The sequence below is a fragment of the Quercus robur genome, chromosome 9 (genome assembly GCF_932294415.1).
Source record: "Quercus robur chromosome 9, dhQueRobu3.1, whole genome shotgun sequence".
Lineage (NCBI taxonomy): Eukaryota > Viridiplantae > Streptophyta > Magnoliopsida > Fagales > Fagaceae > Quercus > Quercus robur.
This window is the reverse complement of record NC_065542.1, coordinates 53,116,953-53,362,790: the sequence shown is the minus strand read 5'-3', so window position 1 is coordinate 53,362,790 and position 245,838 is coordinate 53,116,953. Positions and strand designations below refer to the sequence as shown.

Below are 245,838 nucleotides of genomic sequence, written 5' to 3'. Positions count from 1 at the left end.
ACCGATGCCTCTGCCCATAACCTTTGTCTAATGCAACTTTTACCCCATCTCTTTTCAGTCCATGTGAAAGACTACCGTTGGCCCCCACGTCAAACATTAGTTCCTTGAGAAAATTTGGCGCTGAAGTTCTAGCTCTCCTACCTCTATCTTTTTCTTGATCATCTATTACTAGATTGAAATCCCCTAGGCAAACCCAAGGCTCCTCTATAACTAATAACATAGCTCCCAAGTTCTCCCAAGCCTTTCTTCTTTTCGTAGAGTAAGGAAGACCATAAAACCCAATCAATGCCCGTTGACATGCACCATCATTAATCTTGACAGCCACAACATTTTTATTAAAATCAGCTACATCTACTTTGAAGTTATTTTTCCAAGTCATTCAAAATCCCCCTGATCTACCGGCACTACCTAAAACAATCTTTTCTGCAAAACCTATGGCTTTCATGACCCTTTCCATCGTTTCTTCACCAGCCTTAGTCTCACTTAAAAACAATACTTGGAGGTTTGTCTCTTAAGGAGTGCCCTAAGGGAGCGAACTATTGAGGCTTTGCAAATGCCTTAGCAATTCCAACCAATGCACCTCATGGAAAGGAAAGTATTCACCCACAAAACAGAGTACCACAAAAACCAACTCCACTCACTTTGGGCCACAACTACAGCCAAGTATGAGGAGAAATGATGTCTTCCGTGTCGAAGTTGGGAATCAAATCTTAGAGCCCAAGATTTCCAATCCTCATATGAAAATGAAACTTCCAAGCTTGTTTGAGACCCAATTAGAACTAAGCCACACAATGAGTAGTATTTCTTTTTTAACCCTAACACATATAATTGTTACCCATTGGTTTAAGGTGAATAAAATCATTTGCTTACTAGACTTGTAAGAAATTTTTTGCAACTTGTGATTATTTGATTTGAATAAAGCACTTATTAATCTTATCAAAAAAAATTTTTAAAAAGTACTTATGAAAATCTTCAAAATTCAAAAGCACTCATTTATGACTAAAAGAACTTGTCGTGCTATCAATATTCTCAAGATATAATTTTATTTTTACACAGTATAATTGAAAGATCTTGTAATTTGTCCAAATTTGCCTTCATAGTAAGTGACCACATCACTATCATCATTATCAACTTATTTGGATTGGAACATCAACAACCAAAAACATTTGTGCCAAATATATCCCCTTCCAAGGTACTCCACGAGTTAGCTCAACTAGTTTGAGTTTTTAAAGAATGATAAAGAAAAGGAAAAAAAATAAAACCTAGCCTAAGTCAAAAAGAAAAATTATTTTTAGTTTTTAACTGTATATTGTGGAATCAGGAATGTTACATGGAATGATGTTGGGTCTTATGAACTGCAAAAAATGCACCTTGCATTTTGCTTTCATGGCTTGATCAATTTTACACACTTCTCTTTTAAGATAAAAAGAGCTTTTCCTTCTCCTACTAACAATCCTACACACCAAGGGGAACATAAGTTCTACAGAAGTCTAGGGTTCGGTGCTGCTAGCACCTAGTCTAGAGAGAGACACTTCCTGTTATGTCCTTTTGACAATTTGGTAATTGGAAAAACAAAGAATGATAAATGTTAAGCTAAACTACATATTTGGTCTCTAATCTTTACAATGAATGTCAATTTGGTCCCTAATGTTTCAGATGTATCAGTTTAGTTCCTAACCTTTTGGTATTGTGTCAAAATAATCATTGTTGTTAAGTAGTGGACGGAAAATGCTGACAAGACTAACAGACATATTAAAATATTATTATTTTTGCCAAGTAAGTTGCCACGTGTCTTTAATTAAAAACAGAAAAACAAAAAACCCTCGGCCTAATAATTTGGGAACTGAATCCATTGTGAGAAAGGAACGAAGGGGAGGGGGGAAGAGAGATTGGAGACTTTATGAGTGCTCAATCAACAGCGATGGCAACCCACCCGTCTACAGCAAAACTAATACAGCCACTGGGAGTCAGGGAATCAAAATTTTTTCTCAGAAAAATCCCGAGAAACTAAAACAAAGGTCCCAAATCCATTTTATATTTTCATAATTTATTTTAACAATAAAAACAACGATTACAAAATTAACAAACAATCCAAATGAAAACTATTGTAAATTAGAATTAAACAAATAAAATAATCCTCAAGATACATTTCAAACGAGAATAACAACTAGATATACCACTTTATATAAAAAAAAAAATCAAAAATCAAAAAATTCAAAATCAAAACACGATCTAATAAAATAGAAATTTTGTGAAAGGCATAACAGTTGTTGGCTTATATGGAGGACACAGTCACATAGACATGATCTAGTAATATATTACTGAATGAGTCTTCAGGCGCTTGATGAGTTGATTGAGTTTGTTGATGCGGATGATGAGATGAGTGACGGAACAAAGGAGCATTGTGCTGAAGCGATTAATGAACATAGAAGACAAGGATGGCAGCGATGAGGAGAACATTGCACTAACTTCGTGATGGGTAGGTCGCCGATCTCCACTCAGCTGGGCCTCTCCATTAGCTATATCAGCTTCGTCGTGGATGGGTGGGTCACCGTCACTGTCGCCGTAGATTGAGCACTCTCAGACTCTCCGATCTCTCTTCCCTCTTCCCCTTTGTTCTCCTTTCACAGTGGATTATGTTCCCAAATCAATTGGCTTTCTTTTTTCTTTTTTTAGTTGAAGGACACGTGACAACTTACTTGGCAAAAATAATAATATTTTAATATATTTGTTAGTTATGTCAGTATTTTCCATCCATCACTTAGCTGCAATGTATTTTGACACAATATCAAAATTTTAGGGACTAAACTGACACCTTTGAAACATTAGGGACCAAATTGACATTCACTGCAAATATTAAGGACCAAATATGTAATTTACCCTAAATGTTAATTATGTATTGTGCACATTAAATTATACAAAACTAGTCATTTAATATGAAATTCAATAAAAATATAAATTATATATGCATAAACAAGAGTTTATGTAATATAATATTACCAATATGCTTCCAAATGCAAGTGTGCCAAGTTTGCGGCCTCTATCAATGCATCTCTCCAATTGTTCATCTTGTCTATAGGCCCATTTAGGAGTGCCTCCGCAAAAATTCCCTTATGTTCTAGCACCTTAGATTGAGACACATCATAGAAAATAGGCAACACCCTTTGATTTAAAAGTCTTTTGCAGTCCACAATCTTCACCAGCTCATCAAGGCACCAGTCCGAAGTAGCATAGTTTTTGGAGAACACAACAACTGCAATCCTTGAAGTCTCAATTGCCTTCAACAACTCGGGTCCAATCTCTCAGGTGGGATCTCTCCAGTTGCCTCTGGAATTCTCTACTTAAGAGTGCATCGGTCTATCAGAGATGTTACGTTCATGACAGAAGAAATTGTCTCTATTCTAATTCTTTATGTTAGAGATATTGCAAGTAGTGGGTTGCCTAAAGATAAAGTAGAGAAATTGAAGAAGACCAAGTATGGGATGAGATATGGGTAGGTTTTTCTTGCTACAACAATGACACGTGTCAAACTCGCAACTTCACTTGGGCAGGGCCGGCCCAAGGCCTAAGGCCCCATAACAACAACAACAAAAATTTCCAACTAAAAAATGGCTCCATCTCCCTCCTTAAAAGGCCAAAAATTTTATTTAACATTTTTTAAATAATTAGTACTTTTTTTTAAGAGTGATGCTAAAAATATCACAAATTTTACTATAAGTTTAATTGACGTGTCACCAATCACATAAAAATGTAATTCAAACACAAATAAATAAAGTTGTTGAAATTCATTAATTACAGTCATTATCATATTATATTGTGAACATTTTGTAGTATTTTTAGTATTTTTCTTTTTCATTTCTAACAAGGCTTCCAAAATAGGAGACCAATAAAAATTTAAACCAATTGAAACCTAAAATGTTTCAAAAAAAAAAAATGCTGCAAATGTGATAAATCATCAATATTTACTAATCTCCTCTAATAGTTTGAGATCTTAATTTTTGTAAACTAATCTCCTACTAAGCTACACACCAAATAATATCTATCTATCTCTTTCCCTTAAAAAGAATATATAAAATTAAAATTTAGATTACAACTATACTTAACTACGCATAGTTATATATCTCAGTTAAAGTAAGTTTCTTTAAATATATATATATATATATATATATATATATATATTAGTTCTTTTTGTTTAAATTTATGGTTTAACTATGATATTCAATCTTCTATATGAAATTTACCTTAGTTTAGTTAGTATTATTCATCAAATTCTGTATTTACATCAAATTAGTCTTAATTTAGTTAGTTTTATATAATTTTATTTAATTAATGTTTACATATAAAAAGGCTTCATATAAAATTTTTCCCTTAAGCCCCAAATTTTGTTGGGCCGGCCCTGCATTTAGGGCATCATTAGTTTGGATATCTGGTGGATCAAGTTTGGTTCAATCTTTGATCAAAGAAAATTTTCCTCCCTTTGAACTAGGGCCATTTTTATATTCAGGGGCTAGGGGAATGACGTCGTTCCCCCGAGTCCTTAAAAAAAAAAAAAAAAAAAAAAAATCCAAAACAGCATTGATTTGGTAACTAGACGATAGTACCTAACAAAAAACTAATGGAAGACCGAATTCACTATACTTAAAATTTAGAGAACTGAAATGACAAAACTCAAATTTAAAAGAGTGAAATGTGAAAAGGTGAAACCTAGAGGTGTGTTTTGCATTTTGGCCCAAAAAACTTAGAGGACTGAAAGCAAAAATTTTGGGTTTTCAGAACTTACCCAAATCCATGTTGACCGGAGTTGCCTCCTGAAGTGGCAAAGTGGAGCCACTAAGTAGACCCTAGCCTGACAAAGTGCAGTTGCCATGAAATCTCTCTTCTCCCTCTCGGTCTCTCTTCCCCTTCTCCTGATCTCTCTTTCTCTCTCGGTCCCTCCCTTTTTTTATCTCTCAGTCTCTCTCTTTCCCCTTCTAGGTCTCTCTTTCTCTCTCTTTCCCCCTCTCGATTTCTCACTCTCTCTTTTTCCCCCTCTTTCTTTCTCCCTCAATCCCTTAAATTTCTTAGTTAATTAGGGTTCTAGGGTATGGGGGTGGGGCAATTTTTGATATTCAAGGCCTAGGGGAACGACACCATTCCCTTGAGTCCTTTTTTTTTTAAAAATCCAAAACAGCGTTGTTTTGGTAAGTAGACGGTAGTACCTAACAGAAAAGTAATGGAAGACTGAATTAACTATACTTAAAACTTAGAGGACTGAAATGACAAAAATCAAATTTAGAAGACTGAAATGACAAAAGGTGAAACCTAGGGTGTGTTTTGCATTTTGGCCCAAAAAAATTACATTTAAGCAAACCTCACCACACTCTAGATTTGAAGAAGAAGTATTCTCCTCTGACTCCCACCGCCTTGAGTCCGCCATTGTCTATAGTTCCTCCATTAGCTCCAAGCAGTACTTCATCTCCCTTCTCCTCCTGGTCGAAACTAGCAACAACCTAATAAAACTCAACCTCCATAAAAAGCAACAATTTCCATGAATGAGATGTAACCCAATCCAATCAACAAACCATAGTCCTTAACAACAAAACTACAATATAGACTTTAGTCCTTAAACAACAAAGCCACATACAGAAACCAACACCCATCCAAAATGCCTCATGCCCATCAAACTCAAAAATCCCACACACCAAACCCATATCAAAGATTCAAAGTCAAACTCACCTACCTAAGATCACATTTCTTTTGGGATTTGTAATTCAAACTTAGATATTGGACCAATCTTTGTCAAATATGAATTTGATATTGGAATTTGGGTTTACCCATTTGGAAAATTTGTTGCCTTTTTTTTTTTTTTTTTTTCATTTTTATGGAGGCTAAGTTATTCCTCTAAGGTTGTTGCCTGTGTTAGCGAAGAGGAGGGGTTGGGGAGCGAAGCTAAAGAGGAGGCAGATGAAGTATGGCTGGAGTCCCGAAGCCAGTGGTGGGGTTGGAAACAATGGTAGACTTAAGGTTGTGGATGTGAAAAAGCTTAGAATGGAAAGGGTGGTGGGGTTTGCTCATATGCAATTTGTTCATAATAAAGCACTTGCCATCATTGAACTAATGATACATCATTATTCCGTTAGACACATAAGTCAAAAAACTAATGAAAGTTGACATAAGGACTAATAGTACTCTTAAAAAAAAAAAAAAAAACAACTCTGGGGACTAATATTGCTCACTTGAAACTTAAAGGACCAAAAGTGCTTAGTCCTTAGCAGGTAAATTTTAGGGACCAATATTGTATTTTTACCAAAATTTAAAGTTTTGGCCGTGAAAACCAAGGGTGACTCTAGGATTATATACTATTTTTTATTTTGTTTTGATCACCCTAAAATAAAAATTTAAACACCTTGACTCTAGAATTTTTTTTTAAGCTCAATAGAAATAAGCTTGAATATGATCATCTTAACAATATCTTAGCATTCTTAAACACAAAAAAAGTCCAATAAAAAACCAATTTGATCTAAAATCTGGAAAAATAAAATAAAAAGCCCAACAAAAAAAAAAGTAGAAATTTGTTAATCTTAAACCTTAGAAAAAACTCATTTAGATCTAAAAAAATTTGAAATAAATCTATCAAATGGGAGATTAGTGGATGAATGATTACTTAGCTATGTACAAATGTAGCTCTTAGAATTGATAATGAGGATATCATTCAACGATTTCAAAATATGAAATATCGTAGAAGCCAATTGTAAAACTTTATGTATTTGGTTTTTTTTTTTTTTTTTTTTTTTATGATGTCAATATATTCAAGTCTTCGTTTATTTTAAATTTTGTATAGTTTATGTTTTTTTATTGACCCTCCCTAGAAAATAATCTTAAAACCGCCACGGATGAAAACTCAAATGTCACCCTCGAAAAAAAAAAAGGATTTATATAATAGAATTTTAATTTATCTTATTAAAAAACACTATATTTATTTTATACTATTTAAATAAATAGAAGATATATATGTATTTTTCTTACTAAAAAAACTACATATATTATATACTATTTAAATAGAAGTTAAATATGAACAAGTTCTTATAACTTCTTACACTATTCTAATTAAAACAAAAAACCATTTGCGCTAAATTTGACCAACAACCCCTAAACCGTCCAAAACTGGTCTTGTTTCGTGCGGGTTTTCCCTGCCTCAAAGAAAGAACATGACAAGAATAGGACACCCCTAATCTGACCCGTCCTGTGTCATTGCCGTTCTTACTTTTTTCGCATAGAGGGTAGTGTACAATTAAGCTAATAGAATGGGCTTAATTGACATCTACTTTCACTTCGATTTGAACTAATTTTTTTATGGGTTATTGTCTTGGACAGAAGAAAAAGCCCATATATGAATTTTAATGGAAACTCAAATGGGCTTCAATTCTCCCATTTTTCAAAAAGGAGACACTTTGTGGGTTTTCTATGTAGCTTTACTATTGCTATATCGTAGGCCCAGTTTTACAGTACAAATACAAAATTCGGGTTTAACTTTGTCTCTTCGCCAGTGCTTTTGGAAACCCTAGCTCTCTTCTTCGCCTCCACTGGTAATCTCTCTCCCTCTCTTTGTGAAAATTAGATCTGAGAGAAAATTAGGGTTTTGTTTGATTATTCGATTGTTCTATGCTCTGTAAAGTATAAAGTTATGTTTGTTTGCTTGGAAAACCTGAAAAAAGAAAAGTATGAAATTTTGGATTGAATATAAATTCCATTTTTTTAAATGTTAGTCAAATTTTTGATTCATGTATCAATTTTTCTTCTTTGTTGGTTCAGATTATTAATTATTTAGTGTTTGACACACAAAAAAAAGAAAAGCCAAAGGATGCAGAACGAAGAGGGTGTTATCACTGAGCTTTACATTCCCAGGAAATGGTATTGTTATATTAAAAATTCATTACTTTTTTTCGTATTTTGTGTTTGTGGGTATGTGTGTTTTTTGCTGAAATAGTAATGGTGAATTTGATATTTGTGGAATGGGATTAAACTTGAATGCAGCTCGGCTACGAACAGGCTGATCACCGCAAAGGATCACGCGTCTGTTCAGATTAATGTTGGGCATTTGGATGAGAATGGTGTGTACAATGGCCATTTCTCCACCTTTGCTCTCTGCGGATTCGTCCGTGCTCAGGTTTGTTTTTATGACTTGTCATAACTATTTTTTGTGTGTAGTTTGTATCATGGATGACATCAGTTTAGTTTGTAAAAGAGTTTTAGATGGAATTGCTTTGCTTAGCTTGTTTTACGTTGATGAATGCATTGCTGATAATTTCATTTGGGTTAAATTCAAACTTCCCTGAACTTTGAGAAATAGCCAAAATGTGTTGCTAAGTAGGAGATAGAAATTTCCTATTTTATGTTTCTTTTGTGAATGAAGTCTGTACGTGACTTTGGTGTGGTTAAAATTCATAGACCATTGTTTTCTTTTGGAAAGTACCCTTTGGAGCCTAGAAGGGAATAACTTCATCTCTTCCTTTTTTTTAGAACGCTTGGGTACAGGGTGATGTGTATGGTGTTACTCACATCATTCTAATAACTACTTCATGTTTTTTTTAATTGTCCAATTAAAACATGCTTTATAAGAACAGTACTGCCAATGAGCTCCAGGTCAACTGGCACCCTTGCCAGTGTTAGGTGGAAGGTGAGGTCATGGGTTTAAGACCAATAAAAAAAGAGAGAATATTGAAGCAGTGAAATCAACTATTCATATGAATGCATCCAAATTAAGTTTGAAAATGAACGAGTGAAATCAGAAATTTTTGCATGTGCTTAGTTAATATTAGTCACTAAGTAGTTTACATAACCGGATATGGATGGTTGGTGATGATTAGTAGGCAATGTGTTTCTTTGTCTCCCAGTGTGATAATTTGTTGATGTTTGATTAGAGGAAGTGATTCCTAAGGCTTGTGCATAGTTTTTCTTGAAAGTTAATGTTTGTTTGTCCTTTTTGGTCTTTCCCATTAATTGTGGTAGATATTACTCTAGTGTTATGCGTCCATTACTCTATGGTTCACTTCTGATGGTGACTCTTGAAGTCTGTCTTTGATTGATCGTTTTTGGGTAAAATTGCACTGACCTTCCCTGAGTTTTTCTAAAATTGCATTCACATTCCCTTGTTTTGAATTGTACACAAGACTACCCTAACTTTTCAAATAAGCTACACTCAATTCACTTGCAGCTTAACTCTGTTAAAACTCATTAACACAATTGGATAGATTTATGCTTTTTACCTCACAAATTAAAATTCCTATTTATCACAAAGTAAATGATACTGAGTTATTGGTGTGTGTGTGTATGCATGTGCATGCGTTTGGCTTTTTTCTGAAGCAAATAGTAGGAAGTGAAGAAAGCAAGGTACAGCTTCTTGATTGGATCTTGATTAGCTAGTGCGACAATCCAGTCAAATTATTTACAAAACTTGCAATATTCAACTCGCCAGTATCACTCGCCTGAACTTGACCTTGTTTCTGATAGTTCAGACCCTTTTACTACTGGCACATCCTTTTTATTTTAAAGAGATTTTCATTTGGGTTATATTATTTTTATTTCTCTGGTTTGTGAAATATGATTTGAGTAATGTATTTGTTATGTTAGCAAACGCACTCTGTCCCTAAACTGTCTTTTTGATGAATGTTTTGAGGCAATTTCTTCGTTTGCGATATTAACAATGAAATTCTAGTATATGTTTTTTTATATGCTAGAATTTCCCAACTTACTTGACCAATGGTCTTCTTTTGTCTGACCTTATGGGCACATTAGTTGGGTACATCATTCAATACTATCACAAATAAGTGTGTGGGGTGTGTGGTACTATCAAATTATGTGTCACACTATGGCTGTAATATGAAAAGATTATAATAGGATGATTTGCAGACCAAATAAATTGGTTCAATTTAGGGTTGAAAAACTAGAGAATTGGGAATTGGTTCTTAAGAATTTTCATCTTAAGTTTTAATGAATTGAATCAATCAAGGGAGGGTAAAATTGGAATTTTCATCTTCTGTCAATTTTTCTTTTTCTGTGTTTAACCTTGTTAAACTGCAAGGGAGGTGAGTGTAGATTATCTTGAAAAGGGAGGCCTGTACAATTCGAATTTTGGGGGAGGTTAGTTTAAATTTACTAAACCTCAAGAGAGGTGTGTGCAATTTTCCCTTTTTCTTTTATTCTTGCTTTGAAAGTATTTTGTGACTGATATGGTTGGTTGTGTGGTGAGCTTTTTAAAAAAAAATACTTATTGCTAACATATGTATTAATAGATGCATAGAACTTGTATTTTTTTTTGCTTTTACCTGTTTATTTAGCTTGGTTTTTCTAATTCTAGTTTGGCTTTTGCATGAACTCTGCTTTCAAGAATTGCTTTTAGTAATCCATACGTTTTGCATTCATTATGAATTCATATAGATTTGGGTATTTCACTCTTGTGATTTCTTTTATTTTCTTTTGCAGGGAGATGCTGACAGTGGACTAGATCGTCTCTGGCAGAAAAAGAAAGCCGAAGTCCGACAGCAGTAGACAGAGAAAGAGAGGGAGTAAATTTTTGTTTCTAAAATTCTGTCATAGGAAAAAGACAATGTGGTCCAAGGACAAACAATTTGATCAGTTCTGTTGTGTTGTTTAGAATGTGGTTCAACTTGAGATGTTTATTGTACTGTTTTAAGGTACATTTTTACATATCTTGCTTTGCTCATTAAACAATTGCTGCAGGTTGTGACCAGTTGTGTTTTATTTGTGAATTGTATGGAGGATCTAATTAATGTAGTTAAGAATACTAGTGCTTTATTCTGGAAAAAAGAGAGATACAGGTGCTTTAAATAATTATCTGAGTGAAGTTACGTCGAATTTGTGACCTGCATTGATCTTAGGTCTGAGATTTTGTTGAAATCCTTGGATTGTTATGAATAATGTTGCAGTGAGGTTGGACTTTTGAAGGGATACGTGTATCGGTGATAAGGTTCAATCTTGGATATTTGTGTGAGAAATGTGTGGATGATTACCATGGTTATATGACTAAGGGTGAGTTTGGTTCAGCTTTTAGATATTGTGCTTTTTGAAAAAGTAGGAGTTTTAAAAAGTGCGGTATGAAACTGAGCTGAGTGATTGATAAAAGCTGTTAAAAAATGTTTTTTGAAAAAATTGAGTATTTAGTTTGCATTTATAAAAGTGGCAGTTTGAGAATCACTCATAAATCGTCGTCATTATCATCATCATCATCAAAATCAGTAACTGTTATTATCACTATCACTATCACTACTCTCATCATCATCATTGTTATCACCATCATTATTATTGTCAACATTGTAATAATTGCCATCATTCAAGTTGCCACCGTCATGATCATCACAGTAATTCCTGTAATCTACTTCATGATTATCACAGTAATTTCTATAATCCACTTCCATTAACAGTTCCATATAGCTGTTCTCATAATTACCATTATAATCATTTATATTTGTGTAGCCTATACAACAAAGTAACAAATAATCAACCATTGCTAATACTACTTTAATACAAATCAACATAATAATTAACAAAGTAAGAAAAAGCAACAATAACACTTTAATGCAAATTTCAAATGTGTTTACATTACACATATATTAGTCCAAATCTAATACTAAATATCACATTACTTAGTTTAAAGTTAATACAACATAGCTAATACAATATAAAACTAATATTAGTCCTAAACTAATACGACATAATGTTAATATTAGTCCTAAGCTAGTACAGAGTACCACATAAGGTTGGTCACTTCTTTTGGTACCAAATCCTCCTTGAAATTTAAAAACATCTCCCTACGTGGCCTTTTAAGACATAGGAAGCTTAAATAGCGAATTTATTGTCCACTCCAAGAAGTGCTCTCACAATCTCCATGATATTATCAATTGAACTTACTGTCCTTCAAAATGTTTTTCTCAAATCGTCGACAAATGACAAAGGCAGAGACTTTTACCTGCAACAGCACAAAGAGGCTTGTTCTGTAGCAGAGCAGAGAGATAAGAGGAATCTGGCATGAGGTGAGCTCTTGAGAGGTGTTATTCTTTGATTTATCAAAGGGTAAAATTGGGTTTTCAATAAAGTATTTGGGCAATTTGGTAATTGAACACTGCATTCAACGATAATATTTATGAAACACATATTGGCTTTTGCAAAAGGCTTTGAAGAGCTGTCCAGTGTTAAAGTGGACTTCCTTCACATTTCAAAATGTAGCTTTTTAGAAAAAACAACTTTTAAAACCTTACCAAATACACATCTTATTTTTTTGGTTTCAAAAAGTGCTTTTTGCCGTCTGAAAGTGCAAACAAACAGGCACTAAATTTCTCTCGACTTTTATGAACACCATGAGCAATACAATTAGGTTCTAGTAATAATGGTTTTGAATTTGCTGGAAGGTCTCTATCAATATTCCACATGAATATTGGGTCTGGCTCCAGTTATGTTACGGTAGGCTGTGACTTGTAAGACATGTAGCACGCGAACATAGTTGCTGTGTGAATGCATTTGGACTTTAACCGTAGCATAGTTTTGCATCTCTTGCTGGACAGACAGTACACCTTGTACGGTGAAGTTGAGGAAACAATTCTGGCTGTTCGTGGTGCCACCATGTTAATTTACTAAATTGATATGCTTCAAGATGTGATTTGTTGTTCCAATTATATGATTGTCTTACGAGAAGTTTCTGTGGTTGTGATCTTAAAATATTTGAAACATGTCACACTGCAACCTTTTAGTTTTAGTGCATCCTTATAGTTTTATTGGACTCATGCCTTAAATGAAGTGATTGTGATATGGTGTTGTAACTCATATCTCTTATTTGACATGAGTAATTCTAAGACCACAATTTCTACCATATCTTATTTTATAATTCTATGTCTACAACCTCTACTACATTCTTTTTATAACTATTTTACATGGCAAATTTTGATGGAATGTCTTTCACTTTCACAAGATTCCATTTTTTTTTTTCTCTATCACTCATAGTTTGTCACATTCAAGTGGTGACAAAGTTGTGGCACAAAAAGGTGTGGTCCTAGATATTTTTTCAGTAGACAGCAAGAAAGATCAAACGCAGGGTTGCATTTTTAATTTGTTATCTATCGCCTTCATTATATTATAACACAGTTATAGGTCATGGCTTGTCCTGGTGTTGTAGCATTAAGATCATTTTACTAATTAAATCAATGCCTGGAATTAGTAAGATTTAGTTTAACAAATGTGAATGCTTAAACATCAATGTTCCATTAGACACAAGGTTGCATTGGGGTAGGCAACTCACGTAGATATTTTAGATGTTCAAAATGTTTTTTTTTTTTTTTTTAAGAAGATAAATAAAAATTACTGTTTATTCAGTTACAAGAAATATTTTCTTACTATTGGTTCATGCCTTTCATGTAAAAGATGTTTGTTAGAAACTGCTCGATTTTAATAATCAAACCCTTGTTAATGGGATCATCTTTGAGTTTCGAATTTGTGGGTGAGTTATCTTAAGTTATTAACCTTTACAAAGTGGACTCCCCCCTCCCCGGTCTGACTTTCGCCTCTCCTCTTGAATGATTACATGAGGCTTATAATTCCCTTCAATTGATACGTTCATATAATTCTATTTCTCAACTAGTAACCATAATCCAAATATATTGAGTCCACAGCTGTGGCCTTCATAGTAAACCTGTATATGAGGAAGTACATGAATAGTATGGGGCCTATGGGCTCAATTAATTTGCTTATTGTTCAAAGCAAGAATGCAAACCACAAATGATAAAGTAAGCACAATCATGAGAGAGAAAGAGAGGTTAATTTCTTTTTTCGACGGGGCCGAAGTCCATTAATTACAATGAAGACTTATTGTTACCAAGAGAACCATGTTTCGCAGCCTATTAATGGCTTGACCGAAATGTTAATAGGACAATCGATTTTTATTATTTAAAAGTCACCATCCTCTCTCTCTCTCTCCTTCTCTCTCTCTCTCTCTCTCTCTAAAGGAAGCTAGTAAAGGCAAAATTAAGTACAAAATAGTTTGGGCCCTCTGTGGTAAGTAATTCTCCAAAAATAATAGGCCTTGCATATAACACAAAATCCTCACTACTGTTTAATTCCCACCTTAGCTAGCAATGCTGCATGGTGATCTTCTTCACTACAGTTATGATAGACCTGACTTTTGAGGCACCATAAAATGTTGAAATAGCAACCTACTGCCAAAATTCAGGGTATTGCATGGGTGGCATTTTAAAACACAAACTTAGTGTACATGAGGTGAGAAGATCCACAACAAATTTAGTATTTAATTTAACAGGTTGTGTTACGGTGCCCGTTAACAACAACTTTTGTGCAGCTTTTTGTAGCTTATCCTTTTTGGCAATTTTTTAACAATTTTTTTTATCCTTTTTTTTATCCTTTTAATAATTTTTTTCCCTTTTTATTAAGTGAGACTCATATAGAGAAATCTTAACAAGCACTGCACAGTGCTGGTTAACATTTCCCTAATTTAATTTGAATTTTAAAATTCTAGAATTGAGTGCTAGAGTGAGTCCATTTCCATCTCTAAAGACACAATTCTGCCAAAAGAGAATTTGTGCGACCAATATTTGTAGGGACTCATTTCAACAGCAAGCCCTAGGTTTCCCAAAACAGATCCAAGTGTTTAGTTTATGGAAACCTGTCGAAGCTTGTTCCCAACCAATGAGCTTAAGACAATTTTGGTAAATGCTCCCCTTGGGAGGTAGCAAGTTTCGGATGAGTCGGAATTCAATGGTTAGTAATAGTATTCCGGCTTTTTCAAAGATGGCTCTTTCCTAAAAAGTTGCCCTCAGAAAACATTTTGGTTAGGGGCTGTCCAAATTTGCGACAAGAGTATGGGAAAAATATATTTCTACTTGACTTGAGGTACGTAAGAATTTGAGCACTGTTTTATCAAATAAAATACATGTTGGATAGAAAAATTAGGGGGGGTTCCAAACCAACCCCAATCATTTCCCAAAGCTTCAGAATCGAGTTGCATTCTATAACTCTTAGAATTGTGAAGGATAGAAAAACTATAGGAAAAGGGTATTTAATTAAATAGAATCAAAGTTACAAAGTCTTGGGTAAGAAATACCCCCAGCGTCCGAAAATAACTGATACAAAAAGGGGGTTCACTGCTAGCAGATCCTCCCTTAGCCCAAAGATCCACGCATTTGTTTCCTTTGAGGTAGGTGGAGCAGTCTCTCTCCTTTGAGGTGTGTGTGTGTAGAAATGCTTAAAAAAAACATTTTAGTGAAAACCTATTTTATCTTTTCTATATTTATAGACTTAGGAAACTTTTTAGTTTCCATTTCATATCAAGCTAGAAATAAAAATATCACAAACACGATTGGAAGCACAGTTAAATTAAGGAAAGAAAAAAATCCAGGATAACTCAGTGATGATTGATGAGATCACAGATAATCAAGGAGAAGCAAAATGACGCTCACCAATCAATGAGAGAAGTTTAATACAAAAAGGCAACTTTTGCAGACTAAAGGCAGCCATTAATTTGGGACCAAGATGAGCAGAAACAAAATATACAAGCACGAGAAATATATTACTTGAATCCTAAAGAACAATGAAAAAACAAACACATCAGGCCTGAGGTTTCACTAGGAGCATTTCATCCATTTGAGACGTTCTGTTTGATGCACTACCACACACAACTTATCTCATGATTCAATGGTGCACACATCAAGGTCAAGGGCTACATTTCCTCACTTGGGAAATCAAACAGCTCAAACTATAAGAAACTAAAAAGTTTGACACATAAGCTATATCTGCAAAAATAAATTATGAATCGAACAAAAAAGAATCCCATATCAAGAATCTTGATTCAAGATGACCTAAAGCCATTGCCTAACCATATTGTCATTCCCATATAGGAGCCAAGCTCCAAAAATAACTGCTAAAAATAGGTGACCCACAACACACCAATGCAGCTGGACAATGGGTACTAATTACTAGTATACCGAATAGAGTTTTTGAATGATTATCACCCATGAGTGACCAATTTAAAAAAAAAAAAAACCTAAAGCAAAGTTCATGTAGCTCATCTGAAAAAGATCCAATCACTTGATAAAGCACCAGACTTCAGAAAAATGTAAAAATCTTCTAGCTGATATCTTCCTCACAAAGCTATGGTATCTTAGGCAGTAGCAGGTATCCGAGGTGCAGTAGTTCTGGCTGTTCCGTTAACAGTCAATCCACCAGCACGATTTGCTCGGCCACCGTTGCCACCTGCATGATCAGCCCGCTGATATCCATCACCTCTGCGGCTTGAAAATCCTTCTCGGTTGCCACCCCTGCTTCCAAACTCAGCCCTGCCATTAAAGTCACCCCGACCATAGCCCCTGCCACCTCCATAGTTTCCATTTCCACGCCCTCCTCTGCCTCCTTCATTCCTATATCCATTCCCCCTTCCAGACGAAAATCGTCCCTTACCGTTCCCTGGAGATTAAAAAAGCAGTCACTATTAGATGTCATGGAATCAAGGTGGCACCTAACCTAATAAACATACGATGAATATCCATTACCATTCATCCAATTAGTTGCACGTCTGCTAAGATTTGTAAAAAGAAATAATTCATGAGATGAAAGCTACATTCATTCAATCAAGAATGCCCTTTTACCCTTGTGACAAAATGGGTCCATCAGAAAAAATTGTGAGACCTGCACGTTCCTCCCCCTAACCCCATAGTTATGTACCCTAGGCTAACTCCCACAGTAAAGACCTCCCGTGTCTAACATGAACCACTTAGAAAGAGGAACATTCTCTTCCAATGTTTTTCCTAATAAGCAAATCCAAGATCACCTGATCTAATGTCCAAAAGAACACAACTTGGCCAACATCCAAACAAATTCTTTGTTATTTACATTTAATATTTTCAATCTAGAAACCTAAAACTCCCACCACCCCCCCAACCAAAAAAAAAATTCTTTGAATGGATAAAATTCATCTACAAAACCCGACTTACCTCGACTGGTAGACCTCTTTTCCTCTACAACAGCCTGGCGTCCACCGATGTCGATGGGCGACTCCTAAACATCAACAGAAATATTATTTCATGCAATAATTCAAAATAAAATTAAGTAGCTAACTGATGCAACAATCGATTGAAAGGATCTAATATAAATAATGCAATCAAAACCATACTCATTAGCAATAGAAGCTGTTGAAACATCATACAACATATATGAATAGTAGACTAATAGTACCCTCATGTTAAAATAAAATAAATAAAAAAATTTGAAAAAAAAGAAGATCTTAACGCATCAATATTGTAAACAAAAGATTTTTTTTTTAAGTAAACAATTGCAACATCCTTTCATAATTTTCTAAATAACATATTTTGAGGAGTAATAATTGCAAATTAAACTTAGTTACCATGTGTAATTTGGGAACAATCATCATTAAAGAACACTGATAAGATTTTTTTTGGTTTAAAATCCATAAAAACTAATAAAATTAAACACTAAACCTCCCCACTGCAGGGGAGAGAACTCTACATTTATTGAATATCATCCTGTATTTATAACCTGATGGACAGGAAAGAAAAAACCAAGGAAAAGAGGATAATCAGCAACACAAAGGCATACAATGCTGACTGGCAAGTGAGTCCTCATCAAAGCAGATGGAGTATGGAGAAAACAAAACCTGAGGAGTGGCATCGCCTTTGAAGCCAAATCCAGAGAGGGGAAGAAGATTTATGTTAAATGCTATAGCACCAAATTTTCAAATTGTCAATCAGATAGATGGGTAGCTGCAGTGAGGCTGCGTTGAGGGCAATGGAGATGGGTTTCACAAGAATTATTAACTGGTAAGTCATAAGCTGAAACAAGTCTGGGAACAAAATTGGCAGCCACCACGGAATATATCAGCACCAATAGATGACATCAGGAAAGCACAACAGGGTCACCAGCTCACTCTTCAAGCAATACCATTAACCATAATAGCCCGAGTTAAACTTGCTACCAACTACCCTATGCATCACTTTTGGACAAACTGCTAATTTAGACCAGTTTCCAACAATAGCTATTATTGTATCAACTACTGTTGCAATTTTACTGATGATGACATACTGCAAAACAAAATCTCATCGGCAGCAACAGCTAATTGCCCAAGTAGGTTTTAAAATTGCATTTAGAATACAACCAAAGAACCTATATAACAAAAAAATAATAATAATAAGAATTATAGCAGCATATCCCATTTAACTAATGAAACAAGTTATGGTGCATCCATCTACTCCATCATGTAAAACATAACAGGAGAGGTAAAAGGTAAAGGAAAAAGGAAGAACATATCACCAAGGCAAAATCGATGAACAACAGCACAACAGAATTGCACCTTCCAGAGAACTTGCTCAATTAAACCAAAAACTCAGAAATATAAACAGCATATCCCAGTCATAACAAAGCCCCATAAATTATTAAACAGCCTTAGATTTAGTATGTAAATGAGTATAAACTCATATTTACACCAACAGGATCTAAGAAGTCCTAAAGTCAACCAATGAAAGAAGCTATGGCCCATTCATCTGCTCAATCATATCAAGAATAACAGAGAAACAGAAAACAGATCAGCCCAGAATAACAGATGTATACCTTGATTGCACTTTGCACAGCACTTGCCACCTCAAATTCCACAAAGCCAAAACAAAATCCCTGTTGTATAGACACATGGAGAATAATTATGTGCTCAGGGAACAGCTAACAATGAACAACATAAATTTGATTAACATATGACATACCTTTTGGCTTCTAACTTGAATACCGCCATTCTTAATAGGTCCAAACTTCTTGAACTCATTCTCTAGTAGGGAAGGTGTGGCATTCAAAGGGAGGCCCTTTATGTAGATGGAGTAACCTTCGGCTGGTCATAAAACGCAAAGTATACGTATTAACTAGATTAATACACCCATACAGAGTAAACAACAACAACCATGATGCAGATAATAATGTGAGTTAACTAGCAGAAATAAAAGTCAACAATAACAAACTGCACACCTTCAGAATCCTTATTACTACTGTTTTCATTAGCATTTGTGCTGGAAACCGGTGTTTCAGACACCAGAGGAGGAGGAGGAGGTCCAGCAATTACTGGCTGCTCTTGGCTCTTGGAAACAGACCTCCGAGGAGCATAAGTTGGAGCAGCTGGACTCTCCTTCATAACCTTAACCTGCAACAACAAATTGAAGTAAAAGATATAACTTCTGCCCACATCCAAGACATAGAAATTACAAGAACTGTAGCTGCCAATGAAACCACACACTTGATGAATAAGCAAGCTAAAAGGATAGAATTTTGATTGACGAATGCTTACAATATAGGCATATGACTTTTTTGGAACTTCTTCAGTTTTAGAGTTGGATTCAGCCACCATCTGCCATTCATCTGAAACTTCATCAACTACCTCAGAAACTGGCACTTCCTCTTCTTCAATTGAAGCCTGTCCATTTTCAGGAGGGTTGTATACTTCTCCATCAACAACCTCTGACAATTCAGCTGCTGTCTCAGAAACATGATTCTCCTCAACAGGAGTAGGCTCTGAAACAAAATTATCCTAAAAATCAGTTAAAGAAGAACAAAAGGCTTTACTTTGAATTGTAAAATGTGTTTCACATTACCAGGGTCAGGAGTAAGGGGCACTTCAACATCATTCACGAAACTTTGACTCCCATCGTCAACATATCTAAACACATCATTTAAAACAAAGTAGCCTTTGTCTTGAGGTGCTAGGAAGAAACTCTGAGTAAATTTGCGCCTCAAACTGTCCTTTCCAGTCAAATATCCAGTCACAAGAACAAGGACTCCTCCGTTGAAAGAATCTTGTGCATCCACAGTTAAGATTTGTGCACTGAGTTCACCATAATGAAGCGAGAGTATCTTCTCATTGATTGCCTGATCAATGAAAATCAATCAAAATATATAGAGGGATCAAGATTTCAACTCTCCTGATTTCCAATTCAACATTATACATACAAAAGAACTTGTAGGCTACAACTAATACCAAAATGTTACTCAAAACTATCCCTTTTTCCACTCTAAAATATTATGTTTGAATGATAAATTCAAAAAAAACTTTTCAAACCCATGGGATTCAAATTGATGTGAATCTCAAACCCATCAAATCAATTTTTTATTGGTTAGACGAACACACAAGCATCCAATTTTACAAGGGGGCAAGGTGCCATTTGAGTTAGAACCTATTGGCTAGAGTATTGTAGCAGTTACAACAATGATGACAATGACAGTGCAAATCATTTGGTGGCGATGGTAGTATGGTATCATGGTATTGTTGTTGATGGTGGTGTTTATGCAGCGGATGGGGGGTGATAGTAGTGGCATTGACAACGATGAGGACAGTGTTGGTGGTAGTGATGGCGACGTCAGAAGTAGTAGTGGTGGTGGTGGTGGTGGCAGTAGTGGTAGTGTGAAGAGTGGTAAAGGTAGGGTTGAATAAGAATAGTAACATTGGTAGAATTTGGAAATGTTATCTTCCTCCCTGAATTTGATCCTGGGATTTCAGTGCTTATAAATTCCAAGTTCAAATTCCATTCAATCTTTTTTTAACTCACTTTTTTCTGAAAAAGGGAAAATTAACATTGGAAATTTACACCTCAAAATTTCTCATCCAAACATGAGTTACAGGACATGAATTTCAAATCTTTTGGAATGCTCTCTACTACAAGGTCATGGAGAAATTAATTGAAAACAAATCAGATTTTCTGAATCCTTTTTGTTTTTTTTTTCAATCATATGGTTAGCAACCGAACAATTATTTTCTGCATTCTTCTGCCATATTAATAGCAACCAGAGATAAATTATGGTCACATAGAGCAAACAGGTAAAGTACAAAGCAAGTTCGAACATGTAGGCCATTGCCCATTAGGCTTCAGAAAGTATAAAAGATATTTCAAAAAGGAATGTTTTTATAGATTTGAACCTAAATCATGTCCATTATAATTACACTATATCATCAAACCAAGACACCAAGTGTGAATTGCATAATCAAACTACATTTTTTTTCCCAACTACACCTTTTTAAATCTTCATTTTTTCGTAGGTATAGCATTCTCAAACAACCCCATTTTCAAAAAGCTTAAAATTAGGTTTTTGGTGTATGCAAGATTCGAACCCGTGTCTAGATTTTATCAATTAAACTAGCTGAAACCCATGATATTTCAACTAAGAATCATACAATCCACAACATGTAAACAATTAAGCTTCTAAACAAAAACACAAAAATTATACACACAAAGATAGGAGCTCACTTGCATAGAGGTTGTGATACTCATGGTCCCATTCTCTTCCATACGACCAATCTTACTAACATCCTGGTAAAACCGATGAACAAGTTCTGGCGATTGATGCAATATAAGGTAGTATTGGTGAACAAAAGCATTGCCCACCTACATTTCACCGCAAAAATTTAACCAAAAACCAATCAAAACCCACAAAACAAAACACAGCACACTAACTGTTGATAACATTCTATATACATCAACAACAACACATACAACATCAGCACCCGGAGTCGCGGCCACAGCCACGGCCACAGCTACCTCCGCCTGCTCGACGAAAGCCGCCATTGAAAAAAATTGATCTCTGGAAATCAAATCATTTCAAATCAAATCAAATCAAACCAAAAACAGTAAAAATTTTATTAAAAAAAATATATTTACTTTTTTTAAAACACTAACTTGAATTCACATACATTTTATATGCCAAAATTCAAACCCTACAACAGCTAAAATACACAAAAAAAAAAAATTTACAAAAATTAGGGTTTTGAAAATGAGTACAGGCGATCTTGATTGTTGAAGTGAAATGAAGAGAAAAGAGTACCTGAAACGAAGAGAAAAGGATCGGAGAAAGTGAGTGAGTGAGAGAAATTTGGGTATTTCTCTGTGCTTTGCTCTCTCTCACACCTCGCTTTCTCTCTCTTCTTCTTCTTTTTTTTTTTTTTTTTTTTTTTGAGTTTTGGGTTTTGTTTTTTAGGGTTTTTATTAGGGTTTGGTTATGGTGAAGAGGCGCGAGTGTGAAATGTGAAAGAGAATTCGGGTTCAATTGAGAGTATTTATATTACTGAGCCGCACTTCAAACTTTTTGGACTCTTTTTCGAGCACATCTCTCCATCCACAACTTTCACATTTGAGTGAAATTGAAAATGCCTCTTTTTTTTTTTCTTTTTTTTTTTTTTGACAAAGTAGCTGTAGATAACATCTTTTTCTTATATCTACCATACTTGCAAAAATTTTAAAAAATTAAAGATTAATAGTTATATTGTTAATAAATTGTTTAAATTATTACAATTTTTAATAGTTTAAAATTATACATAATTTGATATGTGTATTAAGAATGTAAATAACATACGATTCAACGATTAGATTTTTAAAATATATAGTAATATATATTTTATTAAGTAATGTTATAGTCTTAGACTATAACTAGGTAAACTTTGTCCTTTAAAAAAAAAATTAATGAGTTTATAGTTTCCTTATGGAATAAAAATAATAATAGAGTGACAATATAATTCAAAACAAATGTTAACACAGTCCAAAATGACAAGATATTAATGGTGGAATATAAAGTTGTGTGAGTAATTGGTCTGATAATCAATAATAAGTTGATAATTTTCCAATTTAACAATTGTGAACTGTTGTGAAAAACTTGATGTTAATAGCATTACTCTTTCAGTTAAGTGACTTGTAACTCAATTAGCATCTCTTAGTGTTTTCAACGAAGATATTCAAGATTCAAATTCTCTTACCCCAACTACCCAGATATATACATATAAACAGTACTCTTTCATTTGTCAAATCCAAAGTTAGATTTAATCATAAGTTTTTAGGTCAAACAAATCTAGGATCACATCATTTTGTGCCACAATTTTGCCACAACTATGATGTAGCAGGTTGTGAGTGATGAAGAAAAAGTTATGGGTTTATGTGAAAGTAACAAGTAACCAGTTATAGTCTGTCACTAGATTTATTCTTTCCCATCACCATCAAGGTGTAGTTTGTGATTTGTTTTAGTTTGTTGGACCATTTTAATATGAAAAAAAAAAAATTAATGAAATAATTTAATAATAAGCTAGCAATTTTTGTAAATTAAGGAAAAATTTAGGAAGGAAAACTTAGGCTATGTTTGTTTAAACATAAAATGGTTTCCAAAAAACAAGTTCATTGCTTTTAGGTCTTTGGTGCACGCATAAAATACTGATAAAAAAAAAATGTACATTTTCAACTTTCAACCCTTTACAAGGTCCGCATCAAACAACTATAAAATGACGGGTTTGGTTTACCTCTGGTACCTTTTTAACTGGACATCTCCTGTTATTTTAAATATACATTAGCAAATGATTGTGGGTTTTAATCTCCACTTTTTTATTTAGTTAATAGGTAATGTAGCAATTTCTCATTAAAATAAAATACTCGAAACATCTAAAATGAAATACTGGAGATAAGCCAAACCCTAAAAATGACTAAAATACTCTTGAAACATCTAAAAATAACCAAAATACTTGGAGCTTTCAAAATACCCCGGAGCCCTTCAAATAACAAAAATATCCCAAACACTTGAAAATGACGAAATATCCATTGAAAAGAACCAAAATACCCTCGATACATGTTTAAAGTTAGAAAATTCCTTGACAATGTCATAGTCAAATGTGTTTTAATCAATTCATTACAATCAAGTTCAAGACTTTTTGTACAAAAAGTAGCATAATAAAGGAATTTATGAATATTTGACTACTCTTCAATCGACGTATAATTGATTGAAGCTCAATTATCCCTTGATTGAGGCTTGATCAACTGAGAATCAAGATTGATGAGTTATATATATAAAATTAAAGTCAAAGTTGAGAGAAAATCCAATTAGATTCTAATTGTTGTCTAATTTTGCACCATGTGTTTCATCTAATCTAAGTTTTAAAATTTTTGTGCAAAATGAGTTAATTCAATGTAAAAATTGGATTTCAATTAGAGTTTAATTTTGCACTCGTGTCCCATCTAATCTAAATTTTTTAATTTTTGTGCCAAATGAGTTAATTCAATGTAGAAAATGAAAATGCTAATATAAATAAATTATAAAAATGACCCTTAGGGCATATATTAATTATCCATTTTATGAAATTTTTATGAAGAAATTTTCAAAAAAGTTAGTCACTTTTTCTTTTTCCCATAAAAAGTTTCTTACAATGATTTACTATTATATGCCCGGAGGGCATATGTTAGTAAAACTTGTCGATCATAAAAAAAACTAATCATATATCTAACTCTATAAATAAAATTAGAGGAAGAGAGATTTTGAATAATTTATATTTATAAGCAATTTTTTGTGTAACTAATAAATAAATATATATATATATATATATGTAAGAACCAAGTGCAAGACTTCTGGACCTTAGGTCACTTGGGCTCACAATTTATTTGTAGTGGGCTTAAGTATTTCCTACAATGGGTCGTTCTCGGCAGAGAGACTCCAAGTAACACCCAGTTAGTACCCTCTACTTGACTGTTTTCCCTCAATTTTTCTGAACCCCTTCTTCTCCCAACTTTCTTCTATTTATAGCCAAGGTTAGTGGGGAGATCATGATTACAGTCACCGTTAGTGCTACTGAAGGTCCAGTATTATCTGGTTTAAGTGGTTGTTTAGGTGAAAGGGCGGTGCAGCATTTATGATCTTGGAACTTGGTTCCATTTTCACCGATTATGTTCGGCAACTCACGTTCCCGTGCATATCATGACCTTCCCGGATATGACTCATGCGCTCTACCGGGAAAGATTAACCGGTCAACCCCGGGAACTTAATACCCAAAACTTGTTTTTACTCTAAGGCAGTTTCAAGAAGGGCATAAGGTAACTGGAACTTTCTGCTGGGCCTGCGCCCAAGGCCGGTATGGGCTTGGGCCCGGGGCCTAGATGGGTCTGGGCCCAAGGCCAGTATGGGCTTTGGAAGCTCGGTGCCGTACAATATATATATATAAAGAAAAAACTTAGAGAAAATCTAATTAATTAAAATTGGATTTTGCTTTTTTTAGGTTATGTTTGGCAATAGTTTTTGTTTTCTATTTTCAAAAACTTGTTTTGGGGAATATAAAGAAAAAACAATTTTCTTGCATTTTTGAAATCAAAAACATGTTTGGTTAGTTGAAATTTAAAAAAAAATAATAATATTTTTTTGAAGGAAAAAAAATAGAAAATACTATAATATGTTGTTTCTAGGATTTGAACTTTAATGCTAACTTATTAAATGAGACAAATTCATTAAATTAAATGTGTATTTTCATTGACTTTTGAAAATTAGAAACTGAAAACAAGATTGAGTTTTGAGAACAGTTTTGTTTTCTGTCCATTTTGGGTTGCCAAACAAGATTTTTAGTTTTAAAAATAAAAAATTATTTTTAAAAACAAAAAATAAGAAGAAAAAACAGTTACCAAACATACCCATAGCTTTCCATACAAATTAGATTGTTTATATTTTTCCTGTTATTTTTTTTCTAAACTAATAAGCATATTTTTTTATTTATTGTTTCTATTCGTATATTTTGTATGCAAAGATCTTGGACATTATGACTGTAATTGAGTTGAATGATCTCATGCACTTATCCCCATTCAATTTAGAATATACTATTAGACCAATTTATTCTTTTATTTTGTGTTGTATTCAGTAGAATTTCACCAACAATGATTGTGAATTGATATTGTATACGTAGTATCTAATAGTGATTTTTTAAAATTATATATTTTTAAAATTATATACGTAATAGCAGTGTAATTAGAAACTTGACGTAACTAATATCATAAAAATTGCAAAGAAAAATCATTTTAGTACCTTTAAATGTTTTAGTCAAACTAATGTCCTATATATTTAATAATTCAAGCTAACATTAATAGCACTACTACAATTTACTATCCTTGTGCATAAATACGGGTTACATATTAGTTAATTACTAAAGTCAACTGTTTGTTCAAAATTTCATGCCTTACCTATTTAAGTATAAAAGTAATTGTTATACTCGACTTCAAAAGATTGGAGAAGCACTTTTCTATGAACCATATTGAGGAATCATCCAAGACAAATCCTGTACACCTTGCAAATTCAAAGATTGAAAATTAAATACTGCGTTGGTGTATTCGAGTTAATCAAAGTTGAGATTTAGAAGCCCAGTAAATTACTACGGTGAAGAAACTTTTCAAGAGGTTTTGGAGTCAATAGGAGTATTCAGCTGTGAAGTGCAAGCAAGTCATTTGTGAAGGCATCCATATAAGGGAGATATCAAAAGTTTTGAAGTTGTAGAAGGTTTTTATAGTAAGTTTATCTAGCAAGTAGAGTAAGTATAAAAGTTTTATACTGCATTGTTAAACTTCTCTTATTATCGTGAATTCCTTTGTTGGTCATGGTAGGTTACCGTGTAGTGATTAGTGATTTTTCTCTTGGAAATGTTTTCCATGGTATTTTTTTATTTCTTCACCATATTGCTTGTTCATTGTTTGATTTGTTTACAATTTTGTATATAACATGGTATAAAATCGTGCATAAAAAGGAATGAATGTATAAAATTATTTATTTTTTCATATGTTTAAGATCAAGTGTATGTTTAGATAAATGTTATGTTTACAACAAATTTTATTACATTCATTAAAGATTTACAAATAATTAAAACAAGTTGATAGCTTGTAAGTTAATGTTACATGTAAAAGATTTTTAAACTCTTTGGAGTTTTGTTGTAATAATTGTATTAAAAATAGTATTCAATGATTTTTATTTTGAATTAAGGTTTTTTTTTTTTTAATGTATGGATTTAGTAAGTGTTAGGGATTAGGGGTTCTAATATATGTATAATGCATTGTGTATTTATAAAAATAAAAAATAAAGAAATAAAAAAAAATATAGATGAAAATAAAATTGTTAATAATAGGATGTTGAATCATTCCAATCCCCATCCCAATCATCAATCAATCTTGATTTGCATTTATTTCCAAAAAAAGAAGGATGCATGCTAATAATGCTATTAAAAAATAGATACGTAGCAAAGTTAATGATCTAATTAAAATTTTAAATTAGTCATTATATTGTCACTGTTTGAGATACAATTTTACCTCCAAAAAGGCCTATTACGTTTGACAATCGGAAAAATATATACGGCGACTTTCTCGTGATGTTCAAAAACTTCATGAAGTTAGTGTTGTATTCGTCTACAGAGTGCAAAGGGAAAACAAAAATTCTTAGGAGAAATTTTTTTTTTTTTTTAATTGATGATGAATAAGGACACTATAATAAGAGAGAGTCCTTATTATGTTGTGTTTAACATTCTCTCAGATAAAATTCCTTGTTTGGGTGTCATGAGAAGAAAATTCAAAATTTCATAAAAGCAATTTAGCTACAATTTAGGGGCTTCAAATTTTGTTTTCAAATTCCCCCTCCATTGGGATTAGTTCTAAAACTCTTAATCTACTATTCTCTTCATTCATTCAATGACCATAACTCATCCAACCCATCCTTGCGCAACACTAGCAAATGGTCCACAACTCTACATTGGTCACTAGAGAGTCCCTAATTTACGAACTCCTTCAAATACATTCTCGATCATGGTAGACTTATATGCCATTTTACAGTTAGTTTCAACCACTATTTGCCATTGATTTGAAACTTCATCGACTACCTTAGCAACACACACTTCCTGTTCTTCAATCAAAGCTTGTACATTTTTAGGAGCATTGTACACTTCTCCATCAACAACCTTTGACAATTTAGTTGCTGTCTCAGAAACATGATTATCTCGGATAGGAGTATGCTCTGCATCAAAAAATAACCTTAAAATAAATTATTGTGAACAATTTGGAGACATATAAACAAAAGAATTATTTTCTAAGGCTGAACACCCAAATCTCACTTTTAAGCAATCTATTTTAAGATCTTTGTATGAGTAAATGACTACCAATTTACAAGGGGTACGTAGTATCACAAGTCACTACATCATCTTTATCTAGAGTTCTTATATCTTTTGTATCTTAGATGTGATTACTTAGAAATGGTTCAAAACATACATTGTGCATTCGAACAAGCTTCTCTTTCAACTAAAACTATTACTGAAAAGTAAACTCCTTTGATTCCCATGTAATATTATCCTACACAATTAGGTATAACTTAGATCAAAACAGACGTCACTGACTCATTGAATCTTTTGAAGTGAATCTCAAACATTTACCAGTTACCACAGTAGAAGACACCAAAGAGACACCAAAAAAGATTATCTATTCTAATAAAACACGCGATTACACATCAAAACGAAAGCACAAAACACTCACTAGCCAATCTACGACATTTTTTTTTATTGACACAAATAATCACACACTACCAGTACCATCCACAAGTACATAAACCCATTATTGAATATTGCTCATGGAACAATCCTAGTCAACAAAAGACCAATTTTGAACCAAAATTTTTTAGCTTAATTCCATTTCTGTCTGTCAAATATTAGCATTGATACACCATATTGAATATGCTAGTATGGATGCGGAAGCAAAAGCATAACGTATAAAACACAATAACACACGAGGGTTACGTGGTTCAACCTAACGGCCTACATCCACGGACACTGGCGGAGCCAGAGGGGGGCGAGGGGGGGCACCTGCCCCCCCTGACTTCTCCTAAAAAATTTTAGTAATAGTAGTCTAAAGTTACATTCTGACATGGAGGAAAAAAAAAAATTGAAAAAAAGGACTTCTACTTGGTTGAAAGTTACCAACCAATTGCTTTTGTCTTGTCCTACTGCAACTTGCACCTATTTCACTATTTTTTATTTTTTATTTTATATCATTATTTACACCATTTTTAATATTTATAATACTTTTCACAGCATTTTATTCTTGAATGATGCTAAAGATATTACAAATTTTACTACTTATATCTTACAAATTGGCATGTCACCAATCACAAAAAATAATTTCTAACATTTATTCATTATATTTTTTAAGTAACACTAATCACATTCTTACTCCATCAGTTTATAAATTTTTTAGTAGCTATGAATTGGTTATTTTTGTTTATTTATTTTAATAATATGAAATATATTCATATTTGCTTACAACTGTTTATTTATTTTGTTATTATTGTTGGTTAATATTTTTTAGATTAATTTCACTTTTAATATCATCCTTTAATTTTGCTCCCTCTAGACTAAAATTCTACCTCCGCCACTGTCCACGAAGGAAACCCTAAAGGGCTACATCAATAATATATTAGAGTGTAGTACAAATTCTGTGTTACAATGAATCATAACATGTGTATATATAATAGACTAAACCCTAGACTAATAGACTTCTAGTACAAGTAGGAGACTTGCCTTGCACACAAAGTAGAATTAGGCTTGGGCCTATGCTAATGGGTTAATATATCTCTAACACCCCCTCTCAAACTGAAGATGGAAGCTTGATGAAATCTTGAGATTTGATAAGGTTGAGAAGATCCCTTAAGTGAAGTTTGGCTCTATGACGATAGTTTGAGGAAGGCAATGGTCTTGCAGTGTTGATGCAACTTCTAACGGTGGCTTGACTATACCGGAGAGTTTTGACGACAACAGTAGAAAGCCAAAGAAGATGAATGCAACGAAAAAAAAAACACCGAGGAAGACAAAGATTGCTCTTAAATATACCGTAAGGACAAAAAACTATGGCCATAGGAAGGTGGCTCTGATACCATGTCAAATATTAGCATTGATACACCATGTTGAATATGCTAGTATGGATGCAGAAGCGAAAGCACAACGTATAGAACACAATAACACACGAGGGTTACGTGGTTCAACCTAACGGCCTACATCCACGGAGGAAACCCTAAAGGGCTACATCAATAATATATTAGAGTGTAGTACAAATCCGGTGTTACAATGAATCATAACATGTGTATATATAATAGACTAAACCCTAGACTAATAGATTTCTAGTACAAGTAGAAGACTTGGCTTGCACACAAAATAGAATTAGGCTTGGGCCTATGCTAATGGGCTAATATATCTCTAACACTGTCTATATATAAAACAGATAGACAAAGGCACATAAAATAAAAAAAATAAAAAAAAATAAAGAGAAATTAATAATAAAAAAAACACACAAAGCATGAGAAACCCCAACCCCAACAATTTTTTATCAAAAAAAAAAAAAAGTAGCAGAGCAAACAAACAATCTAAAGGAAACCCATGAAATAGAATCTAAAACCATATATATTAACACCATTACCAGATAAAAATATAAAAAAGGATCAAACAATCTAAAACTCAAACTTCTTTCGTTAGGTTTTGATTTTGATGAAAGTAGAGATCCTAAAGGAGTGAGAGAAAGTGGAGATTAAAGACATATAGAGACCGATCAGAGAGAGAGAGAGAGAGAGAGAGAGAGAGAGAGAGAGAGAGAGAGAGAGAGAGAGAGAGAGAGACTCTAATTGAGAGGGTGACAACTGAGACAGAGAATGAGAGCGATAGCATGGAGGGTTTTCTGGTTTTGATTTTCTAAAGTTTCTTTAATTAAAAAAAATCCAGAAAACTATTAAAAAAATGTGAACATTTTCCCATTTATATTTGTTTACAAAATGATAACTGATAACTCATGACATTTTCACAATTATTTTTGTTTAGAGCATGAGAAGTGCTAAGTCCACGCCATTTTCACAATACTTTCACAACAAATCACACGTGGTAAGTTGTTATTAGTTCCAATTTGAATTTACAACTTAAATTAATTTTTTGCCCACTCATAATGACCAATAACAAAAAATTGGCATAGTATTTATTTTAGAACATTGGCATCAAGTATCCACGAAACACAAAAAAGCAGGCTTCATGTGATGTGTCAAATGCCAAATAAATTTGGCATTTGCTACAGTATAATTATGCTAATGAAACTGTACGGTAAAAATGTTAAAAATATTTCTTATTATTTTATTAAACTTCTCTCTCTCTCTCTCTCTCTCTCTCTCTTTGTTTGCTACTCTCTTCTCTCTTATTCTCTTTCTCTCTCAGTCTCTTCCTTAACCACCACCAATCTCACCCTCTTCCTTAGCCACACACCACCATCTTGGCCTCTTTTTCAGCCACATCGTCGATCTCACACTCTTCCTATTAATTTTTTTGGGCTACTGTTGTGGGTTTTTTTTTTTTTTTTTTTTTTGGGTTGTGGGTTGATTTTGATGGGTTGTGGTGGCTAATATTGGTGGGTTGCAATGGTCTTGGGGTTGGGTTGATTTTGGGGTTTGGTCATTGTGGCTTGTGGTGGTTGGTTGATTTTGGGTTATGGTTATGATGGTCGATGGTAGTTGGTTGATTTGGGTGGCGATGGGGATTCCAATTCAGTGGGGTGGATAGTGGGTATATTATTTTGAATTTGGGTTGAAGTATATGCACTTCTTCTAGGATGCAAATAACTTATTTCTAGATGGATGGTACTACATTATAGGCTTAATAATTATTAATACTCTGATGTTGTTTTGAACTTTTAGATGATGTGTTTTAAGTATTTGATGTTATTATTAACTTCCAAATTGTATGCTTAATATGTATTTTGAAGCTATGAGTTTGTATTAAATTTGTTGTTTATTAAATTCATAACAATATTAATCACATTCTTCTTTTTTGAAGCAAGTTAAATTGATTGAATATGTGTCAACCCAACCTATTTAATATTAAGCAAGTTGAAATAGGTCGTATTATATTCTTATCAACCCAACATGGCCCATTTATTACGAGTGTTAGGTGGGTCGTGTTGTGTCAATCGCTTCTTTAATAGGTCATGTTAAGGTTAAAGTGTCATGACACGATTATTAAATGGGTCGGGTTCGGGTTGAGCCATTTAGCCGAATACTTCTACCTCGGCATGTTAACTCGAATTGACACTCCTAATTTGCATAGTGTCTTGAATATGTTTTCCCTTTGGTTATATAATGGTTCAATACTTTATGTTTTTCCTTATAGAAGATGACTAGTTTATGTCCTGTAACCCAATGAACCGACTCATCCCATTTACCATGTCTAAGCTGCAAAATTAAATACCCATAATATAAATAATCAAAACTATCATTTTGTACGGCACCGAGGTGCCCAGACCCAATTGGGCCCTGGATTCAGGCCCAGTAGCACAACCCCATTTTTCAAATCTTTGCTTTATACTACCTTCATAAACTACAAGTTTAAATTCCGTCCCCTAACCGATGCTCGGCATAAATTTCCTGAACAACTAAGAAAGTCTAAAATCTAGACGTACCATAGGGTGCTCGGCAATTCCCAGGAAACATTGCTACCGGGCATATTAGCTTGAGTTGGAACCAAGTTCCAAAGCCATAATCTCAGCATTCCACTCTCACTTAAACACCCACTTACAACAGGTAATATTGAACCTTTAATTGCACTAATCATGGCAGTAATCATGACCTCCCCACTAACTTAGAGCTATAAATAGGAGAAGTTGGGGAAGAAAAATGGGTTCAGAAAAAAGAGGGAAAAACAGGGGTGAAGGAAAAAAGAAAAGAGAGAGAGAGAGAATATTACTTTGAGTCTCTATGCCGAAAACGACCCAAAGTAGGAAATCCTAAAACCCACTTCATAAATAAGTTGTGAGCTTAAGTGAAGTTAGACCCAATAATTTCATTTTCGGCGCACATAATTGGCGCCCACCGTGGGGCTATCCTACGAAGCTGTGGTTCGACTGAGACTCAAACATGGGAAATGTCCGAAGGGCGTTTGGGAGGCCACGCCGAGAGAGGATCGATAGAATCTTCTCGGGGCTCCACATAGTGGGAAAGAAGACAGAAAAGGTGTGAGGATGGGGAGCGTGTGCGAGGAGAAGAAGAATCTGGCCTGGAAGAAGGATTAGACCAGACTCACCGAACGATGTCGGGTACCTCAGGACACGGGCAGTGTGATGGTAGAGACCAAGAACTGGAGCAGTTGTGCTAACTGGTAAGGGATCTGGAGTTGGAAGCAAGGGGTTGGCGCCAGGGAAGGAACCGATACAACCGAGAAAGGAGGGATGATAGTGTGGGAAGTCGAGGCGAAGAGGGCTCTAGCCAGTCCGGTCCCCGACGATTCCAAGACCGGTCACTTTCCCGAGAATCACGCCGACACAGGAACCACTCGCGTTCCCGAGAGACGCGTCAGCACCGGAACCATTCACGGTCGCGTGGGTATGAAGACCAAGGTTCGAATTCCCCGGAGGAACAGCAAACCCACAATGCTACCATGGACGCCATGAGCCGGGCCTTAGGAAGAGCTGCTCGGTCACCATTCTCAAATGAAATTGAATAGGCCCCTATGCCGAGTTAGTTTACATGGCCACCATTTAATTCCTACGATGGGAAGACGGACCCTGTGAAGCATGTCAGTCATTATATCCACATGATGTCCTTGCATGCACACAATGATGCGTTGATGTGTAAGATATTCCCCTCTAGTCTTGGCTCCACGGCCTTAAGATGGTTCGATGGATTACGAAAAGGTTCCATTCGCAGCTTCACCGAGCTGATCCAAGAGTTCGGCACTCGATTTGTGACATGCAGCTGGGTGCTGCAACCGGTGGACGCGCTACTTTCCATAAAAATGAGGGTCGGCGAAACCCTTCGAAGTTATGCCAATTGATATTGGGAACTATACAATGAGATTGGTGGGAGCAATGAGAAGATTGCGGCAAGCACCTTCAAGATGGGGCTTCCCAAAGATTCCGAACTACGGGAGTTGCTGACGAAAAGACCTCCCGAGGATATGAGGCAACTTATGAGGCATATTGAGGAGTATAAGCGTCTCGAAGATGATCGACTACAGAATAAGGGTAAGGCCCCGTTGCTCGAACGATCTCAGCGGGGCATTATTCCTATAAGACCAAAAAAGGATTTCAGGATGTAGGAATCAGAAGCGCAAATTGAAGGATTGAATGTGGCGTTCAAAGAACCGGTGCACAAGATTCTAGATCGGATTAAGAACGAGTCGTTCTTCAGGTGGCCGAACAAGATGGGGGGCGATCTATCTCGGAGGAATCAAAACTTATACTGCACATACCACCGAGATAAAGGGCACACCACCAAGCAATGTTGGGTATTAGAAAATCATCTGGGACAACTAGTAAAGGCAGGGTATTTGAAAGAGTTCGTAGTGGATTCCGGAAACCGAGATGCCGGCCAGGGTGCTCAGCAGAAAGGGAATCCCTTCCCGCCACCGTTGGGAGTGATCGAGGTCATCCACGCTGCCCCGAGGAATGCGGCCACAATTAAGAGAGTACTAATAGTGGCCTGCGCGGAAGGACAATCACCCGAGAAAAGGATGAAAGTTGGTCAGCTGGTAATCTCTTTTTACGAGGAAGATCTAGAGGAGACGATCCAATCTCATGATGATGCGTTGGTAGTAACAGCACGGATAAGCGGCTTCTTGGTGAAAAGAGTGGTGATAGACTAGGGAAGCGGAGCTGATGTAATGTACCCAGATTTTTTCAAGGGGCTTAGATTAAAAAATCAGGACTTGATGAAATATGATACGCCGCTGATCTCATTCGACGGAAGAGTGGTAATCCCCGAAGGTCAAATTTCTCTCTTGGTGAATATGGAAGGCAAGGAAGTGATGGTGACCTTCATAGTAGTCAAATCGTTCTCGCCATACACGACAATCCTGGGAAGGCCGTGGATTCACGCAATGAAGGCTATTCCGTCCACCCTACACGTGAAAGTTAAATTTCCCACCGAGTATAGAGTAGTTGTGGTACGGGGAAACCAACAAGTGGCTAGGCAGTGTCTAGTCGCCGCAGTCAAGTGGAAAGGCGAGCAGGTTGGACAAAAGGAAACCACCGAAGGAGCAACTTCATAGCAATTACAGAAGCCCCGAGAAGAATCAGGGGCAGGTTGTGCCGAGGAGGTTTTGAAGGTTAAAATTTTTCCAGATACTGACAGGTATTTCCAAATAGGCACAAGCATGAATGACCGAGAGAAGGTAGAGATGTTGTTATTCCTTTTGCAGAATGTGTATGTCTTTGCATAGAGTCCGTACGAAGTGCCCGGCGTAGATCCTGAGTTCACTGTCCATAAGCTCAACGTGGACCCATCATTCCCCCCGAAAAAGCAAAGGCCGAGAAGAGCATCGAAGGAACATGTTGACGCGGTCAACTTGGAAGTCCAAAGGCTGAAGGAAGCAGTAGTGATAAGGGAAATATTCTTCCCGGAATGGTTAGCAAATACAGTGGTAGTGAAGAAAAAGAATGGCAAATGGAGGGTTTGTGTGGATTTCACGGACTTAAATTGGGCATGTCCTAAAGATCCGTTCCCAATGCCCAAGATTGATCAATTGGTAGATGTTACATATGGGCACCTAAGAATAAGCTTCTTGGACGCTTTACTCAAGGACCGAGAAAAGACAGCATTCATTTCCCCGAATGCAAACTATCACTATGAAGTCATGCCATTTGGGTTGAAGAACGCCGAAGTCACGTACCAGCAGATGATGACAAGGATGTTCCGAGAGAAAATTGGGCGCACGGTAGAAGTATACATTGACGATATGGTGGTAAAGAGTAAACAGGAACCACGACATATAAAAGATCTCCGAGGAATATTTGAGGTACTTCAGCAGTATAAGTTGCACCTGAACGTCGAAAAGTGCACTTTTGGTGTGGGGGCCGGTAAGTTCTTGGGGTATCTGATCTCTACTTGGGGTATCTGATCTCTACTCGGGGGATAGAGGTCAATCCCGACCAGATAGAAGCCGTGAATCGCCTCAGACCGCTGAGCAATCCCAAGGAAGTACAAGTATTAACCGGGATGTTAGCCGCACTAAATCGATTCATCTCCAAATTTGCTGATCGCTACAGACCATTTTATCAACTTCTAAAGAAGTGGAAGGGGTTTCAGTGAGATGAGGAGCGTGACAAGGCCTTTCGAGACCTAAAGGAGTATCTGACGCAAGCACCCATGTTAACGGCCCCGGAGTCCGGTGAAGATTTGTTCATGTACCTCTCGGTGTCCAATCACAACGTGAGTGCTGTATTGCTGAAGGATCGAGGTGTGCAACAGCCGGTGTATTACATAAGCAAAACCTTGGTAGATGCCGAGACGAGATATCTGCCCTTGGAGAAGTTAGTGTTGGCTCTAGTGCACGCAACGAGAAAGCTGACACATTACTTTCAGGCTCATACTGTGTTCGTCCTCACCGAGTATCCCCTACAGTCATTATTAAAAAGATCAAACTTCATGGGCCGAATAACCAAGTGGGGAACTCGGCTAGGTTCCTTCGACATAAGGTACAGGCCGTGAAGCTCGGTGAAGGGGCAGGTTCTTGCTGATTTCATTGCAGAATTCACCCCCAAAAACGATGGGAAGATAATCTGTAACGTAGATAATCGCCCGTGGAAGGTGTTTGTGGACAGCGCTTCGAGTGCTATGGGGGCTGGAGCCGGTATTGTCATAATCACTCTAGAGGGCATACGATTGGAGCATTCCTTCAGATTAGGATTCAAAGCCTCTAATAATGAAGCCAAATACGAGGCCTTTCTAGCCAGATTGAGGGCTGTATTGTGCCTGGGCGCGAAGGATGTCGAGATTTATTCAGATTCTCGGCTGGTTGTTTATCAGATCTTGGGAAGCTTTGAAGCTTGGGGCTCTCGGATGAAAGCCTATCTGAGCGCAGCTAAGCAAATCATTAGCAAGTTTGGGACAGTGAAGGTAGCCCAGGTAGGTCGGGCACAAAACAGACACGCTGACTCACTGGCCACATTGGCCTCGTCAATTACCGAGGAGATTCCTTGGCTCATCAAAATAGAACTTATAAGGGAGCCAAGTATCAGTATAGAAGATAACTGTAACCCAGCCGAGGTTGATGTGGCCGTGGTTTCAATAACCAAACCGTGCTGGATAAACCCAATCATAGACTTCCTAGCCAAGGATAAGGTTCCGGACGATGAAAAAGAGGCTAAAAAGATTCATCGAGTGGCTCCCCGGTATTGGCTGTCAGCAGATCGCAAATTGTACCGAAGGTCTTTTAGAGGCCCGTACCTTTTATGCTTATATCCCGAGAAAGTAAATGAATTTCTATCCGAACTGCATGACGGAGTGTGTGGTGGTCATGTTGGGGGGCGTTCGTTAGCACATAGAGCGATGACTCAAGGGTTTTGGTGGCCGCAAATGCAGAAGGACGTAGCGGAATATGTCCGAAAATGTGAACAATGCCAAAAACACGCCCCTCTAATCCACCAGTCGGCGGGTCATTTAAACCCCGTCAACAGTCCATGGCCGTTTGCACAAAGGGGGCTAGACATCCTCGGCCCCTTCCCCCGAGCAACAGGTAACCGCTGATTCGTGTTGGTGGCGGTTGATTATTTCACAAAATAGGCGAAAGCTGAGGCCCTGGCCAATATCCGGGATGTGGACATGAAGAAGTTTGTATGGAAAAACATAGTCACGAGATTTGGGGTGTCGGACTCACTGATATCAGACAATGGACTATAGTTTAACAGCAAAGCTTTCTGGACCTTTTGCAGCGATCTCGACATTAAGAACAAATATTCTACTTCGGCATATCCTCAAAGCAATGGCCAAGCTGAGTCATTGAAAAAGACCATTCTGAACGGGTTGAAGAGAAGGTTGGACGGGGCAAAGGGGAGGTGGGCCGAAGAGTTACTTAACGTTTTTTGGGCTTATTGTACAACACCCAAAAAGTCCACGGGGGAGACCCCATTCTCCTTGACGTATGGGGCAGAAGCCGTGATACCGACCGAAGTGAACTTGTGCAGTGCACGGGTCGCAGGATTTGATCCCATCCAAAACGTCGCTTTAATGATGGAGCACTTGGATTGGTTAGAAGAGTGCCGGGAAGCAGCAACAATACGGCTCGTGGAATATCAACAGAGACTCGCCCAAAGATACAACCGAGATGTAAAATGTAGGGAATTCAGTGTCGGGGACTTGGTGCTGAGAAAAGTTGTAGGAAACATGCGGGACATAGGTGCAAGGAAGTTAGCTCAAATGTGGGAGGGACCGTACATAATTACTACCACTACAGGCGCGAGGGCTTACTACCTAGAAGGCCTTGACGAGAGGCCACTCCCTTGGCCATGGAATGTCCACAACCTAAAGAAGTTTTATCTGTGACCATTCATGCACGAAAACGTAAGTCCAAATCTTGTACTCCGCAATAATCAGTTTAATGATGAAGTTACTTGTCTAAGCTATGTCCGATTTTGTTATTGCGCTCTAAGTAATTGCATATTTAGTACGAATGGATTGCTCTAAGGACAGAAACCTCATTCTTGGTTCGATTAAAATCGCCGAGCAGGTGGAAACCTTATCATTCTTGCAAAAAACTCTAAGAACAGAAACCTCATTCTTGGTTTGATCAATATCACCGAGCAGGTGGAAACCTTATCATTCATAAAAAAACTTAAGGACAGAAACCTCATTCTAGGTTCGATCAAAATCGCCAAGCAGGTGGAAACCTTATCATTCTTATAAGAAACTTTAAGGACAGAAACCTCATTCTCGGTTCGATCAAAATCACCGAGTAGGTGGAAACCTTATCATTCTTACAAAAAACTCTAAGAGCAGAAACCTTATTCTCGGTTCGATCAATATCACTGAGCAGGTGGAAACCTTATCATTCATACAAAAACTCCAAGGACAGAACCCCAGTTTTCGGTTCGATCAAAATTGCCGAGCAGAGGGGAGCCTTATTATTCTTGCAAAAAAAAAAAAAAAGACTCAAGAACAGAAACCCCGTTCTCAATTCGATCAAAATCCCCGATCAGGCAATTCCCGGCCAAACATGCAAAAAAGAATAAGTAGCAACAACAAAAATAGATGAAGAAAGGCAACATCGAAGATCAAAGTAAAGCACTCACGGCCATGATCAAAACAAACACATAATGAATAGATAGTCATTCAAATAAAGTTAAAAGCAGAATTAATGTCTTGTCACCAAAACCCGGCAACTATGTACGGGTCATCCCTGTGAAATAAATAAGCTGTTCAGTCACCACAGCCCGGTGACGTAGGCAAAATTACCGGGAAAGGAATAGTAAAGAAAAAAGAGTGCAGTAAAAAGAAGTAAAGCATTAGAAAAGCGGTACGGCAAGTAACTTAGTCAAGTGGAGGGTCCAGTCGGATCTGTTGCTTCGGACTGTTGCTAGTCGACCACGGGAAAGTGCAGGTCACCACCGAGCTGATCTTGGGCATTCGAGAGGCTGGTGGCTTCCGTTTCATCTGGCTCTGCATGTGCGTCAATCTGTTCCACCAGCTCCCTCATACTTGCTGTTTCCTCCTCCTCAATGGGGTCCAGTCAGATCTGCTGCTTCGGACTGCTGCTGGTCGGCCACGGGAAAGTGCAGGTCACCACCGAGCTGATCTTGGGCATTCGAGAGGCTGGTGGCTTCCGTTTCATCCGGCTCTGCATGTGCGTCAATCTGTTCCACCAGCTCCCTCATACTTGCTGTTTCCTCCTCCTCAATGGGCGCCGGGGGATCCTGCATGGCAGTGACTGAGCTCGGGAAGGGAATCTGGCCGGGATTCCTCAGAGGGGAATCCTCGAGGACCCCTAAAATCTGCAGAGCAGCAAACCACCCGGCCTCAAAACCCAACCTTCGAGCTTGGTTCACCGTCGGCTCCGCGGAATTCTCAGCATCGGCAAACCCTTCGTTGTACCATTTTTCTTTGCAAGCCTCCAATGCCGCCCTTAGGTTGGCAAGTTCCTCGGCTTGGGCCGTGTTTAAGCTAATCGCCTCGGCCAACTTGACATCTGTTTCATTTTGCTTAGTCAAGAGTTCCGCGGACCTTTTCTCCGCCAATGCTCTATTCTTTTCTGCAGCAGCAGCCTTCTTCTCGATAAAATCAGCTGCCTTTAGTTTTTCCTTAGCCGTTTTGATAGCTGTCTCCCATGCCTCCCTCTCTCGATCAACCTCCTCAGCAAGATCCTTTGCACGACCACCCAAAATATGGGCCAATTGAGCAGCCTAACAAAGATAGAAATTAGAACGGCAACGAAATGAAGAGGATAATAAGTAGCTGACAAGTAGAGAGTTACCGCGATAGTATGCCACTGTAGCCTGCGCCCCACGGACTCCTCCGACCCTTCTTCGAAGGCATGTACATTATCAGGCAGAAGGAGACCCGAGGCCTAGGTCTGAGCAATGCGGCTCCCCTCGCCTTTCTCCCACATCCGCACATAGGCATCTGAAGGCAGAGGCTTGCCGTCCAGCAGAAACTTGGGCTTCCATGCTGGCGCAGCTTGAGAGGAGGACGCAACTCCCGGCTCGACCTGGGTTTGCGACTCGTGAATGACAATACCTCCGATTGGTCGGGGAGGAGTCTAAGTTGCTACATCTCCCAAACCTGTGGGCGGTTGATCGGCAACTTTTGCCTTTTCCGGGCTCGTTCAGCTTGAGGAGGAGGTGGAGGGGGAGGCGCCTGGGTTTGACTTTGAGAAGGTGGGGGCTGTATGGCTTGCCGCGCACCAGGTACGAAGCGATCAATGGTCACGGTCTTCTAGGTCACCATGTCAATATTTTGATTACATCAACTGCAAAATGCTCGGCTTCCTCTACAGGGGCCTCGGGTTCAAGAGGGTCCTCGGGGTGAGCAAGTCCTTGAACAAGAACTTCTTCTTGGATAGCCTTGTGAGCTCTCGGAAACGCCGAGACACGCGCTTCGCAGACTCATCCTGCAAAGGTGCTAGCTCGTCCGAGCCGGTGTAACGCTTGCCCAACTCCCTCGCCTCTCCAATCATAAGCTTCAGCGGTAGAAAATTTGCGTACCAAATGTCTATGTACGACAAAAGCGGACTGTCAACTAACAGCGCCTGTTTGAAGGACTGCCAGGTAGAATAAACTGGTTCGACCCCGAGGATCAGATGTGAGGCTCGAAGCTGTTCGTCCCAATGCACAAATATCTCGGACCAAAGGATAAAAGTCAAATCTCTGACGTGAACTATCCTAATGTTCGGGACGAATAGCTTACCCTTTACAAAGGAACGAGATACGATATCAACAACCAGTAATAAAAAGCTACTTCAATCAAAAAAGAAAAAAGAGAAATGGTTAAGTCAGAGATTGGTACGAACCCACTTCACGTCGTGAGAGGGGGCAGGGGATCTCCCCGGCAAACCAGTTGCCGCACACCCGGATAAACTCCCCGGCCGAGTTCCTATTTGAATCAGGTAGGCATGATATCAGCCGTACCCAATTATCCCTAGTTTTTAAGTAATAATTGGAAGTTTTATTCCCACAGAGACTGTACATGTGGTTTATATCATGGTGATCCAACTGTAAATCAAATGTGTGATTCAACCTACTAATGCAGCTAACTACCTGGTAAAAAATTGGGAGGGAGCTGGTCGAGGCACAGCCCGTAGTACCTAAGTGTGCTGACCAAAAAAGGGTCCACGGGGAACCTAACCCCGCCCTCTAGAATTGCCATTAAGGGAAGAAAGTTGTACCATGCCCTCTGTGGAGTGCGATTTCACTCTCGTGGCAGTAAGCCACTTCCACGTCACCGGGGATATCAAACTTTTGCCTAAAGGTGGCTAAAGCCGCCGGGTTCTCCAGAAGAAAAGAATAACCCATTTTGAAATCTAATACTGAGAGAGGGAACTCGTAGAGAGAAGTTGAAGAAAAAGGAGAGGGAAGAGAACTTACTTTGAGCTCTAAGGAAGGAAGGGTCTCTGGGCTGATAAGTAAGCGCTCAAAGGAATGATTGGCAGAGAGTATGCTCAGGAAGTAGGAAGTGAAAAAGTGAAAGAATATTCTGAGGAGAACTATTTATAGGAGCAGAAGAGGATAGGGGAACGTTTAATCAGCAATAAATGGGCACGATTCACAAAAAACCCTACAAATGCCAATGATAACCGACACGCGCGTCGCCTCGGTTCACGAACCATCAGGCAATAATGACAACTGAACCTGGCGCTCCGGAATAGCGCGTCTTTTGAGAAGAGCATTAATGGGAAGCCGTAACCGCATGAGTCCCTAGCTATTGGGCTTTCGAAACAAAAAGGCTTGGTCGGTTCCTTGATTCTTCCCGGCAGCCAGGCATGAATCAAAGGGAGGCTAAATGTACGGTAACCGAGGTGTCCAGACCCAATTGGGCCCTGGATTCAGGCCCAGTAGCACGGCCCCATTTTTCAAATCTCTGCTTTATACTTCCTTCATAAACTACAAGTTTAAATTTCGTCCCCTAACCGGTGCTCGGTATAAATTTCTTAAACAACTAAAAAAGTCTAACATCCAGATGTACCATAGGGTGCTCGACAGTTCCCAGGAAACATCGCTACCGGGCATATTAGCTTGAGTTGGAATCAAGTTCCAAAGACATAATCTCAGCATTCCACTCTCACCTAAACACCCACTTACAACAGGTAATATTGGACCTTTAATTGCACTAACCATGGCAATAATCATGACCTCCCCACTAACTTAGAGCTATAAATAGGAGAAGTTGGGAAAGAAAAATGGGTTCAAAAAAAAGAGGGAAAAACAGGGGTGAAGGAAAAAAGAAAAGAGAGAGAGAGAGAGAGAGAATATTACTTTGAGTCTCTGTGCCGAGAACGACCCAAAGTAGGAAATCCTAAAACCCACTTCATAAATAAGTTGTGAGCCTAAGTGAAGTTAGGCCCAATAATTTCATTTCCGACGCGCACACATTCAAATACTTTTTTTTGGGGTAAACTACATATTTGGTCCTTAGCCTTTACATTAAATGTCAATTTGGTCATTGACCTATTAAATATGTCAATTTGGTCCCTAACCTTTTGGTATTGTGTCAAAATAGTCTCTACCATTAAGTGCTAGATGGAAAATGCTAACATGGCTAACGGTAAAATTAATATATTATCTTTTATGCCACAGCAATTTCCTCATAAGCTTTCATGTGGCATTAATATTAAAAAAAAAAAAAAAAATCAACAATTTTCTAATTCACTCCCTCTAACTCTCTTGGTCTCTCTGTCTCTTTGATCTAACTCATACTCACTCTCTCTCTTCTATGCTCAGCCTCCATGACGACATGACCTAAACTCACTCTCTGAGTTCCTTCAACGCCACTACTATTCTCTACCGCTTGCCACCGTCATCACACCGGTGGTTGCCAAATCCAAACCCTTTTTTGTAACCTCCCACTCTCTCACTCTTACATGCTCTCTCTCAGATCGAAGCTCTAAGCCTCTATCTATCTTTGAACTGTGCGTAAGGGGAATCTAAAGGAGATGGGTTTAGTGATTAAAATGGGTATGTTTCGAGTGGATAAAGGCCTTTGCATTTGTGGGTATTGTTCATTTTTGCAAGCCATATAGATGGTATGATTGTTGTAAAATAGCGGAAGTTCAAATTACTAAGATTGATTGTGAAAATATTTTAGGCTTATGAAAAATCTTCAAACTAACAAAAGGAACGAAGAAAATTAATCCAAAAGAAAATAGACACAAAACACCAAGATTTACGTGTTTCAGCAATAGCCTACATCCACAAGCAACGATGAACAAATTTCACCATAACAAATTTGGGATAATACAAATTGGTGTAGAGGCACTCCACAAACCCAAATCCTAAATACACCCAAAGAACTCTCTATCACAAATACAAAACCAAAGAACCAAATACGAATCAAAGAACCAAAGGTTCACAAATACCAAATACGGATTGCGCATAAACCAAAGAGAGAGCCACAAATCAAATCCAAAAGTTGCAATGCACCAAGAGAGAGCAAATCAGCAAACCGCAAAACCAAAACCAAGCGGTAACAAACTTTTCTCACTATTCCAAATTGCAACCCACAAATATCAAAGAACCAAACAAAGAGAGAGCCTTTTTCTCACACACACACACATTCTTTCTCTCTAATTTTTCGTAGTAGCACTATACTTATATAGGAGACTTGAGTCGGCTAGTATATCCAAATCCAAGAAGAACTAGACTTCTTTTCCACATACAAAAGGAGAATCACTCATATTCCAAATAGAACTCAAAATCAAGTGGTAGACAAGACTTCTAATAAAGCTTGTGTCGGGGGCAGTTTTTGCGCATAGTCACGTGTCTCTTGCTGGAAGTGTGACTTTGCTAAGCTTGGATTTGTTTTAGGGAGTTCAACTTGGAACTCAACATTAGGCCGCATAGACCAATGGCTTCTGATGTATTTTTAAGCTTACAAAATAGATGAAACCCAAAATCTTAGAATCATAATAATGGTTGAAATAAATAAATAATATGCTTAGCATGATAGTTTTGATTAAATGATGAGTTGATACGTTATTATTATGTATATTAAGTGATGTCCAATATTAGAAAATAATTAATTAGGTATCAAATGTCCAACAAGATAAGTCCAATAGTCCATGTCTAGTTTCGGTTCATGGTTTATGTTCAATATAATAAGGTATATCTAGCAATGGTCCATGTCCAAATAATATATGTCCAATGATAGTTCATTTCCAAAAAATATGTGTCCAATGGTGATTCATGTCCAAATAATATATGTGCAATGGTAGTGGATCAATTTATTAATATGTATGTTCATTACTGAAGTATTAGTGAGATCATGTTCATTAAATAGTGAGATAATATTAAGATAACTTGCATCCAGCGGTAAAATAATAATGAATTAACATATACTTAATGATGTAATTTCAAAGATGGGGAAAGATTGACTTATCTTCACAATTTGTAGCTCCAGCTGTAGAACAGCACTTCATATTTCATAGCTTCAGCCATATCACATCAATGGACTTAACATTTCAGCAACCTTCATATTTGAAAGGGAAAAATGGATGCAACTGGAGGGAGAGAGAGCATGTCCAACCATGTGCATCGGTTGGTTAAGTTTGTCCCCTTAATCATGCACTTTACATGTAATGTTCTTTTAGTTTTTAGTCAAGTATGAGTAATATTGTCTTTCATAAGAAGGACTTTTAATTTCATAAGTTTGTGCCTTTCATAAAAATAGCTTTAAGTATTAGAAATGTATGTTTTCAATGAGAATGACTTTAATATGAAGTCTTTGTGCTTTTTAAGAGAAGGGCCTTAGTATTGATGTTCACATGTCTTCCATGAGAAAGGGCTTTTGTAATGTGTTCTTGGAAAAGCGTTTGATATGTTTTTAAGATGTGTGGAGATGATAAGAAGTATATATATATATATATATATATATATATATATATATATATTTTGTGAGATGTGGTGTTTGTAATTTGTATAGGAATTATATGTAGATACTTTGTTGGATATGGATCTTGTATATGTATGCTATGTGAGACAAGGAGTTTAAAGATATATGAGGAGTATGTATGGGTATTTTGTGAGGAATGTGTTTGTAAAATATATGGAAGTGTGAGATAGATGATATGAAGGTTAAATATAGTAAATAGATTAGATTATAGTTGCTGCTGGAGTGGTTTTTTGTATTATGTCATAGGTTGTGTTGCTTTCTAAGAAGGAAGATTTTGTATGAGAAATAAAGAATGAAATGGAGATGTGTTTTTGGGCAACAAAATGATGAAGTTTTAGAGTATTGAAGTGTGGGAGAGATGGATAGTATGTAATGGGGTGGTGTAATAGGTGTGATGTAATGGTGTTATCTAAGAAGAAATATCTTTGTAAAGGAGATGGAGGGGCATGGAGAAGTTTAGAGATATGTGCAATAAGGTAAATGAAGTTTCAGAATATTCAGGATGAGAGAGGGAGGGATCCCTCTTGGTGTGTGGCTTGGTCCTCTTTATATAGAGCCAAGTATGTAACTAGATTAGAACTAGTTGAAGGGAAATTTAGCAAATAAGGAAAAATCTTTGACAAAATAAGTGGTTTCATTAGTGGAATTTTGTTTATTAGCCGAAAGAAGAAAGCTAAAGACTTTAATGGTGTTGGAGCTGCTGTTACAATTATCAATCATAGTTGTCACAGCTGGATGATGACATCTTTTGCTCGGAGGACAATACTTGACATTAAATTCATGATTTGGCTAAAGATGGTAAGATAATCTCTAAGAGATCCTTCTATTTCTGGTACTACAGCTGGAGCTATTGCAGAATGTGCTGGAGCTATTGTAGCTTCTACAGAAGTTGTTTCTTCTTCTGCTGGAGTTATTGTTGGTATTTTTTGGCTAAGTTTCTTTTTTTGGAAAATTATATGCTTAGTCCATATATAATTTTGGTAAGTAATAGACTAGTTGGTTGATATTTGATGAAGTTTTAGAGATGTAATTATGGTCCTTTTGTATTTTAATCAAATCTTGGAGAGTAAGGAGATCATTTTAATGCCAGATATGAGATATTAATATATATTTGGCTATGTGCTTGGAATTGATTTAGATGATAATAATATAATTGATATGAAATACTATAATTACATTGATGAACATTAATTTTTATGTAAAGCGCATGGAGAGTTTTATCATTTTAAATATTATGTGATATGAGAGGCTTACCAAATATAGCCTATTGCACACTGACCTGTCAAAGTTCAGGAAATTAAGGAAGACATGCCAAGCAACATGCTTTTCTTTATCAACTTTGAACCATTGGAGTTTTACTGAACATGCTTCTTGGCACTCCAAACCACGACTCCCAAAATGCCCCCGATGAGACTTATGAGCTTGGATCATGAGCCAAAAAATGAGATGATGTTCTATGAGCTTGAACCATGGGCTTTGGTGCCATTTTGTGTAAATATGGGCTCTTTTGAGCTTTAGAAGAAATTTTCCCAAAATCCATAATAGTGTTGACGTGGTGCAGGTTGCTAATGAAATGAAGCCATGTGGTGTGAAAATTTTGTCCTTAACAGTTTGATAACTTCAAACCATAGTAACCCAAAATGAATAAAATTCATTCCTTATCCAAATCCAACAAGGAGTTGAACTCCTAATTCAAGCCATATTCTACAATGATTTGATTTGGATTTTGTTGAGGGGAAAATTTTTGATGTTCCCAAATAGAATATGGGGTAGCCAAGCCGAAACTCAACGGTGGGCTCTTGAAATAAAGCCCAAAGGCTTTTGGTGTCATGTAAGCCCACCCAAGCAAGAGATGGAGGCTGCACTCTAACAAGAAGACAACAATAAAGTACAATAAACACGTTACTGTTATTAGTTTGTTATATTATTAGTCTTTTTATAGCATCATAGTTCAAATTAGTCCTCTAGTGGTACGGTATTATCTCCAACAGTAGGGTAATTTCAGGTTAATAAGTGTGTTTACATGATAAAAATCTTATGTTTTCCTTATTATTATTAAGTCAACATAAGGGAAAACTTCCATAGTTTCCAAAACATTATGGCCTTCATCATAATAATACTAAACAAGGATTATAGGCTTTATAATTACAAATACAAGAGGAAAAATAAGATGGAATGAAGGGAGAAAGAGATCACAACTCAGTGCAGTAAGTATTAAACTAAGATTTTGATGAGTATGCATACATAAGGCATGAATAAGGTAATATAGGTTGTTTTGAGTGAGTGAGATAAGATTAACACTGAGGTTAAGGCTTTAGTGAGTAGTGGGCTAAAGGGGGATGAGTGGTGAGCTTAAGAAGAGCTAAACCACAAGTAAAATGGCAAATAAATCAAGAGTTTCAGAGGGGGTAGTTGTCTGTGACTAATTGGGAGACATTTATGAACTATGATTGTATAAAGGAGAGAAAAGAATATCTGAGGTTAAATGAGTGTGGGCTGAAGGGGATGAGTAGTGAGCTTAAAGAGAGTTAAACCACCAGTAAAATGGCAAATAGATCAGGAATTTAAGAGGGAGTCCGTCCCCTTGTGGGCTGAGGTGCTTATACTTTTATAATGGAGTTTAGAGAAGCATTAATTAACAAGCATCCAAAAAAAACGTAGGTCTGATTCAGGGGAGCAAGTCAGCTGAATTAATAACCTGAATTTGGCCTAAAAATGGGAGATTTGCTTTGGGGCTGTTTTGCTTCTTTGGGTAAGGTAGTATTTGGAGTAATCTTGCATTAAATACTATGATTGCTGAGATTGTGTTCAACCAATGGGATTAAGGCAAGTATTAAGGAAAAATTCTAGTGCTGTAATTGAGATTTGGATCCTAGGAAGTAGGATTCAACACCCCAAGCCAGATGTTAAAGTTTAAGTCCACTTCAGAGTGTTCCGCTGGAGATCCCTTTATGCCCTCTAAACCACATGTTCCCAAATTTTCTCCTTTAGGATTCATGGGCTTGGCACATGAATCATGTCTTGAACGTTTTTGACATTTATAGTATTAATTTGTTGAGGTTTAGACAATTTGGTTTCAGCTCCCCTTTTGCTGGAGGTACAGTCTTGAGGAAGACGATGGAGTTCCATCATCCTTTAGACTTCAGCTGATATGACAGCCATCTGGCACTGTTCACGTCAGGTAGAGGGTGACAGAAAATTGATGGAACAGCCCCTAGTTCATTCTCAAAGGCTTGGTTCTCTTGTAGGGTCTCTAGTTGTACTTTGGTTAGGGATGAACAAGGGTTGGTTGCCCACTTTCAAGCCTCTTGCTGGGGACCTTTTTGGGTTGAAATTTTGCTCCATTTCAACACTTTTAGTTGGGCCACATGACCCTTTCTTTGCTTGGGCTTATTCCCTACTCCACGAGATTCTTGGGCCTTTACAGCTTGCCTCTTTGGGGTAACAAAGCCGTGCGGGTTGCAGGTCCGGGACATGGCTAAGCCAATCCCACCCTACCCCAAAGCGGACAATACTCTTGACAGGCACATACCCTCAAAAGCGCCTTTTTGTGGGGGAGGATTTTGTTCTTGACCACCCGCAAGCTTGTTTGTCTGCTTTGGGGAGCCAAGCCCGCACGATTTTGTCCTCAAGCAACATGGGAAGACTTTGAGTACAGTCCCACATTGGCAAGAGAAGCGCCCCACTCATGCTTTATAAGCGCTTGGCACAAGCATGAGTGTACCACTACCATTCCCCCACAATACTAAAAGGTTAGGGACCAAATTAAGACATTTAAAAAGTCAATGACCTAATTGACATATAGTGTAAAGCTTAGGGACCAAATATGTAATTTGCCTCTTTTTTTTTTTTTTTGGTTGTTGTTGAGAAAAACTATCATTCAAATACTAGAAACAATAAATCTCACAAAAATTTCATCACACTATGGAACATGACAAATAAAGGCTTCCAAATACATAATCATCTAAAGAGTGTAACGAGTTTACAATCTCAAAAATCATAGCAAAGGATTAAAATAACATATTCTTTTAATATTGTGTAGTCTCTAATCATATAACTCTTAACAATCACCAACTCGGTTCCTTACAAAGGTCCACTGCACTTATCTGAAATGTGGAGCAAGAAGTGAGTGAGCTTAACCACTCAGTAAGGGATCCTTTTTTTTTTTTTTTTGGGGGGGGGGGGGGGGGGGTGGTTCTAATTGTTAAGAAAATAAATCACAAAAAGCATGTCAAGAGAGAGATATACAGAATGATAAACTGCCATTTTCATTTTAAATTAATTTGTTTGTTTTAATTTTGAGTCATGACAATTTTTTCTTCTTAGTAAGGAAGAAGAGCACACCTCTTTTATGGGAGTAGAAATTTTGATGCAAGAAAAAAAAGGTTAAAAGTCAAGCCCAACCCCAAAATAATGGCATAAAGTTTTTTATCAAGTCTAGCCCAATCAGTCTAACCCCAAAATATGATATGATTTGAGACAACCAAATCCCTGAAGTCATTACTAATTTATTATCAGCTTAAACAAATTGCAAATTGATCCAACCTATTTTAATTTGAATTTAATTACCTTTCTTTCTAGAAATGGTTTACAATCGTATTTGAATGAAAATTTAGGATTGTCACACAAAGAAAGCTTGATCTAAGATAATTATATTCATGCCAAGAGCCTAGCTCAGTAAGATTGACTGCTCTTTTTTATTAGGAGAACCAATGTTCAAATTCCTATAACAATTTATAAAAAAATAAAGGCTAAAATGCAAAACTAACCCTCTAAAATGCAAAAGTTGATGAAAAAGCCTTAATTGAATAAACTTGAAAGTTAGAGGACTGAAATGAATAAAAACAAAATTAGAGGATTGAAATGAAATCTAAAGAAACTTAAAGGGTCAGTTTTGCATTTTACCCAAAAATAAAAATAAAAACTATATTTATAAGTGATGACTACCTTTACTGGTTCAGTAAATGTAAAATAAAATCTCATGCCAAGGTTGTATCTTAGATATAATAGGCTTTTATTCACTCCTTTTGTGCCCATGGAGAAGAATTTTTTTGCTGGTTCCTTATTTGCTTGTTTGTTGAAATTTTTTTGAAGTGTAATTGTACCTAAAGGTTTTAAAAAAGCTAAGCATAAACAAATAAGCCAAAATGCTAAACCAAAAAGCTGTTGTCTGTTTGTATCCCCATGCTTTTTGGTAATTTTTTGGTAATTTATTTGCTAAATATGAGACAAAAGATATAATTTTTGAAAACTTAAATGCAAAATGTGTGACAAAAAGATAAAAGTTAGCTTATTTTTAAGAAAAAAACTAGTTTTGTTCAATTTAAAAAAAAAAAAAAAAAAAAAAAAAAAAAAAAAAAAAAAAAGCTGATACAAAAAACAAAATGCATGAAAGAACTTTTATGAAACAACTTTTTTTGGCCATTTTGATTGTAACTTAACATCACATAAAGATTCTATATGATGAAATTTGTGAACTCCTTAAAATGAGGGCTCATGATGCACACAAAAAAAGAAGAAAGATAGAATGAATGAAAGAAAGAAAGAAAGAAGGGGGTAAGGGAATATGATGCATGGTCAACTCATTAAGATATAAAAATCAAAGCCTTATAAAATGTAGCCCTAATCTTTGTAAATTTTATAGCATGAGAAAGAAAAAAACAGGGAAAGACAAAGATAGTAAGGGTCAAAATTTTGAACATTCACTTTCATTTCAATGTGTGCTTGAATTAGAAGCCAATGTAGGTAACCAAATGTACGTTGTTACAATCTCCAAGACTGATTTCTAAACTGGCATCCTCATTATAAGTTGGCCTTGAATGAAACTGCAAATTGAAAGATAGGAGGGGCATAGACAATGGGACATAATTAGATATATGTTGGAGGGCAACACAGGTTGATAACAAAAATTACATATGGAAGGGGACTTACCTCTTGATGTAATAGTAACAAAAGTCAGCCAAGATGAATGTTTGGACTATTTCTGAGAGGAAAGCAGCTGAGAACCAAATGTAGCCGCTACCAATCAAATACAAATACCTCCCACGGGTCTCATAAATCTGCTTGCGAATGGCAAAAATATTGCATTTGTTACCACAATATTAAGGCACAACATAATGATATAGGTGGTGAATTTTGCAAAATTTTTGCTTTATCTTTCTACATAGGACTTTGCATAGACTAATGAATGAAGCAAAAAAGTGAGAAATTAATCAACGCTCATGTCACTAATAACTTTAGATAAGCATAGATAGTCTCATTTCTTGTTATTCTAAGGATGATGATATAGGCCTAATGTCACAGATTAGATTGAAGTGTTGTGAATTGATTTTAATTACCTTGATGTTTCCGACGGCTTAATTCATAACTAATAAGATAATATGCTTTTGTTTTGAATGCTAACTGGCCTGAATTTTGACATGGTGCAAATTCCTGTTACTGAAATTTTTTTTTTGATAATTCAATAATTAAAATTGAGAGGGGGATCTAAACCTTGGAAACTTTAAGAGGTACAAATCAATTGAGTAACAATGCTCTTAGTGACATGGTGCAAATTTCTGGAACCAATTAGCACAAGGATGCTCTTTTTCAGTCAAGTTAGGGCAGTCATAGACTCATAGGGGGAGAAGTAAGATTAATAAATAAGTGTTGAGATATACATTCACATACCCAAGGAGAGCATCACATGAGTTAGTGCTTGGAAGTTAAACTTTAATCCAAGTGTGGTGGAGGATTGCTTAAAGATAAATTAACAATGCTAATATATGTACTTTTTTTTTTGTTGCTAATGTGGGTATTCAAAGCCCCTAAGTATCTGACTATTACCCTGGGTGGGTGTAGTCTCCCTATCCTACACACACCACATAATTATAGAAAGGAATCCCTTGGGAGTGAACCTAAGATGTAGGCTAGGATTTCTAAATCAAGACCTTGTAGATCTCATGAGAAATTGGAACCACCAGAACAAACCCTTGGGTTAAATAAAAAAAATTCTAATATGGGGTCCCCAAGCATAACAAATGTTGAAACCTTATGGAAATATAGAATGGAGTAGTTTGTTCAAAACCAACTATTGATAGTGTATATATTGCAAAATAAGTAGAGAATCCAATGCCAACAATAAGATTGCCCTCTGAAGTAAAAGAAGCTATATACTTGCAAATACTATATGACTATAAAACATTGTATCAGTAAAGTTGAACTCTAAATCAAACAATTTTATGAACTTTCCAATTGTAAACCAATGAAGTGTCTTTGTTTTATAAAACTTTGATATTAGGGAGGACAAATACCCAGATTAGATTCACAAAGCCATGAGGATATAGTTTGTTTTTAAATATGATTTGTTCTCTATATTTCTTTTATTGGAACAATATTAGTAAAGATGTCATTTAGCTAGTCCAGGCAATAATGTTCTTCCCCCTAAATACTTTTCAAAACTCGAATAAAGTAAGAATGTTATTAGTGAAATTAAGGAATATTTAGTTGCTCATGCAAAACATACACTACTAACACTTTATGTGATCCTACAAGGTCTCACCTTAATTATCCAATGAGCGCATGCCAAAAATCTTGAAACTCCCAGTGCAAACACATAATGGGCTGTAAATGGTTCAATCATCTGAAAAAATATGCCAGAATGAAACAATTGGTAGTAATTCTTAGAAATCCATAAACAGTTGAGTGTATTGTAAAGAGAGGAACGAAGCTAAGACCTTTGCATTTTGCATCAAACGAAGTTGAGGCAGCACTGAAACGGCTTCCAAATACAAACCAAATGCCCAAAAGATTCGAGTGATGAGAAAATGAGGTGTAAAAGGGTGGATAGGTATGGCAAGGATAGCACAAGGCACCACCTGTCATAGAATAATGAGTAGAACATTCTAAATTCATCTTTCTTTATACATGCTTAAAGAACAGCTATCTGATGTTTTTTTTTTTTTTTTTTGAATATCTAAGATTAAATGATAGTCATTATGAGTGTTCAATGCAATATATCAATAAAACATGCAAAAGATTAATAAGACATTTTGAAAGAATGGCTAAATAACTTGACATCAATGCTTATGTTGTTCCATACGATGGTACAACATACATCCTTTCAACATATACAAAGGAGCAATGCAAAAAAAAAAAAAAAAAGAGCTAAGGAAAAACAATTTTTTAATATACCATCCCATACTAGTTCCTTGACAGAATTCTAAAGACATACTAATTTCAATTGTTAGGTAATATTTTACAGTGGCTAATTACATTTAGCTAAAAAGATGAGCATTCAACAAAAGGTCAAACATGTAAAATACAATAGATTTCACAATGTAGACATTCCAAACAAGTAGTTTGATGCTCTTATAAATGTAGTCTCCTTGGCTTTACTTTCATTGCAATAGTTAAGGAGAAACAAATGAATAAGGAATTATTGTTTACCACATAAGGTAATTTCCTAGCAGTATGTTTAATAATCTTGATACTAAATCAAAAGCAGAAAGGCAATTCTGCGATTCCAATTGTTTTTTCTTTGCTTATCTCCTCTAAAAAATACTTATTATAGCAAGGATAAGGAATGTAAATCATGAAAAATACTAGATCCTTGACAGAATTCTAAACACATACTAATTTCAACTGTTAGGGAATATTTTATAGCGACTAATTACATTTAGCTAAAAAGATGAGCATTCAACAAAAGGTCAAACATGTAAAATACAACAGATTGCACAATGTAGACATTCCAAACAAGTAGTCTGATGCTCTTATAAATGTAGTCTCCTTGGCTATACTTTCATTGCAATAGTTAAGGAGAAACAAATGAATCAGGAATTATTGTTTACCACATAAGATAATTTCCTAACAGTATGTTTAATAATCTTGATACTAAATCAAAAGCAGAAAGGCAATGATTCTAATTGTTTTTTCTTTGCTTATCTCCTCTAAAAAATACTTATTATAGCAAGGATAAGGAATGTAAATCATGAAAAATTCAAAGGAATGAATATAGACTAAATGTTTAAATCTACAATATAAAGAACAGAACAAGCTGAGATGTTGTTACCACATAATATAAGGGCAAGTTGTCAAGCTCCTTGATGTAGGTTGACTTCAACTTGAACCGAATCATGTATATAACCCATAATGTTGACACTAGGGTGGTTAAATCTAAAATTGTGTGAATGTCACCCTCCATAATAGTACTACAGAACAATCTTACAGCTAGGAACAGAGCTGTAAGTTCTTGAGTCTTTAATGAGAGGCCTAAACAAGGCAACAAAACATGATTATTGAAACTACCAATACACTGTGTAATGTATGCTCCAATTGGAGCTTCCTTCCTATCCTTCTTCTTCCAATCAAATGGAATCGATACTTTAATAGGTTACTCAAACTTAATAGGTTGAACTCAACACATAAAAAGTTTCGCGCTTGTCACATTTGAAACCTTACATGACTTCAAGAAATGCAATGGAAAGAGAAACCTTTCTCTCATTAAAACAATTTTTAGTTGTTAAGAGTCACATGACAAAAAAGGAAAAAACAAGAACATAATATGAAATAATTTGCACTAACTAGTTTAGAAAAAAATTTCATTGAAGCTTTTTGTTTTCCCATCATTCAAGCTTTCTATTCTCCGAAATTAGCAGAATAGCATATGGTAGCATGTTTTCAATATATAATACCACAAACATGAGCCATTTACAAAATTTCTTATTATTCCATAAAACTGCTTAAATAGTAAGTTCTAAGGCACGACCAAACAGGCCCCCAATATGTGCTAAACAGGTTATGGAAAAAAAAAGTTTGGGTTGATTTTGGTGTATAAAGGAAGAAAATAATAAATTGAAATAGAGACCTCAAGTTCTAATTCCACATCCCAAATTCTCATAACCATATGCAACATTGCATTATAAAATATTGTTTTTCTTGAATCGGTAAGCTGTACACACATCCATTTTTTTATATAGGTAGGGGGATTAGGGGGGGGGGGGGGGCTTGAGATGGTCTGAACTAGAAACTTGTAGTACCACAAAAGATGTTATTACCACCGAGTTATCACAAATTACAAATTGCATCCGCATAATATGTTGTATAATAACAAAATTTTGTTTTGTTTCATTGTTAGTTATTTTTGTTAATTATATTAGTTTATATTTTTCTGTTAATTATATTTTTCTTTTTGATAAGTTCTAAATTAATAAATTTTTAAATTATCTTTTAATCTTTTCCCCTAAATTAAAATCCTAGCTGTGCTACTTACCTTAATAACTGATTTTCATAAATAATCACTCTTTTATTTCCCCCTTAGAAAACTAAAAAAGGACTGATCCTAGCTGTGCTACTTACCTTAATAGCTAATTTTCATGGATCATCACTCTTTTATTTCTCCCTTAGAAATCTTAAAAAGGAATGATCATTGATACAAACTTAAATCCCAGATATGCATGCCCTCTGTAGACATGATGTTTAGTCAATAAAATATAAAGAAAATCAATTTTTTTTTTTTGTGGAAAAAAAATAAAATGGAAAATTATAATTTACCTCTTACAATTTTGGTCAGATCACAATTTAGTCCACATACTTTTAATTGATACTAGCCTCTAAGCACGTGCATGAGTGCGTGCACATACTTTTAATTGATACTAGCCTCTAAGCACGTGCATGAGTGCGTGCTTAAAGGATTTTCTATTTTTTTAGGTAAAAATTAATAATTTACATTTATTATAATTTGGGATTACTATATTTTCCAATCATAAAAAAAACTATAAAATAATTAGTCAAACCCGACAACCACAAAAAAAAAAAAAAAAAAAAAAAAAAAAAAACCCGGTGAATGACAACTTCAACTTGTAGTTCAGATTGAATTTTGAAAAAACCAACATAAAAATGTTCCTATTTTGTAGGCAATACATGAAAGTTAAAGATGTATTTTTACCAATTATAGTTTTTTTCTTTTTAGTTTTGTTTCTACTTAAATGTAGACTGTGGAAATAATTTGGAACAAAAAAAATGTTCAATCTAAACAAGGGAAACCCTTAAATAGTAGTATAGATGTTACATTTGACTTTCCAAGGTTTGGATTGGATTAAAAGTGAAATTGTTAGGATTCCATTAAAAGTACACCTAATGATGTTATTTTACTCCAAACTCTATGGATCAAAATGTAAGAATTGACCTGGGTCAAAGTAAGAACTGAAAAGGTCATGGAACAGACTAAAAAGGATAATTTGTTTGTCCAAAAAATACAAAATCTATTTGAATAGTATCTAAAATTTAAATAGTCAAATTTAACAATTGAAAATTTATGGACTTTATGAGATTCTACCAAACGACATAGAATCTAAAAAAATATGTTGACAAATTAAAAAGATAATTTTTTTCTAAAAAGAAGTAAATAAAAAAAATGATAATTCAACATACCAGACAAAACAATTCAACAAAAACATCTTCTGGGTTTCCTAAACAAAATAAAAATAAAGATGAGAGATATAATTTAGATTAGGAAGAGACATGCAGTGCAGGTATATAAACATAGATGCATGTACCAGAACAAGTCTTTTTGGTTTTGAGTTTGTAAATCAAGACGAAGATCCCCAAAGCATGGATGATTTCTGAGCCAATGAAGAAGTGGTTGTGATCATGGATGGTAAGCTTCAAAGCCACCAAAGCTAAAAGTGCAACCATTGCACCAAGACAGATCTTCATCCTCATAGATTGTTTCTTCACCCATTCAGACAACACATTCATAGGTGAACTTCTCTTCCTACCCATGATGATCTCTCTCTCTCTCTCTTAATTTCCTCTAGCTAGATAGACACACAAAATTCTCAATACAAAAACATATACAAAGAAAGAACCAAACAAATAGAGAGAGAGAGAGAAAAAGAGAGATAATATATGTATTTAATGAGAGAGCGTTTTTTGTAGTATGGGGATAAGTAATAACTAAAAAGAGAGACAGAGCCGTTTTTTGAAAGACACGAAGAGGGCATGCAGTCGGTATTGAAATATTATGTGGCGTTTATTTTGTTCCCATCTTGGCAGCCAATGAGATTTTCACACGTTGGATTGTATTTAAGATTATTGGATACTATTTTGAAGTTGGTGGGGTGTAATTCCTTGTTTGGGGCTACTGATTTTTGGATACGTAATATATAATTAAATTAATATTCTTAGGTTTTGACTTTTTGTCTTTTTTGGGGACTTTTAATTTACAGATTTAAGGCTTGGTTGAGGAGGTGAAGAATTGAATGGAATTTTTCAAAAAGGGTAAAATTAATGTAATTTTAGGGTGTAAAAATGGAAATCTTTTCTAAAGGAAAATGTAATTTACTTTATTTTATTTTTAAAAATTGGGTATTACCATACAAATTAAACAACTACAAAAATCTGTAATAAAGAAAATTGTTTTTTTTTTTTTTTTGATACAAGATAAAATTCTACTCTAACCTAATCTAAGTGTATATGTGTGTGAAACTCCCTCCTGGAGACTTGAACCCCAGCTCTTGCCCCCCACACCCCACAAGCATTTATACTTGTGGAGTAACCACCGCACCAAGGGTGCGCGGTGGTCAATAAAGAAAATTGTTATAACCTCCTATAAGTATAGGAGAGAGGTAAATACTTTCTCCTTAGTAATAAAGTGTCTTTCTTAGTTCTTAACTTCTTATTCTCCCTTTTCTCTCCTTTTTTTTTTTTTTTTTTAAAAAAAATTTATTATTTATGAATTTTAAAATTTTTCTTACTAATTAAGGGGATTGATCTAATTTGAGTAATTTGGCTGATATAGTTACAAATCTCAATGGTTTCTGTAGTTACAAATCACAATGGTTTCTTAACTTACAAAACCATGAAGCTATATCCTATATAAAAATCCGATGTTTCTGACTTTTTCTTTCTATTATTTATTTATGGATTTTCATTCTTTATTCTTATCTAAATTATATACTTGTATGGATAGAGAATTACCACTTGATTTGAATTAATTATTGCATCATAACTTGGTGTTTTGAATTACTCTAGTTTACCTTCTTCTAAAAACGAGTTTGTACGTAGTTGTGTCACAACCAAATTAAGTTTAAAAGAACGGAATTTAAGTGATAGTTCACCAGTAATAGTATTTTTTGTGATGTTTTATGTATGTGGTTCATATCCTACCTCTCTTTCTCCCCCTCGTACTTATAAAATATAAAGTTATAAAAACTTTAGGAATAAAAAAAAAAAAAAAAGAAGAAGGAAAAGTAATACAAGATGCAGTCCTAATGGGTGGCAGACAGTTCCCTTACTTGGGCGATGCCTAGAATAAATGCTTTGGGTAGCATGCATTTGGGCCTTTTATAATCCTAGCAGCCTAGCCAGGTCCACCATCCTATCATGCTCTAATATTATACAAATTAATTAAAATCACAGACACACACGTGTGTGTCTATAATACTAGTATGTTTATATATATATATATATATATATATATATATATATATATATATACAGGGGCGGAGTCAGGGGGTAGGATGCCTTGAAAAAAATCCTTGAAATAGGTATGCCTTTTGTTTCCATTTGTTTCCTGCCTATCCTTTTTGTTTGGCGCCCTGAATTTAGCATACCCTATCGATTTCGTCACTAAAGGTTACTATTTTTTTTTTTATATTTAGTGACGAAATATAAATTTCGTCACTATATGGTATTTTTTGTGACGAAAAAATTTTCCTTACATTTTGTTGTAGTGGTATATTATGAACTATTCTTTGATACTTTACCTTGACACCAAAAAAAAAAAAAAAAAAAAAAAGACTCCCACTTTAATACATGTACAAACCCTTAACACCAAGAAAGTAGGAAAAAAATCTTCTCCCATATACCAAATCATCTCACTTTTTCACCAAATTTACTATTCTTATTAGTTTTATCTCACCATTTACGTCTTCACCCATTTTATTGTTCCTTTTTTTCTCAATCATTGTTTTTAGTTTACTATTCACAATACTTTTCTTGTAGAGTAATGCTATGAATACTATAAATTTTACAAATTGGCGTGTTATCAATCATAAAAAAAATTAATTCAAACATTTATGTATTATATTGCTTAAGTGTTATGCATTCTTGTCACGTTAGTTTGTGAGCATTTTACAGTAGAATTTATAGTCATTTTAGCTTTCAGAAATGCTATGTCCAAAACATTTTAACAACACTTTCACAACAAATCTTAAATAATAGGTTGTTACTGGTGAACAAAAAAGTGGTGGGTTGAATTTGAATCAATAACAACTTATCATTTATAATTTGTTGTGAAAGTATTGTGAAAATCTTGCTTATCCCATTTTTTTTCATGGCAATTCAATTAGTGGTCCCATAAGTAACACATAATTATTAGGAAAAAATATTTAATGTCCTATACTATTTTAATCTTGCCTCCTTTCGACTGAAATCCTGGCTCCGCCACTGTATATATATACACGCACACACTAGTATTATATTCATATGTAAACTAATTTTTAAAAAAAATAAATAAAAAAATTATTAAATTAATAGTAATAATAAATTATAAAATAAGTAAGTAATTTTAATAAAAATTAGTTTTGATAGTTCCTCGGATATCAGTAGGTTGATAAGTCTCGAGCCCTGATGATCTTTGGGCTGTATCCTGTAAACAAGAACACTAAATCAGAGGAGACCGATGGGGACCGGCCAAAAATCCTCTGATGGTGAAGTTAGTGAACTCGGAATTCTCTATAAGAAGGAAGTAATTTCTTGAATAAAGATGTCTGAATCCCTTACCTTCTTATCGAAGAATCCTTATATAGCATGTGTGGAACGGTTATCTGTTTAATAACTGTTCCTAGTGTCGAGGAGTCCGGAGAATTTGGAGGTAACTTCCATAACTGCCATGGAAGTTACCTCAGTTGGACTTGCGTTCCATGGAGAATTTGGCACTTAGAGTTCAAACAAATGAGCTTGTCCATCCTTTGTCAAGGACGGGTCGTCCTTGTCCAAATGATTCTAAGGACGGATAAGCTTCCCATGGGATCTCGTCCGTCCGAAGAGGGACGAGGTCAACATGGACACTTGGGATGACCTTGTTTGCCCGGTTCGCCCTAGCTTGTCTTTTATTGGACGAGCCATATGGACGAGTTCAGGACTTGGTGTTTTTTGTGACACCATCAAGTTTAAGTTCTAATTTTTTAGGTGCCATTTGGTCACTGTGTTTAAATACTAGTGTTTAAAAACAAAAAAAATATGTTTGGTGTACCAGTTTTGTCCTTATTGTTTGGAAAACATTGTTCAAAAACCAATGTTATAAAACCCATTTTTTGAAATCAGCTCCGGATAGTTTTTAAACAATAAACACTAGTGCTTAGTGGCAATTCCGTAATTATCTCAAACAACAAACACTAGTGCCGGTCAGCTTTTTCATACTTTGTCAGTTTTTTTTTTTAAATGTTTTGGCTCTCTCCTGATTTATGGGCCCACCATGTTCTCTCTCCTAATTTAAAATATATTTATTTTGTACTTTGATTAGCTTTTTTTATCATTCAAAACACACATACCAAACACATATTTTATATTTTTTGAATATTGAAAAAATGCTATTTAAACCATGATACCAAACACATTTTTTTGTTTTATTCACACTAAAAATACGTTTTTCAACAACACTTTTTAAACCACAATTTTCACATCTTTTTAAACAACAATTTTTGAAAACTATAACCAAAAGGGCCCTTAGAATTTAGAGTTTAGACTTTATCCATATTTATCTATTTTCATATTTTAAAATTATCTTCATAATTTGTGTTTGTTTCTTAACATGCGGTGTGGTATGAGTTTGTTTATTTCTTTTTGGGTTATGTTTAATGTATGCCCTATTCAGCACAAACAATAATAAATAAAATAGTTCTTCAATACCAAATTTTCCTAGTGATTTTCTAATTAAAAATTTCAACGCACTCACAAATCAAATACAATAACCAAAACCCAAAATCAAAATGTACGCAAAAGAGTTCAAAATTTGAGAATATAAAAAAAATTAAAAACTTATTTATAGTAATTTTCCTCTGGTATAATATCCTACATGCAAATTTCCATGAATTTATTAGATTAAAACATAGGCGTAAGTTGCATCTTGGGGAAAAAAGTGAAAAAAAAAAGTGAGTTGTGTAGGATTTAATTTAGGTTTAGAAAAGTTTGATAATAGACTTTTAGTTTTATTTAAATTAAACAATTGTTAAATGTTATCCCTTAATTTGAGGGAATATATCATAACAAATAATATAAAATTAATTTAATAATTAATTATTTTTAAAATATTGATAATTGAACTTTAGTTGGAGAAGTCAAAATGTTGGGTTTTTTTTTTTTTTTTTTAGAAAGAAAACGTGGGTTGTTGTTTGAAATTTAAGTTTATAATTTTTTATATTAAACTTTTAGTTTGAATAGAATTTAAATCTGTTTAAATATTTAAGTTAAAATTTTTTTGATAATAGACTTTTAGTTTGAATAGAATTTAAATTTGTTGAAATTTAAATGTATAGAATTAATTTACTAATTAGTTGTTTTTAAAATATTGATAATAAAATTTTAGTTGGAGTAGAAGTCAGGGTTTTTAAAAAAAGAAAAGAAAACATATGTTGTTGTTTGGGATTTAAGTTTAGAATTTTTTATAATTGACTTTTAATTTGAATAGAATTTAAATTTGTTGAAATTTAAATGATAAAGTTTTATCTAAATTAAATAGTTGTTAAATATTATCCCTTAATTTGAGGAAATATATCCTAACAAATAATACTAAATTAATTTACTAATTAGTGAAATTAGCCACTTGACATAACCACGGTTTCTAAATCCAACTCTTATTATATTAGTATTAGTATTAGTATATGATGAAGATATTAGTATTTTACACACACGCACGCACACACACAAGGAAGATATTTTAATAATAGATTTGGTGAGAGAATGTAATTATGTGTGTGGAGTTGGATTCAAGTTATACCTGGTAAAATTTTAAACAGTATTACATCACTCAATATTTTATTATTGGATGCAAATTTTGACAAATTCACTGTTAGATTACATTATCTTCATATATTTTCTATACTTACAAAATTTCAAAGTGATCAAAGATTAATAGCCATGTCATCAATCAATTGTTTAAATTCAAGTTTTTGTAGTTTAAAATAATGTATAAAAGATGAGTTTATAGATGAATGGCAAATAATATCCAATTGACATGAAAATTGGCATGAATGTTAAAAACATATAGAACATGTAATTTAATAGTGGAATTTCAAAATATAAATTTTATAATAAGTTATTGGATGATGTAACATTACTTAGAATTACACTAAATGTAAGTTAAACTTAACTCATGTGTGTGTGTTTAACAGTTAGATTGTTTCTAAAAAGAGATTGAGACAAAATAATAAAAGCATAAAAATTCATTCTACATCCTCTAGGATTCGGTGATCAATTATCATTTTGGTGTTCAAAGTTTGTATTTTGTCAATTTCCAACTAAGTGTACATTTGGAATGCGCGTTTAATGTGCGTTCCTGTGTTTTGTTGAAAAATAGTGGGTTCCATGGCATTATTCATAGGACTCACAAATACAAAATTTAGCAAAATTTTCATTAAAACTGGGTCCCACGGTACTATTCACACATTTAAAAATTATTTTGCTACAGTGTTTTCAGTTTTCAGTAATAAGCGGTATCCAAAAAGCCCCTAAAATGACATGATTTTAGGTATTTTTTTCTTTTATATATACAATTTTTAATCACTAAAAAGAGGCTACCAATTTATTTATTTATTTTTTTAATTAGAAGATGAAACATGACAATTTTGTTTCATTTTTAAATTTTTTTTTTTTTTTTGGTTGAAAATTCAGGTATATGCCGAAACCAATGTAGCCTAATTCAAACGTAACCTGTTTGCTCTTCCTCGTATCGTCGTTGCTCCTTTTCTTCCCAGTCATCATCTTTTTCTTCTCCTTCTTTTCTAATCTCTTTTCAACCAAACACACAATTGCTCTAACAATATAAAGAAGCTCAAATGCAGGGGTGGCATATGGGTGTGTTCAAGAATGTCATAAATGGGTTAGGAGCTTAAATACCAAATTGATGACTTTTAAAAAAATTATTTATTACCCACACACAATCCAGCCCACTTATTTAAAATGGGTTAGGGGATGAAATACCAAATTTGCAATGGCTCTTCAATTATTTTAAATAAAAAAATTATTTATACGCACTCTCAAAGGCTATTTAATTTTTTTAAATAAAAATTAATAATTTGCATCTATTATAATTTAAGATTACTACATTTTTCAATCACAAAATATCTAAAGGTGTGATGAGTGTTATGGGTTTGTGATTGAAATAATTTTTTTCATCATACTTCTAGGTATTTTGTGAATGGAATATGTAATAAATAGATACAAATTATTAATCTTTCAGAGGCTAGTAATCAATAAGGCAATTTCCAGTGCTAAATCATTAAATAGTACAATCGTTGATGGGCAGCAAGGGTAAAGTTCTTTTGCCTTCTTATTAAATCTAATCAACAACTTTCAAATGAAATACCTTCAATCAAAAGAATGGGAACCATAAAATGAATAAAATACCAGCTTAAAAAAAAAAAAATCAAAATAAAGGAAAATATAATTCTGAAAACAATTAAACTAACACTATCTAAGTGAATATATCGAAGTACTAAAAAATGGCCAGTGAAGAACTAAAAAAATTGAATCTTTGAAAAGTAACGAAAGCTTAGAAAAGAGAGGGTAAAAGACTACATCGAGTGATCATAGAAATTGTGGTCATCATATTTCTCTCAAAAGACGGAATATTAAACAATTTACATGTTACATGAGTTCCAAATCATATACATAGCAATTACAAAATCACAATATATGTCATTACTCATCAAAAAAAAAATCACCACATATGTCGTTAAACCCCATATTGGTACATAAATTATTGATAAAAAAAAAAAAAAAAAAAAAAAAAAAAAAAAAAAAAAACCCAGCTTATGCCGATGGAATAAGAGAGGGAACTAGAACTCTTTAGAAACAAAGAATGAAAATATGGATTACCATTGAACTGTGATCCCTCAATTGATCCACGCCTATCTCTGAGGCTCAGCAACAAAATTATAAACCAATCCCCATAGCCAATTCATCACTACTGTGAGGAACAGCTCTGGCCTCCATCCACCCCTCACCGCCAATGTATGAAAGTCCGATTAACAGGAAATTTGGAATTGTTAATGAGTAGAAGATTGAAGGTTTAAATTTTAATTTGTAAACTGATAGGAGATTGCAACAGATTTATGAGGCATTTTGTTAGGGGGAATTAAATATTAATGGACGTATTTTTACTTTTGTATCCTCAATTGTTTTCACTTATTAAACGTTGGATGTCAGGGTATTTTAGACAGTTTAATGAGGCATTTTTTTAGGGGTAGTTAATGGACGTATTTTTACTGCTTTGTTCTCAACAGTTTTCACTTATTAAACGTAAGATGCTGAGGGTATTTTGGAACAAAAAAAAATTTTGATCCAAACAAAGGAAATCTCTTAAATAGTAGTATAGAAAATATACCTAAAATCTTCAAATTGACCAAAATGTCATTGAAACCTTTAAAATGACAAAAATACTTGCAAAAACATCTATAATGATGGAAATATACCAAAACTTTTAAAATGTTCAAAATATTCTTGAAACTTCTAAAAGACCCTGAAACCTTTAATATGATTGAAATACACTATAAACTTCCAAAATGATCAAAATACAACTAAAAACTCTTATATGACCAAAATACCCTTAGAAAACCTCTAGGATGATTGAAATATGCTCAAATCCACCAAAATACTATTAAAACCTGTACAATTTCCAAAATACCCTAAAACATCTCTAAAATGATTGAAATACATCAAAAACCTTATGAATGCATGTAAATTAGAGTGCATGTAAATTTTAATTAGAATGATATTTGATACAAAATTAAAGTACAATTAGAATCTGATTTTGATCCTTTATTGAACTTCCATTTTAATATATTACTTGTAAATATATTGTATGGCAGTGTTAAAGTGAGGAACATGATGATGCACACTTAAAAAAAAATGATGATGCACACTATAGTATTAGTTTGATGAATAAATTAAATAAAATGAAAAATTGCAAGTTGGTCTCAAATATGGTATCTATTCAATAGTAGTAATAGCATTTTAATTGAGTAATATTTTACAATTTTGAAATGTCAATAATAGACTTTCACATATAGCAGACTATCTTAGTGATTTTAATATTCTTGTAGGGTAAGACACATGATGAAGCACATTATATGACAATGTCAAGCATGTAAAATAAGGAATTAAGGGTATGTTTAGTAACTGTTTTTTTTCCCTTATTTTTTGTTTCTAAAAACAGTTTTCTATTTTTGAGACTAAAAAACTTGTTTGGCAATCCAAAATTAACAGAAAATAAAAACTGTTCTCAAAACTCAATTTGTGAAGGAAATTGAAAATATGCAAAATACTGTTTTCAGTTTCTAATTTTCAAAAATCAATGAAAACACGCATTTAATTTAATGAATCTGTCTCATTTAATGAGTTAGCATTAGAGTTCAAATCCTAGTAACAACATATTTTAGTATTTTCTATTTTTTTATTCAAAAAACTATCTTTTTAATTTCAACTAACCAAACATGTTTTTTATTTCAAAAATACAAGAAAATTGTTTTGTTTTTATATTTCCAAAAACAAGTTTTTGAAATAGAAAACAAAAATTGTTATCAAACATAACCTTATTCTCTCAATTTTAAGTCTTTTCCATTTCGTCAATTTCACGATTAAAAGATTTTATTTTTTAAATCTAACATTGTATAGACTACCATGTCATTTTAGATTTTAATGACGTAACAATTTGTACATATTTTTAGAGTTGTAAATTTAATCTAAATAATGAAATGAATTAATTTCAAATAGAGAAGATTATTAGGGTTTAAGAGTAAAAAAATTGTCCATGTGATATAAAGAGAGTATATCCATTTGGCTAAATCACAATTTGTGAGATCCAAATTTATTATATAGTTAGTATATGATATATAGATAGTAGGAGTTGATAGGCCTGATATTGATTTGCTTCATCTTCATATCGTGAATGCTTTGAAATTTGAATGATATGTTGCCGTTGGTAACGGAGAAGAACTACTATTAATGTCACTAGCTCACCATTCAAAAAAAAAAAAAAAGTTTAATATTCATTTATTATTTTTTTGAACTTACAACAATTACATTCATTACCACATTAGTTTATGGAAAATGCTAACGAGTGCCCTTAGGACGAGAAATTATAAGATCTACATGGTAGACAAGTGATATGGTCCACCATTCTACTAAAAAACTTCCACTTGTTTAAAATTGTTAATTAGAAAATTTTTTTAAACAAAAATTAATTACAGCAATTTTAAACAAGTGGAAGTTTTTTAATGGAATGGTGGACAAGTGACGTGGTCCACCAGAAGACTCTATAATTTCTCACTTAGGACATTGGTTAATAATTCATTTTAAGAAAGTTTTGGCAACACTTTTATGGAAAATGAAAAAAAGCTATCAAAATTAGTTTAGAAGGTTTTTATCATAAAATTTGTAGTAATTTTAGCAGTTTTCATGAAATAATTAAACTCACCTTATTGAATGTATTGGAATTTAGAAACAACTTCAAGAAAGTAATTCTGAAAATGAAAAATAGAAAGATGTAAAGGCAAACTAATGTCAAAGCAAGTGCATGCTTTAGATATGTTATGGACCCAATTCTTTGCTACTTGCTTCGAGGGAATCAAAACCTCCAAATTGATTAATGAACTATTTCGAGGAAGTAGTCTCCAAATTTAAACCTTACTCAAAATCATGCCATATATAATGATGAATTTCACATAAAATAGTGGTTTTTCAGACAATATTCACACATGCCTGGCCTCCATAATGATTTCACTTGTTTTTGGAGTTATAAGTAATCTTAAATTCCTATATTAACAAGTCTACCTCCATAAATTGCACAGTAACACCAATACCAAGAGCCTTGCAATTGCTAGTATATCATATGCGTCAAATTAGGCGTGTGACTTGAGTTTTGAGTGTTGAGTTGACTCACCGAAGGTTCAAGGAAAAGGAGACTGGTGTTCTCTATTTTGCTCTCTCTTTTAGAACCTCTTGCCTTGCCTTCAATGTGCAGCTGCCCCTGCCAAGGTTGGCTTCAACTCAGTCCAAGACTTATAACTTTTGAGCCCTGACCCTCTCTCTTTCTCTCTCACACAACAACCAACCATTTCAGTCCAACAATGAACGGGTACGCATTTCCCATTAATCAAACGTTTTATTATTATTTAATTTTCATAAAATCATTCTCTTTTGTTTTAACTGAAACTGAATTGCTTTGCTTCATATTTTGATTTAGACGCGTGACTTGAGTTTTTGAGTGTTGAGTAGACTCATCAAAGGTTCAAGGAAAAGGAGGCAGGTGTTCTCTACTTTTCTCTCTTTTAGAACCACCTATCTTGCCTTCAACGTGCAGCCTCTCCTGCCAAGGTTGGACTTCAACTCGGTCCAAGACTTTTGATTTTTGAACCCTTACTCTCTTTCTCTCACACAGCAACCAACCATTTCAGTCCAACAATGAATGGGTACGCATTTCCCATTATTCAAACATATTTTTATTATTCAATTTTCACAAAATCATTCTCTTCTGTTTTAATTGAAACTAAATTGCTTTGCTTCATATTCTGATTTAGATGCGTGACTTGAGTTTTGAGTGTTGAGTGGACTCACCGAATGTTTAAGGAAAAGGAGGCAGATGTTCTCTACTTTTCTCTCTCTTTTGAGTCCTGACTCTCTCTCTCTCTCTCTCTCACACAACAACCAGTCATTTTAGTCCTACAATGAATGGGTACGCATTTCCCATTAATCAAATATTTTTATTATTATTTAATTTTCACAAAATCATTCTCTTATGCTTTAACTGAAACTGAATTGCTTTGCTTCATATTCTGATTTAGACTAACATAGGTTACAATTCCTCAAGCGACCCTTCCATGGAAATTATTTTTGTGTTTTCTTAGCTCCAATAAAAATTTAAAAAAAAAATTAGGGAGCATTTCTGTAATATATGGTATGAAACTTTGTGTGTTGCTATGAATTTTTTTTCAAGAATTGTGACTATTGCTATAGGAAAATAAGCATGGTAGGAACCGCCATTTTATGTGTGAGAAACAATATGCTTCAAACAACAAAAACAACAAGCCTTAATCCCAAATTTTGGGGTCCCCTTTCAATATATTAGTTAGTTAGGGTTGTTTGGCCATCTTTATGTCCATTCTACTCTTTCGGAAGTCATATACTATATCTATTCCTTAATTGATAACTCATTTTTTATTATTTCTACTAATATTATTTTTGGGTCTTCTTCTAAATTTTTTTCGTTCCCTTAACTTGTACCAACTTACTCTTTTTTACTTGTGCGTCCTCTGTATATGACCAAACCATCTCAAGCAACTCTCCCTCATCTTTTCCTCAACAAGAGCTACCCTTATCTTAACATTCTCACATTAACTATTCAGGATCTAACTGTTATTGATGAAATCGGCCAACACTGAATCGATCTGATCGTTGCAGAGCACCGTAGGTGTCTAGTACGGTGGTTTGGGGCAATCTAGGCACACCTAAGATGGCCAGTGTGGCGAGTGGTGGTTATTTTGCACTCCAACGAGAAATCACACCACATCAGTATATATATACACAATAATTTAACATGTGTATATAGTTTTATGCTTTAGTTGAGAGAAGAGAACTGAGAGAAGGCAAGTTAGAGAAGCAACATAGAAAAAGATGAAAACAGCACTGTGTGAGTTAAGAAAATGTTAGAATTTATTATTATTATTATTTATTAAGGATAAAATTTAGGTACAGTATCAAAGGTGTTGTTCTTTAGGTTCCACTTTTAAGATTCAGTCATATAGCTACTTAACTAAAAAATACATTTTCATTCATTGAGAAAAAATCCAGGTGGTCGAATTTAAAAAAAGAATCTAAAAAACGGCACCTAAGTACTGTACCTAAATCTTGCCCATTTATATATACACCAAAACGACGTCATTTTGAATTTAATATTGATTTTAATATCAGTTCCAAAAATTAGATTTAAATAAAAAACAAAAAAACTCAAACAACGTCGTTTTTTCAATTTTAAAAACCTAGATTTATTTACGCACAGCCCCCTCTCTCTCGTCATCTCCCTCTCCCAGTCCCAAACTCCCAGCAAATCTCCCTCTCTCTCTCTCTCTCTCTCTCTCCCCTCAGCTTTTTCCTTCTGCTGCTTGCTGCCCTCGTACGCTACTGCTTGATGCCACCGTTCTTGAAGTTTTACCCTCTCCTCTCTCTTTGTCACGACATTCTCAGGAGTTTCCAGTGAAGGTTTTGGACTTTGGATCCACCTTACAATGTTTTGTACCAGGTTTGTTATGTATTTTTTATTTTCAATGATTTTTGTTTTATCTTTTATGGGTTTCGTTTAGTTTTTTCATTTGGGTCTTTTGTGATTTGAAATGGGACATTTTTGACGGAAAGATTGAGATTTTCTTTGTAGTTGAATTGTTTTCTTTTGTTTTGTTTTTTTTTTTTTTTTTTATAGGAATATTTGGGTTTTTCAATGATTATGATGTGGTTTTGGGATGTTAATTGCATTGTGTTTAGTTCCTGAGAAAATAGTGAAATAACCGAATTAACCGCACCGAAACCGAAATGGTGCAGCACACCTTTTGGGTACACATTTCCCATTAATCAAATTTTTTTTTTTAATGAGAAATGCTATATTCACAATATTTTCACAACCAATCTTATGTAGTAGTGGGTGTTATGAAGGTTGTTACGGGTTATTATTGGTGGGTGTAGAAAATTAATTTCAGCAGTACGTTCAAATTAGAATCAATAACAACTAACCATAATGATTTGTTGTAAAAATGTTATGGACATAAAAACTTCTCTTTTTTTATTATTTAATTTTCACAAAATCATTCTCTTCTGTTTTAACTGAAACTGAATTGCATTGCTTCATATTCTGATTTAGACTAACAAAGGTTACAATTCCTGAAGCGACCTTTCCATGGAAACTATTTTTGCGTTTTCTTAGCTCCAATTAAAAAAAAAAAAAATTTGGGGCATCTCTGTAATATGTGATATGAAACTTTGTGTGCTGCTATGACTATTGCTATAGGAAAAAAAGCATGGTAGGAACTGCCATTTTTTGCTAGGATGCACAGACACTTCATTTGGGGTACTGTGCCTGTGTTGTATCTGTGTCGTACTTAGTGTCGTAACGCATGTTATAATTTTTAAAAACTTACTTGTGTTGCTGTATCGTACTTGTACTCGTACTTTTACTCGTGTCCTTGTCCGTGCATCCTAGATTTTATGTGAGAGAAACAATATGATTTAAGACAACAAAAACAACAAGAAGCCTTTATCCCAAATTTTGGGGTCCCCTTTCAACAAATTAGTTAGTTAGGGTTGTTTGGCCATCTTTTTGTCCATTCTACTTTATCTGAAGTTATATACTCTATCCATTCCTTAATTGATAACTCATTTTTTTTTTACTTCTGCTAATATTATTTTGGTTCTTCTAAATTTTTTTTGTTCCCTTAATTTGTACCAGCTTACTTTTTTTTACCATGTGTTCTTTGTACATGACCAAACCGTCTCAAGCGATTCTCCCTCATCTTTTCATCAACAAGAGCTACCCTTATCTTGATATTCTCATATCAGCTACACCTATTTTATGAATTTGTTTCTTCTTAGCAACCCAACATTAGGTACCATACAGCATAGCTGGTCATATAGCAATCTTATAGAATTTTTCTTTTAACTTAATATGCTCCAAGAGCATTGAGTAATATTTGGAACCCTAATATGTAAGAGTTGGATTTGAAATGTTGGTTTGATTGATGTTAGAGGATCCATAGCCGACCCTTAATGGTAATGAGTGTGTATTATGTAATTAATGGAACCTTTACGCAAATTCTAACTTGACAAAGAGTCTCTCCTCATTGGATGTTTCAAAAATATAGTTCTTTCAACATATCATTGAAAACTTTCGGGAGTTTGCGTCATGGATTTTATATGTGGGTGTGGTGGATATTGTTAATGGTTTGCGTTTTCAATGTTATCTTGTATGCTTTCATGATTGCTTATGTTACAGATACCCTTTGGTTATAGCCCCTAACATATTATCTGCTTGCACAGGGTAATTGCAAGAAAGCTCTATGTGAATGTCTCTAGGTTAAAAGTTCGGAACAAGCCTTTCTGCACTGATGCAGCTACAAGAGTATCTGGTTCTAATTGTGGCCAACCTAGCCCTGTAATATTAATCTCTCCATATATATTTATGTGTGTGTGAGAACTATGAAGTCAACAATTTATTTCATGTTAACTCACTCCAGTGGAACCCAAGAATTGCTATTGTGCTTGTGTTTCCAGTGGAGACATCAAGGGTTCAATCCCCCTGTCTCCCCCAACTAATAGATTATCAAAAAAGAAAAAGGAAAAAATCCTTCAACTCAAACATATTGACCTTCTTCTATTGGGGTATCAGCATACAAATTATCAAACAATAAATCCACACATCCTAATTCTCAATCATTGAAAGTTTGTTTGTAATGAATTTAAAAAAGATCATGCCGCACACCCCCCCCCCCCCTTCTCTTCATTCACCACCAAACAAGAGTGAACTGAAGCATCCTTGTTTAACACAATTGAGAACAATTCCAGGAAAAAATCTTTTAAAAATTGAGCCCCGCACCAAATGTCATGCCAGAACCTCACTTTTATACCATTGCCACCCCCACATCGAATATAGGATGCAAATCTCCCCTAACTTGACTGGATACTTCACCAAAGACTACTCCATATGTACCTTGAACTATTGTTGTTGACTATTGACCTCAATCTTGCCTAGATTTGGATCTGACAATCCCCCCCCCCCCCCCCCCCAAACCCTCTCTTTGTGGTTGATTTTCTTCCATCCATTTGTCCATAGCCACCCAACAGGGATTGAAAGTTCAAATCTATAGCTTGTTTTCTATCTATGCTTGTGTGAATTTTTTTTTGGACACTTTTACTGTTTCATTGTTTTCATTTCTGCAATATAATTATTGCTTCTTAAAGAGTTCTAAATATATCAAGTCTGACATTGATTTTAATTAATTTGCTTGAAAAATTAGGAGCACAAGGAGACACATGATCTCTCTAATAACATTCAGCATTATGATATTGCTATTGTTGGAGGAGGCATGGTCGGCATGGCTCTAGCTTGTTCCTTGGGTATGTGATGTTTTGTGTTTACTTAATTAACTGTATCCTATGTTGGAGGGGCAGGTTGTTTGACTAAACCTGATTGAATTCTTGTTACACAATATGACATCTTGTTCTGTTTTAGTCATAAGCCTAGTAATATTTTCCTACCTGTAGTTTCTTTTTATTTTCTACTAGGGATTAAGAGTGATGTCCACAAGCGGATTCCGACCAAGTCAATTAATTTCCTATTGATTGCTTAACACATTATGCCACTGTTATTAATTCATTGGTTATCTGATCTCCTGGGAGGTTTTAGAGCCTGTTTGGCCAACAAAATTTGGTCACTTAATTTCCACCACTCATCACTCATCACTCAATTTTTCACATCCGTTTGCCTTCATCACTCAGTTTTCATCACTCACTATTTTTCACACTATTTGGAGGGCCCACGCCTGTCATGCTGCAGCTTTTTTTTTTTCCACTAGCAGCTTCTTCTTTTTTTTTTTTCCCTCCTGGGTTGGCTGTTCGGCCTGGTTTTTTTTTTTTTTTTTTTCCACTAAGTTTGGTGAGTCTAGGTACTAAAGAGGAAAAAAAAAAAAAAAAAAAAAAAAACCCAGACCGAACAGCCAACCCAGGAGGAAAAAAAAAAAGAAGAAGAAACCAGACCGCCAACCCAAAGAAGAAAGAAAAAAAAAAGTCAAAGGTCAAAAGTTGCGGTTGAGTACTGTTTGTGGGTCCCCTATGTGTGTTTAATTACAATATTGCCATTGAGTTATGAGTTATGGAAACTGAAAACACAAAAATGTGTTTTCAGTTTCCATAACTCATAACTCAAAAATCAGAGAATTAAGTGATGGAAACAGAGTTATGAAAACAGAGTTATCGTTTGCCAAACAACCTTTTTGCTATGGGTCCCACCATTTTTGAGTTATGAGTTATGGAAACTGAGAATTGAGTTATAGAAATTGTGAATCCAAACGGCCCCTTAGTCTCTCTCAAACACCACCAGACCTTCATTACCTAATTCCCTTGTGGAAAATATGCTCAATTTATGCCAGTGAAACCATGTTGATTCCTCAATATCTAAATGCAGAACAATGTTTTGGATAAAATTTCATCATGAATTTGAGCACTGTAATGTCTTGTACTGTTACATATTCTTTCATTTATTAAATAGATTTGGTTTGGGCTGGAGGATATAGAATATTGCCATTTCCATCAGTTGCCTTAAAATTTCAAAACCATCACCTTCTATGTGTGTTTGCAGCAAGCATGCCATTGACAAAGCACCTGAATGTTGCCATCATTGATAGCAATCCTGCATTGGGGAGTAGACCCTACCTCAACAAAGAAGACCCCCCTGATTCAAGGGTCAGTACAGTGACACCTGCTACTATATCTTTTTTCAAAGGTATCAACTTCGATATTTTTGTCATTCTCAATCATGTTCTGGCCACCCTCTTTTTCTCTTAATCCTCTCAAAGTCGCCATGGGTACTCTTATGGGGAAGTACTTATGTATGCTTCAACACCCTTCCCTATGGAATATAGATGCTGTTGGGCAGTTTTTTCTTTTTCGTTTTCAATTATTGTAATGGATTTGATATGGATTTAAAAAAAAAAGAGATGGAATTGATATGGTGGTATATCTGTTTTACTGTTTGAAATGGCCCTGCTTTAGAGCATGTTGAAATCATCACCATAGCTGAAAGCAATGCTTCTTTTGAAGAAGACAGAAACACATGTTTTGCATAGTTTTAAACTTAGAATAACAACATTTGTACTTTGTAGATGTTGGTGCTTGGCAATACGTTGAACATCATCGACATGCATATTTTGATAAAATGCAGGTAATCATTGCTACTTTGTATTTTGTTGTGGCAATGTTTGATTCACTTCAATTTTTTTTTTTTTTTTGTTTGTTTTGATAGTTGATTTCCTTTTAATTGCTCAATGTAAAATGATGTACTAAAATACCTTAACTATAAACTGGATGCGTTGATCTGACTCGTTCAATTGTTCACCATTTTCTGTGTCACTGACATGTTCAGTTGTCTTGTCTCACTTTGTTCCTATGTATGCTGACTCATTGATGTTTTCCATTACATGCATGTTAGATTTTTTTTTTTTTTAATTATAAAATTTGGATCTTAAAAAAGAATGGATCATTAATATATTTACCAAGATAATTAAAGACATGTTCATTGGAGCCATAACTTACATTCCTAATATATAATTGCTGACATAGATTAGAAAATGAAGTTTAAGTTAGAATTAGGAATGGTGCATTCTCTGAAGCTAGTGTTAGCCAAACTTTATCTATCATTCTTAAAGGTTTTGGGGGTTGAGACTGAAAGTATAAGCGAATGCATGCAGGTTAGAGACTAATAACAGTCACAAGTTTTTTTCATTGATAGGGCAGGTGAGTATCAATTAGGTCATGTTCAGGAGGAGAACTGAACATTCTCTGATCAACTGTGAACTAATAGCAAGTGAAGGTGAGATAACCAGTAGTTGGAAGAGGGATAAAGATTTAATTTTATTTGTGTTAGTAGGAAGGAGCTTTGAATCAGCAGATTTTGAAAAAAGACCAAGAACTCCCAAAGAGTTTCATGAGGTGGAATACAAGGTTTATCTATTCTTAATGCTCCCAAAGATGATTCATGAATTGAAGCAAGTGTTATGTGCCAGATTCATGATCCTTCAACGTTTTAAAACTCAATGTTGAGTTTTCTCCAACCAGGGGAGTATAATGTGGGAGTCCAACCAAAATTATATTAAAATTTATATTTTTGTATTTATCTCATGCAAGATTGGATTATTTTGAACTTTTAGATTTGAGTTTAGATAGCGATTATATTTTAGACGGATTAGCATTTGAGTTCAGTTAGAATTATCTTTCATTAGTTTTTATCTTTTATCTCTTTATTTCCTGAAAGCTCTAGCTCTATATAAGCTCCTGGTTTATTTGTATTTGGAAGACGGTTGATTAATGAAATTTCAGATTGGAGTTTTTCCAATATGTTGGGTGCTAATTCCTGATACCTAGGTGCTGATGCCTAAGTTTCTTGCTTGGTGCTGATTCCAGGCTTCTTGTTTTTTTTTTTTTTTTTTTTTTTCCTTGATTGTCCCACATCAACTCCTTACTTGCCAAGGAGCTGAAGTGGGGAATTTTTACATTTGATTCCTTTTCATCATTTAGGAATTATAAGTGTCTATTTGGCATGTTGTGCAGCTGGTGTTACTCTCGTCTGTGCCCTGCAATTGCTTTTATTATTGCATTCTTTTGCTTAGAATATAATCATATTTTCTTTTACTTGAATAATCTGCTACATTTCTTTGTAGGGTCATGCTAATGGGTGCCCTTAGAGTAATGGTTAACAATCCATTTTAGGAAAGTTTTGACACCACTTTTATGGGAAATGGAAAAAATTGTCAAAATATTAATTACTTTTTTTTTTCTTTTCACATAAAAAATTTCTTTCAATGGATTATTAACCATTGCCCTAAGGGCATCTGTTAGTATTTCCTTTCTTTGTAACATATCCTCTCTCCCAGTGGCCCACTATGTTTTGAAATAAGACTGGTAATGTTTTCTTCTATATTTTCATAATTTTCTGTAGGTCTGGGATTATACTGGCTTAGGATACACAAGATACAATGCACAGGATATAAATAAAGAAGTTCTAGGGTAAGCATACGCATAGGAAGAAGAAAAATATCATTTTTGTAATCTTCTAGTTTTTAATGGCAAATGACTTTGTGCTACAGGTGTGTAGTCGAGAATAAGGTTCTTCATGGTTCCCTGCTGTCATGTATAGAGGTACATATTTTTATTGTTAATTTGTCATAAATTCAGTGTAAACCTCTTGTATTTTAAGTTCTGTTATGGAGAAGTTCTTCCTTTCATTACATTCTTTCTTTTCCTGATGAAAAATATTCCTTGTCCAATATTGGATCACTAAGTATATAGACTTGGCTGAATGGTGTGCGTAATATTTTTCTTAATGTAGTGAAATGGTGGAGTTTTCATCTCCTTTTATGAACTATGGTTGTCATCTGTGCTTGATTCTCAGAGTTTTGTTATTGTATTTTTGTGTGTTGGATGGCTTTTGTGTTTTTTACTTATGGTTTTAATGATGTATCCAGGGCTCTGTGAGCACTATTGGATAGCATTCTTACCATTATAATAGGTATAGCAATATAAGAATGAATTTTCTTTTATTATACTTTAAGTGGGATTTGATTATCAGGAATTTTCTTTCTTCATATAAGGTCATTTGTACCTCTTCTTCATATATATATATATATATATATAGAGAGAGAGAGAGAGAGAGAGTTGTTAATATTGACATAATCAGGTTTATAATACTGTGTTATATAACAAAGAAAAAGTGAGTGAACCCAACCCTAAGGGGTACCACAATCCGGTAGGATCACTCCTCATAAAGCAGAGGTCCTTAGTTTGAAAGGTTCTGGAATCATGAAGCCAATTTTATTTTATTTTTATTTCATTTCAGTATTCAATTTTATTTTATTTTAGGTCTTATTATTTAAATAGGTTATTAGCATTTTATTTAATTTCTTAGAGTCAAGGCTATTTTTGTAATTCAACAATTGGGTTTTCCCAAGTCAATCAGGATTAGGGATAAGTCCTAATAGACCATCTAAGAATACTATTGTACTCTAATGGAGACTGTTTATGGTTTCCTTGAGTAATAAAATTTACTATTGGAAATTTTCCTTAAATAGTTTGGTGCTGATTTCAGGAAATCCTAAGTGTTGATTCCTAGGCTATTTATTTATTTATTTTATGTTCTTCAATCAGTGTTGCATCATTTTTAGTTTTGTATCTCTCTTTTCCCCTCCCGTGGGAGCAAACTTGAACATATATATATATATAAAAGAAAAGAAAAGAGAGGGAAAACAGAAAAAGGAGGAAACCTTGGTGATGCAGTTGTAGGCCCTTCTAGTTTCCAGTATGATGGATATTATCCCCCTGATGGGTTGATAATGAGATTTAAACTTATTTTTTAGAAGTCAGATTTCTTTAAAAAAGCTCAAATGGCAGATGTACACAGGGTGTGTACTGTAAGGTACAGCAAAATTAAACACTGAAAGTACATCGACCAAATAACATGATTTAAATTTTTTCCCTAGCACAGCTATTTTCTTTGAATGTGGTGGCAACCTGGTCATTCATTATATATAGTTATTCTTATTCCTTGAGGTCTCATCAATATATAATATTTTGCCAATTTCAATGTGCCTTATCTTGTGCAATGTAATTTTCATTTACTTGCTGTAAATTATGATACTTTTTGCAACTAAGAAAATTGAAACTTTTCTATAGAATACAGATTTCCAGAAGACAATCTATCTTTCCAAGTTATCTTCAATGACTCTACCTCCGAGCCCTTCATCCTTGGGGATGGACAGCACATCATCAAGGCTGCCATTGTCTTCTCAGAGGCATTTAGCAAAGCTGGAACTGAGTGATGGCAATAGTCTATATACAAAGTTGGTGGTAATTTTCACTTGTATGTAAATGAAGTTGCATTGCCATTTGATGAATAGTAGGATGAATAATTGCCCGTTTTATTCAGTGGGTAAGATCTGTTTGATAACATATGTCACTGATAATAATTGGTTACAAGTATTCAAATTTGTTGACATTTATTGCAGGTTGGAGCGGATGGTGGCAAGTCCCGTGTCAGGGAGTTAGCAGGATTCAAGACAACCGGATGGAACTACTCACAGAATGCAATCATATGTACAGTGGAACATACTGTTGAAAACGGATGTGCATGGCAACGGTTTCTACCTGCTGGTCCAATTGCACTTTTGCCAATGGGTGATAATTTTAGCAATATTGTGTGGACTATGAACCCAAAAGAGTCAACAAACCGTAAATTAATGAATGAGGATGAATTTGTGAAAGATGTAAATAATGCTCTGGATTATGGATATGGTCCTCATCCTACGTCAAGCTTGTTTGGAAGCGGAGAAATGTTTTCTTGGCCTAGAGCAGGTGTGACATTATCAGCTAATGATTGTTTTGAAGTTCCACCAAAAGTGGTTAAGTTGGCATCTGAAAGAATGGTGTTTCCGTTGTCCTTAAGGCATGCCAGTGACTATGTGTCAAAGCATGTTGTTCTGATTGGAGATGCTGCACACACTGTTCATCCTCTGGCTGGTCAAGGAGTTAATATGGGTTTTGGAGATGCATTTGCCCTTTCTAGGGTCATTGCTGAGGGTATAGCTGTAGGCTCTGACATTGGAGAGGTATGTGTTTTTGCAAAAAATTTCTTATTCTGCAAAGAGGTCTTTTGAATTTCATTGTTGAATTTTGCCTTATTTTAGGATGCAAGGACCTTTAATCTAGTATCTCACTTGTTTTAGGTGAAGACATAAAGCTAGAGTGCTAGACAAATGGACCCAGGGAAATATTTATTTATTATTTTATTTTCTTGTAGTTATAATAGAGGGGAGATTTGAACCTAGACATCTTTGTTGGAAATACTAGGTGGTGCCACTTGAGTTACAAGGCTCTTGGCGGACTGATGGATATATCTGAACATGTTTACCAATTAATTGTCCCAAGTCCTAACCACATCGGAATATAGGCAATTTTGGCTAGAGAAGTGTCTCAAAACTTGATTAGAGCTATTTGGTTGCCCTGATGATGTAATTGTAATAAATTATTATCTCTATAACCACATGATGTGTGCATTGATTCAACTTTCGCAGGTAACAGTGTTAAAGAAATATGAAGCCGAGAGAAAACCAGCAAATATTATGATGATGGGGATCCTGGATGGTTTTCAGAAGGCATACTCTGTCGATTTTGGACCCCTAAATATACTACGAGCTGCAGCATTGCATGGAGCGCACTTCATATCACCTCTTAAAAGAAGTATTATTTCTTATGCATCAGGGGAACAGAAACTGCCACTATTCACATGAGAAACACTCTAAATTATTCTTACCAGAGGATATAAATGGACTGGATTTTTGCACCTCATGTAGCAATGAATAATTTTTTTTATTTCATCAGTCTTGTACAGGAACGAATTTTTTAATATCATCAAATGTTGAATTTCCTGTTTCAATGACTAGCGGGGGTTGCGCTGGTGGCTGCATCAAATTGCAAATTTTTAGTTTTTACATAAGAACAAACAGCTTATTTGTTTTTATAAACTGTTGCTTTATCACTTCTTCTTGATAAGTATATAATTTTGATATATATATAAATATATATATATATATTTTTTTTTTTTCCCTTTGAGAAATGATTTTTTATTCTTTATTCATGTGGAATCTAAAAAAATTAAAATTTAAAATCTTCATTCACGTCAGTTCATCCCCCCCCCCCCCCCCCCCCCCCCAAAAAAAAAAAAAGATAAGTCTTTTGATGTTATTTTTTTGTTTTTGCTTTTATTTTTAAAGCAAAAAAGGTTTTGTAAGTTCCCCACATCATCTTTTGTTTTAAGAAATTGCTTGAATCGAGATGAGCAGAAATGATCTGTGATGGCGGAAGAGCGGTAGTTATCAACTTTTACTCTACTGTTTACAAGATTTTATATATGAATAAGTTGCATTACAATAATAATTCTAATGTAAAATTATCATGTAATAAATTATATTTCTAACGTCTAAAGATGAGGTTGGTAACGGGGAGCAAATGAATTGGAGCAAAGGTGGACAAAGAGTTAGGTTTTAAACAATGGATAGACAAAGTGCAAATGGACCAAATCACATGTGAGTTTATTGTAATTTGCTCCCTTTTGTTTTTTTAATCATTTAGGTTATACATTATGGATTTCTACTCCATTTTTACCATTAGACCGTGCTCAAAAAGTCATCAGTGTTAAGCAGCTACTCACATAGAAGAAAAGTCTATAGTGGGGAACACTTTAGTCAAAATTCAGATCGTTTTTCTACAATAATGTAATGAAAATCCATTGCTGCACTAGTACACTCCACTTTATGGCACATGCATATGAAATTTACACTTGTAAACCTTTCCAGTTTCTAGTCTTTTTAAACACAAAAACAAAAAACTAGTCGAGGACTTGAGGTTTTGTTTTTTGACCAGAACAAAGGCTGAGCTCATGGCATGCGACATTGCATGACTTTCAAATTTCAAAGGTATCATATCAAAGCGCAATTGTGAAATTGCATAAGCAACCACTCCTTTGTAGATTATAAAAGTGTTCGGTTGCGGCCTCACTTGCACCCCTGACTCGACCCGAGTCACCCACTGATAGTCCCGAAAATATACTCGTCCACCTAGTAGGAATGATGGACGAGGACAACCCCGAGAATAGCCCAGTCTTCGGGAAACTACATGGCCAAGACTAGACCATCGTCCCTCAATCACGACGAAGCGTTACAAGGATAATAATGAACTTCCGTACCGTTGGAAATATATCTACCCATTTGGGGAAAATTACACTTTACCACCCTAAACTATACCCTAGATTACACTTTGCACCCTAAACTATTCGAATGCACATTTTGCACCCTAAACTATTATATTTGTTACACTTTGCACCCTGACGTTAATTTTACTATTATGTTGGATGGAAATCTTGAGCACATGACTTGCACATGTGTATTACTTAAGTGGCACAAAGTCAAAAGACCAAAACCCCCTCTTTTCAATTAATTAAAAACAAAAATTTATTTCTTTATTTTTTACCTAGCTCTCTCTCTCTCCAATCAAAATTTGTGAAACCCTAAATCCCCAAAACAAAATTATCAATGGCACCACCACCACTCCACCATCAAGTGAGCATTTGAAATTATGTCTTTCCATTGAATATTATAATTAAGTTCAAGGTAAGTCTGCACTCCTTTTTGCAGTAAGTGGCTATCAAAAAGCTGATATATGGCTTACAAGTTAATATTAATTAAAGATCCAGTGCCATAAAATTGGCAGCCTCGTGGAATTGGCAAAGCCACATATTAACTATTAAGGAAAAGGTTGTTTTTCACTTTCCCTCAGGGACATGTTCAGTGGCTCTTGTAAAGACCATTTAACCATTTATATTCAAGAGGTCAAGTTGGCCATTCGTTGCAGTGGTGGTCCTAGTGGAGCAGTAGTGGTGCCATTGATGATTTGATTTGGGAAGAGGAGTTGCTACGCACGCACAAGAGAGGGAAAGAGAGAGTTGGGTAAAAAAATAAAGAAATAACTTTTTGTTTTTAATTAATTGGAAAGAGGGGGTTTTGGTCTTTTGACTTTGTGCCACTTAAGCAATACACATGTGCAAGTCATGTGCTCAAGATTTCCATCCAACATAACAATAAAATTAACATCGGGCTGCAAAGTGTAACAAATGTAATAGTTTAGGGTGCAAAGTGTGCATTCGAATAGTTTAGGGTGCAAAGTGTAATCCGGAGTATAGTTTAGGGTGGTAAAGTGTAATTTTCCCACCCATTTGACACCCTGCATGGACGTTACAGATTCGGCAATAATATCACCATTAAGGCAAAACCAACGACTGGAATGAAGAAGAAAATGCCTATATATATCCATTGACAAGACCCGAAAGGGAGGTACAAAAAATTTTCCAACACATCTACATCACTTTCTGAATACTTCTTTTCACCTCTAGCTATTCTAACTTTGGCATCGGAGGCCCTGTGGCAGGCGCCACACCGGTGACCACGCTCTTTCTTTTCACAATTTGCCTTGTCGCAGGATCAAGATTAGCTGTGGATGACTCCTCTCTGGACGAACATTTCTATGGATGATTTGAGCATCATCACCCACCTTGTTCTCGACACAGTTGGCTACTGAGGTACACTTAGCCTACTCGTTTCTCAACTTTCCTAACTCACTTACCTCGACCTCTCTGATAAGTCTTTCTTTGGCCCTATACCTTCTTCCATTTCCTCTCTTTCAAACCTCCAAACCCTCTCTCTCCAATCCAACTCATTCTCTGGCTCAGTCGTTGTATCTATTACCAACCTTAAATCTCTTGACTCATTGGACCTTTCTCACAATTCTCTAACTGGGTTTCTTCCAAACTCAATCAACTAGTTTTCGAATTTGAGATGACTTGATTTGAGTTACAACAAACTCACTAGGTCACTTCCTAAACTCCCACCAAACTTGCTTGAACTTCTTTATCTAGGTATCTCTCAAACTCATCTTTTGATAGGTTGACTATCAATTGGAAGTGGAGGAACTTAGCAAAAACTCACTAATTCACAGGGACACTACAAGCTTGGTTTTTTCTCTTGTCGTCACTTCAACAAGTTGACTTAGCCAATAACAGCTTGACACGTGTTGAGGTTTGGAGGCCCATTGGTGGCAACAGTAACCTCATGGCCGTTGATTTGGGATTCAACGACATTGATGGGTAATTGACTGTGAATTTCACTAGCTATCCTCTGTTAGTGTCTCTAAAGAATGAGTTCCGTCAAAGCTAAACTAACCACGCAGTGCCACGTGGTGGCCGTGCCTTATCCCGGTTGCGGCTACATCAACCCCATGATGAACCTTTGTAAAACACTTGCTTCGAAAAACAGTAATATCCTCGTCACCTTTGTTGTCACCGAAGAACGGCTCGGTTTCATCAACTCCAATCCTAAGCCCATTAACATTCGCTTCAGCACCATACCTAATGTTATCCCATCAAAGCTAGGCCGTGCCGTTGATGTTAACTCCTTTGTTCAAGCTACCATGACAAAGTTGGAAGTGTTGGGTCCCAAATAATAATATCACAAATATTAGCAATCCAAAATAGCAATTACACATGAACACAAAACTTACGTGGAAAACCCTTCTCTTTGAAGGGAAAAAAACCACAGTACAAACTCCGAATAATTTCACTATTATCAAATCAATTACAATAATTCTTGTGTACGTCTCATGGCTAAAGAAAAATCTCTCTTATTCTTCTTTGCTCTCACACACACACACACTAATTATCTCTTTCAAAGGTAGCAACACTTTGCTCTCTCCTCCTTGGCTATCTTCTCGAAGGCGGCAACCCTTTGCTCTCTCCACCTTTGCTATCTTCTTGAAGGCGACAATACCTTGCACTCTCCTTCCTCTTGCGTTCCTCCCAAGCGAAAATCTCTTTTCTCTCTCTTGGTTTCACGCTTTATTTTCCCTCTCTCCATAGGGAGAACTCTTGGGCCAAAGCCATCAAATTCTTTGTAGTATTGTCTATTTATAAGACCCTTTTGCTATTTCCTCTTGGACTAGGAATACATTACCTCTTTAACAAGGAATCTATTCTCTCTTGGATTAGAAATACATTACCTATTTAACAAAGAATATTCACACCAAGGAGTAGTCTTTCTTTCTACAACAAGGAAACCCAAATTAATTTTTCCTTCTTCAATTAGGAAACCTAATTGACTTTCCAAGTCACAATTGGAATTTAAGGCAATTTTCCAACAGGAAGCTCCATTTGTGCAGCTCCTTGATTAGCTTGAGCCTCCGGTTACAGTTATCTTGGCTGATACTTTTCTTTTCTAGGTAGTTGGAGTTGGGAACCAAAGGAATATTTTGGTGGCATCGTTTTGGCCTATGTCGCGGTCCATGTTCACCATCATCCAACATGTAGATCTTTTAGTCCAAAACGGTCATTTCCCATCTGAATCAAGTGAGTACAAATTCTTTTTGCCCATCTCTTCTTCTTCTTCTTCTTCTTCTTCTACTTTTTTAATATGTGACTAGATCACTAGAAAAGAAAAATAAAAGAATTCCCGGTGGTGAGATTTCCACTAGATCTGGTTGAGATCTCACTAGATTCGGTGAGATCTCCCCAAATTTGGTATATATCCTGTTGGATCTAAACTATTTTGACAAAAAACTAGTTGGAAAAGGCTTGCATTGCTTGATTTTGGTAAGTTTTATGGTTGGGTTGATTGAGGAGGGTTTTAGAGGAGAGAACTTGCCAACCGACTTGTCCGAGTCGGTTTTTGGGATTTGTAACTAGCCACCAACCGTCGGAGCTCTTGGATTTGTCACGGGTGGGTTGGTTTCGGTCGGGTTTAGTCGGTTGGGTCAAGTTCGGGTCGGGGTGGACACCCCCAATTGGTCATATAAGATTTTCTATTGAAAATGTTTGCATACAGGGCCTCATATAAAGGCCAAAAGAGTAGTGGTTCTTGGAACCAAACCAAGTAGTGACTCTAATTTTCATCCTTACACTTAAGTGGTATATTCTTAGACACGTGTATGATCAGAGGCGGAACTAAGATTATTATTAATTTTTTTTTGGGTGACGCTAAACTATCATATTGATTAGCAATGCAAGAAAAGAACTAAATACATATCTTCATGCATTAGTTTATTCGAATTAACTTGAAAATACTTATACTAGTGCAAGATTTTTGTTAGAAACTTTTAATCAGTACAATTCCTAAACTCTACATTTTGAAACACAGAACGATCTAACTCATCTAGATTGACCTATCTCTCACCCCAAATAGACCTATACCTAACCAAGGAATCAAATTTTTGAAAAACATGAAACCTAGTATAGTTAAAGACCTCAAATGGTTCAGAAGAGGACCCAAAGACTCTTTTGGCTTTGGATTTAAACTTCCTAGCATTGTTAGGAGCCATTACTAAGATCTAAAGAGAGAGGAAACACAAAACAAAACACAAAACCAAGGGTAGATTGCAATAGAGAGAGATTAAACACAGTATATATGCAATCTTCAAAATCTACATGATGCATAGGCATAAGTGATGCATGAACTAATGCATTAAAATGTTCAAGTTTCTCATAATTTTGAAAAAACTAACCCAAATTCAAGTTTTATGAAAAATCCCCAATTTTTGAAAAACTAAAACCCTAATTTTTCAAAAACACACAAATTGAGTAATTGACCATCACAATAGGTATAAAACGTGTTATAAACAATCAATCAATCAACAACAATGGTCAATTTTAGCCAATTTTATCCAATTGAACGTAATCTCCAATATCCTCAAGAACACATGAACCCTAATTTCGAAAATTTTCATAAATCATGAAATTTTTTTATTTAAAGCATAGAAATCATGTAAACAACATGCATACACAAAAACACATTAACCATTCCAAAATCAAAAACACCAAAAATCATCAAAAACCCCAAATTCTTTGAGTTCAAAATTTTTGAAGAAAATGACAAATTTATGCATGAATGTATGTAATTTGAATGAAAAGAAAGGGTAAAAGAGTCTTACTTGATATGAGAGAGAAAACCTTTGAAGCTTTGACTTGGAAAAAGAATAAAAAAAAAGAATTTCTAATAAAAGGGATCAAGAGCAATTGAAGAGAATTGGTGAAAAAGGACAAAACTGATCTGTCAAACCCTTAAAAAATTAGAAAAATTCGAATTTTGATAGATCGAGAGGAATCGAGCAACAATCGAAAAGACAGTTAAACAGATTTTGACTGATCGAGCAGGAATCGAACAAGAGTCGAAAGAGGCAATGAGTTTTGGCCTAAAAATTCAACTTTTTCAATTGGTCGAGAATCAGGTTCAATTGATTGAAAACTTGAAAAACTAGAATTTTGAAAAACTTGAAATTTTTTTTCGAAAAAACAACTGAAAACCAATTTTCATGATATGAAATGCATAAAAATGATTCCAGAAGTTTTTGAAAACATATTTCACTCAAGTTTTTAGAAATTTTCTCTTTAAATTCTACCCAACCCAAAGAAAATGTATTAAACGTCACACAATGAGTAATTTCAGATGGCCATATTACTTAGCACACAATCATATGTATTAAGTTTAGCATAGATTTGCATGTAGTGTGTGCAACTAGTAAGTGTACAAAGTACAGAAAATATGGTATGTAGATAGTAATCAAACAAATTTTCTACATCATCAATCACATTGGTTTGAAAGTGACTATCACCTAAAGAGTTACAACATATAACTCTCACATCTCTTAGAAAACACGTTTGCAATCATGAAAAAGCATTTTTTTTCCCTTTTGAGCACAATCAAAGATATCATGTATGGGCATATAGGAGATAGAAAAGAAAATATCCTTGTTACATATATATTTTTTAATTCTTTTTCAACACCTCATTTTATCTTGTTGTGCAAGTGTTACACCTTACCAAGTACATGTTTTATAATTTGCACACAAGTGTTCATAATTGGCGAGTAACAGTGGTGAGATGATTATTTATGCATTTCTCCTATGATTTTCTAGTTCTTACAATCAAAAAATGTGACATCAAAATCAAGATCATTTGTTCAAAGACTGTAAGCAACTCACACAATTAAGCACTAAATAGCACAAATTAGCAAAGTGCAAAAAGTAACTCATCAAAGCTAAACAAGGTACACATACATGAAATGTAAATTTTATTGGCCAACCTTAATTACACATTTAGTGTTGTGCAATACCAAAAAAAAAAAAAAAAATTGTGTTTTTATGTTATGATCAAAAATCAAAAAGCACACATTATGCTAGATAAATAAAATGCAAATGCAATGCATGAAAACATTTAATGCTCAACTAAGCTATAAAGAGTACACAAACAAGAAATATAAATTTCTTAATTAACTCATGAGTACATGTACAAACTAGTATATACTCATACAAAATTAGAAATAGCTCATGCACTCAGTTATGCAACACACACTTTCTATGTTTTTCCACAATATCAAGCATGTTCTAAATCAAGAGAGATATTATAATTCATCTAATACACCCCAAGAAAAATAAAACATGACACAAAATAAAATATTTTTGTCATTTTAAAACAAATAAAACAAAAAAACCAACAATCTAAACATGCTTTAAAACAAAAAAAAAACTACTAAACCCTAAGCTACCTAAACACATTAAAACATAAACAAAGTAAGAAAATTAATAGAAAACAAAATTAAACAAGGAAATGAAAAGAAAAGGGTTCGAACTCATTACCTCCAACAAGAAGCTTTTCAAGCTTGATTTTCACCGTTCCCCTCAGTTAATCTATTCACAATCAAATACAAAAGTAATTAGTAATCTTAAAACTTGAAGATCAAGGTCAAAAAAGGCTCAATCAGAAAATATTTACTTGAGGATATTTTGTGAGAATCTCCCTCTTTGATTCACTATTTCTAGTTGAAAAATGGAGGTTTGGAACGGTTCCCAAAAAATGTGGGATTCATTCCAAACCTTAACTTTAATGCAGAAAAACTTTTCTTTTATAACTTCTGGAACCCTAGCTGCATATGCATACATCAAACCTGCGTACACATACGCATGTATACGTACGTAGCCCTAGGGTTTCCGTGGCCTTTATTTTCCAAAAATAGTTTTATTTTATTCATAAAAGAGTTATATTTTTCATAAAAACCTTCCTCAAGTCAATTTATAATTTGATTGGGCCCTGAACCAATATTGGGCTTTAGAATTTTACCATCATTGGGGAATGAGGGCTCGAGTCTTAAGGAGTACAAAATGCAGTGTCTACAAATGAGATCTTCTTAAACTCCTCATTAGTCACAACACTAAACGGGGCATTCAATGCTTTACTATTGAAATTTGCAGCTTTGATCTTGTCATCATCCCAAGACGCGAGCGGATTAGTAGGTCTAGTCCATCCAACCTCGATAGCTAGCTAGACTTTTTTATCTAAAGACTGCAAAAAAGTTATCATGTGTACTTTCCAGTATGTATAGTTAGTACCATAAAAAAAGACGAGGTATAATCAACGATTGTCCATGATCCATAACAACAGGGGTCAATGGATCACATAGCAAAGATTAAAACCTAATTAAAATGTGCTCGCTCTGATACCACTTGTTGGGTTAAGATAGATTGACCTCGGTTAATTAATTTAATTATCAAAGTTGATTAATTAGGTCAAATTACATGTAAATTGTGGAGGCACCAAAAAATCAACAAATAAACTAAATGCAACGAAAATTAAATTAACACGGTAATTTGTTGACAAATGGGGAAACCTCTCGCAAGGCAAAAACCTTATTAGGTGAATTTAAGGTCACCACTCCTTAGAATCCACTAATCAATAATCAAGCGATTACAAGTATGAGAAATTTTACTACTACTTTGGCCTATTCCAAAATAACAATTTACAGTTGAACCTTCGCTTCAATACCCAATTGGACTTGATCTTGTAGTAGCCTTCTTTCCTTTGTTACACAAATCTCCAATTTGTAACTAACTCCTTTGCACGGATCCCAGTACGTGACTAAGTTTAGTAACTTGAATGATTGTTGTTGGTTGCAAAGTTCTTCACTTCATAAATGATAAAGATCAGGAAGCACTTGGTTACAAAATCCTAAGGCACACAAATGCAATAGCTTCACATAGAGTATATGAGTTCTAGGTCTTTGTTTCCATACCTGATGACTTTTAAAGTAAGCCTTATATATAATTAGGGTTGTGAGAAAAGAAACTCTAATCAAATAAGTCATTATGGGCCGAATTTTAGATCTGAAAATTCTGAAATCGTAGATCTCGATAGATCGAGCTTATGTCAAGCTTCTTTATTAATCCTCGATAGCAGTATCGTCGAGCTTTTGTCGAGATTTAATGAACTAGCTTTTCTTTACTTGTTTATTGGATTAATCTTCATGTCTTTAATGAAACCACTTGATATTTTTGAACAACATATTTCTTAATACATTAAACCCAACTTAGAACTACCAAATTACAAGTAAAATACGTTTTGTCAAAGGATTAGCCAATTACATAGAGAATATGACCTTAAGAATATGTGTAATGAGTACATTTAGCTAACATATATAAACTTATAAATGATTCTATACTTGAATTGTTTTGTATCAAGCCTAATTGCTCAACGAGCTTGTTTGTGAACAAATTTTTTTGCTTAAGCTTGGCTTGTTTATTAAATGAGCTTAAAACTAACATTCAAGCTTGGTTTATTTATAAACAAATAAACATGAACGAGTTTTTTATCGAGCTGTCGAATTGTTCATGATCAGTTTGGCTCATTTATGGCATTGGTTGCATGTTTGTTTGTCAAAACATAGGCAACGTAGTGAACGAGTCTTGCTCTGGGATTGGGTGTTGCCAGATTGATATTTCTAAAGGAATGCAAAATATTACCTTGGCAGCAAATAGCTTCAATAAACACACAAAAGTCTAGGAATTCAATCCATGTAGCTTTGCCTTTATTAAAGCATTTATGGCACACCAAACACCAACAAACCTTTCTCATGAGGTGTGCCAAATCTTATAAATTTTGACATGTGAATAGTACTGTTCCATCTTTGGAACGGTATGGATAGATGTGTTAAAAAAAATTATTTTATTCATTCCTCTCTCTTCTTTATTACTTTTCTCTCTCTCTCTCTTACATTTTTTCTTCTTTCTTCCTCCGCTTGCTCCTTGCTCTTGTCACTCCCTCTTCCCTTTTTCTTCTTTTTTCTTCTCCAGCATCTTAACGGTGGCTTCGGGTTACTCTTTTTTTTTTTTTTTTTTTTTTTTTTTTTTTTTTTTTTTTTCTCTTGCACCTCTCTCTCTCTCTCTCTCTCTCTCTCTCTCTCTCTCTCTCTCTCTCTCTCTCTCTCTCTCTCTCTCTCTCTCTCTCTCTCTTTTTCCTGTCACTATCTCTCTCTCTTTGTTTTCTTGTCACGAAGAAGAAGGTGATTCCGATTTGAAGCAAAGCTCGCCAATTGAAGCTCGCCAATTTGAACCTCTAGTCGCCGATTTGAAGCTCTGCTTGCCTAGGGGCAGTCGCCGATCTTTGCTCGTTGTCCTCCACAGCTCTCGTCGCCGATGATTGGTTGAGTTTGGTCATTGATTGATCTGTTGGGTTGGGGTTTTGCTGAAGATTTTGAGTTTTTTTTTTTTTTTTTTTTTTTTTTGTTGTTGAGGTTTTTGGATTTGGAATTTGTTGGAGGATCCGGTGATTGTGGTTGTAGTTTGTGGCGGTGGTTGTAGTGGTGGTTGTTGGTTCTTGGGTGGTGGCGACTACCACTAGCTATGCATTTGTATATTTGTTGGGTTTTTATAAATATATTATTTAATGTGTTGTATATATTATTTTAATATTTAGAATTAAAGAATAGAATATTTAATAAATGGTATGTTGTAAAATGATGTGCTAAAATAATAAAAGAAGATTTTAATGTGTCGAAATGATATTTTTTATAAAACACTTGATGGTGATGCTCTTATCCGAAAAGACAAGTTCCAATTTTCCTCAGATTATCTTATCAGTCTACAAAGCAGTGACACCGTACCCTTCCATGGATCTTGATTGGGCAGTTGGTAATGAGACGTGTAAAGTTGCTCAGTACATATATGGAGGGAAATACCACATGTTCTGATCCCAACAACAGGTCTGGTACCATTGTAATTGCAAGAAGGGTTACCGTGGGGACCCATACCTCAAAGACGGTTGCCATGGTATTCAATTTACTTATTTATAAGAATTTTTTTCAAGAATAATAAAAAAATTTTGGACCAATTTTTAAAATATTATGTGGCTTATTTTAGTGACACAAAAGAAAAATTATATATATATTTTTCACAATTATTTGACTTGATCTGTTGTGATTTGTATATAATTGTTAGAATTATGATTAAATGTTTAAATCCACTATTTTCAAATAACTTAAGTTTTTGAGATAATTAATAATTTAATATGTATTCAGGCAAGAAATCTTTGAATTTAATTCCTGACTTAAAAAAAACTTAAGTTCACATGTGAGAGAGGCAATTAGACTATAGTTAAATGATTAAATCCATAATTTTTTTTAATAACTTAAAGAGAGACAATTAGTAATCTTTTTTTTTTTAGAAAACAATTAGTAATCTAATAATAATAATAATAATAATAATAATAGTAAAAATTAAAATGAAAGTAATTAATGTTATTCCCATCTCATCACAACTTTTGTCGTTTTATGGGGGCTGGTGGATGAATATCATCAACTTATGGCAGCTCAAGTATAGGAAATATCAAATATGGAACCTGGATGGGTTTGCTTTTCTTTATTAATTATTATGCTGTTTTCCTACTCTGGGTTGACTTGCCTTGTTTTCTTGCGACACCACAGCGTAGTTGGTGCTGCCCCTCCAGTGCTAGTTTAAATTAAAAACTAGTCTTACGTTTACTTCTCTTTTATGTTAATAAAAGTTTCTATCGTCTTTACTCCAAAAAAAAAAAAAAAAAAAAAAAAAAAAAAAAAAAAAAAACCTTGATATACTTCGTCTCTAGTATTATTGCTGCAAGCCTGCAAGGCAATGCCTATCATTTCGTTTCAAAAGTATGTCAATGCTTTTGATTGTATATACTTATTACTTTTATTTTGGGACCTACTATATATATATTTTTTGAAACTACCGCAACACCAACACCCAACGTTCAACTGTTGGTTTTATAAATCTTTTCTTTCAATTTTGTTCTTTTTTTCTTTTTAAATGTTGTCTCACACTTTTTTTTTCCAATGTTTTTCTGAATCTTACGTTTCTTTTTTTCTTTTTCTTTTTCTTTTTTTGTGCTCATTTGTTTTTTTCTCATCAGTTTTGGCTTTTTTTTAATAAAAAAAGTTTTGCGTTCTTGAATTTTGTGTACTATTATATTTAAAAATAAATAAAGTTTCCATTTGATCATACATTATTTTTTTAATAAAAATATAATGTATTACTTTTTTTATTTAATAGAGATATAATGTTAAATTTAGACAAATTTAATTTTCTATCCTTTAGTTTTTTTTCCTAACCAAATAATTTTTTTTTTCATCCCTCCATTTCTTTACCTCATAATTAAACAAAAATTAAAAAATTAAAATATTTTCTTTCATCTCACTTTATCCACCAAATAAACCCTTAAAAACTGTTCATTAAGCTTAGCGTACTGTACTACCTTTATTTATTTTTTTATTTTTTATTTTTTATTTTTTTTGAGCTAACTAAACTTGAATGTTTGAACTTTAGTGTGTGTCTGCGTTGCTGATTTTTGTGTGCGTTTGCATCTGTGTTTCACTTCTCTGGTCCATGGCACCGTTTATGGATCAGCTAAGAGCACTAGCATTGAAAAATGCTATCCTATACTATTATACCATCTCAAAAAGTCACTTTATTACTTATACCATCCCATTTTACAATACCTCCCACATCCTAAAACTCTATTCTTATTAAAATATTATTCTTTAATCTTTTTTTATTATTTCTTTTTAACCAATTTTTTTTTTTTTCAGTTCTACTTTCCTACTTTCCTAGGCTTTCCAACCGTTTCTTTTTTTTTTCCCTCAGCCTCCCTCAACCTCTAGCACCAGCTCCTCTCACAAAACCAGCCAGACCCATCACCGATCAACCCACCACCGATCAACCCACAACCCAACCACTACCCAAACACGACCCAAACCCCGGACCCAACCACCACCCACAACCCCTTTAAGCACCGGTCATAGCCAGAAAAAAAAAAAAAAAAAAAAAAAAAAAAAAAAAAAAAAAAAAAAAAAAAAAAAACCAGCATCACAACAGAACCATCACGCACAAACACAACCATCAAACCTTAAACAGAGCAACAAACACACCGGAACAAAAATCCCAATTAAAAAAAAAAAAAAAAAAAAACCAGCATCACAACAGAACCCGATCTCCAATCTCCGATCTCCACTCCGATCTCCAATCTCCGATCTCCGCGACCCACGCCGTGACCAATTAGCCATACCCACAACCCACTTCAGCCCACTCCGATCTCCGACTCCGCGACCCATGCCCCGCGCCGTGACCCGCTTCAGCCACTCCGATCTCCGATCTCCGTGACCCACGCCATGACCCACTCCGATCTCCGTGACCCACAACTCACCTCAGCCATACCCACCACTTCCTTTAAGCACCGGTCACAGCCAAAAAATGTTTGGGTTTGAAACCCACCACTTCCTTTAAGCACCGGTCACAGCCCAACATCACAAAGCAGATGAGAAAGAGATGATGATGTTTGGGTTTGAAAGAGGAAAGAGCAGAGAGATTGAAGAGAGTGGAGAGAGCAGATGATGTTTGGGTGTGGAAGAGGAAAGAGCAGAGAGAATGTGAAGAGAGCGGAGAGAGCAAATGAGAAAGAGAGACTGAAGAGAGAGACTGAAGAGAGAGAAATGGCTACAGTACAAACGGGATTAAAATATATATATTTTTTATACCATTGTGCTACAGTACAATTCTAAAGATAGAATTGTACTGTAGCACTATTGTAAAAATTTTTACAATAGTTGTGTTTAGCATCCTTTGATGCAGCACATTTTAAGCCATAAAATGCTAAAAAAGGCTTAGATATAGCATTAGCATTTTTCAATGCTAATGCTCTAAGCGACGAAAAAACGCGGGATACTGTTTTCAGAGCACTATTTTATAATAAAAAATATTTTGTTAAAGTATTTTTAATAATAAATTTTTAATTTTTAGTAAATAAATCGTACTAAACACATCTATGTTATTTTATTATTTTAATACTATTTATAAATTTTATTATATTATTTCAACTAATTTTTACTTTTTATATATAATACTTTTAACAAAAATAAATTTTAATAAAATAAATAAGCGAATTTTAAACCCACCTATATAATCAAAAAAAGAAATAAGCTGCCGACATACTTATCCTTCGTTGTTAACAGGTGGCCCTGCTTTTTGGATTATAGGGTGGATGCCAGTTGAGCTGGCTCTGCTTTTTAGATAATAGAGTGGATTCCAGAGAGAACTGATGATGTACAATGTGGACTTATTCGTTGATTGACCAGAGCTGGCCTTGCTTTTGAGATATCAGAACGTGGGTGGGCCCTCAACTTCATTATTGCATGCACTTTGGTTTCTCCATTTATTCATTTCACTATCTACGTACGTACTCTTTCACAGCAAAGTTTTATCTGGCAGGATTAATTTTATCAATTTATTTTTATTATTTATATATTTTATTATATTTTTTGATATTATTTATAAATTTTATTATATTATTTTAATTAAATTTTATCTTTATAGAAAATACTTTTAACAAATTTTTTTTAATTACAGTAAAATAAGCAAATTCCTGACCGACGCTAAATAAGTAAAAGGAAATAAGCTCACGTCAGACTCAACCTTCGTTGATAACAGTTGGCCCTGCTCTCTGAATTATATGGTGGATTCCAGTTGAGCGGGCTCTGCTTTTTTGGAGGGTACAGGATGTACAAAATCCTGCTATTTAGATTATAGGGTGGATTCTAGTGTGAACTGGTGATGTACGATGTGGACTTATTCGTTGATTGAGCTGGCCTTGCTTTTGAGATATCAGAACATGGGTGGGCCCTCAACTTCATTATTGCATGCACTTTGAGCAGCTACACTATTTTCTATTTGGTTTCTCCTTATTCATTTCACCATCTACTTACGTACTCTTTCACAGCAAATTTCCATTTCCAAAGTATGGCTGCTGCTGTACTTTCTGCTATTGTGGAGCAGTTCGGTTCTTTAATTTCTTCACAGTTCACGTTGACTGTAACTGTAAGGAAGACTTAATTTAAAATTTAAAATATTGTTGTGATCTTTTTTATTTCCTAATTCCTATTAGAGTTCTTCTAGGGTATTATTTTGTGTAATTCAACTTAGTTGGATATATAAATATCTTATGTAATATAGTGTAATATATAAAAAAAATAACAATTATTTTAAGTATTATCTATTTTTTTATAAAAAAATATCTACAAGTATTTTTTTTTTTTTATCTTTTTATCTCCACAAATATATAATTCTATTACTTTTTGTGTGTTTGATTAATATTTTTTTTTGAAGGTGAATCATATTCTTCTACTTTCTGTTATAGTGTGTTATATTTTTCTAATATACAACTAAACTTTATAAATTTCAAACTTATTATTCACATTTCCCATATCTTAAAAAATAAGGAGATTATCATGGTAATCAAAATTCATCACAAAATTATAATGTTATCTTAACCAAAAATTAAAATGAAACTAAAGGAATAAAAGATAAACTTCATAATAATTTATTTATTAAACAATTGGTAGGTATATTCAAATTCATAACTATGTAGATTATATTTTGATATAAACTCAAATTCCTATCTTAAAAAAAAAAAAAACTAAGTATTGATCCAAAGCAAAATTCAATTAAAGTTATAAAATGGAGAGAGAGGACTCTGTGATGGGAAATGAAAGAAACATAATACCAAAACACAATCTAAAAAATAATATATGGCATGACAAATGAGGTGATGCAAGAAAAGTATAACAACGTTAAATATTACCACGATATATATATATATATATATATATATATATATATATATATATATATATATAGAGAGAGAGAGAGAGAGAGAGAGAGAGAGAGAGAGAGAGAGAGAGAGAGAGAGAGAGAGAGAGAGAGAGAGAGAGAGAGATTGAGATTGATTTTGATTTTCCATTTTTTTATTTGGTTATTTGTGAATCTAATTTAAAAGTAATATTTTTTGTGATTAATTAATATGTGTAATTTTAAATTTAAAGAGAAAATTTTGAATAAAAATTACAGTGTCTATCATGCTGCTACTATGCAATAATGTTATGTTAAATAAACTTTAATGGAAATAACAAAGCTCTTGAACAAGTTTAATTTCGACTAAGAATTTTCTACAAAAAAATCAAGTTTGAAAATAAAAATCGAGCTTTGTGTTAAGCTTGATTTTGATAACAAAGTAAACAAACCAAATTTGACTACTATAGTTATTACTTTTTATCACAACTGTCAGATCCCAACAAGATAAAAACGTTCTCAAAAATAATTTTCACCGTAACTTAAGTATTTTTTTTATTTTTTTGAGAAAGACCGTAACTTAAGTATAGTTTTGCTTTCTGTGTGAACTGTGATCAGTTACTTTTTGAAATTTCTAAGGTTAGATTAGTAAAAGAGTTGGTGTAATGTTATTTATATTTTTTTAAAATACGTGTTAATGAAAAATACATATAATATTATTAGAAAACTAAAAATAAATATTTAAAATACTCTACCAAGGCCTAGAGCCTGATTGGTTTGACATTTGAAAATACAGTGTTCAGTGTTTAAACACTGAATACTAGTGTCTAAAATTCCAAACAATATGTTTGGTATCGTGTTTAAAATAGGGCTGTTTGAAAATAGTTGCTCAAAAAACTCTGTTTGAAACATATTTTTTGAAACATGCTCGGACCACATTTTAAACAATGAACAGACGTTTCTGATGGCATAACGGTAATAAAAATTAAATTCAGTTTTCACTGTGTCCGGACCCACTGGATCAGCTTTTTTCTAATTTTTGTCTCCTCTCCTCTCTATCCGCTAAGGTTTCATTCCATCTTTTTCTCATTTCCCCTTCCCCTTCAGCTCTGTTTTACTCTCCCAAAGCACAAACCCGAACCCATAAAAATTATCAACTCACCTCCCTTGACAAACCCACCATACCTCTAGCAAGTTCCCATGGCAGACCCATCATTGGCAACACTTCAGACAGAGGGACCACAAACCCATCTTCCTTTTTTCTTTTTTTTTTCTTTTTTTCTTTTTTTTTTTTTTTTTTTTTTTATCAACAACACACAGAACACCACAAACCAGCAATCACAACCCTCAAAAACACCAATTACAACCTACAAGATCTCAACAACACAAATTGGAACCCACAAATACACAACTTACAGATAGTCACGGCAGAAATTTTGTTTTCAATTCTTCCTCTCCACCGCCAAAATGCTTCTTCCTGGATCGGTCTCACAGAAAATCGGTCTCGCGGCAAATGAAGATTTAAAGAAAGAAAGAAAGAAACGGAAAAGAAATAAAGAAGAAGAAGAAGAAGAAGCTGAGGGAAGAACTACGCCTGAAGATCGGTGAACGGAGCTGTGTATATCTCGGGTTGAAGGTGCTGATCGGCAGAGAGCTCCAACGAATGTAAAGCCCAGCCGTGGATCTTCTTTGGCGTCGATGGAAATGAGGACGTGCGTGGGTTTGGCTTTTTCGTTTTCTGCTCTGAGGGAAGACTGAGGGAAGACTGAAGACCGAAGAGAAAGAGATAAAGACAGAAGAAAAGGAATAAAGAAGGGATATAAAACGGATTTAAAAATTATTATTTAATACGTTGTCAGCTTTTTTTATCATTAAAAACACACATACCAAACATATATTTTACATTTTTTTGAACACTGAAAAATATTGTTTAAACTATGATACCAAACACATTTTTTTGTTTTATTAACACTAAAAACACGTTGTTCGACAACACTTTTCAAACCATAATTTTCACAACTTTTTAAACAATTTTTGAAAACTATTGCCAAACGGGCTCCTAATATTCCAAACATGTTTTGTTTTGGTTTGGGGATGAAGAATCCCATGAAAGTTGCTCACTGAATTTTCAAAATCATGGAAATAACTCTTTGAACCTTTTAAGCACCATACACGTCATTGCAGTCAAACTTTCATAACTCTAAACTTAAAATTTTGAGGGAGAATAATGGAAATTGAGTTTAGGATTGAGGCTGTTTCCAATTTTTAAGATATGAGTTTAGTTTGGGTGGCATGTTTGTAATTAGATGCAAGTATGTGGAGCCCAAGTCAGTGACTTGTCAAATCCAAGCTCAGTTGCAAGCTTTTTCTTCTTTGGGTTTACCTCCAACTTCACAAGTTCTCTGAAGTACGGAAACCCACCTCTCCATCCAATTTTTCTCTAGAGCCATTACAACTCCAGCCACCTCATTTACTCATCTCATCTACCTATTCTTCTGATTTTCTCTAGAGCCATTACAACTCCAATACCACCCCCCCCCCCCCCCCCCTTACTCATCTCACCCACCTCTCTGAACCTTAATTAAATTTCCTCCGAGCTGAATGAGGAATATCACATTGATAAAAGAAACTCCTTAATTATTTATACGTATGGTGATTAATGGAGCCCAAGTCAGTGACTTGTCAAATCCAAGCTCAGTTGCAAGCTTTTTCTTCTTTGGGTTTACCTCCAACTTCACAACTTCACAAGTACAGACACCCACCTCTCCATCCGATTTTTCTCTAGAGCCATTAAAACTCCAACCAACTCCTTTTTAAATGAGATAGGGAATTTGTTAGTAATTGTATTTGAAAAAATAGGTAATTAAAAAATAAAAATTATTATTTATTCTTAAAAGAATGAGTATAAAAATTTATCTAATTTGCTGGAGATACTATATAAGAGGTGATGACTTTTGCAAATGAGGATCACTGATTTATTAGGGAAAGGAAAGAGAAAATTTTTCATTAATGATGGAGTAATATAATTGGAGGAAAATTTAAAAATCCCAACTGTGAAAAATGAAAAGATCTCCCAAGTTTTTTTTACCGACAAGAGATTAATGGTATTTCCATTATTGGGTTCTAAACTTGTAGAGTTCGATTGGTAAGAGATTTTTAATAACATTATTTATATTTTTTGAAGATATAAGTGAGTAAAAATATGTGTAAAAATATGTATAATATTATTTAAATATTGAAAACTATTGTTTAAACTACAGTAACAACCAAACCTGTAATTTCTTTTAGTTAGGGTTCCATGCATCAGTGTGAGTGAAATAAGTGTGGAAATTCATTTTACATGTCGATGGGTTTGAAGAAAAGATTAGTGAGAGTGTGAGTAGACGTGGCAAAACAGGCGGGTCGGGTCATATCAAACGGGTCGCGGGTCAAAATGGGTTTTTTTTTTTAATAGGTTAATCGGGTTGTGGGTTGGATCGGGTTGATCCGTATATTTCAAACAAGTTTTTTTTTTTCAATTACAAAAACAAATCAATGACGACTTGTTTAGAGAGAATGAATAAAATCAATTAAGCAAATGAATTGCACTTAATGCCACTTATTAATATCCTTCCAATTCTTAGAATTTTAAGCATGACAAAAATTATTTATAGTCATAAATTCTTGATGAAAAAAGTTTTAAATGTTAATAGTTCACTGTCAAAATGTATATATAACTACAAGTTTATATCTTTAAAAAGAAATAAATCTTAAAACAAACAAAACAAGTAAGTCAGCAAAGTAGCAAGTTATCGGTCTTCTTAAGTACACATATTCCTGTTGCATTTAAAATAATAATAAAGTTAGATTACTTTGAAAAATAAACTAAAAAAAAGATTTAAAAATAAATATAATATATTAAGTAAAGAAAAATAAATAAATATTTTATAAGAATTACACCTTAATTTCAATCTATTTAATCAGTAGTAGATTCAATACTACAAATATTTATACTTACATATTGTAGCTCAACTAGGGCAACCAGGTTCCAACTTTCAACTGTCACGTTCCAACTTTCAACTTTCAGGTATGTTTGTGCATTGTGGGCGTGGCTTTGGCTTTGGAGTCTTGGACAATGGATTACAACTAAGCTAGTATTGAAGATTTTTTTTTTTAATGGTTGTCTTGAGTCTTGACAGCCTTGAGCCTTGTGTTGTCTTGTCTCTCATGTCACTCATGTCTGTGATTTGTAAGTTCTTATTGGTTGTGATGAACGCATGGAGCTCAAATATTCTTCAGCCAAAAAATAAAACTTAAATAGACATTCTCTGACAACGGTTTACTTGTTTATATAATATATTGGCTATTTGTTTTGGAATCCAAATCTTCTGTTTTTTTTTTCTTTCCTCTATTTTATATTTTATCAATAAAAATTTGTCATGTCTTAATATAATTAATTAAATATTATCAGCATTGACTTACTAAATACTATTACTAATTAATGATAATATTTAATTAATTATGCTAACACATGGCAAGCTTTTATTGATAAAAGATAAAATAAAACAGGGAGAGTGGACTCTTAGTTTTGATATTTTGCATTTTATACACCTGCTTCTAGTATCATGATGTAGTTTAAATATTTTTTTTATAATAGGTTGGGTCACAGTTTATTCCGGTCGAATCAAGTTGACTTACAAAAAAAAGATTAGATCAGATAACAAGTCAACCCATTTTTACCTCAAAATAAAAAAATCAGATTCTAGTTAAATATTTTTCGGATCCGGTGGAGTAAAAAAATTCTGGTCCGTATTGTGGACTGATAATGCACCGCGTGGAGTTTATTGACCAGAGTAGGCCCTCGGGCTTTTGAGATAGTGGGTTCCACTTCCAAAGGGCAATGTATACTGCTTTACCGTATAGGGTACTTTTGCTTTTTTCACTTTTGGGGACTTCAATTATTTGAGTTTTACCCCCCACAAATTGTTAATAAGAACAAAGGAGGAATATATTAGATTTAGGTGTGCCTTCAATTGGTTTAAAATATAAAAAAAAAATCATAATTATTGAAAAACCTTTCAAACTTTCTCTATATCTTTTTATTATATATTTATTTTAAAATTTTTAATTATTAGATTGCATTAAATATTCTTATTATATCTTACATGCTTATAAGATTTTAAGAAAATAAAAAATTAATAGTTATATTATTAATTAAATATTTAAAATTTAAAATTATATAGTTTAAAATTTTGCATAAATCATCAAAAAATAAAAATGCATATAAAAAATTTGTTGATTCAATGCTAAATAAAATTTTATGGGTGTTAAGAGTATAAACAACTACCGATAAATTTTTAAAATTTATTAAAAAGATAAAAAGTTAAAAGAGTTTGTGAAGAAACCTTGTCCTTTTGCTTTTCATCTTGGCGGACACTCCACTAGTATTAGAATTTTAAAAAGTTCATTACTTTATAAATAGGTGGAGAAATTGACTTCGCTCTATGCATTGAAGTTATGCTGGTACCATATAGTGGCACAATTTATCCATATAGCAAATTGTGAGCGGCAAAAAGATGATAAAAGGTTCATGTAAAGACACTTTTTTACAATTCACAATGCTGTGTAATAAGTTGTGTTAGGGTGTGTTTGGATACTGTTTATTTTGTTGAAACTAAAAAATTATTACTGAAAGTATTGTAGATAAGGGTAAAAGTTAGTTGAAATAGTACAGTGGGGTCATGAATATGCCAATAAGTATAGTAGGACTCATAAATAGTAGCAAAAATAAACTGAATAATGAAATAATTTTAATTTTTAATCTCCAACCAAATGCATACTTAGGGTACGTTTGGTACACTAAATGTGGATTACAATATGAATGATAATCTTTATTACCAGGAATAAAATGTGTTGTAATAAAATAACTAAACTTATTCATTAGTTTGGTTATGAGTTGTAACATTAGAATAAAACTTATGATCTATTTTAGGAAATATCTTATTCATACAAATATATTTCCTATAAAATAATATATTTTAAATTTTAGAGAGATGAGTTTTTTTTTTTGATGATTTTTTATTTTCATAATTGTTAGGTGGATATGGAAAGTTTATTTATTTGAAAATATATTAATGTTATAAATTATTACATCTACTAAGGAATGACTATTACAACCCTTTTAGAGAAAAATAGTTATTCCTCATTTTAAAGAATAGTTATTTATAAGGAATGACTATTTTCTATAATAAAAACATAACCAAATTATTGAATAATTAAATCATAAGAATAACTATTACATTACAGTGCCTATTACAATCTACCAAAAGTGCCCTTAAAGTTATTAATCTTTACTGTGATGCTTCAAAATTTACTTAATCTCATCTCTCTGAAGCCTAGACATCTTCTCTAGAGCCAAATGTGCAGTTTCATTCCCACGATGACAGGTTGGGTTATCAATCCAAACAAAGAAAGGACACTTATGACCAACCTTATAACAGCTACAACCCAAGAACCTCCTCCCAAAATTGTACAAACTCAAACTTGTTCTCAAAACACAAGTCTGTTCATTGCACATATGTCCACATGAACCCGAGAAATTACTACTTGATGAAGACATATCAACATAACACGATTCTTAGGAAGTACAAACTTAGACTTTCACACAGTAAGTTCACACTTGAACAAAATCTGAAACCCTAAATCAAGAACAGACCCAAATGCAGATGAACAGCAGTCACACATACCTTGCCTATGTTTGATGATGCAAAACAAGTGTTTTCTCCCTTTCCAGACGCTCCAAACCACGAAGAACAAGCTGATCGCACCTCGGGTCTCTCTCTTGAAAAGTGTTTGAGTTTTAGGGGTTTTGATTCGCGTTATGTTCTGTTTTGGGGTTAAAAGGTGTTTTTGTAACGGCAGAGACCGAGGTGGGTTACGGAGAGTGACGGAAACACACCTCAGGTGGCTTAAGTGATACTTTTCAAACCACGGGTAGGTAAAGTAATTTTCGCCTAAACCACAGGTGGGTTATGTGTAATTATCCCTTCAAATTATAATCAATTTTATGCTTATAAGTTGAAGTTGCTATAATTAAAGACAAGATTGATTTAGTACTAAAATTAATTTGAAAAACAAAATTAACACAATTTTTTTTTCAATTAATAATTAAAGCACAGACGTATGTGTATGTGTATGTGTATGTATATATATATATATATATATATATATATATATGAATATGATGACAAAGAAATTGATTCAGACCGTTAGTATATAAAATTGGCCCAACAAAAGTTCTCAAGTTTGTAATTGCTGCACTCTATGCGGACCAATCAACAATGGGATGTTCAAGTATTTAATTAGTCAATCCGTATGCCAAGCACTCATTAAAGGTAGACATGCTCTTTAACTTTTTTTTTTTTTTTTTTGGTTTAAAAGGAATTATTATTAATAAACAACTAAGCCAAAAAGGCTAAGTTATAGGCAACAAGCCTACATACACTATCCCCATTAGTATCAAAATACACAAAGTTTGCTATTACATCAGATGGGGGATTATCCCAAACAACAAAATTTTCCTGCATCGCTCCTCCAAGCTTAGCCATAGCATCCGCCACTCTATTCGCTTCCCTAAAAGCGTGCTTCACCCTGAAGTGCTGAAGCTTTCTGCTCTTTAACTTTTTCTTCCAATGAGATGCACTCACGATTATTTAATATATTTAGGGTTTGTGTGTGATTCAATTATTTTATTGGAATTGGAAACTTTTTAGTGGAAGTATTGTAGATAAAGGTAAAAGTTAATTAAAATATAGTTATTCCTCAAAAAAAATTAAAAATATAGTTAAAATAATATAGTGAGATCCATAAATAGTACCAAAAAGTGCAGTAGAGTCCATAAATAATAACAAAAATAAGCTAAACAATAAAATAAACTGACTTTTTAATTTTTGTCAAACACACACTTATACTTAATTTTCTCTACCAAAAGAGAAACACAGACTTGCCCTAGCTATCATGACCCTTTTTTAGTCTTTTTATTAAGCTCATTTTGGCCTTTTTGGAATGCCGTTCCCAAATAAATGGTTACGTAACTCACGTTTTTTGCTAGAGAAATATCAGAGTTTTTTGGCTAAATATTGTAAAAAATGAAGTTTATTTGTGATATGGATATTGTTCAAATTTATTTGGCAAAATGAGAAGAGAAGCGAATTTCGGCAATGGTATTGCCGAAATTTTGAGAAAAAGGAGGAGAGAGGAGAGAGAAATGATGTGACGGATGTGGAGAGAGAAAAAGGAATTCCGGCAATGAAATTTCCAAAAATAAAAATAAAAGAAATAAAAAAACTAAATTGTGGCAATTGAATTGCTGAAATTGGAGGATTAAAAAAAATAAAACTGAACTCTAGCAAGAATAATCCTACGGCCACACACTATTTTACTATATTTTTTACAAACTGTTGTTATGGCTAATTTCTTATTGGTTTTCATTAGGGCTCACCAATAACATCACTTTTTTATTTACTAATAATTACCCATCACATTAATAGTTTATGAAAGTTTTTGTAAAATAATTTGTATCTCTAGCATTTTGCCAAAAGTGGAGGATTAAAAAAAAAATTTCACAATATTTTCACAATTATTGACGTGTCAATTTATTACAAGTCAAAATAAAATAATAAAATATGAGACTGTGACTAACCACAACTGAAAATAAATATTTGGGAAAATGTTACAACACTTATTATTATCACAATACTTTCACAATTGTTGAGATCTCAGTTTCTTATAGATAAAATAAAAAATTCTAAGTCCACAACATTTTACCGTGCCTAAATTTTTTTTTTCCTAGTAATCGGTTTGTGTTTTTATTTTATTTTATTTTTAGTTTTTAAATATTTATGTAAGCTGGCATATATATTATTATACCGACACAATAAATTTCACAATATTTTTACAAATATTGAAGTATCAATTTCTTACAGTCGAAATAAAATAATAAAATATGATACTGTGACCAATCACAACTAAAAATAAATGTTTTGAGAATAACAATAACAATGTTATCAGTTTAAAATCAATAATAACTTGTTATTGAGAATTTGTTCTAAAAATATTATGAATGTAGCATTTCTTTCAAATAAAATAAAAAATATCTATTCGGATCCTAAAAATGAAGATATTATGAAAATATTGTGATATTTTATTGTATTCTTATATTTCTTTTTTAATATAATCAAATTAAATGAGCCAAAATTTACGATTTCACACATAAAATCTATATTAATTTTCTCACGGTTGGAGACAACATGTACCTTGCACGTGCAGCCAATGCCAGTGTTATAAAAAATTGTGAAAATTTTTTATAGTCCTACATATTTTCTACCTGGAGGGCGCGCTTTTAAAAAGTACAGCATCTAAAGCTGAAACGTACCAACTTCCAAAACTCTAATCTTAGATGCTCTTCTGGGAAAGTAGTGGGGTATGGGTTTTCATTCGATGCTTGTGCTAGTCACCTGGGTTGGTGTGATGTTAACAGCAATAATGGCAGCCCCAGCAATAGAATATCCATTAGCCTTGCCTAACTGCTCCGACAGCTGTGGGGATGTAAAAATTCCATATCCCTTTGGCACAACTGAAGGTTGTTACTGGAAAGAAAGTGGAGACTTTTTTATCAACTGTAGCAAATCGTACGGCCAACCTCAACCAATGAGCGGAAACGTCCCCGTTACAAACATTTCCATCGAAGGAGAGATGAACATCTTGATGTATAACGCCATTGACTGTTACAACCGGTCGGGTACGCCTCTGGAAACGATCAAAATCGAACCAAGTCTCACGGGCGTCCCTAGTTTCACAGTTTCCATCACGAACAAGTTCGTGGCAGTTGGCTGTGACACTTACGCATTACTTCGTGGTACTCTCAAAGATGAACCGTTTACCACCGGCTGCGTGTCCACATGTAACAGCACACACAGTATTGTAAATGGGGATTGCTCTGGGATTGGGTGTTGCCATATAGATATTCCTGAAGGTTTGAAAGATATTGATTTTGCAGCATATAGCTTTAAAAACCACAGTGATGTCAGGTCTTTCAATCCATGCAGCTTTGCCTTTATTATCCAGAAAGACAAGTTCAATTTCTCCTCAGCTTATCTAACCAGTCTACAAAACAATGAAAGCTTGCCAATGGTTCTTGATTGGGCAATTGGTAACGAGACGTGTGAAGTTGCTCTGAACAAAGTGAATTACATATGTGGAGCAAATAGCACTTGTTCTGATCTCAAAAATGGTTCTGGTCCTGGGTACCGTTGCAAGTGCAAGGAAGGTTACTATGGGAACCCATACCTCAAAGATGGTTGCCAAGGTATATATTCAATTTACTTACTTATCTACGACAAGTTTTTTTTTTTTTAAACAATAAAAGGTTTATATTTTTCACGAATTTTTAAAATATTGCCTTATTTTAGTTACACAAAAAAATGTTACTTTTTTTTTTTACTAGTGTTTGAACTGATTGGTTGTGATTTATAATAATAATAATAATAATGATGATGATGATGGATGCATGCATGAATGAATGATGTTATACAAATCTTGACTTACAATTTCAATAAATTTTGAATTTTTTTTTTATCAATCTCTAATTGAATCGTTGGGCAATACTTTTATTTTCGTTTAAGGTTTGGCTTACTTTAGTATTTTTTAAAAGTAAAATGAATCTTCTTTTATTTTAATGAAAAATTATGACGTTATTCATTAACTAAATAAAAAATAGGGATTAAAATCTACTACTATTTGTCTTAGGATATTTTCACTTAAAATAAAGTACTAGAATATGCCAAACCCTTTCGTTTAAATAAATGGTCTCTTTTGATTATACTTCTTCTTAGTGTTTTATTTTTGGGCATTGAATTAATTCTTCTTAGTTACTTTAAATGACCTTTGTAACTACAGACATTGACGAATGCAAAGAGGAAAAAAAATGCCCGGTAAAACAAATTTGTGTTAATGAAGTCGGGAGTTATCGTTGTTCGTGCATCAAAGGATACCGTAAGGTTGAAGAAGCATCATGTGTTCCTAAATCATCACTAACAATTTACCTCGCGGTTGGTGAGTATATTTACTGTATGTCTATATCGTATGATTAGGTTATTGCATGAAATGCAATACCCAATCGATGGTTGGGAGAAAAAGGACCTTACAGATGGTTGGGAGCAAAAGTTGTTATTTTTTTCCCCAACCATCAATATGGTATTGCATCTCATCCTCCTCCCATGTAGAGGATTCTATCATATCATCAATTTTTTTTTTTTTTTTAACTTAAATCATATCATCAAGTTGGATCAATCTATCACGAATTCACAATTAATGGACCAAAATCAAGGCCATTTTCATATTTATAAAAATATTTTTCTGAGATTGATTTTGAGTTAAGGTCCTAGCATTACTCATAAACATTCGTTATGGTTTTTTCTTAGCTAAGCCATATATTAAAAGGAGGATAGCACTGATTTAAAATTTTAACTTTTTCTTCCTATCAAACGCTCACGGTCACGGCCATATGTTAATCTTTTACGACCAGAAGAGAAGCATAGACGGAAAAGGTTTATCTTTTAGTTGGAGAAAAATCTTTTAAACTCCTCATATATTTTTTTATTGAGTATCTTTTTATTGGGTGTGAAATTTGAAAATATAACTGTTAGTTTGCATGTTTTTTTTTTAATGTTTTTAACGTGCATGTCAAATTTCATTCAAATTGAATGTTATTTATAATTCAATCAATTAAATTATTTTTTATGCATTATTTTAGATCACAAATTTGAAATTTAAACATTTGATTGATGGCATAGTAATTGGTTTTTAATTTTCTTGAAATTTTGCAAATATAGAGGATAGGAGTGTGCATGGATTGGGTTGAGTAGTTTTTTCTATCTAACCCACCATGGTGAGTTAAAAAAAATTCAGCTCAAAGTAACTCATAATAGAGGTCCAACCCAACTCACCCAACCCATGTAGATCTAGTTGGACCCATAGGTTGGACATATTTTTTTAATAATAATAATTATTATTATTAAATTGAATATTAGAATAACACTACTACAAATAAGAGTAAATTTATAATCAAATAATTATGAGCATAACACCAAACAAACACAAACTATATGAAGAGAACTTAGTGTATGACTTTTATCTAGGAAGAGGGGCAAAAAAGTAAATAACAAAATTGTATAATATATATTTTTAATATATTTTTTAAAATTTAAATACATATTAAATATAGGTGGGTTAGATAAATTTGTGAATCTTTAGTCCCGAACACAACCAAAAAATTTCATAACCCAAACCAACCTACCAACAACGGGTTGGGTTGGATCATGTTGATTTTGCCTGGTTTGCTGCCCTCCTCTAATAGAGGATATAATAAGAACATGTAATTGAATGCTTAGATTTTTAAAATAGACAAAATTTAGTTACAAAATTGATTATAATCTAAAGGTTACAACCTTACTTAATAAAATAAATATTACTACATATTTTAAAAATCTAATCGTTGAATTGTATGTTATTTACGCTTTTAACACATTGGTCAAATTTTGTGTTAATCGAATATTACTAACTATATGATCTATAAGTTTATATTTTATGAATAATTTTTAATTACAAAAATTTTCAATTTAAACATTTTATTGATGATATAACTATTAATTTGTAATTTTCTAGAAATTTTATAAGTATAAAGGATATAAGAAGTAGATATAATCTAATGATATATTTGTCAAAATTCACGCTCATAACCTTTTTCAAACAGAAAGACCTACATAATGGACTTATCCTCTTATAGAGTACTTGCACCAGTCAATGCAAAATAGAAAAAGTTGCAAATTTTACACCTTTTTTCTAAAAAAACTACCCACATTAGTTTGTCTAAAACACTGCTTATATACAAAATTGCTATAGTAACTGTACATATATGCACGGTTACTATAGCTTTCTATATGATTATTTTATATTTTTTCTCTCTCCTCTCCCTTGCCTGGTCAGACTCTCTCTCATCCACTCTTCAATGCCAAGATGAAGCCGGCCGCCAACATCCATCCACAATCACAACTAACCAACCACCACCACAACCAACCCATTACAACATCAATTTAATCCAAACACAATCAACTCAAAATTAGTGAAAATCATCACAAATCCAACTTAAAATCAACACAAGTAGAGAGTGTGAGTGTATTGAGCCATGGAGGCTTGGTAGAGAGACTTTTTTTTAGGTTTGAAGAGAGCACCGATTGATAGAGAAAGAGATATATATTTTTATTTTTTTAGAAATGAAAAAGAAGAAGAAAGAAAGAAAAAACATAGAAGAAGAAAGAAGGAGAAGAGGAAAGAAGAGAGTAGAAAGGGGAAGAAAAAAAAGAAAGAGAGAGAGTGTTCAGTGTTGTATGGTAAGGTTGTGGGGCCATGTATGGGTAAGGAAAATAATAAAAAAAAAGGTGAAAAAATATTATTTTAATAAAAAAAGATATATTATAGATAATCTAATATGAGGATATTTTTACAAATTAGTGGTATAAAATAGAAAAAATTGATTTTTATTATAAAATAGAAGGAAACTTTTACTTCTCCTATGCTAATCCTCTTATTTTTCATTTCTTTCAAATAAATAACAAACCTCTAGTGCTCAAAACGGAGAAATCTCACGACACTTTTCTAGTCTTTTCACGTTGATTTTTTTAAACTGCCATTGTCGTGTTTGGTCACGTTACTCACGTTGTCTTGTGGACCTGCTTTACAAGCCATAATAAAACAAACCATTGTTAGGTTAAAAGGACGTCAGCAATTATTCAAAAATTCAACGATGACAGCAAATTACACTGTTTGGTGGTGCCCCCTCCCCCTAGTTGGAATTTTGAGATTGACGAAGTTTTCCTACAAGTTGGCTAAATAATTAACAAAATTACATATTTTGAACTTTTAATAGCTGAATTTTATGTTTTTTTACTTTTAATTTGTATGTCAAATTTAGTTTAAATTGAATATTATTTATATTATTCGATTCATAAACTTATTATTATGAATAATTTAAGATTATAAAAATTTGAATTTTAAGTATTTGATTAATGACATAAATATTGATTTTGATCTTCTTGAGATTTTGCAAAGCATGGATGATATAATTAAAAAATAAAGTACAATATAATGGTGAATTTGTCAAAAACTCAAAATACACATTCAATAAAAAAATACAGTGGAAGTTTGTGGCCATTACCTACAAACTAGTTCATAGGAAAACTTTGTTCTTTGAGATAGGAAAAAGTTATTTAGTGTAAAGTCTGAAGACAAAGTTTGACCATATCTCTCACTAAAAAATTATATGGTTTCATATTTTAAAAATCTAATTGTTAGATTATATATTTTTTATATTTTTGACATACACGTCAATTTTTGTGTGTCAAAAAGATGTTATTTATTATTTGATTTATAAAAGAATATTTTATGCATAATTTTATATTACAAAAACTTGAAATTTCAATATTTGATTAATGACATAACTATTGATACTTAACATTTTTAAAATTTTGCAAGCAATATAAAAAAAAAATGTAATTCAATAGTGGATTTATTAAAATTTATATCTAATAAAAAGATATCGAGTGGTGTTGTAGGCATTAACTACAATCAATTGCATGTAACCAAACTTTGTCTTAAGTGTAATACTTTTTAAATTTTTTTAAAAAGTAATACTAAATGTCTATCTATTTGGAGAGAGAACTACTAATAACGGTGATTATAAAAAACAAATAAATAAATGCTTTCCTTTAATTTAACTAAATAATTTTTTTTTCATATAGATTAAGGTATGAAAATACATATATAGCACTTTTATTTTATAGCTTTTATTATTTTCCATACCGAAAAGCAGTTTCTCAATTTTTTTATTGAACAGAATAATCATAACACTTTAACATTATAGTCTGTCGATCATAGACCCTGAATGCATGTTATTGCAAAAGGTCCAAAACTAAAACTCTAGCAGTCTATCCCTATATACTAAATGCATAATAGACCCTAAATGCATGTTATACTTGAGAGTTTTTGTTTTTTTTTCTTGTTTTTGATTGGGTGACGGGTTGAGCTCTTTAGTTGCGGAAATGATATCAATAGGATGTTTTATTATTATTATTATTATTATTATTCACCGTCATGGGCCATGCGGAAAACAAGAAATTTAGACGGGTCCGCACATTGATTATATAAACAAGGCCACTGATTGAGATTCTCAACTAGGTTCGCTAGCTCAAGGTGCAAATTAAAACAATATGGATGGCCTCTTAGGCTCTTAGTACTACTTGTGGGAGGTTCAATCTTTGATATATAAGCCTTGATATTTTTAAAGAAATTATATATTCTGGGCTAATTGTCTTCTTCTCAGCTAACCAAGTAACATTGTACTTTTAAAAAGGATGTCAATTCAAAACTTGGTTCACCAGTTCTATTTTATCTGTCCATATTTTTAGTTTTGATATAATTTGACATGAGTTGGATTTTATTAAAGCCGCTCATAGGAGATTTATATTTATGTGGCAGTCACTGAGTCTCTATTTACGGTATAATTGAAATCTTGATTGATTCATCTTTATATGATACGGGTATTAAATATTTAATTTGTCCTTTTACTGTGTTAAAATGGTTGCCATAAAATAGACAATGATACTAACAAAAGTATAAAATTAAAACATTGTTCTTAGTGAAAATGCATGTTGGTATGTGTGTAGGTATCAGCATAATCAGCCTCTTAGTACTGCTTCTGGGATGTTCTTGGATATATTGGGGATTGAAAAAAAGAAAGTTCATCAAACTCAAAGAAAAATTCTTCCAACAAAATGGTGGCTTATTGTTAAAACAGCAACTCTCTAATCACCAAAAGTCTATTGAGACAACCAAAATCTTTACTACAGAAGAGCTCAAAAAGGCCACCAACAACTATGACAAGAGTAGAGTCCTTGGCCAAGGAGGCTTCGGAACTGTGTATAGAGGAGTATTATCAGATAACACAATAGTTGCCATTAAGAAGTCCAAAATTGGTGATCAAAGCCAAATCGAGCAATTCATAAATGAAATGATTGTTCTTACCCAAATTAACCATAGGAATGTGGTTAAGCTATTTGGTTGTTGTCTAGAAACAGAAGTTCCCTTACTAGTTTATGAATTCATCACAAATGGGACTCTTTCCAATCACGTTCATGATAAAAGTCTATCATCCTTACTTTCATGGGAGAAACGTCTGAAAATTGCAATAGAAATTGCAGGAGCACTTGCATACTTGCATTCATCAACTTCTACGTCAATTATACACAGAGATGTGAAAACCGCAAATATACTGTTGGATGATGATTACACAGCAAAGGTGGCTGACTTTGGAGCTTCAAGGCTAGTTCCTCTTGATCAAACACAATTGAACACTTTGGTGCAAGGAACTTGGGGATACTTGGACCCAGAATACATGCAAACTAGCCAACTAACAGAAAAAAGTGATGTATATAGCTTTGGTGTTGTTATGGCAGAGTTATTAACAGGTAAGAAGGCACTTTCTTTTGATAGGTCAGAAAATGATAGAAATTTAGCCATATCTTTTGTTTCTGCTATAAAAGAGGATTGCCTACTTCAAATTCTTGAAGATCACATTGTCAGTGAGGGTAATATTGAGCAACTAAAGGAAATTGCTAATCTTGCAAAATGGTGCCTAAGTTTGAGAGGGGAGGATAGGCCTTTCATGAAAGAAGTGGCAAAGGAGCTGGAGAGATTGAGAAGTATGGAAAAAACTCCATTGGGAAACATTGATGTTGATGGAAAAAAGACTGAGGACTTGCTTAGTGCAACTAGTCACTCTTTCAACATTGACGTTGGCACTGGTTGTTCAACTAGTACAACTACTGAGTATGATAGCATCAAAGAGCAAGTATTGAAATCTATGGAAGATGGGAGATAATTACTTAGTCCTCGGTAATAAATTTGTATCAATAGATAATTGAATTTGATATGGTATTATAATGAGCTACCTAATTTCAAAGTATGTATTCAACTCACACAGTTGGGAGTTTTAAAGTTGTTTGAAGTGTAGTATTTATGTTTGTTTTGTAAGGTGTTTTGACTATTGGAAGTGTAGTAATCATGGTAGTAGGTTTTTTGTTAAGGACCGATATGTATGTATTAATGGCAAAGATGTAGGTTTCCTAAATAAGTCTTTTGTATTGATTTTTTAAACGGTTTTTATCATCTGGTTGAGTGTAGCTCTCATTTAACCATTTCTCTCTCTTTTTGTGACTCTTTAAATCTCCAATTTTTGTTCGTTCCTCTTTCACCCATATTAAAATTATAGGCAAATTATTACTTATCCATATTTGATTTGATTGAAATTTAAGTTGGTTATCTATGGTTTGAAATTTTACACTTTACTCGTTAGCTCAGTTAAAGTTTCGTAACCCAACTCTATTAAAAATAGTGCTAAATATTTTGCTTTACTTTTATGTCTCTCTCTTTCAAAAACACAAAAAAACATAAAATTACAAGATCAAAAGATAAAAATGAATCCAATGGAACACTTGCATTATAAGATTTCAAACTATAGATAAGCAACTTAAATTTTGATCAAACCTTAAGTGGGTAAAGTGTCAAATTTCAAAGCACATATAGACAATTTAAATTTTGGTTAAACTACATGTGGGTAAGTTGTAATTTATCCATATATATATATATAGAGAGAGAGAGAGAGAGAGAGAGAGAAACAATTAGACAATTTGATAGAAGTGGAGGTGCAATTGAACTTTTGTATGACATTATTTTTAGGGTTTAGGTCCTCTATTATTTAAAAATCTCCCATTCTCTCTCATTTTTATTTGGATGTAAGACACATGATAGATAAGGAATCTAAAAGAAAATTGAAACCCCGTCAATGGCATAGACTCCCTCTCTTAGCTTAAATCTCAATAGTCTCATTGCTATTGTTATGGTGGGGATGGTTGAAGATGATAACAAATATCATAAACATTGAATTGTTAGGAGAGAGAGAGAGAGAGAGAGAGAGAGAGAGAGAGAGAGAGAGAGAGAGAGAGAGAGAGAGATGTAAGAAGAAGCAGAAGATGCTAGGAAAATCTAGAATGAGAATAAGGACAAAAAAGCTAATGTCTTTCTCCTCAATAATTGGGCTCACAACCCACGATATTACCAACATCAAATGGCTCATATCTATCTCTATATAGATTAAGATTAAACCTCATGTACTTTCTCTTTCATAAAATCAAGAATAAATTCTCACTTCATATTTTTCGTTACTCCATTATCACATCGGTTTGTAAGTTTTCTTTGGTGTAAAATTATTATAGTTTTAGTTTTCACAAAATAAGTATTAATATTAGTAATCTAACTTAATCACCATCAAGTGAATTAGTCATATTAAAAACTAAAAATTATGAATTTCAAATAAGAAAATTTAACATAAAAAACTACCTAAATTTTATATAAGTTATATTTCTATTTTGATTAAATATATAAAAAGAGCCAAGAGGCTCATGAATAGTGTTTTTGGTTTGGTCAATTTGGTGAGTTGCCTTTTTTTTTTTTTTTTTTTTTTTTTTTTTTTCATGTACACTAATTTGGTTTGAGCTTGTTTTTGTTTTTGTTTATTTTTTAAGGATCTTTGTATGTTTATATTGTACTTGCAAAGTAAGCTTACATTATAGATACACAAAAAGTAGCAAATATTGTACACATTTGTAAAAATATGGTAAATATTGTACATATTTTGGAAATGTGTACAGCATTTGCCAATTTTTCTGTGTCTATAATATATATATATATATATATATATATATGTGTGTGTGTGTGTGAGTGAGATATTAATAGATGAAGCTAAGTGGGACCACGTCATAATTAGCTCATTAAAAAAATAGTTGTGCTCCCTTTTTTTTTTTTTTTTTTTTTTTTTTTTTTTGCTGAATAAAATGTTAGGTTCACCTTCCCTTCTAGAATTTTGCATTTTACATTAAAACACTGTGCTCTTTTTTTATTTTTTATTTTTTTTTATTTTATGAATAAAACATTTTGCTCTTCTTCAATATTAGACCTGCATATTTTTAGGTTCACCTCCACTTCTACAATAATTAAACGAATCAGAAATCCCAAATTTCCTCCTCTCCTACTCAACTAATGGTGCATCTTGCCAGTTACTACACCAGTTTAGGAACCTTAATATACAACTCCCCTCTTTTTCAATGAATGCTATGGAATTTGAAAGGGATCTCTCCGGATCTATGATGCATGCTTTTGGGTATTTATGTATCTTATTTAGGAAGAGGTTCTCATTCTATTCCAATTTTACTTTTCTTCACAATTTTAATAGTCCTAATTTATGCTTTGCAAAATGCATTCCAACAATTCCTAAGGTTTGATTACTCCTCTCTTTCATCTACCTATGCTTTCCTTTCTTTTTGTGAATAATTTTTATTCTTTAATTATATAATTTTTTAGTTTTCCTATGATTAATGTTGAATGTTTATTTTCTGTTTTATAACATGCTACAGGGAAAGTAGGGAATTGTTTGAATTGCTAATTTATATTTCATAAATTTTTAAAAAATATTTAACTTTTTGATGTTGAAATGTCATTAATAACATTTGCATATGGTGTAGTTTGTTTTTATTTATTTTTTTATTTTTATATATATTTTTTGTTACCAGGGGATTGTCATAAAATTGGGAAAGTGATGTGTGATGCGGCAGTGGCAAGAAGTAGAACACGACTACTTCTAGAAAGCAAGAAACAAAACACATTTGCTTCTGAAAATAACCTCGAATCTACGAGGGTTCCTTGAATCCACAAGGAGAAAGGGTCTAGAATCCACCAGAAAATAGAAAGATAAAATTCTGAATTTTATTGATTGAATAATTGTTAAAAAATGTGTACAGACTTAGGGGCTTATTTAAGGGCTCTGTAAAATTTGACAAACAAGAAAATATATTCTAAAGTAACTCCTAATTAATACCTAACCATAATAGGAACCAAATTTGACCTAAAAAGCAGTAAAAGCACCTAAAAATAAGGAAATAAATCACCTAAATCTAAAACAATGTTTTTTACATAAAAATATTAAAATTAAATAATTACAAAAATTAAATTATAGAATTTGTCCTACATCAGACCCCTCCACTTGAAACAGTCTCGTCCTCGAGTTCATTTTTGAAATCTAAAATCTTCCGCTTCAAATAAACAAATACTTCGAATTCTTGAGCCCCTTGATTTTCTCTCCATACTTGCAACTCATCAATGGAATAAACAAATCAACTTGAATTTCTTTTTCCTTAGTCTTCAAATAATTGTAGAGATTTACCAAATAAGAACTGACAATTGAATCAAATCTATCAACCCCAATAAAATTAATAAACTTCGGTGTATTGCTTACCACCAAAATAAAGGATCTTGAGATTGACAATCATATGATTTGATTTCATTGAGATCCTTGAAACTTTCCTCTTCAATTTCTTCCACAATGGTCTCTATCATCTCGACTTCAAGATCTTTTTCTATAATAGGATCTTCATTATACTCCTCCACAATAATCTTGATTTGAGGATCTTCTTCCATAACAAGAATTTCTTCAGAAATCTCTATATTTTGTTCTTTGACTTCTACATAATCTTGAAGAACAATATTTTCTTCAACATGCAATTCCTCTCTTATTGGTGGAATATATGGCTCTTCAAAATAATTGAAGTATGAACTTCTTGGCCAATAATAATCTTGTTTTGTATACTACAAAATTTCATCACAATCCAACAGATAAAATCTGATAGAAAGCATCTTTTTTATCCTTGGCCATGAACGAATTTTGTCTTTACCTTGTCGGATTCTGTCAGATTGTACTCTTTCCCACCAACATAAGGCATACTTACTAAGTTTATAAAAAGCAAGTCCAACTTTTCTCTCATAACAAACATTCTCATAGTCGAATAAATCCTCTAGATCAAGTAACCAATCAATAAAATCTTCTTTTAAAAAATAACCATTAAAACTTACAATTCTCTTATAAGGCCTATATGAGATTTGCTTACCAATAGGTTGCGTGCGAGTTATGACTTTGCAACAGTTATCCCTATTGTTTCCATGCTCCAATGATGGCATCCTAACAAAGATAATTATGAGTGCTAGCTGTACGTCACGTAATACTTGCTAAGTTTTCTGTCACCGGAATTGCTACTATCTCATACGTTAGCCACCAGACTAGGATAAGTCAAGGCTCTGATACCAATTGGTGCGGGATGCAGAAGTGCCAAGAAGTAGAACACGTCTACTTCTAGAAAATAAGAAACAAAACACGTTTGCTTCTGAAAATAACCGAGAATCCATGAGGGTTCTTTGAATCTACAAGGGTCCTTGAATCCACGAGGAGAAAGGGTCTAGAATCCACCAGAAAATAGATAGACAAAAGACTGAATTTTATTGATTGAATAATTGTTAAAAAACGTGTAGAGACTTAGGGCCTATTTAAGGGTTCCGTAAAACTTTTTTTTTTTTTTTTTAATATGTGAAGGGCTCTGTAAAACTTGACAGATAAGAAATTATATTCTAAAGTAACTCCTACTCAACACCTACCTAACCATAATAGGAACCAAATTTGACCCAAAAAGCACTAAAAGCACCTAAACAAGAAAATAAATCACCTAAATCTAAAATTACATTTTTTACATAAACATATTAAAATTCAATAATTATAAAAATTAAATTGTAGATTCTGTCCTACATTAGAAAGTCTATCAGCAACGAAATCAGGTATTTTGAATGGCTTATCTTCAACAAAGGTTAGCTATAGTGGATATAATAAATCTTTAGAGATAAGAGTTCTAATTTTTGTATGTTATCAATTAGGTGATGATTTTGGCTTGGTTTCTGTGTATGTTTGTGTTGGTTGTGTGATATTTGAAATGGGATGGCGTACTCTCTCTTTATGTGGGTAGGTTGATATATGTTAATTTAGTCAATAATAAGGCATGACAATTGCTTGACAAATGTTCTCTAAGAAAGAAACTGGTTGTTATCTATCATATGGCTTAAACTGTACTATTTGAAGAAGGCAAGTCAAAAATCATACTTAATGGGTAGATGTATCGCAATTGTATTTGATCCATGTACTAAAGAGGAATAAGATAGACTATAGGAATTTTTAGCATAATATGTATATGGCCAACTCTTTTTATTTTTTATTTTTATTTTGTAGTTTATGTTCTTATTTGGGGTGTTTTTTTTGTTCACAGGAGATTGTCATAAAATTGGGAAACTCTGTTGCCAACAAACTGAGGCTTTTTAACTACTTCTTGTCTTTCCAAAGGTCAGTTCTTTTTTATTGTTTATGTTTTTAATATTATTGGTCAATTATATGATAAGTTGTTGATACTCTATTTATTAGAGCTTTTAATGTTTTCATTTTAATGGTAGTCACAATTCTACCAAAACTTTTTATACCACCGCACACCATTGGTGTGATGGTCTCTCCACAAGTATAAGTGCTTGTGGGGTGTGGGGGGTAAGGGCCAGGGTTCAAATCTCCAGGAGGGAGCTTTCACACACATATACACTTAGATTAGACTAGAGTAGAATTTCTATCTTGTATATAAAAAAAAAGAACTTTCTATTTTCCTGTCAATAAAGTTTCAAATGATTAAAAAATATGGCAAGTACTTAGTTGTGATATTGCATAGTAACTACTTATTTTCTTTACAAATGTCAGTATTTTTTTTTTGGTTTATGTTGTGATTACAAAAATATGGTTAGTATTTAGCCCTGATAATGCTTTAATAATTTCTTTTTCTCTTAACAAAGGTCAACTACTGTTTTACTGATAAGTGATAATGTCCTTATTATTACTGGTAAATTATATGACTGATTGTTAATATGCTTTTCATTAGAGCTTTTAACATTTTCGTTTTTATGGTATTCACAAACTACCAAAACTTTGTATACTTCCAGTCAATAAATTTTCAAGTGATTAACAAATATGGTGAGTACTTAGTGGTAATATTGTGTTAATGGTTCGATAATACAATTATATTACTTGAGATAGCTATGGATGAAGCACGAGCTAGAAGGTCAAAAAGAAGTTTGATTTTGTTAAGGACATATTTTATGTAATTGGCTAATCCTTTGACAAAACGCACTTTACTTGTAATTGGGTAGATCTAGGATGTATTTGATACTTTAAGCAACAAGAGTTCAAGTCTAGTATTGAAGCCATGCAAATCTGTCCAAGAAACAAGTGAAGAAGTGCTGATTTTTTAAAGTTGGATAGCTGCTCGACACCTCTCAACAGCTAGGTTATCTATTGAGCTCTTCAGCTTCTTTTTATCGCAATCTTGATACCTCTCGATAGCTAGGCCGATCGATCGAGAAACTTTCTGTCCTCTTAATAGCTCCTCGATAGCTCTCGATAGCTCGCAACAGATAGGCTCGATAGCTTCTCGACACCTCTTGATCGATCGAGAATTACGAAATTTAGATTTCTAGATCTGATTTTAGGCCCATGCTTATGTATTTGTATAGAGTTTCTTTTCTCACAACCCTAGACATATATAAGGTTTATTTTAGAGACCGTTACATAAGAGAATACAAGGAGAATATATGCAAAAGGTGACTGATGCCTTATTCTCTCTGAAAGAAGCTACCGCGTCTTTGCGCCTTAGAGTTTTTTAAACCAAGTGTTTCTTGATCTTCATTGTTGATGAAGTGAAGAACTTTGCAGCCAACATCTTCTTCTTGTTGGTGTGTTAGTCATGTACTGGGAGCCGTGCATCATTGAATAGTCACGTACTGGGATCCGTGCGAAAAGGGTGGCATTCATATATTGAAGAGTTCAGAGGTTCTGAAGCAGTAAAAGGTTTCTGCTGTAAGTTCATCTATAGGGATTGTAGAGTCTAGGGACAAATGTTTTGTACTAGATCTGAAACTTCTCTTTATTATAGTGGATTGCTTTTCGGGAAGGTTTCCTCCTAGGTTTTTTTTAATGTGAAACTAGTTTGTTTCATTGGTTTTTCTGAGTTATTATATCTTGTCTTATTTAATTTTTCGCTGTGCATGATATTGACATGATATTGATGTTTGTTTGTTTTAACAAGTTTTATTCATAATAAATCTAATTAACAACTTGGGCTTAAAACTTGTTAATTCTATCAACCGGGGTTTAAATTTCCTAACAAATTTTATATAAGAAAAGAGTTGGCCGAACTCAAGTTGAGATGTGTACTAGAAGTGAAGTGGATGCTGGCAATCTATTTGATGTTCCTATTTTGTGTGGTCTTGGTACCTCTACCATTCAAAGTGAAACCAACAATAGAAATCTATTTGAGGTCCCTATTTCATATGGTTTTCGTATCTATACCTTTCAAAGTCATGATAAAAATGGTGCTACTAAGAGATTGAAATTGGGAAAAACAATGGGATTTTCCAACAAACAGCTAGTAAGGCTCCTATTATTGGATGTGATTTTGATTTTGGGAATGTGGAAAATACATAGGTGCTATCTTAATTAAATGATGAAATTCTCCAAAGATGTGACAAAGAAGTTATAGATGACAACTTATTAGATGTTCTTGTGGATGTGATGCTAGAAGAGGTGGAAATTGATTTAATTCCAAATAATGCGAACACTATCTTTCTTTGGGAGCACTTCACAGAATCCAGTACTATATCAGGTTAGATTTCTGTTATACTAATGATACGCAATGGTTGTTTGGAATTTGTGCCTTTGCACTACTAATAATGCTAAATTCAGTAGATCATCTTCCTAATGAGCATTTGATCCGCGTGATGAGGTCTGCCGAAGTTAAGCAACCCTACAGGTAATGAATGGAATAGAACTTTATTTTTTTTTCCTTTTAAATTTCTTTTGTGAACATGCCTTTTATAACTATATGTATGGACATCCAAATTAAAATAAATGCATATGAATGTTTGAAAAACAATAGAAATTAATCCAATTTGTTTTGATTTAGTAATTGTTCATATCTATCTATTAAATTGTGTTAGGTTCTGAAGATTTAGGATAAAATATTTAGAATCATATTTTATTTGTGTTGGCAAATCGAGAACAAAACATGTCTAGTATATTTGCTAGGTAATGCTTAAAGGTGTAGGTTTCAAACTTCAAGTTCAAGTTGACCATAGAAAAGGGATGTCACACTTTGCCAAGCTTGACCGTTCGAGAATCAGGCTCGACTGATCAAGAATCATAGAAATTAGACTCTGCAGAACGTTTAAACAAGGCCCAAGCCCATAAAAACGTTTGGGGTTTCATTCTAACTTGTCCACATATAAAAGGGAAACCCTAGCTATGTTTTTCAGACTTTTAGAAGACTTGTGTGTTACTTTTTGTGAGATCTGAGAGGTTTTGTACCTTTTAACTACATAAGAATCTACTGGAACAAGATCTATAATCAAGCGGTGGTAGAACCTAGTTGTTGCTACGAGATCATTATTGATGGTGATTTGAAACCTTTGAGTGGGATCTCAAAGTCACAATTGAGGGTGCTTGTGTTGCTGTAAATCTAAGGAGAGAAGGAGTCCGTGGATTCGAAACTTGTATGTGGTCGTGTCAGTAAGTTACTACATGAGGTAGCAATAGATTTAGGGTTAAATTTGATTGTAAAAATATCAGTTATCTTATAGTGGATTTGCTTTACCTTGAGGATAGCTAGATCAAATCATTTCCAGGTTTTTACCTTAAAATGGTTCGTTTCATTGGTTTTCTTGAGTCATTATATCGTGGTGTTATTTACTTTTCCGCTACTGTGCATGATATGATATATGCTTGTTTAACCTAAATTTGAATAATAAACCTAATAATCAATTTGGTTAATTAATTAGGTTAAAAAATTTGGTTCAAGGGGTCTAAACGAACAAACAAATTGTAGAGATAAACACCCCCCTTTTTTTAAAATAATTATAACCAAACCCCTTAAAACAAAAATGAAGCCTTTCTCCTAATATTTTTTACATTTAGGCATGATTGTATTGAGCCACATAATGCAGTTATACTGCCCAACAAAATGCTAATAATTATAATTTGCTAAGGCCCAACCAAATTGAGCAGCTACAAGGAAAAATAATCAGATAAGAATGGTGAGTTTCCTAAAGATGCTTTGAAAAAAAATTCCCCTCACCTACATCCTTAGAAATTTGCATCATAGTGGAAATTTAGTACGTGTGAAATAATTTCTACAAAAGACATATATAATAATAATACATAAGTATTAAATTTGAACTCATAAGTAATTTAAGCTAGATGTTTACTCACTGAGTAGTTATTGGAACCTATCGGCCTCTTAAAGACCCTGAAATAGTATAGCAGGTAGAGTCCAGACAACAATTCTGGTGTAATGAAAAGGCAAAAATTGATGCAATTAACTTCCAAATGCGAAGCTTCCCAAAAATATCCTGCCATTAAGATAAAATGATTTACACAAATGCTTACTCATATATAGTAAAGTTGAGTTCAGGGCACCTTTTAAGAGGAGGAGAAAAAAAAATGTAAACATATTTGACTTTAAGGTTACTAATGTTCACATATACAGTGCTCCATTACAAGTGCATAATTAATGTGGCTCACTAGAAAAACAGTCTACACATGAAATATAACAAGGGAAGATATTTTACAGGAAAGCTTTGGAAATGCCTCTTTAAATATTGTATATGTTTTTTTTTTTTTTTTTTTTTTTTTTTTTTTTTTTTGTTTATTCATGTGTCTATCTATCTCTTACATAAAAACCTTTTCATGAATAAGAGAATATCTGGAAAATAATCTCCTATGGCAAACCATGCCATGAGGAAAACGAAAACATCAATTATAAGTTAAGAGGGATCAGATGCAAAAATTTATATATGAACAAAAGCAAACTTATTATTGCATTTTAGATAAATTATACACTACACACATACTCTCTTGAGTTTGTAATTTTTGAATAAATATGACTCTTTTACATAACCAGAAATTCACTAATGTCATGCTGTTTCAGAAACTTTTCCAGTTTCTTTGGACAAGGCAACTACAAGAAAATGCATGCATGGGACATCATGCATACATGTATAACTATGCTAGTTACAGTATAGACGTATGTATGTAGTACAAATATTCCTGTATATGTAATTTGACTTATAAGCATCCTCAACAGTGGAGCTATTTTTTTTTTAGCTATTTGGCACCACAAAAAACTATTTTATTTATTTACCTACTCATATTACAAAATATCCAGTATCAATGGATCTAATTTAGCTTTCAACACAATAAAATAATAAAAATATCACAATAAAATAATATATCTATTATAATAAAATAATACATCCTACTACCAAAAAAAAAAAACACCACAAACTGATCAATGGCACAATCCACAACCACTGCCAACCAAGAACAACCACCTAAGAACAACTAGCAAGCCAAGAGCAATCACTGCCAAAAATCCAAATTAGCCAAAAACCACCACACAAATCACCACCAACAAAGCCACACCACCACTGACCCACGAAACCTAGAGAAACCCATGAAATCCAACCACACCACCAAAGCCGAATTCCTCTGCCTCGTTTCTACCTTGATCAGTCTCGCGGAGCTCCTGAGTTCGGTGAAGGCGGTGCCGGTGGAGCTTGGATCAACGATGAAGCTTGGGTCGGCAATGGAGCTTTGATTGGCGGTGAGATGGACGACTAGGCTTGTTGGCGTTGGGTGAGCAGTGAGATGGAGGATTGGGTGAGATGGGTCGGCGGCGTGGGACGGCGGTGTGGGCAAGATGGGTCTTCAGAGACAAACCTAGTACAAACCGGAGACAAACCCAGAATAGATCGACGATGAAGATGAAGATCCAACAGAGAGGGGAAAGAGGAAAAAAAATGAGAAGGAAAAAGGAAGAAAGAAGAGAAGCCGGGGAGAGAGAAAAAGAAAGAAAAGAGAAAATATTTTTTTAATGAGAGAAGAGATAGAACTTTAATAAAATATATATATATATATATATATATTTTTTTTTATAACTATAGCGCCATTATTGTAGCATGCATTTTAAGTATTAGAGCATCCACAATAGTGGTGCTAAGTAGCTATATTGCTATTTTTAGCACCACTAATACTTAAAATGCATGCTGCAGCAATGGTGCTATAGCTAAAATTTTTTAGCTTAAATGGCTGTGCACTGTAGCGAGAAGCTAAAAAAAAAAAAAAAAATTTATTAAACTTCTCTCTCTTCTACCAATAAAAAAATATTTTCTCTTTTCTTTCTTTTTCTCTCTTTCTGGCTTCTCTTCTTTTTTCCTTTTTCCTTCTCATTTTTTTTTCTCTCTCCCTCATCTCCTTTTAGCTTCTCTTGGTGCTTTTGAGAGTTGTCGATGGCCAAAACAATCGGCACCGACATGTTCATGGCTGACCCGTTTTCGAGTCGGAGTGTGTTGAAATGAAGCATTTGGAGGAACTCAGATTCTTGCATAAACCCACGGAGTGGGCTTGCCCAACCTTTACTGAGTACATGGATCCATTGAAGATCAATGCTTGAGAGCTTGATTCTAGGCAGAGACAAAGCCTCTCATTTCTTTAAATCCTTGAGAGGCTTATCAACCAGAAGGTCCACGAGCTTCCCCCTGTTGGGTTCAATCAACCTGGAGGAAACTTGTAGCCTTCGTTTATTTCGACCTGAAGGCACATAAACAGAGACTTTGAAGGTAGGGGCGAAATAGGTATTTGGAAATTTGGTGATAGAGTGAGAGGGATCATATGGGGTTTTGATGAAGAGGGCAGCCATGAAAGCCATCCACCTGCGTTTCGTGGTGTGGCTGGATTTCGTGGGTTTCTCTGGGTTTTGTGGTGGCAGTTTGGCTGGGTTTCATGGTGGCTAGGTTTCGTGGGTCAGAGGTGGTGTGGCTGTGTTGGTGGTGATTTGTGTGGTGGTTTTTAGCTAATTTGGATTTTTGGTAGTGGTTGTGGGTGGTTGTTCTTTGTTGGCGGTGGTTGTGGATTGTGCCATTGATCGGTTTGTGGTGTTTTTTTTGGTAGTTGGATGTATTATTTTATTGTAGTAGATATATTATTTTATTGTGATATTTATATTATTTTATTGTGTTGAAAGTTAAAATAGATCTACTGCTGCTGGATTTTTTGTAAAATGAGTAGGTTAAATAGATAAAGTAGCTTTTTGTGGTGCCAAATAACTAAAAAAATAGTTCTACTGCTGTGGATGCTCTAAGTGGTGCTAAAAATAGCAATATAGCTATTTAGCACCACTATTGTGGATGCTCTAAACCACCAAGCAGCAGTGCTTTTTATTTACCAACCAAGAAGTACAATAGTCATCCCTATGAAGAAAAAGAAAGCATCTATCTTATCATTGAACGAGCTCCATCGAATTTCAAGCCATTACATTTCTTGTTTTTATTCTTTGTCAAATGAGTTATCCAATAAGTCATTTGTAATTTTGTTTTATATTTTGAGATGTTGAAATTGTGTAGAAATAAAACTTGTGTATTTGCTTTATTTATCTTTGTGTATTTTGTTTTAGATAGCAATGTTAGGATTTTTATAATTTTAAAATTATTGAGTAAGTATTAATAAGTTTAACCGAGTTCATTCTTGATATAAGTGATGAATTCAAAGTAATACATTTTACATCAAGTAATTTGTTGCATAACTTTTCCGAATGGCAAATACATGTTGTTTTCTTTAAAAAAAAAAAAAAAAAAATTCATGTGAAAAATATGGGTCAACTCGACCTGACCCGACTTGCAACTCGATTGACCCAAACTTGTTTTTAATCCGCTTAAAATGACCCGTTTTGACCCGCAACCCGTTTGACTCATAACCCAATTGACCTAGCTCGACCCGACGTGCCCGTTTTCCCATGTCTATTCATAACTTTCAAGATGCCATGGCAATATGTTGGTGGGTAGGCTATCTAGACCTCTTCCTTACTTTTACATGCAATCCTAAATGGCCAGAAATAGTTTCTTTCTTAGAATTGATTCCTGGTTAAAAACCAGAAGACTGACTAGACATTGTTGCAAGAGCTTTTAAAATAAAATTGGATGCACTTTTGCAAGACATAAAGAAAGGAGAACATTTTGGTAAAGTACTTGCAGGTAATATGAATTGAAGATACATTTTTTCCCTGAATAATTATCATGATTTTCTGAAACATGCTTGCTCATTATTTATTTTAATTTCTCCCGTCATTTATATTCTATGTGGTTGTATACACAATTTACAAAAAAAAAAAAATATTAATGTCTCTTTATATATTTTAAATAATAAAATGTAATATTCTCTTCTTCTTTTTTTTCATTGTAGCATCACTTAAATAATAAAATGCAATATTCTCTTTTTTTATTCATTGTTTTATATAATGCTATCCTCCTTATGATAAACCAAAAAAAAAAAAAAAAAAAAAAAAAAAGAAGAAAAAAGACCAATAGCATCACTTAAATAATAAAATGCAATATTTTTTTTTCATTGTTTTATCTAATTCTATCATTCGTCTGATAAACCAAAAAAAAAAAAAAATAAATAAAATTGACCAATAACATCACTACAGTTACCGCGCGGGTTACATACTAGTTTACATTAATGTAAGTTTAATGTAAACATAGAGATATTGCGAAAAATGTTGTTATATATGTGTCAATTACTTATGTGTAGAAATAAAATAATCAAATATTAGACCGGGATCTAGCACAACTAAAAATAATGGTATTGTACCATGAAAATGTTGGGGCATTTTGTTATATCCCAATATTTTTAGAACTATTAAGGTGTAAGTTCCTTATAGGTCAAAATAAAATAATAAATTATTAGATTGGGATCTATCACGGTTGAAAATAGAAGTATTGTGAAAATGTTGTGTTATTTTGTTGTGTTCCTAGACTTCTTTTTTGGTTTTGTCAAAATTGAGTGAGCCAAAATTTATTGTTTCACACACAGTTTTCTTGGGCTGGTTTTTTAATTTGTTTGTTTGTTTTTTTTTTAAAATATTTATTTTAATTTTTTTATGCACAGTTTAAAATTTAAAATAAAAAAAGAAGAAGATAGTTTTACATAAAAAGCCCCTACTTAGCATTATAATTGACTTAGAAAGCCCACTCTCTTATAAATTAATTATGTTGGGCCAGAAATACCAAGCACCACTATTCTAAGTGGGCCTGGGACCATTTTTGAACCCTTACAGCTAGGAAGGATCTAAGGACAATTTTGTCCAAAAGATCCAGTAGTGAGCCTTTCACATATTCTTTTGTACATTCTCCTTGATTTGGGGAGATTATTTTTTGGTGGGCCTAGAGAAAAACGAACTGAGTCTCAAGATTTTCTCCCCCTTGCCCCTCCTAACCAAACTCCCTCTCATCCATTTTCTCTCCTATTTTTCCCTCCATTTTTTCCACCCTCCCCATAATCACCTAACCAAACATATTGTAAATGAGAAACTAAGGTTGAAAAGGAGAAGGAAATGGAAGAACTAATAACTTGAGCTTATGGAACTCTACACAAGGCTGGTTGAAGCACTAGATGGAGTTAGGCAACAACCTAAGACCCCCAAGTAAAAAAGGGCCCCAAATTTTAATCAATAGAAATTGTTTGGGTTAAAATGAATTGACCCCTTTGCAAATTAATTAATTAGATCAATTTAACATGCAATGGCGTTGTAGCACAAACAAATCACCAATTATACTAAATGCAGCGAAAAATAAATTTGACACAGGTGATTTGTTTACAAATAGGGAAAATCACCGAGGCAAAATCCTATCGGGTGAATTGAAGGTCACTACTCCTAAGAATCTACTATTATCAATCACAAGCGGTTACAAGTATAAGACATCTTACCAAACCCTTTGGCCTATCTTGAAATATCAACCTACAGTTGAACCCTTACCCCAATACCTAATTGGACTTGTATTGTAACGGCAATTTCTTCGTACAATGCACGAATCTTTGTATGTGACTAACTAATGATGCACGGATCACAGTATGTGACTAACTCCACCAACTTGAAGAAGATGTTGGCTACAAAGTTCTTTAGTTCATCAATAATGAAGATCAAGAAGCTCCTTGGTTACAAAACCCTTGGGGCAAAGACGCAAAAGCTTCTACAAAGAGAATGATGAACTAGGGCACTTTTTTGCATTTGGTCACACAATGTATGCGCGACAGCCTTTAAAATAATCTTTATATATGTCTAGGGTTGTGAAAAAAGAAACCCTACAGAAATACATAGGAATATGCGTGTAATCAGATTTGAAAAGTCTGATTTTGTAATTCGTGACAGATACAGTTTGTGTCGAGCTTCAACATTAAATCTTGATAGAAAGGATTCTATCGAGACTCCTGTCGAGTTTTAATGAACAGCTCTTCTTCACTTGTTTCTTGGTTAGATTTGCATGGTTTCAATACTAAACTTAAACACTTGTTTTTTGAAGTACTAAACCCATCCTAGATCTACCTAATTATAAGTAAAATGTATTTTGTCAAAGGATTAGCCAATTTACATCAAATATGTCCCTAACAGAAATATTTATTTATCTATGAAAATATTAATTAGGCCCCAAATGTTAACTAATGAATAAAAGGTAATTTTTTTCCAAAGAAAAAAAAAATCAATGAATGTGTGACTAAAACTGTTCCTATTTTCTATGAGAGTTCTAGAGTATAAAACTCGTTAACCTCTCAGACATAGATGCTAAAAAGTAACTCTCTCAATGGAACAAAACTGAATTCAAAGGGAAAAAAAAGAAAAATCAATCTCAAACCTCATTCTTTTCTATACAAATGGCTAGAAAGTATTTTTATTTTTTATTTTTAACTTTGAACTTCCTAAGTTATGCTTCAAACTTTCTTCTTCATTGAGTGTGTGTTTGGCATGGATGAAATTTGTTAGTTTATTTTACTATTCAGCTTATTTTTGCTACTATTCATGGGTCTCACTGCACTTTTGATACTATTCATGAGCCACACTGTACTATTTCAACTAACTTTTACCTTTATCTACTGTTAATTATACTCCTTAGGTCTCTTCTCTAAAAAATCTATTTCTTTTTGCACTTTTACTTTTTTTTTTTTTTTTTTTTTTTGCTGAATTACTTTGTACTTGCTTTACTGTAAAGTCTTTACATTTTGACATAAGGTGTTGATAAATGTCTCTGTTTGGATATTGCTTATTTGCTGAAAACTGAAAACTTATTGTTAAAAACACTATAGCAAAATTAAATGTTTCTGTTTGGATATCGCTAATTATTTGCTGAAAACTGAAAACTTATTATTGAAAACACTATAGCAAAATAATTTTTAAAGTTGTGAATAGTGCCGTGAGACCCAAAAATGCATGGGTATGCACGTTTTTGGTTGGGTTGTGAACTGTCCCGTTTGGTAGAGGAGTTTGAGTAATGTTGTTTGTATTTTTTTGAAATACGTGTGGGTGAAAAAGTGTGTGAAAAAATGTGTGAAAAAATGTATAATGTTGTTTAAAAAATAAAAATGAATTGTTTAACAACTCTACCAAATGGGGTCTGATTTGCAAACACACGCTCATTCTATAATTTTACTAACTTACAAATTGGGGTGGGGTAGGAACGTGGATAGGGGTAGCATAGGTTTTATAAAATAAACCTAAAAAAAAGAAAGAAAGAAAAAAGAAATCAGACCACTACGTTATTAGTTTATTTAATTTACATACTTAAATTTTCACCTTCAATTTTTTTTTTGGTTAAACCTCCCGGTATCCGAAACCACAGGGGCTCCGACTAAATCCGGATTCGAGCCGGGTAGGACCACAAGGGCGGCAAAGCTCTCCCAACCGAGTTTTAACGCAACTGCATGCCCAAGGCTCGAACACGAGACCTTGGTTAAGCTAGGACAACCCCTTACCAGTTGACCAACGCGCTCGGTGGTACCTTCAATTTCTTTGTTTCTTTACACATACGGAGATATGAAATTCTATATAGTATATAATACCCTAGATGTCAACAATTTTTTTAAAAAAAAAAAAAAAATATATATATATATATATATAATTTCATAAAATTTTCAATCATAGTTGTTAGTACTTAGTTGCTTAACTCAAAATTTTTATTTTATTTTTTTAAATTTCTAGTCTATTATAATCTAATAGATAGAGTTTCTTTTTGTTCTATATATTTTATTATTACAAATTTCTACAAGAAAATGTACATATAGATATGAAAAAAAAATTGAAAAAAAAAAGTGAGAGGAATAGAAAAATTAATTGAGTATCAAAAAGGGTTTTGGGATGAATCAGTTACTAGTGATAAAAACAGTATAACATAAAATTTAAGTGAAAATCTTGCAAATGAATAAGAAAGTCATCAAAATGATTCACACCGCTAGCTGATTCTAAGAGCTTTCCATTCTGCTTCTCCACTAGATGCTTATTCAACTCTTTGCACTGATTCTTATAGTGCTATTTATTGTGACAATAAAAGTATTCTACATCTTTCTTTACACGTGATCTAGATTGAGATCTGTTCCTGCTTTAGTTCCTTCTTCTTGACCTACTTCTACTACAATTGCTTGACTCTGACTTTACAAAAAGTCCATCAGCCTAAGAACGATCACCATCTTGCTTCATCTTCATCAGCCTGAGAACGATCACCTCCTCGAGTTCTAGGGTTTCCTTCCCATACGTCAAAGTAGTTAGAAGATAATCAAAAGGTGTAGGAAGCAATGCTAATAAAGCCAAAACTTGACAATTGGGTGTTCAAAATGTTAAACATGTTGAGATGCTCCAACAGATCCGAACCGTCTTTCATATGTAAACCATAAAGTTGTTTCTTCATTTACAACTTGTTCATCAGATTCCTTTTCATATAGAGACTTTCTAATTTGTTCCAAACTTCTTTTGCTATCTTTGCTTATAGGATGTTGTGAATGACCTCATCACCTAGGTTGAGATGAATTGTGTTGATTGCCTTCTCATCCATATCTACTCATTCTTCTTCCTACATCTTTTCGAGGGATCATTGTACACATCGGGTTCTAAATGAAGCACCGAAGGAAAGGCTATAACTAGCCAATCCATTGAAATTATATCTACTCATTCATTCACATCTACTCATTCTTCTTCCTACATGGTTTTTGGTTATGTGAGTGCTAAAATAGCTTTTTTGTTAAAAAACTCCTGTGTGAATGCTCTAAGAATCAAAACCTAATAAAAGGTAACCCAAATCTTTGTAAATTTTATAGCATAAGAAAGAAAGAAAAGGGAAAGACAATAAAGATCAAAATTTGAAAATTCACTTTGATTTCATTGGGTGCTTGAATTAGAAGCCAATGTAAGTAAACGAAATGTTACAATCTCCAAGGCTGATTTCTAAACTGGCATCCTCATTATAAGTTGGCCTTGCATGAAACTGCAAATAGAAAGATAGGAGGGACAAAGACAATGTGACAATTAGATATATGATGGAGGGCAACACAGTTTGTAACAAAAATTACATATGGAAGGGGACTTACCTCTTGATGTAATAGTAACAAAAGTCAGCCAAGATGAATGTTTGGACTATTTCTGCGAGGAGAGCAGCCCCAAACCAGAAGTTGCCGCTACCAATCAAATAAAAATACTTTCCACCGGTCTCGTAAAACTGCTTGCATTTATTTGTTCCCATCATTAAGGCACAAAAGAAAGGTTATTTTCTAAAAGTAAAGCCACCACCAAACATAATGATATGGGTGGCTGAATTTTGCAAAATTTTTGCTTTTGTACAGACTATGAATGAAGCAAAAAAGAGAGAATTTAATCAACACTAATGTCACTAATAAATTTTAAAAAGCATAGTCCCATTCCTTGTTATTCTAAGTATGATATAGTCATATAGACCTAATCTCATAGACTAGATTCAAGTGTCGTTAAATATTTTAGTCCAAAGGCTTAATTCATAACTAATCAGATAATATGACTTTGTTATGAACGCTATGTGGCCTGAATTTTGACATCATGAAAATTCCTGGAACCAATTTGCACGAGGATCTATTCATAAATGTTGAGAAATACATTTAGACAAACCCATGGCCAGCATCACATGAGTTGTGCTTGGAAGTTAAGAATTTAATCCAACTGAGGTGGTATACAGCTTACAGATATATTAACAAGTCTAATATATATTTCCTTTGGTGGGAGGGACCCCTTGGGGGTGGTCCGAAAATGCTGGCTAGAAGTTTTGAATCCAGGACCTAATAGATCTCCTGAGGCTTTTTGAACTACTAGAGCAATCCCTAGGGGTTAAATTAACAATTCTAATATGGGGTTCTCATGATTAGCCTTAAAATAATAGAATAAGTTTATGAAGCATTCCAAGCATAGCAAATGTTGAAACTTTACTGAAATCAAGAATGGAGTGGTATGTTAAAAATCAATGTCTGATAGTGTCTACGTTGCGAAATCACTAGAGAACCCAATGCCCACATTAATATTTCCCTCTGAAATAAAAGAAGCTAATACTTGCAAATACTATATAACTATAAAATTTTGTATCAGTAGAGTTGAACTCTGCCGCAAACAGTTTTATAAACTTTCCAATTGTGAACCAATGAAGTGTCCTTGTTTTATAAAACTTGGAAATTGGGGAGGATAAATATCCAGGTTAGATACACAATGCCATGAGGATATGGTTGTTTTTAATGATGATTTATTCTATATATTCTTTCATTTGAACAACATCTGAAAAGATGTCATTGAGCTTGTTCAGGCAATAATTCATAGTGTTCTTCACCCTAAATACTTTTTAAACTTGAATCAAGTAAGAATACTATTAGTAAAATTAAGGAATGTTTAGTTGCTCAGGCAAAACACACATTACTAAGTTGTTCCCTTCTAGCAAGTTGTTTCCAGTTCCACACAGAGTCCACTAAATTTTCATGGATGTAATAAGAATAGTCATATTGAACTCAGATTGAGTTTATGCATTATGTGATCCTGCAATGTCTCACCATAATTATCCAATGAGCGCATGCCAAAAATCTTGAAACTCCCAGTGCAAACACATAATGGGCTGTAAATGGTTCAATCATCTGAAACAATCTAGCCAGACTGGACCAAAATTAGTATGAATTTCCTAGAAATTTATAAAATGCTGAGTTTAAAGTAAAGAGAGGAATGAAGCTAAAACCTTTGCATTCTGCATCAGACGGAGCTGAGGCAGCACTGAAATGGTTTCCAAATATGAACCAAATGCCCAGAGGATTTGACAAATGAGAAAATGATATGTAGCATTAGGGTGGATAAGTATGGCAAGGATAGCACAAGGCACCACCTGTCATAGAATAACCAGCAGAACATCCTTAATTCATCTCTCTTTATACTTTGCTAAAACAATAGCTGTCTAAATATTTTTTTAATATCTAAGATTAAAGGGCAGTCATTATGAAGTGTTCAATGCAATATATTAATAAAACATTTTGAAAGAATAGCTAATAACTTGACATCAATTCTCATGTTGTTCCATACAATGGTACAACAAAACATCCTTTTTGATGCTTACAGAGATGCGATACAAAATAAAAGCTAATGAAATATATATATATATATATTTATTTTATTTATTTTAAATATCACCCATACTAGTTCAATTCCTTGACAGAATTCCAAACACATACTAATTTCAACTGTCATGTAATGTTTTACAGTGGCTAATTATGTTTAGCTAAAAAGATGAGCATTCAACAAAAAGTGAAACATGTAAGAATACAATAATAGTGCAACATTCAAAACAGTCTAAAGCTCTTATAAATACAGTCGTCTTGGCTTTACTTTCTTTGCAATGGGCTAAGGAGAAACAAATGAATCAGGCATTATTGTTTACCACATAAGATAATTTTCTAGCAGTATGTTCAATAATCTCGATACTAAATCAACTTCTTTAAACAAAAAGGCAGTTCCATGATTTTAATTGTTTTTTTTTATTTTTTATTTTTTAACTATAAATAATACTCGTTATATCAAGGATAAGGAATGTAAATTATGATAAATTTAAAGGAATGATTGTAGACTAAATGTTTAAATCTGAACAGAAGAAGCAGAAATGTTGTTACCAAATAATATAAGGGAAAGTTGTCAAGCTCCTTGATGTAGGTTGACTTCAACTTGAACCGGATCATGTATATAACCCATAATGTTGCCACCAGGGTGATTACATCTAATATTATGTAAATTCCACCCGCCATAATGGTGACCAACCTTGCACCTACGAACAGAGCTGTGAGTTCTTGAGTCTTTAACGAAAGGCCTGAACAAGGCAATAAAACATTTTTATTGAAACTACCAATACTCCTCAAACTTAGTTAATGGGTTGAACTCAACACATATCTTTGTGAAGGTAGATAGAAAATAAAAAGTTTCGTGCTTGTCACACACTCACACTTGAAACCTTAACATCATGTCAAGAACTGCTACAGAAAGAGAATTCCTATTTTCATGAAAAATAAGTTAATTTTTTTTTTTTATTGGGTTGTTGTTATTGTTGTTAAGACTTAAAAGTCACATGGCAAACAAAAGTTGAAAAAAAGAAAACATGATATGAAACAATTTGCACTATCTTTTAAAAAAAATTTCCTTGAAACTTTCTGTTTTCCTATCATTCACTTTTTGCCTTTTTCTATTCTCCAAAATGAGCAAAGCAGCATTTGGTAGCATTTTTTCAATATATAACACCAGAGCAAATTACAGAATTTATTATTATTCCACAAAAATGCTTAAATATTAAGTTCTAAGACAACCAAACAGATCCCAATTTTGTGGAACAGTTTATGGAAAAAAAAAATGTTTGGATTGCATAGATTTTATATAATTGCTAATTTTGGTGTATAAAGCCAGAAAATAATAAAATTGAAATAGGGAGCTTCACACACATGTTATCTTGTCAAAAAGATTTTATATAATTGCTAATTTTTAGTCTGATAAGTTCAAAATTAATATCTTGTCAACGTTATCTTTTAATCTTTCCCCTTGAATTAAAATCCTAGTTGTGTCTTCTCAAAAAAAAAAAAAAATCCTAATTGTGCTACTTACTTTTCCTTAATCATTAAAATCCTAGTTGTGCTTCTAAACAAAGACTGGTCATTCTTATAAACTTAATTCCTCAGACATGAGGTTTAGACTTTAAGTCAATAAAGTAAAAGAAACTCAACTTTTTTTTTGGGAAGAAAAATAAAAGGGAAAATTATAATTGCCTTTTAACGATTTGGTCAAATCACAATTTAGCCTACAAACTTTCAAGTGATACATTTTACCTTCTAAAGCTCGGATTAAAAGTGAAATTGTTAGGATTCCATCAAAAGACGTCAATTGACATCATTTTTACTCCAAACTTTATGGATCAAAATGTAAGCATTGAGTTGGGCTCAAAATAAGAACGGAAAAGGTCGTGGAACTAAATTGTTATTGAGTCAGACTAAAAGGAATGATTTGTTTGTCCAAAAATTACAAAATCTATTAATTTGAATATAATCTAGCTCTCTTTTTCTATTAATCTAAAATTTAAGAAGTCAAATATAAGAATTAAAAGTGTATGGACTAAATTATGAATTCACCAAACAACATATGGAATCTAAACAAATATGTTGACAATTTAAAAAGATAAATATTTCTCCAAAAAAAAGAAAAAAGAAGATAATTTAACGCACCAGACAAAACAGATCAATAACAACAGCTTCTGGTTATCTTAAAAATTAATAATAGGAAGACATGCAGTGCAGGTATATAAATATAGATGCATGTACTAGAACAAGTCTTTTTGGTGGTGAGTTTGTAAATCAAGACAATGATTCCCAAAGCATGGGTGAATTCTGAGCCAATGTAGAAGTGGTTGAGATCATGAATGGTAAGCTTCAAAGCCACCAAAGCTAAAAGTGCAACCATTGCACCAAGACAAATCTTCATCCTCATAGATTGTTTCTTCACCCATTCAGACGACACATTCATGGGTGAACTCCTCCTACCCATGATGATCACTCTCTTACCTCTAGCTAGATACACAAAACTCAAACCAAACGAGAGAGAGCGTTTTTGTTTTGATGTAGTGTGGGAGCAAGTAATAAGAGTAAGAAAGCCTTTTTTTTTTTTAAGATATGAAGAGGGCCGTAGTTGGTATAAAAATATGGAAAGTTCTTTGTTTATGTAGCATTTATTTTTGTTTAGCAAAAAAAATGTAGCATTTATTTTGTTTCTATGTTGGTGGGAGCTAATGAGGGGTTGACACGTTGGATAATATTTAAGGATATTGGATTCTTATTTATTTATTTATTTTTTTTTTGAGAATCAAAGGATATTGGATTCTATTTGAAGTGGGTATGTGCAATTTCCTTGTTTAAGACTACTGATTTCTGGAGATGTAATAAAAGTAATGGTTGGATTAATACGTGTTTTTAGTCTATTTGTTAATGAATTATTTTAAATTTTTTTTGATATAATGTTTATGAGAAATAATAATAATAATAGTAATAATTATTATTATTAATGGGGCATTGCCATACAAATCGAAAAACTACAAAATTTTCAATAAAGAAATTTTCATAACCTCCTATAAGGAGAGGGAGAGGGATGACCCCTTCCCCTTAGTAACAAAGTGTCTTTCTTAGTTCTTAACTCACTATTCCTCCTTGTTTCTCAACCACAAAAACAAAAGAAACTTATTCCTCCTTTTTTACTCCCTTTTTTATTTTGAAAAAATTATTATTTTAGAATTTTATTATTTTGCATACCTATTAAGGGGATTGATCCAATTTGAGTAATTCGGCTGATATGGTTATAAATCCAACGGTTTCTTACCTTGTAAAACCATGAAGCTATATCCTATATAAAAAAAATCCATATTTCTAACATTTCTTTCTATTATATTTATTTATGGATATTCATTTTTTATTCTTATCTAAAATCTATAGTTGTATGAATAGAGGAATTATCATCTGATCTAAGTCATGTATTCCATCATGACCCAGGGTTTTGCATAAGTCTATCTTATTTTTTCCTCCCAAAAAAAAAAAAAAAAATTGTAATTGTATCGTGCCAAAAGTTATTTATTTATTTTAAAAAAAGAGAGTTTTGACAGTCCATTGATATCATAGTTGCGTTTGTTTCAATGTAAAATATTTTTAGGTGAAAATATTTTTGGGAAAAGAAAATATTTTCAAGTATTTGGCTGCATTATGAAAATTGTTTTAGAAAATGTTTACAGGTGTTTGGTTGTTTTCTAAAAATACTATTTTCTATTAGTTTTCACATTTTCTCAGCTTCCAAACAAATTTTATAATAGAAGATTTCAGTATATACAGTTAACAAAACAAAAATCCATTAGCTCCATTCATTCACAAGCTGAACTCGGTGAAACTGAGAGAGAGGGAGGAAGAAAGACTGAGAGATTGAGGGAAAGAGAGATAGATTGGGAAAGAGATGGAGATCGGGTCAACGAGATTAGTCTTCAGCAGCAGTGACGATTTTCAACGGCGGTAATGAGATCGGTCTTGGTTGGGTCGAGAACGAGATCAGTCTAGGGTGGATCGGGTATTGTAAAGGGTGGGTTTGAGAGAAGTGTTTCGCCGGCGACGTGGGAGTGACGGATCGGAGATGTTGGAGGTGAGATAGGCTTCGCTAGCATGAGGGGGGACCTCAAACTGACATCTATGTGTGGGGTGGAGCTGCATCTCTCTCTTGTTATTGCATGGGGTGAAGTTGTGAGCTCTCATCGTGGGTGGATCGGTGACACTCGTCGAATTGTGGGTGGAGCTCAAATTGGCATGAGGGAGAGGGTGGAGCTTGGTCACAACTAAGCTTGGAGAGTACCAATGATGTTTGTGACGAGTGCGTGTGAGAAGCTTCGAGAGAGTGTGTGAGAAGTGTAAATCATTTGACGGTAAAACAAGAATGAGAATAGTTTTACGGGTGAGAAGGGCTATTTTACAGGCAACGAGTAAAATAATTTCCGTTTGACCCAATTTTCTGTAGGTACCAAACACGCCACCTAGTGTAAAATAATTTTATGAAATCCTTTTCAGGTGAAACAAACGCAGCCATAGTATTCTTTGTGATGTTTCATGAATGTGGTTCAAATTCAACTTCTTTTTTTTCCTAACAAAAAAATTTGACTTCTTTTTCTCCCACTTTTATTTTATTTTATTTTATTTTTATAAAAAAGATCTAGTAGTGAAATTAAAAGTATTAATTAAAAAAGGGAAAAGTCATATAAGATGCAGCGTCCTAGATGGGGTGGCAGTAGTTCCCTCCCTAAGCTCCCTTGGGCGAGGCCTAGAATAAATTCTTTGGTTAGCATTCATTTCCTAGCAGCCTAGCAAGGTCCATCATCCTATCATGCTCAAGTATTATACAAATTAATTAAAATCATATATAAAATAAAGAAAATACTTTAATAACATTTTTGAAATTCACACAAAATAATAAAAGGATAAAATTCATTCTAAATCCTCTAAGATTGGGTCAATTATCATTTTGGTGTTCAAAGTTTGAATTTTGTCAATTTCACCATTCAAATTTGCATCCGGAGGTTAATGCAGTCGTATTGTCTACTTCTGTTAGACAATTTTCCACAATGCCAACTAAAATGACATAATTTTAGGTTATATTTTTAAAATTTTTATTTTAAATAAAAGTTTGAATCATTGAAAAAAAAGGTAGCCAAAAGTTGTTAAAATTAGAAAATGAAACATGGCAATTTTGTTTGATCTTTTAATTAAAATAAAGGTATATGCCCAAACCAATGTAGCCTATTTCAAACCCAACCTCTTTGCTCCTCCTTGTCATTATTTGGACGATGAACTTCAGGCTAACTGGATCTAATTTTTGGTTTACGAGTCAAACTTTAGCAGATTTTGACCATTGTCCAATATGGCTACCTTGGCTGTTATAGCCAGCGATATCTATACATTAAGTGTGCGTTTGGATTGGGATGAAAAATTAAGATTATTTTACTATTCAGCTTATTTTTGCTACTATTCATGAGTCTCACTATACTATTTCAACTAACTTTTACCTTTATCTACAGTACTTTCAGTAATAAGTTTTTAGATTCAGTAAAATAAGCGGTATTCAAACACACCCTAATCAAAGAAAAATATTAAGATTAATGTTGATGGGGTTGGTTAATAACTTATTATGGACCCAATACAAACCTTCTTTGTTCTTAAGCCAAGCTAGTGCAGTTTTCATATTAGTACAGAAATAAATAAATTACAATTAAAAAAAAAAAAAAAAAAAGTAGAAGAGCTAGTCTAGCTAGCGTCGATGGGAAGTGGATTACTGCTATTACCATAAGCCATTGGAGTCGTGGTCCTCCAAAGTACACTTTATAATTTCTCTAATGTAGGGGCAGCAAACAAATGAGTTCAAGCACTGACATAAATGGGGTGGATTGGCAACGGGAGTTGGTTTAATTGGCAAGGCTCAAATATTTTGCCCAAAAGGTTTAGGTTCGAGTCTTGTTAATAGCAGTCCTCTTTAATGGGTGATCTATAAGTCCAATGTAAATTCTTTCTAATGCAAAACTGACCCTTTAAATCTTACTTTTTGTCAATTCAGTCCTTTAAGTTTTAGTTTTGTCATTTCAATCCTCTAAACTTCCAGTATAATCAATTTAGTCCTCCATTGGCCTTCCGTTAGGTGCAGCTCTTAGTTTTGGATGATTTTATTTATTTATTTAAATTTCTAAATTAAAAAAAAAAAAAAAAACGAAAAACGTTAATTACCAAAAAAGAAAAAACTAAGTCAATGACGTCGATCCCCAGTCCACTGGAAAAACAAAACAAATCCTCAGCCCGTGATTCGAGAAATTTAAGGAATTGAGGGTAAAGAAAGAGAGGGAAGAGAGATGGAGAGGGAGAAGAGACCCTGTAGACCCACAACCGTTTCATCCCAAAACAACACAAACACAGCTGACCCATTGTTGTTGGCCTGTCACCACCTCAATCCGTTACCCATTACACTCCAAAACCACCGTACAAACCTCCAATCTGCCCCAAATGACATCAAAACACCACAAAGTTTCCGATCGGGTCATTGATCAAATACACAACACAAAAAAAAGGCCTTTCTTTTGTTATCTGACGTTGGGGTCTAAGCAGGTACCATAACAATCTGTATTGTAAGGCAGGAAATTAGTAGAATTCCTAAGCTTTGAATGACGGTGAGCTTATAATACACTAGACCCACATAGCAAATCAAGACGAATATCCAAAATTTAAAACTTTGCAGGTTGAAAATGCTAGAAATGAATACTCTCTTTCATTTATATAGTAGGGATTTTTTTTCAAAATAACTACAAAACCCAAACATTTTTATTAGTTAGCAACGTTTTTAAACTATTTAGGAAATTAACAACTCGAGTATGTGAGACTCGATTTGACTGTAGCAAATTTCTTCAGGAAATCGAGTATAAGAGAGTCGATTTCACTGTTCATCATCTTCTTCGTTCGTTCTTTTTTTTTTTCTCCATCTGCCGTCCCACACCTTCTTCCCAACCCCCAAAAAACCCAAGACAGCTTCCTTCTTCAACTATATCCATTTCTCAAAATCTCAAACCCAAATCATGATCTCAATTGGAGCAAAAATCCAAACCCCTCATCTAAATCTATTTCTCAAAATCCAAACCCATTTCTGCTCTGATTGTGATTTGGGTTTGGGATTTTGAGAAATGGATATAGTTGAAGAAGGAAGCTGTCTTGGGTTTTTTAGGGGTTGGGAAGAAGGTGTGGGACGGCAGATGGAGAAAAAAAAAAAAGAACGAACGAAGAAGATGATGAACAGTGAAATCGACTCTCTTATACTCGATTTCCTGAAGAAATCGACTCTCTTGTACTCGATTTGCTACAGTGAAATCGAGTCTCCCGTACTCGAGTTGTTAGTTTCCTAAATAGTTTGAAAACGTTGCTAACTAATAAAATTGTTTGGGTTTTGTAGTTATTTTGAAAAAAAATCCATATAGTAGCATAGAAATCAGAATCTAGTACACTTCCAGATCAGTGGCAATATTAGAATCCCAAAAATTAGGATTTAAAAAAAAAATAACTATAAATCTGAAACAATTTTATTAGTTGGGCAACTTTCCAAACTATTTGCATTTCTAACAAATCGAGTCTAATAGACTCGATTTTGCCCTTTGAAAATACGCTTGGAAATCGAGTGTGAGACACTCGAGTTTCAAACTCGAGTGTCTCACACTCGATTTCCAAGCGTATTTTCAAAGGGCAAAATCGAGTCTATTAGACTCGATTTGTTAGAAATGCAAATAGTTTGGAAAGTTGCCCAACTAATAAAATAGTTTGAAAGATTTAGTTATTTTTTAAAAAAATCCAAAAATTATTTAAAACATGGTTGACAGGTACAACAGTCCATGGTGCTATGGTGTGTGTGGGTGTACAGGGTCACCATTCTTGAAGCAGCTGAAGGTTTTGTTGGGAAGTGATGAGGCTCTAGAGGAAGAGGGACCGCGAGTAGACCCTCGCTCGACGGTGTTGAGCCGCCAAGTAGACCCTAGCCCGACGGAGCGGAGCGGAGCCACCGCAAATCTCCCTTCTCCTTCTCGGTCCCTCTTCCCCCTCTTCCCCCTCTCCCGATCTCTCTTTCTCTCTCGGTCTCTCTCTTTTGCCCACTTTCTTTCTCCCTCAGTTCCTCAAATTTCTCAGGTCAGGGCTGGGGATTTGCTTTGTTTTTCCAGTGGGCTGGGGAACGATGTCGTTACCCTTACGTTTTTTTTTTTTTTTTTTTTTTTTTTTTTTTTTTTTGTAATTAACGTTTTTAATTTTTTTTTTTTAATTAAGAGAAGTTAAAAGCAAAAAAAATCATCCAAAACGTGGTCGTTTTGGTTAGTAGTCTGCAGCATTTAAGGAATGACTGAATTGATTATATTTGAAAGTTAGAGAATTTAAATGACAAATTTGAAACTTAAAAGATTAAATTAACAAAATGTGAAATTTAAAGAGTTAATTTTGCATTTTGGCTAAAAAAGACTATATACTATTAATTACCCATATACAATACAACCCAATTATTTAAGATAAAACCCAACAGACATTTTTATCTAATCAATTATGTATGTATGACCAAAATTCACAACCACCACAACAATAGCTGAATACTCTAAAACTTCTAAAATGACAAAAATACTTTAGAAACTTTTAAAATAGCCAAAATACACCTTTAAAAAAAAATCAACATTGCCCTAGATACATCAAAACCTTCCAATACTCCTAAAACCTCTAAACAACCAAAATACCTCCATAAACATTGATAATAATCAAAATATACCTAGAACTTCCAAAATGACCTAAATATCTATAAAACCTTTAAAAGGATCAAAATACACACAAAACTTTCAAAATGACCAAAATAGTTTTAAAACCTCCAATATGACAAAATATACCTAAAACCTTCTAAATGATTGAAATATCATTAAAAACTTTAAATGTCAAAATACTTGCCAAAACATTCATTTATAATTATTGAAATATATCAAAAACCTCTAAAATGACTAAAATATCCTTGAAATTTCAAAAAGATAAATGAAATAAACCATAAACCTCCAAAGTGACAAAAATATCCTTGAAATTTCAAAAAGATGAATGAAATACACCATAAACCTCCAAAATCACAAAAATATCCTCCAAAAACCTCTAGGATGATTGAAATATGCCCAAATCCACCAAATTGGCCAAAATATTATTGAAATCTCTAAAATTTCCAAAATATTCCAAAACTTCTAAAATGGTTGGAATACATCCAAAACCTTTTGAATGGCCAAATTGAGGTTGTAGTTTCAAATTGGCTGGAAATGGTTTCAAATGGAATTTTAAATAAGTTGGAAATATATGAGTAATAAACTTCTCTGTTGAACTAGAGTGCTTGCAAAATTGAAATAGATTGATAGGGACACTAGGTGCAAAATTAGAATTCTTGCAAAATTTATGGCCTGTTTGGATAGAGGAAGGAAGGAGGGAGAGTAGAGTAGTGTTGGCTAAAAATAAGCTAATTTTGTATTAAATTTACTCTACTCTACTCCCTTTCCCTCCCCCTCAATCCAAACAGACCATTAATTAGAATAGCTAGCATTTGAAACAAAATAAGAGTAAAATTATAATTTGATTTGAATCCTTTATTGAACTTATTTGTTTTAATAGATTACATAAAAGTACATTGTATGATAGTGTTAGAGTGAGAAACATGACGAAGCACACCATACTACCATAGTATGTCTATTTGATGAATTGATTAAATAACATGATAAATTGTAATTTGGTGCTCAAATATGGGGTCTATTCAATTGTAGTAATAGAACTTTAATTTTTAGAATTTTTGAAACTTTATTAATGTTGTATCACATATAGTAGACTATCTTAGTAATTTTAATATACTTGTAGAGTGAGACACATGACGAAGCACATTGTATGACAATGTTAAGTATGTAAAGTAAGGAACATAATCCTTTCCATATAAAGTTTTCTCCATTTCATTTATTTCACTATTAAAATTTTATTTTGTAGATATAATATTGTATAGACTATCATGTCATTTTAAATTGTAATGATGTGATACTTTGTACTTTTTTTAGATTTGTAAAATTTAATTTGAACAATATAATGTGAAGGCTTAAATAGTGTAAAATACTATAACTAATTTAGACCCCAAATTTTAAAAACATAGTTTGATTGCTTTTATTCTAACTTATTTAAGTGCGGAACAAGAGTAAATGATACGCAATAACCAAAACTACTCTTTAAGCCAAAACTACAAGCAACAACAACAAATATAAAGCTTAAAGAGTAAGGGAAGAGAGATGCAAATACAAGATAATACTAAGACGTATTATCGAAGAGGAAATTGAAGTACTTGGTGAAAAACCTCTCTATGGTCCTCCAGGCGGAAATTGATTGACTAGTGAATAAATGGAGTACAAAAATATCAAAAAAGAACCCTTCAAGCCTAATCTACTTAGTGTACTTGAACCCTCCAAGTTCTAGCTACCAATAGGCTTCACGGAGCCATGTCTTCACTAGTTATCCGGTCCTAGAATTAGCTCCAAATTACATCCGCCAATCGATGGCTTCTTCTAATACTTCCCATATGCACGAAAACTTCTCTCGACACTTAGATTGGGTGAGGTAAATGTTTGGGCTAAGATGGAGATGTACGTGTAGAGGAAAACTTTAGAGAAATAGTGTAGATGATTATGGATATACAATCTCTATCTCTCAAGTGTGTAGCTAGGGTTTTCTCTCTCAAAAGTTCCTTGGAAAAACTCTTTACAATTTCGTGGGTAATGAGGGCTTATATAAGGTTGATAATGGTATGAGATAAACACACTTTAAAGAGCTCCAGGCAATGAGTTTCACAGGTTACTCGCGACTTGGCCTAAGCCATAAAGTGACTCATGAAATCTAGCTTAGCATGAGACTTTTTAGATTCTAACATGTGCTTCTCACATGGCTTTTCGTGGGTTGGCACTCGCAAGCTACTCGCGAAATCTCCTTCTTTATGGATCTTCACCAAACTCTCACACACAATCCTTACGTTAAATCCCACAACAAACACAGAGAAATGATTGAACAAAAATACAATCAAATTTGACACGAAATTAAAGTCAACATAAAAACATAGTTGTAAATAACAACTTTATAAAATGAATCCATTCCAAATCGAGAGGATCATTTTCAATAAAACTAAAGAGTAAAGAGTTTGTTCACATGACAAAGAGAGTATATCCATTTGGCTCCACACAATTTGTGATATCCAAATTTTATTATATAGTTGGCATATGATATATTATAAATATAGATAGGTCTAAGATTGATTTTTGCTTTGGCTTGATATTGTGAATGTTTTGAAATTTGAATTGTTTGTCCCCATTGATAGTAGAGAAGAAATACAAACTAATGTGTCACCAATTATATTAAAAAAAAGAAGAAGCAAATAAACATTTATTTATTTATTACTATGTTATTGAAAGGAAAGTTTCATCAATCACATCTATTAATTATTACATTAGTTTATGAGATTTTTATAATTAATAAAATTTGTAAAGTTGAATTTATTCAACCATGGGTTGGCTTTATTCCGTGCCAAATTCGTTTGTAATTCAGCAAAAAGATACCTTATATTTAGGTAGGAATCATGTAAGGGTTGTGTGTGAGTGAGTGTGAAGAATTCAAGTGTGTGTGCAATCAAGAGCATTTTCACGACTGATGACTTGCCAAAGTGCCACAAGTGTGAAGCATGTAGGAAGTTGAAGAGTCATGACAGCTGGAGCACTATAGGACAAAAAGGATAGTCTGGCTAGTTAGTTATTTCACGACTGAAACTCGCAACTTGTCCCAGTCGCAAATGAGTCACCAAAACCCCATATTTTGCAGAAAAAAAAAAGGCTTTTCATATTCCTCACATAACCTACTATAAATACCCTTATACCCAAAAAATGTAGAGAGCTTCCAGAGAGAATTTTGAGAGATAAACCATAGAGAAAAACAAGATTGACTCATCCACAATCTTAGACATTTGATTCTCCAAATTCCTCTACTCTCACCCTCTTCATTGTCATACCCTTAAGAGGATACTTAGCCAAATCCTCACCTCACTATACCCATATCAATGAGAAGGTTATTTGGTGCTTGGGAAGCAGTTCAGAGATGACCAATTCATTTGGTTGATGCAATGGGCTTATTGCGGGATTTGGAAAGCTAGAGAAAACACGATTAGGCTTAATCTTGTTGGAGCAAGAAGCTTGGAGGGCTTAGGTGCATCTGGTAGATTAGGCTTGGAGGGTCTATTACTATTCATATATCCCAACTGATTTTCTAGTAGATCATTTTACCGCTTGGAGGGCAGTGGAGAGGTTTTTTGCTGAGTTCTTCGGTTTCCTTTTCGATAACACGTGCTGGTGTTATTTTTGTATTTGCATTTCTATAACCCTTACTCTTGCCTTTTAATTGCTGTTGTAGATGTGATTAATTATGGTTTAGGGTAGTGTTTATTTGGGTATAGCTTGTACTTATCATTCCGCACATATATTGTTTGGATATAAGCTTGTGTTGGTTATTTTGAAATTGGGGGTCTAAACATTTACTAATGTTTTACACACCAAGTGAACTTCAAAATTTATAGCATTTCATGAAGCAAACCCAATTTATTTATTGCAAACAAGAAAAATAGAAAGATGTTAAGGCAAACTAATTTCAAAATAAGGTGCACACTACAGATACTTTGGGCAAGCATTGTTTGTATATTTGTCTAGATTTGATAGAGTTTGGAGGAAAGGCGTGGAGTGAGGAGAACTTCAAGAGGAGTTGCTCTGGGCAAGTTAATGCTTAGGCCTTCAGTCATGTCCACTGGCATATTCAATGGTGTTTGAAACTCAAATCCTTGAAGCAAGCGAGCTAGTGTCAAGTGTGACACTTGAAAGGCAAATTTTGAACCAGGGCAAGATCGTCTCCCAGAACCAAATGGTATGAACTCAAAATGTCGACCTGAGGCATCTACATTTGCATGGCTTGTGAGGAACCTCTCTGGCAAAAACTCTTCAGGGTTCTCCCAAACTCTTGGGTCTCGATGCAACTTCCACACATTTACAAACAAATGAGTACCTTTTGGAATGTAGTAGTCACATACATGACAATCTTCCATTGCCTCATGTGGGACAGACAGAGGGACTGGTGGGTATAAGCGCAGGGATTCCTTGATTATGGCTTGGAGGTAAACAAGGTCATTTATATCATGCTCTTCCACCCATCTTTCTCTTCCTACTTTGAGATCGAGCTCTTCTTGGGCATGCTTTAAAGCATGTTGGTTGTTTAATAATAAAGACAGAAGCCAAGTCAAGTTAATAGATGTAGTGTCTGACCCACCTAAGATGAGCATCTACAACAAGTAATTGAGACCACAATTAGAATTAGAATTTCATTCTAGTGCACTGCAATTTATAAGTAAAATAAATTATATATTTCATAACTTATAACTATGATATTATTGGAATGAACCAATGTCAAGAAGTCGAACTAGGACCAGGACTCGGACCTTGATTAATTATGGTGTGCAACTTCTAAAATTCTTTAGTCCATTATGAATGAAGTACTAGCTCTGCTTGTTTCAAAGATTTACCAATTAGGGGTTAGGACAAACAAAGAATATCACTTTAGTTGAAGGATGTTTCAATAGTAGTAGCCAGGGTATTGGTTTTTCCTCTTGTAATTTTGGGTTGTATTTTATTGTCCTCCGTGTTACTTACTAAGGAATATTCTTTTTATGGGTTTAAGGTTTACATTTATAAAGGGCCTTGGTTTGGGCTCTTGTGTATTAGTGTGGCACAAGCACAACATGTGTTCTAAAATTACTACATGTGGGCTTTGTATTCCGTTCTGTGTGCACGGGAGTACTAGGTGGAAGACTTGCCTCTTTTAAATTAAGTGGAATTTTTTAGTGATCTCGCTAGCTAGTATATTATAATTTCCTCTCATACAATCTCTACATGGATGTCATATTTAGGTGAAAAAAAACTCGACATTGGGTGTATGTGGAGTAGAGGGCAAAAGATGTCTACCGCTTATAATGGCACAAATTAACAAATTGTAAAATTGGATGTCTTTCACTTTATAAGACAAAAACATACCGTTGCTGTTGCCTTGACGATGGTTTCACGCGTGTGGCCAAACATAGAGTTCTCTTCAATCTTAGATAGCATCACATCAATGAAGTCCAACTTGTCACTTGGCTCGTCACCATTGACCCTTCTCGTAGTATGTTCATCAACCCAACTTCCTACTAGAGAATCAAATTCCTTTGCAACACGCTTCATGAATTTCACTTGCCCAAACAGATCAATCCATTTTAGAAATGGAATTAAATCCGAAATTACTGGGACCCCAGCTGCATACATAAAATCTTTAATAATTTTCCCTATATGTTGTGCCTCTTCATCAGTTCCATCATTACCAAAATATCTCTTCCCTGCAATCACTTTGGTGATTATATTCAAGCTTAGGCGTCCAATCCAGTCACTAATAACCACCTTAGCTTGGTTGTTGTTGTGCTTGTTGCTTTTGCAAAGAGAGTACAAATCTTTAACCAAAGTGTCAACCTCAGAGACTCTCATGCTTTTAAGAGTCTCTAGGTGGCGACTAGAGAGGAGTTCAATCATGACTAGCTTTCTCATCTCTCGCCAATATGTTCCATATGGTGCAAACCCAAATGCTGCATAGTTGTAAACAAGGTACTTTCCATGGCTGGACATTGGACGAGATGCGAAAGCCTTGTCGTTTGTAGTGAAACACTCCTCGACTGCCTCATGATTGCTAATCACAAGTGCACGTTTCATGCCGAATCGGAACATGAAGGTTGGACCATGTTTGTCAGCCATGGCTGCCATGGTTCGGAACATTGGGATTTTGCCAAGAAATTTATGGATGTGACCTATGATTGGTAAGGCACCTGATGGTTCTGGGGGTAAGATACCATTATTTTTGTTACTAACAATTCTAACCCTCCTAAGGTTGTATAAAAGTGACACCAATACTAAGACTCCCGAAATTGCAAGTAGATGAGAAATAATTTCCATCATCTCCCTCAATCTTAGGAGCTTTTTACTTCGAATTTGGTGGGTTCTAAGGGTGAGAACCGAGAAAAGAGAAAACCAAATGAAAGAATGTCAATTGGTAGCTTGAAAGTTGAATTGGGTTGTACAAAATAATCACTTTTGTAACTATTTATAGATGGTTTATTATAGTGACCAATGAGTGTTGGCAAGTAAAAAACAAAACTAGTACTCATGCAAGGAATTGGTCAAAATGGAAATCCTCGGACAATTGAAAAGTCTTTGCATGAAACAATACGGCTTGTTTTTTTTAATGTAGAAATGCTTTCACAATTCGGCATGTGTATGCAAATGTTAAATTAAGTTTATCATGAGCATGATATCAACATTAAAATATATTATTTATAAAAAAAAACCTTAAATACATTTATTTTAATACCGACTATGCCTTTGTTCCCAAGGAAAGAGGATTTAGATTTGTGGATGGTTGTATTGACCTTTAACTCCAACGTCAATGATGACTTTTCTTGGGTTCACATGATACATCAAATTAGATTCTGTCAATCTGATTGGAAGCTTGCTAGAGTTTGTTAGTACAAAAAGGTTAGTGATATAAGTTTTTCAATTAAAAATGTCTAGAAGGAATTTTTTTCTACCAAAAAAAAAAATCTCAGATTAAGCGTGGAAATACAAAACAAATGCATTGGAAGAAAATGAAGTTCCTAATCAAATGCAATCACATATTCAAAAAAAAAAAAAAAAAAAGAAGTGTAATTACACATACACAATAATTATTTTTGGTAGAAGTTTTAAATAATGGAAAATATAAGTTTTCAAAACACATGCATTCCATCACTCGAATATTAAAATTTCATATAAAAATATTTAGAATATTTGGCTAATACATTGAGGTTTCGACTTGACTTGGCATAATCCTGTTGATTATGAATGTGTAATTCATTCAATTCACTACAAAATGAGATATATATATATATATATATATATATATATATATTTATATAATCGAATCATTGGAAGTAGATCGAGAGTGTGAGCAGAGAAAAATCATTCAACTTGATTTGGCATAATCTTGCTGATTTACCGATTACCACTTTTTTTGTCACTAAACAGTGGCCTAGACTTGTGATTTCGTACTCATTTTATAATTTTTTTTAAAAAAAGTGAAAAGACAAAAATGTTGATAACAACAATTAAACCTTTAAAAAAAAAATGATGAAGCCATAAAGGCAAATTTGATAAAAACGATTAAATTGGTATTTCTATCTGGAAATTGATAAAATAGTATATTTGGTAATTAAATATGATATTTACTTGAAGCAATGTTGCAATCTCCATGAGATAATTAATATAATTTTCACTTGAAAGAGTAGGATCAACCTCAACTTCTAAAACCTAACTTTTATTAATATGGTATTAATAAATTTAAGGTCTTTATTACCATAAATCAAGTTAGGATTTTACGTTGATTTTTGCGAATATGATCTTGCATCATATATGAATGACTTCATTTTGCATAAAGTAATAAAATTTTTAGTTGCAATAGTAGGATTATTATATAAAATAATAAGTTTTCTACATAAGATGAATACGTTCTCAAAAAAAAAAAATGGCGAATTTCACATAAAACATTAGTTTTTCATACATTCAAACATGCCTTGATAATGATTTCACTTGGATTTGGGGCTAGTCATCCATATTCCAGTCTACAAGCAAGGTAACGTGTCCACCCTCCCTTTCACATGAGGCAAACAACAAGTGGAGTAAATAATAATGTTAGACAGTGACGATGAAATCAAGATTTAGGAGTTAGAATTTATAATCAATTTAGACTCTTCAAAGGTCTGCGAGCAACTAGATGGCTATTATTTTTTAAATGCAGAAATGCTTTCTTAATTCCCCATTTGCGTGAAAATGTTAAATTAACTTTATATGAGCAAGACATCAACCTTTTATACCTCTATTTTATTAGCAACATTGTCTTTGTTCCAAGGAAAGAAGAACTACGTACGGACAAGTGGATATTCTTTAGAATTACTGGTTTGGTAATTAGGTTCATGCATGGATGGTTATATTGGAGTCAATGATGACTTTCTTGGCTTGGTTCTCATTTGACATACTAAGTTCATAACACAAATCTTCAATCTCATTTTATACTCTAATTATGGTATGTCATTTGTCTAATTTTTATTTTTATAAATTTTTAAACTTTGATATTTTATAAAGAGAATAAATATAAATACATGGTATGTTATAATTGATGTTGGAACATAAATCTCTCTTGAGAACACATGACATTGATTTCAAATCCACAAGTAGATGGACGAGGCCAGAACTAAGAATTTTTGGTGCTGAGGTGGCCAACTCCTAATTTTATAGGTTATATCTTAAAAAATATTTAATAATTATAAATATTATAAAGGATCCTTGGCTGTGTAGTTCCGCTGCTGGGCAAGGCCATAGACTCCACTCGACTCGAGGTCTCCAAGTCGATCTATTGCCACAGTGTGTTTTTAGGAGCTATAGCCGTGTTTTAAAAACGCGGCTATAGACCACTTTTTTTTTTTTTTTTTGGTGTAGTGAAATGGGTTAGTCACTTCAACTATTAACATGGATCCATTTGATCCACTGGTGGGATGACACAATGGTCACCATGGATTTGCTTAACCTTGCATGTGTTTCTGTTGTAAATTAAAGTCCATGTATGTGTAAGTGTAACCCAATAAGGAAATGGTACATCGAAAAGATCATAACAATCTGGGCGATAGACTCTTAATGACTATTAAGAACCCATATTCGAAAAGAATCGTTTCGGTCGGTTTTCTAAGTGTTGGCCAACCGCAACCGAAATTTTCGATTTGTGAAATTCTTAACTGAAACTGACCAAAATAATTGGAAATCAATCAGTTTCGGTGGTATTTCGGTTCCGTCGGTTTCGGTTAAGCACATGGGGCTATCGATTTTTCCAAAACTCTTAGTCAACATCACAGTCACAAAAAGAAAATAACAACTCAACATCGTGTTGGTTTATCGATTTTTCAATAAGAAAATAACAACTCAACATCACAGTCACAGATTCACAAAAAATAGCATTGATTCAGTATTAAACAAAACCCAAAATACAAAAAAGAGAGAGGGTTATCAAGAAATTAAAAAGAGAGAAAGTCACCGTGAGAGTGAAAAGATCAAGCCACGTGGGGAGGACGGCGTGGGGAGGCCAGCATGTGGAGGCGGCAACAAAGGCAGATTCGTGTGGAGTGGAGGCTGTGAGGTACTATGACAATGAATACCTGTGGGCTGTGGGGTATGTGGAATAGCTGTGGAGGCCAGCATGTGGAGTAGCCGTGGAGGCCGGAGTGTGGAGGCCGGTGGCAAATGTTGACTAATGGAAGATGGTGTGTGTGATTGGGAGTGATGGAGGCTTTGTGTGAGAAAGAGTGATGGAGGCGTGGGTAGGTAGAGAATACCTAGGGGCGCAAGACAACTCTCTCTAAGGAACTCGGCAAAATAGCCCCGTAACTTCAGGAGAAGGGTGCCTCCTCACAAAGGGGGTCGCAGTGACCAAGCCCGGGTGACTGTTTACCAAAAACACAGGTCTCCGCAAAGTCGTAAGACCATATATGGGGGCTGACGCCTACCCAGTGCCGGAAGGTCAAGGAAGTTGGTGACCTGATGATAGGGAAGCCGACGACCGAAGCCCCAGTGAACGGCGGCCGTAACTATAACGGTCCTAAGGTAGCGAAATTCCTTGTCGGGTAAGTTCCAAACCGCACGAAAGGCGTAACAATCTGGGCACTATCTCGGAGAGAGACTCGGTGAAATAGACAAGTCTGTGAAGATGCGGACATACTATAGATGACAGATCGTTAGGAGGGAGATGACAAATGAGGGAGATGGAGGCGTGAGGGAGATGAGGGAGATGGAGGCGTGTAAGTTAAAATGGGGTAGGTAGGGTTTTTATTTTCTTTATTTTTAATTAGTTTATGTTTAACTTAATTAATTTAAGTTAATTAGTTTAATTTTAGTTAGTTAATCTAACTTATCTAATAGGCAGTGGGCTTCTTTCAAAAAAAAAAGGGCAGTGGGCTTAAGTAATTTTGGCAAGGCCAAGCCCACGTTATAGACTTTATATTATATATTTAATATAAAATATAATATAATAATATATTTCGGTTTGGTTCAGTGCATTCAAATCTGCAACAGAAAACCAAACCGAAATTTTTAGTTTTATATATAATAAAACCGAAACCAAAATTTTTGCAATGGTTCGGTCGGCTTAAAGCGGTTTTTCGGTTCGTCGGTTTTTTGCACACCCCTAGAAGAGACCATAACCAGGAGTTTAGGCTTGATCACCCATCTTGCCCAGACAGAGTCTAGTCTTCTAGACTCTTAATGACTATTAAGTACCCATATTCGAAGTATGAAATGATATGCAATAGATGCTATGCCAAATCCTAGACCTAGGGTTAAACTTCTATTCAAGAAACTTAGATTTGCCACTTTATTCTGTGTAAAAAAATTGATGAGAATGGTTAATGAAAATTTTAATTTTGAGTTTCCACAAAAGAAAAGGAGAATGGATTTTAAATAGAAATTCAAATTTGGTTGGGATTTTTTAATGTAAAAAAAAATAGATTTTTATTTTGAAAACACAAATTTTTTATTGAAAGAAAAACTGATCTAGTTTTTAATTTTTTTTATTTTAAAAAAAAAACAATAAGATTTTTATTTTAAAAAAAATGTAGATCTGATTTTTTATTAAAAACAGACTAGATTTTTGTAATAAAATACAGATAAGATTTTATAAATAAAATACAAATCCGGTTTCTTTTTTTAATTTAAGAAAACATGGAGAAAATTGCAAATTTGATTTTAGTTTAAGAAAAACATGAGAAAAATTGCATATCTGATTTTTATTTAAGAAAAACACAAAGAAAATTTGCATATCTAAAATCTTAAAGCAAGATTCAACCCTAGATTTAGGCATGGTCGTCAGTTAATCATGTGAAAACTTTTGGAAAGCAAAGAAGAACACATAATATCATATGACAAACATGGTTATCTAAACACAAAAACAACATCACATCCATGTAAAATAAAGCATACATTAAAGTATGCTATGGAAACAAAGTGAAATTCATACTTGCATGAACTTAATCCACTAGCGGAGAACTATCCTAAAGATTAAAGAGAGTGAATTTCTAAGGATTTAAGTGAAGCCTCTTAGCAAAAAAGAAATTCCCAAAGCAAAGCTTCCAAAACTACTTTACTGTAAGAGGAGAGAGAAGTTAGAAAAAGGGTCTTTAATGTTGGGAGGCCTCCCCTATTTATAGAGGTGTTAGTTACTTAGAAAATAAGCTAGGTTTGCTTAAAAATTAAGTCCAATCAGCTTAATAAACGTACGGGGAAAATCCTAAAAAATGGAGATTTGGATAAGTTTCAGTATTTTGATCATATCCTTTTACTCAAAATTCGGATTGAGCTCAAATTTTGACAGCTCAAGGGAAGTTTGATTCTCTACAACTTTGACAGAAATAGCCTAGTCCGAATTTTGAGTTCTACTATACCAAAGTTCCTTGGAACGTGAATCTGAAAGCTGCTACTTGATTGACACGTTTTTGAAGTGTTTTCCAAACCTAAAACTGCATTTGGACAAATTTTAGAGTTATGTTCATGATAAACCTCATCCCAAAAAGATAATTAGGATTTTTAAAATAATTATTTTGAATATAATTATCCCAAAAGCCTAATTATCTACAGCCTTTAAATATTATCAACTTAATTGTTTTAATCCCATGCAACAAATCTCATTATAAGAAAAATACTCTACTAATCACATAAATTCATTTAATTGATTTCAATCATTAACCAATCAAAATTAATTTCAATTAATCGCACGTATCAGCTTCACCCACATGAATACTCGTAGACCGTGAAAACTGGATGTTGTGATATCTTTCAATCTGACTGTCTGATTTGGGAACTGGGCATATTGTTTTGACCGATAGAATCTCAAGATCATTTTTATGTCAATGTGATTAATTATTTAATACATGAAATGCAAATATGATTTTTGGATACTTGAAATGGTCATTTTAGTCATCTTCCAAAATGAAATTAGGGGTGCAAAATTGAGTGTCTACAACAAGAAGGATATACTTGGAAAACCCTATGAAAGGGATGAAAAACCACGGTGGGTGAAGGATGGAGTATCCATCACCCCTAAAAGCTATGTAATAATATAGAAAGTTTAAGGTTACTTGGCGTTGTTCTTCCCAAAAATCTATTGTTTTCTTTTTGTTCCTCAAAAAAAAAAAAAAAAAATTCTATTCTTTTTAGCCTTTCATTCCTACCCAAATTCTCTACCTCTCTGCCTCTCTTTGCTCAGCAACATTCTCCTCTTATAGTATGATGAATGTTGCTAGCTATACAATAACAAGTGTCTCACACTCATTCCTTCCCACAAACCCTAATACAACTACCATTATTGTATCATGGATTGAGGAGAGAGAAAAACCACTCTTGGCAAGGTAGTGAATTGAAGGGTGGCTCTATACCATTATAGAGGACAAGTAAAGAAGAGGAAAGGAAAAACATGGAGCCTGTGGGTGTTGCACGTGTCCTTGGCAGTGGTCCAACTTAGTACTAACCAATGAAGGGTGTTCCACAACCTCTAAATTCTTTCTCATGGTAGTACTCGGTGTCCATGCCAAACTGTGCATCTCTCTTCCCCTAATGGTAATCACGCTGATGGCAATAGCCAAAGGCGCAGCTCCCCTCACCAAATTCTCTCTTTTGTATTTCATGGTTGTCCACGTTAAGGGCCAAGATGTGGCCAAGTCAATGCGTAAGCTTGCACTGGCTTGTGTACTGTATAATGAATGACAAACTTTTATTTGGACAAAAAATACAACTCTAAGATTATGTGGATCTCTTCATCACAATCACATCACCTCATCTAGAACATCCATCTACTAAGGAGCACAGTCCATATAGATGGGAAAGGGGCCATAAATATTGGACAATGAAGGCCAATGACCATCATTCCATATCAAATATCCTCTCTCTCATCCCTCTCTACCCAGCTTTGCCAACCCTTTGTCGACCCAAGCTTTGCCGACTTTTTCTTTTTTCTTTTTTCTTTTAGGTCATCTCTCTCTCTCTCTCTCTCTCTCTCTCTCTCTCTCTCTCTCTCTCGTTACTTCCATCACTCCATATTAGATCTCCTCTGTCTCATCCCTCTCTGTCCACCTTTGCCAACCCTTTGCCGACCCATGCCCCAAGGTTCACCGATCCAAGCCCCAAGCTGCCAACCCAAACTCCAAGCTGCCGCTGCTGCCCATCTCTCTTCTATCTTTTTTGTGATTGGGTTTTTTTTTTTTTTTTTTTTTTTAATGTGTTTTCATATGGATTTGGTGGCAATGGTGGTGGTGGATTTTGGCTATGGTAGTGGTAGTGAATGCTTTTGGTAGTGGGTTTGTGGATTTTGGTTGTGGTGGTGGTGGATGATTTTAGTTTTGGCAGTGGGTTTTACGGATTTTGGTCATGGGTTTCGTGGTTTATGGTTGTGATTGTGGTTGTGGTAGTGGCAGTGGCAGTGGCAGTGGGTTGTGATGATTGGTGGTTGTGGGGCTGGTGGTGATGGGGTTGTGGTTGGGGTTTTGTTTTTGTTTTTGTTTTTTTGTTGTTGTTGTTGTTGTTGTTGTTGTTGTTGTGTTGTGTTGTGTTGTGTTGTGTTGTGGTTGCTAGAGAAGAATGGTGGTTGTGGCCATTGGTGGAGGTGGTTATGGCCACTGGTGAAGGTGGTTGTGGTGTTTTTTTTATTATTTTATTGTGTTGTTTACGTTATTTAATTTATTGTGTTGTGATAGGCCATGAATGTATTGACCCATTTGGTAAATTAATCAATTAATTAGTCAAGTGAATTAATTAGATTCAATTACTTGCAATAAGTGTGGTAGCACAAACAAATTGCCAATTAAGTTAAATGCAGTGGAAAATAAATTTAATACAAGTGATTTGTTTACAAATGGGGAAAACTACTGAGGCAAAACTCTACTGGGTGAATTTAAGGTCACAATTCCCGAGAATCCACTATTATCAAAACAAGCGGTTACAAGTAAAAGGAATCTCAGCACCTAATACCAACCTACTGTTGAACTCTTACCCCAATACACAATTGGACTTGTAATGTAGTGACAATTTCTCCTTTCAATGCATGGCTCCCAGTACGTGACTAACCAATCGATGCACAAATCCAAGTACATGACTAACACACCAACTTGAGGAAGATGTTAGCTGCAAAGTTTTTCAGTTCATCCAAACGATGAAGATCAAGAAGCTTCTTGGTTGCAAAACCCTTGGCGAAAAGACACAACAGCTTCTACAAGGAATATGATGAACTAGGACAAATTGTCTCTGGTCACAATATACATGAATAATCACTTTGCATCAAGGTGCATCACTTAAGATGACCCTTAAAGTAATCCTTATATATGTCTAGGGTAGTGAGAAAAGAAATCCTACACAAATACACTTGGATATGCGTGAAAACAGATCTGGAAATTTGAATTTCGTAATTCTCAATACATATTGTTTTTGTCGAGCAGCTGTCAAGCACAAGCATTACACCTCGATAGATATTATTTGTTGAGCTTTAATGAACAACACTTCTTCACTTGTTTCTTGGACAAATTTGCATAACTTTAATACTAGATTTGAACTCTTATTCCTTAAAGTATGAAACATATCCTAAATCTATCCAATTACAAATAAAGTACGTTTTGTCAAAAAATTAACAAATTTTACATAACATATGTTCTCACAAGTTCCACATATGTCCTAACATGTTGAAAGCTAAAATAAAACAACTAATATTGGGTATTTTGTAAAGTGAGAAAGTAAAATAGATAAAGTAGTTTTTGGTGGAGCCAAATAGCTAAAATTATGGCTCCACCAATGTAGATACTCTAAGGACATCGACTGTTTTGCAAAGGATTTTGAAGATTTTGGGTTAAAGCTTTTTTATACTACAATCCCTATTTTATTTTTATGTTGCTTATTTCTTTTACAGAATTGGGCCCACATTTTCATTGGCTTGCTAACTTGGGTCCTTAGGCTTGTGCTCTTGAGGCCTAAGGAAAAGGAAAAGGGCTAGCAACATTTAGATTGTAGTTCTTGAAGCCCTATCCAATCTATATTTTTTATATATTTAAACGCTGAAGTGTAGCATTTATTGCTGCTACTTTACTGTTAAGTCACATCAGCGAACATGTCACTATTTTTTATTTATTAGGTTTTCCATCTTTATTGATTGTCTATTTCAAAATTAAATCTTTGTGGCTAAGGTGATGCACTGCACGCCATATAAACTCTTTATCTATTATTTATGTTGAAAGCTCCTTTCAACATTGAGCGTCATGTCATCAATTAATTATTTAAATTCAAGTTTTTGTAGTTTAAAATAATGCATAAAATACGAGTTTATGGATTGAATGGTAAATTACATCCGATTGGCATGAAAATTGGCATGCATGTTAAGAACATATAGAGCATGTAATTTAACAGTTATATATTTTTTTTAAAAGAATTGAATAACAATTTATTGGGTGGTGTAATATTAATTAGAGTTACTCTAGGTATAACTTGAACCCAACTATATATATGTGTGCAATAAATTTTGCTACTCAATCATATACCACATCATCCACTTATTTTCTACCTCTTCTTTTTTGTTTTAAACTTTTCTTCTCAGTATTGTCAAAAAAAAAAAAAAAACTTAAATAACAAAAATAAAAACCTCTTCTTATCCCTATTAGTCCTTTGGTTACACTTCCTCCAATCTTTACCTTCCCTCTTTGCCTTTTTACCTCCCCAATACTCTCTACTTCACTATTACACTTACTTCATCCTTTTTGCTTTCTTATAATTTGACTCTTTTTCTTCCTATTTTATTTTGTATATATTTGATATCATTTCTCTCATTCAATCCATATTTTTCCCACAAAAAAACTGTGAGTACTCTCTCTCCCTCTCTCTCTCTACTTTATTTTGGTGAATTTTTGTTCTTTTTTATAACTCTAATTAAGGTTGATGATTTTTTTTAAATATGTATTTTGGTATTTATATATATATATATTTTTAAATTCTCATCATAAAATCCCATCTCTCTCTTTTACAACTTTCGTTGAATTTTGGCTCGAGTTAGTACTTTTTTTTTTTTGACAGTAGGAATTTCAGTTTATATCAAAATACAATTTACATAGCTATGAATTTGAATATACCTACCAATTTTTGAATAATAAATTATTATAAAGTCTATATTTCATTTCTTTGGTTTTCTTTTAATTTTGGTTAAGATAATATTGTAATTTTGTGACGAGTTTTGATTATCATGATAATCTCCTTAGTCCTTAAGAGATGAGAAATTTGAATAATAAATTTGAAACTTATAAGGTTTAGTTATATATGCACCACACCATAAGTTAGAAGGATATGGTTTACCTTAAAAAAATATTAATCAAATAAAAAAATTAGAATGATATATTTGTAGAGATAAAAAGATAAAAAATAAAATACTTGTAGAAATCTTATTTAAAATCCGAATCATAGTATTTATTATTGCTACATTTCTTTTGAGTCACATCAGCAAACACGTCACTAATTTTTTTTTTTTTTGGGTTTTCCATTTTTATTGATTATTTATTGCAAAATTTACTCTTTGTGGCCAATGTGATGCACTACATGCCATCGTAAACTCTAATTATCTATTGGCTATATTGAAAGCTCCTTTGAACATTGTGTGTCATATATATATGTGTGTGTGTGTGTGTGCACGCAATAAATTTTGCAACTCAATCATTAAGCCATATATTTTGCAACTCAATCTTTTATGTTTTAAAATTTTCTTCTCAGCACTCACAACAACCAAAAAACAAAAAAACAAAAACAAAAACCTCATCTTCTCCCTATTAGTCTTATGGCTACACTTCCTCCAGCCTTTCCCTTCTATCGTTGCCTTTTTACCTCCCCACTACTCTGTACTTCACCGTTACACTTCCTTCATCATTTTTTCTTTCTTATAAATTGACTTATTTTTTCTTTTTCTTTTTTTTTTATTTTGTACAAATTTGATATCATTTCTCTCATTCAATCCATATTTTTGCCACACAAAAACTGTGAGTACTCTCTCTCTCTGGGTGAATTTTTGTTCTTTCTTTTAATTCTAATTAAGGTTGATGATGTGTTTTGGTATTGTGCTTTTTTAATTTCTCATCACAAAGTCCAATCTCCCTCTTTTACAACTTTGGTTGAATTTTGGTTTGAGTTAATACTTCCTTTTTTTGAAAATAGGAATTTGAGTTTATATCAAAGTACAATCTACATGTCTATAAATTTGAATATACCTACCAATTTTTGAATAATAAATTATTATAAAGTTTATCTTTTATTCCTTTGGTTTCGTTTTAATTTTGTTTAAGATAACATTGTAATTTTGTGAAGAGTTTGTTTATCATGATAATCACCTTATTTCTTAAGAGAAGAGAAATTTGAATAATAAATTTGAAACTTATAAAGTTTAGTTATATATACACCACACCAAAAGTTAGAAGGATATAGTTCACCTTAAAAAAATATTAATCAAACACAAAATAGAAAAATTAGAATGATATATTTGTAGGATAAATTTTTTTTTTTTAAATACTTGTAAAAATCTTTAAAAAAAATTGACAATACTTGAAATAAGTGTTACTTTTTATATATTACACCCTGTATGTGCAAGTTAGACTTCTAAGTGTGCAATATAGGGTGACTAAAGTGATAGGCCAGGAATGTATTGACCCTTTTTGATAAATTAACCAATTAATTAGTCAAGTTAATTAATTAAGTTAATTAACATGCAATACGTGTGGTAGCACAAACAAATCACCAACTAAGTTAAATGCAACGGAAAATAAAGTTGACATGGTGATTTGTTTACGAATGGGGAAAACCTCCAAGGCAAAAACCCCACCGGGTGATTTTAAGGTCAACACTCCCGAGAATCCACTATTATCATAACAAGCGGTTACAAGTAAAGGAATCCCAGTACCTTATGCCAACCTACAGTTAGACCCTTACCCCAATACACAATTGGACTTGTTCTATAGTGACAATCTCTCCTTTAGAATGCACGGCTCCTAGTATGTGACTAACCAATCGATGCACGGATCTAAGTACGTGACTAACACATGAACTTAAGAAGAATATTGGTTGCAAAGTTATTTAATTCATCAACATGATGAAGATCATGAAGTTTCTTGGTTACAAAACCCTATGGCGTACAAACGTAGTAGCTTCTTCAAGAGAAAGATGAACTATGGCATATGTCTCTGATCACAATATGATACAATGAAACCTTTGCATCAAGTTGCATCCACTTGCATCAACTGTGACAGCCCTTAAAATAATTATTATATATGTTTAGGGTTGTGAGAAAAGAAAGCCTAAACAAGTATACACGGATATGTGTGAAATCATATATGAAAAACTGATTTTCGTAATTCTCGATAGATAGGTTATCTGTTGAGCAGCTGTCGAGTATCGGGTTAAAACTATCTTTTAAACCTCGATAGATGCAATCTGTCAAGCTAGCTATCGAGCTTTAAAATATAGCATTTCTTTACTTGTTTCTTGAACAAATTTGCATGACTTTAACTCTTGACTTGAACAACATGTTTCTTGAAGACTTAAACCATCTTAGATCTACCCAATTACAAATAAAGTGCATTTTGTCATAGGATTAACCAATTCTAAATGACACATGTTCTTAACATGATTCACATATGTCTTAACATAAAGGTTTGAATTCCTGTTCTCCCCTTTAGGTTTGAATTCTTGGTACAGGGCTGCCTCTGCTTAATGAAGCTCTACTTTATCATAAGACATTCTAATGGCCTCAATAGTTACAAGTTGCCAAACAGTTTCACACACTGATGATAAGTAGAGGTCACACCTTTGTGAGCACGAAGCCAAGAGTGTCCTAGAATGATGTGGTATGAACTATCACCCTCCATCACATGATAATTATTTGGAAATATACTTGATAATCTATTCAAATTTAACATACTTAGTAGAAGTGAATCATTTTTGATCAGTTTTTGCTTTGAAGATAATAATTGAAGTCATGTGTCATTCTTTCACTTCGTTATCTTTTAATTTTTTTTTTAATGTTTTCTAATATGATGTGTGTATAACTGTGTGTGTATATATATATATATATATATATGTGTGTGTGTGTGTGGGGTATCTTTTTACACCCCCTTTGAATCTCTTGAATCTTCAAGAGTAAGGTTTTTCAGGATCCTGTAGGTTTGAATCTCGCTAAATATTTGTTGAAGAATTTTTACTATTAATTATTGAAATCAATATATATATACATATAGGTTTAGTGTACCAAAAATATTTTTCATATTTATCACTGAATGCCTGGGTAGTCTCAATCTAATACTTTGTAATAGATGATTCAACCTTGTTCATTACAACAACTACATGGCCATTTTAAGGTTCGGTTGAATTAGCTTCATTTGTGATCTATTAAGCTGATGCTTCAAGCAAAGACTGGGCATTAGTTTCATGTAATGAGAATTGTCGCTTAAAAATGTTGTACATCAAAGTGATGAGAATGGGCGGGGAATCCAAGCAACATCAGTAGCTGCTCAATTGTTGTAAATTTATAAATAATTTTTTTTTGGGGTAAATTAATGTGTACAAAATTAAATTGATTTATCAAAAAAAAAAAAATTTTTGAGGAATAATTTAACTGATGTTGCAGCCGTGGAAGTTCATTAGTTTCATTAATTAAGAACTGTCAAATGAAAATGTTGTATATTGGAGAAGGGTTACTTTTTTTTGAAAGTGAAACTTGCCATGATTTCATTAAAAACACTTTAGAAATGGAAGTACAACAGAGAAGTGGGGAAGAATACAAAAGTCTCTCTAATACTTAGCCCTATCAATTTGGCAGAGGAGCTGAATCGTTGGGGGGCTCCATTTCATTCTAGGTCTGTGATGTCCCAGAATCTCTAGCCAACTTGGCTAACTCATGAGCCACTCTTGTATTTCCTTTTCAAGTGCTTGACTTTCTAGGTCCCAAAGGAAGAGGACAAGGATAGGATCCCTTGGATGATTGGCCTTAATTCTCCGTGGGGAGAGTTTGAGAAGATGGCTTGAACAACCGACAGCGAGTCAGACTCTAGAATAACTCGCGGGGGCATCTTTTGGCGGGCTAAAAAAAAGCCTTCTTCAATAGCTAAGGCTTCAGTGACCTCCACTCCATACGTAGCAGGCAGATCTTAGCACTTGATGCCACAACCATGTCTCTGCAGTCTCGAATCACCACGCCTACACCTGAAGGTCTACTGTCTTTGGACGTTGCTCCGTCAACGTTTATTTTATACATACCCGAAGGAGGTGCACCCCAACCAAACTCTGGGGGTTGCTGTCTAAGACGTAGTTTATTGTTGTACATCATTGGGATCAATATTCTGTACTATCATAACTGATGTCATAGCCAATGACAGGACATTAGTTTCATTAATGGGAACGGTCAATTAAATGTTAAGGACTGGAATGGGTTAGGAAATTCTTATAGGTTGCTTTGAGGGAACCTAATCCTCCATAGCAGAATTACAGGGAAGAGAGAGAGAAGAGAATAACCAAATCAACAATTAAACTCTCAATATTCAGTACAATCTGTACTCTTCTCAATATATGCAAGTTACAAAACCCCAACTAACTAACTCTAACCACTAATCAGTTAGTTATGAAGGGCTAACTAAATTGCCACCTGCAATTATGAGTAATACTACTCTACTATGCTCATGTATGCTAACTACCATAGGCATCTAACATTACTTCCCCCATTTAAAGCACCTTGCCCACAAGGTGAGAAAAGGTGTTCTACAACTGATGTAAAGACTCCCAAGTAGCATCCTTAAGTGGGCAGCCCATCCATTGCACCAAAACCTCAATGATCACTCGAGATCTCAATGCCTTAGTCCTTAACTGTAGCACAACAATAGGCTCACTAGAAACCTAGCCTTCCTCATCCATTGATGGCAGAGTTGGCATGGAATGCACATTTGGACCAAGCTTCATCTTAGCAAGAAACATGAAAAACAGGATGTAATTTGGACTCAGGAGGTAAAGCCAACTTATAAGACATAGTCACAACTTTCTGTAGAATCTAAAAAGGTCCAAAAAACCTTGGAGACAGCTTTCACTTCCCTTTATAAGCTAGAGTCTTCTGCCTATAAGGCTGTAGTCTCAAATAGACCTAGTCATCCACATTAAAAGACCTATCTTACTAGTGCTTATCAGCTTGGAACTTCATCTTCTCTTGTGCAGCAACTAGGTGGCCCTTAAGAGTAGCTAGAATTGCAGCTCTTTGACACAAAAGAGAATCTAAAGCATCCACTCTAGTGGTACCACGAATGTAGCTTTGCAATGAAGGAGGGGGAAAACCATACAATGCTTCAAATGGTGTCAACTTCAGACTAGTGTGGAAATTAGAATTGAACCAATACTCTACCAAAGATAACCATTCTGGCCATCTATGTGGTTTGTTAGCAGTAAAAGCCCTAAAATATTATTCCAAACTTTTGTTAACAATCTCAGTTTGGCCATTAAATTGAGGGTAATAAGCTGTAGACATGGCTAAGGTGGTACCTTGCAAATGAAATAACTTAGACCAAAAGAGGGAAGTGAAATACAACAACTCATTATTACTATGAATCTACATGTGCTTTACAATTGGAGTGCAAAGAAGTTAGCACTACCATTCACATTGGTTGTTGCAACAACTCATTGTTTAATGCAGAGGACAACACTGAAACACGATGTAGATTTTCAATGAGTCCTAGTATTAAGGCTACATTTGTTTTCGGCATAAAACCATTTCAAGAAATCATTTTACACCTCACCGTGTGTTTGGTTGTGCATGGAAAATAGAATTTTCCGGAAAACAATTTCATTTGATCGTAAATATTATGGCTTTGACCCGGAAATTGTTTTACATTTCTATTTTCACTTCAAACCATTCCCGGACTCAGACACGCAAAGAGAGAGAGAGAGAGAGAGAGAGAGAGAGAGAGAGCAAGATAAGAGAGTAGAGAGAGTGAGCTAGAGATCGCGCCCCAACCCCAGACATGCTGGCGAGATTGCACCGGCAAGATCGCACCTTCGAGATCGCGCCGTCAAGATCGTGCTGCCAAGATCGTCCCGTCGAGATTGCGCTGTCCTCCTCTGGGTCAGATCATCACTGTCGAGATCGTCCTGTCAAGATCGCGCCTTTGATTTTTGAACCAGGTCTGATCGTCGCCGCCGCCCTTTAGATCACCTCGTCCTCCTTTGGGTCAGATCATCTCCTCTGGATCTCATCGTCGCTGCCCTCTGGATTAGATTGCCTTGTCTCGATCTCGTTGTCCGCCACTCACCGATTTGCTTTCTCTCTTTTATCTCTGTTTTTTTGTTGTTGTTGTGGTGGTGTGGGTGGTGGTGTTTTGGTGGTTTTTTTATTGTGTGGTGGTGGGTTTTGTGTGGATAGTGGTGGATTTTCTGTGGGTGGTGGTGGATTTTCTGATATAAAATTTGTTTGGAAACTGAGAAAATGGTTGAGAAAATGTGAAAAATTTGTAGGAAAATAGCATTTTCAGAATGTTACCAAACACTGAAAATCGTTTTCAGAACTATTTTCCATTGCATACCCAAACGCCCGGATTTTAATTTCTTTACGGGAATTCATTTTACACTCGGAATTCAATTTTTTCGAACCAAACACAGCCTAAGTCTGCTGGCTTTTCAGATTATGCTACTCTATTTTGGGTTGCAGTTAAATGCTTGGAAATATTTGATGAGTTTGACGGTCAAGATGCTTTGGCGTATTGGATTAGTGGTCAGTTCCCCCTCATGAAGGTGTCACTCAATAACAACACCTTGTGGGCAAAGGGAGGGAAATGTTAGAAATATGAAATAATTGTTGTAATTCCTTTAGTTAGTTAGTTAGTTAGTTGAGATTATGATGAGTTAGTTAGGATTTGAGCTCACGTGGCTCATTTAACACATCGTTTAATTCATAGAGCACATGTTGAATTAACCAGCCAATTTTCTTAAGTCATGTGGACCAATGAGATTAGAGCTAGACTCCTATAAATATATAGTTGTAATTCAATATTAGATATCAATGGAAGAATAAACCAATTTCTTAGTGTATTAATGCATATCTCTCTCTCTCTTAATCTCTCTATTTCTCTATGGAGGGTGACTACCTCAAATAAAGTCAATTTTCCTATAATTCCTATAAATTTTTCCCACAATTCATACTCATCCCCATTAGGAACCTCTAGGTTCCTAACATTAACAATGTTGATTATGTTATGTTATGAGAAATATTAGATTGGGAATTGAGTGATTTGTACAAAGCTCACATTCCATTTGGCTTAGTTCTATGGTTTATGGATTATTAACTTGAGTGACTCCCTAATGTTGTGGTTTACTAAACTACTATCAACTTTTAGTCTGTTTTTCATTTTTTTGGTATGAGCAAATACTTTCTTTTTGTATATTTTTTGGAGGAGGTGGAGGGATAGTTTTGAATTTGGATTTTGTAGGTATTGTGCTAATTATTTATTTATTTGGATTAAAAAAAGTGTGTTTTTTTGTTTGTGGATAATAAAGGTAAATGAAATGCAATTAATAATATAATGCCTAGTCATTGCACAGGTACAAGTCTAGTATTGGGAAATTGTGCACCCAATGTAGAGAAAAAGCATCAGCCCAACTACCGCAGCTACTCTCTTATTCAATAAGAGTAGTTCTAATACCACAACTTGTGCTACAACTCGCCCATGTGGCGAGTTATGGTTGGTGGAAGGGTATCCCCACATGGATCCACCATCACCCCTCCACCAACCACAACTAACCACATGGGTGAGTTGTGGCACTAAACTTTTTCATTTAATAATAAAAAATAAATAATTAACCTTAAATTCAAATAAAAGAGAAAGAGGAAAAGCAACTATAGATGAAAAACAAAGAAGACCAGTAGTGACTGGTCTAGAATTTTTTTTCAACGTAGTCATTAAGGAATTTAAATTAAAAAAAATAAATAAATAAAATAAAAAAAACTGAATGTATTGGCATCACAAAAAAAAAAAAAAAAAAAGAAATTGCAAATATATGAAATTTTACAATAAGATATTGTTAACAAGTGCCTTAAGGACACATGTTAAAATTACTAAAAATACTATTATGAGTGTAACCGATAATTTTTATAATAATAAAAAAATACACTTGTTATAATACATTGGCTAGCACACATAATGTAATGTGCACTTTTTTGGATATATGCATACAATTTGACTTAATTTTTTAAAAGATAGTCCTGCTAACAAGTGCCTTAGGAGCACATGCTAATGATTAATAAATGCTTGATTATGAGCTGTAACACACACTTTAAAAAAAAAAAAAATACAAATGTTAATAATTCATTGGCTTGAATTTTGTTTTAAAAGTCTCTCTCAAATACAAACTATGCCAACGGTGATCAAAATCTCGTGGGTTCAAATTTTTATTTAAGGTGGTTAACAACCCATATTAATTTAAAATTTTTATTTTTTTTTGGGTATATAATTTTTTTTCTCCAACTTAAGGTGGTTGTGTGAACACCTTGATCAATATGTAGACAAGACTGAAAGGGCTTACTGACCGTAAAAGTTGAGGCAGCGGAATATACCGACAAAGACAAGACTGCAAGATACAAGAAAATTAGAGCAGTGACTCTGATACCATGTTAGAAATATTGAATAAAATGTACTATATTTCTCATAATAATAGAATATACATGATTGCCTTTATATAGGAGGCCGATGTGTGTAGTACAAATAAGAGTGTCATACAAGTAAACAAGGTGGGCCTAAAAGCCATAACCCAATACACGTTAACAACAATAAAAAATAGAATTGCGAAAAATAAAGTCTACATAACTATTAAACCAATTATTTTTTTTTAAGAGTATCATTGGACTAAATCAAATATCTGGAAGAGCCTACTCTTATTTTGGTATACTAAATTTTGGAAACATTAAAATAATTATATATATATATATATATTTAAAAAAATTTAAAAAATTTTCCCTTGCACATAGCTACGCCCCAGCAATTAACAATGTTGATTATGTTATGTGAGGAGAAATATTAGATTGGAGATCGAGTGATTTGTACAAAGCTCACATTCCATTTGGCTTGGGTCTGTGGTTTATGAATTATTAACCTGAGCGACTCCATAATGTTGTGGTCTACTAAAGTACCATCAACTTTAGTATTTTTTTAAATCTTTTAATTTTTATTTTGTTATGAGCGGGTGCTTGCTTTTTTAATATATATTAGTCGCTAACTCATGCGATGCACGGGGTAAGTAAATAAAAATTAAAAATAGTTATTACTTTTTGGAGCAAAAATTAAAAATATTTATTTTGCTTAAAGGTTTATGTCTTGGCTTAAAAGAGGTAACAGCAAGAGCCATTTGGTTTTTGAGAAATTTTCTCTAACAAACTTTGTTTAAGGATTTGGGTTTGTGGGTTTTAGATTTTTCTGTTTCGATTCAAGTTCTAAAAATTTCAGCATGTGGTGGTGAATAATGAATTCGGATTAAATAAGGAACCAAGGGGGGAAAGGCGTGTTTCAATTTATTTATGTGATCTAAATTACTCTTTGCAAAAGCCGTGTAATTATGGGTGTGAAAAATTGTAAACGTGAGTCCTCATAGAATTTTTGTTATAGAGTTTTAGTTGAAGTAGAATTCAAGCTCTTGAAACATATATTTAATAGAGTTTTACTTAAACTAAACTATTGTAACACTTGATAGGATAATTACACGTTGAAGAAAAATAATAAATTTATAATATATAAAACCTAAAATAAAAAGAAAAAGAAAATAACAATAATGTGGAAAATTGTGAAAGCTTCAAAGGTTTTGGTTTTATATATATATATATATATAGATTAAAAAAAAAAAAAAAAAGAAGCTAAAATCACAAATTATTTTATATATATTTTTTTTTTACAAACTGCTTTGCCACGTTAATAACTTATAAAAAGTTTCTATTTTCTGACGACGATTTTTTTTTTTTTTTTTTTTTTTTTTTGTTTGTTTCTAGCCACCATTGACGACGATTTTTTTTTTTGGGATAAAGAAGGTAAAGTTAATGTGAAAGATAAAGGTACCTTCTCTTACCCGTTGGCCGCCATTGACGACGAATTTTTTTTTTTTTTGGTTTCTGGATAAAAAAGGTAAAGTTAGTGTGAAAGATCCAGATACCTTCTCTTACCCATTGGTCGCCATTGACAACGAAAATTGATTGCAGGAGACTTTCAAATCTTAGACATGTATACAGTGTGGAAGAAATTAATGCGGATAGCTTAGACATATTTTATTTATTTATTTATTTATTTGAGATTTCAAATCTTAGACCTGTATACAGTGTGGAAGAAATTAATGCGTATAGCTTAGACATATTTTATTTATTTATTTATTTGAGAAATAGCTTAGACATATTAAGATAGAGTTTTGAATATTTCTCAAAAAAAAAAAAAGATAAGAGTTTTGAATGTGTTTTCAACTTGTAAAAGAAACACCATTACTATGTCTATCTTAAAAAAAGTACTTTCGGTCCTTCTTACGGCCGCCTTGGCTGTGTTACATTCCTCACTAGGTGTTGCTTCTCTTTCGGTAAATGAAGAGGCAGAGGCAAATGCTCTACTCAATTGGAAAGCCAGTCTTCAAAATGAAACCCAGTCACACTTGCCTTCATGGACTCTTCATCCAAATAATGCTACCAATGCTTCGAGTAATCAAAATAAAAGCTTCATCCCATGCAGTTGGTTCGGCATTTCATGCAACCAAGCAGGTAGTGTTATTAGATTAAACCTGACTAACTCAGGCTTGAAAGGTACGCTCCATGAATTTTCATTCTCATCTCTCCCCAACCTTACATTTGTTGATCTTAGCATGAATGAATCCCTGTTGAAATTAGCAACCTGTCCAAACTTATATATCTTGTTCTATCCTTCAATAACTTATCGGGGGAAATCCCACCACAGATTGGCCTACTGACCAATCTTGTATGAGGCCTTGTACCTAGCTGAAAATCAATTAAATGGCTCGATTCCGTGGGAAATAGGTCAGTTGAAATCTCTCACAGAGCTTTATTTGTATGCCAACCACCTCCATGGCTGCATTCCTGCTTCATTAGGTGATTTGAGCTACTTGACTCACTTATATCTCAGCAATAATTCCATTGTGTGTACCATTCCTGCATCTTTAGGTAATTTAAGCAACTTGGCTTATTTGTACCTACGTCATAATCAACTTTCTGGTTCCATTCCTCCAGAAATCGGAAACCTCTCCAATTTATTTAAATTAGACACATCAAAAAATAATCTTACAGGTCTCATCCCATCTACTATTGGAAACATAGAGAAGCTAATCATGTTGCATATGTATAAAAATCATCTGTTTGGCTCTGTTCCCCAAGAAATAGGAAATTTGAAGTCTCTTATCTATTAAAGCCTTCATACAAATAATCTTTCTGGTTTGATTCCCACATCACTAGGTGCTCTAAGCAACCTAACTGTTTTACACATGTACAACAATCAACTCTCAGGCACCATTCTTGAAGAATTAGGAAACTTGAAGTCCATAAATGATCTTGAACTGAGTAGAAATCAGTTGACTGGTACTGTTCCAAATTCCTTGGGTAAGTTGAGCAACTTAAAATTTTTATACCTCCGTGATAACCAACTTTTTGGTCCCATTCCGCAAGAGATTGGAAATCTAATGAACTTGAGTGAGTTGCAGCTGGATACCAACCACTTCATTGGGTTTTTACCTCAAAACTTATGCCAAAGTGGATCTCTACAATACTTTAGTGCAGACAACAACCATCTCATAGGTCCATTACCCAAAACATTGAGAAACTGCACAAGCTTAATCAGACTCCGCCTTGAAAGACCAACTCTCTGGAAATATATCCGACGATTTTGTTGTCAACGAAAATCTGCAATTCATGGACCTAAGTTACAATAGATTTTATGGTGAAATCTCACAAAATTGGAGCAGGTGCACATGATTGTCCAGCCTACAGATTGCTGGGAGCAATATCACTGGTGGCATACCATTTGAAATTGGAGACTTCACTTTTCTCCAATTGCTTGATCTTTCTTCAAATCGATTGGTTAGGGAGCTACCAATGGAGTTTGGAAAGTTGATTTCTATGCAGAAGTTGATGTTGAATGGAAATAAACTTTCTGGTGATATAACCTTAGAGCTTGGATCATTTGAAAGACTTGAGTATCTAGATCTATCCACTAATAGATTTGGCAAGTCAATCCCTACAAATATAGGGAACCTTTTGAAACTACATTACTTAAATCTGAGAAACAAGTTCAAACTCAACATTCCAATCCAAATTTGTGAATTAACTCACTTGTCCCAGTTAGACTTGAGCCATAACTCACTCAAAGGAGAGATTCCTTCACAAATTAACAATATGCAGAACTTGGAGTTGTTGAATGTCTCCCACAATAACCTCTCCGGTCTTATTCAACTACTTTTGAAACGATGCATGGCTTGTTGTATGTCAATATATCCTACAATGAGTTGGAGGATCCTCTTCCCAATAGCACAGCTTTTCAAGAGGCTTACATAGAAGCATTACAAGGTAATAAAGGGCTTTGTGGAAATGTTATAGGATTGCAACCCTGTAGGGTAGGCATATTTCAAAAAAGGGAAATAAAATATTTTCTTTATCATTTTCCCTCTTTTGGGAACACTTTCACTTGTATTGGTATTCTTTGGAATTTTCTTCTTTGCAAAAAGAAAATGGCAAAATCCACAAACAAACCAAACAAGTGACGTGGTCAAGGAAAAAGTGTTTACAATATCATCTTTTGATGGAAGAACAATGTACCAAGAAATCATTGATGCAACCCAAAATTTTGATGCTAATTTTTGCATTGGAAAGGGGGGATATGGAACTGTCTATAAAGCCAACCTAATATCAGGAAACATAGTTGTGGTGAAGAAACTACAATCCTTGCATGATGGTGAGATTGCACAGCAAAAAGAGTTCTCAAATGAGATAAGGGCATTAACAGAATTACGACATTGAAAAATTGTTAAATTTCATGGCTTTTGTTCACATCCACAAGACTCGTTTTTGATTTATGAGTACCTTGATAATTCTTTTGCTTAGAATATAATCATATTTTCTTTTACTTGAATAATTTGCAACATTTCTTTGTAAGTCCATGCTAACGAATGTTCTTAGGGTAATGATTAACAATTCATTTTAGGAAAGTTTTGATATCACTTTTATGGAAAAAAAAACTGTCAAAAAATTAAATTTTTTTTTTTTCCCCATGAAAAATTTCTTTAAATGGATTATTAACCATTGCCCTAAAGACATCCGTTAGTATTTTCCTTCTTTGTAACATATCCTCTCTACCAGTGGCCCACTATGTTTTGAAATAAGACTGGTAATGTTTTCTTCTATATTTTCATAATTTTCTGTAGGTCTGGGATTATACTGGCTTGGGACACACAAGATACAATGCACAGGATATAAATAAAGAAGTTCTAGGGTAAGCATACGCATAGGAAGAAGAAAAATATCATTTTCGTAATCTTCTAGTTTTTAATGGCAAATGACTTTGTGCTACAGGTGTGTAGTCGAGAATAAGGTTCTTCATGGTTCCCTGCTGTCATGTATAGAGGTACATATTTTTATTGTTAATTTGTCATAAATTCAGTGTAAACCTCTTGTATTTTAAGTTCTGTTATGGAGAAGTTCTTCCTTTCATTACATTCTTTCTTTTCCTGATGAAAAATATTCCTTGTCCAATATTGGATCACTAAGTATATAGACTTAGCTGAATGGTGTGCGTAATATTTTTCTTAATGTAGTGATATGGTGGAGTTTTCATCTCCTTTTATGAACTATGGTTGTCATCTGTGCTTGATTCTCAGAGTTTTGTTATTGTATTTTTGTGTGTTGGATGGCTTTTGTGTTTTTTACTTTTGGTTTTAATGATGTATCCAGGGCTCTGTGAGCACTATTGGATAGTATTCTTAACATTATAATAGGTGTAGCAATTTAAGAATGAATTTTCTTTTATTATACTTTAAGTGAGATTTGATTATCAGGAATTTTCTTTTCTTCATATAAGGTCATTTGTACCTCCTCTTCATATATATATACATATATATATATATATATAGAGAGAGAGAGAGAGAGAGAGAGAGTTGTTAATATTGACATAATCAGGTTTATAATACTGTCTTATATATATAACAAAGAAAAAGTGAGTGAACCCAACCCTAAGGGGTACCACAATCAGGTAGGATCACGCCTCATAAAGCGGAGGTCCCTAGTTTGAAAGGTACTGGAAGCACGAAGCCAATTTTATTTTATTTTTATTTCATTTCGGTATTCAATTTTATTTTATTTTAGGTCTTATTATTTAAATAGGTTATTAGCATTTTATTTAATTTCTTAGAGTCAAAGCTATTTTTGTAATTTAATAATTGGTTTTCCCAAGTCAATCAGGATTAGGGATAAGTCCTAATAGACCATCTAAGAATACTATTGTACTCCAATGGAGACTGTTTATGGTTTCCTTGAGTAATAAAATTTACTATTGGAAATTTTCCTTAAATAGTTTGGTGCAGATTTCAGGAAATCCTAAGTGTTGATTCCTTCGCTGTTTATTTTAAGTTCTTCAATTTCAGTGTTGTTTCTCTCTTTCCCCCTCCCGTGGGAGCAAACTTGAACATATATATATATACATAAAAGAAAAGAAAAGAGAGGGAAAACAGAAAAAGGAGGAAACCTTGGTGATGCAGTTGTGGGCCCTTCTAGTTTCCAGTATGATGGATACTATCCCCCTGATGGGTTGATAATGAGATTTAAACTTATTTTTTAGAAGTCAAATTTCTAAAAAGCTCAAATGGCACATGTACACAGGGTGTGTACTGTCAGGTACAGCAAAATTAAACACTGTAAGTACATCGTCCAAATAAAATTTCTTCCCTAGCATAGCTATTTTCTTTGAATGTGGTGGCAACCTGGTCATTCATTATATATAGCTATTCTTATTCCTTGAGGTCTCATCAATATATAATATTTTGCCAATTTCAATGTGCCTTATCTTGTGCAATGTAATTTTCATTTACTTGCTGTAAATTATGATACTTTTTGCAACTAAGAAAATTGAAACTTTTCTATAGAATACAGATTTCCAGAAGACAATCTATCTTTCCAAGTTATCTTCAATGACTCTACCTCCGAGCCCTTCATCCTTGGGGATGGACAGCACATCATCAAGGCCGCCATTGTCTTCTCAGAGGCATTTAGCAAAGCTGGAACTGAGTGATGGCAATAGTCTATATACAAAGTTGGTGGTATTTCACTTGTATGTAAATGAAGTTGCATTGCCATTTGATGAATAGTAGGATGAATAATTGCCCGTTTTATTCAGTGGGTAAGATCTGTTTGATAACATATGTCACTGATAATAATTGGTTACAAGTATTCAAATTTGTTGACATTTATTGCAGGTTGGAGCGGATGGTGGCAAGTCCCGTGTCAGGGAGTTAGCAGGATTCAAGACAACCGGATGGAACTACTCACAGAATGCAATCATACGTACAGTAGAACATACTGTTGAAAACGGATGTGCGTGGCAACGGTTTCTACCTGCTGGTCCAATTGCACTTTTGCCAATGGGTGATAATTTTAGCAATGTTGTGTGGACTATGAACCCAAAAGAGTCAACAAACCGTAAATTAATGAAATGAGGATGAATTTGTGAAAGATGTAAATAATGCTCTGGATTATGGATATGGTCCTCATCCTACGTCAAGCTTGTTTGGAAGTGGAGAAATGTTTTCTTGGCCTAGAGCAGGTGTGACATTATCAGCTAATGATTGTTTTGAAGTTCCACCAAAAGTGGTTAAGTTGGCATCTGAAAGAATGGTGTTTCCGTTGTCCTTAAGGCATGCCAGTGACTATGTGTCAAAGCATGTTGTTCTGATTGGAGATGCTGCACACACTGTTCATCCTCTGGCTGGTCAAGGAGTTAATATGGGTTTTGGAGATGCATTTGCTCTTTCTAGGGTCATTGCTGAGGGTATAGCTGTAGGCTCTGACATTGGAGAGGAATGTGTTTTTGCAAAAAATTTCTTATTCTGCAAAGAGGTCTTTTGAATTTCATTGTTGAATTTTGCCTTATTTTAGGATGCAAGGACCTTTAATCTAGTATCTCACTTGTTTTAGGTGAAGACATAAAGCTAGAGTGCTAGACAAATGGACTCAGGGAAATATTTATTTATTATTTTATTTTCTTGTAGTTATAATAGAGAGGAGATTTGAACTTAGACATCTTTGTTGGAAATACTAGGTGATGCGACTTGAGTTACAAGGCTCTTGGCGGACTGATGGATATATCTGAACATGTTTACCAATTAATTGTCCCAAGTCCTAACCACATCGGAATATAGGCAATTTTGGCTAGAGAAGTGTCTCAAAACTTGATTAGAGCTATTTGGTTGCCCTGATGATGTAATTGTAATAAATTATTATCTCTATAACCACATGATGTGTGCATTGATTCAACTTTTGCAGGTAACAGTGTTAAAGAAATATGAAGCCGAGAGAAAACCAGCAAATAATATGATGATGGGGATCCTGGATGGTTTTCAGAAGGCATACTCTGTCGATTTTGGACCCCTAAATATACTACGAGCTGCAGCATTGCATGGGGCGCACTTCATATCACCTCTTAAAAGAAGTATTATTTCTTATGCATCAGGGGAACAGAAACTGCCACTATTCACATGAGAAACACTGTAAATTATTCTTACCAGTGGATATAAATGGACTGGATTTTTGCACCTCATGTAGCAGTGAATAATTTTTTTTATTTCATCAGTCTTGTACAGGAACGAATTTTTTAATATCATCAAATGTTGAATTTCCTGTTTCAATGACTAGCGGTGGTTGCGCTGGTGGTTGCGCTGGTGGCTGCATCAAACTGCAAATTTTTAGTTTTTACATAAGAACAAACAGCTTATTTGTTTTTATTAACTGTTGCTTTATCACTTCTTCTTGATAAGTATATAATTTTGATATATATATATATATATATTTTTTTTTTTTTCCCTTTGAGAAATGATTTTTTATTCTTTATTCATGTGGAGTCTAAAAAAATTAAAATTTAAAATCTTTATTCACGTAAGTTCATCCCCCCCCAAAAAAAAAAGATAAGTCTTTTGATGTTTATTTTTTTTGTTTTTGCTTTTATTTTTAAAGCAAAAAAGGTTCAGTAAGTTCCCCACATCATCTTTTGTTTTAAGAAATAGCTTGAATCGAGATGAGGAGAAATGATCTGTGACGGCGGAAGAGCGGTAGTTATCAACTTTTACTCTACTGTTTACAAGATTTTATATATGAATAAGTTGCATTAAAATAATAATTCTAATGTAAAATTATCATGTAATAAATTATATTTCTGACATCTAAAGATGAGGTTGGTAACGGGAGCAAATGAATTGAAGCAAAGGTGGACAAAGAGTTAGGTTTTAAACAATGGATAGACAAAGTGCAAATGGACCAAATCACATGTGAGTTTATTGTAATTTGCCCCCTTTTGTTTTTTTAATCATTTAGGTTATACATTATGGATTTCTACTCCATTTTTACCATTAGACCGTGCTCTAAAAGTCATCAATGTCAAGCAGCTACTCACATAGAAGAAAAGTCTATAGAGGGGAACACTTTAGTCAAAATTCAGATCGTTTTTCTACAATAATGTAATGAAAATCCATTGCTGCACTAGTACACTCCACTTTATGGCACATGCATATGAAATTTATACTTGTAAACCTTTCCAATTTCTAGTCTTTTTAAACACAAAAACAAAAAACTAGTCGAGGACTCGAGGTTTTGTTTTTTGACCAGAACAAAGGCTGAGCTCATGGCATGCGACATTGCATGACTTTCAAATTTCAAAGTTATCATATCAAAGCGCAATTGTGAAATTGCATAAGCAACCACTCCTTTGTAGATTATAAAAGTGTTCGGTTGCGGCCTCACTTGCACCCCTGCTCGACCTGAGTCACCCACTGATAGTCCTGAAAATATACTCGTCCACCTAGTAAGAACGATGGACGAGGACGACCCTGAGAATAGCCCAGTCTTGGGGAAACTACATGGCCAAGACTAGACCATCGTCCCTCAATCACGACAAAGCGTTACAAGGATAATAATGAAATTCCGTACCGTTGGAAATATATCTACCCATTTGACACCCTGCATGGACGTTACAGATTCGGCAATAATATCACCATTAAGGCAAAACCAACTGCTAGAATGAAGAAGAAAATGCCTATATATATCCATTGACAAGACCCGAAAGGGAGGTACAAAAAATTTTCCAACATATCTACATCACTTTCTGAATACTTCTTTTCACCTCTAGCTATTCTAACTTTGGCATCGGAGGCCCTGTGGCAGGCGCCACACCAATGACCACGCTCTTTCTTTTCACAATTTGCCTTGTCGCAAGATCAGGATTAGCTGTGGACGACTCCTCTCTGGACGAACATTTCTACGGATGATTTGAGCATCATCACCCACCTTGTTCTCGACACAGCTGGCTACTGAGGTACACTTAGCCTACTCGTTTCTCAACTTTCCTAACTCACTTACCTCGACCTCTCTGATAAGTCTTTCTTTGGCCCTATACCTTCTTCCATTTCCTCTCTTTCAAAGCTCCAAACCCTCTCTCTCCGATCCAACTCGTTCTCTAGCTCAGTCGTTGTATCTATTACCAACCTTAAATCTCTTAACTCATTGGACATTTCTCACAATTCTCTTATTGGGTTTCTTCCAGACTCGAATTTGAGACGACTCGATTTGAGTTACAACAAACTCACTAGATCACTTCCTAAACTCCCACCAAACTTGCTTGAACTTCTTTTTCTAGGTATCTCTCAAACTCATCTTTTGATAGGTTGACTATCAGTTGGAAGTGAAGGAACTTAGCAAAAACTCACTAATTCACAGGGACACTACAAGCTTGGTTTTTTCTCTTGTCGTCACTTCAACAAGTTGACTTAGCCAATAACAGCTTGACACGTGTTGAGGTTTGGAGGTCCATCGGTGGCAACAGTAACCTCATGGCCGTTGATTTGGGATTCAACGACATTGATGGGTAGTTGCCTGTGAATTTCATTAGCTATCCTCTATTAGTGTCTCTAAAGAATGAGTTTCGTCAAAGCTAAACTAACCATGCAGTGCCACGTGGTGGTCATGCCTTATCCCAATTGCGGCCACATCAACCCCATGATGAACCTTTCTAAAACACTTGCTTCGAAAAATAGTAATATCCTCGTCACCTTTGTTGTCACCAAAGAACGGCTCGGTTTCATCAACTCCAATCCTAAGCCCAATAACATTCGCTTCGGCACCATACCTAACGTTATCCCATCAAAGCTAGGCCGTGCCGTTGATGTTAACTCCTTTGTTGAAGCTACCATGACAAAGTTGGAAATGTTGGGTCCCAAATAATAATATCACAAATATTAGCAATCCAAAATAGCAATTACACATGAACACAAAATTTACGTGGAAAACCCTTTCTCTTTGAAGGGAAAAAAACCACAGTACAAACTCCAAATAATTTCACTATTATCAAATCAATTACAATAATTTTTGTGTACGTCTCATGGCTAAAGAAAAATCTCTCTTATTTTTCTTTGCTCACACACACACACACACACACTAATTATCTCTTTTAAAGACAGTAACACTTTGCTCTCTCCTCCTTGGCTATCTTCTCGAAGGTGGCAACCCTTTGCTCTCTCCTCCTTTACTATCTTCTTGAAGGCGACAATACCTTGCACTCTCCTTCCTCTTGCGTTCCTCCCAAGCGAAAATCTCTTTTCTCTCTCTTGGTTTCACGCTTTATTTTCCCTCTCTCCATAGGGAGAACTCTTGGGCCAAAGCCATCAAATTCTTTGTAGCATTATCTATTTATAAGACCCTTTTCATATTTCCTCTTGGACTAGGAATACATTACCTCTTTAACAAGGAATCTATTCCCTCTTGGATTAGGAATACATTACCTCTTTAACAAAGAATATTCACACCAAGGAGTAGTCTTTCTTTCTACAACAAGGAAACCCAAATTAATTTTTCCTTCTTCAATTAGGAAACCTAATTGACTTTCCAAGTCACAATTGGAATTTGAGGCAATTTTCCAACAGGAAGCTCCATTTGTGCAACTCCTTGATTAGCTTGAGCCTCCGGTTACAGTTATCTTGGTTGATACTTTTCTTTTCTAGGTAGTTGGAGTTGGGAACCAAAGGAATATTTTGGTGGCATCGTTTTGGCCTATGTCGCGGTCCATGTTCACCATCATCCAACATGTAGATCTTTTAGTCCAAAACGGTCATTTCCCATCTGAATCAGGTGAGTACAAATTCTTTTTGCTCATCTCTCCTTCTCCTCCTAATGCTTTCTTCTTCTTCTTCTTTTTTAATATGTGACTAGATCACTAGAAAAGAAAAATAAAAGAATTCCCAGTGGTGAGATTTCCACTAGATCTGCCTGAGATCTCACTACATTCGGTGAGATCTCCCCAAATTTGGTATATATCCTGTTCGATCTAAACTATTTTGACAAAAAACTAGTTGGAAAAGGCTTGCATTGCTTGATTTTGGTAAGTTTTATGGTTGGGTCGATTGAGGAGGGTTTTAGAGGAGAGAACTTGCCAACCGACTTGTCCAAGTCGGTTTTTGGGATTTGTAACTAGCCACCAACCGTCGGAGCTCTTGGATCGGTCACGGGTGGGTTGGTTTCGGTCGGGTTTAATCGGTTGGGTCAGGTCTGGGTCTGGGTGGACACCCCTAATTGGTCATATAAGATTTTCTATTGAAAATGTTTGCATACAGGGCCTCATATAAAGGTCAAAAGAGTAGTGGTTCTTGGAACCAAACCAAGTAGTGACTCTAATTTTCATCCTTACACTTAAGTGGTATATTCTTAGACATGTGTATAATCAGAGGCGGAACTAAGATTATTATTTTTTTTTTTTTGGGTGACGCTAAACTATCATATTGATTTGCAATGCAAGAAAAGAACTAAATACATATCTTCATGCATTAGTTTATTCGAATTAACTTGAAAATACTTATACTAGTGCAAGATTTTTGTTAGAAACTTTTAATCAGTATAATTCCTAAACTCTAGATTTTGAAACACAAAACGATCTAACTCATCTAGATTGACCTATCTCTCACCCCAAATAGACCTATACCTAACCAAGGAATCAAATTTTTGAAAAACATGAAACCTAGTATAGTTAAAGACCTCAAATGGTTCAAAAGAGGACCCAGAGACTCTTTTGGCTTTGGATTTAAACTTCCTAGCATTGTTAGGAGCCATTACTAAGATCTAAAGAGAGAGGAAACACAAAACAAAACACAAAACCAAGGGCAGATTGCATTAGAGAGAGATTAAACATAGTATATATGCAATCTTCAAAATCTACATGATGCATAGACATAAGTGATGCATGAACTAATGCATTAAAATGTTCAAGTTTCTCATAATTTTGAAAAAACTAACCCAAATTCAAGTTTTATGAAAAATCCCCAATTTTTGAAAAACTAAAACCCTAATTTTTCAAAAACACACAAATTGAGTAATTGACCATCACAATAGGTATAAAACGTGTTATAAACAATCAATCAATCAACAACAATGGTCAATTTTAGCCAATTCTATCCAATTGAACGTAATCTCCAATATCCTCAAGAACACATGAACCCTAATTTCGAAAATTTTCATAAATCATGAAATATTTTTATTTAAAGCATAGAAATCATGTAAACAACATGCATACACAAAAACCCATTAACCATTCCAAAATCAAAAACACCAAAAATCATCAAAAACCCCAAATTCTTTGAGTTCAAATTTTTTGAAGAAAATGACAAATTTATGCATGAATGTATGTAATTTGAATGAAAAGAAAGGGTAAAAGAGTCTTACTTGATATGAGAGAGAAAACCTTTGAAGCTTTGACTTGGAAAAAGACAAAAAAAAAAAAAAGAATTTCTAATAAAAGGGATCAAGAGCAATTGAAGAGAATTGGTGAAAAAGGACAAAACTGATCTATCAAACCCTTAAAAAATAAGAAAAATTCGAATTTTGATAGATCGAAAGGAATCGAGCAACAATCGAAAGGACAGTTAAACAGATTTTGACTAATCGAGCAGGAATCGAACAATAGTCGAAAGAGGCAATGAGTTTTGGCCTAAAAATTTAACTTTTTCAATCGGTCGAGAATTAGGTTCAATTGATTGAAAACTTGAAAAACTAGTTTTTTGAAAAACTTGAAATTTTTTTTGCGAAAAAAACAACTAAAAACCAATTTTCATGATATGAAATGCATAAAAATGATTCCAGAAGTTTTTAAAAACATATTCCACTCAAGGTTTTAGAAATTTTCGCTTTAAATTCTACCCAACCCAAAGAAAATGTATTAAACATCACACAATGAGTAATTTCAGATGGCCATATTACTTAGCACACAATCATATGTATTAAGTTTAGCATAGATTTGCATGTAGTGTGTGCAACTAGTAAGTGTACAAAGTACAGAAAATATGGTATGTAGATAGTAATCAAACAAATTTTCTACATCATCAATCACATTGGTTTGAAAGTGACTATCACCTGAAGAGTTACAACATATAATTCTCACATCTCCTAGAAAACACGCTTGCAATCATGTAAAAACATTTTTTTTTCCCTTTTGAGCACAATCAAAGATATCATGTATGGGCATATAGGAGATAGAAAAGAAAATATCCTTGTTACATATATATTTTTTAATTCTTTTTCAACACCTCATTTTATCTTGCTGTGCAAGTGTTACACCTTACCAAGTACATGTTTTATAATTTGCACACAAGTGTTCATAATTGGCAAGTAACAGTGGTGAGATGATTATTTATGCATTTCTCCTAGGATTTTCTAGTTCTTACAATCAAAAAATGTGACATCAAAATCAAGATCGTTTATTCAAAGACTGTAAGCAACTCACACAATTAAGCACTAAATAGCACAAACTAGCAAAGTGCAAAAAGTAACTCATCAAAGCTAAACAAGGTACACATACATGAAATGTAAATTTCATTGGCCAACCTTAATTACACATTTAGTGTTGTGCAATACCAAAAAAAAAAAAAAAAATTGTGTTTTTATGTTATGATCAAAAATCAAAAAGCACACATTATGCTAGATAAATAAAATGCAAATGCAATGCATGAAAACATTTAATGCTCAACTAAGCTATAGAGAGTACACAAACAAGAAATATAAATTTCTTAATTAACTCATGAGTACATGTACAAACTAGTATATACTCATACAAAATTAGAAATAGCTCATGCACTCAGTTATGCAACACACACTTTCTATGTTTTTCCACAATATCAAGCATGTTCTAAATCAAGAGAGATATTATAATTCATCTAATACACCCCAAGAAAAATAAAACATGACACAAAATAAAATACTTTTGTCATTTTAAAACAAATAAAACAAAAAAACCAACAATCTAAACATGCTTTAAAACAAAAAAAAACTACTAAACCCTAAGCTACCTAAACACATTAAAACATAAACAAAGCAAGAAAATTAATAGAAAACAAAATTAAAGAAGGAAATGAAAAGAAAAGGGTTCGAACTCATTACCTCCAACAAGAAGCTTTTCAAGCTTGATTTTCACCGTTCCCCTCAGTTAATCTATTCACAATCAAATACAAAAGTAATTAGTAATCTTAAAACTTGAAGATCAAGGTCAGAAAAGGCCCAATCAGAAAATATTTACTTGAGGATATTTTGTGAGAATCTCCCTCTTTGATTCACTATTTCTAGTTGAAAAATGGAGGTTTGGAACGGCTCCCAAAAAAGGTGGGATTCATTCCAAACCTTAACTTTAATGCAGAAAAACTTGTCTTTTATAACTTCTGGAACCCTAGCTGCATATGCATACATCAAACCTGCGTACACATACGCGTGTATACGTACGTAGCCCTAGGGTTTCTGTGGCCTTTATTTTCCAAAAATAGTTTTATTTTATTTATATAAGAGTTATATTTTTCATAAAAACCTTCCTCAAGTCAATTTATAATTTGATTGGGCCCTGAACCAATATTGGGCTTTAGAATTTTACCATCACTGGGGAATGAGGGCTCGAGTCTTAAGGGGTACAAAATGTAGTGTCTATAGATGAGATCTTCTTAAACTCCTCATTAGTCACAACACTAAACGGGGCATTCAATGCTTTACTATTGAAATTTGCAGCTTTGATCTTGTCATCATCCCAAGACGCGAGCGGATTAGTAGGTCTAGTCCATCCAACCTCGATAACTAGCTAGACTTTTTTATCTAAAGACTGCAAAAAAGTTATCATGTGTACTTTCCAGTATGTATATTTAGTACCATAAAAAAGACGAGGTATAATCAACGATTGTCCATGATCCATAATAACAGGGGTCAATGGATCACACAGCAAATATTAAAACCTAATTAGAATGTGCTCGCTCTGATACCACTTGTTGGGTTAAGATAGATTGACCTCGGTTAATTAATTTAATTATCAAAGTTGATTAATTAGGTCAAATTACATGTAAATTGTGGAGGCACCAAAAAATCACCAAATAACTAAATGCAACGGAAATTAAATTAACACGATGATTTGTTGACAAATGGGGAAACCTCTCGCAAGGCAAAAACCCTATTGGGTGAATTTAAGGTCACCACTCCTTAGAATCCACTAATCAATAATCAAGCGATTACAAGTATGAGGAATTTTACTACTACTTTGGCCTATTCCAAAATACCTATTTACAGTTGAACCTTCGCTTCAATACCCAATTGGACTTGATCTTGTAGTAGCCTTCTTTCCTTTGTTGCACAAATCTCCAATTTGTAACTAACTCCTTTGCACGGATCCCAGTACATGACTAAGTTTAGTAACTTGAATGATTGTTGTTGGTTGCAAAATTCTTCACTTCATAAACGATAAAGATCAGGAAGCACTTGGTTACAAAATCTTAAGGCGCACAAATGCAATAGCTTCACATAGAGTATATGAGTTCTAGGTCTTTGTTTCCATACCTGATGACTTTTAAAGTAAGCCTTATATATGATTAGGGTTGTGAGAAAAGAAACCCTAATCAAACAAGTCATTATGGGCCATGTACGGCACCGAGCTCCCAAAGCCCATACAGGCCTTGGGCCCAGACCCATCTAGGCCCCGGGCCCAAGCCCATACCAGCCTTGGGCGCAGGCCCAGCAGATAGTTCCAGTTACCTTATGCCCTTCTTAAAACTGCCTTAGGGCCAAAAACAAGTTTTGGTTATTAAGCCCCCGGGGTTGACCGGTTAACATTTCCCGGTAGAGCGCATGAGTCAATACCCGGGAAGGTCATGATATGCACGAGAACGTGAGTTGCCGAACACAATCGGTGAAAATGGAGCCAAGTTCCAAGATCATAAATGCTGCACCGCCCTTTCACCTAAAAAAACCACTTTAACTAGATAATACTGGACCTTCAATAGCACTAACGATGAATATAATCATGGTCTCCCCACTAACCTTGGCTATAAATAGAGGAAAGTTGGGAGAAGAAGGGGTTCAGAAAAATTGAGAGAAAATAGTCAAGGAGAGAGCATTTCAACTGAGTGTTGCTTTGAGTCTCTCTGCCGAGAACGACCCATTGTAGGAAATCCTTAAACCCACTACAAATAAATTGTGAGCCCAAGGGATCTAAGGCCCAGAGTTCTTGAACTTGGTTCTTACAGGCCAAATTTTAGATCTGAAAATTCTGAAATTGTAGATCTCGATAGATCGAGCTTATGTCGAGCTTCTTCATTAATCCTCGATAGCAGTATCGTCGAGCTTTTGTCGAGATTTAATGAACTAGCTTTTCTTCACTTATTTATTGGATTAATCTTCATGTCTTTAATGAAACCATTTGATATTTTTGACCAACATATTTCTTGATACATTAAACCCAACTTAGAACTACTAAATTACAAGTAAAGTGCGTTTTGTCAAAGGATTAGCCAGTTACATAGAGAATATGACCTTAAGAATATGTGTAATGAGTACATTTAGCTAACATATATAAACTTATAAATGACTCTATACTTGAATTGTTTTGTATCAAGCCTAATTGCTCAACGAGCTTGTTTGTGAACAAATTTTTTTGCTTGAGCTTGGCTTGTTTATTAAACGAGCTTAAAACTAACATTCAAGCTTGGTTTATTTATAAACAAACAAATATGAACGAGTTTTTTTATTGAGCTATCGAATTGTTCATGATCAGTTTGGTTCATTTATGGCACTGGTTGCATGTTTGTTTGTCAAAACATAAGCAACGTAGTGAACGAGTCTTGCTCTGGGATTGGGTGTTGCCAGATTGATATTTCAAAAGGAATGCAAAATATTATCTTGGCAGCAAATAGCTTCAATAAACACATAAAAGTCTGGGAATTCAATCCATGTAGCTTTGCCTTTATTAGAGCATCCGTAGCAGGTGTGTTAAATACTATAGTATGACACATTTGGCACACCAAACACCAACAAACCCTTCTCATGCGGTGTGCCAAATCTTATAAATTTTGACACATGAATAGTACTGTTCCATCTTTGGAACGGTATGGATAGATGTGTTAAAAAGAATTATTTTATTCATTCCTCTCTCTTCTTTATTACTTTTCTCTCTCTCTCTCTCTTACAATTTTTCTTCTTTCTTCCTCCGCTTGCTCCTTGCTCTTGTCACTCCCTCTTCCCTTTTTCTTCTTCTTTCTTCTCCAGCATCTTCACGGTGGCTTCAGGTTCCTCTTCTTTTTTTCTTTTTTCTTTTTTTCTTTTTTCTCTCTTGCACCTCTCTCTCTCTCTCTCTCTCTCTCTCTCTCTCTCTCTCTCTCTCTCTCTCTCTCTCTCTCTCTCTCTCTCTCTTTGTTTTCTTGTCACGAAGAAGAAGGCGATTCCGATTTGAAGCAAAGCTCGCCAATTGAAGCTCGCCAATTTGAACCTCTACTCGCCGATTTGAAGCTCTGCTTGCCTAGGGGCAGTTACCGATCTTTGCTCGTTGTCCTCCACAGCTTTCGCCGCCGATGATTGGTTGAGTTTGGTCATTGATTGATCTGTTGGGTTGGGGTTTTGTTGAAGATTTTGAGTTTTTTTTTTTTTTTTTTTGGTTGAGGTTTTTGGATTTGGAATTTGTTGGAGGATCCGGTGATTGTGGTTGTAGTTTGTGGCGGTGGTTATAGCGGTTGTACGGCACCGAGCTCCCAAAGTCCATACTTCCCTTGGGCCCAGATCCGTCTGGGCCCCGGGCCCAAGCCCATACCGGCCCTGGATGCAGGCCCGATGCCGAGCTTCCAAAGCCCGTACTGTCCTTGGGCCCGGACCCTTCTTGAAACTGCCTTAAGGTAAAAACAGGTTTTGAACACAATGTTCCCGGAGTTTTTCCGGTTATTCCTTCCCGGAAGAGCGCTTGAGTCATGACCGGGAAGGACACGATATGAACGGGGACGCGAGTTGCCGAACATAATCGGCGCAAGTGGAAACAAGTTCCAAGATCATAAATGCTGCACCGCCCTTCCACCTAAACGGCCACTTTAACCAGATAATACTGGACCCTTAGTAGCACTAACGGTGATTGTAATCATGATCTCCCCACTAACCTTGACTATAAATAGAAGAAAGTTGGGAGAAGAGGGGGTTCAGAAAAATGGAGAGAAAATAGTCAAGGAGTGAGCCTTTCAACTGAATACTGCTTTGAGTCTCTCTGCCGAGAACGACCCGTTGTAGGAAATCCTTAAACCCACTACAAATAAATTGTGAGCCCAAGGGACCTAAGGCCCAGAGTTCCCGAACTTGGTTCTTACAGCGGTGGTTGTTGGTTCTTGGGTGGTGGCGACTACCACTAGCTGTGCATTTGTATATTTGTTGGGTTTTTCATAAATATATTATTTAATGTGTTGTATATATTATTTTAATCTTTAGAATTAAAGAATAGAATATTTGATAAATCATATGTTGTAAAATGATGTGTTAAAATAATAAAATAGGATTTTAATTGTCAAAATGACATTTTTTATGATACACTCGCTGGTGATGCTCTTATCCGAAAAGACAAGTTCCAATTTTCCTCAAATTATCTTATCAGTCTACAAAGCAATGACACCGTACCCTTCCATGGATCTTGATTGGGCAGTTGGTAATGAGACGTGTAAAGTTGCTCAGTACATATGTGGAGGGAAATACCACATGTTCTGATCCCAACAACAGGTCTGGGTACCGTTGTAATTGCAAGAAGGGTTACCGTGGGGACCCATACCTCAAAGACGGTTGCCAAGGTATTCAATTTACTTATTTATAAGAATTTTTTTCAAGAATAATAAAAAAAAATTGGACCAATTTTTAAAATATTATGTGGCTTATTTTAGTGACACAAAAGAAAAATTATATATATTTTTTTCACAATTATTTGACTTGATATGTTGTGATTTGTATATAATTGTTAGAATTATGGTTAAATATTTGAATCCACTATTTTCAAATAACTTAAGTTTTTGAGATAATTGATAATTTAATATGGTATTCAAGCAAGAAATCTTTGAATTCAATTCCTGAATTTATTCTATCTCACATTTAAAATGTTAAAAATCTCATGTGTTGGACTTCACTTATTAAAAAAAAACTTAGGTTCACATGTGAGAGAGGCAATTAGACTATAGTTAAATGATTAAATCCATAATTTTTTTTTAATAACTTAAAGAGACAATTAGTAATCTAATAATAATAATAATAATAATAATAATAATAGTAGTAGTAAAAATTAAAATGAAAGTAATTAATGTTATTCCCATCTCATCACAACTTTGTCGTTTTATGGGGGCTGGTGGATGAATATCATCAACTTATGGCAGCTCAAGTCAAGTATAGGAAATATCAAATATGGGACCTGGATGGGTTTGCTTTTCTTTATTAATTATTACGCTGTTTTCCTACTCTGGGCTGACTTGTCTTGTTTTCTTGCGACACCACAGTTTAGTTGGTGCTGCCCCTCCAGTGCTAGTTTAAATTAAAAACTAGTCTTACGTGTACTTCTCTTTTATGTTAATAAAAGTTTCTATCGTCTTTACTCCAAAAAAAAAAAAAAACCTTGATATACTTCGTCTCTAGTATTATTGCTGCAAGCCTGCAAGGCAATGCCTATCATTTCGTTTCAGAAGTATGTCAATGCTTTTGATTGTATATACTTATTACTTTTATTTTGGGACCTACTATATATATATATTTTGAAACTACCGCAACACCAACACCCAACGTTCAACGGAAAAAATAGGTAACTAACATTAATTTTCCAACTATCTAGTTAATAGGTTCAGTTTTGAAAGTAATTGCTTTTCTAACATCTCGAGTCTCAAACACTTGATTTAGGGCCTATAAATCGAGTTTTTGAGACTCGATTTTCATGGATTGACCACGTCTGATGTAGATTTTTTTTCATGTGGAGCCTAGCTGGAAATCGAGTCTTAGAAACTCGATTTCTAACTCAAAATTTTTTTAAAAAACTTCAACTCTCATAGATAACCCAAAATACCAAAAAAAACAAATTTAAGAATCAATCCCAAAGCTCAGATCAGAGTTTAGAGGCAGATCAGAGGGAGAGAAAGAGCTGGGTCGCGCAAGCCCAGGCAGCGCCATCCCAAAGGCTCATATCAGAGCTTAGAGGCAGATCAGAGGGAGAGAAAAAGCTGGGTTTCGCGAGCCCAGGCGAGACCCAGGCAGCGGGGCGCCTGGGTCTCGCGAGCCCAGGCAGCGCGGCGCCTGGGTCGCGCGAGCCCAGGCCGTGCGCTGCCTGGGCTCGCGCGACCAAGCAGCGCGCGGCCTGGGTCTCACCGATCTCTCTTTCTATTTCTGGTTTTTTTTTTTTTCTTTTTTTTTCTCTGTTTTCTTCCCTGACGTTCTGGTTCCTCACTGATCTAGTTGTATATATAACACTTAGAAATCGAGTCTTAGAGACTCGATTTCTGTGTTCCTACGTAGCAAAGTTTGCCACGTCAGCAGTAACTAGAGCGTAGAAATTGAGTGTTTGATGGTCGATTTATTGGCCAAAATCGAGTTTAAAAAACTCGAGATGCTAGAAAAAAAATTAGTTTTGAAACCTTAACTATTAACTGAATAGTTAGTTTTTTAATGCTAGTTACCCATTTTCTCCAACGTTCAACTGTTGGTTTTATAAATCTTTTCTTTCAATTTTGTTCTTTTTTTCTTTTTAAAGGTTGTCTCACACTTTTTTTTTTCAATGTTTTCTGAATCTTACGTTTCTTTTTTTTCTTTTTCTTTTTCTTTTTTTGTGCTCATTTGTTTTTTTCTCATCAGTTTTGGCTTTTTTTTAATAAAAAAAAGTTTTGCGTTCTTGAATTTTGTGTACTATTATATTTAAAAATAAATAAAGTTTCCATTTGATCATACATTATTTTTTTAATAAAAATATAATGTATTACTTTTTTTATTTAATAGAGATATAATGTTAAATTTAGACAAATTTAATTTTCTATCCTTTAGTTTTTTTTCCTAACCAAATATTTTTTTTTTCATCCCTCCATTTTTTTACCTCATAATTAAACAAAAATAAAAAAATTAAAATATTTTATTTCATCTCACTTTATCCACCAATGAACCCTTAAAAACTGTTCATTAAGCTTAGCGTGCTGTACTACCTTTATTTATTTATTTATTTTTTAATTAAGCTAACTAAACTTGAATGTTTGAACTTTAGTGTGTGTCTGCGTTGCTGATTTTTTGTGTGCGTTTGCATCTGTGTTTCACTTGGCTGGTCCATGGCACCGTTTATGGATCAGCTCAGCGATGAAAAAACGCGGGACACTGTTTTCAGAGCACTATTTTATAATAAAAAATATTTTGTTAAAGTATTTTTAATAATAAATTTTTAATTTTTAGTAAATAAATCGTGCCTAAACACATCTATGTTAATTTGTTTATATTACGTTTGATTTGATTTCTTAATTAATTATTATTTTTATTTTATTTCAAAAAAACAAAAATATTTCAAAAAAATTTCAAAAAAGTTGTTGTGATGTCTAAACACAACTTTAAGTGTCTATTTAACATGATTAATTTTGTCAACTTATTTTACTATTCAATTTAATTTTATTATTATTTATAAACTCACTAAATTTTTTTAATACTATTTATAAGTTTTATTATATTATTGCAATTAATTTTTACTTTTATATATAATACTTTTAACAAAAATAAATTTCAATAAAATAAAATAAACGAATTTTAAACCCACCCTATATAATCAAAAAAAGAAATAAGCTGCGGACAGACTCATCCTTCGTTGTTAACAGTTGGCCCTGCTTTTTGGATTATAGGGTGGATTCCAGTTGAGCTGGCTCTGCTTTTTAGATTATAGAGTGGATTCTAGGGAACTGGTGATGTACAATGTGGACTTATTCGTTGATTGACCGGAGCTGGCCTTGCTTTTGAGATATCAGAACGTGGGTGGGCCCTCAACTTCATTATTGCATGCACTTTGGTTTCTCCATTTATTCATTTCACTGTCTACGTACGTACTCTTTCACAGCAAAGTTTTATTTGGCAGAATTAATTTTATCAATTTATTTTATTATTTAATTTATTTTTATTATTTATATATTTTACTATATTTTTTTATATTATTTATAAATTTTATTATATTATTTTAATTAAATTTTATCTTTATAGAAAATACTTTTAACAAATTTTTTTTTTAATTACAGTAAAATAAGCAAATTCCTGACCGACGCTAAATAAGTAAAAGGAAATAAGCTCACGTCAGACTCAGAAATAAGCTCACGTCAGACTCAACCTTCGTTGATAACAGTTGGCCCTGCTCTCTGAATTATATGGTGGATTCCAGTTGAGCGGGCTCTGCTTTTTTGCACGGTACAGGCTATACAAAATCCTGCTATTTAGATTATAGGGTGGATTCTAGTGTGAACTGGTGATGTACGATGTGGACTTAGGTTGCGTTTGGATTGGGATGAAAACTTCTGCGTTTGTGTTTACGTTTTGTTTTGTTTTGTATTTTTTTTTTTTTTTTTTCACGCGTTTTGGAGCGTTTTGGGTGTTGCGGTTATTGTTCATACACTGTTCAATGAACAGTAGCCGCAATCTTTGACTTTTCAAATTTTTTGGACCAATCACAGCACATCGTGTACTGTTTATAGACCCACAAATTTCACTTTTCAGCAACTTTTTCATTAAAAATGGGTCCCACGATACTATTCACACATTTAAAAATTATTTCGCTACAGTATTTTTCAGTTTTCAGTTTTCAACTGTATCCAAACGGACTCTTATTCGTTGATTGAGCTGGCCTTGCTTTTGAGATATCAGAACGTGGGTGGGCCCTCAACTTCATTATTGCATGCACTTTGAGCAGCTACACTATTTTCTATTTGGTTTCTCCTTATTCATTTCACCATCTACTTACGTACTCTTTCACAGCAAATTTCCATTTCCAAAGTATGGCTGCTGCTGTACTTTCTGCTATTGTGGAGCGGAAAATATTGTTGACTGTAACTGTAACTGTAACTCTTTCACGTTGACTGTAACTGTAAGGAAGACTTAATTTAAAATTTAAAATATTGTTGTGATCTTTTTTATTTCCTAATTCCTATTAGAGTTCTTCTAGGGTATTATTTTGTGTAATTCAACTTAGTTGGATATATAAATATCTTATGTAATATAGTGTAATATATAAAAAAAATAACAATTATTTTAAGTATTATCTATTTTTTTATAAAAAAATTTCTACAAGTATTTTTTTTTTTTTTTTATCTTTTTATCTCTACAAATATATAATTCTATTACTTTTAGTGTGTTTGATTAATACATTTTTTTTTAAGGTGAATCATATTCTTCTACCTTCTGTTGTAGTGTGTTATATTTTTCTAATATACAACTAAACTTTATAAATTTCAAACTTATTATTCACATTTCCCATCTCTTAAAAAATAATGAGATTATTATGGTAATCAAAACTCATCACAAAATTATGATGTTATCTTAACCAAAAATTAAAATGAAACTAAAGGAATAAAAGATAAACTTCATAATAATTTATTTATTAAACAATTGGTAGGCATATTCAAATTCATAACTATATAGATTATATTTTGATATAAACTCAAATTCCTATTTTTTTTTAAAAAAAAAACTAAGTATTGATCCAAACCAAAATTCAATTAAAGTTATAAAATGGAGAGAGAGGACTCTGTGATGGGAAATGAAAGAAACATAGTACCAAAACACAATCTAAAAAATAATATATGGCATGACAAATGAGGTGATGCAAGAAAAGTATAACAACATTAAATATTACCATGATATATATATATATATATATATATATATATATAGAGAGAGAGAGAGAGAGAGAGAGAGAGAGAGAGAGAGAGAGAGAGAGAGAGATTGATTTTGATTTTCCATTTTTTTATTTGGTTATTTGTGAATCTAATTTAAAAGTAATATTTTTTGTGATTAATTAATATGTGTAATTTTAAATTTAAAGAGAAAATTTTGAATAAAAATTACAGTGTCTATCATGCTGCTACTATGCAATAATGTTATGTTAAATAAACTTTAATGGAAATAACAAAGCTCTTGAACAAGTTTAATTTCGACTAAGAATTTTCTACAAAAAAATCAAGTTTGAAAATAAAAATCGAGCTTTGTGTTAAGCTTGATTTTGATAACAAAGTAAACAAACCAAATTTGACTACTATAGTTATTACTTTTTATCACAACTGTCAGATCCCAACAAGATAAAAACGTTCTCAAAAATAATTTTCACCGTAACTTTAGTATTTTTTTTATTTTTTGAGAAAGACCGTAACTTAAGTATAGTTTTGCTTTCTGTGTGAACTGTGATCAGTTACTTTTTGAAATTTCTAAGGTTAGATTAGTAAAAGAATTGGTGTAATGATATTTATATTTTTTTAAAATACGTGTTAATGAAAAATACATATAATATTATTAGAAAACTAAAAATATATATTTAAAATACTCTACCAAGGCCTCATATTCCAAACATGTTTTGTTTTGGAAGAATCCCATGAAAGTTGCTCACTGAACTTTCAAAATCATGGAAATAACTCTTTAAACCTTTTAAGCACCATACACGTCATTGCAGTCAAACTTTCATAACTCTAAACTTAAAATTTTGAGGGAGAATAATGGAAACTGAGTTTAGGACTGAGACTGTTTCCAATTTTTAAGATATGAGTTTGGTTTGGGTGGCATGTTTGTAATTAGATGCAAGTATGTGGAGCCCAAGTCAGTGACTTGTCAAATCCAAGCTCAGTTGCAAGCTTTTTCTTCTTTGGGTTTACCTCCAACTTCACAAGTTCTCTGAAGTACAGACACCCACCTCTCCATCCAATTTTTCTCTAGAGTCATTACAACTACAGCCACCTCATTTACTCATCTCACCTACCTCTTCTTCTGATTTTCTCTAGAGCCATTACAACTCCAATACCACCCCCTTTACTCATCTCACCCACCTCTCTGAACCTTAATTAAATTTCCTCCGAGCCGAATGAGGAATATCACATTGATAAAAGAAACTCCTTAATTATTTATACGTATGGTGATTAATGGAGCCCCAAGTCAGTGACTTGTCAAATCCAAGCTCAGTTGCAAGCTTTTTCTTCTTGGGGTTTACCTTCAACTTCACAACTTCACAAGTACAGACACCCACCTCTCCATTCAATTTTTCTCTAGAGCCATTACAACTCCAGCCACCTCATTTACTCATCTCACCTACCTCTTCTTCTGATTTTCTCTAGAGCCATTACAACTCCAATACCACCCCCTTTACTCATCTCACCCACCTCTCTGAACCTTAATTAAATTTCCGCCGAGCCGAATGAGGAATATCACATTGATAAAAGAAACTTCTTAATTATTTATACGTATGGTGATGGAGCCCAAGTCAGTGACTTGTCAAATCCAAGCTCAGTTGCAAGCTTTTTCTTCTTTGGGTTTACCTCCAACTTCACAAGTACAGACACCCACCTCTCCATTCAATTTTTCTCTAGAGCCATCACAACTCCAGCCAACTCATTTATAAATGGGATATTATAAATGAGATAAATAATAGGTTGGAAAGTACATTTGAAAAAATAAGTAGTTAAAAGGTAAAAATCATTATTTATTCTTTAAAGAGTGAGTATAAAAATTTGTCTGATTTGCTGGAGATGTTATAAGAGGCGATAGACTTTTGCAAATGAGGATCACTGATTTATTAGGGAAAGGAAAGAGAAAATTTTTCATTAATGATGGAATAATATAATTGGAGGAAAATTTTAAAATCCCAACTGGGAAAAATGAACAGATCTCCCAAGTTTTTCTTACCGACAAGAGATTAATGGTATTTCCATTATTTGGTTCTAAACTTGTAGAATCCGATTCGGAAGAGATTTCTAATAAAATTATTTATATTTTTTGAAAATATATGTAAATAAAAAAATATGTGAAAATATGTATAATATTATTTAAATATTAAAAATTATTGTTTAAACTACAGTAACAATTAGATTCATAATTTCTTTTAACTAGGGTCCCATGCATTAGTGTGAGTCAAATAAGTGTGGAAATTCATTTTACATGTCGATGGGGTTGAAGAAAAGATCAGTGAGAGTGAGTAGAAGGGGCAAAACAGGCAGGTCGGGTCAGATCAAACGAGTCACGGGTTAAAATGGGTTATTTTTGAACGGGTTAATTGGGTTGTGGGTTGGGTCGAGTTGATTCGTATATTTCAAACAATTTTTTTTTTATAATTATAAAAACAAATCAATGACAACTTATTTAGAGAGAATGAATAAAATCAATTAAGTAAATGAATTGCACTTAATGCCACTTATTAATATTCTTCAAATTCTTAGAGTTTTAAGTATGATAAAAATGATTTATAATCATAAATTCTTGATGAAAAAGTCTTCAATGTTAATAGTTCATTGTCAAAATGCATGTATAACTACAAGTTTATATCTTCAAAAAGAAATAGATCTCAAAACAAACAAAATAAGTAAGTCAGCAAAGTAGCAAATTATCGGTCTTCTTAAGTGCACATGTTCCTGTTGTATTTAAAATAATAATAAAGTTAGATTACTTTGAAAGATAAATTAAAAAAAAAAAGATTTAAAAATAAATATAACATATTAAGTAAAGAAAAATAAATAAATATTTTATAAGAATTACACCTTAATCTCAATCTACTTAACATTAATAATAGATTTAACACTACAAATATTTATTCTTACATATTGTAGCTCAAGTAGGTCAACTTTCAACTGTCACGTTCCAACTTTCAAGTATATTTTGTGCATTGTGGGCGTGGCTTTGGCTTTGGCTTTGGCTTTGGCTTTGGAGTCTTGGACAATGGATTACAACTAAAGCTAGTATTGAAGATTTTTTTTTTTTTTTAATGGTTATCTTGACTCTTGACAGCCTTGAGCCTCGTGTTGTCTTGTCTCTCATGTCACTCATGTCCGTGATTTGTAAGTTCTTATTGGTTATGATGAAGGCATGAAGCTCAAATAGTCTTCAGCCAAAATATTAAAAAAAAAAAACTTAAATAGTCATTCTCTGACAATAGTTTACTTGTTTATATAATATATTGGCTATTTGTTTTGAAATCCAAATCTTTTGTTTTGTTTTTTTTTTTTTTTCACTTTATATTTTATCAATAAAAATTTATTACGTGTTAATATAATTAATTAAATATCATCATTATTGACTTACTAAATATCATTACTAATTAATAATAGTATTTAATTAATTATGTTAATACGTGACAAACTTTTATTGATAAAGTATAAAATGAAATAGGAAAAGTGAACTCTTAGTTTTGATATTTTGTACTTTATGCACCTGCACCTAGCATCATGATTTTGTTTAAATATTTTTTTTATAATAGATTGGGTCACAAGTTATGCGGATCGGATGGAGTTGACTTTAAAAAAAAAAAAAATTAGATCAGATAACAAGTCAACCCATTTTTACTTTAAGATAAAAAAATCAGATTCTAGATAAATATTTTTCGGATCGGGTGGAGTCAAAAAATTCTGGTCCGTATTGTGGACTGATAATGCACCGCGTGGAGTTTATTGACCAGAGTAGGCCCTCAGGCTTTTGAGATTGTGGGTTCCACTTCCAAAGGGCAATGTATACCTTGCTTTACCGTATAGGGTACTTTTGCATTTTTCACTTTTGGGGACTTCAATTATTTGAGTTTTACCCCCCACAAATTGTTAATAAGAACAAAGGGGGAATATATTAGACTTAGGTGCGCCTTCAATTGGTTTAAAATATAAAAAAAAATTCATAATTATTGAAAAACCTTTCAAACTTTCCCTATATCTTTTTATTATATATAAATTTTAAAAATTTAATTATTAGATTGCATTGAATGTTCTTATTATATCTTACATGCTTATACGATTTTTAGAAAATAAAAAATTAATAGTTATATTATTAATTAAATATTTAAAATTTAAAATTTTATAGTTTAAAATTTTGCATAAATCATCAAAAAAAAAATGCATAAAAAAAATTTGTTGATTCAATGCTAAATAAAATTCAATTTAAATAAAATCTTATGGGTGTTAAGAGTATAAACAACTACCGATAAATTTTTAAAATTTATTAAAAAGATAGAAAGTTAAAAGAGTTTGTGAAGAAACCTTGTCCTTTTGCTTTTCATTTTGGCGGACACTCCACTAGTATTAGAACTTTAAAAAGTTCATTACTTTGTAAATAAGTAGAGAAATTGACTTCGCTCTATGCATTGAAGTTATGCTGGTACCATATAGTGGCACAATTTATCCATATAGCAAATTGTGAGCGGCAAAAAGATGATAAAAGGTTCATGTAAAGACACTTTTTTACAATTCACAATGCTGCGTAATAAGTTGTGTTAGAATATGTTTGGATACTGTTTATTTTGTTGAAACTAAAAAATTATTACTGAAAGTACTATAGATAAGGGTAAAAGTTAGTTGAAATAGTACAGTGGGACCATGAATAGTGCCAAGAAGTATAGTAGGACTCATAAATAGTAGCAAAAATAAGCTGAATAGTGAAATAATTTTAATTTTTAATCTCCACCCAAACGTATACTTAGAGTACGTTTGGTACACTAAATATGGATTACAATAGGAATGGTAATCTTTATTACCAGGAATAAAATGTGTTGTAATAGAATAACTAAACTTATTCATTAGTTTCGTTATGAGTTGTAATATTAGAATAAAACTAATGATATATTTTAAGAAATATCTTATTCATACAAATATATTTCCTAGAAAATAATATATTTTAAATTTTAGAGAGATGAGTTATTTTTTGATGATTTTTTATTTTCATAATTGTTAGGTGGATATGGAAAGTTTATTTATTTGAAAATATATTAATGTTAGAAGTTATTACATCTACTAAGGAATGACTATCGCAACCCTTTTAGAGAAGAATAGTTATTCCTCATTTTAAAGAATAACTATTCATAAGGAATGACTATTTCCTGTAATAAAAATATAACCAAATTATTGAATAGTTAAACCATAAGAATAACTACTATATTACAGTATCTATTACAATCTATCAAACGTGTCTTAAAGTTATTAATCTTTACTGTGATGCTTCAAAATTTACTTAATCTCATCTCTCTATACATTCAAATTATAATCAATTTTATGCTTATAAGTTTAAGTTGCTATAATTAAAGATAAGATTGATTTAATACTAAAATTAATTTGAAAAACAAAATTAACACAATTTTTTTTTTCAATTAATAATTAAAGCACAGACGTATGCGTGTGTATGCGTGTGTATATATATATATATATATATATATGATGACAAAGAAATTGATTCAGACCGTTAGTATATAAAATTGGCCAACAAAAGTTCTCAAGTTTGTGATTGCTGCACTCTATGCGGACCAATCAACAATGGGAGGTTCAAGTCTTTAATTAGTCAATCCGTATGCCAAGCACTAATTAAATGTAGACATGCTCTTTAACTTTTTCTTCCAATCAGACGCACTCACGATTATTTAATATATTTAGGGTTTGTGTGCGATTCGTTTATTTTATTGAAACTGGAAACTTTTTATTGAAAGTATTGTAGATAAAAGTAAAAGTTAGCTAAAATATAGCTAAAATAGTATAGTGAGATCCATAAATAGTACCAAAAAGTGCAATAGAGTCCATAAATAATAACAAAAATAAACTAAATAATAAAATAAACTGACTTTTTAATTTTTGTCAAACACACACTTATACTTCATTTTCTCTACCAAAAGAGAAACACAGACTTGCCCTACCTATCATGACCCTTTTTTAGTCTTTTTATTAAGCTCATTTTGGCCTTTTTGGAATGCCGTTGCCAAATAAATGGTTACGTAACTCATGTTTTCTGCTAGAGAGATATTAGAGTTTTTTGGCTAAATATTGTAAAAAATGAAGTTTATTTGTGATATGGATATTGTTCAAATTTATTTGGCAAAATGAGAAGAGAAGCGAATTTCGGCAATGGTGTTGCCGAAATTTTGAGAAAAAGAAGGAAAGAGGAGAGAGAAATGATGTGACGGATGTGGAGAGAGAAAAAGGATTCCAGCAATGAAATTGCCAAAAAAAAAAAAAAATGAATTGTGGCCATTGAATTGCTGAAATTGGAGAATTAAAAAAAAATAAAACTGAACTCTGGCAAGAATAATCCTACGGCCACACACTATTTTACCATATTTTTTACAAACTGTTGTTATGGCTAATTTCTTATTGGTTTTTATTAGGGCCCACCAATAACATCACTTTTTTATTTACGAATAATTACTCATCACATTAACAGTTTATGAAAGTTTTTGTAAAAAAATTTGTATCTCTAGTATTTTGCCAAAAGTGGAGGATTAAAAAAAAAAAAAAAAAAAACTCAATTGTGGTAATTGAATTGCCGAAATTAAAGGAGTAAAAAAAAAAAAAAAAAACCTTGATTGTGGTAAGATTAATGCTACAGCCACACTTTTGGATGACTAAGAGTGTGTCTCTCTATAATTTTACTCCAAAAGTGTGGCTGTAGTATTAATCTTACCGCAATCAAGGTTTTTTATTTTATTTTTTTTACTCCTTCAATTTCGGCAGTTCAATTGCCACAATTCAATTTTTTTTTTTAATTTTTTTCTTGACAATATCATTGCCAAAATTCCTTTTTCTCTCTCCCACATTCGTCACATCATTTCTCTTTCCTCTCTCCTACTTTTTCTCAGAATTTTAGGACCGGTGTTGTTGAAATTTCCTTCTCTCCTCATTTTCCTAAATAAGTTTGAACGACACCTATATCACAAATAAACTTTATTTTTTACAATATTTAGCCAAAAGACTCAAAATATCATTGTTATCCTTTTTCTATTTCCTTTTCTTTTAATAATCTTTATTCTCTTTTTCTCTGTTGGACCTGATAGACTGATTTAAAAGGAACAATAAAACAAAGCATCTTTAGGCTAAAAGGATGTCAGCAATGATTTAAAAATTCAACTATAAAGATTGAAGAAAATGACAATGTTTGAAAAATAACTTGCTAATGTTAAAATTTTGAGCTAGGGTAAAGTAATTGATTAGTGTAATACTCCTTATTTTTCAAAAGGACACTCAATGTCTTTCTATTTTGGAGAGAGAACTACTGTTGACCTTTATGATAATAAAAAAATAATACTAAATGTTAGCCATTAATTGAATTAATTAGGTTTTTTTTTGTTAAGGTAAGTATGAAAATACAAAACACTTTTATTATTTTTATTATAGAGAGAGGATTTACTGCAATCTTGTATGCAGTAATTGTTGCATAAAGGGTAAGGTGGCAACTAAAGAAAAATGACAACAGATTATGGGTTAAGCACATAACCTTCGGACACTTGTCACCTCTCTTCGATTGTCACCTTACCTTTTCTCCCCCTTAATTTCAAGAGACTAGTCACCTTGAATTAACTAAACTATCTTTACATTGAATAATTTTTATCCTGATTCATATCTGTATACCTATTGAATAATCTTACTTAGACCCAACTAACAAATTAGTAGATTGTCACTTTAGTCCGTATTTAATAATCCAAATTATCCAATAGATAGTGCAACAATGGTAAATAATCAACCACAAACGTGTCACCATAATCCAAAAGTAATAAAAAGACACAAGGATTTGGTGACAAAGTAAAAATCTTTTGATGAACTCTTTGAATAAATAACCACTCTAAAATATAAATAACCTATCTTGGAAATTTCACTTTAGAATAAACAATTACAAAAGTCTTGTAAATAGACTCTTCTCCCTATGCAATTTGAGCAATCCTCTAACTAACCACAACTCAGATAGAGTTAATTATAAATAGTAATGAAAAATTAGTAAGTTCATATGAAAATAATTTTCAACCACTTATAGTTAATTACTTCAATAAATTGCTACAAAAATTACGGAATAATGGTGTAATTCTAAAATATCTAAATAAATAAAATAAAATACAAAGACTTTCATTAGTAAGTAGTACAATTTAGTTCAAATTCCAGTCCTTATCATATCCGACACGCACTTTGAGATTTAGAACTCGTTTGGTAATGTTGTTTTAATAACGTTATTTGAATGTTGTGAAAATACGTGTAAGTGAAAAAGTATTATGAAAATACGTATTGTATTATTTAAACAACGAAATTTTTTGTTTAAACAACACAACCAAACACCCCTTTAAAGACGAGGACTTGTACGACCTACATAGTAGAATGATAATGGAATTTGGGACACCCCAATCGGTGATTGACAATAGCTGGATTGAGACCTGGTGCAATATTGCACCAGGCAATACCTTCTTAATGGTTCAGATCAAAAGTTAAAAAGTTAACTTTTGATATCAACCACTGGATCAAGGAAGTTAAAAAAGTTAAGAGTTAAAAAAAAGTTAATAATTTTGAAAAGTAAAAATGATGTGAATGGAATTGCATGAGGCTATTGCACCAGACCCTCCCTTAATCTATTTTATGTTTTGTCTGCTTTTAAAAAACCTAGCATTGATGAGGTTCCATACACTAAGTCACTCTTCTCCGAAATTGTAGGGCTATGGGTTTCCAAAGGATGCTTGTGCGGCAAGTCATTTGGGTTTGGGTGATATTATCAACATATGTTAGTATATTTTACAGTCAATGCACAAAAAACCCACTCCATTCGGCCTTCTTAACTTGTAAACCTTTTTACAACACTACTACAGTCTCATCTTATATGTAGGATGGTATTGTAGCAGTATTGTATAATTATTATATTATTTCTCTCTCTCTCTCTCTCTCTCTCTCTCTCTCTCTCTCTCTCTCTCTCTCTCTCAAAGCATGCCACTAGAGTTGGGTTGGATTCGGCGTGGTAACGGTATGGTCACGGCGTGGCAAGATCTGTGCGTGGCGTGTGGTATGGTCTCGATGGTGGCGATGTGGGTTTGGGTCGATGATCGGGTCATGGAAGAGGAAGATCTCGGTGGTGGTGGGAAAGGCTTGTTCTTGCAGTTGGGGTTTTGGGTTGAAGTGGCTAATCTCGGTGAAGACGGTAATGAATCCGGAAGGATGAAGAAGAAAAAGTGTTTTGTTGGTTAACGGGTTTGAAGGAGAAAGAGTAGGAGGAGATGAAGAGGGTCTTGCAAGGTTTGGCCATCGCTGAGATTGTTGCCACCGATAGGATCAGAAGTTGGACCAGGATGACACAATGAATCAGTGACGCCATGGCCATGGAGGTGAGGCTGGGAAAGTCGTGGGTCGTGGGTCCATTAACGCTGCGTTGGGCCAGTTCGAACACTGCTTGGTCTTGGATTTTGTTGTGGGTTTCTCTATATTTGCTGTTCGTGGTGGTGGAGGGTTTCTGTGGTGGTGGGGATGGGTGATTGATGGTGGTGGTGGCTAATGTAGGTTTGTGGTGTCGTGGTGGTGGTGGGTAGAGGGCAGTGGGCATGGCGGTGGCTGATGTGGGTTTGTTTGATTATTTTTTAATGGGTTTGTAGCTAGGTTTGTGGGTGTTTTTTGGTTGGTTTGTGCTTGGATATTTGGTGGGTTTGGTGTCATGGTGGTTGCTATGTGGTGGTGACTGGGTTTTTTGATAATTTTTTTAATGGGTTGTGGCTGGGTATGTGGTTGGTATTTGCTGGGATTGTGGTGGGTTTGGTGTCATGGTGGTTGGTGTGTGGAGGTGTGGCAAACAAAGTGACAGAGAGATAGAAATTAGAAATATGTGGTAGATAATTTTATATTATTTTATTGTATAATTTATATTATTTTAGTGTGTAGTATTGTAAAATAAAAGTTAGGATGTTAGAAGTATTATAAAATGATATGGTATAATTGATAAAGTAGTTTTTTAAGATAGTAAAATAGGATAAAATAGAATTCTGGGATGTGGATGCTCTAACTGACCCAAGAACCCAACAGCGGGTGCATATACAAAAAATAAGATGTTTTTATCAAAAAAATAAAGTTTTTTTTTTTCAACAAAATGGCCCACAAACAGTACAGTGGGATCATGATAGTACCCAAAAAAAGAAAAAGAAAAAAAGAAGAAGCTAAAACCTAATTTAAACCACATTTTAATATGATTTGATACGCACTTTTAGGTTGTGTTTGAGATTAGAGTTTAAAGTCAAGTTATTTTATGATTTAGTTTGATTTTTGCTACTATTTAGCTTTTTTTGTTACTATTTATAGATCTTACTTCACTTTATGGTACTATTTATGAGTCTCATTGTACTATTTCAGCTAGTTTTTACCTTTATTTATAGTATTTTTAACAAAAAATTTTCAATTTTAGCTAAATAAATTGTTCATAGACAGAACCTTAATCTTTTTTTCCTTTTTCAGATGTGACGTAATCTTTGTTAAAATTGGAGTAATGATTATAAGTTTTAATAATTTGGGTGTGTACATATAGGTTCCCTCATTCAATTAACCCTTATAGGCAATTGAGTGAATTATACTTTAAAAAAAGTTTAATTTGTGCATTTGTGTATTACTTAAGTATAATTTTAATTTAGACCTTGTCAAAGTCAATGTCTACCTTAAATTTTTTTTTTTTTGGTATCAAGTAAACAAAGAAAAAGAAAAGTCAAAGGTTTACTTTATAGTCTACCTTAGGTGAATGATCCCGTCCATAAAAATGCACATCATATTCATGATAGGTCTTCTCTTTACGCGGTGAGGAATTTTTCCACAAATTATTTGATAACGTTTTTGTTACAGTTTTAACATGATAAACGGTAAATAGTTAATTATCATTTATACATAAATTTACTATTCCTTCTTCACTAATTACACACTGTCATATCACAATTCTATTAACTATATAAAAAGCGCCTATGCCATCTACAGTGATTTTGGTTTCGTGAGTCCTCCTTTTTTGTCCGTTTGTGTTGTGCTAAACGGTGCGTTTTGGCTGAATATATAAAACAATAAAAGAGAGTGAGAGGAATATAACGGTGAAAGGGAGAGAGGTATCTGGAACTCTCTTTTCTCTCTGGAACTCTTTGGATATTTTCTCTCTCTTTTCTCTTTGGAAGAACTCTCTGTATCTCTCTTCTCTCTCTTTTCTCTCTATCATTTCAGGACGACAGGACTAGATCGGCTCAGGAAGAAAGAAAAAAAAAAACATGGGAAGACCTCTCTATATCTCTTCTCTATCTTTTCTCTCTATCATTTCAGGATGAGAGGACCAGATTGGCTCAGGATTTCAAATCACAAAAAACCCATTTAAAAAAAAAAAAAAAACTAAATCCATATCTATTAACTATATAAAAATCTGGTTTCATCAATCACTGCCCAAAATCAAATATACCATAAAAAGAAAAAAGAAACAAAAGAAAACACACAAACACAAACAAATTCACAATCTTTCTCTCAAAAATATTTTATTTCAAATCACAAAAAACCCATTTAAAAAAAAAAAAAAAACTAAATTGAGTCCAAATCTATTAACTGTATAAAAATCTGGTTTCGTCAATCACTGCCCAAAATCAAACACAATGTAGTTAACAACTCAAACCCCATCATAATCATTCAAAAAGCCATATATACCATAAAAAGAAAAAAGAAACGAAAGAAAACACACAAACACAAACAAATTCACAATCTTTCTGTCAAAAATATCTCATTTCAAATCACAAAAAACCCATTTAAAAAAAAAAAAAAAAAAACTAAACTGAATCCATAAAAGATCATTCAAAACCATTGAAAATAAAAATACATAAACAAACCTCAAAGAAAGCATTGTAAGGAGGAGCATCAAAATTCGAAATCTTCTATAAAACTCCTGAGAATAGCGAAAACGACAGAGGAAAGAGTGACACTCCAAGAATTGCAATATTAAAGGGTAGAATACGGTGGTAGCAAGTAGCAAGCAGTGGAGGTGGAGGCAGAGAAATGAGGAGAGAGAAAGAGAGAGGAGGTAGACATTTATGGGAGAGGGAGAGTTTGGGGCTTGGGCAACTGATGAGAGAGTGAGGAGGTGGGTATCTAAAAATAATTCTAGGGTTTCAAATTGTGATGCTGTCGTTTTGTTTGTTTTTGAACTTTTTTTTTTAAGCTAATACCAAAACGACGTAGTTTTGGAACTAATATTAAGCTTAATGTAAGATCCAAAACACATTGTTTTGGTATCAGAGTATATCTTATCATATATATATCTTTATAATCTTTATAATTTATAATAAAAGCGGCTATGCTGCTATAGTGCTTTGGCACTGTGCATCCAGAGTGTTGGCACTATGCAGCATTGTAGCTGCAACAGTGCTTTGGTTTCATGAGTTTTTTTTTTTTTTTTTTTTTTTTTTTTTTTTTTTTTTTTCATTCAGTAATCGATTTGTGTTTTTTTTTTTCTTTTAAATATTGATGTAAGTTGACATTTATATTGTTATACTCACACAACAAATTTCACAATTATTGACGTGTCAATTTCTTACAAGTCGAAATAAAATAATAAAATATGAGATTTTAGCCAACCACAACTGAAAATAAATGTTTTATAATAAAAGCGGCTATGCTGCTATAGTGCTTCAACACTGTGCATCCAGAGTGTTGGCACTGTGCAGCATTGTAACTGCAACAGTGCTTTGGTTTCGTAAGTCTTTATTTATTTATTTATTATTATTATTATTATAACCCTTTGGTTTATTCACCTGGCACTGTAGCTACAGTGCCTAAAGTTTTTTATTTTTTTTAGTAATCAGTTTGTGCTTGTGTTTTTTTTTTTTTCCTTTTAAATATTGATGTAAGTTGACATTTATATTATAATATTAATACAACAAATTTCACAATATTTTCACAATTATTGACGTGTTAATTTCTTACAAGTTGAAATAAAATAATAAAATATGAGACTGTAGCCAACCACAACTGAAAATAAATGTTTTATAATAAAAGCGGCTATGCCGCTACAATGCTTCGGCACTGTGCATCTAGAGTGTTGGCACGTGCAACACTGTAGCTACAACAATGCTTTGGTTTCGTGAGTCTTTTTTTTTTTTTTTTCTTTTAAATATTAATGTAAGCTGACATTTATATTGTTATACTGACTTAACAAATTTCACAATTATTGATGTGTCAATTTTTTACAAGTCAAAATAAAATAATAAAATATGAAACTATAGCTAACCACAACTGAAAATAAATGTTTTAAAAAAATGTTACAACATTTATTGTTATCACAATATTTTCACTATTGTTGAAATCTCAGTTTCTTATATATCAAATAAAAAAAATGCTAAATCCACAACATTTTAACATTAATTTCACAAAAAATCATAGGTAAGTTATTATTGATGGATAGCATTGGAGCTACAGTGCTTTTGGTTTATTCAACTGGCACTGCAGCTATAGTGCCTAAAGTTTTTTTTTTTTTTTTTTTTTTTTTCAATAATCGGTTTGTGTTTTTTTTTTCTTTGAAATATTTATGTAAGCTGGCATATATATTGTTATACTGACATAACAAATTTCACAATATTTTCACAATTATTGACGTGCCAATTTCTTACAAGTCAAAATAAAATAATAAAATATGAGACTGTGACTAACCACAATTGAAAATAAATGTTTTGAGAAAGTGTTACAACACTTATTATTATCACAATATTTTCACAATTGTTGAGATCTCAGTTTCTTATAGATAAAATAAAAAATGCTAAAGTCCACAACATTTTACCGTGCCTAAATTTTTTTTTTTCCCCAGTAATCGGTTTGTGTTTTTATTTTATTTTATTTTTAGTTTTTAAATATTTATGTAAGCTGGCATATATATTATTATACCGACACAACAAATTTCACAATATTTTTACAAATATTGAAATATCAATTTCTTACAAGTCGAAATAAAATAATAAAATATGAGACTGTGACCAATCACAACTGAAAATAAATGTTTTGAGAATAACAATAACAATGTTATAGTTTAAAACCAATAATAACTTGTCATTTAGAATTTGTTCTAAAAATGTTATGAATGTAGCATTTCTCTCAAATAAAATAAAAAATATCTATTCGAATCCTAAAAATGAAGATATTATGAAAATATTGTGATATTTTTTTTTTTTTTTTGATAGGAAAAATATTGTGATATTTTGTTGTATTCTTCGACTTCTTTTTTAATATAATCAAATTGGATGAGCCAAAATTCACGGTTTCACATACAAAATCTATATTAATTTTCTCACTACTGGGCAGCATGATGCTAGTGATGTAAAAAATTGTGAAAAAATTTTATAGTCCTACATATTTTCTACCTGGAGGGCGCGCTTTTAAAAAGTCCAGCATCTAAAGCTGAAACGTACCAACTTCCAAAACTCTAATCTTAGATGCTCTTGTGGGAAAATAGTGGGGCTATGGGTTTCCATTCGATGCTTGTGCTAGTCACCTGGGTTGGTGTGATGTTAACAGCAATAATGGCAGCCGCAACAATAGCATATCCATTAGCCTTGACTAACTGCTCCGACAGCTGTGGGGATGTAAAAATTCCATATCCCTTTGGCACAACTGAAGGTTGTTACCGGAATGAAAGTAGAAATTTTCATATCAACTGTAACAAATCGAACGGCCAACCTCAACCAATGATCGGAAACCTCGACATTACAAACATTTCCATCGAAGGAGAGATGGACATCATGATGTATAACTCCATTAACTGTTACGACAAGTGGGGTATGCCTCTGTCAAATAACACGGAACCACTGCTCCAGGTCCCCAGTTTCACGGTTTCTGTCACCAAAAACAAGTTCGTGGCAGTTGGCTGTGACACTTACGCATTCCTTAATGGTATTCTCAAAGATGAACCGTTTACCACCGGCTGCCTGTCCAAATGCAACAACACACACAATATTGTAAATGGGAGTTGCTCTGGGATTGGGTGTTGCCAGACAGATATTCCTGAAGGTTTGAAAGAAATTGATTTTGCAGCATATAGCTTTAAAAACCACAGTGATGTCTGGTCTATCAATCCATGCAGCTTTGCCTTTATTATCAAGAAAGACAAGTTCAGTTTCTCCTCAGCTTATCTAACCAGTCTACAAAAAAATGAATCCTTTCCAATGGTTCTTGATTGGGCAATTGGTAACGAGACGTGTGAAGTTGCTCGGAACAAAGGGAATTACACATGTGGAGCAAATAGCAATTGTATAGATCTCAAAAATGGTCCTGCTTCAGGGTACCGTTGCAAGTGCAAGGAAGGTTACGATGGGAACCCATACCTCAAAGATGGTTGCCAAGGTATATATTCAATTTACTTACTTAATTATCTACAACAAGTTTTTAAAAAATAATAAAAGGTTTATATTTTTCACGAATTTTTAAAATATTGCCTTATTTTAGTTACACAAAAAATGTTCCTTTTTATTTTTGCTAGTGTTTAAACTGATAGGTTGTTATTTATAATAATAATAATAATAATAATCATAATAGTAATAATGATGATGATGATGATGGATGCATGTATAAATGATGTTATACAAATCGTGACTTACAATTTCAATAAATTTTGGATTTTTTTTTTCTGTCTCTAATTAAATTGCTAGGCAATATTTTTATTTTCTTGAAAAATTTGGCTTAAGAGATTGTCAAATCACTTATTAACTAAATAAAAAGTGAAAGTTAAAACCCATTATTATTTGTCTTTGTATATTTAAAATAAAAGAACATGTTCAGTGGAGTTAAGCCAAATTCTTTCGTTTAAACTCTTTTGATTATACTTCTTCTTAGTGTTTTATTTTTGGGCATTGAATTAGTTCTTCTTAGTTACTTTAAATGACCTTTGTAACTACAGACATTGACGAATGCAACGAGAGAAAAATATGCCAGGGAAATCAAACTTGTTTTAATGAAGTCGGGAGTTATCATTGTTCGTGCATCGATGGATACCATAAGGCTGGAGGGGAATGTGTTCCTAATTCACCAGCTATTTCGCCATCCAGTCAACCAACTAGTCAATCCTCACTAACAATTTACCTCGCGGTTGGTGAGTATATTTACCGTATGTCTATATCGTATGATTAGGTTATTGCATGAAATGCAATACCCAATTGATGGTTGGGAGCAAAAGTTGTTTCTTTTTTTTTTCAACCATCAATATGGTATTGCATCTCATCCTCCTCCCATGTAGAGGATTCTGTCATATCATCAAATTATTATTTTTGACTGAAATCATATCATCAAGTTGGATCAATCTATCACGATTAATGGACCAAAATCACGGCCATTTTCATATTTCTTAAAAATATTTTTCTGAGATTGATTTTGAGGTAAGGTCCTAGCATTACTCATAAACATTCGTTATGGTTTTTTCTTAGCTAATAAGCCATATATTAAGTTAGCAATGATTTAAAAATGTTAGAGATATATATTATTCATATTAGCCCAATGTAATAGGCCCAACCCTAATTCTACTTTGTGTGCAAGTCAAGTCTCCTACTTGTACTAGAAGTCTATTAGTCTAGGGTTTAGTCGTCTATATATATTCATGTTAGGGTTCATTGTAACACAGGAGGTTATTGTACTACACTCTCATACAATAAAGATGTAGCCCTTAAGGGATTCCTCCGTGGATGTAGGCCGTAAGGCTGAACCACGTAACCCTCGTGTTCTCAGTGTTCCTCCTCTATGCTTCCTCTTCCGCATCTACTCTAGCATACACAACATGATATAACACATCTCTATGCTAATATTTAACATGGTATCAGAGCCAAACTCCGTTCTTGGCATCAAACAAACATCTCTACACAGAAGATTCTCACGCGCTACCACGCGCTAGCGAAGTTTCTAGCAACTTCTCCACGCGCCGCCCCCGATTTCACAGGGTCAGATTCTCCGATAGTTACACGCGCCGCCATGACGGCCTTGTAGCTCGCCGATCTGCCAAACCACCGAAGTCCGAGCATCAATCTACCTTGCACGCACCTCCACGCGCCGTCGGAAGTTCCAGACACGCGCCGGTGGAATAGAACACGCGCCGAGAAACAGCCACGCGCCGAAACTGAAGCTGCTGTCACCTGATGACGTCATCAGACACGTCAGCCCTAATCCACGTCAGCAGCCACGCAAGCAAGTCCACGTCAGCCCTAGTCCACGTCAGCGACACGTCATCAGCCACGTCAGCAGTGTCGTCCCGTCAGCACCACGTCACCTAGCTGACCGTTGACCCGGACCGACCCGGATCTGACCCATGAGCACTTTGACTGTTGACTTTGACCTGGACCAGTTGACTTTGACTTTTTGCGTTGACTTTTGACCAAAAGTCAAAATTTCCAAAATGGCCTATCTTGCTCAGTTTTTCGCGTAAATTCCGATTTTGGGCTCCGTTTCTGCATTTGAGACTCCGAAATTGGACAATTGACACATTCTTCATTGTGGTTTCTTCAAAGGCATTCTTCAAGGCATCTCCAAGTGATCTTCTCATGCTTATCCAACCTCAAGCCTTCATCGAGCTTCCGCCTTGAGTTTGAGGGAGGGTGTTAGAGATATATATTATTCATATTAGCCCAATGTAATAGGCCCAACCCTAATTCTACTTTGTGTGCAAGTCAAGTCTCCTACTTGTACTAGAAGTCTATTAGTCTAGGGTTTAGTCGTCTATATATATTCATGTTAGGGTTCATTGTAACACAGGAGGTTATTGTACTACACTCTCATACAATAAAGATGTAGCCCTTAAGGGATTCCTCCGTGGATGTAGGCCGTAAGGCTGAACCACGTAACCCTCGTGTTCTCAGTGTTCCTCCTCTATGCTTCCTCTTCCGCATCTACTCTAGCATACACAACATGATATAACACATCTCTATGCTAATATTTAATAAAAAATTTAACTTTTTCTTCCTATCAAACGCACGCGGTCACGGCTATATGTTAATCTTCTACGACTAGAAGAGAAACATAGACGGAAAATGTTTATCTCCAAACCAGTATGGAGAAAAATCTTTTAAACTTCTCATATATCTTTTTATTGAGTGTGAAATTTGAAAATATAATCGTTAGATTGCATGTTTTTTTTTTTATTTTTTTTATGTTTTTAACATGTATGTCAAATTTCATTCAAATAGAATGTTATTTACAATTTAATCAATTAAATTATTTTTTATGCATTATTTTAGGTCACAAATTTGAAATTTAAACATTTGATTGATGGTTTAGTTATTGGTGTTTGATTTTCTTAAAATTTTGCAAGTATAGAGGATAGGGGTGTGTATGGACAGTTTTTTTTTTTAAATTAATATTATTATTATTAAATTGAACATTAGAATAACATCACTACAAATAAGAGCAAATTTATAACCAAATAATCATGAGTATAACACCAAACAAACACAAAATATATGAAGAGAACTTAGTGTTTGAGTTTTATTTAGGAAGATGGGCAAAAAAGTAAATAATAAAATTGTATAATATATATTTTTGATATATTTTTTTTAAATTTAAATATATATTAAATATAGGTGAGTCAGGTTGAGTTAGATAAATATGTGAAATTTGTAGCCATTACCTACAAACTAGTTCATAGGAAAACTTTGTTCTTTGAGATAGGAAAAAGTTATTTAGTGTAAAGTCTAAAGACAAAGTTTGGCTACATCTCCTGCTAAAAAATTAACATGGTTACATATTTTGAAAATCTAATTGTTAGATTACATATTCTTTATATTCTTGACATACATGTCAAATTTTGTGTGTCAAAAATATGTTATTTATTATTAGATTTATAAAAGAATATTTTATGCATAATTTTATATTACTAAACTTGAAATTTCAATATTTGATTGATGACATAACTATTGATACTTAACTTTTTCAAACGTTTGCAAGCAATGTAATAGAAAAAAAAAATGTAATTCAATAGTGGATTTATCAAAATTTATATCTAATAAAAAGATATATAGTGGTGTTGTAGGCATTAACTACAATCAATTTCTTGTAGCCAAACTTTGTTTTAAGTGCAATACTTTTTAAAAAAAAAAATTTTAAATAATACTTAAGGTCTATCTATTTGGAGAGAGAACTACTAATAACGGTGATTATAAAAAATCAAATAAATAAATGCTTTCCATTAATTTAAGTAAATAATTTTTGTTAGTGGGTTCCGGTTACCTTAACTAGTAAAGTCTCTGATGGTTGTATAAGAGATCTGGGATTCAATTCCCGCCTATATCAAAAATTGATCAGAATTGGAAGCCATAGGTTGAAACTCTCAAAAAAAAAAAAAGAAAAAGAAAAAGAAATTGTCATTATATAGATTAAGGTATGAAAATACATATATAGCACTTTTATTATATAGCTATTATTATTTTCCATACCGAAAAGCAGTTTCTCAATTTTTTTATTGAACAGAATAATAATTTCATAACACTTTAACATTATAGTCTGTTGATCACAGACCCTAAATGCATGTTATTGCAAAAGGTCCAAAACTAAAACTCTAGCAGTCTATCCTTATATACTAAATGCATAATAGACCCTAAATGCATGTTATACTTGAGAGTTTTTGTTTTTGTTTTTTCTTGTTTTTGATTGGGTGAAGGGTTGAGCTCTTTAGTTGCGGAAATGATATTATTATTATTATTATTATTCACCGTCATGGACCATGCAGAAAATAAGAAATTTAGATGGGTCCGCACATTGATTATATAAACGAGGCTACTGATTGAGATTCTCAACTAGGTTCGCTAGCTCAAGGTGCAAATTAAAACAATATGGATGGCCTCTTAGGCTCTTAGTACTACTTGTGGGAAGTTCAATCTTTGATATATAAGCCTTGATATTTTTAAAGAAATTATATATTCTGGGCTAATAGTCTTCTTCTCAGCTAACCAAGTAACATTTTACCTTTAAAAAGGATGTCAATTCAAAAGTTAGTTCACCAGTTCTATTTTATCTGTCCATATTTTTAGTTTTGATATAATTTGACATGAGTTGGATTTTATTAAAGCCACTCATAGGAGATTTATATTTATGTGGCAGTCACTGAGTCACTATTTACGGTATAATTGAAATCTTGATTCATTCATCTTTATATGATACGTATATTAAATATTTAATTTGTACTTTTATTGTGTTAAAATGTTTGCCATAAAATAGACAATGATACTAACAAAAGTATAAATTTAAAACATTGTTCTTAGTGAAAATGCATGTTTGAATGTGTGTAGGTATCAGCATAATAAGCCTCTTAGTACTGCTTCTAGGATGTTCTTGGATATATTGGGGATTGAAAAAAAGAAAGATCATCAAACTCAAAGAAAAATTCTTCCAACAAAATGGTGGCTTATTGTTAAAACAGAAACTCTCTAATCACCAAATGTCTATCGAGACAACCAAAATCTTTACTACAGAAGAGCTCAAAAAGGCCACCAACAACTATGACGAGAGTAGAGTCCTTGGCCAAGGAGGCTATGGAACTGTGTATAGAGGAGTATTATCAGATAACACAGTAGTTGCCATTAAGAAGTCCAAAATTGGTGATCAAAGCCAAATCGAGCAATTCATAAATGAAATGATTGTTCTTACCCAAATTAACCATAGGAATGTGGTTAAGCTATTTGGTTGTTGTCTAGAAACAGAAGTTCCCTTACTAGTTTATGAATTCATCACAAATGGGACTCTTTTCAATCATGTTCATGATAAAAGTCTATCATCCTTACTTTCATGGGAGAAACGCCTGAAAATTGCAACAGAAATTGCAGAAGCACTTGCATACTTGCATTCGTCAACTTCTATGTCAATTATACACAGAGATGTGAAAACTGCGAATATACTATTGGATGACGATTATATAGCAAAAGTGGCTGACTTTGGAGCTTCAAGGCTAGTTCCTTTTGATCAAACACAATTGAACACTTTGGTGCAAGGAACTTTGGGGTACTTAGACCCAGAATACATGCAAACTAGCCAACTAACAGAAAAAAGTGATGTATATAGCTTTGGTGTTGTTATGGCAGAGTTGTTAACAGGTAAGAAGGCACTTTCTTTTGATAGGCCAGAAATTGATAGAAATCTAGCAATATCTTTTGTTTTTGCTATAAAAGAGGATTGCCTACTTCAAATTATTGAAGATCACATTGTTAGTGAGGGTAATATTGAGCAGCTAAAGGAAATTGCTAATCTTTCAAAAAGGTGCCTAAGTTTGAGAGGGGAGGATAGGCCTTTCATGAAAGAAGTGGCAAAGGAGTTGGAGAGATTGAGAACTATGGAAAAAACTCCATTGGGAAACATTGATGTCGATGGAAAAAAGACTGAGTACTTGCTTAGTGCAACTAGTTACTCTTTCAACATTGATGTTGGCATCGGTTGTTCTACTAGTACAACTGCTTAGTGTGATAGCATCAGAGAGCAAGTATTGAAATCTGTGGAAGATGGGAGATAATTACTTAGTCCTCTGTAATAAATTTGTATCAATTGATAGTTGAATTTGATATGGTATTATAATGAGCTACCTAATTTTGAAGTATGTATTCAACTCACAAAGTTGGGAGTTTTAAAGTTGTTTGGAAGTGTAGTGATTGTGTTTATTTTGTAAGGTGTTTTGACTATTGGAAGTGTAGTAATTGTCTTTTTTGTAAGGTGTTTTGACTATTGGAAGTGTAGTAATCATGGTAGTAGTTTTTTGTTAAGGACTGTTATGTATGTATTAATGGCAAATATGTAGGTTTCCTAATTAAGTCTTATGTATTGATTTTTAAACGGTTTTTATCATCTAGTTGAGTGTAGCTCTCATTTATCCATTTCTCTCTCTTTTTGTGACTTTAAATTTCCAATTTTTTGTTCGTTCCTCTTTCACCCACATTAAAATTATAGACAAATTACAACATACTCACATGTGGTTTGGTTGAAATTTAAGTTGTCTACCTATAGTTTGAAATTTTGCACTTTACCCATCTAAGGTTAACTTGGAGTTTCGTAACCCAACTCTATTAAAAATAATGCTAAATAAGTAATTTTTCTTTACTTTTATGTCTCTCCTTCAAAAATACAAAAAACATAAAATTACAAGATCAAATAAGATAAAAAAGAATCTAATGGAACACTTGCATTATAGGATTTCAGACTATAGGTAAGTAACTTAAATTTCGATCAAACTTTAAGTGGGTAAAGTGTCAAATTTCAAACCACAGGTAGACAACTTAAATTTTGGTTAAACCACAGGTGAGTAAGTTGTAATTTATCGTAAAATTATATATATATATATATATAGAGAGAGAGAGAGAGAGAGAGAGAGAGAGAGAGAGAGACAATTAGACAATTTGACAGAAGTGGAGGTGCAATTGAACTTTTGTATGACATTATTTTTAGGGTTTGGGTCCTCTATTATTTAAAAATCTCCCATTCTCTAAGACACATGATAGATAAGGAATCTAAAAGAAAATTGAAACCACATCAATGGCATAGACTCCCTCTCTTAGCTTAAATCTCAATAGTCTCATTGTTGTTGTTATGGCGAGGGTGGTTGAAGATGATAAAAAATATCATAAACATTGAGTTGTTAGGAGAGAGAGAGATAGATATAAGAAGAAGCAGAAGATGCTAGGAAAATCTAGAAGGAGAATAAGGACAAAAAAGCTAATGTCTTTCTCCTCAATAATTGGGCTCACGACCCACGATATTACCAACATCAAATGACACATATCTATCTCTATATAGATTAAGATTAAACCTCATGTACTTTCTCTCTCATAAAATCAAGAATAAATTCTCACTTCATATTTTTCGTTACTCCATTACTCCATTATCACATCGGTTTGAAAGTTTTTTTTGGTGTAAAATTTATTATAGTTTTAGTTTTCACAAAAAAAGGATTAATATTTGTAATCTAGCTCAATCACCATCAAGTGAATTAGTCATATTAAAAACTTAAAATAATGGATTTTAAATAAGAAAATTTAACATAAAAAACTACCTAAATTTTATATAAGTTATATTTCTATTTCGATTAAATATATAAAAAGAGCCAAGAGGCTCATGAATAGTGTTTTTGGTTTGGTCAATTTGGTGAGCTGCCTTTTTTTTTTTTTTTTTTTTTCATTCAAGCACACTAATTTGGTTTGAGCTTGTTTTTGTTTATTTTTTTAAGGATATTTGTATGTTTATATTGTACTTGCAAAGTAAGCTTACGTTATAGACACAAATATTGAACACATTTGTAAAAATATAGTAAATATTGTACATATTTTGGAAATATGTACAACATTTGCCAATTTTTCTGTGTTTATAATATATATATATATATATATATATATATATATATATATATATTAATAGATGAAGCTTAGAGAAAGTCAAATTAGAATTTCAAATTAGAGTTCCAATTTTGTGCCATGTGTCTAGATTTATGTGGAGACCACTACCATAATTATTTTTCCATTTGTTCAATTCAAATCTAAAATTGAATTCCAATTTTGCTCCATCTATCTAAATTTAAGTGGGACCACGACATAATTATCTCATTAAAAAAAAAATGTTGTGCTTTTTTTTTTTTGCTTAATAAAATGTTAGGTTCACCTTCCCTTTTAGAATTCTGCATTTCACATTAAAATACTATGCTCTTTTTTTTTGGATGAATAAAACGTTCTGCTCTTCTTTAATATTAGACTCGTCTATTTTCAGGTTCACCTTCTCTTCTACAATAATCAAACGCAAATCAGAAATCCCAAGTTCCTTCCTCTCCTACTCAACTAACGATGCATCTTGCCAGTTACCACACCAGTTTAGGAACCTTAATATACAACTCCCCTCTTTTTCAATGAATGCTATGGAATTTGAAAGGGATCTCTCGGGATCTATGATGCATGCTTTTGGGTATTTTTGTATCTTATATAGGAAGAGGTTCTCATTCTATTCCAATTTTATTTTTCTTCACAATTTTAATGGTCTTGGTTTATGCTCTACAAAATGCATTCTAACCATTCCTAAGGTTTGATTATTTCTTTCTTTCATCTGCCTATGCTTTCCTTTCTTTTTGTGAATAATTTTTATTCTTTAATTATATAATTTTTTAGTTTTCATATGATTGATGTTGCATGTTTATTTTCTATTTTATAACAAGTTGTAGGGAAATTAGGGAATTGTTTGAATTACTAATTTATATTTCCTAAGATTTTTGAAAATATTTAACGTTTTAATGTTGAAATGTCATCAATATATATATATATATAAAACCGAAACCTTTGGAGCTCCTACAATTTTCCACGTCAGCACAGTATTAAAAAAAAAAAAAACGTAAACCAAAAAAAAAAAAAAAAAGCACATAAAAACCCTTTTCTAAAACCTGATAAACGCAATACCAGCTCTCTGCCTCATCCTTCCTCCAAAATGCAGACCCATGCTCTGCCATTCCTCTCTCTTCTCTATTCTCTACCTTCTCCTTCCCCAAAACCCAACACTAAAAATCAATCCTGCCAAGAGGCCATCCCCACACTCTCAAGTCCGAGATAGAAAGAAGGCATCATCGAACAAACCACTGTCCCAGTCGTGGCAGAGGGTATAGCTCCTGTGTATAACTCCCTTGGTTCTTAATTTTGCTTCATAATTGTAAGTCTACTTTTTCCTTTTGCTAATTGGTTTCTCACAATCCTAAAAAACCACAAACTAAGCAAAGAAGCCATGAGTCGTGGAGTGTTGTTGTAGATTCAAGATTGGTCATAAAGATTGGGCTTTTAGGGTCGTTTATGAGAAACCCAAATAGATTTTTTGAGGGGTTTTGTTTGATTCTTTGTTTGGTTGCAGACCTAAGCTTCTTCTCCAATGTCCTGCTTCAGTAACCTTGGCTTCGCCCTCTGCCAAATTTATTTGTTAGTAATGGTAAAGTTTGTATATTTAATTTCGATAGAGCCATGGAAGCTTCAGATTTACAGTAAAAACTTAGGGCTTGCTACTAGCTACTACTGAACTTTTTTTTTTTTTTTTTCCTGATTGCTACCATGCCCAACTGAGGACTGAATATATAGAGTTTAGAAGCTGTTTGCAAATCCCAACAACAGAAAAGTGCATGATTTGGAAATGAAGGAAAAAGGTAGAGAGCTGTGTTTTTTCATCTTTCATATCTATTTTTGAAACATATTTTGTGGGACTTCACCATGATCCAAGCTGGTATATTGATTATTGAATCTAATAAGTAGTGGATCATTTGTCATTGTTGTGTTGCCTTTGAAAAGTGGGAGGATTTGCTTTTGAGGAACATTGGTTTATGCGCTTTTTAGTTGCAGTTCAACTATTTGAAAAAATTACTCTTCTAACTATGCATCTTTATTCAGTTGTATTTGTGTGTTTTGTGTATGTTTCTTTCATTGTTTTATTTATGCATCATGCATGGTTGCGTCCAATGTGAGATGACCTAATTTTCCTAAACAAATTGGTCTTCTATTTGGTTTAAGAACCATGCTGAATCCAAATCTAGAAAACAATTCTTGGTCATTTAAGAGCCATAGTTTTTTTTTTTCAAAACAAAGATAGTTTGTTAGGATATATGTTTCTCTGTTTATAAAATATTTCCCCCATTCCCATTGGACAAGAGTCTTTATAGAGTTTACTACCTTATTTCACAATGAAATCTTAATTCTTTTCAGGTCGAATTGTGATGGGTCTTTTTGGGAAGGCAGTTCCAAAAACTGTAACTATGATTGTGTATTATCTGTTTTGAAAACACTGGATTAGATGATAGATACAATACATCATCCTTTCAAACTCAATACATTATATGATTATTGACTTTTGCACCCTTCATTTTGGATTGCAAATGCCTAAAAGAGGTATTGTATCACCTTAGTATATTCAGTTGTATTTGTGTGTTTTGTGTATGTTTCTTTCATTGTTTTATTTATGCACCATGCTTGGTTGTGTGCAATGTGAGATGGCCTAATTTTCCCAAACAAATTGGTCTTCTATTTGGTTCAAGAACCATGCTGAATCCAAATCTAGAAAACTGTTCTTGGTCATTTAAGAGCCATAGATTTTTTTTTTTTTTTTTTTCAAAACAAAGAGAGTTCGTTAGGATATATGTTTCTCTGTTTATAAAATATTTTCCCCCATTCCCATTGGACAAGAGTCTTTATAGAGTTTACTACCTTATTTCACAATGAAATCTTAATTCTTTTCAGGTTGAATTGTGATGGGTCTTTTTGGGAAGGCAGTTCCAAAAACCGTAACTATGATTGTGTATTATCTGTTTTGAAAACACTGGATTAGATGATAGATACAATACATCATCCTTTCAAACTTAATACATTATATGATTATTGACTTTTGCACCCGTCATTTTGGATTGCAAATGCCTAAAAGAGGTATTGTATCATGTTTGAAATTTCACCTTAGTAGATGTAGCTAACCAGTGCCTATATTCTCTCTCTGATTTGTTTCTCTTTTATTTTCTCAGGCCTCAAACTCAAATCCTATCCTCTCTCTCTAATCTCAGCCAAATCCATCACCACTCTCAATTTGCTTCTATCGTTGATGTTGCATAAAGTAATGTTTTGTATTTAATTCTTTATTATATAATATTTTCTCAAATTTAGTCAGTGTTTTGAGACTTAGACCAATTCTTTTCTTAGTGCAATTTGATTACAGTTTAGATGTCATTGAGTCAAACTTAATTTGTGTTGATAAAATTGTTGATCGGTCGATTACAATTATGCTTGATGCTCTATTCATTCTCTAACATAACAAAAGCTATAAACTATACTTATCAAAGTTGTGTCAATGAATTTATGGTTGCAGGGCTTCTTAGTTGGTGTTCTTTGAATTGTGGTTAGCCCATGATGGGAAACTTGATGGGATCTGGAATATGAATGATTAATTTTTGGGTTTGTGGTTTGGTTGTTGCTTTAGTTAAATTTATATCCCACAAAATTTTCTGCCAAAATTTAATGCAAATTGGATTTTGGGTTTTGGGTTTTTATGTGGTCATTTAATATTGTAAGTGACTCCAAGCATATACAACCTACACAAAAGATCAACCTCAGGCAGAGGTAAAAACGAAAAGCTATGTTGTTGGGGGCGTAACCACATAAATAAATTGCTGTATTTTTTAAGTTTGTTTTCATATTTAGTGTCATAGTTTTGTTTTTACTTTTTTTTTTTTGAGAAAGAAGCTAAATAATATTATTAAAAAAGATCGGCTAAATCAGCCTAAAATACAGAAAAAAGTTGTGGTGGAACATCCTCCATCCACACTAAAATTTTGGAATATAAATAGCGTGTCTAGCCAAACTATGAGCAACAGAATTCAGTTTTGCTATATTGGTAGTTCTAGCAATAATAAGTTGTGCAATGTGATATTGGCATCACTATTTTTTACTTTTTTTGGTACCCTTGCAACTTCTTGAAACATACAAATATATATGCATTATTTAATCACAGATCCCTACATTGTGCAATGCTTGAATGAATTTTTTAGAAGTTTTCTACTTTTATTTGTTATTGGCCAGAATTTGTGACTTTTTAAAAATAAATGGCATATATAGTAGGCAAGATCACCATTGAGCAATTGTAGGCAATGAGAGTTTTAGTAGGGATGAAATTAACAGAACAAGATCCTTGGTCCCTTTGTAAGTGTTTGTTTCCTATTAATTTGTTTCTTCTCTTTGATTTGTATATTTTTGGGATATGCTTTTGGTGTTATTGAAATAGTTTTGGATATTAGGAATTGAAATTGTCTTGGATCTTGATAAAAGTTTATAGGAGTTGGGATTGTTAAATTAGCTTCACCATCCCATTTCAATTTTCAATTGACTCTTCTACCATATTTTTAGAGATCTATGCATATAGGACATAAATAAGAAAACTATAAAGTCAGTACTATTATTCAAAATGAAAATGGCATTGACCTTTTTCAGAAGCCAAGAATTTCCTCCTATATAGCCCATAGTGAATTAATTCCTTGCCAAGACCCATTGTGGATGGTTGCTACGGCTCTGTTGAGAGCATCACATTTGCTGGCATTAATTCACTTGCAGGAACCATGCTTTAAGGAGATTTTAGATGTGTTAGAACATATTCATGTTTTTGTGTATTATGCAGAAAATGTATATTATAGGACAATTTCTAAATAGTGTAATAAGTTAGACAATGCTTTGGCTAATCATGCCAAGGAGTTAAGGAACCTATACACTTGGAATATTTTCAATAAAATTCTATCACTTTTGATTAATAATAATAATAAACTATATAGTTTAATTCAGTTTTTGTCATTTCTAAAAACTAAAGGTAGGATATTTAACCCAAGGTGAGATTTTATTCCTCACTTTTCTTCTTTCTAAACCCTAGAACCTACACCTTTTATGGTTTCTAGACCTTTCCCTTCCCTTTAAAAGACACAGTTCTTGCTTTAACTCTTTGTTTGTAGTCTTTGTCATTCCAACCATAACATCATAAATTGCAATGTCTCAAGTCTAGCCTTTATTTAGTATGAACATGTGACTATGACTGTTTTTTTTTTTTTTTTTTTTAAATATTTTATTTATTGTTTATTTCTCTATAGTTTTGATTATAAATATATTTCCTCTATAGTTTTGTAGGGTTGCTCTGTCACTATATTCTCCCCCAAAGTTTTTTCCCTTTTAACTCACACCTTTTTAATTTTCATTATTAAATACCCATCTTTTTACATATCATCTACATATTTATTTATTTATTTATTTAGGGTTGTTTTGTAGTTTGGAAGACCACACAGATTTTGACCCTTTTTTTTTTCTTCCTTTTGGATTTTTTTTTTTGGTTTGGAAGACTGCACAAATTTTGACAACACTACCAAGCCACAAAGCCATTGTGAACTGCACTTAGGCATGCCTTTAGTTTTGGTTTGGCATAAACTTGAAACAAATGCCATAAATATCTAGATTTTTGGCTTTTGTATTGTTAATGTTTGAATAAAACCATATAGTACAATTTAAACATGTTTCATATAAGCTTTTGAGGTCTCAGGTCATGTTGTATTTATATATGGAAAAAGATAGTACCATTTTCCACCTTAGCACAGTTCGTACTGGTATTTTATTTATAACTTGGATATATTGAGGTATTTTTTGTGTGAATAATCTATTTTGTTATTTATTTTTGAATTTCATGATGAAAACCAATGGAATACTTATTTTCATGAAGATTATAGAGATGTTGAACTTTTTTAATAATTCAATAGTTGGGGTGGGGTTATTATGAAATTTATTGACATTAAGAGTGTTTGGTTTTACATTGTAATTCTTTGATGAATTGGTATAATTTGGTGTTATACTTGACACTAGTTTGGTGAAAAATTAAGTAGCTTGAAGAAGTTGAGAAAAGAGAAGAGCCTAAGAAAGGGAGGAAATACATTCTTGAAAAGTATTGGATAAAGCTTGAAGATGTAAGCAAAATTGTATATTTATTCTATTTACTGGTTCTTTTGTAATACTTATTAAACTAAATGTAAGAGCACATTATGATTATTGTAATATATTACTTCATAATATTTGTATTTATCTCATTTTTAATATTACTTCATAATATTACATGTTTCATCTTATATTAGAGCTAATTTAGTTTTCAATAATTGAAATTTGAGAAATGTTTAAACCTGAACATGTTAACATTTGATTTAAAATAATCCCGTGCATCGCACAAGAGAGAGAGGAATTAAACTCTTATATTTAGTTATTTACTTCAACATTTTTTAAATATAATGAATGCATTGAATATTTAGTGGAAGACATGAAATAAATGAAATTGAAAAATAAGAACGTGCTACTAGAGAATCAATGCTGAATTCCAATAGCTAATGTCACATTATTTGGAAAACATTGGTAACTTTTCCGTGCATCGCACGGGTTAGCGACTAGTTAATAACAATTGCGTGTGGTGTGGTGTAGTTTGTTTTTTTTTTTTTTTTTTTTTTTTAAATATTTTTTTTTTACCAGGGGATTGTCATAAAATTGGGAAAGTGATGTGCGATGCAGAAGTAGCAAGAACCAGAACGCGTCTACTTCTAGAAAACAAGAAACAAAACACGTTTGCTTCTGAAAATAACCTCGAATCTACAAGGGTTCCTTGAATCCACAAGGAGAAAGGGTCAAGAATCTACCAGAAAATAGAAAGACAAAAGTCTGAATTTTATTGATTGAATAATTGTTAAAAAACGTGTACAAACTTAGGGGTCTATTTAAGGTCTTTGTTAAACTTGACAGACAAGAAAATATATTCTAAAGTAACTCCTAATTAATACCTAACCATAATAAGAACCAAATTTCACCTAAAAATCAGTAAAAGCACCTAAAAACAAGGAAATAAATCACCTAAATCTAAAATAACGTTTTTTTACATAAAAATATTAAAATTAAATAATTACAAAATATAAATTGTAGATTTTGTCCTACATCAGACCCCTCCACTTGAAACAAACTCGTCCTTGAGTTCATCTTTGAAATCTAAAATCTTCCGCTCCAAATAAGCAAATAGTTCAAATTCTTGAGCCCCTTGATCTTCTTTTCATACTTGCAACTCATCAATGGAATAAACAAATCAACTTGAATTTCTTTTTCCTTTGTCTTCATGTAATTGTAGAGATTTACCAAATAAGAATTGACAATTCAATCAAATCTATCAACCCTAATGAAATCAATAAACTTCGGTGTATTGCTTACCACCAAAATAAAGGATCTTGAGATTAACAATCATATGATTTGATTTCATTGAGATCCTTGAAACTTTCCTCTTCAATTTCTTCCTCAATAGTCTCTATCATCTCAACTTCAAGATCTTTCTCTATATTAAGATCTTCATTATTCTACTCCACAATAATCTTCACTTGAGGATCTTCTTCCGTAACAAGAATTTCTTTAGAAATATCTATATTTTGTTCTTTGACTTCTACATAATCTTCAAGAACAATTGTAGACACCCGATTTTACACCCATAATTTAATCTTGGAAGATGACTAAAGTGACCATTCATATACCCAAAATTTAGAGTTGCATTACATGCATTAATTCATTCATTTCATATCGTAAAAATGATCTTGAGATTCTAACGATCGCGACGGTATGTCCGATTCCTGAATCGGACCATCGAATTGAAAGATATTACAAGATGAAGTTTTCATGGTCTGCATACATTTTGTTTGGGTGAAATCGATCACACATGATTAATTTATATTAATTTTGATTGGTTAAAAAATTATAATTAATTAAATAATTTTGTGATTGGTTGTTGGTTAGTGTCAAAAATAGGCCTGCTTGCATGAGAATAAAGTGGATAATCAGATAACAAAGAATTTATGGATAATTAAGTCTTTTTGGAATATTTATCTATCACATAATTATCACTTTAAAGACCTGAATATTAAGAAAAAGGGATTAATTTTTAGAATACAACTCAAAAACGCGTCTAGGTGCAATTTTCGGCTAAAAAATCCTAAAAAAAGGAGTCCAAATCAAACCTAAACTCAAATGCGGGCTTGGCACCCAAGAGGGCCTGTCAGCACTCTTGGAGTGCCGATTGGCACATGGCAAGTGTCGATAGCCACTTCCCAAGTGTCGATTGGCCCAAATGCTTGACTTGGCCCGAGAGTTTCCTGATTGAGATAAAGCCTATCTTTTTCGACTTTTTAGAGATAAGGACATGTTCCAATTCGTATCTCATCTCATTCAACTTATTTTTAAGCATCCCAACCTCTATAAATGGAGAAAAAAAAATCAGAATTAAGGGCTCTTCTTTTTAGACTTCTCTGCTCCCCTTACATTAAAAGACGTTCTGGAGGCTTTTGCTTTAAGAACTTCATTTTTGTAAGTAAAGTATTTTAGACCTCAAAGAAGTGAAAACTTCTTTGACTTATTAAATATTCTTTTATTTGAAAAGCACGCTCATGCAAGAGGTATTTAGTTATATTCTTCCATTCGTTTTTTTTTTCCCTTTCCATTAACTAGTATGTTGTGGTTGTTCGTTGCATGAATGTGGTTAATATGTTTGATTTTTATTGTGCCTTGTTTTTTAATTCATGTTTGCCATGCTTAGATATTTAGTTGAAATTTTGTTTGACATGTTCTTTAGTTGATTGTTTGTTTTAATTTTTCTTTGATTTCAAAATCTGCTAATGATCATCAAAACCTTTTTTTTAAACTCAAAACTAATCTGTATTTTCATTAAATACAGATCCGAATTTTTTTTGGTCTCAAAATTGATCTGTATTTTCAATAAAAATAGATATGAATTTTTCTGGTCTCAAAACTAATCTGTATTTTCATTAAATACAGATTTATATATATTTTTTTCTAATCATGAAACTGAATTGTATTTTCATCAAATACAGATCTAAAAATTTTTCTAAAAAAAGTTTTTTTTTTATTTAATAAAATTGCAGATTTTGAAATTTCAAAGAAGGAATTAAGAGTTAGGTTAAAGTCTTTCTTTTTAATATGTGATGCATGCATAGTAAGTTTGTCTCATGAATGTGAATCCTCTTTTCAAAGTCTTTTTTATTTACTTTCAAAAACATATCTGATTTTTACAAATCAAATCTCATTTTTTAACTTTTCAAAACAAATCTGATTCTTTTTAACAAATCTCAATTTTTTAACCTTATAAAAATAGATTTGATTTTTACAAATCAAATTTCATTTTTGTTAACTTAAAAAAAAAAAAAAAAAAATCAAATCTCAATTTTTCAACTTTACAAAAAACAGATCTAATTTTTCTTGATCAAATTTCTTTTTTGTTTTATTTTTTTTTACTTTACAAAAAAAAAAAAACAGATTTGATTTTTCTTGATAAATTCTCTCTCTCTCTCTTTTTTTTTTTTTTTTTTTTTTTTTACCTTTACGAAAAAAAATCTGATTTTTACAAATCAAGTCTCATTTTCTTTCTTTACAAAAACAGATCTGCTTTTTACAAATCAAGTCTCATTTTTTTTTTTTAATTTTAAAAACAAATCTGATTTTTCTTTAAAAAGAGGACATTATTGATAAAGCAAATTTATTTAAATTAATTTTTGTCAAGTGTTTGTCATGTGTGTTATAACATATCATTCAACATTATACAAAAAGGGTATATAATGGTTAGTAGAGTCTAGAAGACTAGACTTTGTTTGGGCGGAATGGGTGCCTAACATCTTCCCATTTCGTAACCTAGCCTCCGAACTTAGAATTTTGGTTAGTAGATTAGTGTTTTGTCTTTAATTTTGGTAGATTGTAACTAGGATCAAAGCTTTGTATTTTTATTTTTATTTTTTTGCATAGATTGTAACTAGGACCAAAGCCTTGTAATATTAATCTACCATGATAGGGCAAAAAAAAAAGGATTGACCCCTTTGGCAAATTAATTAATTAATTATCCAAGTTAATTAATTAAGTCAATTTATCATGCAATAGCATGGTAGCACAAACAAATCACAAACTAAACTAAATGCAGCGGAAATTAAATTTGACACAGGTGATTTGTTTACAAATGGGGAAAACCACCGAGCCAAAACCCCACATGGTGAATTTAAGGTCATCACTCCCGAGAATCCACTATTATCAATAACAAGCGGTTGCAAGTATAAGGAATCCTAGTGCCCAATACCAACCTACAATTGAACCCATTTCCCCAATACCCAATTGGACTTGTATTGTAGCGGCAATCTCTCCGTTCAATGCACAAATTCCAATACGTGACTAACACACCAACTTGAGGAGGAATGTTGGCTGCAAAGTTCATCAGTTCATCAACAACGAAGATCAAGAAGCTCCTTGGTCACAAAACCCTTGGCGTAAAGATGCAGTAGCTTCTATAGAGAATATGATGAACTAGAGCAAATTCTGTCTTCGGCCATAATATGCATTTATTCTATTTTCAACACCTTGCATCATCTGTGACGGCCCTTAAAATAATCCTTATATATGTCTAAGGTTGAGAGAAAAGAAACTCTACAAAAATAGTCAAGGGTATGTGTGTAATTCTCGACAAATACAACTTGTGTTGAGCTTGTGTCGAGATTCAACATTAAATCTTGATAGAAAGGATTCTGTCAAGACTTCTGTCAAGCTTTAATGAACAGTACTTCTTCACTTGTTTCTTGGTCAGACTTGTATGGCTTCAATACTTAATTTGAACACTTGTTTCTTGAAGTACAAAACCCATCCTTGATCTACCCAATTATAAGTAAAGTGCGTTTTGTCAAAGGATTAGCCAATTACAACAATATGACCCTAACATACCAAATTGTACTTTTTTACACCACTACCTAAAAGAGAGGTGCCTTAAAGCACCCAAGTCTCTTTTTGAGAGCACTCCTTAAAGAAGCGCGGTCTCTCACAACAATATTTTTGTCAACATGCAATTCCTCCCTTATTGGTGGAATATATGGCTTGTCAAAATAATTAAAGTATGAACTTCTTGGCCAATAATAATCTTGTTTTGTATACTACAAAATTTCATCACAATCTAACAGATAAAATTTGATAGCAAGCATCTTTTTTATCCTTGGCCATGAACGAATTTTGTCTTTACATTGTCGAATTCTATCAAATTGTACTTAACGAGTAGCATATAAATGGTCATCCTTACTTGCAAACTGTCCATAATAATGACGAGTAAGAGTATGGATGAATGTAAGTGCATTAATTCCCAAAGCACTCAATGACTGAGTGATAAACGGGCGCAAAACCGTTACTGCCATCCAATAATGTGTATTTAAATGGCCGTTACAAATAGTAAAAGGCTGGGATTAAATGGTCATCAGTGAGCCATAATTCCTCCAGCTGTGGTATAATATTACACTGAGCATTTATTCACACAAAGGCTATATAAAGCCAAGAAAGATAGGTAGATGATTCATATAAACACACATACAAATTGCTCTATAGATTACTTATTTCTAAAGAGTTTAAGCAAATTGAGCATTAGAGGGTCATTGGCAGGCCTCAAACCGGTGCCATTATCCACTTAGTGTTTTCTCTTACACAAGATCTCTAGGTTATCCATTGTACTGACGAGGCATAATTTGCTTCATCAGTTTGGCGCCATCTGTGGGAATTTCGACCATAAGCCCTTGAATTCTCTACTGACTAAGTTCCTTAGAACCGATGGACTTAAACATGACTGCACTGCTGGATTCGGTGGTAATGGCTCAACAAATTCAAGCACTAACAGCTAATGTGCAAGAATTGATGAACAAAATGAAGACTTGAAACGGAAAGTATGTTCAGAGGGCACGAGTATGTCATAGTCACGGCATAACTGCAATGACAATGATGACGAAGCCCACAGCCCAAGAAATAGCAGAAGAGAAACTTTAGAACACACTGCACAGTGGACTTGTGGTAGCTATCAAATGATGAAGAACATGAGGAAGGAGTTAGATGAAGTCAAAAATGCCATGAAGGGTAAGACAATAGTAAATTTTGATGGCATGATCAAGAGGACAAATTCACCCTTCACTACCAGCGTTTTGGAGTGTTCCTTGCCTCCTAAATTTTGTCTTCCTCAGCTAGAAGTTTATGACGGCACTAAGGATCCCCTAGATCACATAGGGACATTCAAGATGATATTAATTCTCCAGCAAACCCCAAATGAAGTCATTTATAGTCGTTCCCAGCCACCCTTTGAGGAGCAGTAAGGGTATGGTTCAGTAAGTTGCCTGTGGCGTCTATCGCAAAATTTGACCAGCTGAGCGACTCTTTAGTTCGTCATTTCATTGGGGGCCAACGCCATAAGAGGCCCACCTCCTATCTGCTAACTGTGAAGCAACAGGAAGGGGAAACCCTGAGAGAGTATGTAAAATGCTTCAATAAAACAATACTGGAAATTAATGAAGCAGACGATCATGTGATAATGACAACCTTCCAAGCAGGGTTGAACAATCCTGACCTCATCTTCTCCCTAGGGAAGACCCCTCCAACCTCGATGATGGATTTGTTGTTTAAAGCACAAAAGTATATGAATGGAGAAGATGCACTAACTGCAAAAGGACTGACGGGCAAGTGAAAGAAGGAAGAAAGCGCTGAGTCACAAGGCAAGAATAGGGATCGCAAAGATAATCTTTAAGAAGCCAAGGCCAGTAAAAGTGGTCCAGAGATGTCATCAATGAAAAAGCTAAATTTCACTCCTTTGCTGATGCCTGTGGATCAAATCCTCATGTAGATACCCTACATTGAAATGGCCCAAACCATTGAGCTCATCGTCAAAGCGGAGAGATTCAAAGAAATACTACCGCTTCCACAAGGATCATGGTCATTATACTGACGAATGCCGAGGTTTGAAAGAACAAATAGAGGAGTTGATCCAGAGTGGAAAACTCCAAAAATTTGTTAAGAAAGATTATCAGGCTCGCCAGCGGACGGAAGAGAAATCAACCGACGACCACAAGGAAGAAGATCGGGAAAATCCCAAGTAGATTGTGGGAGAAATAAGGACAATCACCGAAGGACCGGTTGTTGGGGGATCATACAAGTCCCTGAGAAAGGCAGTCTAAAAGCAAGTTAATAGTGTTCATATCAAACACCCAATAGCAAAACATCATCATACCGGGAATGACCACATTGTTTTTTTTTTGAGCGAGATGCAAAGGGAATCAAGTAGCCAAAAGATGACCCCTTCGTTATTATGCTAACCATTAAAGGGTACAACACTCGAAGGGTGTTGGTGGACAACGAAAGCTTAGTGGATGTAATGTACATAACGACATTCCAACAGAGGAAATTGGATCCAAGTCAGTTTTAGTGGGGACCGTATTTATCCAAAGGGCATCATTTCATTGGAGATTACAGCAAGGACTCACCCAGCCCAGGTGACAAGGGCGGTAGACTTTCAGATCATTGATTGCCCTTCATCTTATAATGTAATTCTTGGATGACCAACCCTTAATCACCTCAAGGCTGCAACTTCCACATACTGCTTGAAAGTTGAATGTTCAATTAGCGTATAAAACTCCTTGAACGTTTAGACCCCCAATTTACAAATTACCAATTCAAGCTTAATATTAAACAATTAATGTGCGGAATATGAACATAAGCTTAATACAGAATTGATAAACAATCTAAACCAAATAAAATCACATCCACAGCAGAAATTAAATGGTAAAGATTAAGGGAAGAGAGATGCAAATACAAGGACAACAGAACGATGTGTTATCGAAGAGGAAACCGAAGCCCTTGGCATAAAACCTTTCCGCCGCACTCTAAGCGGTAAATAATCTACTAAAGAATGTAGTTGGGATACATGAATAACAAAAAACCCTTCAAGCCTAATCTACCCAGTGTACCTAAGCCCTCCAAGCTTCTACTCCAATGAGGTTACGCCGAACTTATTTCTTCTTTAGCTTACCGGATTCTGCTACTGACCATAGCATCAACCAATATGAAATTGGTCCCTTCTTAACTGCTTCCTAAAGCACCAAACAGCCTTCTCACAGATATGGGTATGGTGAGAAAATGTTTTGATAATGTACCTCTCAAGGATGTAACAATAGAGAGGGTGAGAGTAGAGGAATTTGGAGAGTCTCTATGTAAAGATTGGGGATGAGTCAATCTTGTTTTTCTCTAGGGTTTCTCTCTCAAAATTCTCTCTGGAAACTCTCTACATTTTGTGGGTATAAGAAGTATATATACTAGGGTGAGAGTGGAATGCGAAGTGTTAGTTTTTCAAAACAGAGCTGGTTGGCGGCTTGGCCTCACGACTTGACTGAGTTGCGAGTTCCAGCCGTGAGGTAACTGAATGGCCAATCTGTAGTTTTTGTCCTGTAGTGCTTCAGCTGGTATGAAGCTTCAACTTCTGGCATGCTTGGCACGTGTGCAACTTCTGGCGGCTGGCAAGCCGCGAGCCACTCGTAAAATCCAGTCCCGAGTCCCTACTACTTTGCACAATCTTGAGCATTTCTTCACACTCTCTCACACACTACCCTTACATGATTCCCACCTAAATACAGGGTTACTAATTGCTAAAATACAAGAAAATTTGGCACAGAATAAAGCCAACAAGATGGTTGATAAAATTCAACCTTACAATCTTCCCCTTTGGCTATTCTGTGACAATACCCTAAAACAAACCCTAGACTTAACAGGTGAGTTGGGAATAGTAAAACAAAACTCACTCACACCTAACTCTAGAATCTGTGTAGCTCTTGAATCATATGAACAAGAATCTCCTGAAACACAATAACACAATATGATCATTGTATGTAGAAAAACTTGTAATGCATATGAGACAAGCCTAATGCGATCAAGCAAAATGGAATTAAGTAATAAACCATGGCTTGACCATACAAGCAATCACTATAAAATAGTGACCACAATGCTCAATTACACTTGGAATGAACATCCGGACATACAAGCTAACAAGCTCAATGCAAACCACTTGCATGTCCAACACTCAACCAATGCACAATACAGAAAGTATATGCATCTAGGAACAAGATCCTACTAGGGCACAAGAGCGAGAGTACTTAAAGGAAATGGATAACATTTAGCTAGAAGTACTAGACAACAAAGCATAAAGGCTGCATAAGCATGATACAAACCATAAAAGCCTACAAATCACATGGAAACAAACCCTAAAAGCTTACAAAAGCAACATGGGTACAAATCAAATTATTTTAAATAAACTAAAAGTGCTTAAAGTTTCTCCCCTTCAAAATGATGAGAAGCTGTGATGCACTTGGAACATATATACCTGTAATTTGAAACACTTGCACAAAACACATTAGACCCTCAAGGTAAAGCAAGTAATAAAAGGACAAGTATAATGTAACAAGTAAAATGCGATCAAGTAAATATGTTGTGAAACATATGAGCAAATTGATCATACACCAAAACAGTCATAAAGAAATGACTACAATAATCATATAGCAAAGCAAATGATCATCCGAACATGCATTCAAAGAAGCACAATAGCATAAGGATGTATGCATGTCCAACATACAAACACGATGCAATACATGAAAACAAACATAAAGAGAAACAAACAAAACAAAGTTTTCTTATTAACTCAATGTCTTCTCCCTCTTGGTATATGCATCTCTCCTATGGAATATCTCTCCCCCTACAAATGTGCATGATAAATAGAATTTCTCCCCCTAAGGATGTGCACAAGAGTCATATAGAAATGACAAAAATACTTCGGTATACTCTTTAGAGTATACTCTCCCCCTTTTTGTCAGGAATAGACAAAGGGTCAAGGAGAAAAGAGGGCAGGAGATGAAGGTATGAACAATGATAATGATGCATGAGGGGTGCGAAAAGAATGAGAAAATGAAGCTCAAACCTAAGACAAAGTAAAATGCTACAAAGCATAAGGTAAACATGACATGCTAGGATGAAGAAGCAAGGTATAGACCAATGCATGACAAAGGTAGCAAAGGTGTGTGCAAGAGGTGGCTATGTGCAATGCATGACCAATGCATGGAAAAAGCACTTGTGGGGCAATGTGTGTTAAATACACAACCAATGAACAAAACATGTTCCTAATGAGGAAACATGAGAAACCACAAAGTTTGGTACTCATCGGAGTCCAAACAAGCGAGAAAATGCCTAAGAGGCATTTTATTAAACACCTAGCATGCACACTATGAACAACAATGTAAAACAATGCATAAACATCATGAAATCCACCCTTAATACATGTTCTTTTCGCCATAAGGGGCCAACATCCAAAGAAAATCATTAAAAGAAACCAATTCCATACAAAAATTTGACAAAAATTAAATTTTCCCAATCCTTATGATGAAAATCCCGTCAAGAGCACAAAACTCTCTAAAACATAATCTAAGGATCCAAATCAATGAAAAGAGTTTAAAATTACCTTAGAGATGTTAATGGAATGAAAAACCATTCAAATTGATTGGGTTTTGATGTAAAAATATTGAAAGATGGATTGAGAGAGGATGGGAGAAGTTTAAAACAAGTTTCCCACGAAAAAGCTCTTTAAAAAGTTATTTCTAGGCGTTTCGCGACTGGCGAGTTGCGAACTGAGTTGCGAGTGAGTCGCGAAACCATTTTGTGTAAACTTGTGGCTTGGAGTCGTGACTTGCAAGTTGCCAAAACGAGTAGCCAAAACTCGTAGCTTGCTCGCTACTCGCGCAAGTAGCTAGAATGAGTAGCCAAAAATTCTGACACTTGTTTTTCAACACAGAATATGTTTAAACAATGAAAAACAAAGTAAGCACTAAATATGAACACAGAGAGTGATAAAAATCACTTCCAAAAACATATAAAATGATCAAAAATCTTTTTGGATTAATCCATATATGGTTGAGCACGCATACATCACATTTAAACAAGTACAATCGAACAAATGAATAAGGCATTCATTGAACATTAGGCATGTGTGTTGTGTGTGTGTATTAAATGTGGAATAGTCCTTAGTCTAGAGTGAAGCTTCAATGATCAATTCAATCAAGTCATACATAACTAGTACTAAGTCAAGTGGTCTATCTTAATTATAGAAATGAACATATATGACATCCCACAAGAAAATGATTACATATCTTTGAAACTTTTCATTTGACTTCTTTACAATTCATAACATTTGATCATTTTGAATCAATACATCTCATTTTGAGATTGATGCCTGAAATTTTTGATATTTCAATTTGATGAACAAGCCTTTGGCTTTTGGGCATCATACATTTTCAATACAAGTTGCTTTTCCTTTTTCCTAGTCAAATACTAGTTTGTGTGACGGCTTTTGCAGCTCATTATCTCTTTTCATTTTGAAATTTACATTTGTTGAGCTCTTTAAGCAAAAACAATAAAAAGTGTGGGAAGATATATAGGCACAAGTTTATGCAAGTATCAAAACCATCAAGACTATTGACCAATCATTTATGACAAGCTTGAAGATTGATCTACAACAATCACACAAAGATCTTAAGATTTTTCCCACAAAGAGAGATGTGCATACATAACAAGCTAAGCTCGTAAATGCATAAAGCCATTTGTACGAAAGTACAAGGCAAAACTCACATGTGATATGTGCTCAAACATATATGATCAAACTTTTTGAATTTTTAACTTTTTATGTGGTTTTGAATTTTTACTTACACAAAACTAAAACATAAAAGTAAGATCAAAATAGAAACAATGCAAAAAAAAAAAAAAAAATGTAAGATGCACAAAATGCATGAAGATATGACATACAATGCATGAAGGGTCCTACAAAGATCGAAAGAATTAGATCAAGGACCAAAAGAGCAAAAGCTCAATTATAGGAACCCTTCCTCATCCAAACAGAATGATTTTTTGGAATGAGTATCTCATGAGAAGTGAGACGAGGGTTGGAAGAATGAGAATTGGAGATGCACATAGACAAGGAGGTAAGAGCATTAAACACTTTCTTTAACAACATGCTAGTTTCACTCAAATCCGGTTTACCCTTTTTAGTACAACTTCCATAAAGCTCAAGTTTCTCTTTTCTTTTGATTCTTTTAAGAGCATGAAACTTAGAGCAATGAGGTCTTATATGACCAAAAGCACCACAATGGTGACACACAATGTGTTTAGGTCCACTAGGCTTTTTGGGAAGGGATCTAGCAACATGGTTTTGTTCTCTCTTCAACTTATGACATTGAGGTCTTATATGAACAATCACACCACAATGGTGGCAAGTTGGAACAAACTTAGATCCATCCAAAGCCTTAGGTTGAGACTTAAACGGAGGCTTTGACTTAACAGCCTTTCTCTCCACCTTTTGATTTCTTTTATGTGGAGGAATGTACACTGATTTGTCCTTTGAGGTAGAACACACAATAGGCACAAAATCAGGTACCACAACATGATTGCAAAAAATATTTTCATCATTTTTAGAAATAGATTCAGCAATCAAACACTTGGCATGCATCTTAAGAGATTCATTTTCACATTTTAGCTCATCAACAAGTTTGTTAGACAAAACAAGTTTAGCATCTAAGTCCATATTCAAACATTCAAACTCTTCTAGCTTTTCAAGAGAATTTTTAGCAAGTTTCTTATACTTTTCAACCAATTTATTGGATTCATTGAGCTTAGCAACCAAATCATCATTTTCACAAAATAACTTGCTCAAATTCTTTTGAAATTTCTTAGCCTTTTTCTTCAAGAGTTTGTCATTTGGAATATCAACAACACCCAATGATTCAAATAACATGTCATCACAATCATGAGGATAAACACTCATAATGACATTTTCACAAACACGTGGCATGTTACATTCATCAACATCCAAAACATGCATAGAGGCATACAAAGCACTATTCATGGCAAATAACACAAGGGGTCAAGGATCACACTTAGGTATTTAAACCAAAACAAGTGTTCCCGCTCTGATACCAAATGAATGTTCAATTAGCGTATAAAACACATTGAATGTTTAGACCCCCAATTTACAAATTATCAATTCAAGCTTAATATCAAACAATTAATGTGCGGAATATGAATATAAGCTTAATATAGAATTGATAAACAATCTAAACCAAATAAAATCACATTCACAGCAGAAATTAAATGGCAAAGATTAAGGGAAGAGAGATGCAAACATAAGGACAACAGAACGATGTGTTATCGAAGAGGAAACTGAAGCTCTCGGAATAAAATCTCACTTCCGCCCTCCAAGCGGTAAATAATCCACTAAAGAATGTAGTTGGGATACATGAACAGCAAAAGACCGTCCAAGCCTAATCTACCCAGTGTACCTAAGCCCTCCAAGCTCCTACTCCAACGAGATTACACCAAACCTATTTCTTCTTTAGCTTACCGGATTCCGCTCCTGACCATAGTATCAACCAATATGAAATTGTTCCATTCTTAACTGCTTCCCAAAGCACCAAACAGCCTTCTCATAGATATGGGTATGGTGAGAAAATGTTTTGGTAATGTGCCTCTCAAGGATGTAACAATGGAGAGGGTGAGAATAGAGAAATTTGAAGAGTCTCTATGTAAAGATTGGGAATGAGTCAATCTTGTTTTTCTCTAGGGTTTCTCTCTCAAAATTCTCTTTGGAAGCTCTCTACATTTCGTGGGTATAAGGGGTATATATACTAGGGTGAGAGTGGAATGCAAAGAGTCAGTTTTTCAAAATAGGGCTGGCTGGCGGATTGGCCTCACAACTTGACTGAGTCACGAGTTCCAGCCGCGAGGTAACTGAATGGCTAGTCTGTACTTTTTGTCCTGTAGTGCTCTAGCTGGCATGACGCTTCAACTTCTGGCATGCTATTCCCACCTAAATACAGGGTTACTAATTGCTAAAATACAAGCAAATTTGGCATGAAATAAAGCCAACAAGATGGTTGATAAAATTCAACCTTACAAAAGTAAATTCCTAACCCCTTATGGGATTGGAGAAATTTGTGGAGACCAACTTTTAGGCAGGGAATGTTGCTAGGTAGTCCTGGCGTCTAGAGAGAATCATACCTGGATGATATAGGAGGAACCACCCAAACCCATGGAAGAGGCGGAAAATATAGAGCTGGTGGAAGGAGACCCTTCCAAAACTACCAAGGTAGGAAAGGAGCTCCAACAGTCCTTAAAGGACAAGCTAGTGAAGTTTTTGAAAAAGAACCCGGATGTTTTTCACATGGAGCTGTGAAGATATGCCAGGAATTGACGGAAAGGTGATAGAGCATAGTCTTAATGTCAACCCAAAGAAGAAGCCCATCCAACAGAAGAGACGCGTATTCGCCCAAGAGCAGAACAAAGCAATTATGGAAGAGGTGAAAAAGCTCTTGGCCGTAGAATTTATTCAAGAGGTTTACTACCCCGAATGGCTTGCCAATGTTGTTATGGTAAAAAAGTCCAACAGAAAGTGGAGAATGTGTGTGGATGTCATAGACTTAAACAATGCATGCCTCAAAGATAGTTTTCCCCTTCCTAGAATTGACCAGCTCGTTGATTCAATAGCTGGTCATGAACTACTAACCTTCATGGATGCTTTTTTAGGTTATAACCAGATCTTAATAAAGAAGGAAGATCAGGAGAAAACTACGTTCGTCACTAGCCAGGGCCTATACTGCTATAAAGTCATGTTGTTTGGACTGAAGAACGGAGATGCCACGTACCAAAGATTGACAAACCAGATTTTCAACAAGCAAATAGGCAGGAATATGGAGGTCTATGTGGATGACATGCTTGTGAAAAGCAAAGAAGCCAAAACCCACCTTGAAGACCTCTAAAAGACGTTTGATACTCTAAGAAGGTATAAAATGAAGCTCAATCCTGCGAAGTGTATTTTTGGGGTCTCGTCAGGAAAATTCCTTGGCTTCATGGTATCTCAACGAGGAATTGAGGCAAATCTAGAGAAGGTTAGAGCCATACTTAACATGACTTCTCCCAAGACGGTCAAGGAGGTGTTAAGCTTGACAAGATGAGTGGCAGCATTAAACAGGTTTGTCTCAAAGGCCACTGATAAGCATCTCCCTTCTTTAAAACTTTTAAGTAGGCTTTCCAATGGACGAATGAGTGTGAGATAGCCTTTTAGAATCTCAAAGAATATCTAGCTAAGCCTCCATTATGAAGCCCTTCAGTAGAAGGAGAAGATTTGTTTTTGTATCTGGCTGTGTCATAAACAGTTGTCAGCTCGGCGTTGATCCATGAAGAATCCAAGGTGCAACAGCCCGTGTACTACACAAGTGAGGCTTTTCAGGGTGCCGAAGCAAAGTACCCACGAATAGAGAAGATGGCCTTCTCATTGATTGTCGCTTCACGGAAGCTCCGTCTGTACTTCCAATCCCATACCATCATGGTAATGACGGATCAACCAATCCGAAAAGCAATGAGCAAACCAGATGTAGCAGGGCACATGATTCAATGGGCTATTGAGCTAAGCTAGTTTGATATTGAATACAGGCCAAGAATAGCGATCAGAGCCCAGGTCTTAGTAGATTTTATTGCCGAATTCACTCTTTTAGACCCAGATCGCGAAGCAGAGTATTGGACAATCTGTACAAATGGCGAGTCAGTTGCAGGGCTCGGAGGTGCCAGTATCATTATGATATCGCCCAAGAAGGACATCCTTAAATATGGAGTGCAACTCCAATTTCCAGTGACGAACAATGAAGCAAAGTATAAAGTGGTCCTTGCTAGCCTGAGAATTGCAAAAGCCTTGGGGATCAAGAATTTGAAATTAAGGACTGATTCTAAGCTAATTGTTGGGCAAATAACCAACGAATACGAAGCAATGGAAGAAAGAATGAAAAGGTACCTCAAGCTGACAACTTAACTCATTGATGAATTTGATGACATCAAGTTTGAACAAGTCCCACGAGAAAGCAACTCAGTTGCTGGCGAGGTCACTAAGTTGGTGTCAACTAAAGATGCCACAGTGACATCAGAGTTGTTCATGGAAGTCCAGACAGTCCCTTGTATCAATGGGTAGCAAACCTTCTCAGTCCATCGACCAAGCACTTGGATGGACCCAATCCTTTCTTACATCAGAGACGACCAGCTCCCATCTGACTCGTCAGAAGCAAAGAAGGTTAGAGTCAAAGCAGCTAGATTCATTGTCGTGAACGGTGAACTTTACAGGAGAGGATTTTCGCTATCATACTTGAAATGCCTAACTCTTGAAGAAGCAATGTATATGTTACAAGAAATCCATGAAGGTGTATGTGGTAACCATTCAGGACCTCGGCGGTCAGAGTAGGCTACTTTTGGCCAACTATGCAAATAGACGCAGTTGAACTCGTAAAATATGCGATAAGTGTCAACGGGGAAATGTGCAGCACATTCCTAGAGAACTACTGACGGGCATCTCCTCACCTTGGCCATTATCCACATGGGGGATTGACATCATTGGTCCACTCCCTTGAGGGAAGAAACAGGTTAAGTTCCTGCTTGTCGTTATTGATTACTTCACTAAATGGGTTGAAGCAGATCCATTGGCAGTAATCACTGAAAGCAAGATATTGAGCTTCATCTGGAAGAACACTGTTTACAGGTTTGGAACCCTAAAGACGATTATCTCTGATAATGGTCGACAGTTTGATAGTCGAAGATTTAGGGAATTTTATGCAGAGTTAGGAATAAAAAGCCACTATTCATCACTTGGGCACCCACAGGCTAACAGGTAGATAGAGTTAACAAATCGTACTTTACTCAAACTTATCAAAGTACGACTTGAAGGGGCAAAGGGTGCATGACCAGAGGAGTTACTAGGGGTACTATGGGCTTATTGGACAACTGCAAGAACACCAATAGGAGAAATTCCATTCAAGTTGGCTTTTGGTACATAAGCAGATATTCCTATTGAAGTGGGGGTGTCAAGTCTTAGGCGAGCTCACTATGACAAGGGTTCAAACAATGACGAGTTGAGACTGAACTTGGATTGTTTACCTAAAGTTAGAGACGAAGCAGCCTTGAGAATAGCTCGGTATCAATAGAAGATGGCAAAATACCACAATCAAAGGGTTAAGCTAAAAAGGTTCAACCCCGACGATATGGTACTGTGAAAAGTCTCACAAGCCACTAGGGACCTAACTCAAGGGAAGTTAGGCCATACTTGGGAAGGACCGTATAAGGTCGTTCATTACTCAAGAAGAGGAAGCTACTACCCGAAGGACCTCAACGACAATCCACTACCACGTCCTTTGTAAGGTTGAATTTATTCAACCATCTAATTGGCTTTATTCCGTGCCAAATTTGCTTGTAATTCAGCATTTAGTAACCCTGTATTTAGGTGGGTTTGTTGTAAGGGTAGTGAGTGAGATAGAGTGAAGATTGCTCAAGAGTGTGCAAGAAAACAGAGTGTCGCGGCTGCGACTCGCGGGTGGACTCGCGGCTGCAAGCCGCCAGAAGCTGCACACGTGCCAAGCATGCTGGAAGATGAACAGTCATGCTAGCTGGAGCACTACAAGATAAAACAGGACAACTGGCCATACGGTTATCTCGCGACTGGATCTCGCGACTTGGTCAAGCCGCGAGGTCAAGCCGCGAGCCACCCCTGTTTTGCCAAAACCTGACGTTTCACATTCCTCTCCACTCCAGTATAAATACCCCTTTAACCCACGATTGAAAGAGAGCTTCCAGAGAGAATTTTGAGAGAGAAACCCTAAAGAAAAAAACAGATTGTTTCACCCACAATCTATACCTTAGAGTCTCTTCAAATTCCCTTACTCTCTTCCTCTCCATTGTCAAATCCTTGAGAGGCATTATACCAAACCTGGTTCTCACCATTATCATCTCTGTGAGACAGTCGTTTGGAGTTCTGGGAAGCAGTTAGGAAGGAGCCAATCTTCATTGGTTGATGCTATGGTCTAGTAGCGGAATCCGGGAAGCTAGAAAAGAAAAAGGTTCGGCGCAACCTCGTTGGAGCAAGAAGCTTGGAGGGCTTAGGTGCACTGGGTAGATTAGGCTTGGAGGGTCTATTGCTGTCCTTGTATCCCAACTGTATTTTCTAGTGGATTGATTACCGCTTGGAGGGCGGCGGAGAGGTTTTTCGCCGAGGACTTCGGTTTCCTCTTCGATAACACATCGCGTGTTGTCTTTGTGTTTGCATCTTCCTTCCTCTTTATCTTTGGCTTTATTTTATCTGCTGTGGATTTTATTCTGTTATGGCTTAGATAGTATTTAACCTATTTCACATTATAGCATATGTTAAGTTTCCGCACACTTGTTGTTTGACATATTGCTTGTGTTGGTTAAGTTAATTTTTGGGGGTCTAAACGTTCAAAAGTGTATTGGTACACGTTTTTGAACTTGCAATTGGTATCAGAGCGGGTACACTGCTGTTTGGTTTCATTACCATTGTGTGATCCTTGACTCCCTTTTGAGATGGATAGGTCTCAATCCCTAAATGCACCTCCATATTTTGATGGTAGTAATTATGCTTTTTGGAAGGTTCGTATGAGAGCTTTTCTGTGTTCTATTGATGAACCCGTTTGGGATGCTGTTGAGATTGGTTGGACCAAACCTGAGGCAGCCAAATCCACATGGGATAAGGCAACACTTGCTGCATCTAATGCTAACAGTAAAGCACTAAATGCTATTTTCTGTGGTGTGTCTCCAGATGAATTTCACAGGATTTCTCACATTACCATTGCCAAAGAAGCATGGGAGATTCTGGAAACAACTTATGAAGGCACGAAGAAAGTGAAAGACACCAAGTTACAAATGCTGACCACTCGGTTTGAGGAGCTCAAAATGAGTGAGGATGAGTCTTTTGACTCTTTCTATGGGAAGCTAAATGAGGTGGTTGTCAGTAAGTTTAACTTGGGGGAGAAAACGGAGGACTCAAAGATTGTAAGGAAGATCCTTCGATCATTGCCGGAAAGTTTTCGTGCTAAAGTGACAGCCATTGAAGAGAGCAAGGATCTTGACGACATCAAAGTACAGGAGCTGGTTGGTTCTCTGCAGACTTATGAGATGTCGCTGCCAAATCAACGGAAGAGTAAATCCCTTGCTCTAAAGACCATTAATGAGAAGGTGGAAGATCAAGACTCATCGGGAGAAGATGTGGTTGACAAAGATGTAGCCTATCTTGTTAAAAATTTCAGAAAGTTTTTGAAATTCAAAAATAATGGCAAATTTGATGATAAAAGAAAATTCCAAAGTTCTGGAAGGGAGAAGAGGGATTTCAAAAAGAAAGATGGAAAAGAATCCCAATCCACACAAGGTGTCACTTGTTTTGAATGTAACGGGCATGGACACTTTAAGAAGGAATGTCCGAATTATTTGAAATCAAAAGGCAAAGTGTATGCCACGACCTTGAGTGACTCAGACTCGTCTGACTCAGAATCTGAAGAGAGCTGTGATGGAGAGGGGAACTATTCAGCTTTTATGACTATTGCTCATGTTGAGTCTTCGGATGAGTTGAATTTGCTTGTAAGAGACCTTGGAGAACATAGTGATGATGAATCACTAGGAATTGTTGAAGAATCAGAAGCTGAAGAAGAAGAAAGCACAACAAATCTTCAAGAGAATTATAACTCACTCTTGGAGAAGTCGGGTGAATACACAAGGGTGGCCAAGGCTGCTGTGAGAAAAATGAAGAAGGCTGAGGAGGACTACAAAAGTCTCCTAATTCGATATAGGGAGGCCAAATGTGAGATAGAAACACTGAATGGTGAGTTGTCCGAAGCTTACACTAAAGTGAGATTTCTTGAAAATGAGGTTGTGCAAGCAAATGCAAAAATAGAGAGGGTCACCACCAAGAAGTTAGATGATGTTATATCATCTCAAAAGAGCTTTTTAGACAAATCCGGACTAGGATATACCGGAGGAAGTAGTTCATCTGGAAATGTCACCAAAGAAGTGAAGTTTGTAAAGGCCAAAGATCCAGTTGTAGCTGACCTTACTGGTGTGAAGCTCGAGGTGGAGGAGAAGAAGAATGTGGTGGACCAACGGATGCTGAATCATCGTAATCAGTCTGTTGGCAGGTCTGAATCTCGTGCCAAGTCACGTCCACGACCACAAAGAGGTCCTAGAGGAACGTATGTGTGCCATTATTGCGGACTTCAAGGGCACACTCGACCAAATTGCCAAAAGCTGAGAGCAAAGAACAGTGCAACTCCTCAAAGGTCAGGAGGACCCAGAATTGAAAGGAGAACTTGGGCAGGTGATCAATCTAGAGAGCAAAATGGAGATCCCGGAATGATGAACGTGATGAAGATGATTGGTGCATTCACCAACTGCTTGGAAAGCTTCTCACGAAGGTTTGAAAGCCCTAACTCCCGTACCCAATCCTATAAGGAAATCACCCCAAACGCAAGTGACGTGTGGGTGAAAAGGGGTACTCATGCATAAGCATTACAACATGTCCATGCATTAATACTTCCTATGCTTTGTGACTATGTTTGTTTGGTATGCTTGTTGTTTTTGACTTTGGTTGTTTGCTTATCTTTTTGTGAATTTTCTTTATCAATCTTTTTGTTTCTTGTGTCAAAAATCCAAAAATCACATAAAAATTAGAAAATCAAAAAGCTTGATTGACTTTGTTGAGTTTTGTCTCAAAACTTGTTTTGCCTTGTACCTTTGTGCTAATGGCTTTGTGCATTTTCGAGCATTGCTTGTTTTCATGCACTCATATCACTGTGGGAAAAATCTTGAAATCTATGTGATTGTTGTAAATAGATCTTCAAACTTGTCATGAATGATTAGTGAATGGTTATGTTGATCTTGAGACATGCATAGACTTGTGTCTATATATCTTCCCACTTTTTATTTTTGTTTTGCTAAAAAGAGCTCACCAAATGTAAATCTCCAAATGAAAAGAGATATTGAGTTGCAAAAGCCTGTCACACATTCTAGTATTTGACTAGGAAAAAGAGTAAGCGACCTTATATTAAAAGTGAATGTTCATTCAAAAAGGCCAAAGGCCTGTTTTTCAAAGAGAAATGTTATACATCCCTCTCACAATGAGAGATGATTGCCTCAAATAGATCAAAAAGATCAAATGTTATGACTGAAAGTGGAGTCAAATGAAAAGCTCCAAGTTATGTTATCAAGTTGTGTGGGAGGTCATATATATATATTTCTATAATTGAGATTGGTCACATGATCTAGTGCTAATTGTGTATGCCTTGGTTGAATTGATCATTGAAGCTTCACATTAGACAAAGGACTATCTCATTGTTGGTATCCACACACAACACACAAGTTTATGTTCAATAAATACCATATTCATTTGTGTGATTGTACTTGATAAAATGTGTTTTCACATGCTCAATCTTTGTTAATTCAAGCACAAAAAGATTTTTGAGTGTTTTAGGTGTTTTTGGAAAGTATTTTGTTTGAAAAATCTGAAAATTTCAAAAATACAGTTTTGCCCTGTTTTGGCGGCTCAGTCGCGGGTATGTCAAGTCGCGAGCCTCAGTCGCATCTTCGCTGGTCATTTTTGGCGACTTGTTCGCGAGTGGAAGGTCCAGTCGCGAGGTTCACTCAGAGATTTTCGCGGCTCAGCTCGCGACTCACTCGCGGGTAGACCTTCCAGTCGCGAAAAACACTTAGAAAAATTTTTCAAAATTTTGTTCTTGAGTGCTTTGGCGGCTTGAGCTGGCGACTGTGTGGCGACTTATTCCAGTCGCGAAAATCGCGTGTTTTGCAGAAACAGGAGCAGTTTTTAAACTTTTTCAGTTTTTCCCTCGAATTTTTGTGACTGTTCATCTTCTCTCTAAACTCTCTCCCTCCCAAACACTCCGTGCTCCCTTTTCCAATCTCTAGTGTTGCACTCTTGTAGCTCAAAATCGTCAAGTTACAGGTATGGGTTTTCTGTTTTACACTCTTTTCTACTTGATTTTGTGCTTTTATCCTTTGATTTTTCGCATATGATTGTGTTTTTGAAATGGGTTTTTGTTTCGGTTTCTGCTCCTTGTTCTTGCTTAGCTTGTGGATGCTGTTGCTATAGTTTGTGTTAATGATAGTCATATTCTTATTGCTCTTCATCTTGTGCTTAGCTAAGTGTTTCTTTTATCTGAACTTTGAGCTGTTGAGTTGTTTCTATTGGTTCTTTTTGAGGTTGTGAGTTTTACTGTGCTAAATTTGCATGTTTTAGTGTGTTAATCTGTGGGTAGCTTCTGTTAGGCTCAATATACTGTTTGTGTGTCATATCATTTTTCCATTATCTATCTCAATGTCATTTATCTGTCTTTAGGATAGTTTCACCATGTTGTTCATGTGTTTCCTATCCTAGGCTTGGTTTATCCATATGTTTGAACTTAGTAGCTTGCTGTTTAAGTTTTTAAAGTTCATTTGTATGGTTGATATCTCTTTGTTAATTACATGGTACTGACTGGTTATGCACATATATTGCTCTATGTTGTTGTGGCCTTTTCTGATTGTTCACAGATGGCTCCCTCACCTCAGAAGAAGAAATCTACTGCAAAGAAGACTGACAAAAGATTAAAGATGGATTCTAGACTGTTTAGATCAGTTCACCACTTTGAGAGATACAAGGATAACTTCTTGAATGCAGGAATCATTCAAGAGAGATTTGTAGATTTGGAGGACTTAAGGCAAACATTTATTCCCAGCTGTTTTGAAGGAAGAGGATGGGAAAAGCTTCTGGGTGGTTTCCCTGTTGTGTGTGAACCCTTAATTAGGGAATTTTACTTAAATGCTGTGATAAAGGATAATGAATTGAGTTGCTGGGTGAGGGGTAAAGAATTTGTCTTGGATGCTCATGTCATAGATGATGCATTAGGGCTTGAAGGATTAGATGATGAAGAATTTATCAATTACAAGGATAGGAGTGTGTCTATTGAAACAATTCAACAAAGGATAGGTGGGCAGAGAGAAGGGAAATGTTTGAATACCACTGCCTTTCCAGTGGACATGAGGTGCCTTACAATAATTATGATGTTTAACCTCTATCCCATTAAGAAATTGACTACAATCAATTGTGCTAGAGCAGTCTTTCTGATGGATCTCAAAGAAAAGAACTTCATAGACATAAGTTCCCACATTTATGAGACCATTGTGGATGAGACTAGAACCACCTCTAGGCCTAAATTGATCTTTCCAAGTTTGCTAATGAGGATTTTTAGGAGTAAGGGTGTTCCAATCCCTCAAGACATCAGTCCCATGTCTACACCCTCTGCAATCAACAAGCTTACCTGCAAAAGGATAAGTGTTAGGCTTCCAGGAGAAGAAGATGAAGGTGATGAAGGAGAGGCTGCCCCAATGGAGACTGAAGCAGAGGCAGTAGGGCTTGCATCAACTTCAACACCTAGGAGAAGTGGCAAAAGACGCAGAGCTTCAACTTCTGCAGACACACCTCCAGATGCTTTCCAGATCATTCTGGAAAGGCTTGATGGGATCAGGGCAGTCCAAAATGAGCACTCTGACAGGATGAGAGCCATGCAAGACCAGATTGATGTCTTGGCTGTTACACTTGACAGCTTCACAACTCAGCATGACCAGTGACCCTTTGGCCATTCCTGTCAAAAAGGGGGGAGAAGTTCATTGATGATTGAGAAGCAGAAAAGCTTAAGGGGGAGTAATTAGTTGAGGGGGAGTTGCTAAAAACAGAAACTGTGTTTATATATGTTTATGATTTGAGTACTTTTAGTGTTTTTATGGTTTTGATACACTGTGTTTTGGTGTATAGCTGCTTCTAACTCATTTCATATACTCTTGGTTTAAACTTTAATATATGTTGATGATGTTATTCAGGATATTCTGTGTGTTTTGTACCCATATGCTTTTGTAAGCTTTTAGGGTTTATGGTTTATGCATAGTTTGTAGGCTTTATGGTATGTACCTTGCTTAAGTTCAGCCTTTATGCTATGTTGAAATCAGTACTTTAATCTAAATGTTCTGCATTTTGGTTTATGTACTGTCACTCTTGTGCCCTTGTAGGATTGTTCCTAGATGCATATGCCTTGTGTGCTATGCATTGGTTGAGTGTTGAGCATACAAGTGTCTTGCCTTGTGCTTGTTAACTTGTATGTCCTTGTGTTCATTCCAAGTGTGAATGAGCACTGTGATCACTACTTTGTGGTGTTCACTTGGTTGATCAAGCCATGATTTGTTTATTAACTCCATCTTTGCTTGATCTCATATTGCCTGTTTCATATGCATTTATAATTTTCTGCTTACAATGATCATGGTGTATTGTTGTGTTTCAGGAGTTTATGTTCATATGATTCAAGTGCTTCACAGCTTCTAGAGTTAGGTGTGAGTGAGTTTTGTTCAACTGTTCCCAACTCACATGTTAAGTCTAGAGTCTGTTTTAGGGTTTTGTCACGGAATAGCCAAAGGGGGAGATTGTAAGGTTGAATTTATTCAACCATCTAATTGGCTTTATTCCGTGCCAAATTTGCTTGTAATTCAGCATTTAGTAACCCTGTATTTAGGTGGGTTTGTTGTAAGGGTAGTGAGTGAGATAGAGTGAAGATTGCTCAAG

The 245,838-nt window shown here is 34.0% G+C and overlaps 9 protein-coding genes, 3 long non-coding RNA genes and 1 pseudogene across 15 annotated transcripts; 7 read left to right on the top strand and 6 right to left on the bottom strand.

Moving 5' to 3' along the window:
• Window positions 1-2,205: 2,205 nt before the first annotated feature.
• Window positions 2,206-3,455, bottom strand: LOC126700547 (uncharacterized). Its single transcript, XR_007647225.1, has 2 exons — window positions 3,001-3,455; window positions 2,206-2,621 (listed from the first exon to the last, which is right to left on the bottom strand). It is a non-coding gene; the product is annotated as an uncharacterized LOC126700547 (long non-coding RNA).
• A 3,952-nt stretch (window positions 3,456-7,407) lies between these two features.
• Window positions 7,408-10,729, top strand: LOC126699084 (40S ribosomal protein S21-2-like). Its single transcript, XM_050396642.1, has 4 exons — window positions 7,408-7,565; window positions 7,792-7,890; window positions 8,014-8,146; window positions 10,462-10,729. Exons 2-4 carry the CDS (start codon window positions 7,841-7,843, stop codon window positions 10,525-10,527), a joined length of 249 nt encoding a protein of 82 aa, XP_050252599.1. The 5' UTR covers window positions 7,408-7,565; window positions 7,792-7,840; the 3' UTR covers window positions 10,528-10,729.
• A 5,057-nt stretch (window positions 10,730-15,786) lies between these two features.
• LOC126699082 (nuclear transport factor 2) lies at window positions 15,787-22,063 on the bottom strand. Its single transcript, XM_050396640.1, has 10 exons — window positions 21,862-22,063; window positions 21,534-21,621; window positions 21,288-21,425; window positions 19,641-19,914; window positions 19,337-19,560; window positions 19,021-19,192; window positions 18,765-18,886; window positions 18,619-18,678; window positions 16,989-17,052; window positions 15,787-16,461 (listed from the first exon to the last, which is right to left on the bottom strand). Exons 2-10 carry the CDS (start codon window positions 21,603-21,605, stop codon window positions 16,160-16,162), a joined length of 1,428 nt encoding a protein of 475 aa, XP_050252597.1. The 5' UTR covers window positions 21,606-21,621; window positions 21,862-22,063; the 3' UTR covers window positions 15,787-16,159.
• An 11,649-nt stretch (window positions 22,064-33,712) lies between these two features.
• On the top strand, window positions 33,713-34,459 carry LOC126701204 (uncharacterized). Its single transcript, XM_050399318.1, has 2 exons — window positions 33,713-33,839; window positions 33,921-34,459. The coding sequence occupies exons 1-2, from the start codon at window positions 33,713-33,715 to the stop codon at window positions 34,457-34,459; spliced, it is 666 nt and encodes a 221-aa protein (XP_050255275.1).
• Window positions 34,460-50,918: 16,459 nt separating this feature from the next.
• LOC126700537 (uncharacterized) lies at window positions 50,919-56,993 on the bottom strand. The gene is made up of 6 exons (XM_050398737.1): window positions 56,724-56,993; window positions 54,239-54,438; window positions 52,905-53,045; window positions 52,730-52,810; window positions 51,121-51,248; window positions 50,919-51,014 (listed from the first exon to the last, which is right to left on the bottom strand). Exons 1-6 carry the CDS (start codon window positions 56,947-56,949, stop codon window positions 50,975-50,977), a joined length of 816 nt encoding a protein of 271 aa, XP_050254694.1. The 5' UTR covers window positions 56,950-56,993; the 3' UTR covers window positions 50,919-50,974.
• Window positions 56,994-67,379: 10,386 nt separating this feature from the next.
• On the top strand, window positions 67,380-175,386 carry LOC126699076 (uncharacterized). Of its 4 annotated transcripts, XM_050396632.1 has the most exons (12): window positions 67,380-67,525; window positions 67,634-67,859; window positions 67,968-68,122; window positions 71,470-71,584; window positions 72,447-72,546; window positions 73,787-73,930; window positions 74,310-74,368; window positions 76,142-76,209; window positions 76,290-76,341; window positions 77,872-78,045; window positions 78,204-78,803; window positions 79,269-79,630. In XM_050396632.1, the coding sequence occupies exons 3-12, from the start codon at window positions 68,115-68,117 to the stop codon at window positions 79,482-79,484; spliced, it is 1,536 nt and encodes a 511-aa protein (XP_050252589.1). In that variant the 5' UTR covers window positions 67,380-67,525; window positions 67,634-67,859; window positions 67,968-68,114; the 3' UTR covers window positions 79,485-79,630. The 4 variants fall into 4 exon arrangements, with proteins under 4 accessions (XP_050252589.1, XP_050252590.1, XP_050252588.1 ...); XM_050396633.1 differs by lacking the exon at window positions 67,968-68,122; XM_050396631.1 differs by lacking the exons at window positions 67,380-67,525; window positions 67,634-67,859; window positions 67,968-68,122; window positions 79,269-79,630 and adding exons at window positions 69,439-69,685; window positions 175,025-175,386.
• Window positions 79,356-175,398, bottom strand: LOC126699078 (uncharacterized). The gene is made up of 2 exons (XR_007646678.1): window positions 175,295-175,398; window positions 79,356-79,538 (listed from the first exon to the last, which is right to left on the bottom strand). It is a non-coding gene; the product is annotated as an uncharacterized LOC126699078 (long non-coding RNA).
• LOC126699074 (putative wall-associated receptor kinase-like 16) lies at window positions 105,093-113,003 on the top strand. The gene is made up of 3 exons (XM_050396628.1): window positions 105,093-106,060; window positions 106,651-106,806; window positions 111,474-113,003. The coding sequence occupies exons 1-3, from the start codon at window positions 105,178-105,180 to the stop codon at window positions 112,685-112,687; spliced, it is 2,253 nt and encodes a 750-aa protein (XP_050252585.1). The 5' UTR covers window positions 105,093-105,177; the 3' UTR covers window positions 112,688-113,003.
• LOC126699077 (uncharacterized) lies at window positions 131,085-135,710 on the bottom strand. The gene is made up of 6 exons (XM_050396634.1): window positions 135,488-135,710; window positions 133,802-133,995; window positions 132,880-133,023; window positions 132,701-132,781; window positions 131,228-131,355; window positions 131,085-131,124 (listed from the first exon to the last, which is right to left on the bottom strand). Exons 1-6 carry the CDS (start codon window positions 135,708-135,710, stop codon window positions 131,085-131,087), a joined length of 810 nt encoding a protein of 269 aa, XP_050252591.1.
• On the bottom strand, window positions 145,847-148,414 carry LOC126699075 (cytochrome P450 CYP82D47-like). The gene is made up of 2 exons (XM_050396629.1): window positions 147,367-148,414; window positions 145,847-146,618 (listed from the first exon to the last, which is right to left on the bottom strand). Exons 1-2 carry the CDS (start codon window positions 148,312-148,314, stop codon window positions 145,992-145,994), a joined length of 1,575 nt encoding a protein of 524 aa, XP_050252586.1. The 5' UTR covers window positions 148,315-148,414; the 3' UTR covers window positions 145,847-145,991.
• Window positions 168,751-172,109, top strand: LOC126699079 (uncharacterized). Its single transcript, XR_007646679.1, has 3 exons — window positions 168,751-171,061; window positions 171,916-171,983; window positions 172,064-172,109. It is a non-coding gene; the product is annotated as an uncharacterized LOC126699079 (long non-coding RNA).
• A 1,166-nt stretch (window positions 175,399-176,564) lies between the features above and the next one.
• Window positions 176,565-177,684, top strand: LOC126701203 (receptor-like protein 53; annotated as a pseudogene).
• Window positions 177,685-206,370: 28,686 nt separating this feature from the next.
• On the top strand, window positions 206,371-213,761 carry LOC126699073 (wall-associated receptor kinase 2-like). The gene is made up of 4 exons (XM_050396627.1): window positions 206,371-207,333; window positions 207,887-208,078; window positions 212,253-213,620; window positions 213,664-213,761. Exons 1-3 carry the CDS (start codon window positions 206,427-206,429, stop codon window positions 213,413-213,415), a joined length of 2,262 nt encoding a protein of 753 aa, XP_050252584.1. The 5' UTR covers window positions 206,371-206,426; the 3' UTR covers window positions 213,416-213,620; window positions 213,664-213,761.
• The last annotated feature ends 32,077 nt before the right edge of the window (window positions 213,762-245,838 follow it).

Excerpts from the sequence above, each read along its gene's own strand:
- LOC126699084 (XM_050396642.1), top strand. The coding sequence starts at position 7,841 with ATGCAGAACGAAGAGGGTGTTATCACTGAGCTTTACATTCCCAGGAAA. Across the intron at positions 7,891-8,013 it reads CTTTACATTCCCAGGAAATG|CTCGGCTACGAACAGGCTGA; the intron begins GTATTGTTATAT and ends ACTTGAATGCAG. Across the intron at positions 8,147-10,461 it reads GCGGATTCGTCCGTGCTCAG|GGAGATGCTGACAGTGGACT; the intron begins GTTTGTTTTTAT and ends TTTCTTTTGCAG.
- LOC126699082 (XM_050396640.1), bottom strand. The coding sequence starts at position 21,605 with ATGGCGGCTTTCGTCGAGCAGGCGGAGGTAGCTGTGGCCGTGGCTGTG. Across the intron at positions 21,426-21,533 it reads CGACTCCGGGTGCTGATGTT|GTGGGCAATGCTTTTGTTCA; the intron begins GTATGTGTTGTT and ends GGTGAAATGTAG. Across the intron at positions 18,887-19,020 it reads TAGTAATAAGGATTCTGAAG|CCGAAGGTTACTCCATCTAC; the intron begins GTGTGCAGTTTG and ends TTTTATGACCAG.
- LOC126701204 (XM_050399318.1), top strand. The coding sequence starts at position 33,713 with ATGGGGCTTCCCAAAGATTCCGAACTACGGGAGTTGCTGACGAAAAGA. Across the intron at positions 33,840-33,920 it reads TGATCGACTACAGAATAAGG|AAGCGCAAATTGAAGGATTG; the intron begins GTAAGGCCCCGT and ends TGTAGGAATCAG.
- LOC126700537 (XM_050398737.1), bottom strand. The coding sequence starts at position 56,949 with ATGGGTAGGAAGAGAAGTTCACCTATGAATGTGTTGTCTGAATGGGTG. Across the intron at positions 51,249-52,729 it reads GCGCTCATTGGATAATTAAG|ATTTATGAGACCCGTGGGAG; the intron begins GTGAGACCTTGT and ends ATTCGCAAGCAG. Across the intron at positions 51,015-51,120 it reads TGTTACTATTACATCAAGAG|TTTCATTCAAGGCCAACTTA; the intron begins GTAAGTCCCCTT and ends TTCAATTTGCAG.
- LOC126699076 (XM_050396631.1), top strand. Across the intron at positions 76,210-76,289 it reads ATAAATAAAGAAGTTCTAGG|GTGTGTAGTCGAGAATAAGG; the intron begins GTAAGCATACGC and ends TTTGTGCTACAG. Across the intron at positions 76,342-77,871 it reads CCCTGCTGTCATGTATAGAG|AATACAGATTTCCAGAAGAC; the intron begins GTACATATTTTT and ends ACTTTTCTATAG.
- LOC126699074 (XM_050396628.1), top strand. The coding sequence starts at position 105,178 with ATGGGTTTTCATTCGATGCTTGTGCTAGTCACCTGGGTTGGTGTGATG. Across the intron at positions 106,061-106,650 it reads CCTCAAAGATGGTTGCCAAG|ACATTGACGAATGCAAAGAG; the intron begins GTATATATTCAA and ends TTGTAACTACAG. Across the intron at positions 106,807-111,473 it reads AACAATTTACCTCGCGGTTG|GTATCAGCATAATCAGCCTC; the intron begins GTGAGTATATTT and ends GTATGTGTGTAG.
- LOC126699077 (XM_050396634.1), bottom strand. The coding sequence starts at position 135,710 with ATGGGTAGGAGGAGTTCACCCATGAATGTGTCGTCTGAATGGGTGAAG. Across the intron at positions 131,356-132,700 it reads GCGCTCATTGGATAATTATG|TTTTACGAGACCGGTGGAAA; the intron begins GTGAGACATTGC and ends AAATGCAAGCAG. Across the intron at positions 131,125-131,227 it reads TGTTACTATTACATCAAGAG|TTTCATGCAAGGCCAACTTA; the intron begins GTAAGTCCCCTT and ends TTCTATTTGCAG.
- LOC126699075 (XM_050396629.1), bottom strand. The coding sequence starts at position 148,314 with ATGATGGAAATTATTTCTCATCTACTTGCAATTTCGGGAGTCTTAGTA. Across the intron at positions 146,619-147,366 it reads TCGTCAAGGCAACAGCAACG|ATGCTCATCTTAGGTGGGTC; the intron begins GTATGTTTTTGT and ends TACTTGTTGTAG.
- LOC126699073 (XM_050396627.1), top strand. The coding sequence starts at position 206,427 with ATGCTCTTGTGGGAAAATAGTGGGGCTATGGGTTTCCATTCGATGCTT. Across the intron at positions 207,334-207,886 it reads CCTCAAAGATGGTTGCCAAG|ACATTGACGAATGCAACGAG; the intron begins GTATATATTCAA and ends TTGTAACTACAG. Across the intron at positions 208,079-212,252 it reads AACAATTTACCTCGCGGTTG|GTATCAGCATAATAAGCCTC; the intron begins GTGAGTATATTT and ends GAATGTGTGTAG.